This window comes from Leptonotus elevatus, chromosome 2, assembly GCF_054856555.1.
Source record: "Leptonotus elevatus isolate MCC_2025b chromosome 2, RoL_Lele_1.0, whole genome shotgun sequence".
Taxonomy (NCBI): domain Eukaryota; kingdom Metazoa; phylum Chordata; class Actinopteri; order Syngnathiformes; family Syngnathidae; genus Leptonotus; species Leptonotus elevatus.
Window position 1 is genome coordinate 23,058,867 of NC_141240.1, and position 243,793 is coordinate 23,302,659.

Here is a 243,793-nt window from a genome sequence, read left to right on the forward strand (position 1 = left end):
ACGAGTAAATAAAAACGGGATGAGGTTGACTAACTATGATAAAAATGACTAAGCCTGATTGAAATGGGACTAAAACTGAGACTAAATAAAAAAATGGCTGTTAAAATTATACTATATTTATGGTGCTTGTTGTTCATTCTCACAAAAAGAAAATCAATACTTGCCTGGTAGTGTATCCGCGGAACCAACCACACATCGCGTCACAAAAAGAACATTTGTTTACGCAGACTCTGAATGAAAAAACAAAAACAAACAAACAAAAACAGGAACCTTTACAACAGCGTCCTTCTCCTTTCCAGTCTAGAGAACATAGGGTGGGCCTCGGTGCCACTTGATGAGCTCACCCGCCAGCAACACACCCAAACAAATAACCCATATCCCTTACATCTGTTACAGCAGCCATCCATTTTGTTGTTGTTTTCTATTCATCAAAATGTCTCAAATCCCAATCCAGTCCTGAAAAATTTACAGTATCTCACAAAATTGAGTATGCGTCTCACATTTCTGCAGATATTTATCTATATCTTTTCATGGGACAACACTGAAGAAATGACACTTTGGCACAATAAATAATAGTCAGTGTGCAGCTTATAGCAGAGTCCATTAATAGCTAAACAAAAGTGAGTGTTCCTTGAAGTGAAAATACCCAAAGTGTTGACATTTTGTGTGGCCACAATTATTTTTCTGCGTCACCTTAACTCTCTTGGACATGGAGTTCACACGATCTTCACAGGTTGACATTGGAATCCTTTTCTCCTCCTCCATGACAACATCACTGAGCTGGTGGATATTCAAGACTTTACCCTCCTCCAGTTTCTATTCAAGAGTGTCCCAGAGATTACCAACAGGATTTAGGTCTGGAGACATGCTTGGCCAGTCCATTAGCTTTACCCTCAGCCTCTTTAGTAAGGCAGTGGACATCTTGGAGGTGTGTTTGGAGCCATCATCAGAGGTGGGCACTTCCGTCAATCATCAATACCTATCACTGACGATGCCCATCTTTTAGTGAAAGTAAGGAGGAAAAATACACAGCCCGAGCACCGACTTAAGCAGGTTTACGTCTGCTGATCAGGGTGAGTACAGACAGTCCTTCTCATTCTGTGTATTTTTTGCGAGGCTTCGCATCATAAAGCGTTCGCCGACAATGCGGATGCACTCGTCAAAAGCTGGGCTTCATCATTGATGGTTGTTTTTTGAGTCACTTTAAGGTAACAATACATTTACGCTGTTATATAAGCTGTACACTGACTACTTTTCATTGTGTCAAAGCGTCATTTCTTCAGTGTTGTCCCATGAAAATTTGAAATTTCTGCAGAAACTTTTGTGAGATACTGTATTCTTCTTAAGACCTTAAAACCCATACAATTTCTGTCAAAAACAGAGATGTTGGTCACGCTATGAAGGATTGTGACATAAGCATATAGTATAAGGATGGGAACAATGTACCATGCAAGTTCAATTCCAGAAGGTAAGTCACGTTGAACAAGGTTTGCCATAGATTTCAGAGGTAACTCAAAAGGTGTCATATTTCATTTTCCCACATGACACACTGAATGAAAATTATGCATTTTAGTAGGCTGTCTAGGATAACTACTAAAAGTAAAGCATGGCGGCAAGCGCATTCCATTCACACGCTGACAAGAATAATGAGTCTTATCCTGGATGGTACCTTTTCAATCATGCAAGGCTTTGGCCTTAAAGACCTAATCTGATTGAATTTCGTTGTCACCAGCAAAAAAAAGTTGGGAATATTATGCTCAAGTATTCATCTCTGATTTGTTGAAGTGGAAACGGATTGCTTGAATGGGGGACCCTATACGTAGCCATATCTCTGTACTTCTCGCTTTTACATCTCGGCACGTCTCAGCGTGAATGTCGCTGGGTTGTGCAATCAGTGCGCCCTTCTGCCACACTCAGCAGGAATGTGGCAACGATTGGCAGCAAAAAAAAATGGCGGCAGGGAAGCATTGTCTGCATATTCTGTATGTGAAACACAATGGGTGTTGTCTTACTGATCTTTCAACCATTTGCCCTTTTCACCCTTTATAATTCAGCTCATGTTTGCACTTTCTTCTTCCATTCACTATTTATCGTGTGTTGTCCTCATCTTCATTTGTGTTCAGAATTCTTTTGACTCTAAACATAAAATCGGTAACATGACCACAGGCGGTGTGCAAACAGATAAAACATCGGACTTAGGAAATCACTGGTTTCATCAAAAAGTCACAAATATCCAATAGATGCACTACTGTATACATACTATTTATGTTTCCCCAGGCAATGAGGGCCTAATTAACAGTAGTGTTTGTGACATCTGTACATGATTAATAATTACAATATACAATGAGCGCAGATGGCACTGGGAACAGGGGAGGGGAGAGACACACATCCTCAGATTCATGATGACCACAATCACTAACTAATAAAGCAGAGGACAAACATTTCCTATGCAAGAATGTTGGAATTTGTCCCTCTGAGAATTTTGATCACCTCTCTTTCTGAAGTCAAATCACCAATTGAGCAAGGCAAATCCTACAAGCCCGACATAATTCATACTATCTACTACTGACATAAACCTTATATGTAGTTACGTTTTTTGTTTGTAAGGCTAGGAAGCACAGGGAGCACGCAACTCTGGCGTTTTGGTGTCGTATGAGCTCAAGCATGGTCCATCTCTTGGTTCCGCTTGCCACCTGATAGCAGCTCAGCATGCGGTCACATAGGTCGATACCACCCATGTTGTCTTTGCACTCCCCTATGACTGTGGGTCTTCTCACTTGGACCTGGACTTTGTCTTTCACACAGAGAGAAAGGGACGGACGGACAGATAGATAGATGGATAGATAACATCAAGTTTGAATCCAATCCAATAAAGTTGGCTGTGAAGATATTTAAAGTGGTGCATAATTTTAAAAGTGAAGTGGTCAAGAAGTGTTGCTACAAAATAAAACTAATCAGTCCAACTATGAGTGACCACATTTCCATACTTTTATTCATTATCATTATTAAAAAAAAAATTCTGGATCATCTGTTGCATTATCTGTTTTTATTTTGTAGCTATCAGTTGGTCTCACCATTCCAAGTGGGTAATCTCACAATTGTTTTATCTGTTCTTTTCAATATTTACTCTTCTCATCATGTCCACCTTGTCCTAATAGGATTTTTCTGCTATCGAACCCATTGATCACTAAACTCTCATTAATCCCTCTGAGTTCTGGCTGCATCAAATTGAATCCCTTGTTGCAGGCAGCAAAGTGGCCTGAGTAGGTTTTCACCTCATCGACTCGGTAGACTTTAATTAAAGTGTCTCAGCTCACAAGCAGTGTAAAATAGGAATGTGAACACAATGTGTATGTGCTGTCCTTTTGATGACTCTCTTCCACTGTGCATCTCTGTATGTGTGCCCGTGTGTGTGTTTTTTAATCTTGTTTTGTGTTGCATTAAGCAGTTTGTGCATCGGAGTCCATCAGATGTTGACACAATATTTTTCATTCATTCACCATGATTCATCACAAAGCTGCTGTTGCTCACTCAATTACGTTGATCACACTTTTTTCCCCCCTCTCTGAGTTGTTCAGTTCAAATGCCAAGCTGTGCAAGAAATTTTGAAATGCTACGCAATTGTTTAGAAAAAAGAAGTAAAAGACATACATTTCAGGCAAGCGGCCATCGGTATAGATCCTTCACTCTGAGTGGCTGCCGTTTTTAACAGAGAGTCCAGTGATTGTATCAATTATAAAACGAAGCGTGACTTTTATCATAGCTACACATTTGATGTTTGAAAGAAAGCAGTCCATGTCCAAATTGCTAAGAATTCAATGAGTTCCAATGAACTTATTGGAGCCAAACACATGGCTTGCTCTATTGCTAATATAGCTACGGTCTCCGCTGCTAGCAAGCGTACCAAGTAGCATGCAGGCTAACCCAATGGATGTGATGCAAACACCGGGGACTGTAACAGCTAGTCCTTTTATTAGACCTTATCCGAGCCCTGATCGAGAAACGACATCCGATTTCGATTGGGTCAGCAACCACGCGATCGGGCCCGATTTCCGATCACGTGACAGTGACACGGACACCCCTACTTATTATAACTTCTCTGTACACAAAATAATTCTCTTTTATTAACTTGGGGTTTTATGCTATGCAAACAAGGTGTTTCCATAGATTTGCTAATGTGAATTTTTTTAGACTGACAGAAGACCTGAAGTGCAGTATTCACACTAAATCATTCATGTAGGCTACAAAATCAGACACATCATGCTCATTAATGCTCTCTGATTCACGTTCCTTCACTTGTCACTGTGCTCCCTTTTTTTTTATGTCTTTTAAGTCCCCAAGACCTCAGTCAACCAAGGTTTCAACCATGAATGATTTTACCTCTATGTATTTACATCTTTTTTATGTTGTTGTGTGAAAATAAAGGTCTATTTGGACAAAGTGAATAGTAGGAAAGACAGACAACTTTTTTCGTTACGTTGCCTTATGCACTTGAAACTTATAAAGGAACAGTTTTGTTTCAGTGAAGTTGTTATGTTGTGGCTTTCTTAATTAAGGCCGTGTGAAACAAACCAACATCGCCTGCCATACTGCAAAAATGTTGCCACTATGCAAAAAACACACAATTTGTCCACATCGCAGACAGTCATTACTGTGAGCGCCTCGGGGCTGCGTGAATACATTTAGTCATAACACATGCAAGGAGTTACGGTCTCAAGCTTTGCTGGCGGTGTTTTCACGAATAGTTGCTCCCTGACATGACAAGGACAAATTTGTTTACGGGAATCAGACTCAAGAAGCAACATGATTACTAGTAATGATGTTGTTTAAGTGTGCTCAATAATTAATTTGACTTAGCAGAAAACACACACACTCTTTACACACAGTTTAATCAAAGCTGTGATGTTTTTGTTATGTTGCAGATGCCTGTTTGCGAGAAACACACAGTCACTTCTGTGTGTGTGCATGTGTGAACTAACCACCTCCGCTAAGTAGATTATTCCAATCTGCTTTCATTCATGGAGAATAAGATAAATACATGTTACGATGACTCTTGAAAGGGAGGGGAAATGAACCCTGAACACACTGAACTGATAAAACCATAAGACAAAAAATAATTGGACATGTCTCATATGACCTTCACAGGTTCTCTAATTGGAAGATTTATCTCTTTTTTCATATACTGTATGACATGTTTTGGGTTCACTAAATGTAAAGTCTTCATTTCCATTAGTCTATGTTTATCCATTAGGTGCTACATCCTGCCTGCTCTTATCAAGGTGAATTGATCAAAAGCACCAAAGTAACATTTACATAGCATTTTTTGTTTAGCTTTCATCAACAAACAAAAGTTTTCACAAGCGGTTCGAAAAGTTTTGGGCCTGATGACATGTGTAAAACGTCATTCCTCCACGAGTCCTTTAAAGTCTAAAATATACAAAAGTCTGATCTAACAGTCTGTTGTTCCTGTGGAGGAGCAGGCTTCACTTGTTGCCGTGACGACAGTCGGCGGGAGCTGATGAGTTACCGTAACGAAACAGGTTAATCTCCACCGTGGAAAAACGGCGAGATTACATCTAGCAGCTGTCTGGTCCACTAAAGCAGATTATTTGAGGATTGTTTGTATAATTATGTGGATTGATCAGCTTTACCGCTTCATGAGTCATGAATCTCTGCACCTGCTCTTTGTCCTGTGAACATCCATTTGATCAGTTTCATTTACATGATGACAGTTCTCAACTAACGGCAGTGAAATTGTTGTCTTTAAATTTAATAAACTAAAATCTTAATTTTGCATACTGTACTCAAACCAGAATAAGAACCCTTGTTTTACCCTTGAGTACTCAGGTGGTCAAAATTAAGTGAAACTTCTTGTGGATGGTCTTCACTTAAAACAAAAAAAACATGGAGTGTAAATACAACAGTTGTCCAACATTTGGTTTAATTATTATTATTTTATATGTAAATCACTAATTTTCACTACTTTCTTCACAGCTGTTGTGGTATGGCAGCTGTCACTTTTGTTTCAGCTTTTTTGTTATAGCCTAAAAGCCTTACAGACAATATACTGCATAGTTCTGCACTAGGAGATGTCTCCAGGTAATAAACTCACACACAAATACAGCATTCACAAAGATACACTTGGTCAATTCAATGCCAGGCAAGAAGCTACATTCTGACATTAGCGTCTGGAAGATACTTTAGGGCTAATAAGATCTTTGGAAAATGCATCATCTTTATTAGCAGCTCATCGCTCGAAAATAATAAGATGCCAGAAATGAGGTCATTGTCTTGTCATGAGTCTATTTAGCATATGAAGTCTATAATTGAGACGTGTGAGAGAACACTCATGGCGATATGCCTATTACAGCGAATTATTGGACTCTTTTAGGATTCACAAAGTAGAATCCCTAACTAATCCTCCTAATGACGTCATTTGCACTTCTCCAGGAATAATAAAAAAAAAGCCTCAGTATTACCATGGTAACACTGCAGCCTGACATAGGATTTACCATTTGGGATCATACTCATCAGACAAAACACCACAACCTCCCGCCCACCAATTGCAGCAATCTTCATTGTCGTGCTGCATTTAAGTGCTTGCTTTTGGGCAAGTGGCTTGAGTAAGAAAAAAAGTATCATCAGCATTGGCTCTCAGAGAAGTTAGCATTGTTGTTCATACTGAAATGGATTTGGGGTTTGACCCTCAGGACAGTGTTTTGTCTAGGTTTGGTAGTGCTTCATTGTTTTCCTCACTGTAGTACTTCCGCCAAACCATCCAATAGGACAAACTGTGACAAAAGCAGTTGCCATTTGGCATTGAATCAAGAGTTGTATTTTTTTGTCACACCTCATTTATAAAGATTTATCCATCCATTTTTTTCTTTCTTTTTTTTTAATACAAAGTGGTTCTAACCTGAGTTTGATCGAAGAGTTCAAATATGTCAGAAGACACACGCAACTCAAATGATTTGTGATGATTCGCCTTACTTGGCCATCATTGACTGCAGGTATGTGGTGCATTAAAAAAAATAGATAGGGCGGGGGGGGGGGGGGGACACGAACAGGGGACCGCAGCACTGCTCTATACTGCGGCCCCCAACCGATGGCAACCCCACAAGCCCCCTCCCCCCCAAGTTGTGTGGTGTATTAAAATTGGAGGGGAGTTGTAGGGTGAAGACGGTGTTTCCACCCTACCCCACCCCCCAAAGTGTGTTATGTGCCCTATATGTCTATAAAAGTGTATTGTGCAAACCTAGTGTAGTGAGTTAAGAGGAGCGACCAGCGGGGCCCTCCCCAACCGGGCGGGGGCAGGAGGCGCACCGGCCCACCAAGCCCCCACCCACCCCACCGGGACCCCGGCGGGCATAGGGGACCCGTCCGGCGGGGCGATAGGGCTCGCCCCCCGGATACTGGGTCCCGCCCGAGGTGCCAGGACGCCCATCGGAGCGGGGCGGGCACGACATCAAACCCCAGCCACCCCCGCCGGCCCCCGTAGCACCGAGACCCGGGCCATGGATGGAGCCCCCAGCCCAGGGGAGGGGAAGGAAGGCGTACCGGGGAGGGGGAAGGGAGGGGGGAAGGAGACGACAAGAAGGGCAGGGGGCAGCGGCAGGGCCGCAGAAAGAGGGGGAGAGGAGGAGGAAGGGTGACGAGGGAGAAGGGACAGGGAGGCGGAGGACGGGCGGGGAGAGGCAAGGAGGGAGAGGCAGCAAGGGGGAGGAAGGGGGAGGGGAGAGGGAACCACCGGGCACCCCGGCGGCCCACAGGCCCCGAACCGCGTCGCCGGGCCCAGAGCGACGGACCGCGCCGGAGCGGCGCCGCCCACGACACCAGGGAAAGCCCCGCAACGCAGCACCCCCCAAGAGACCCAGGGAACGGCCAAGACGCAGCCGCCGCCCAGCAGCCAACAGAGGGGCAGACCCGCCCACGCCCAGCCAGGGGGGACAGCACCCACAGAATTAACCCACTGGCATGCCGTTTATCCATCCATTTTTTTCTTTCTTTTTTTTAATACAAGTGGTTCTAACCTGAGTTTGATCGAAGAGTTCAAATATGTCAGAAGACACACGCAACTCAAATGATTTGTGATGATTCGCCTTACTTGGCCATCATTGACTGCAGGTGATCAATCACACTACATTGCTTGGGCTATTTGCGCTGCAGGAAATTTGGTGCACTCAGTAGTCGACTTGTGACTGTAGTGATTTCTTTATTATTGTAATCCATTCATACTATGTCGAGCAAAAAAAGAAAGTGATCGGATGGATATGTGCAATATGAATTCACATGTATAACAGAACGTATGGTGTTCCACAGGGTTGAATTCTCGGGCCTCAGCTGCTTTCATTGGATCTGCTGCCCCTGCGTTTCATCTTCAGAAAACAGCGATGATTGTTTAAAAGTGTTCCATAAATATAGAATGAAATTGAGTGATCAAAGTCAGCGTCGCAACTGCATGATTTGCAATGTCATGTTGAGCAATTCCAGTCCAGAACAACTAGCTATCTAGCAAAACTAAAATAGCTCTTCCTTAAGCTGCATGAAGATGGGAAATACAAGAAAACAACGCTTTCTGAATTCAAGGTGAAGAGACCTAGATTTGATGAAAAGGCTACTCTCCCTGTTTATTTCATTCACCACCAGTAAACCTTATACCTATGTCTTTACCTTAGGCATTACATGTATCTCATTGTAACTTGTGTACAATGACAATAAAGCTATTTGAATTTGAAGAAAAAAACCACATTGTATTTTTCAATAAAGAAGGCTTTGGTGAATGTGCATAATAAACTAGTAGGGTTCAGTACCTCCAACAAAACTTTTGGATGAGCTGGAGCCTAGTCCAGCTATTTTTGTGTGAGAGGTCACAGAAGCTATATTAACCAAGAAGAAGAAGAAGAAAATCAACCACATTCACCTCAAATTTCTGTGCAAAAAATGATTTTTATATATAATGATCTCATCATTTTTGATGGGATTGATTTTTAGACTGCTTTGAACTTTGGACAAAAACAATTTTCTGAGTCTTTACTTTGTCACATCGGCAGCAAGAGGAGCAATTCTCTCATCAAAAATGAAATGGAGACGAATGCGGCAGGAGACTCCCATTAATTCCCTGTAGTAATTCTAGCATTGATCAGTGTCTGTGAACAAGCATAAAACCTACTTTTGAGGTGGCTCATGTTCTCTGAGAAGCCTGAAATGGTTCAAGCATAACCAGTAAAATGTATTTTCTAGTCAGAAATTAATAGCTGGTACACTTGACATTAAGAAAAAAATGTCCAAAATGTAATTTATTGGGCTTTTCCCCTCTAGGGTTTGTTTTTTGAATTGCACCATTACAGTATATTTAGCATTAAAATACCATTTGGGTTAATTTCCACATTCTGGTGTGTTACACAACACCAATTTGGGGTATCTGTGGCATGAAGCTTACATTAGGCGGTCGTGGCTCAGGGTTTAGAGACGGTCGTTCAGTAACCAGAAGGTCGGCTGTTTGATCCCTGCTTTCCCCATGTCATTTCTTGTTGTGTCCTTGAGCAAGGCACTTCACACACATTTCCTCCAGTGCTACTCACACTGGTGTATGGAAGGTGCGAATGTTTGGTGGAGGTCGGCGGGGCCGTAGGCGCACACTGGCAGCCACGTTTCTGTCAGCCTGCCCCAGGGCAGCTGTGGCTATTTAAGTAGCTTACCACCACCACCATAATGTGAATGTGTGAGTGCATGAATAATGTATCCATTCCATTGTAAAGCATCTACGAGTGTCTAGAAAAGCACTATATAAAAATCTGATGCATTATTATTAGGTGATGGTCTAATTAATTATTATTGTCATTCTTTGGACCTGGCTGTGTTTTTTGTCAAAATGGCACATTCAACCCATTCTTAGCCAACATTAAGAAATGTTTTTGCTGGATGCGCATTTAGCCATTTGCACGATACGTGATCCAATATAGCAAGCTTCCCTAATCCTGATCCTTGAGGGCCGAAGTCCTGCAGGTTTTTGATGTTTCTGTTTGTTGATTTTGATTCAAAATATCAGGATTGTTATCAGGCTACTGCAGAACTTGCTGATGAGCTGATTATAGGAATCAGGTGCGTCGGAGTATGGAAACATCTACAACCTGCATGTTTCCAGCCCTCGAGGATCAGGATTGGGAAAGCCTTCTACAGCAGGAGTCACCAAATGGCGGACCGCGGTCAAAATCCGGACCCTGAGACCCTTTCATCCGGACCTCCAAGAATATGTACTGGGGGTAAAATATATTCAGTTTTACAGATAGACAATTTTTGAATAGGCCCGCGCAAGGGCAACTATGATTGAGCCGGGGTCCTTTGACAGAGCCGGGGGTCCTATAAGTTCGCAATTTCCTTTGTTTTTCGGGGTACACGCATCCTCACGACAAACATGATGAAGTATGGCGTTGTCAAAAGTCAGAAAAATAGACACTGAAAAGTGAATGAACTGAGGCGTATGCTTTAATTTTACCGGCATCGAGGGCTACGAGCCCCGTTTATCTGCCTACGAGTGCTCACTACGCGTGGAGTGGATTTTGGGCGCAACACAAAAATCCTTTTACTGACTCCGAAAGGCTCGAGGAATGTTTGGAAGCAATGGCAGACATGCTATTTGAAAAGAAAGGAGAGCAACTTAAGTACGAGCAACGACGACAACAACGAGCAGCGCCATCAAAGTGCCCGGTGTATTGCGTTAGCTGCGGATGAATCAATCAACTGATGTAAGTGACAATCCTCAGCTTTTAATGTATGTCCGATTATATCACGAGGGGACTAAAACATTTATTGAGGACATTTTGGGTATCACAGCTTTGAAAACACATACGAGAGGAGGGGACATATATTTGGCCATAAAGGAAATCTTGAAAGAAAGGAAATAATGTGAAAATTGTTGTATTCATAACTAGTGATGGGGACCTTTCCTTGAATGATTTAACAATTGAACATTTGCACAAAAAATAAATTAATAAAATAAATATTTGAACAATAGACTAAAAATGAGTTGAATTATTTAAGAAATGTAATGTTTTTGTCAATTAATTGACATGTTTACAATTGAATAAAAAAGCAGAAAATGAAATTTTAGCGGTTGGGTGTTTTTCAATTGGGCTGACCTCTTGCCAATTTAGTTGGGGACCCCTGTTCTACAGACTCAATGCAGACAGCGCGCAGTGATGCAAGGCCGCAACAAGAGCTGAGACCTATGCAGCCAAAGCCGACTGGTGTCCAGTAATGGAAGAGAAGCTGAACATCTGTGGGCACCCTGAGCTTTTCTGTATAGCTATTTGTGTTACTTGATTACAGCTGTCGGTTGTAATTTACATTCATCGCGCACACCAACTGCGACGGGTGAAACCAATTCAATAATTGTCTGGTTGACTAGAACTTTTTTTTTTTTTACTCCAGAAATATGTCACACAAAAAATGAAAGTGGCTCCAGGACACCAGTTCCAATGCACACTGGTCATCCAAAATATGCAGATATAGGATTGGCTCGCAGTCGGGGGGAAATATTTTTTCTGACCCCTAGGTTTTTTTATAAATGAAAACTTGAAAATACAAACAAAGAAACAAAAATAATATTCAACTTGGCTTTCAACCAATATTAACAAAACACATCCACCACTGTAAAGAGTAAAATGATTTAAAAACATGCTGGTAGCCAGGCCTAGAGTGGCCACAGATCGCGGCCTGCGGTTTGATACTAACATATATTAAATAATGTCATTCCATTTAATACAAGTAACAAGGATGGGAAAGTGGGATTCTCTCCATCCTCCCAGTATGAGATTTTTCTCAAATGACTTATTTCTTGCCTACAAAGATCAGTGCTACCCGAGAAGGAAAAAGTCCAATTTAAAGTGTACAAATGAATAAATGAAATCAGCACTGCGCGACAGGACCAAAAGCAATATGACATGTCATTGCAGAGTATAGGCTTTCTATAAATAATCTTGAGTTCTTTAACAACTTTCTCCAATATTTTGTAATGTGAAATCATTCAATAAATGAAGTTTATTTTACTTTATGCTTTCTTTTCGTCAAACTAAAATACAGTAGCCAGGAAATAAGTGCCTTTTGTCAACCAAGTTTGATATTTTGGCTATGTCAATATTTCAGGTTAGTGACAGGTTTGTTTGTAATGTAAAAAAAAAAGAAGAATATAGGTGCTAAATAGATTGTTTTAAAATTGTATTTTTTGTTGGGACATATTGTGACTTTTCACCCTTCACTCTCGCCAAATAACCCACATAAAAAACACCAACACAAACAAACCGGCTCCGCATACTATCGGTAATTAAAACTAACTGAAATTGAAAAATGAGCCTTAAAACAAATCAAAAACTACTTGTAGTGAAAAATCCACAACTATTATAATCCTATTTGTGATTGACCATCAGCACTGTAAAAGGTCAGAACACGAAACTACTTTCAGTGATTAATGTTCTTTTTCCAACCAAGAGTTCAAATGGCTTTTAGAAAAGTCATCACATTCATCTTCACTTTTTTAATCAACGAAAAGATGTGTAGCAGACGTGTGTGATATAAAGCAACAAGCAACTTGTGTCCTTTCTGAACAGAGGAAGCATTGCTCCAAAAACAAACAAACACTTTATGCCACTTAATGCGCTTCTATAAAGAAGACGCCCCGTTCTAATAACACTGATGTTTTTAGTGGAAGTCATTGGAACTTTTAAATAGTGAGAATATGACATATCTTGGGGGTAAAATTTGCAACAAACTCCAGAATTCCAACTGCCATTCTCCATGAAGCCATGCAAGAGTTCAGTTCAGTGAGCTGGGACGCCCCCAGAGCAGAGTAGATTATTGGAGTCTAATTCAAGGACAGAATGTCGCCCCAACGTCATAACCAATGTGTTTCAGAGGGGAAGTTGCATGGAAATAGGTTGTCTTCTCTTCCGTGGAGGCCAACGGCCATCACATCATTGCAATGCTGAGGATGAAGTGAAGCTTTGGTTGGGTTAATAAAAAAAGAATGCAGACTCAGCCGCGTCGTCGTCCTCTGCAGGGACAATCACGGGCGCTGAGGCGATACTTTTACAGAGGTAAAATTATGAAAAAATGATTACTAAAGCAGCTCGGTGGTGGGAGGATGATGGGCAGGCTGCGTGTTTGCATCACCTCTACTTTGCCTTCATATGTTGCAGGGGGAGGGCTTTGGCCTTATTATGATAGCAGAGTTACAGCTAATCAAGTTTTTCATTTTCTAATCACATGAATCTCATTTCCTGATGGAGCGGCTGCTGTCCACTCCAACAAATTCTTCCTCCCAGCCTCACAGATATCAAGAAGAAGTGTCTTGTTTTCAGATCAACGCCGAGATTCAAGGCCATGTGATGACAAAATATCTATTTTTCGTCGACAATTATAATGCCCACTGACGCAGTTTACATGTGATAACATCATCCACAACCCACTGGCTAGGATGTTACATGCCAATGTATCATTACCATACCTTTAGCATTTTTTAATTATTATTATTTTTTTTTAAATCTTAATCAACTTCACAATATGGAGTTTTAATTTAGGTATTTCCTTTCCTTTTAAATGTATTTTAAATATTTTGTTTGTGGGTGTGTTTAAATGCAGGGTTTTGAATTGAGACAGAGGTGGTACCATCCCAACTATGACTAATACGGTACTAATACCAGTCTTATTTTAAGGTATCGGTACTCGTGGCGGTGACCGTTACCATAATCGTCCGCCTTTCTGCAACTGTTTTACGATCAGGAACTAGAAATGAGAAATTATATGAATTTCCATTAATTGTATGCAATGTTAAGAAACAATAATATATTGGGGTATAAAGTTTAAAAACATTTTTTTATCATCGGTCATTTTAAGGTGGGTAATTTTATTTACTATTGGTATAAGGTATCAGTGTTGGTGTATCGGTCGGGAAAAAAAGTGGTAACGAACATCCCTAATCCCGACCATGCGCCATGACGTGCATGTATTCTGTAAATTGACTGACTCGCTTTCATTTTGTGCAGGCACCATAGGCTATGATACTCCCATGTTCCAATAATAATAATAATAATAATAATAATAATAATAATAATTGCTCCAATAAGAATGTGACTATTATTATCTTAAAGGATCATTCATTAAAACGGTTCTGCCATAACATTTTACGAGTGGGAAGTATCGTCGACTGTTTTTTTTCAGGATTCAGAATATGAATTTCCGTTGCATGATGTGGTGACGTCTTAAAAGTACAGCCCATCAAATGCACAGAAGCTTTCACATATAGATGAAAAATTGATTTCCAACTTTACCAACAAGACAACCAGGCGCCAAAGAGCCAGCCAGCGTCGTGTCAAATATGCACAATATATATACAGACTACAAACATTTTGCATTTCCACCGTGGATGAAATATTGCCGTCATGATTTCGCTACAGGCACGTGAAGCTCACCGCAAGTGCTCACTCATTCTGAATGCAGAGCTCAAATGGAACACAGCATCAGTCTCATTCATTTTGGCCGCCTCGCACTCAACCGGGCAGCTGAAGGCTTCCTACGGTCTCTAAAGCCGCCATACCCGAAGTTGGAACCATGACTATGGGCCGGGCGAGCGCCGAGGGAGGCTCTGTGCTGCGGCTGGCTGGAGAGCTTATTTAAATTGGATTGCCCGGCATTGTGCCGTCGGCCGCAACCCACAATAAATTTTTTTTATATTTTTTACTACTATCATTAAAAATTCATCCACTAGTACAAATATAAATAGAGTTCAGTGTTGTTGTAAAACACTATTATGTTTATTGTATATATTGTGTTTTTATCTTTGGCAATGGCTGGAGTGTGCCACTTCTGCCTCGCAACTAGGAAATGGGCATGTGTAACAGTTGCTCCGTGAGCAGTTTCTTCTTCGGTACAATAAAGTTTTAAAAAACAACAACAACAACAAAAGCAGTTTCTTCTTCGGTTGTTGCTTCAGGTCTTTCCTGTGCGCCGCTGTTGATATAGTGCCTGCATAATGCAAGTGCAGTTAATATACGTTGCTGCCGAGCTCAATCAACACATCTGGAGCGCTGCGGCTGTGTTAAGTGATATCAGTCACTCAGGCTGGAGGCGATGAGTCAAATTAGGTAGTGGCGGCCGCCTCCAAATTTTCTACATAGGAAAAACCCTGTTGTTACTTTTGTTCTTTGTTTTGTGACTGTGTTCCGATCTTCACAAAGATAACGTGTGTTTGCTGCAAGTTTTCTTAAAGGGGAAGTCAACCCCCCCCCAAACATTCTTGACAATAATATGTTCTATGCAGCCCCACTAGCCTAAAAACGATATTGTGGTTAATTTTACATTAGTGGAATATGAGCTAAGCAGCAAAATCCAGCACTTTTTATCGATATCAGAAGGCGGCCATTTTGCCACTTCTTGTTGAGTGAAAATGATTTCATAGATGTTTAGGTAACAACTAATCACAGATCAGCTTCAGAAGACAGGTGAGCTGTGATTGGTTATTGCCTGAGCCCTGAGAAACTGTGATGCCATCTTCAGTTGACAGCGAGTGGCAAAATGGCCGCCGCAAAGATTGATAAAAACAACAGCATTTTGCTTCATAACTCATATTCCACAAATGTGGGCTAACAAAACCAGGTAGTTGTTAAACATTTAATTTCAATGGGGAAAGTTGATTTGAGATACAAGTGATTTGAGTTACTACTATGGTCACCTAACAAATCAAACTTATTAATTCAAAGTACCACTGTATATATGGAGATCATATAGATTAGGGCATGGGTACAAAATCATAATTGAATTGAGATTGACCCCGAAATCCCAATTCAACCTTGAATTTGAAATCATGTCAAACAGGAAGTAACATTGAAATTGCATCAAATTCAAAGAAATTCATGATGCAAAATGAAAGTGTATTTAACAATGAAGTGTATGCTATAAGCCTATTTACACATTTCATACAAATACTGCTAGGACATTATGTACATTAACACAACAAATATTTAAAGCCTACTCAGATAAAACAGAATGATCTTGCACCAATGACAAAACATTTGAGGAACTGTTAACCAATAGATGCAACAACATTACCCTGTAAAGTAGTGATGGCAGTGCGACACTGAAACTTCGATACAAGCTTCAAACCCTGAACTACAACTCCATAGAACCACTGCTTCAAAGCTTGTTTTGGTGCGGGAAAAGTCACGTGACATATGACGTCCGAAGCAGCGACTGATTCGTTGTCCGAATGAATCACTTGCCTGGTTCGCGGTCCAATCACGTGATTCTCGATTCTGCCAGGTGAAACAGTTTTGAATTTGAGCTTCAACCCTTTATAACCGCTCTAAACAATGTACTATTCGTGGGTTGTCGGTGTGTTGTTGGTGCTGTTGAATTGTCATTGCCTTGCGTTGCGTTGTTACATTTCATTCATGGAGCCAGCCAGTAAGAGAGGTCGTTCTGAAATGTGGGAACACTTCAATCTGATCACTCCTGATAAGGAAGGTGTGCTGGCTGTTTAAAGTTATGTATATAGATCAGAATCAGAAAAAAACTTTAATTATCCCCGGGGGACAATTATTTATTGATTTTTTTTTTCCAGCCGCAAATTTAATAAAAAAACGTTTTGACTTGGACGGGAATGTTACCCGAGTGGCAGGTGATAATTTTACCACTGAACAACCAATGTTTGGTTGTAAAGCTTATATAAATAGGCTTGACCTTTTTTACTTTCTTCAATTGATTTGACCTCAGTCAGGTGCATGTGTAGAAACAGTATATGTAATATGATTAGTGTACCCATTTGGCTATAGCTTTATACAATCAAATTTCATTTTTATTTAAAAATGCTTTCTCTACAGGTCCAGTGCTTAGTGTGTGCTACTGAACTGAAGTATCATGGGAATACTTCCTCCATGATTAGGCACTTCACTGCCAAGCATGGAGTTGCTGTTAACCAGGGGAACACAAATCAAGGTATGCTATATGTATTAAACTATTCTTAACTAGACACACAATATGATATGACTGTATTCCATGACTCATAGGCCTGCTTCGTTTAAGTGCAATTTTACATAAATTCTTATTTTGTTTAATTAATTTTCCTTTTATTTCTTTGTGTCTTTATTTTTCTGTCTTAGTGGACCGGAAGCCAAAGCTGGATGAGGCTCTTGTGAATATGGTAGTGAAAGACTCGCAGCCTTTTTCCATCGTGGATGACTGTGGCTTCAAGGAGTTTGTGGCATTGCTTGATCCCACATGCACTCTTCCATCCAGGCGGGCTCTAAAGAACATGGTGCTCCAGAAATATGAGGAGGAGAAGACTAAGGCCAAGGCGGTCATGCAAAGGGTAGAGGCTGTGAGCCTAACTGCTGATATGTGGACCTCCATTAATATGGATGCATATCTAGCAGTGACCTGCCATTATGTAGATGACTCTGTGAAGCTGGCCACAGTGCTTTTGGGAGTGGTGCCTTTCCCTGAAGCTCATACATCAGTTAACATTACTGCTGCAATGAGGTCTCTCATGGAGAAATGGGGCATTGAAAGCAAAGTGACCTCTATTGTAATGGATGCAGGGGCTAATATGGTAGCCTCTGTCAGAAGTTCCAATTTAAGACATGCACTTTGCTTTGCCCATTCACTAAATTTAGTGGTGAAGAAGTCCCTTGATTTAACTCCTGGCCTACAAGACCTTCGCACAAGGGCACGGAAAGTTGTCACTTTGTTTCGAACCAGCACAACAGCAAAAGAGAAGCTCACAGAAGTGCAGGAGCAGATGCAGCGTCCAGTGATGAAGCTGAACCAGGAGGTGGACACACGCTGGAACAGCACCTTCCTCATGTTACAGCGCCTTTTTGAGGAGAGACAGTCAGTAGGGGCAGCTCTTGCAACGCTGAAAACAGAAGTAAGACCTCTGTCCTCTGAGGACTATGAAACAGTTGCTGCATGCCTCCAATTGCTTGCCCCCTTTTACTAGGCAACAGTAGAATTGTCCGAGGAGAAAAGAGTCTCGGGGTCAAAGGTCATCCCAATGACAAAAATGTTGAGGCTGTACTTGAATGACACTATTGGTACAATAAGCCACAACACTGCTGCAATACTGGGACAGAACTTATTGTCAGGGATGCAAAAGAGGTTTGACCCTACAGAAACCCAAACAGCAATGACGCTTTCAATGCTGCTGGATCCAAGATTCAAAAAAATTGGATTCTACAATCAAGTACGGGCACAAGCATCAATACAACGACTGACCGCACAATGCTCACAACTGATGACATACACACCACCTGACACACTTACAGAAGAACAGCCCTCCACATCAGCTCTACCAGCACCAGCAAATCCATCATCCACTTGTAATTTTTTTTAATTACCTTAACAGTACTGATGGTTAATGTCATGTTTGTCTTTCAGATACTAACCTTTGGCACACACTGGACAGAGATGCTTCGGAAGCAAGGAAGGGAAGGAATGCCACAGCAGACGCTATAGTGGAGGTGCAGCGTTATATGACCGAGCCACCCCTGGACCGATCAGAGGATCCACTGGTTTACTGGCTGAACCACCAAAATGTGTACCCTCATCTGTTTCAGCTTGCAAAACAATTTTTATGCACGCCAGCATCGTCGGTCCCTTGCGAGCGAGTTTTCTCTAAATGTGGAGAAGTTGTGAGCAAAAAAAGAAACCGGCTCAATCCAAAAACAGTGGAAAAAATAATGTACCTCAATAAAAATCTTTGAGTGTCCCCCATGACCCCCTGTCAGTTACACAAGCACACCCAACCTATGCCATATCTTACCAGCACTTTCTCCTCAATGACAAAATACACACATTCATCAGTCTTTATTTGTCAATAGAACATGCTATTCGGTCTTAGTGTGAGTCCATCAATTATTATTATTATTATGATTATTACACAGGGACGTGCTGGGAAAAAAATGTAGTCCAGGAAAATATTTGTTAATTGTGGTGGAGTTAATTCAAATGCATCCATTGAATTCTGAAATTCAGAATTTTGCCCAGCCCTGATAAAAGGCACCAGCAAACCATTTACATTCACACCACCACTGAGTGGGAATTCAACGCCCATTAGTTCCCAGCTGTGAAAGCTACTGCAACTAGTTTTCATTAGCTGCCAACCATCTGCTGCTCTGTCTCAAATGAGCCCTTGCTCACACCCCCGCATGCACCCCCAACTGACAAGTGTTGAACCTGAGCAAACAGGACCAGCATCCTATAACAGATTTTGCTCAACATTAAGAGCACTATAGTGCATTTCTTTTGAAAACAAGTCTTTTGGAGAAAAGTTATTCTTGTACCTCATCACTGGACACTGCCTTGCTCTTGATAAGATATTAGTCACAAGTCCAAGTGTTATCTCACACCTCATGGAACACTCTTCTTTTCTTAGCATGTAAGAAAAGTCCTCATCAAGGCCTGACAATGGGTGAGTGATGTGACCTCCTGCCTGGGAGAAGCACATTGTCTAATGAGACCATGCAGGACCTCAAGTACTGCACAGTTCCTTCTGGGATTTAACGAGACTCAAGATGAGTGCACAACTTAATACTGTACATCTTTTACATTTTTTTTTTTTTTTACACTTAACAAAAAATACTGTAATACTGTTCTCTCACACTGGTAATGGAAATTTGAAGAGCTGGTTCTATATACTGGGCTCCTAAGGGGCTTCTCAATTTTTTGGTTGCTTCTTTTATATGTAAAAGGAATTACCACTTCAAAAAATAGCATAATTTATATTGCTATAAATAACTAGAAAATTCAAAGGCGCAATTTTTTTTAAATATTTTTGTGTACTATATTGTTTAGGGAACTAATTAACTGGACCCCTCAGCAGACAGGCGAGCAGGTAAGTGGAAGCAAAACATTTAATAACAAAAAGAGCACGATAAGTACGTGAGGATATGCGATACAAAGTACAACCACAGAGCACCAAAGGCGATAACAACAGTCTACAAAAAATAAAAAAGAATAAAATAAAGTGTACAAGAGAAAATCCAAGCTAAACTAAACTGCAGGACGGAGTCCCAGCTGGACGACGTCGTTGGATGTAAAAAGGCAAAACTACTAGACAATAGTTGTCACTAGACAGTCGGAACTCGGAACAACGAGGAGCATGAGCGGCATCAACGGAATAATCCAACGGCGTCCTTCAGCTTCTGCTGCACCTAAATACTAAGATGATTGCGATGACCCTCAGGTGTGCAGCTGGGGACTCCGCCCACCCAGAAGAATGCCAGCAGCTGCAGGAGAGAAGGAAAAAAATGACCCAGCAGACTGGCCTGACACACAAACACGACAATACCAGCAAGTACCGATACCACTAGTACTTTTGATGCATAACACCCCCCCCCCCAAAAAAAAACCGATATAAGATTACTTTAAAGAAATACTTATATATCCCAAAATAGCATTTCCCTTAAAATTACATTGAATTAATTGCAAATTTATATTCTTCTCATTTATAATTCCTGATCGTAAAATACGAGAGTTCTGTGAGTACCTATTCCTTGAAATAAAGCCAATTATAGATCCAATAAACGATACCTGGTATCGGTACCCAATAGGACATTTTTACAATTTTACAAATCTGCATGTTGCCCTCAAACTATCAATTAACATTAAAACATCTCCAAATTTGAGTTCATTTTTTTGTCGCTCATTTTTTTCACCTTGGCTGTGTGGTCTCTCACATTGAGAAATGCTCTCACACACTCTCTTGTTTCGCCTTTACTCCAGTTTATGTGCTGCATCTATCCATCCATGCATCCATCCATCCATGCATCCATCCATCCATGCATCCATCCATCCATCCATCCAGCCATCCATCCATTTACTACCGCTTATCCGGGGTCGGGTCACGGGGGCAACAGCTTTAAGAGGGAAGCCCAGACTTCCCTGTCCCCAGCCACTTCTACCAGCTCCTCCGACGGCATCCCAAGGCGTTTCCAGGTCAGCCGAGAGACATAGTCTCTCCAGCGTGTCTTGGGTCGTCCCTGGGGCCTCCTGCCGGTGGGACATGCCCGAAACACCTCTTCTGGGAGGCGTCCAGGAGGCATCCGAACCAGATGCCCGACACACCTCAACTGGCTCCTCTCCACGCGGAGGAGCAACCGCTCGACCCTGAGTCCCTCCCGGATGACCGTGCTTCTCATCCTAACTGAGACTCACAGACAACGCGACAAAGCTTGACCAATTGTCCAACAGTGAAAAAGACAAGAAAAAGCAGCAAATCAGCTCCCAATCAGAAGTCTGCTCCTCTCGTTAACTTCAAAAGGTTGGTTCATTCACAACGGACACATCACTACTTACCACCCTTGCCACCCTCAAGATTTGCATATTTTCTTCGATCCTGTGCTACAATGCATTGCCCCCCTCATTGTGTTCGTGTTTCATCCTCTCTCCTTTGATTCTAGTCTGATTCATTCCCAGATGCACGTTGCCTCATTTATAAATCTCTCTCATGCACTTATCAGACCTCTGAGCAAGTCTCAACAAAGAAGACACATGAATTAATCCTCTTTTTCTTTACTACATGTGAACTTGAACTTTTCAGCTTGCACAGCTTGTAGTTTTTGCTCCAATCCTGAAGTGGTGTAAAGCAAGTGGTTGACTCTTTTTCAGCACAAGCTATTCAATGCTTGTTTCAGAGAAAAGAAAGCCGGAAATGGATGACTACGATGAAATAAATCACTATAACTCTCCTTTAAGCTTTGTTATTTGATATTACAGAATTGTAAATACTATCTATTTTGGTTGGTTCATTTACTCGATCAACTTCAATTAGAAGAAACACAGGCAAACCAGAATTTTTTTTTTTTTAGGACTGAAGTCAATAAAAATCAGCTGTAGTTTATTAATTTTCAGTTCACTTTCAACAGTATTCTGAAGCGGTCCAAGGTTTTTGCAGCACGGTAGCATCATCCGCAAATAAGACTTATTTGAGTATTCTAGAAACATTGCAGATATCATTAAAATAAAGTATGAATAATTCAGGACCTATTACAGACCCTTGAGGCACCCCATAAGTCAACTTTAATAGCTTGGATTTTTCTGCACAGCTTTTCCCCCATTAAGGTCACGGGTAACTTTGAGCTAATCCCAGATGACAGATATTACAAGAATAAACTAATACTATGTCATTTGTAATTTGACCCCCCGTCTTATTATGCAGAAAAAGCAACAAAGTGGAGGTGTAGATATTTCCAGCAAGCCACTGAGTAGAAGTGGTTGCATGGACAGATGTTCATGGAAGCATACCGTAGGCCAGTGACATCATTAGGCCTATTGGCTGAAAGCCTCCCTGCCCCCTAAATAGATAGACATGGATAAAATTATCTGGGTCTGCTTGGAGCATGCAACCTTTCAGTCTGGAAATGTTTTTCTGATGGTAAAAGGCTGTGATTAATTTGATTGCTTAAAGTCAGATTCAAGCATATCAGCAATCCAAGATTTGGTCTTTGGTTTCTAAAGACAGTGACCTGCTGAAGCCTCATCTGGCAACCTTTCCTCAACATTTCCAACATCATAAACATGGTTCAACTCAGCATTATTTGCAGCTGAGTAGCTTAGCAAATGTTTGCCTTTCAAAACATTTGGCCAATCAACATGTGGCCATGACCAATTACGGCAGAGCATGGCAAAGCACTGTCCTATGGGGATGTTCGTGGTAGCCGATTACTGGCTTGCACTTGATGTAGTCATCAGCGAGAAAGTTAAGAATTAGGAGTGTCAAAATTAGTACGTTAATTTTGAATTGATTTAAAGTTCCTTTAAAGCCACATTTTTTTTAAAACATGTGATTAATGACTTCCCCTTACTTGGAAAGCAATTTAGAACTTGTAATTCCAGTCCCAACGCAGTAGACATGTCCATGTCAAAATTTAGCAGACATAAATTTAATAGTAATGCATATATTTGTGGTGACTGGGGTCAAGTTGTATTATTATTTTTTTTAATGTGCAGAATTTCGCAAGTTACTTCATGTTAAAAATTAGCTCTTAATATGAAAAGAAAATGCACCGAGATATCACCAACGTCTTACAAAAGCAATTATGCCATCTACAAAAATGATCTCAACACAAATTAATATCACACTAGTTTTTACAGTACAGTAACAAAAAAAAATTTAACTAAATTTTATGAATTATTGTGAAATTAGTTATGTTATCAAGAGTATGAAAACATAGAAAAAATTTTTATTGTACATTTTATTGTTCATTTAGAACATATATCAAATTTGCGATTAATCTTGAGTTAACTATTGAAGTCATGCGATTAACTACGATTACCAATTTTAATCACCTGACACCCCTATTAAGAATGAAATCTAAACATGATATCACATTACCCAGTTTACGCTGACAAAAACTGTGCATCGTTATTTTTACAGCCCGCTCTTTTCCTTGATTTAGGCCAACTTTAAGTGTATTAGCAGAAACGTAATGCAACATTTCTAGGCAAAATCCTAAAAAGTATTTTATTGCACTGCAGCTGGCATTTGATATAAAATATGTAGCCTAATCTACTAGTGGAATAAAGCCATCAAATGTCCCCTTGATCTAATAGCCCGATCTGTTCAGCTAGTCTTTGCATCAAAGAGGGCCTAAGCATGGCAAAATTCACTTTTCTACAGATCTGCCCTGTTACCTGTCAGACTAATATGAATAAAATAACCCTTTTAAGATTACAATATATATATATATATATATATATATATATATATTCAGGTAATTTATATTTCATCAGACTCAGCATGCTCTCAAGATTGCTTTCCTCCACACCCACCTTTTCATATTTCACATTTACTTCTCGTATGTTACGTCTCTCGCATCTTCCATATGTTACGTCTCTCGCATCTTCCATTTGGTCCAGGTTGCCTTTGTCCCTTTATAAGGAGATAAAGGTTGTTCTATGAAACCTCACACTTTACACCCCTGCGCCCCAGCTCCATCGCTTTGTGTTGACCACGCACCAAGGGGCTGACATTGAATTCATTACACACTTTGCCTTTGCTTTTGCTCCCTTTTATTAAATCCAACAGCGTGTTCCCTCGGCCAAGCAGCAGTTCGGTTGTGTCACTTCTGCCTATTGACCAGGGCTGGACTGGCCCAGTGGGCCGGTCTCTTTTAGGGCCGATGCATTACTTTTTAATTATTTTCCCTACATTTTACCACACGAGAATTTAGAATGACCAGCCCATTAATCCATTTTGAATATAGATAGCAACCTGAAACATCATCAATAAACATCCGTGGCAGAACTACATTTTAGGCCAGAGTCGGGCTGGGCTGGGCCGGGCCGGGCCGGTGGGCCTAAGTCAAAATGGCAGGAACAATTTTTTTTGTGCCAGTCCACTCCTGCTGTTGACCATATTAGCTGCAAAACCTTTCAACGCGAACATGTCAAGTGGTGAGGCTTGACACTGACACCCATGGCAATCAGTAGACTTTAACTAGGAACAATCAGGCCACGTGTATTTTGGGAGCAACCAGTGGCGTGAAGCTCGTCATTTTGAGGCCCAAGGAAAACTGTCATGGGGCTCTCCACATCTACAACAAGTAACTAATGCAGTCATTCCATCAACCCCAACCTAGCCCCAGCCGCCCAGCCCCCAATTCCTGCATCAAAAAGGTTGGTGACTCCTGTATTACAGAATATCAGTGGATCACAATAACTGACACATAAATATGAAATATGCACCGGTATGTAGTTGAAAGTTTTGAAAAATTCCACTAATATGTGTGCCAAGGGTGTCATAGAGAAACAAAGCTAAGTAAAAGAAAGAGAAAGGTCACTGCAATAAAACAGTCTAGCTCAAGTCACCTATCAAAGAGCGTCCACTCAATGTCCCCCCCCTGCATCGCGTGGGACGTATAGGAACTTCTGTCGGAGTTGGCAGTTGTAAATCCTTCTGACAGGGGACTCTGCTAGATTTCTACATCATATGGTTCTCAAAGCGCTTTACAATGTCTCACATTCACCCATTCACCTACCAATGTTCGGTTGCCGCCATGCAGGGCGCTGCCAAGTCCCACTGGGGGTAAATGTGGGTTCTTAGAAAAAACAAACAATTGGGGTTCAGTGTCTTGTTCAAGGACATCTAAAACAAAACAAAAAAACACAATTTGATATATGTTAGGAAAAACTGCACACATATTTTTGTGAATGGATGCTTCCATATAGAATACATGAGGTCTGAGCTGCACATGACAATTATAAACATTGTTGAAAGTGCATTAGAATATGCAACAATAAAGGCCGGATCTTTTGTATTTTGTTTAACACAGCAATCGAGTTAAATCTCTTGAAATAGGAAGAATAAATACTGTCATTGCCGCTTTCAAGTCATCTAGCGTGGACAGTGTCGATACACTGTTGATTTTCTGCACTCCATAGATAAAAGACAATACAAAGCGAAAAACATCAATAAACCAACCGACTGCATTGCGAACTGGTGTATCTGGAAAATGTTCACCAAATTGCGGTCACACCACTTCCTCGGAATTTGTGTTCGACTAATAATACACGTGTGTTTGACTTTATAGAACACACAAGTTTGATCAGCAGTCCTTGGGGTTGCTAGATCCAGGGCTGGACTGGCACAAAAAAAAATCAGCCCTAGCATTTTGACCTGACCATACCTGTCTAACACATTGTTTTGTCACTGATATTTTGATTGATGTTGGTTCAATTTGCTGTCTATATTCAAAATGGTTTAATAGACTAGTCCCTCTAAACTGTGGGCCAGTCTTCTTGGGGTAAAATAGAGGAAAATAATAACTCCATCTGCCCCAAAAGATGCCGGCCCACCAGGTGTCTACCCTTTATGCCAGATGGCCAGTCCAGCCCTGGCTAGGTCCAAAGCAATACAAAAAACATTCTTTGAATTACTGGGATTCTATGAATAATGTTGTACAAATACATTTGAACTGACTATGCAATTTTTTAATGTGACTCAAATTTGAATATCAAACGAAAACTTCTCTTTCACAATCATAAATACTTTTTGTTTTTGAACAAAGTAAAGTTCACAAGTCAAAGGGCAGTGCATACTGTATATCAAGATTAATTCATGCTTCCTCAAGTTTTAGCTACGCTATCTACAATGCCGATGCAGCTACCGTTATCCTGACTGCACACACACACACCCACACACCCACACACACACACACACACACACCCACCCACACACACACACACCCACCCACACACACACACACACACACACACACACACACACACACACACACACACACACACACACACACACACACACACACACACACACACGAGAAGACACATCACGATTTAGCTTTCCAAACCTTAAACTGGATTACAGTAGACTTCTTGGTGGTATACATAATGGGCTAAAGTGAATTTACTAAATGCTCTCTTTCATGTCACTGCAGTGCCTTGGCCTCCTGCTGAGCTTTATTTTTGCTTTGAAGTTGGTAAGAGTTCATGTAGAGGGTTGGCTGGAAAAGCGAAATGATGAAAATTTTAAGTCAGGCCCAAAGAAACATCATGCAGAAATCTTGCCTGATGGAGAGGAAAATGCTTTTTTTCCGCACAATTGTTGATTGTGAATATTTATTTGTTAGATTTATAATGTACCCGAGTAGGTACCTCAAAATATCAGAGAGTTTCTGCATAACCAGAGTCCAAAAGCTTTGAACTAGCGAGCATTCTCACATTGCATGAAAGTAAGCGCCTTGAGTATTTTCAGCGCATTGCGTGCATATTTGTGTGCATATATCAGATGGAGAAAATCCCATTTTGTGCATCGTGTGTTGAGTAATGTGTGTTCTATTGAGAAGAAATTGTGAATTTGTATTTTTCATCATCTTGAACATGTTACAGATGTGTATCCAGTAATTGCAGTCAGCAGACCTAGAACAGGTCTTTGTTTTTGTTTTGTTTTTCCCATTTAACGATTGGTATGTGCATTGAATAATTTATAAACTTTTGGGTTCATTTCCATGAGAGAAGCATCACTATTTTCTGAAGGAATTCCGGAGACTGGAGGGTACGCTGAAGTGTTGGGATTCTTTTTTTTTTAAATTGCTGTTTGCATTTCAATGTATTGAAGGAAGTTCTGAAATTCTTAGAACAATATTTCGCATGTCAAAAATACATTATTGTTAAATAATTAATGTAAGTGTCTAATTCCGCTTTGGTCCCACTTGCTGAAATGAAGAGGTGTTTTTGTTAATTTCGAAATATGGATTTTAAGAGTTTGGGGAGAGCATACTGGGTGCTAATTGATATTCTGCAGCTGCAAAAGTTTTCCGCCGGGCCATTAAGGATGCAATTGGGTTTTTGGAACAACTGTGCCATTTGAGACTTGTGGTAATAAATGGGAGTTATGAAAGTTTGATGTTATTGCAGTCTGTCTGCTCCAATTCTTGCCAAGATTGATGCACCTCATTGAAAAGTTATTGAAATTGGTTAGCTAAGTAATAAATAATGTCTAAGGCAGGGGTGCTCAAGTTCGGTCCTCGAGAGCCCCTATCCAGCCTGTTTTCTATGTTTCTCTCCACTAACACACCTGATTCATGAACAGGATCGTTATCAGGCTTCTGCAAAGCTTGGCGATTAGCTGATCATTAGATTCAGCTGTGCTGCAGGAGGGAAACATGGAAAACAGGCTGGATAGGGGCTCTCGAAGACCGAACTTGAGCACCCCTGGTCTAAAGTTTGGACTGTCTAACCGCCCTCCTGCTTATTTTTCTGAAGAGTGGATAAACTCATCCTATTTTTCTGATTCTTTGAATAGAAATGCATGAGGGCAGAATATAAAGTTTTAGAACCACTATAATGTGGGTTTAAAGGCAATCATTGAGAATGAATAGTTGATTTGAGTCCAGGTTTTCATTTGGATTCTTCCCAGGAGTGAGATGGGCAGGCTATTCCAGCACTTGAAATCAACATAAATCTTTTTCAGAAGTAGTATGGGATTCAACAGGAATGTGCTATTCAGGGATTGACTTGATTTGCAGAATTCCATACTCACTCTTTGTGGAAGTATCATCTATTTTGACCAATGGATAGAGAAGTCTGGTAATTGTGAACATATCTTACTGAGATAGCTTTAAGTGATGCCTTGGGTTTTTGCAAATAGAGGAGGATATAGGTTGATTTTGTGTTCAGCCATTGTAAAGTAAAACCTTTGATGACATTGCATTAGTCAGGAGTTTGATGAATTTGGCAAAAAGCAACGGGGAAAGCGGGCGGCATTATCTGGTTCCACTTTGTAGAGTAAAACTTTGTGATGTACAGTATGCCCACTGCTCGCGGTGAGTTGTACAAGTATAACACTTATCCAATTTGCGAACGAGTCTCCAAAGCCAAATTTACAAAGTGCCGACAAAAAGGAAATACCAATTAACCTTATCAAAAGCTTCCTCCGCGTTGAGCGAAATGACAATTGCCTTTAGAGTTTTGTGCTGTGACATACTTGTTGAATTCAATAATCATCTGACATTATCTGTGGAGCTTCACCATTTAAAAATGTCATGGTGGATTTATTGACGGGAGAACCTTTTCCTTATCTAGCAGCAAAGGCCTTAGATGGAATCTTGATATCTGCGGTAACAAGCCTGGAAAGTGGAATCTTCAACCTGGTTTGAGTAATAATTTGATTCAATATGGTTTCTGAAACTACCATTTATCTCCATCACTGTTCTAATGAATAGAGGCACTAGTATTGACCAAAAAGGTTTACTGCACTGGAGCTACAATACACAATGTTTAAGGGGCAGAATGTTCGAGCCCAAAGTCTCGTGGTGAGATTTTATTCTTCCTGCTGTTTTCTTTGATTCTTTGAATTTGTATTTCTTTGGACTATGTTGGAGATTTCCTCAACTATTTGATAGGCTGGCTAAAAAAGTTCATCTTGTCTACAAAGTCATATGTTTTTTCTTTTTTAAGACAAAAAAAAGTTGTGCTTCACCTTAACTAGTTTCGGCAACGACTGCCGTCTTCCTCAGAAGCTGTCAAACTGACAGTTGTGACGTGTCTTATCAGTTGATGTTCCTGACTATTTGATAGGCTTCCCTATTCGGTCTACAAAAAAAATCCCAAAATAACAGTGATACTTAAACAATAACATAAACTAATCTGCACAAAATATTTGATTCGTATTAACTAACCTGTACCAAAAATGTACTCTGTTAAAACATAGATAGCAACAACTATATATAGCAACATAAAACAAGAACATGATCTGTACTGAAATTATGCTAATCACTGCATGAGGACAACTTCATAGTTATTTGTCATAAAGTCTTCAAAACAAACATGATTCTCCTGGACTAGCAGGATTAGCAGGTTATTCCAGCAGTGGTCATCAACAGTGGCTGCCTGTGGGTCATCTTGGTCTCCGAGGACATTTACTTGTAGTTACAACAACCAACCACTGAATTAACCTCAATAGATGGTAGCAGCAGTGAGCATTCCAAACCCTGTTATTCAATTCCACCATAGGAATCATTGCCTTTAGAAGAAAATGGCTTTTAAACAACTGTCCACTATAGTAAATGTGATGCACCAGATGGCTAAGGAAGCAAAGTCTGCAGGTTGCTGAAAGTGAAATGATACATTCACTCAATGGATTAAGTGCAAAAAAGTTGAACGCGGAGGTACATTTCTGTATCTGTCTGGGAAGTAAGTCACATCAGGAAAAAGACTATTGCGTGTATATTTTGCGCTTCTTCAATTAAAATTGTCAACTTATGGTTGCCTTAACCATAATGCAGTGAGCAGCTGGAACAGAGACTTATCCTTTTCCATGGTTATTATACCATTCAACGCCTCTGGTACTCGTCACAAAAAACACAAAAATGTCTAAATGTGCCAATCCAAATCTCCGTTAATTGGTAATATTTCAATCTATAGTTATAAAACACTAATTGATTTAATTTATGAGCCGTGATGTGAGATCACAAAATAGTGACAGGTGATGTATACACTCGTTTGAATTTATCAGCCACGATCATCATCAGCATCAAGCTCAAAAACAGACTTATTTCCTCTTCTGGGCTTCGGCCCCGTTTCTCGCCGCATGTGTTGACATTGTGATATTGCAAAGTGACAATAAAAGTAAAGTGTTGTTGTGGGAGCAGAGGTGGGGGTGTCATTGTTGAAACGACATTGAGACTCTCGTTAGACAGCAGATGTTCGATGGGCAACTTCTCGTCTCAGCGGATTGGTGAGTTACTCAGCACTTTAAAGTAAAAATGTGCATGTCGTGTCTCTACAAAGTAAAGTATGCTTTATATACAATATAGTGGCAGTCCAATAACAACCATGTATGTCAAATGATCATTTTCTTCTCTCCAATGTAGGATAATAATGACTTCCTATATTAAAGGGATACTTACAGGATGAGTTGTTTTTGTTCCCTCTCAGTTTGTGTAGCAAGGCACGGTGATAAGCATTGCATTTACGTTGAAATCACCTAATTAAATGTACTGTACCTTTTTTGTAAATCATCTGCGCAAAACATTTTGCTCATTATCCAACAGGGTCGTCACTTTGTTATGTAGACCAAAGTAATGCTGATCGGTTCATTCATATTTTCTTTCAAACAAAGTGAATATGAGAGGTTTGTTCTGAGAGGAAGTCTACGTGCATGATTGAAGGCGAGGTCTTTTGGTGTGAAATATATCATTGGTTGTTAAAGCTAAACACTTTTAACAGTACAATGCATGCAAGATAAATTGACAATCTTGAAGTTAAAACGTCAAAAATCATGCTGAGAGCATCGGCATAAATGAACTTTACACGCCCACAAATTGACTGGATGACTTAAGATTTGTCACGTGGCACAGACAAACATAAAACAATTATTTAAAAAAAATAAAATAAAAACTTGGAGTTCAATTATACCTTTTTTTTCCTGTAAACAACTTAGCAACTGTGTTCGAGTAATTGCTACATAAATATAATTTATTACTGTATTATTGTTATCGATTTTGAGCAATGTGACCTAAGGAGATGGTAGTCAAAGGGATGTGATCTCTGGTTTTCTGATTCAAAGCATATGATCCAATATATTTTTAAATATCAAAGCAAAATGAAATAAGTAATTGTCGTCCTCTCTTAATCCATCCATCCATCCATCCATCCATCCATCCATCCATCCATCCATCCATCCATCCATCCATCCATCCAAGGAAGTCTCGCCGGCTTACATGGAGAGCTCCAGGAATGGACGACTATCTTGTCCACTGTCACCACAACTTGCGATTTGAGTTGCTCGACAACAAGTCGATGTGACAGTGACAAGATAGTCGTCCATTGCTGGAGCTCTCCAATGCAAGCCGGCGAGACTTCCTTGTTCGCCGAGCCGCTCACTCGATCAATAAAAGGCAGTTTGCAACGGCAGAGTCCAACCCAAGACATGCTTAGGACCGCCCCCTCATTTGAATAACATTTCGTCCTGGCAGATTTTCTGCAGCATGAAATAAATAAATGTAAAAGCAGAGCGTTTTTTATTGATTGATATTTAATTCTATTTATATATTTATTTTTGTATTTATTTTGACATTTACTTTTATATTTATTTTTACAATCGTGTTTTTTATTTTCGTTTTTTGGGGGGACTTTTATTGATTTATTTATGCATATATGTTTTGTTATTTATATTTCCATTTATATTTATTTTTTGGGATTTAATTTCACAAAATTATTTTTTATATCCATTTTTATTTTCACTTTTAGTCATTTATTTATTTATTTAGTCATTTATTTATTTATTTAGTCATTTAATTTTAATTTAGGCATTTTTGGTCCTCCATTAGTGCAGCCCGCCCCCTCAAAGTTCCAGCCTGGCCCAGCAAGACCTTGCTGCTGAGATAGTACTCGGATGTCCCCTGGGGAATTTAATTACCCCGGAAATTGTTGGTGGTGGAAAAACGCTCAAACTGAATTTTACCAAGGTAAATTGAAAAGTTCTCCAAAAGTTCCGGCGGTGGAAAAGGCCCTATTGGTGACCCTGCCAGGGGCACCACACCCCCAGACAACTTAGCTGCTAGGATCATTGGAACCACCACGATATGTTTGATAAGGGAGGAGGTTTTCCTCTCTTAAAGCACCCTAAAGCATTCAGGGATTTTATTTGTCAATGCAAAATCAATTCATCGGTCAGTCAATCAATCAATTGAAAAAAAAGAACTAGTCACTTATTTGATGCAAGAACGGATGTTCCGTCGCTTTAAGAGAAACCATTTAAAAATGAAAATTTAGATTTTACAAACAAACCTGCTCAACAATACAGACCATCCACCTTCTTTTTACTTTTGGTTGCATTTTTGGTTCTGAATGGCGATGATGTAATGTGACTGTATTTTATTTCATAATGTTTCAGTTAAAAAAAGTTTCAAGGTTAGATCAAGTTAATAAAAAAAAAAAAATCATTTGTGCTTCATCGTTATTTTGAAGCAACAGAAAGTAGTGAAGATGTTTCAAAATGTGGGATGCTGCCCTTTAAAGGACACCTTTTCACACAAATAGACACACTTTGTCGACATTTTTTTTTACCACCTGCTGTGACACATACAAAAATTGCTCCGTTAAAACTCACCACTGTTATAAGTTTAAAAGATCAAGGGTCGGACTGTCATTGTCCTGGTGTGTGTAGATCCAACATCCTTAAGCACCAACCATTTCAAACCCTAAACTCGCTTTCAATTATGTCCAGCATTTCTAAGTTGCGTCATAGGTCTCAAATGCAGTCCTGAATGCATGTTTAAGAGGTTTCCCCCCTCCAACACACCTGAATCAAATGATCAGGATCATTATCAGGTTTCTGCAGAGCTTGCTGATGAGCGCACCCCTTGAATCAGGTGTGTTGGAAGAGGGCTACCTCTAAAACATGTAGGATTCCGGCCCTCGGGGACTAGAGTTTAAGACCTATGACTTACGTGCTCTGGATTGTCTGAATTGATTTATTTATTTATTTTTAAACCTTTCTTTGTTTGAATAGCCACTCATCCAGAAAAGTGGAAAAAATGGTTTTTCTCCTCCCCTGACATTCTTGTCAGTGATGTAAGTTTTGATGATGGATAGTTTTCTCAACGACCGGATGTTCTTTAACGAAATTGAGGCTTCAATGGCTTTTACATTTCAAGACTTAACATTTTGGTCAGTGTGTCTCCTCATTTGCTCATTTGATTTGTTCTCCATATGCATATTTGTAGTGTGTTTATTTTTTTTATTTCTGTCTTATTCACATTGTTTTTTTTGTCCTTGGTCTTGCCTTGCATCTACTTTTGATTATGGGTCAAAAGTGCTTAGATAATCTAGTTGTGTATGCAGGATCCATTAGATTCCCATGTCTTGTTGTCTTTGTGGTGATAGACCAGTCTTCACATTAAAGTTAGTTGAGAGTTGACCGGCAACCTTACATGAAATTTCCCCTCACAGTATGTCAAAGCTTTTTCATAGCCCAGGAGATTGATAGAGGTAGGCGCTCCACTCTCCATTGTTTTATTATGAGGATATAAAGGGTGGCACAGGATCAATGTATGACGAATGAGTTTAAGGATCTTGCAGAGCCAGAGCACCGTGGTAACATTCCTGGGAAGTCATTACACTTTCAAAGGTCTCCTCTCTTGATTTTGTCTATCTGTGTGCCTGCCAGTTGGTCTGTCTCAGTTTATTTTAATCAATAAATATTTATATTTAAAAACATTTTTATTAGTGCTATTTGAGGTTGGTTTAGTGACCTAGAAGTCTCCCTTTCAGGTTATCTTTTGTACAAACCATTGTTTGGTTAAAACCAAAAGTTGAGTTGAATAAAAAAAAAAAAACTAAACAAGGACTGTTCGTTGGAGTTGCATTAAATCAAATCAAATCCATAGTGTTTTGTGTGGAGATTAGTGTCATGCAAATCCTAATGTGTCAAATTGTTTTACATGACTGCAAGCAATGGAAAGCTGAAAAGCTCAGCGAGACTTTGATAAGGAATCTCTTCTCACCACTGTAGCAGTGAGGGGGTTTTAATTAGTCCCAAGCATATGCTTCACTTTCATGAACATCTTTCTCTCTTGTTGAAGTTGAGAAGTAAAAAAAAAAAAAAAAGTTGGAAAACTTTGTCAAAGACAAGATGACACATTTGCATATGTGATCTGCCAATACGAAAGCAAACCCACACAGAGGTGGCCAACTTCCTTGATCTCATTTTGAGGATGTCATGCATGATTCAGCCCGAAGGACAGCAGCCAGGTGGCATTGCCACAGCACATTCAATATTTGCTCTATCAATAATTAAATACCCAAACTCCTGCGCTACAGTACAGTACACGGCTGACAGAGAGCAATACAGAGACTAGTTAAAAAAAAAAGAAAAGTAGTAAAACATGTTTTCTTTTCATGGGTTTGATAAACACACACACGCACAAGCATTTTTCCACACTCTTCTGCCTTGCAGCGTCTTGAATATTTCATGGCAGGGGAGAGGAAGAGGTCAAGAAAGCTCCCTGGTGTATCAGTAGAGTGCTTAGAAGAAACTTCTGGTCAAAATTTCTGTTTGTTGGCCAGTTCCTCCGTAACGAAAGCTACTCCCCAACATTTGCAAGGTCCGCAAGATCTAGTCAGTTGCGTTGCTTTGTAGCTAAGTGTCTCCAAGCAGTGTTGCCCACTTGGCGACACTGCTTTGCGTGTTCACTCTCACCCCCATAAGAAAATGTTCACTTTGTATATGTTTTTCCTCGGCAGCAGCTTGTTAACAGATAATTATTAGATTGCGTCCAGTCAATCCAGCATTTAAAATCCTTTAAAAAGTGTTTCTATTTATCTGTAGCATGCCATTATGGCGGTGATGACATTTCCTGTGCAAGATTGAAGGCAAACAGTAATCTTAGACTAGTTTTGTTTTGCCTACAACTCTTATAACCCAAGTTAAATATTTATTATTGTAAGTACTGCCGAGCTACATGCGTCACCTCAAGCATACTTATATTAAGCTTATTTAGCGCCAAGACTAAGAGTCCGAGAAATATAACTCGCTTGGGTGCGTGACGAATGTGTGATTGCAGCCGGTGAGCTGCTTCTACCTCTCTCGCTACACATTCTTTTTCAACTCTTCATTTTGAAGCAGTGTTCCAACTCTAGAAGAGTTACTAACTATCAAAGTTCAGAAACCTTGAGCAAAGAACCGAAATAAGTTCAGCTTCGCAGTTAGTGAGCTACACAGATGAGTTACATAAAGCAAGACCTCATTGAATTCTGCTGCAAATCATACAGAGACAATGTTTTTAGTTTCCTTGCACGGTTTTACAATATTTATCTTTCATAGGACAAAAACAAGAATCGCTCTCCAGTGACTCTCTCAATGACTCTCTCTCTTTCTCTGTCTCTCACTCTCTCTCTCTGAGCGAATTACAAATCATTAATATTGGCAATTTGTTGTGTGTTCATCTCATGTGAAAATATTTGACATTTGAAGTGATCTAGCACTTCAGCAAACTGGTTTCCCTCAGGTAAATCCCTAATAAAATTCCTAGCCTGAGGAGGAGCAGATTCCAATGAAGTAGAAACAGAGATGACAATGGCTGCAAAGTAATTTTGCTTAATAGCTGCTTGGTGCTTATTTCACCTCGGGGAAGAGGAATGTTTGTTTACTACTCCTGTCCTGTGAAAAGCTGACACCTGGTGCAAACAAAATGTTGAACTGTATCATAAACAACAGCTCTAATTCAACAAAAAGCATACCATGTGCTGCCTGAGGATGATGATCCAAGATCAGTGATTGTTATTTTAACCGTGCTGCCGACATCGCAGAATTACAGCGGCTCTTTTAGGACTGTCAGTGAATTTCATCAGTCCGTCACTCTGTCATCATCATTATTATCGTGATGAACTGGTGAAAAATACAAATACACAAACTGTATTAAGTGATATGACCAGCTCAAATTATGTATTAAAAATTTGGCTTGCTTACATTACGCTGAGGAATTCTTCTTCTTCTTCTCTTAGTTTATCTTGGCATTCCAGGTTGTTATTGTAGCAGTGCATAAGTAATCAGGCCAAGTGGCAAGCTAGCGAGAAACTTTATTACAGGTTACATCGATCACATTAGATCATTTGCAACATTGACATCCGAAAGAAGGGCTGACGGGTAGAAGCCACGGCTTATTAGTAACCCGTCCCCATCGATTCTTACAATACGCATCAGTCATATAAATTGATTATGAAGGCCGATTCATATTGTTATCAAACCCAGACTTAAGTCTGCACACTCCTCGCTCAGTTCATCTTGAGTACAGTCCATGTATAAGTTGCAGCTAGTGCCAAAGATTTGGAATCGGTAAATCGCCACCAACAGGCCCACCCAACCAGGCGAGCGCATGCTCGTTCACCAGTAGCGTCTTCGCTGACCTTGGATCAGCTTTCACACATGTTGTGGCTTCCAGAAGAGCAGCTCGGTTTGCATTCTGCCCATTGCGTCCACAGCAATGTTCACTCGATTCTGGTCAGCTCAGCCACCGGCCCACCACTGTTGCCAGCATCCAGATGATGCTTAGATCTTGATACTCCTTAGCGCCCACCAAGGCCACCCACCATCCTGGAACCATGTTTACCAACCCATTGTAAAAATTTACAGCAGATACATTGCAGCCACAATACAACCTTATCACGACAGCCTTGCATGTAACATCAAATGTCCAAACAGAAATAGAGCCAGACAATGTTTACATTCTTACAGGAACAGCAATACATGTTATCAATCCAGGTGCATAAACAAGTTAACCATGGCAGTGTCAGCAAGTAATCATATGCTATAATTCACATTATTCAAATCATAACAGCTCCCGTTTTGGGTTAATTAGTAATATGTTATACAATAATCTCATTTGGGTAAAACATAATCTACAATTTAATGATTTGAGTTACAGTTTGCAGTTATTGTCTCTCAAACGCCGCCAATCCTTCAACTCTTTTCACGATCCGTATTTTCTTCTGAGAAGATGAGTCTTTAGTTTGAATGAAGATCAGACAGTCTTTTGTCTATGTGTTCTCGATAAGTCAATTCTTTCTCAATTGTCGCGCCCTTCTGGCAATGTCAGCATTTCGTTTTGTGAGACTTTCATTGACGTATACATGTTTGACTTTAAGATAGTAGCTATCTCTCAATAGAGCAATCTTTTTCTTCCAGTCAACACACCTGGTCAGAACTGCCGTCGTGTTTCCCCAGTTGGAAGCGAAAAGCACATCTCAATTAATCCCAAATCTGAGTCAAGTTGTTCCACAGTCTCGTTCGCTAAAATTTGGTCGGAATCAACTGCATTTGTGCCTGCCGCAGCTCTCGCCGGAGCGCCGCGGCGTGGTTTAATCTGTAACCTGTAACTATCACATCGTTGATACGAAGATGTCTCTTTCTTCAACTGCTGAATTTCCTGCAGAAGTGGCTCGATGCTCTTTTTCATTTCAAGCCTTTCGGTGACCATTTCTTTGAGTTTTTGTAAGAGAAGATTTTATCTCATCAGGCATATTGCAACATTGTAGTTAAAAATCCCAATGTTAAAATAGTATAAGTGGGTTTTTGTATACTTGTTGCTATTTCCCTTGTTAAAGCACTCTGTGTTGCATTTGTAATTTGTGAAGTACTATATCATTAAAATTTGATTTGATTATGATGTGAAACAGAAAGCTCCCTGATGTCATCAATAATCAATCAGTTATGGATGTGATTTTGAGTTTCATTTACTGACCTAACTGTAAAATAATCTCCATTTGCACGTGGCATCCACAGCTGCTGCCGCCCCCAGACTCTTCACTCTGGTGGCTATCAAATTGAGTGATGTTGTTCCGCATTCCATTTTCTCAACTTGGGAGAGGTGTCATCACATTTTTTCGTTTGCAACCAGCATGCACATTCACAACAGACCCTGAGAGGTTGTTATGGTGGTGCACTTTGGCTCAGACACGCTGACGAAAGTGTTTGAAGTGTTGGGTCGCAGATTTGACCTAAGGGGGGCTGTAAACAGCTGATCACAGAGACCAAAAAAAGACCATGTTGCATCGAGGAAGAAAAATCCTGCTTGTCTTAAATGCTGAAACAGATGAGCGATGTGTTGTGGGCTTCGTTGAACCGAGCAATCAAATTAAAAGTGTAAATAAAACATTAGTGGTATATTTGTTGCCATGCACTGACTCGTGCCATTCTATTTCAGATCCTTCTTTCCACACCTGCAATCTCTTATTTAATATTTGATCTGCAATGGTGGGATTTCAATCCCTGCTGGCTGTTATAAATATTAAATATGAATATGATCTAAGTCAAGTAAAACCGTGACCTTGGTGAGAGAAATTTCCACGTACCAAGTTGCAACACCTGTTACTGAGTGGGAAATATGGGCACAAATTAGTAGTAAGGCAACTGTTAAAGTGGACGACAAAACTGCTTATCATTTTTGTCCATCTCATCAGAGTCCACAATTTGTGTCAATACGGTATGCAAAGTTTTTTAGAATGACAGAAGACATGCTGCCTTCCTGTCAAATTCGTATTTCAGACGCCTCAAAATCAAGCTGGCATTTGTGACTGTACCTTTCAAAAGTGCGCATTCAAACAAATGTTGCGGCTTTGCACATTCAGATGATTAGATGCAGGGTGACATCACTGCCAATGTCTGTCACGACAATATTTTGCTTGGAACACTTGTTTCACCTCTGACAACAAGTCGGAAGCCTACCAATTTGCGCACATGACCCCAAAGGTGTCTAAGGACATCATGCGAACTTAACGTGTGTTGTATTGTCCGACATAACAGGATGGCAGACATGATCACGCCTCCATCCCACAGATGCATGTATAATGGACTAATACTGACTACTGAAGTGAAGCCACTGGAGGCCATCTTGCATTGCCACTCACGAAGCGCACCTAACTTGAATAAATTGATTTCTCAGCCGCGTTTTCACATGATTTCCTTCCTCCACGGTGAAAATGCCACAGTGTGTGATGTACGGTTAATAGTCTGGGTTTGGGAGAAACGTTACATACACATTTCATCGGTAAGAACTTGATTATAATTGTTCTCTTATAAGGTATATCTACTCAGAGATTCATTTGCATCATATTGTCAGAACCATTCACAACCGAATGAAAGTAAGCTGATGAGAAATTGTGGCCCCTCTCAATCGTTTAAGTTGCCCATCCCTCTTCTGTTCATTGTCACTCTACTTCATTTCCAGATATCTTTTCTGGTGTGTTGCCAAAAATGATTAATACCACAAAAGAGAAGTGGAGGATGTAGATCTTGATTTATGAAACAAAGAGTTGGTTTTGTATTATCCACAGTCAAAAGAGGCAAGGCATAAACTGATGTCCTACCTCAATGTCTGATCTGTCATTTATCAAACACCCCCAAGGAAAATCGAGGACTGCAGGTTCCACAATTCTTGATAAGAAAGCTGCAGACGTCGTAGACCATGGCCAAGTCTTACATAAGCTCATGATGACAATAAGAAACTCAAGTCGACAAGGCATGGGGCCTCATGTACTAAGACTTGCATGGCTTTCATACTAAAACACGGCGTACGTTCATTTCCAGAAAACTTTGCACGCATAAAAAAATCCCGTCGTACAAATCTGTGCGTACATATGAATCTAAGCATATTCCTTTCATACATCTCAATCAATGCAGAAATGCATAGTACCAGACTCCTCCCTCTCCACGCCCGCACATAAATATGCAAATTAGTATAAACAGGGCTGGCGGGTGGGAATGATAACGATGCATGATAAGACAATCACAATATAAAGCATGAGGCACAAATGAAAAAAAAAAAGATATGAGCTGGAGACACTTGTAAACAAAGTAGAGGCCCGAAAAACTATGATTTTTGTCAGGCTGTCTTCGGAAGTGCCTTCGGAGTATCTCGGCCGTCGCCGTTAGTGACTGAATGCTGAAGGGCATCAAATTGTGATCGTGGAGGCCTTAAGTTAAATTTAATACAATAATATAAGACAACCCTCCGCCGCCGCTGATGACGTGTTTAAGGAGCATCGTTTGTGATCGTGGAGGTTTAAACTTGGAAGACGCGCACGACGTGCACAACCGCCCCACCTCCCACAGTGACAATATTCCGTGTTATGTCCGCCGCCGATAGATAGAGGGCATGTTGAATGCGCTTGTTTAAGGGGCATCATTTTGTCATTGATCAATTTGTAATTGGAAAAACCTACGCACCCCCCACCCCCCATTACAAGTACATTGTATATCTAGCAATTGATTAAATAATTCAATTATTTTGATAAACGCTAAATAATGCGGTTTCATCCGTAGATGCACAAGATGACAAAAAGTTGAGTTTGTCTGCCTCCTACAAGGTGCAGTCTTGCCTCTGCGACAATTACCGCCTGCTCCTCATACCTTTTCTGTAATATAGTACCTTGTCAGGCTCACTTAAAAAAAAAGAAGCTGGGTCAGTGTGAACTTGGAGAAGACAGATGTGTATTTTCCATTAGGGATTGAAATGTTGAAGGAATACAGTGCTGGTTCACGTGTGGCTGACACAAAGATAAAGAAAAATTCAGATTAGATTGTGTCGCCTTGAAACATGATTATTGGCGGAACAATTACACCTCTAATTAACTTTAGACCTACCCCTCCGGGATGTGACTAATAATTACCATGATTCCATTGTGGTGTTATGAAAGCATTTTGTGTGACGCGTATGAACTGATTGGATACAATTGGTGACAGTGGTGGGAGTTGAACCCATGCCTCCTGAGAGAATGAAGGCTGAATGCAGCGCCTTAAACAACTCGGCCCCACTACCTGCAAAACACTGTCTAGGAGTGTGTTTGTTGGCACACAAATTGGCAAAAAAAATTGTAGGGAAGAAATCGGATAAATATTAAGTTTCCACAACAACATCCATGTTAGTGCCGTCCAACTCAGTCTTATGCATAACGTAATGAAGCCTGCTTGGATCAGAGGTAAAGCATCTTCAAAGACAAACCAAAAAGTCCAGTGGTTCTGGACCTAATGCCTAATTAAATGAGTATATAATCCTGAGTCATCCACAGAAATTGGAGCATATTACTTCCAGGTAGTGTGGCCGACCGGTCAAAGGCGCTGGATTAAGGCTCCAGTCTCTCAGGAGGCGTGGGTTCAAATCCCATCACTGCCAGTTCTTCCTAACAGTTTTGTTTGTAGCAAAGTATAGGAATTTGATTTTCTGTTTGTGTTTTGTCCTCTCACTACCATTCCCGAAATTTCAGTATTTTTGCCTTTCACACTAAGCGGGACTGACTACTTAATAAGTGACAACACAGAGAAATTAGACTAAGAATGGTGAAAGATGGCCCAACTTTCCAAAGTGAAGTAAATGAATTGAAGAAGGGGTCAAATCCCTTGGCCACAGCCAATGAGTAGACAATTTTTAACTTCACATGATTAACCTTCAAAATAACTACTTGGTAGAAGTTCAACAACATCCTCGACTGAGGATTGTGCTACTAAATAACCAGGTCGAGATAGCAGAGGATGGTTTCGATCCATCGACCTCTGGGTTATGGGCCCAGCACGCTTACGCTGCACCACTCTGCTGCTGTAAAGGTCTTGTTAGCCTGTACTCTCTTGTAGCTGAAGAAGAATTAGGTCTGACATTTCGCCATGGATCAGAGCAGGCTTCATTACGTTATGCACAAGGCTAGGCAGGACAGCATGAACCTGGATTTTGGTGTGGAAACCTATTTGTCCGCCAAGTCTGCGCCGCAGACCGCAACCTAACTTACATTGCCCAAACATTTCCTTTCTGTTAGTGGCTTCTAAGGTAGTGTGGCCAAGTGGTTGAAGGCGCTGGATTTAAGCTGCAGTCTCTTAGGAGGTGTGTGTTCAAATCCCACCATTGCCAATTCTTCCTTGCAGTTCTGTTTGTAGCAAAGTATAGGAGTTTGATTTTATGTTTGTGTTTTGTCCTCTTACCACCATTCCCGAAATTTCAGTATTTTTGCCTTTCACACTAAACGGGACTGACTACTTAATCAGTGACAACACAGAGAAATCAGACTAAGAATGGTGAAAGATGGCCCAATTTTCCAAAGTGAAGTAAATGATTTGAAGAAGGGGTCAAATCCCTTGGCCACAGCCAATGAGTAGACACTTTTTAACTTCACATGATTAACCTTCAAAAGAACTACTTGGTAGAAGTTCAACAACATCCGAGACTGAGGATTGTGCTACTAAATAACCAGGTCTAGATAGCAGAAGATGGTTTCGATCCATCGACCTCTGGGCTATGGGCCCAGCACGCTTCCGCTGCGCCACTCTGCTGCTGTAGTGGTGCTTGTTGGCCTGTACTCTCTTGTCGCTGAAGAAGAATTAGGTCTGACATATCGCCATGGATCAGAGCAGGCTTCATTACGTTATGCACAAGGCTCGGCAGGACAGCATGAACCTGGATTTTGGTGTGGAAACCTATTTGTCCGCCAAGTCTGCGCCTCAGACCGCAACATAACTTACATTGCCCAAACATTTCCTTTCTGTTCATGGCTTCTAAGGTAGTGTGGCCGAGTGGTCGAAGGCGCTGGATTTAGGCTCCAGTCTCTTAGGAGGTGTGGGTTCAAGTCCCAACACTGCCAATTCTGTGACAATGGAAGTAGTATCCTACAAATTCTGTGGATGACTTTAGACAATATACTTATTTTACTATGCGAACAAGCATGAGGTCCACAACTGTTTGCCATTGGACGTTTCTGGTTGGCTTGAAGATAATTTACCTCTGATCCAAGCAGGCATCATTACCTTATGTGCAAGGTTTTGTTGGACACCACTAACCTGGATGTTCTTGGGGAAACCTGATTATTTTACTAAAAAAGATTTGCAGGTAGTGTGGCCGAGCGGTCAAAGGCGCTGGATTAAGGCTCCAGTCTCTCAGGAGGTGTGTGTTCAAATCCCACCACTGCCAGTTCTTACTTTCAGTTTTGTTTGTAGCAAAGTATAGGAATTTGATTTTCTGTTTGTGTTTTGTCCTCTTACCACCATTCCCGAAATTTCAGTATTTTTGCCTTTCACACTAAACGGGACTGACTACTTAATCAGTGACAACACAGAGAAATCAGACTAAGAATGGTGAAAGATGGCCCAATTTTCCAAAGTGAAATAAATGAATTGAAGAAGGGGTCAAAACCCTTGGCCATAGCCAATGAGTAGACAATTTTTAACTTCACATGATTAACCTTCAAAAGAACTACTTGGTAGAACTTCAACAACATCCTAGACTGAGGATTGTGCTACTAAATAACCAGGTCGAGATAGCAGAGGATGGTTTCGATCAATCGACCTCTGGGTTATGGGCCCAGCACGCTTCCGCTGCGCCACTCTGCTGCTGTAGTGGTACTTGTTGGCCTGTACTCTCTTGTCGCTGAAGAAGAATTAGGTCACATTTCGCCATGGATCAGAGCAGGCTTCATTACGTTATGCACAAGGCTAGGCAGGACAGCATGAACCTGGATTTTGGTGTGGAAACCTATTTGTCCGCCAAGTCTGCGCCTCAGACCGCAACATAACTTACATTGCCCAAACATTTCCTTTCTGTTATTGGCTTCTAAGGTAGTGTGGCCGAGTGGTCGAAGGCGCTGGATTTAGGCTCCAGTCTCTGAGGAGGCGTGGGTTCAAGTCCCACCACTACCAATTCTGTGACAATGGAAGTAGTATCCTACAAATTCTGTGGATGACTTTAGACAATATGCTTAATTTACTATGCTAACAAGCATGAGGTCCACAACTGTTTGCCATTGGACGTTTCTGGTTGGCTTGAAGATAATTTAACTCTGATCCAAGCAGGCGTCATTACCTTATGCGCAAGGTTTTGTTGGACACCACTAACCTGGCGGTTCTTGTGGAAACCTGATATTTTTACTGAAAAAGATTTGCAGGTAGTGTGGCCGACCGGTCAAAGGTGCTGGATTAAGGCTCCAGTCTCTCAGGAGGCGTGGGTTCAAATCCCATCACTGCCAATTCTTCCTTACAGTTTTGTTTGTAGCAAAGTATAGGAATTTGATTTTCTGTTTGTGTTTTGTCCTCTTACCACCATTCCCGAAATTTCAGTATTTTTGCCTTTCACACTAAACGGGACTGACTACTTAATCAGTGACAACACAGAGAAATCAGACTAAGAATGGTGAAAGATGGCCCAATTTTCCAAAGTGAAGTAAATGAATTGAAAAAGGGGTCAAATCCCTTGGCCACAGCCAATGAGTAGACAATTGTTAACTTCACATGATTAACCTTCAAAATAACTACTTGGTAGAAGTTCAACAACATCCTAGACTGAAGATTGTGCTACTAAATAACCAGGTCAAGATAGCAGAGGATGGTTTTGATCCATCGACCTCTGGATTATGGGCCCAGCACGCTTCCGCTGCGCCACTCTGCTGCTGTAGTGGTACTTGTTGGCCTGTACTCTCTTGTCGCTGAAGAAGAATTATGTCTAACATTTCGCCATGGATCAGAGCAGGCTTCATTACGTTATGCACAAGGCTAGGCAGGACAGCATGAACCTGGATTTTGGTGTGGAAACCTATTTGTCCGCCAAGTCTGCGCCTCAGACCGCAACATAACTTACATTGCCCAAACATTTCCTTTCTGTTAATGGCTTCTAAGGTAGTGTGGCCGAGTGGTCGAAGGCGCTGGATTTAGGCTCCAGTCTCTGAGGAGGCGTGGGTTCAAGTCCCACCACTGCCAATTCTGTGACAATGGAAGTAGTATCCTGCAAATTCTGTGGATGACTTTAGACAATATGCTTAATTTACTATGCTAACAAGCATGAGGTCCACAACTGTTTGCCATTGGACGTTTCTGGTTGGCTTGAAGATAATTTAACTCTGATCCAAGCAGGCGTCATTACCTTATGCGCAAGGTTTTGTTGGACACCACTAACCTGGCGGTTCTTGTGGAAACCTGATATTTTTACTGAAAAATATTTGCAGGTAGTGTGGCCGACCGGTCAAAGGCGCTGGATTAAGGCTCCAGTCTCTCAGGAGGTGTGGGTTCAAATCCCATCACTGCCAGTTCTTCCTTACAGTTTTGTTTGTAGCAAAGTATAGGAATTTGATTTTCTGTTTGTGTTTTGTCCTCTTACCACCATTCCCGAAATTTCAGTATTTTTGCCTTTCACACTAAACGGGACTGACTACTTAATCAGTGACAACACAGAGAAATCAGACTAAGAATGGTGAAAGATGGCCCAATTTTCCAAGGTGAAGTAAATGAATTGAAGAAGGGGTCAAAACCCTTGGCCATAGCCAATGAGTAGACAATTTTTAACTTCACATGATTAACCTTCAAAAGAACTACTTGGTAGAAATTCAACAACATCCTAGACTGAGGATTGTGCTACTAAATAACCAGGTCGAGATAGCAGAGGATGGTTTCGATCAATCGACCTCTGGGTTATGGGCCCAGCACGCTTCCGCTGCGCCACTCTGCTGCTGTAGTGGTACTTGTTGGCCTGTACTCTCTTGTCGCTGAAGAAGAATTAGGTCTAACATTTCGCCATGGATCAGAGCAGGCTTCATTACGTTATGCACAAGGCTAGGCAGGACAGCATGAACCTGGATTTTGGTGTGGAAACCTATTTGTCCGCCAAGTCTGCGCCTCAGACCGCAACATAACTTACATTGCCCAAACATTTCCTTTCTGTTCACGGCTTCTAAGGTAGTGTGGCCGAGTGATCGAAGGCGCTGGATTTAGGCTCCAGTCTCTTAGGAGGCGTGGGTTCAAGTCCCACCACTGCCAATTCTGTGACAATGGAAGTAGTATCCTACAAATTCTGTGGATGACTTTAGACAATATACTTATTTTACTATGCGAACAAGCATGAGGTCCACAACTGTTTGCCATTGGACGTTTCTGGTTGGCTTGAAGATAATTTACCTCTGATCCAAGCAGGCATCATTACCTTATGCGCAAGGTTTTGTTGGACACCACTAACCTGGATGTTCTTGGGGAAACCTGATTACTTTACTGAAAAAGATTTGCATGTAGTGTGGCCGAGCGGTCAAAGGCGCTGGATTAAGGCTCCAGTCTCTCAGGAGACGTGGGTTCAAATCCCACCACTGCCAGTTCTTCCTTACAGTTTTGTTTGTAGCAAAGTATAGGAATTTGATTTTCTGTTTGTGTTTTGTCCTCTTACCACCATTCCCGAAATATCAGTATTTTTGCCTTTCACACTAAACGGGACTGACTACTTAATCAGTGACAACACAGAGAAATCAGACTAAGAATGGTGAAAGATGGCCCAATTTTCCAAAGTGAAGTAAATGAATTGAAGAAGGGGTCAAATCCCTTGGCCACAGCCAATGAGTAGACAATTGTTAACTTCACATGATTAACCTTCAAAGGAAGTACTTGGTAGATGTTCAACAACATCCTAGACTGAGGATTGTGCTACTAAATAACCTGGTCGAGATAGCAGAGGATGGTTTTGATCCATCGACCTCTGGGTTATGGGCCCAGCACGCTTCCGCTGCGCCACTCTGCTGCTGTAGTGGTACTTGTTGGCCTGTACTCTCTTGTCGCTGAAGAAGAATTATGTCTAACATTTCGCCATGGATCAGAGCAGGCTTCATTACGTTATGCACAAGGCTAGGCAGGACAGCATGAACCTGGATTTTGGTGTGGAAACCTATTTGTCCGCCAAGTCTGCGCCTCAGACCGCAACATAACTTACATTGCCCAAACATTTCCTTTCTGTTAATGGCTTCTAAGGTAGTGTGGCCGAGTGGTCGAAGGCGCTGGATTTAGGCTCCAGTCTCTGAGGAGGCGTGGGTTCAAGTCCCACCACTGCCAATTCTGTGACAATGGAAGTAGTATCCTGCAAATTCTGTGGATGACTTTAGACAATATGCTTAATTTACTATGCTAACAAGCATGAGGTCCACAACTGTTTGCCATTGGAAGTTTCTGGTTGGCTTGAAGATAATTTAACTCTGATCCAAGCAGGCGTCATTACCTTATGCGCAAGGTTTTGTTGGACACCACTAACCTGGCGGTTCTTGTGGAAACCTGATATTTTTACTGAAAAAGATTTGCAGGTAGTGTGGCCGACCGGTCAAAGGCGCTGGATTAAGGCTCCAGTCTCTCAGGAGGCGTGGCTTCAAATCCCATCACTGCCAGTTCTTCCTTACAGTTTTGTTTGTAGCAAAGTATAGGAATTTGATTTTCTGTTTGTGTTTTGTCCTCTTACCACCATTCCCGAAATTTCAGTATTTTTGCCTTTCACACTAAACGGGACTGACTACTTAATCAGTGACAACACAGAGAAATCAGACTAAGAATGGTGAAAGATGGCCCAATTTTCCAAAGTGAAGTAAATGAATTGAAGAAGGGGTCAAATCCCTTGGCCACAGCCAATGAGTAGACAATTTTTAACTCACATGATTAACCTTCAAAAGAACTACTTGGTAGAAGTTCAACAACATCCTAGACTGAGGATTGTGCTACTAAAAAACCAGGTCAAGATAGCAGAGGATCGTTTCGATCCATCTACCTCTGGGTTATGGGCCCAGCACGCTTCCGCTGCGCCACTCTGCTGCTGTAGTGGTACTTGTTGGCCTGTACTCTCTTGTCGCTGAAGAAGAATTAGGTCTAACATTTCGCCATGGATCAGAGCAGGCTTCATTACGTTATGCACAAGGCTAGGCAGGACAGCATGAACCTGGATTTTGGTGTGGAAACCTATTTGTCCGCCAAGTCTGCGCCTCAGACCGCAACATAACTTACATTGCCCAAACATTTCCTTTCTGTTAATGGCTTCTAAGATAGTGTGGCCGAGTGGTCGAAGGCGCTGGATTTAGGCTCCAGTCTCTTAGGAGGCGTCGGTTCAAGTCCCACCACTGCCAATTCTGTGGAAATGGAAGTAGTATCCTAAAAATTCTGTGGATGACTTTAGACAATATGTTTATTTTACTATGCTAACAAGCATGAGGTCCACAACTGTTTGCCATTGGACGTTTCTGGTTGGCTTGAAGATAATTTACCTCTGATCCAAGCAGGCGTCATTACCTTATGCGCAAGGTTTTGTTGGACACCACTAACCTGGATGTTCATGTGGAAACCTGATATTTTTACTGAAAAAGATTTGCAGGTAGTTTGGCCCACTGGTCAAAGGCGCTGGATTAAGGCTCCAGTCTCTCAGGAGGTGTGGGTTCAAATCCCACCACTGCCAGTTCTTCCTTACAGTTTTGTTTGTAGCAAAGTATAGGAATTTGATTTTCTGTTTGTGTTTTTTCCTCTTACCACCATTCCCGAAATATCAGTATTTTTGCCTTTCACACTAAACGGGACTGACTACTTAATCAGTGACAACACAGAGAAATCAGACTAAGAATGGTGAAAGATGGCCCAATTTTCCAAAGTGAAGTAAATGAATTGAAGAAGGGGTCAAATCCCTTGGCCACAGCCAATGAGTAGACAATTTTTAACTCACATGATTAACCTTCAAAATAACTACTTGGTAGAAGTTCAACAACATCCTAGACTGAGGATTGTGCTACTAAATAACCAGGTCGAGATAGCAGAGGAAGGTTTCGATCCATCGACCTCTGGGTTATGAGCCAAGCACGCTTCTGCTGCGCCACTCTGCTGCTGTAGTGGTACTTGTTGGCCTGTACTCTCTTGTCGCTGAAGAAGAATTAGGTCTGACATTTCGCCATGGATCAGAGCAGGCTTCATTACGTTATGCACAAGGCTCGGCAGGACAGCATGAACCTGGATTTTGGTGTGGAAATCTATTTGTCCGCCAAGTCTGCGGCTCAGACCGCAACATAACTTACATTGCCCAAACATTTCCTTTCTGTTAATGGCTTCTAAGGTAGTCTGGCCGAGTGGTCGAAGGCGCTGGATTTAGGCTTCAGTCTCTTAGGAGGTGTGGATTCTAGTCCCACCACTGCCAATTCTGTAAAAATGGAAGTAGTGTCCTACGAATTCTGTGGATGACTTTAGACAATATGCTTATTTTACTATGCTAACAAGCATGAGGTCCACAACTGTATGCCATTGGACGTTTCTGGTTGGCTTGAAGATAATTTACCTCTGATCCAAGCAGGCGTCATTACCTTATGCGCAAGGTTTTCTTGGACACCACTAACCTGGATGTTCTTGTGGAAACCTGATACTTTTACTGAAAAATATTTGCAGGTAGTGTGGCCGAGCGGTCAAAGGCGCTGGATTAAGGCTCCAGTCTCTCAGGAGACGTGGGTTCAAATCCCACCACTGCCAGTTCTTCCTTACAGTTTTGTTTGTAGCAAAGTATAGGAATTTGATTTTCTGTTTGTGTTTTGTCCTCTTACCACCATTCCCGAAATTTCAGTATTTTTGCCTTTCACACTAAACGGGACTGACTACTTAATCAGTGACAACACAGAGAAATCAGACTAAGAATGGTGAAAGATGGCCCAATTTTCCAAAGTGAAGTAAATGAATTGAAGAAGGGGTCAAATCCCTTGGCCACAGCCAATGAGTAGACAATTGTTAACTTCACATGATTAACCTTCAAAAGAAGTACTTGGTAGATGTTCAACAACATCCTAGACTGAGGATTGTGCTACTAAATAACCTGGTCGAGATAGCAGAGGATGGTTTTGATCCATCGACCTCTGGGTTATGGGCCCAGCACGCTTCCGCTGCGCCACTCTGCTGCTGTAGTGGTACTTGTTGGCCTGTACTCTCTTGTCGCTGAAGAAGAATTATGTCTAACATTTCGCCATGGATCAGAGCAGGCTTCATTACGTTATGCACAAGGCTAGGCAGGACAGCATGAACCTGGATTTTGGTGTGGAAACCTATTTGTCCGCCAAGTCTGCGCCTCAGACCGCAACATAACTTACATTGCCCAAACATTTCCTTTCTGTTATTGGCTTCTAAGGTAGTGTGGCCGAGTGGTCGAAGGCGCTGGATTTAGGCTCCAGTCTCTGAGGAGGCGTGGGTTCAAGTCCCACCACTGCCAATTCTGTGACAATGGAAGTAGTATCCTACAAATTCTGTGGATGACTTTAGACAATATGCTTAATTTACTATGCTAACAAGCATGAGGTCCACAACTGTTTACCATTGGACGTTTCTGGTTGGCTTGAAGATAATTTAACTCTGATCCAAGCAGGCGTCATTACCTTATGCGCAAGGTTTTGTTGGACACCACTAACCTGGCGGTTCTTGTGGAAACCTGATATTTTTACTGAAAAAGATTTGCAGGTAGTGTGGCCGACCGGTCAAAGGCGCTGGATTAAGGCTCCAGTCTCTCAGGAGGCGTGGGTTCAAATCCCATCACTGCCAATTCTTCCTTACAGTTTTGTTTGTAGCAAAGTATAGGAATTTTATTTTCTGTTTGTGTTTTGTCCTCTTACCACCATTCCTGAAATTTCAGTATTTTTGCCTTTCACACTAAACGGGACTGACTACTTAATCAGTGACAACACAGAGAAATCAGACTAAGAATGGTGAAAGATGGCCCAATTTTCCAAAGTGAAGTAAATGAATTGAAGAAGGGGTCAAATCCCTTGGCCACAGCCAATGAGTAGACAATTTTTAACTCACATGATTAACCTTCAAAAGAACTACTTGGTAGAAGTTCAACAACATCCTAGACTGAGGATTGTGCTACTAAATAACCAGGTCAAGATAGCAGAGGATCGTTTCGATCCATCTACCTCTGGGTTAAGGGCCCACCACGCTTCCGCTGCGCCACTCTGCTGCTGTAGTGGTACTTGTTGGCCTGTACTCTCTTGTCACTGAAGAAGAATTAGGTCTGACATTTCGCCATTGATCAGAGCAGGCTTCATTACGTTATGCACAAGGCTCGGCAGGACAGCATGAACCTGGATTTTGGTGTGGAAACCTATTTGTCCGCCAAGTCTGCGCCTCAGACCGCAACATAACTTACATTGCCCAAACATTTCCTTTCTGTTAATGGCTTCTAAGGTAGTCTGGCCGAGTGGTCGAAGGCGCTGGATTTAGCCTCCAGTCTCTTAGGAGGTGTGGGTTCAAGTCCCACCACTGCCAATTCTGTGACAATGGAAGTAGTGTCCTACAAATTCTGTGGATGACTTTAGACAATATGCTTATTTTACTATGCTAACAAGCATGAGGTCCACAACTGTTTGCCATTGGACGTTTCTGGTTGGCTTGAAGATAATTTAACTCTGATCCTAGCAGGCGTCATTACCTTATGCGCAAGGTTTTGTTGGACACCACTAACCTGGATGTTCATGTGGAAACCTGATATTTTTACTGAAAAAGATTTGCAGGTAGTTTGGCCGACTGGTCAAAGGCGCTGGATTAATGCTCCAGTCTCTCAGGAGGTGTGGGTTCAAATCCCATCACTGCCAGTTCTTCCTTACAGTTTTGTTTGTAGCAAAGTATAGGAATTTGATTTTCTGTTTGTGTTTTGTCCTTGTTAGAGTAGACAATATTAAGTATTGTACTCTTTGCGTGTTCAATTAACTGAATGGTGAGATTCTGTTGAAGAAGTTCCTTTGCAAAGGTTTTAATTACCAGAAGCTTCTGGTCGCACATTTCAAGCCACCCAAGCAGTGCTTCGTTCAAATGTGGCTCCTTTCTCTTGGCTCACATCGTTATTTATTCACAAAGAGGGTTCATAAAAAGGTCAGCCCATAACACACCTGGTTACAACTAAATGAATACAAAAAATCCCTCTCTCCTCCCTTCTGCAAGTTCAGCAAGTTCCCATAGCTATAAATCAGATTAGAGAAAAACAATCACACATCGGCCCGTCTCCTTCGGAAGAGACAGATACCAGACCCATACACTCCCTTATTTTCTCAGGAGTGTGAGACACATAAAAATGCTATTCATTTAGCCATACTGAGTTAACTAAATCTAAAACGACTAAAATATAATTTAAAACTGAAAAACAATGTTAATAACTTAACATCCTCTTACCACCATTCCCGAAATTTCAGTATTTTTGCCTTTCACACTAAACGGGACTGACTACTTAATCAGTGACAACACAGAGAAATCAGACTAAGAATGGTGAAAGATGGCCCAATTTTCCAAAGTGAAGTAAATGAATTGAAGAAGGGGTCAAATCCCTTGGCCACAGCCAATGAGTAGACAATTTTTAACTCACATGATTAACCTTCAAAAGAACTACTTGGTAGAAGTTCAACAACATCCTAGACTGAGGATTGTGCTACTAAAAAACCAGGTCGAGATAGCAGATGATCGTTTCGATCCATCTACCTCTGGGTTATGGGCCCACCACGCTTCCGCTGCGCCACTCTGCTGCTGTAGTGGTACTTGTTGGCCTGTACTCTCTTGTCGCTGAAGAAGAATTAGGTCTAACATTTCGCCATGGATCAGAGCAGGCTTCATTACGTTATGCACAAGGCTAGGCAGGACAGCATGAACCTGGATTTTGGTGTGGTAACCTATTTGTCCGCCAAGTCTGCGCCTCAGACCGCAACATAACTTACATTGCCCAAACATTTCCTTTCTGTTCATGGCTTCTAAGGTAGTGTGGCCGAGTGGTCAAAGGCGCTGGATTTAGGCTCCAGTCTCTTAGGAGGCGTGGGCTCTAGTCCCACCACTGCCAATTCTGTGACAATGGAAGTAGAATCCTACAAATTCTGTGGATGACTTTAGACAATATGCTTATTTTACTATGCTAACAAGCATGAGGTCCACAACTGTTTGCCATTGGACGTTTCTGGTTGGCTTGAAGATAATTTACCTCTGATCCAAGCAGGCGTCATTACCTTATGCGCAAGGTTTTGTTGGACACCACTAACCTGGATGTTCTTGTGGAAACCTGATATTTTTACAGAAAAATATTTGCAGGTAGTGTGGCCGAGCGGTCAAAGGCGCTGGATTAAGGCTCCAGTCTCTCAGGAGGCGTGGGTTCAAATCCCACCACTGCCAGTTCTTCGTTACAGTTTTGTTTGTAGCAAAGTATAGGAATTTGATTTTCTGTTTGTGTTTTGTCCTCTTACCACCATTCCCGAAATATCAGTATTTTTGCCTTTCACACTAAACGGGACTGACTACTTAATCAGTGACAACACAGAGAAATCAGACTAAGAATGGTGAAAGATGGCCCAATTTTCCAAAGTGAAGTAAATGAATTGAAGAAGGGGTCAAATCCCTTGGCCACAGCCAATGAGTAGACAATTGTTAACTTCACATGATTAACCTTCAAAATAACTACTTGGTAGAAGTTCAACAACATCCTAGACTGAGGATTGTGCTACTAAATAACCAGGTCGAGATAGCAGAGGATGGTTTCGATCCATCGACCTCTGGGTTATGGGCCCAGCACGCTTCCGCTGCGCCACTCTGCTGCTGTAGTGGTACTTGTTGGCCTGTACTCTCTTGTCGCTGAAGAAGAATTAGGTCTAACATTTCGCCATGGATCAGAGCAGGCTTCATTACGTTATGCACAAGGCTAGGCAGGACAGCATGTACCTGGATTTTGGTGTGGAAACCTATTTGTCCGCCAAGTCTGCGCCTCAGACCGCAACATAACTTACATTGCCCAAACATTTCCTTTCTGTTAATGGCTTCTAAGGTAGTGTGGCCGAGTGGTCGAAGGCGCTGGATTTAGGCTCCAGTCTCTGAAGAGGCGTGGGTTCAAGTCCCACCACTGCCAATTCTGTGACAATGGAAGTAGTATCCTACAAATTCTGTGGATGACTTTAGACAATATGCTTATTTTACTATGCTAACAAGCATGAGGTCCACAACTGTTTGCCATTGGACGTTTCTGGTTGGCTTGAAGATAATTTACCTCTGATCCAAGCAGGCATCATTACCTTATGCGCAAGGTTTTGTTGGACACCACTAACCTGGATGTTCTTGTGGAAACCTGATATTTTTACAGAAAAATATTTGAAGGTAGTGTGGCCGAGCGGTCAAAGGCGCTGGATTAAGGCTCCAGTCTCTCAGGAGGCGTGGGTTCAAATCCCACCACTACCAGTTCTTCCTTACAGTTTTGTTTGTAGCAAAGTATAGGAATTTGATTTTCTGTTTGTGTTTTGTCCTCTTACCACCATTCCCGAAATTTCAGTATTTTTGCCTTTCACACTAAACGGGACTGACTACTTAATCAGTGACAACACAGAGAAATCAGACTAAGAATGGTGAAAGATGGCCCAATTTTCCAAAGTGAAGTAAATTAATTGAAGAAGGGGTCAAATCCCTTGGCCACAGCCAATGAGTAGACAATTGTTAACTTCACATGATTAACCTTCAAAAGAAGTACTTGGTAGAAGTTCAACAACATCCTAGACTGAGGATTGTGCTACTAAATAACCAAGTCGAGATAGCAGAGGATGGTTTCGATCCATCGACCTCTGGGTTATGGGCCGAGCACGCTTCCGCTGCGCCACTCTGCTGCTGTAGTGGTACTTGTTGGCCTGTACTCTCTTGTCGCTGAAGAAGAATTAGGTCACATTTCGCCATGGATCAGAGCAGGCTTCATTACGTTATGCACAAGGCTAGGCAGGACAGCATGAAACTGGATTTTGGTGTGGAAACCTATTTGTCCGCCAAGTCTGCGCCTCAGACCGCAACATAACTTACATTGCCCAAACATTTCCTTTCTGTTAATAGCTTCTAAGATAGTCTGGCCGAGTGGTCGAAGGCGCTGGATTTATGCTCCAGTTTCTTAGGAGGTGTGGGTTCAAGTCCCACCACTGCCAATTCTGTGACAATGGAAGTAGTGTCCTACAAATTCTGTGGATGACTTTAGACAATATGCTTATTTTACTATGCTAACAAGCATGAGGTCCACAACTGTTTGCCATTGGACGTTTCTGGTTGGCTTGAAGATAATTTACCTCTGATCCAAGCAGGCGTCATTACCTTATGCGCAAGGTTTTGTTGGACACCACTAACCTGGATGTTCTTGTGGAAACCTGATATTTTTACTGAAAAATATTTGCAGGTAGTGTGGCCGAGCGGTCAAAGGCGCTGGAGTAAGGCTCCAGTCTCTCAGGAGGCGTGGGTTCAAATCCCACCACTGCCAGTTCTTCCTTACAGTTTTGTTTGTAGCAAAGTATAGGAATTTGATTTTCTGTTTGTGTTTTGTCCTCTTACCACCATTCCCGAAATATCAGTATTTTTGCCTTTCACACTAAACGGGACTGACTACTTAATCAGTGACAACACAGAGAAATCAGACTAAGAATGATGAAAGATGGCCCAATTTTCCAAAGTGAAGTAAATTAATTGAAGAAGGGGTCAAATCCCTTGGCCACAGCCAATGAGTAGACAATTGTTAATTTCACATGATTAACCTTCAAAAGAAGTACTTGGTAGAAGTTCAACAACATCCTAGACTGAGGATTGTGCTACTAAATAACCAGGTCGAGATAGCAGAGGATGGTTTCGATCCATCGACCTCTGGGTTATGGGCCCAGCACGCTTCCGCTGCGCCACTCTGCTGCTGTAGTGGTACTTGTTAGCCTGTACTCTCTTGTCGCTGAAGAAGAATTAGGTCTAACATTTCGCCATGGATCAGAGCAGGCTTCATTACGTTATGCACAAGGCTAGGCAGGACAGCATGTACCTGGATTTTGGTGTGGAAACCTATTTGTCCGCCAAGTCTGCGCCTCAGACCGCAACATAACTTACATTGCCCAAACATTTCCTTTCTGTTAATGGCTTCTAAGGTAGTGTGGCCGAGTGGTCGAAGGCGCTGGATTTAGGCTCCAGTCTCTGAAGAGGCGTGGGTTCAAGTCCCACCACTGCCAATTCTGTGACAATGGAAGTAGTATCCTACAAATTCTGTGGATGAATTTAGACAATATGCTTATTTTACTATGCTAACAAGCATGAGGTCCACAACTGTTTGCCATTGGACGTTTCTGGTTGGCTTGAAGATAATTTACCTCTGATCCAAGCAGGCATCATTACCTTATGCGCAAGGTTTCGTTGGACACCACTAACCTGGATGTTCTTGTGGAAACCTGATATTTTTACAGAAAAATATTTGAAGGTAGTGTGGCCGAGCGGTCAAAGGCGCTGGATTAAGGCTCCAGTCTCTCAGGAGGCGTGGGTTCAAATCCCACCACTGCCAGTTCTTCCTTACAGTTTTGTTTGTAGCAAAGTATAGGAATTTGATTTTCTGTTTGTGTTTTGTCCTCTTACCACCATTCCCGAAATTTCAGTATTTTTGCCTTTCACACTAAACGGGACTGACTACTTAATCAGTGACAACACAGAGAAATCAGACTAAGAATGGTGAAAGATGGCCCAATTTTCCAAAGTGAAGTAAATTAATTGAAGAAGGGGTCAAATCCCTTGGCCACAGCCAATGAGTAGACAATTGTTAACTTCACATGATTAACCTTCAAAAGAAGTACTTGGTAGAAGTTCAACAACATCCTAGACTGAGGATTGTGCTACTAAATAACCAAGTCGAGATAGCAGAGGATGGTTTCGATCCATCGACCTCTGGGTTATGGGCCGAGCACGCTTCCGCTGCGCCACTCTGCTGCTGTAGTGGTACTTGTTGGCCTGTACTCTCTTGTCGCTGAAGAAGAATTAGGTCACATTTCGCCATGGATCAGAGCAGGCTTCATTACGTTATGCACAAGGCTAGGCAGGACAGCATGAAACTGGATTTTGGTGTGGAAACCTATTTGTCCGCCAAGTCTGCGCCTCAGACCGCAACATAACTTACATTGCCCAAACATTTCCTTTCTGTTAATAGCTTCTAAGATAGTCTGGCCGAGTGGTCGAAGGCGCTGGATTTATGCTCCAGTTTCTTAGGAGGTGTGGGTTCAAGTCCCACCACTGCCAATTCTGTGACAATGGAAGTAGTGTCCTACAAATTCTGTGGATGACTTTAGACAATATGCTTATTTTACTATGCTAACAAGCATGAGGTCCACAACTGTTTGCCATTGGACGTTTCTGGTTGGCTTGAAGATAATTTACCTCTGATCCAAGCAGGCGTCATTACCTTATGCGCAAGGTTTTGTTGGACACCACTAACCTGGATGTTCTTGTGGAAACCTGATATTTTTACTGAAAAATATTTGCAGGTAGTGTGGCCGAGCGGTCAAAGGCGCTGGATTAAGGCTCCAGTCTCTCAGGAGGCGTGGGTTCAAATCCCACCACTGCCAGTTCTTCCTTACAGTTTTGTTTGTAGCAAAGTATAGGAATTTGATTTTCTGTTTGTGTTTTGTCCTCTTACCACCATTCCCGAAATATCAGTATTTTTGCCTTTCACACTAAACGGGACTGACTACTTAATCAGTGACAACACAGAGAAATCAGACTAAGAATGATGAAAGATGGCCCAATTTTCCAAAGTGAAGTAAATGAATTGAAGAAGGGGTCAAATCCCTTGGCCACAGCCAATGAGTAGACAATTGTTAACTTCACATGATTAACCTTCAAAAGAAGTACTTGGTAGAAGTTCAACAACATCCTAGACTGAGGATTGTGCTACTAAATAACCAGGTCGAGATAGCAGAGGATGGTTTCGATCCATCGACCTCTGGGTTATGGGCCCAGCACGCTTCCGCTGCGCCACTCTGCTGCTGTAGTGGTACTTGTTAGCCTGTACTCTCTTGTCGCTGAAGAAGAATTAGGTCTAACATTTCGCCATGGATCAGAGCAGGCTTCATTACGTTATGCACAAGGCTAGGCAGGACAGCATGTACCTGGATTTTGGTGTGGAAACCTATTTGTCCGCCAAGTCTGCGCCTCAGACCGCAACATAACTTACATTGCCCAAACATTTCCTTTCTGTTAATGGCTTCTAAGGTAGTGTGGCCGAGTGGTCGAAGGCGCTGGATTTAGGCTCCAGTCTCTGAAGAGGCGTGGGTTCAAGTCCCACCACTGCCAATTCTGTGACAATGGAAGTAGTATCCTACAAATTCTGTGGATGAATTTAGACAATATGCTTATTTTACTATGCTAACAAGCATGAGGTCCACAACTGTTTGCCATTGGACGTTTCTGGTTGGCTTGAAGATAATTTACCTCTGATCCAAGCAGGCATCATTACCTTATGCGCAAGGTTTCGTTGGACACCACTAACCTGGATGTTCTTGTGGAAACCTGATATTTTTACAGAAAAATATTTGAAGGTAGTGTGGCCGAGCGGTCAAAGGCGCTGGATTAAGGCTCCAGTCTCTCAGGAGGCGTGGGTTCAAATCCCACCACTGCCAGTTCTTCCTTACAGTTTTGTTTGTAGCAAAGTATAGGAATTTGATTTTCTGTTTGTGTTTTGTCCTCTTACCACCATTCCCGAAATTTCAGTATTTTTGCCTTTCACACTAAACGGGACTGACTACTTAATCAGTGACAACACAGAGAAATCAGACTAAGAATGGTGAAAGATGGCCCAATTTTCCAAAGTGAAGTAAATTAATTGAAGAAGGGGTCAAATCCCTTGGCCACAGCCAATGAGTAGACCATTTTTAACTTCACATGATTAACCTTCAAAAGAAGTACTTGGTAGAAGTTCAACAACATCCTAGACTGAGGATTGTGCTACTAAACAACCAGGTCGAGATAGCAGAGGATGGTTTCAATCCATCGACCTCTGGGTTATGGGCCCAGCACGCTTCCGCTGCGCCACTCTGCTGCTGTAGTGGTACTTGTTGGCCTGTACTCTCTTGTCGCTGAAGAAGAATTAGGTCTAACATTTCGCCATGGATCAGAGCAGGCTTCATTACGTTATACACAAGGCTAGGCAGGACAGCATGAACCTGGATTTTGGTGTGGAAACCTATTTGTCCGCCAAGTCTGCGCCTCGGACCGCAACATAACTTACATTGCCCAAACATTTCCTTTCTGTTCACGGCTTCTAAGGTAGTGTGGCCGAGTGGTCGAAGGCGCTGGATTTAGGTTCCAGTCTCTTAGGAGGCGTTGGTTCAAGTCCCACCACTGCCAATTCTGTGGAAATGGAAGTAGTATCCTAAAAATTCTGTGGATGACTTTAGACAATATGCTTATTTTACTATGCTAACAAGCATGAGGTCCACAACTGTTTGCCATTGGACGTTTCTGGTTGGCTTGAAGATAATTTACCTCTGATCCAAGCAGGCGTCATTACCTTATGCGCAAGGTTTTGTTGGACACCACTAACCTGGATGTTCATGTGGAAACCTGATATTTTTACTGAAAAAGATTTGCAGGTAGTTTGGCCGACTGGTCAAAGGTGCTGGATTAAGGCTCCAGTCTCTCAGGAGGTGTGGGTTCAAATCCCACCACTGCCAGTTCTTCCTTACAGTTTTGTTTGTAGCAAAGTATAGGAATTTGATTTTCTGTTTGTGTTTTGTCCTCTTACCACCATTCCCGAAATTTCAGTATTTTTGCCTTTCACACTAAACGGGACTGACTACTTAATCAGTGACAACACAGAGAAATCAGACTAAGAATGGTGAAAGATGGCCCAATTTTCCAAAGTGAAGTAAATGAATTGAAGAAGGGGTCAAATCCCTTGGCCACAGCCAATGAGTAGACAATTTTTAACTTCACATGATTAACCTTCAAAAGAAGTACTTGGTAGAAGTTCAACAACATCCTAGACTGAGGATTGTGCTACTAAATAACCAGGTCGAGATAGCAGAGGATGGTTTCGATCCATCGACCTCTGGGTTATGGGCCCAGCACGCTTCCGCTGCGCCACTCTGCTGCTGTTGTGGTACTTGTTGGCCTGTACTCTCTTGTCGCTGAAGAAGAATTAGGTCTAACATTTCGCCATGGATCAGAGCAGGCTTCATTACGTTATGCACAAGGCTAGGCAGGACAGCATGAACCTGGATTTTGGTGTGGAAACCTATTTGTCTGCCAAGTCTGCATCTCAGACCGCAACATAAATTACATTGCCCAAACATTTCCTTTCTGTTAAAGGCTTCTAAGGTAGTGTGGCCGAGTGGTCGAAGGCGCTGGATTTAGACTACAGTCTCTTAGGAGGTGTGGGTTCAAGTCCCACCACTGCCAATTCTGTGACAATGGAAGTAGTATCCTACAAATTCTGTGGATAACTTTAGACAATATGCTTATTTTACTATGCTACCAAGCATGAGGTCCACAACTGTTTGCCATTGGACGTTTCTGGTTGGCTTGAAGATAATTTACCTCTGATCCAAGCAGGTGTCATTACCTTATGCGCAAGGTTTTGTTGGACACAACTAACCTGGCGGTTCTTGGGGAAACCTGGTATTTTTACTGAAAAAGATTTGCAGGTAGTGTGGCCGAGCGGTCAAAGGCGCTGGATTAAGGCTCCAGTCTCTCAGGAGGCGTGGGTTCTTATCCCACCACTGCCAGTTCTTCCTTACAATTATGTTTGTAGCAAAGTATAGGAATTTGATTTTCTGTTTGTGTTTTGTCCTCTTACCACCATTCCCGAAATTTCAGTATTTTTGCCTTTCACACTAAACGGGACTGACTACTTAATCAGTGACAACACAGAGAAATCAGACTAAGAATGGTGAAAGACGGCCCAATTTTCCAAATTGAAGTAAATGAATTGAAGAAGGGGTCAAATCCCTTGGCCAAAGCCAATGAGTAGACAATTTTTAACTTCACATGATTAACCTTCAAAATAACTACTTGGTAGAAGTTCAACAACATCCTAGACTGAGGATTATGCAACTAAATAACCAGGTCGAGATAGCAGAGGATGGTTTCGATCCATCGACCTCTGGGTTATGAGCCAAGCACGCTTCCGCTGCGCCACTCTGCTGCTGTAGCGGTACTTGTTGGCCTGTACTCTCTTGTCGCTGAAGAAGAATTAGGTCTAACATTTCGCCATGGATCAGAGCAGGCTTCATTACGTTATGCACAAGGCTAGGCAGGACAGCATGAAACTGGATTTTGGTGTGGAAACCTATTTGTCCGCCAAGTCTGCGCCTCAGACCGCAACATAACTTACATTGCCCAAACATTTCCTTTCTGTTAATGGCTTCTAAGGTAGTGTGGCCGATCGGTCAAAGGCGCTGAATTAAGGCTCCAGTCTCTCAGGAGGCGTGGGTTCAAATCCCACCACTGCCAGTTCTTCCTTACAGTTTTGTTTGTAGCAAAGTATAGGAATTTGATTTTCTGTTTGTGTTTTGTCCTCTTACCACCATTCCCGAAATATCAGTATTTTTGCCTTTCACACTAAACGGGACTGACTACTTAATCAGTGACAACACAGAGAAATCAGACTAAGAATGATGAAAGATGGCCCAATTTTCCAAAGTGAAGTAAATTAATTGAAGAAGGGGTCAAATCCCTTGGCCACAGCCAATGAGTAGACAATTGTTAACTTCACATGATTAACCTTCAAAAGAACTACTTGGTAGAAGTTCAACAACATCCTAGACTGAGGATTGTGCTACTAAATAACCAGGTCGAGATAGCAGAGGATGGTTTCGATCCATCGACCTCTGGGTTATGGGCCCAGCACGCTTCCGCTGCGCCACTCTGCTGCTGTAGTGGTACTTGTTGGCCTGTACTCTCTTGTCGCTGAAGAAGAATTAGGTCTAACATTTCGCCATGGATCAGAGCAGGCTTCATTACGTTATGCACAAGGCTAGGCAGGACAGCATGTACCTGGATTTTGGTGTGGAAACCTATTTGTCCGCCAAGTCTGCGCCTCAGACCGCAACATAACTTACATTGCCCAAACATTTCCTTTCTGTTAATGGCTTCTAAGGTAGTGTGGCCGAGTGGTCGAAGGCGCTGGATTTAGGCTCCAGTCTCTGAGGAGGCGTGGGTTCAAGTCCCACCACTGCCAATTCTGTGACAGTGGAAATAGTATCCTACAAATTCTGTGGATGACTTAAGACAATATACTTATTTTACTATGCTAACAAGCATGAGGTCCACAACTGTTTGCCATTGGACGTTTCTGGTTGGCTTGAAGATAATTTACCTCTGATCCAAGCAAGCATCCTTACCTTATGCGCAAATTTTTGTTGGACACCACTAACCTGGATGTTCTTGGGGAAACCTGATATTTTTACTGAAAAAGACTTGCAGGTAGTGTGGCCGAGCGGTCAAAGGCGCTGGATTAAGGCTCCAGTCTCTCAGGAGGCGTGGGTTCAAATCCCACCACTGCCATTTCTTCCTTACAGTTTTGTTTGTAGCAAAGTATAGGAATTTGATTTTCTGTTTGTGTTTTGTCCTCTTACCACCATTCCCGAAATATCAGTATTTTTGCCTTTCACACTAAACGGGACTGACTACTTAATCAGTGACAACACAGAGAAATCAGACTAAGAATGATGAAAGATGGCCCAATTTTCCAAAGTGAAGTAAATGAATTGAAGAAGGGGTCAAATCCCTTGGCCACAGCCAATGAGTAGACAATTGTTAACTTCACATGATTAACCTTCAAAAGAAGTACTTGGTAGAAGTTCAACAACATCCTAGACTGAGGATTGTGCTACTAAATAACCAGGTCGAGACAGCAGAGGATGGTTTCGATCCATCGACCTCTGGGTTATGAGCCAAGCACGCTTCCGCTGCGCCACTCTGCTGCTGTAGCGGTACTTGTTGGCCTGTACTCTCTTGTCGCTGAAGAAGAATTAGGTCTAACATTTCGCCATGGATCAGAGCAGGCTTCATTACGTTATGCACAAGGCTAGGCAGGACAGCATGTACCTGGATTTTGGTGTGGAAACCTATTTGTCCGCCAAGTCTGCGCCTCAGACCGCAACATAACTTACATTGCCCAAACATTTCCTTTCTGTTAACGGCTTTTAAGGTAGTGTGGCTGAGTGGTCGAAGGCGCTGGATTTAGGCTCCAGTCTCTTAGGAGGCGTGGGTTTAAGGCCAAACACTGCCAATTCTGTGACAATGGAAGTAGTATCCTACAAATTCTGTGGATGACTTAAGACAATATACTTATTTTACTATGCTAACAAGCATGAGGTCCACAACTGTTTGCCATTGGACGTTTCTGGTTGGCTTGAAGATAATTTACCTCTGATCCAAGCAGGCATCATTACCTTATGTGCAAGGTCTTGTTGGACACCACTAACCTGGATGTTCTTGGGGAAACCTGATATTTTTACTGAAAAAGGTTTGCAGGTAGTGTGGCCGAGCGGTCAAAGGCGCTGGATTAAGGCTCCAGTCTCTCAGGAGGCGTGGGTTCAAATCCCACCACTGACAGTTCTTCCTTACAGTTTTGTTTGTAGCAAAGTATAGGAATTTGATTTTCTGTTTGTGTTTTGTCCTCTTACCACCATTCCCGAAATTTCAGTATTTTTGCCTTTCACACTAAACGGGACTGACTACTTAATCAGTGACAACACAGAGAAATCAGACTAAGAATGGTGAAAGATGGCCCAATTTTCCAAAGTGAAGTAAATTAATTGAAGAAGGGATCAAATCCCTTGGCCACAGCCAATGAGTAGACCATTTTTAACTTCACATGATTAACCTTCAAAAGAAGTACTTGGTAGAAGTTCAACAACATCCTAGACTGAGGATTGTGCTACTAAACAACCAGGTCGAGATAGCAGAGGATGGTTTCGATCCATCGACCTCTGGGTTATGGGCCCAGCACGCTTCCGCTGCGCCACTCTGCTGCTGTAGTGGTACTTGTTGGCCTGTACTCTCTTGTCGCTGAAGAAGAATTAGGTCTAACATTTCGCCATGGATCAGAGCAGGCTTCATTACGTTATGCACAAGGCTAGGCAGGACAGCATGAACCTGGATTTTGGTGTGGAAACCTATTTGTCCGCCAAGTCTGCGCCTCGGACCGCAACATAACTTACATTGCCCAAACATTTCCTTTCTGTTCACGGCTTCTAAGGTAGTGTGGCCGAGTGGTCGAAGGCGCTGGATTTAGGCTCCAGTCTCTTAGGAGGCGTCGGTTCAAGTCCCACCACTGCCAATTCTGTGGAAATGGAAGTAGTATCCTAAAAATTCTGTGGATGACTTTAGACAATATGCTTATTTTACTATGCTAACAAGCATGAGGTCCACAACTGTTTGCCATTGGACGTTTCTGGTTGGCTTGAAGATAATTTACCTCTGATCCAAGCAGGCGTCATTACCTTATGCGCAAGGTTTTGTTGGGCACCACTAACCTGGATGTTCATGTGGAAACCTGATATTTTTACTGAAAAAGATTTGCAGGTAGTTTGGCCGACTGGTCAAAGGTGCTGGATTAAGGCTCCAGTCTCTCAGGAGGTGTGGGTTCAAATCCCACCACTGCCAGTTCTTCCTTACAGTTTTGTTTGTAGCAAAGTATAGGAATTTGATTTTCTGTTTGTGTTTTGTCCTCTTACCACCATTCCCGAAATTTCAGTATTTTTGCCTTTCACACTAAACGGGACTGACTACTTAATCAGTGACAACACAGAGAAATCAGACTAAGAATGGTGAAAGATGGCCCAATTTTCCAAAGTGAAGTAAATGAATTGAAGAAGGGGTCAAATCCCTTGGCCACAGCCAATGAGTAGACAATTTTTAACTTCACATGATTAACCTTCAAAAGAAGTACTTGGTAGAAGTTCAACAACATCCTAGACTGAGGATTGTGCTACTAAATAACCAGGTCGAGATAGCAGAGGATGGTTTCGATCCATCGACCTCTGGGTTATGGGCCCAGCACGCTTCCGCTGCGCCACTCTGCTGCTGTAGTGGTACTTGTTGGCCTGTACTCTCTTGTCGCTGAAGAAGAATTAGGTCTAACATTTCGCCATGGATCAGAGCAGGCTTCATTACGTTATGCACAAGGCTAGGCATGACAGCATGAACCTGGATTTTGGTGTGGAAACCTATTTGTCTGCCAATTCTGCATCTCAGACCGCAACATAAATTACATTGCCCAAACATTTCCTTTCTGTTAAAGGCTTCTAAGGTAGTGTGGTCGAGTGGTCGAAGGCGCTGGATTTAGACTACAGTCTCTTAGGAGGTGTGGGTTCAAGTCCCACCACTGCCAATTCTGTGACAATGGAAGTAGTATCCTACAAATTCTGTGGATAACTTTAGACAATATGCTTATTTTACTATGCTACCAAGCATGAGGTCCACAACTGTTTGCCATTGGACGTTTCTGGTTGGCTTGAAGATAATTTACCTCTGATCCAAGCAGGCGTCATTACCTTATGCGCAAGGTTTTGTTGGACACCACTAACCTGGATGTTCATGTGGAAACCTGATATTTTTACTGAAAAAGATTTGCAGGTAGTTTGGCAGACTGGTCAAAGGTGCTGGATTAAGGCTCCAGTCTCTCAGGAGGTGTGGGTTCAAATCCCACCACTGCCAGTTCTTCCTTACAGTTTTGTTTGTAGCAAAGTATAGGAATTTGATTTTCTGTTTGTGTTTTGTCCTCTTACCACCATTCCCGAAATTTCAGTATTTTTGCCTTTCACACTAAACGGGACTGACTACTTAATCAGTGACAACACAGAGAAATCAGACTAAGAATGGTGAAAGATGGCCCAATTTTCCAAAGTGAAGTAAATGAATTGAAGAAGGGGTCAAATCCCTTGGCCACAGCCAATGAGTAGACAATTTTTAACTTCACATGATTAACCTTCAAAAGAAGTACTTGGTAGAAGTTCAACAACATCCTAGACTGAGGATTGTGCTACTAAATAACCAGGTCGAGATAGCAGAGGATGGTTTCGATCCATCGACCTCTGGGTTATGGGCCCAGCACGCTTCCGCTGCGCCACTCTGCTGCTGTAGTGGTACTTGTTGGCCTGTACTCTCTTGTCGCTGAAGAAGAATTAGGTCTAACATTTCGCCATGGATCAGAGCAGGCTTCATTACGTTATGCACAAGGCTAGGCATGACAGCATGAACCTGGATTTTGGTGTGGAAACCTATTTGTCTGCCAAGTCTGCATCTCAGACCGCAACATAAATTACATTGCCCAAACATTTCCTTTCTGTTAAAGGCTTCTAAGGTAGTGTGGTCGAGTGGTCGAAGGCGCTGGATTTAGACTACAGTCTCTTAGGAGGTGTGGGTTCAAGTCCCACCACTGCCAATTCTGTGACAATGGAAGTAGTATCCTACAAATTCTGTGGATAACTTTAGACAATATGCTTATTTACTATGCTACCAAGCATGAGGTCCACAACTGTTTGCCATTGGACGTTTCTGGTTGGCTTGAAGATAATTTACCTCTGATCCAAGCAGGTGTCATTACCTTATGCGCAAGGTTTTGTTGGACACAACTAACCTGGCGGTTCTTGGGGAAACCTGGTATTTTTACTGAAAAAGATTTGCAGGTAGTGTGGCCGAGCGGTCAAAGGCGCTGGATTTAGGCTCCAGTCTCTCAGGAGGCGTGGGTTCTTATCCCACCACTGCCAGTTCTTCCTTACAATTTTGTTTGTAGCAAAGTATAGGAATTTGATTTTCTGTTTGTGTTTTGTCCTCTTACCACCATTCCCGAAATTTCAGTATTTTTGCCTTTCACACTAAACGTGACTGACTACTTAATCAGTGACAACACAGAGAAATCAGACTAAGAATGGTGAAAGATGGCCCAATTTTCCAAAGTGAAGTAAATGAATTGAAGAAGGGGTCAAATCCCTTGGCCAAAGCCAATGAGTAGACAATTTTTAACTTCTCATGATTAACCTTCAAAATAACTACTTGGTAGAAGTTCAACAACATCCTAGACTGAGGATTGTGCAACTACATAACCAGGTCGAGATAGCAGAGGATGGTTTCGATCCATCGACCTCTGGGTTATGAGCCAAGCACGCTTCCGCTGCGCCACTCTGCTGCTGTAGCGGTACTTGTTGGCCTGTACTCTCTTGTCGCTGAAGAAGAATTAGGTCTAACATTTCGCCATGGATCAGAGCAGGCTTCATTACGTTATGCACAAGGCTAGGCAGGACAGCATGTACCTGGATTTTGGTGTGGAAACCTATTTGTCCGCCAAGTCTGCGCCTCAGACCGCAACATAACTTACATTGCCCAAACATTTCCTTTCTGTTAATGGCTTCTAAGGTAGTGTGGCCGAGTGGTCGAAGGCGCTGGATTTAGGCTCCAGTCTCTGAGGAGGAGTGGATTCAAGTCCCACCACTGCCAATTCTGTGACAATGGAAGTAGTATCCTACAAATTCTGTGGATGACTTTAGACAATATGCTTATTTTACTATGCTAACAAGCATGAGGTCCACAACTGTTTGCCATTGGACGTTTCTGGTTGGCTTGAAGATAATTTACCTCTGATCCACAAGCAGGCGTCATTACCTTATGCGCAAGGTTTTGTTGGACACCACTAACCTGGATGTTCTTGGGGAAACCTGATATTTTTACAGAAAAAGATTTGCAGTTAGTGTGGCCGAGCGGTCAAAGGCGCTGGATTAAGGCTCCAGTCTCTCAGGAGGCGTGGGTTCAAATCCCACCACTGCCAGTTCTTCCTTACAGTTTTGTTTGTAGCAAAGTATAGGAATTTGATTTTCTGTTTGTGTTTTGTCCTCTTACCACCATTCCCGAAATTTCAGTATTTTTGCCTTTCACACTAAACGGGACTGACTACTTAATCAGTGACAACACAGAGAAATCAGACTAAGAATGGTGAAAAATGGCCCAATTTTCTAAAGTGAAGTAAATTAATTGAAGAAGGGGTCAAATCCCTTGGCCAAAGCCAATGAGTAGACAATTTTTAACTTCACATGATTAACCTTCAAGATAACTACTTGGTAGAAGTTCAACAACATCCTAGACTGAGGATTGTGCTACTAAACAACCAGGTCGAGATAGCAGAGGATGGTTTCAATCCATCGACCTCTGGGTTATGGGCCCAGCAAGCTTCCGCTGTGCCACTCTGCTGCTGTAGTGGTATTTGTTGGCCTGTACTCTCTTGTCGCTGAAGAAGAATTAGGTCTAACATTTCGCCATGGATCAGAGCAGGCTTCATTACGTTATGCACAAGGCTAGGCAGGACAGCATGAACCTGGATTTTGGTGTGGAAACCTATTTGTCCGCCAAGTCTGCGCCTCAGACCGCAACATAACTTACATTGCCCAAACATTTCCTTTCTGTTAATAGCTTCTAAGGTAGTCTGGCCGAGTGGTCGAAGGCGCTGGATTTAGGCTCCAGTTTCTTAGGAGTTGTGTGTTCAAGTCCCACCACTGCCAGTTCTTCCTTACAGTTTTGTTTGTAGCAAAGTATAGGAATTTGATTTTCTGTTTGTGTTTTGTCCTCTTACCACCATTCCCGAAATTTCAGTATTTTTGCCTTTCACACTAAACGGGACTGACTACTTAATCAGTGACAACACAGAGAAATCAGACTAAGAATGGTGAAAGATGGCCCAATTTTCCAAAGTGAAGTAAATGAATTGAAGAAGGGGTCAAATCCCTTGGCCACAGCCAATGAGTAGACAATTGTTAACTTCACATGATTAACCTTCAAAATAACTACTTGGTAGAAGTTCAACAACATCATAGACTGAGGATTGTGCTACTAAATAACCAGGTCGAGATAGCAGAGGATGATTTCGATCCATCGACCTCTGGGTTATGGGCCCAGCACGCTTCCGCTGCGCCACTCTGCTGCTGTAGTGGTACTTGTTGGCCTGTACTCTCTTGTCGCTGAAGAAGAATTAGGTCTAACATTTCGCCATGGATCAGAGCAGGCTTCATTACGTTATGCACAAGGCTAGGCAGGACAGCATGTACCTGGATTTTGGTGTGGAAACCTATTTGTCTGCCAAGTCTGCGCCTCAGACCGCAACATAACTTACATTGCCCAAACATTTCCTTTCTGTTAATAGCTCCTAAGGTAGTCTGGCCGAGTGGTCGAAGGCGCTGGATTTAGGCTCCAGTTTCTTAGGAGTTGTGGGTTCAAGTCCCACCACTGCCAATTCTGTGGAAATGGAAGTAGTATCCTAAAAATTCTGTGGATGACTTTAGACAATATGCTTATTTTTCTATGCTAACAAGCATGAGGTCCACAACTGTTTGCCATTGGACGTTTCTGGTTGGCTTGAAGATAATTTACCTCTGATCCAAGCAGGCATTATTACCTTATGCGCAAGGTTTTGTTGGACACCACTAACCCGGATGTTCTTGTGGAAACCTGATATTTTTACTGAAAAATATTTGCAGGTAGTGTGGCCGAGCGGTCAAAGGCGCTGGATTAAGGCTCCAGTCTCTCAGGAGGCGTGGGTTCAAATCCCACCACTGCCAGTTCTTCCTTACAGTTTTGTTTGTAGCAAAGTATAGGAATTAGATTTTCTGTTTGTGTTTTGTCCTCTTACCACCATTCCCGAAATATCAGTATTTTTGCCTTTCACACTAAACGGGACTGACTACTTAATCAGTGACAACACAGAGAAATCAGACTAAGAATGATGAAAGATGGCCCAATTTTCCAAAGTGAAGTAAATTAATTGAAGAAGGGGTCAAATCCCTTGGCCACAGTCAATGAGTAGACAATTTTTAACTTCACATGATTAACCTTCAAAAGAACTACTTGGTAGAAGTTCAACAACATCCTAGACTGAGGATTGTGCTGCTAAATAACCAGGTCAAGATAGCAGAGGATGGTTTCGATCCATCAACCTCTAGGTTATCGGCCCAGCACGCTTCCGCTGCGCCACTCTGCTGCCGTAGTGGTACTTGTTGGCCTGTACTCTCTTGTCGCTGAAGAAGAATTAGGTCTAACATTTCGCCATGGATCAGAGCAGGCTTCATTACGTTATGCACAAGGCTAGGCAGGACAGCATGAACCTGGATTTTGGTGTGGAAACCTATTTGTCCGCCAAGTCTGCGCCTCGGACCGCAACATAACTTACATTGCCCAAACATTTCCTTTCTGTTCACGGCTTCTAAGGTAGTGTGGCCGAGTGGTCGAAGGCGCTGGATTTAGGCTCCAGTCTCTTAGGAGGCGTCGGTTCAAGTCCCACCACTGCCAATTCTGTGGAAATGGAAGTAGTATCCTAAAAATTCTGTGGATGACTTTAGACAATATGCTTATTTTACTATGCTAACAAGCATGAGGTCCACAACTGTTTGCCATTGGATGTTTCTGGTTGGCTTGAAGATAATTTACCTCTGATCCAAGCAGGCGTCATTACCTTATGCGCAAGGTTTTGTTGGACACCACTAACCTGGATGTTCATGTGGAAACCTGATATTTTTACTGAAAAAGATTTGCAGGTAGTTTGGCCGACTGGTCAAAGGTGCTGGATTAAGGCTCCAGTCTCTCAGGAGGTGTGGGTTCAAATCCCACCACTGCCAGTTCTTCCTTACAGTTTTGTTTGTAGCAAAGTATAGGAATTTGATTTTCTGTTTGTGTTTTGTCCTCTTACCACCATTCCCGAAATTTCAGTATTTTTGCCTTTCACACTAAACGGGACTGACTACTTAATCAGTGACAACACAGAGAAATCAGACTAAGAATGGTGAAAGATGGCCCAATTTTCCAAAGTGAAGTAAATGAATTGAAGAAGGGGTCAAATCCCTTGGCCACAGCCAATGAGTAGACAATTTTTAACTTCACATGATTAACCTTCAAAAGAAGTACTTGGTAGAAGTTCAACAACATCCTAGACTGAGGATTGTGCTACTAAATAACCAGGTCGAGATAGCAGAGGATGGTTTCGATCCATCGACCTCTGGGTTATGGGCCCAGCACGCTTCCGCTGCGCCACTCTGCTGCTGTAGTGGTACTTGTTGGCCTGTACTCTCTTGTCGCTGAAGAAGAATTAGGTCTAACATTTCGCCATGGATCAGAGCAGGCTTCATTACGTTATGCACAAGGCTAGGCAGGACAGCATGTACCTGGATTTTGGTGTGGAAACCTATTTGTCTGCCAAGTCTGCGCCTCAGACCGCAACATAACTTACATTGCCCAAACATTTCCTTTCTGTTAATAGCTCCTAAGGTAGTCTGGCCGAGTGGTCGAAGGCGCTGGATTTAGGCTCCAGTTTCTTAGGAGTTGTGGGTTCAAGTCCCACCACTGCCAATTCTGTGACAATGGAAGTAGTGTCCTACAAATTCTGTGGATGACTTTAGACAATATGCTTATTTTACTATGCTAACAAGCATGAGGTCCACAACTGTTTGCCATTGGACGTTTCTGGTTGGCTTGAAGATAATTTACCTCTGATCCAAGCAGGCATTATTACCTTATGCGCAAGGTTTTGTTGGACACCACTAACCCGGATGTTCTTGTGGAAACCTGATATTTTTACTGAAAAATATTTGCAGGTAGTGTGGCCGAGCGGTCAAAGGCGCTGGATTAAGGCTCCAGTCTCTCAGGAGGCGTGGGTTCTTATCCCACCACTGCCAGTTCTTCCTTACAATTTTGTTTGTAGCAAAGTATAGGAATTTGATTTTCTGTTTGTGTTTTGTCCTCTTACCACCATTCCCGAAATTTCAGTATTTTTGCCTTTCACACTAAACGGGACTGACTACTTAATCAGTGACAACACAGAGAAATCAGACTAAGAATGGTGAAAGATGGCCCAATTTTCCAAAGTGAAGTAAATGAATTGAAGAAGGGGTCAAATCCCTTGGCCAAAGCCAATGAGTAGACAATTTTTAACTTCACATGATTAACCTTCAAAATAACTACTTGGTAGAAGTTCAACAACATCCTAGACTGAGGATTGTGCAACTAAATAACCAGGTCGAGATAGCAGAGGATGGTTTCGATCCATCGACCTCTGGGTTATGAGCCAAGCACGCTTCCGCTGCGCCACTCTGCTGCTGTAGCGGTACTTGTTGGCCTGTACTCTCTTGTCGCTGAAGAAGAATTAGGTCTAACATTTCGCCATGGATCAGAGCAGGCTTCATTACGTTATGCACAAGGCTAGGCAGGACAGCATGTACCTGGATTTTGGTGTGGAAACCTATTTGTCCGCCAAGTCTGCGCCTCAGACCGCAACATAACTTACATTGCCCAAACATTTCCTTTCTGTTAATGGCTTCTAAGGTAGTGTGGCCGAGTGGTCGAAGGCGCTGGATTTAGGCTCCAGTCTCTGAGGAGGAGTGGATTCAAGTCCCACCACTGCCAATTCTGTGACAATGGAAGTAGTATCCTACAAGTTCTGTGGATGACTTTAGACAATATGCTTATTTTACTATGCTAACAAGCATGAGGTCCACAACTGTTTGCCATTGGACGTTTCTGGTTGGCTTGAAGATAATTTACCTCTGATCCAAGCAGGCGTCATTACCTTATGCGCAAGGTTTTGTTGGACACCACTAACCTGGATGTTCATGTGGAAACCTGATATTTTTACTGAAAAAGATTTGCAGGTAGTTTGGCCGACTGGTCAAAGGCGCTGGATTAAGGCTCCAGTCTCTCAGGAGGTGTGGGTTCAAATCCCACCACTGCCAGTTCTTCCTTACAGTTTTGTTTGTAGCAAAGTATAGGAATTTGATTTTCTGTTTGTGTTTTGTCCTCTTACCACCATTCCCGAAATTTCAGTATTTTTGCCTTACACACTAAACGGGACTGACTACTTAATCAGTGACAACACAGAGAAATCAGACTAAGAATGGTGAAAGATGGCCCAATTTTCCAAAGTGAAGTAAATTAATTGAAGAAGGGGTCAAATCCCTTGGCCAAAGCCAATGAGTAGACAATTTTTAACTTCACATGATTAACCTTCAAGATAACTACTTGGTAGAAGTTCAACAACATCCTAGACTGAGGATTGTGCAACTAAATAACCAGGTCGAGATAGCAGAGGATGGTTTCGATCCATCGACCTCTGGGTTATGAGCCAAGCACTCTTCCGCTGCGCCACTCTGCTGCTGTAGTGGTAGTTGTTGGCTTGTACTCTCTTGTCGCTGAAGAAGAATTAGGTCTAACATTTCGCCATGGATCAGAGCAGGCTTCATTATGTTATGCACAAGGCTAGGCAGGACAGCATGTACCTGGATTTTGGTGTGGAAACCTATTTGTCCGCCAAGTCTGCGCCTCAGACCGCAACATAACTTACATTGCCCAAACATTTCCTTTCTGTTAATGGCTTCTAAGGTAGTGTGGCCGATCGGTCAAAGGCGCTGGATTAAGGCTCCAGTCTCTCAGGAGGCGTGGGTTCAAATCCCACCACTGCCAGTTCTTCCTTACAGTTTTGTTTGTAGCAAAGTATAGGAATTTGATTTTCTGTTTGTGTTTTGTCCTCTTACCACCATTCCCGAAATATCAGTATTTTTGCCTTTCACACTAAACGGGACTGACTACTTAATCAGTGACAACACAGAGAAATCAGACTAAGAATGATGAAAGATGGCCCAATTTTCCAAAGTGAAGTAAATTAATTGAAGAAGGGGTCAAATCCCTTGGCCACAGCCAATGAGTAGACAATTGTTAACTTCACATGATTAACCTTCAAAAGAACTACTTGGTAGAAGTTCAACAACATCCTAGACTGAGGATTGTGCTACTAAATAACCAGGTCGAGATAGCAGAGGATGGTTTCGATCCATCGACCTCTGGGTTATGGTTCCAGCACGCTTCCGCTGCGCCACTCTGCTGCTGTAGTGGTACTTGTTGGCCTGTACTCTCTTGTCGCTGAAGAAGAATTAGGTCTAACATTTCGCCATGGATCAGAGCAGGCTTCATTACGTTATGCACAAGGCTAGGCAGGACAGCATGTACCTGGATTTTGGTGTGGAAACCTATTTGTCCGCCAAGTCTGCGCCTCAGACCGCAACATAACTTACATTGCCCAAACATTTCCTTTCTGTTAATAGCTTCTAAGGTAGTCTGGCCGAGTGGTCGAAGGCGCTGGATTTAGGCTCCAGTTTCTTAGGAGTTGTGGGTTCAAGTCCCACCACTGCCAATTCTGTGACAATGGAAGTAGTGTCCTACAAATTCTGTGGATGACTTTAGACAATATGCTTATTTTACTATGCTAACAAGCATGAGGTCCACAACTGTTTGCCATTGGACGTTTCTGGTTGGCTTGAAGATAATTTACCTCTGATCCAAGCAGGCGTCATTACCTTATGCGCAAGGTTTTGTTGGACACCACTAACCTGGATGTTCATGTGGAAACCTGATATTTTTACTGAAAAAGATTTGCAGGTAGTTTGGCCGACTGGTCAAAGGCGCTGGATTAAGGCTCCAGTCTCTCAGGAGGTGTGGGTTCAAATCCCACCACTGCCAGTTCTTCCTTACAGTTTTGTTTGTAGCAAAGTATAGGAATTTGATTTTCTGTTTGTGTTTTGTCCTCTTACCACCATTCCCGAAATTTCAGTATTTTTGCCTTACACACTAAACGGGACTGACTACTTAATCAGTGACAACACAGAGAAATCAGACTAAGAATGGTGAAAGATGGCCCAATTTTCCAAAGTGAAGTAAATTAATTGAAGAAGGGGTCAAATCCCTTGGCCAAAGCCAATGAGTAGACAATTTTTAACTTCACATGATTAACCTTCAAGATAACTACTTGGTAGAAGTTCAACAACATCCTAGACTGAGGATTGTGCAACTAAATAACTAGGTCGAGATAGCAGAGGATGGTTTCGATCCATCGACCTCTGGGTTATGAGCCAAGCACTCTTCCGCTGCGCCACTCTGCTGCTGTAGTGGTAGTTGTTGGCTTGTACTCTCTTGTCGCTGAAGAAGAATTAGGTCTAACATTTCGCCATGGATCAGAGCAGGCTTCATTATGTTATGCACAAGGCTAGGCAGGACAGCATGTACCTGGATTTTGGTGTGGAAACCTATTTGTCCGCCAAGTCTGCGCCTCAGACCGCAACATAACTTACATTGCCCAAACATTTCCTTTCTGTTAATGGCTTCTAAGGTAGTGTGGCCGATCGGTCAAAGGCGCTGGATTAAGGCTCCAGTCTCTCAGGAGGCGTGGGTTCAAATCCCACCACTGCCAGTTCTTCCTTACAGTTTTGTTTGTAGCAAAGTATAGGAATTTGATTTTCTGTTTGTGTTTTGTCCTCTTACCACCATTCCCGAAATATCAGTATTTTTGCCTTTCACACTAAACGGGACTGACTACTTAATCAGTGACAACACAGAGAAATCAGACTAAGAATGATGAAAGATGGCCCAATTTTCCAAAGTGAAGTAAATTAATTGAAGAAGGGGTCAAATCCCTTGGCCACAGCCAATGAGTAGACAATTGTTAACTTCACATGATTAACCTTCAAAAGAACTACTTGGTAGAAGTTCAACAACATCCTAGACTGAGGATTGTGCTACTAAATAACCAGGTCGAGATAGCAGAGGATGGTTTCGATCCATCGACCTCTGGGTTATGGGCCCAGCACGCTTCCGCTGCGCCACTCTGCTGCTGTAGTGGTACTTGTTGGCCTGTACTCTCTTGTCGCTGAAGAAGAATTAGGTCTAACATTTCGCCATGGATCAGAGCAGGCTTCATTACGTTATGCACAAGGCTAGGCAGGACAGCATGTACCTGGATTTTGGTGTGGAAACCTATTTGTCCGCCAAGTCTGCGCCTCAGACCGCAACATAACTTACATTGCCCAAACATTTCCTTTCTGTTAATAGCTTCTAAGGTAGTCTGGCCGAGTGGTCGAAGGCGCTGGATTTAGGCTCCAGTTTCTTAGGAGTTGTGGGTTCAAGTCCCACCACTGCCAATTTTGTGACAATGGAAGTAGTGTCCTACAAATTCTGTGGATGACTTTAGACAATATGCTTATTTTACTATGCTAACAAGCATGAGGTCCACAACTGTTTGCCATTGGACGTTTCTGGTTGGCTTGAAGATAATTTACCTCTGATCCAAGCAGGCATTATTACCTTATGCGCAAGGTTTTGTTGGACACCACTAACCCGGATGTTCTTGTGGAAACCTGATATTTTTACTGAAAAATATTTGCAGGTAGTGTGGCCGAGCGGTCAAAGGCGCTGGATTAAGGCTCCAGTCTCTCAGGAGGCGTGGGTTCAAATCCCACCACTGCCAGTTCTTCCTTACAGTTTTGTTTGTAGCAAAGTATAGGAATTTGATTTTCTGTTTGTGTTTTGTCCTCTTACCACCATTCCCGAAATATCAGTATTTTTGCCTTTCACACTAAACGGGACTGACTACTTAATCAGTGACAACACAGAGAAATCAGACTAAGAATGGTGAAAGATGGCCCAATTTTCCAAAGTGAAGTAAATGAATTGAAGAAGGGGTTTAAATCCCTTGGCCACAGTCAATGAGTAGACAATTTTTAACTTCACATGATTAACCTTCAAAAGAACTACTTGGTAGAAGTTCAACAACATCCTAGACTGAGGATTGTGCTGCTAAATAACCAGGTCAAGATAGCAGAGGATGGTTTCGATCCATCAACCTCTAGGTTATCGGCCCAGCACGCTTCCGCTGCGCCACTCTGCTGCCGTAGTGGTACTTGTTGGCCTGTACTCTCTTGTCGCTGAAGAAGAATTAGGTCTAACATTTCGCCATGGATCAGAGCAGGCTTCATTACGTTATGCACAAGGCTAGGCAGGACAGCATGAACCTGGATTTTGGTGTGGAAACCTATTTGTCCGCCAAGTCTGCGCCTCAGACCGCAACATAACTTACATTGCCCAAACATTTCCTTTCTGTTCACGGCTTCTAAGGTAGTGTGGCCGAGTGGTCGAAGGCGCTGGATTTAGGCTCCAGTCTCTTAGGGGGCGTCGGTTCAAGTCCCACCACTGCCAATTCTGTGGAAATGGAAGTAGTATCCTAAAAATTCTGTGGATGACTTTAGACAATATGCTTATTTTACTATGCTAACAAGCATGAGGTCCACAACTGTTTGCCATTGGACGTTTCTGGTTGGCTTGAAGATAATTTACCTCTGATCCAAGCAGGCGTCATTACCTTATGCGCAAGGTTTTGTTGGACACCACTAACCTGGATGTTCATGTGGAAACCTGATATTTTTACTGAAAAAGATTTGCAGGTAGTTTGGCCGACTGGTCAAAGGCGCTGGATTAAGGCTCCAGTCTCTCAGGAGGTGTGGGTTCAAATCCCACCACTGCCAGTTCTTCCTTACAGTTTTGTTTGTAGCAAAGTATAGGAATTTGATTTTCTGTTTGTGTTTTGTCCTCTTACCACCATTCCCGAAATTTCAGTATTTTTGCCTTACACACTAAACGGGACTGACTACTTAATCAGTGACAACACAGAGAAATCAGACTAAGAATGGTGAAAGATGGCCCAATTTTCCAAAGTGAAGTAAATTAATTGAAGAAGGGGTCAAATCCCTTGGCCAAAGCCAATGAGTAGACAATTTTTAACTTCACATGATTAACCTTCAAGATAACTACTTGGTAGAAGTTCAACAACATCCTAGACTGAGGATTGTGCTGCTAAATAACCAGGTCAAGATAGCAGAGGATGGTTTCGATCCATCAACCTCTAGGTTATGGGCCCAGCACGCTTCCGCTGCGCCACTCTGCTGCCGTAGTAGTACTTGTTGGCCTGTACTCTCTTGTCGATGAAGAAGAATTAGGTCTAACATTTCGCCATGGATCAGAGCAGGCTTCATTACGTTATGCACAAGGCTAGGCAGGACAGCATGAACCTGGATTTTGGTGTGGAAACCTATTTGTCCGCCAAGTCTGCGCCTCAGACCGCAACATAACTTACATTGCCCAAACATTTCCTTTCTGTTCATGGCTTCTAAGGTAGTGTGGCTGAGTGGTCGAAGGCGCTGGATTTAGGCTCCAGTCTCTTAGGAGGCGTCGGTTCAAGTCCCACCACTGCTAATTCTGTGGAAATGGAAGTAGTATCCTAAAAATTCTGTGGATGACTTTAGACAATATGCTTATTTTACTATGCTAACAAGCATGAGGTCCACAACTGTTTGCCATTGGACTTTTCTGGTTGGCTTGAAGATAATTTACCTCTGTTCCAAGCAGTTGTCATTACCTTATGCGCAAGGTTTTGTTGGACACAACTAACCTGGCGGATCTTGGGGAAACCTGGTATTTTTACTGAAAAAGATTTGCAGGTAGTGTGGCCGAGCGGTCAAAGACGCTGGATTAAGGCTCCAGTCTCTCAGGAGGCGTGGGTTCTTATCCCACCACTGCCAGTTCTTCCTTACAATTTTGTTTGTAGCAAAGTATAGGAATTTGATTTTCTGTTTGTGTTTTGTCCTCTTACCACCATTCCCGAAATTTCAGTATTTTTGCCTTTCACACTAAACGGGACTGACTACTTAATCAGTGACAACACAGAGAAATCAGACTAAGAATGGTGAAAGATGCTCCAATTTTCCAAAGTGAAGTAAATGAATTGAAGAAGGGGTCAAATCCCTTGGCCAAAGCCAATGAGTAGACAATTTTTAACTTCACATGATTAACCTTCAAAATAACTACTTGGTAGAAGTTCAACAACATCCTAGACTGAGGATTGTGCAACTAAATAACCAGGTCGAGATAGCAGAGGATGGTTTCGATCCATCGACCTCTGGGTTATGGGCCAAGCACGCTTCCGCTGCGCCACTCTGCTGCTGTAGCGGTACTTGTTGGCCTGTACTCTCTTGTCGCTGAAGAAGAATTAGGTCTAACATTTCGCCATGGATCAGAGCAGGCTTCATTACGTTATGCACAAGGCTAGGCAGGACAGCATGTACCTGGATTTTGGTGTGGAAACCTATTTGTCCGCCAAGTCTGCGCCTCAGACCGCAACATAACTTACATTGCCCAAACATTTCCTTTCTGTTAATGGCTTTTAAGGTAGTGTGGCTGAGTGGTCGAAGGCGCTGGATTTAGGCTCCAGTCTCTTAGGAGGCGTGGGTTTAAGGCCAAACACTGCCAATTCTGTGACAATGGAAGTAGTATCCTACAAATTCTGTGGATGACTTAAGACAATATACTTATTTTACTATGCTAACAAGCATGAGGTCCACAACTGTTTGCCATTGGACGTTTCTGGTTGGCTTGAAGATAATTTACCTCTGATCCAAGCAGGCATCATTACCTTATGTGCAAGGTTTTGTTGGACACCACTAACCTGGATGTTCTTGGGGAAACCTGATATTTTTACTGAAAAAGGTTTGCAGGTAGTGTGGCCGAGCGGTCAAAGGCGCTGGATTAAGGCTCCAGTCTCTCAGGAGGCGTGGGTTCAAATCCCACCACTGACAGTTCTTCCTTACAGTTTTGTTTGTAGCAAAGTATAGGAATTTGATTTTCTGTTTGTGTTTTGTCCTCTTACCACCATTCCCGAAATTTCAGTATTTTTGCCTTTCACACTAAACGGGACTGACTACTTAATCAGTGACAACACAGAGAAATCAGACTAAGAATGGTGAAAGATGGCCCAATTTTCCAAAGTGAAGTAAATTAATTGAAGAAGGGATCAAATCCCTTGGCCACAGCCAATGAGTAGACCATTTTTAACTTCACATGATTAACCTTCAAAAGAAGTACTTGGTAGAAGTTCAACAACATCCTAGACTGAGGATTGTGCTACTAAACAACCAGGTCGAGATAGCAGAGGATGGTTTCGATCCATCGACCTCTGGGTTATGGGCCCAGCACGCTTCCGCTGCGCCACTCTGCTGCTGTAGTGGTACTTGTTGGCCTGTACTCTCTTGTCGCTGAAGAAGAATTAGGTCTAACATTTCGCCATGGATCAGAGCAGGCTTCATTACGTTATGCACAAGGCTAGGCAGGACAGCATGAACCTGGATTTTGGTGTGGAAACCTATTTGTCCGCCAAGTCTGCGCCTCGGACCGCAACATAACTTACATTGCCCAAACATTTCCTTTCTGTTCACGGCTTCTAAGGTAGTGTGGCCGAGTGGTCGAAGGCGCTGGATTTAGGCTCCAGTCTCTTAGGAGGCGTCGGTTCAAGTCCCACCACTGCCAATTCTGTGGAAATGGAAGTAGTATCCTAAAAATTCTGTGGATGACTTTAGACAATATGCTTATTTTACTATGCTAACAAGCATGAGGTCCACAACTGTTTGCCATTGGACGTTTCTGGTTGGCTTGAAGATAATTTACCTCTGATCCAAGCAGGCGTCATTACCTTATGCGCAAGGTTTTGTTGGACACCACTAACTTGGATGTTCATGTGGAAACCTGATATTTTTACTGAAAAAGATTTGCAGGTAGTTTGGCCGACTGGTCAAAGGTGCTGGATTAAGGCTCCAGTCTCTCAGGAGGTGTGGGTTCAAATCCCACCACTGCCAGTTCTTCCTTACAGTTTTGTTTGTAGCAAAGTATAGGAATTTGATTTTCTGTTTGTGTTTTGTCCTCTTACCACCATTCCCGAAATTTCAGTATTTTTGCCTTTCACACTAAACGGGACTGACTACTTAATCAGTGACAACACAGAGAAATCAGACTAAGAATGGTGAAAGATGGCCCAATTTTCCAAAGTGAAGTAAATGAATTGAAGAAGGGGTCAAATCCCTTGGCCACAGCCAATGAGTAGACAATTTTTAACTTCACATGATTAACCTTCAAAAGAAGTACTTGGTAGAAGTTCAACAACATCCTAGACTGAGGATTGTGCTACTAAATAACCAGGTCGAGATAGCAGAGGATGGTTTCGATCCATCGACCTCTGGGTTATGGGCCCAGCACGCTTCTGCTGCGCCACTCTGCTGCTGTAGTGGTACTTGTTGGCCTGTACTCTCTTGTCGCTGAAGAAGAATTAGGTCTAACATTTCGCCATGGATCAGAGCAGGCTTCATTACGTTATGCACAAGGCTAGGCATGACAGCATGAACCTGGATTTTGGTGTGGAAACCTATTTGTCTGCCAATTCTGCATCTCAGACCGCAACATAAATTACATTGCCCAAACATTTCCTTTCTGTTAAAGGCTTCTAAGGTAGTGTGGTCGAGTGGTCGAAGGCGCTGGATTTAGACTACAGTCTCTTAGGAGGTGTGGGTTCAAGTCCCACCACTGCCAATTCTGTGACAATGGAAGTAGTATCCTACAAATTCTGTGGATAACTTTAGACAATATGCTTATTTTACTATGCTACCAAGCATGAGGTCCACAACTGTTTGCCATTGGACGTTTCTGGTTGGCTTGAAGATAATTTACCTCTGATCCAAGCAGGCGTCATTACCTTATGCGCAAGGTTTTGTTGGACACCACTAACCTGGATGTTCATGTGGAAACCTGATATTTTTACTGAAAAAGATTTGCAGGTAGTTTGGCAGACTGGTCAAAGGTGCTGGATTAAGGCTCCAGTCTCTCAGGAGGTGTGGGTTCAAATCCCACCACTGCCAGTTCTTCCTTTCAGTTTTGTTTGTAGCAAAGTATAGGAATTTGATTTTCTGTTTGTGTTTTGTCCTCTTACCACCATTCCCGAAATTTCAGTATTTTTGCCTTTCACACTAAACGGGACTGACTACTTAATCAGTGACAACACAGAGAAATCAGACTAAGAATGGTGAAAGATGGCCCAATTTTCCAAAGTGAAGTAAATGAATTGAAGAAGGGGTCAAATCCCTTGGCCACAGCCAATGAGTAGACAATTTTTAACTTCACATGATTAACCTTCAAAAGAAGTACTTGGTAGAAGTTCAACAACATCCTAGACTGAGGATTGTGCTACTAAATAACCAGGTCGAGATAGCAGAGGATGGTTTCGATCCATCGACCTCTGGGTTATGGGCCCAGCACGCTTCCGCTGCGCCACTCTGCTGCTGTAGTGGTACTTGTTGGCCTGTACTCTCTTGTCGCTGAAGAAGAATTAGGTCTAACATTTCGCCATGGATCAGAGCAGGCTTCATTACGTTATGCACAAGGCTAGGCATGACAGCATGAACCTGGATTTTGGTGTGGAAACCTATTTGTCTGCCAAGTCTGCATCTCAGACCGCAACATAAATTACATTGCCCAAACATTTCCTTTCTGTTAAAGGCTTCTAAGGTAGTGTGGTCGAGTGGTCGAAGGCGCTGGATTTAGACTACAGTCTCTTAGGAGGTGTGGGTTCAAGTCCCACCACTGCCAATTCTGTGACAATGGAAGTAGTATCCTACAAATTCTGTGGATAACTTTAGACAATATGCTTATTTTACTATGCTACCAAGCATGAGGTCCACAACTGTTTGCCATTGGACGTTTCTGGTTGGCTTGAAGATAATTTACCTCTGATCCAAGCAGGTGTCATTACCTTATGCGCAAGGTTTTGTTGGACACAACTAACCTGGCGGTTCTTGGGGAAACCTGGTATTTTTACTGAAAAAGATTTGCAGGTAGTGTGGCCGAGCGGTCAAAGGCGCTGGATTAAGGCTCCAGTCTCTCAGGAGGCGTGGGTTCTTATCCCACCACTGCCAGTTCTTCCTTACAATTTTGTTTGTAGCAAAGTATAGGAATTTGATTTTCTGTTTGTGTTTTGTCCTCTTACCACCATTCCCGAAATTTCAGTATTTTTGCCTTTCACACTAAACGGGACTGACTACTTAATCAGTGACAACACAGAGAAATCAGACTAAGAATGGTGAAAGATGGCCCAATTTTCCAAAGTGAAGTAAATGAATTGAAGAAGGGGTCAAATCCCTTGGCCAAAGCCAATGAGTAGACAATTTTTAACTTCTCATGATTAACCTTCAAAATAACTACTTGGTAGAAGTTCAACAACATCCTAGACTGAGGATTGTGCAACTAAATAACCAGGTCGAGATAGCAGAGGATGGTTTCGATCCATCGACCTCTGGGTTATGAGCCAAGCACGCTTCCGCTGCGCCACTCTGCTGCTGTAGCGGTACTTGTTGGCCTGTACTCTCTTGTCGCTGAAGAAGAATTAGGTCTAACATTTCGCCATGGATCAGAGCAGGCTTCATTACGTTATGCACAAGGCTAGGCAGGACAGCATGTACCTGGATTTTGGTGTGGAAACCTATTTGTCCGCCAAGTCTGCGCCTCAGACCGCAACATAACTTACATTGCCCAAACATTTCCTTTCTGTTAATGGCTTCTAAGGTAGTGTGGCCGAGTGGTCGAAGGCGCTGGATTTAGGCTCCGGTCTCTGAGGAGGAGTGGATTCAAGTCCCACCACTGCCAATTCTGTGACAATGGAAGTAGTATCCTACAAATTCTGTGGATGACTTTAGACAATATGCTTATTTTACTATGCTAACAAGCATGAGGTCCACAACTGTTTGCCATTGGACGTTTCTGGTTGGCTTGAAGATAATTTACCTCTGATCCACAAGCAGGCGTCATTACCTTATGCGCAAGGTTTTGTTGGACACCACTAACCTGGATGTTCTTGGGGAAACCTGATATTTTTACTGAAAAAGATTTGCAGTTAGTGTGGCCGAGCGGTCAAAGGCGCTGGATTAAGGCTCCAGTCTCTCAGGAGGCGTGGGTTCAAATCCCACCACTGCCAGTTCTTCCTTACAGTTTTGTTTGTAGCAAAGTATAGGAATTTGATTTTCTGTTTGTGTTTTGTCCTCTTACCACCATTCCCGAAATTTCAGTATTTTTGCCTTTCACACTAAACGGGACTGACTACTTAATCAGTGACAACACAGAGAAATCAGACTAAGAATGGTGAAAAATGGCCCAATTTTCTAAAGTGAAGTAAATTAATTGAAGAAGGGGTCAAATCCCTTGGCCAAAGCCAATGAGTAGACAATTTTTAACTTCACATGATTAACCTTCAAGATAACTACTTGGTAGAAGTTCAACAACATCCTAGACTGAGGATTGTGCTACTAAACAACCAGGTCGAGATAGCAGAGGATGGTTTCGATCCATCGACCTCTGGGTTATGGGCCCAGCAAGCTTCCGCTGTGCCACTCTGCTGCTGTAGTGGTATTTGTTGGCCTGTACTCTCTTGTCGCTGAAGAAGAATTAGGTCTAACATTTCGCCATGGATCAGAGCAGGCTTCATTACGTTATGCACAAGGCTAGGCAGGACAGCATGAACCTGGATTTTGGTGTGGAAACCTATTTGTCCGCCAAGTCTGCGCCTCAGACCGCAACATAACTTACATTGCCCAAACATTTCCTTTCTGTTAATAGCTTCTAAGGTAGTCTGGCCGAGTGGTCGAAGGCGCTGGATTTAGAGTCCAGTTTCTTAGGAGTTGTGGGTTCAAGTCCCACCACTGCCAGTTCTTCCTTACAGTTTTGTTTGTAGCAAAGTATAGGAATTTGATTTTCTGTTTGTGTTTTGTCCTCTTACCACCATTCCCGAAATATCAGTATTTTTGCCTTTCACACTAAACGGGACTGACTACTTAATCAGTGACAACACAGAGAAATCAGACTAAGAATGATGAAAGATGTTCCAATTTTCCAAAGTTAAGTAAATTAATTGAAGAAGGGGTCAAATCCCTTGGCCACAGCCAATGAGTAGACAATTGTTAACTTCACATGATTAACCTTCAAAAGAACTACTTGGTAGAAGTTCAACAACATCCTAGACTGAGGATTGTGCTACTAAATAACCAGGTCGAGATAGCAGAGGATGGTTTCGATCCATCGACCTCTGGGTTATGGGCCCAGCACGCTTCCGCTGCGCCACTCTGCTGCTGTAGTGGTACTTGTTGGCCTGTACTCTCTTGTCGCTGAAGAAGAATTAGGTCTAACATTTCGCCATGGATCAGAGCAGGCTTCATTACGTTATGCACAAGGCTAGGCAGGACAGCATGTACCTGGATTTTGGTGTGGAAACCTATTTGTCCGCCAAGTCTGCGCCTCAGACCGCAACATAACTTACATTGCCCAAACATTTCCTTTCTGTTAATAGCTTCTAAGGTAGTCTGGCCGAGTGGTCGAAGGCGCTGGATTTAGGCTCCAGTTTCTTAGGAGTTGTGGGTTCAAGTCCCACCACTGCCAATTCTGTGACAATGGAAGTAGTGTCCTACAAATTCTGTGCATGACTTTAGACAATATGCTTATTTTACTATGCTAACAAGCATGAGGTCCACAACTGTTTGCCATTGGACGTTTCTGGTTGGCTTGAAGATAATTTACCTCTGATCCAAGCAGGCATTATTACCTTATGCGCAAGGTTTTGTTGGACACCACTAACCCGGATGTTCTTGTGGAAACCTGATATTTTTACTGAAAAATATTTGCAGGTAGTGTGGCCGAGCGGTCAAAGGCGCTGGATTAAGGCTCCAGTCTCTCAGGAGGCGTGGGTTCAAATCCCACCACTGCCAGTTCTTCCTTACAGTTTTGTTTGTAGCAAAGTATAGGAATTTGATTTTCTGTTTGTGTTTTGTCCTCTTACCACCATTCCCGAAATATCAGTATTTTTGCCTTTCACACTAAACGGGACTGACTACTTAATCAGTGACAACACAGAGAAATCAGACTAAGAATGGTGAAAGATGGCCCAATTTTCCAAAGTGAAGTAAATGAATTGAAGAAGGGGTTTAAATCCCTTGGCCACAGTCAATGAGTAGACAATTTTTAACTTCACATGATTAACCTTCAAAAGAACTACTTGGTAGAAGTTCAACAACATCCTAGACTGAGGATTGTGCTGCTAAATAACCAGGTCAAGATAGCAGAGGATGGTTTCGATCCATCAACCTCTAGGTTATCGGCCCAGCACGCTTCCGCTGCGCCACTCTGCTGCCGTAGTGGTACTTGTTGGCCTGTACTCTCTTGTCGCTGAAGAAGAATTAGGTCTAACATTTCGCCATGGATCAGAGCAGGCTTCATTACGTTATGCACAAGGCTAGGCAGGACAGCATGAACCTGGATTTTGGTGTGGAAACCTATTTGTCCGCCAAGTCTGCGCCTCAGACCGCAACATAACTTACATTGCCCAAACATTTCCTTTCTGTTCACGGCTTCTAAGGTAGTGTGGCCGAGTGGTCGAAGGCGCTGGATTTAGGCTCCAGTCTCTTAGGGGGCGTCGGTTCAAGTCCCACCACTGCCAATTCTGTGGAAATGGAAGTAGTATCCTAAAAATTCTGTGGATGACTTTAGACAATATGCTTATTTTACTATGCTAACAAGCATGAGGTCCACAACTGTTTGCCATTGGACGTTTCTGGTTGGCTTGAAGATAATTTACCTCTGATCCAAGCAGGCGTCATTACCTTATGCGCAAGGTTTTGTTGGACACCACTAACCTGGATGTTCATGTGGAAACCTGATATTTTTACTGAAAAAGATTTGCAGGTAGTTTGGCCGACTGGTCAAAGGCGCTGGATTAAGGCTCCAGTCTCTCAGGAGGTGTGGGTTCAAATCCCACCACTGCCAGTTCTTCCTTACAGTTTTGTTTGTAGCAAAGTATAGGAATTTGATTTTCTGTTTGTGTTTTGTCCTCTTACCACCATTCCCGAAATTTCAGTATTTTTGCCTTACACACTAAACGGGACTGACTACTTAATCAGTGACAACACAGAGAAATCAGACTAAGAATGGTGAAAGATGGCCCAATTTTCCAAAGTGAAGTAAATTAATTGAAGAAGGGGTCAAATCCCTTGGCCAAAGCCAATGAGTAGACAATTTTTAACTTCACATGATTAACCTTCAAGATAACTACTTGGTAGAAGTTCAACAACATCCTAGACTGAGGATTGTGCTGCTAAATAACCAGGTCAAGATAGCAGAGGATGGTTTCGATCCATCAACCTCTAGGTTATGGGCCCAGCACGCTTCCGCTGCGCCACTCTGCTGCCGTAGTAGTACTTGTTGGCCTGTACTCTCTTGTCGATGAAGAAGAATTAGGTCTAACATTTCGCCATGGATCAGAGCAGGCTTCATTACGTTATGCACAAGGCTAGGCAGGACAGCATGAACCTGGATTTTGGTGTGGAAACCTATTTGTCCGCCAAGTCTGCGCCTCAGACCGCAACATAACTTACATTGCCCAAACATTTCCTTTCTGTTCATGGCTTCTAAGGTAGTGTGGCTGAGTGGTCGAAGGCGCTGGATTTAGGCTCCAGTCTCTTAGGAGGCGTCGGTTCAAGTCCCACCACTGCTAATTCTGTGGAAATGGAAGTAGTATCCTAAAAATTCTGTGGATGACTTTAGACAATATGCTTATTTTACTATGCTAACAAGCATGAGGTCCACAACTTTTTGCCATTGGACTTTTCTGGTTGGCTTGAAGATAATTTACCTCTGTTCCAAGCAGTTGTCATTACCTTATGCGCAAGGTTTTGTTGGACACAACTAACCTGGCGGATCTTGGGGAAACCTGGTATTTTTACTGAAAAAGATTTGCAGGTAGTGTGGCCGAGCGGTCAAAGACGCTGGATTAAGGCTCCAGTCTCTCAGGAGGCGTGGGTTCTTATCCCACCACTGCCAGTTCTTCCTTACAATTTTGTTTGTAGCAAAGTATAGGAATTTGATTTTCTGTTTGTGTTTTGTCCTCTTACCACCATTCCCGAAATTTCAGTATTTTTGCCTTTCACACTAAACGGGACTGACTACTTAATCAGTGACAACACAGAGAAATCAGACTAAGAATGGTGAAAGATGCTCCAATTTTCCAAAGTGAAGTAAATGAATTGAAGAAGGGGTCAAATCCCTTGGCCAAAGCCAATGAGTAGACAATTTTTAACTTCACATGATTAACCTTCAAAATAACTACTTGGTAGAAGTTCAACAACATCCTAGACTGAGGATTGTGCAACTAAATAACCAGGTCGAGATAGCAGAGGATGGTTTTGATCCATCGACCTCTGGGTTATGGGCCAAGCACGCTTCCGCTGCGCCACTCTGCTGCTGTAGCGGTACTTGTTGGCCTGTACTCTCTTGTCGCTGAAGAAGAATTAGGTCTAACATTTCGCCATGGATCAGAGCAGGCTTCATTACGTTATGCACAAGGCTAGGCAGGACAGCATGTACCTGGATTTTGGTGTGGAAACCTATTTGTCCGCCAAGTCTGCGCCTCAGACCGCAACATAACTTACATTGCCCAAACATTTCCTTTCTGTTAATGGCTTTTAAGGTAGTGTGGCTGAGTGGTCGAAGGCGCTGGATTTAGGCTCCAGTCTCTTAGGAGGCGTGGGTTTAAGGCCAAACACTGCCAATTCTGTGACAATGGAAGTAGTATCCTACAAATTCTGTGGATGACTTAAGACAATATACTTATTTTACTATGCTAACAAGCATGAGGTCCACAACTGTTTGCCATTGGACGTTTCTGGTTGGCTTGAAGATAATTTACCTCTGATCCAAGCAGGCATCATTACCTTATGTGCAAGGTTTTGTTGGACACCACTAACCTGGATGTTCTTGGGGAAACCTGATATTTTTACTGAAAAAGGTTTGCAGGTAGTGTGGCCGAGCGGTCAAAGGCGCTGGAGTAAGGCTCCAGTCTCTCAGGAGGCGTGGGTTCAAATCCCACCACTGACAGTTCTTCCTTACAGTTTTGTTTGTAGCAAAGTATAGGAATTTGATTTTCTGTTTGTGTTTTGTCCTCTTACCACCATTCCCGAAATTTCAGTATTTTTGCCTTTCACACTAAACGGGACTGACTACTTAATCAGTGACAACACAGAGAAATCAGACTAAGAATGGTGAAAGATGGCCCAATTTTCCAAAGTGAAGTAAATTAATTGAAGAAGGGATCAAATCCCTTGGCCACAGCCAATGAGTAGACCATTTTTAACTTCACATGATTAACCTTCAAAAGAAGTACTTGGTAGAAGTTCAACAACATCCTAGACTGAGGATTGTGCTACTAAACAACCAGGTCGAGATAGCAGAGGATGGTTTCGATCCATCGACCTCTGGGTTATGGGCCCAGCACGCTTCCGCTGCGCCACTCTGCTGCTGTAGTGGTACTTGTTGGCCTGTACTCTCTTGTCGCTGAAGAAGAATTAGGTCTAACATTTCGCCATGGATCAGAGCAGGCTTCATTACGTTATGCACAAGGCTAGGCAGGACAGCATGAACCTGGATTTTGGTGTGGAAACCTATTTGTCCGCCAAGTCTGCGCCTCGGACCGCAACATAACTTACATTGCCCAAACATTTCCTTTCTGTTCACGGCTTCTAAGGTAGTGTGGCCGAGTGGTCGAAGGCGCTGGATTTAGGCTCCAGTCTCTTAGGAGGCGTCGGTTCAAGTCCCACCACTGCCAATTCTGTGGAAATGGAAGTAGTATCCTAAAAATTCTGTGGATGACTTTAGACAATATGCTTATTTTACTATGCTAACAAGCATGAGGTCCACAACTGTTTGCCATTGGACGTTTCTGGTTGGCTTGAAGATAATTTACCTCTGATCCAAGCAGGCGTCATTACCTTATGCGCAAGGTTTTGTTGGACACCACTAACTTGGATGTTCATGTGGAAACCTGATATTTTTACTGAAAAAGATTTGCAGGTAGTTTGGCCGACTGGTCAAAGGTGCTGGATTAAGGCTCCAGTCTCTCAGGAGGTGTGGGTTCAAATCCCACCACTGCCAGTTCTTCCTTACAGTTTTGTTTGTAGCAAAGTATAGGAATTTGATTTTCTGTTTGTGTTTTGTCCTCTTACCACCATTCCCGAAATTTCAGTATTTTTGCCTTTCACACTAAACGGGACTGACTACTTAATCAGTGACAACACAGAGAAATCAGACTAAGAATGGTGAAAGATGGCCCAATTTTCCAAAGTGAAGTAAATGAATTGAAGAAGGGGTCAAATCCCTTGGCCACAGCCAATGAGTAGACAATTTTTAACTTCACATGATTAACCTTCAAAAGAAGTACTTGGTAGAAGTTCAACAACATCCTAGACTGAGGATTGTGCTACTAAATAACCAGGTCGAGATAGCAGAGGATGGTTTCGATCCATCGACCTCTGGGTTATGGGCCCAGCACGCTTCCGCTGCGCCACTCTGCTGCTGTAGTGGTACTTGTTGGCCTGTACTCTCTTGTCGCTGAAGAAGAATTAGGTCTAACATTTCGCCATGGATCAGAGCAGGCTTCATTACGTTATGCACAAGGCTAGGCATGACAGCATGAACCTGGATTTTGGTGTGGAAACCTATTTGTCTGCCAATTCTGCATCTCAGACCGCAACATAAATTACATTGCCCAAACATTTCCTTTCTGTTAAAGGCTTCTAAGGTAGTGTGGTCGAGTGGTCGAAGGCGCTGGATTTAGACTACAGTCTCTTAGGAGGTGTGGGTTCAAGTCCCACCACTGCCAATTCTGTGACAATGGAAGTAGTATCCTACAAATTCTGTGGATAACTTTAGACAATATGCTTATTTTACTATGCTACCAAGCATGAGGTCCACAACTGTTTGCAATTGGACGTTTCTGGTTGGCTTGAAGATAATTTACCTCTGATCCAAGCAGGCGTCATTACCTTATGCGCAAGGTTTTGTTGGACACCACTAACCTGGATGTTCATGTGGAAACCTGATATTTTTACTGAAAAAGATTTGCAGGTAGTTTGGCAGACTGGTCAAAGGTGCTGGATTAAGGCTCCAGTCTCTCAGGAGGTGTGGGTTCAAATCCCACCACTGCCAGTTCTTCCTTTCAGTTTTGTTTGTAGCAAAGTATAGGAATTTGATTTTCTGTTTGTGTTTTGTCCTCTTACCACCATTCCCGAAATTTCAGTATTTTTGCCTTTCACACTAAACGGGACTGACTACTTAATCAGTGACAACACAGAGAAATCAGACTAAGAATGGTGAAAGATGGCCCAATTTTCCAAAGTGAAGTAAATGAATTGAAGAAGGGGTCAAATCCCTTGGCCACAGCCAATGAGTAGACAATTTTTAACTTCACATGATTAACCTTCAAAAGAAGTACTTGGTAGAAGTTCAACAACATCCTAGACTGAGGATTGTGCTACTAAATAACCAGGTCGAGATAGCAGAGGATGGTTTCGATCCATCGACCTCTGGGTTATGGGCCCAGCACGCTTCCGCTGCGCCACTCTGCTGCTGTAGTGGTACTTGTTGGCCTGTACTCTCTTGTCGCTGAAGAAGAATTAGGTCTAACATTTCGCCATGGATCAGAGCAGGCTTCATTACGTTATGCACAAGGCTAGGCATGACAGCATGAACCTGGATTTTGGTGTGGAAACCTATTTGTCTGCCAAGTCTGCATCTCAGACCGCAACATAAATTACATTGCCCAAACATTTCCTTTCTGTTAAAGGCTTCTAAGGTAGTGTGGTCGAGTGGTCGAAGGCACTGGATTTAGACTACAGTCTCTTAGGAGGTGTGGGTTCAAGTCCCACCACTGCCAATTCTGTGACAATGGAAGTAGTATCCTACAAATTCTGTGGATAACTTTAGACAATATGCTTATTTTACTATGCTACCAAGCATGAGGTCCACAACTGTTTGCCATTGGACGTTTCTGGTTGGCTTGAAGATAATTTACCTCTGATCCAAGCAGGTGTCATTACCTTATGCGCAAGGTTTTGTTGGACACAACTAACCTGGCGGTTCTTGGGGAAACCTGGTATTTTTACTGAAAAAGATTTGCAGGTAGTGTGGCCGAGCGGTCAAAGGCGCTGGATTAAGGCTCCAGTCTCTCAGGAGGCGTGGGTTCTTATCCCACCACTGCCAGTTCTTCCTTACAATTTTGTTTGTAGCAAAGTATAGGAATTTGATTTTCTGTTTGTGTTTTGTCCTCTTACCACCATTCCCGAAATTTCAGTATTTTTGCCTTTCACACTAAACGGGACTGACTACTTAATCAGTGACAACACAGAGAAATCAGACTAAGAATGGTGAAAGATGGCCCAATTTTCCAAAGTGAAGTAAATGAATTGAAGAAGGGGTCAAATCCCTTGGCCAAAGCCAATGAGTAGACAATTTTTAACTTCTCATGATTAACCTTCAAAATAACTACTTGGTAGAAGTTCAACAACATCCTAGACTGAGGATTGTGCAACTAAATAACCAGGTCGAGATAGCAGAGGATGGTTTCGATCCATCGACCTCTGGGTTATGAGCCAAGCACGCTTCCGCTGCGCCACTCTGCTGCTGTAGCGGTACTTGTTGGCCTGTACTCTCTTGTCGCTGAAGAAGAATTAGGTCTAACATTTCGCCATGGATCAGAGCAGGCTTCATTACGTTATGCACAAGGCTAGGCAGGACAGCATGTACCTGGATTTTGGTGTGGAAACCTATTTGTCCGCCAAGTCTGCGCCTCAGACCGCAACATAACTTACATTGCCCAAACATTTCCTTTCTGTTAATGGCTTCTAAGGTAGTGTGGCCGAGTGGTCGAAGGCGCTGGATTTAGGCTCCGGTCTCTGAGGAGGAGTGGATTCAAGTCCCACCACTGCCAATTCTGTGACAATGGAAGTAGTATCCTACAAATTCTGTGGATGACTTTAGACAATATGCTTATTTTACTATGCTAACAAGCATGAGGTCCACAACTGTTTGCCATTGGACGTTTCTGGTTGGCTTGAAGATAATTTACCTCTGATCCACAAGCAGGCGTCATTACCTTATGCGCAAGGTTTTGTTGGACACCACTAACCTGGATGTTCTTGGGGAAACCTGATATTTTTACTGAAAAAGATTTGCAGTTAGTGTGGCCGAGCGGTCAAAGGCGCTGGATTAAGGCTCCAGTCTCTCAGGAGGCGTGGGTTCAAATCCCACCACTGCCAGTTCTTCCTTACAGTTTTGTTTGTAGCAAAGTATAGGAATTTGATTTTCTGTTTGTGTTTTGTCCTCTTACCACCATTCCCGAAATTTCAGTATTTTTGCCTTTCACACTAAACGGGACTGACTACTTAATCAGTGACAACACAGAGAAATCAGACTAAGAATGGTGAAAAATGGCCCAATTTTCTAAAGTGAAGTAAATTAATTGAAGAAGGGGTCAAATCCCTTGGCCAAAGCCAATGAGTAGACAATTTTTAACTTCACATGATTAACCTTCAAGATAACTACTTGGTAGAAGTTCAACAACATCCTAGACTGAGGATTGTGCTACTAAACAACCAGGTCGAGATAGCAGAGGATGGTTTCGATCCATCGACCTCTGGGTTATGGGCCCAGCAAGCTTCCGCTGTGCCACTCTGCTGCTGTAGTGGTATTTGTTGGCCTGTACTCTCTTGTCGCTGAAGAAGAATTAGGTCTAACATTTCGCCATGGATCAGAGCAGGCTTCATTACGTTATGCACAAGGCTAGGCAGGACAGCATGAACCTGGATTTTGGTGTGGAAACCTATTTGTCCGCCAAGTCTGCGCCTCAGACCGCAACATAACTTACATTGCCCAAACATTTCCTTTCTGTTAATAGCTTCTAAGGTAGTCTGGCCGAGTGGTCGAAGGCGCTGGATTTAGAGTCCAGTTTCTTAGGAGTTGTGGGTTCAAGTCCCACCACTGCCAGTTCTTCCTTACAGTTTTGTTTGTAGCAAAGTATAGGAATTTGATTTTCTGTTTGTGTTTTGTCCTCTTACCACCATTCCCGAAATATCAGTATTTTTGCCTTTCACACTAAACGGGACTGACTACTTAATCAGTGACAACACAGAGAAATCAGACTAAGAATGATGAAAGATGTTCCAATTTTCCAAAGTTAAGTAAATTAATTGAAGAAGGGGTCAAATCCCTTGGCCACAGCCAATGAGTAGACAATTGTTAACTTCACATGATTAACCTTCAAAAGAACTACTTGGTAGAAGTTCAACAACATCCTAGACTGAGGATTGTGCTACTAAATAACCAGGTCGAGATAGCAGAGGATGGTTTCGATCCATCGACCTCTGGGTTATGGGCCCAGCACGCTTCCGCTGCGCCACTCTGCTGCTGTAGTGGTACTTGTTGGCCTGTACTCTCTTGTCGCTGAAGAAGAATTAGGTCTAACATTTCGCCATGGATCAGAGCAGGCTTCATTACGTTATGCACAAGGCTAGGCAGGACAGCATGTACCTGGATTTTGGTGTGGAAACCTATTTGTCCGCCAAGTCTGCGCCTCAGACCGCAACATAACTTACATTGCCCAAACATTTCCTTTCTGTTAATGGCTTCTAAGGTACTGTGGCCGAGTGGTCGAAGGCGCTGGATTTAGGCTCCAGTCTCTGAGGAGGCGTGGGTTCAAGTCCCACCACTGCCAATTCTGTGACAATGGAAGTAGTATCTATCCTACAAATTCTGTGGATGACTTTAGACAATATGCTTATTTTACTATGCTAACAAGCATGAGGTCCACAACTGTTTGCCATTGGACGTTTCTGGTTGGCTTGAAGATAATTTACCTCTGATCCAAGCAGGCATTATTACCTTATGCGCAAGGTTTTGTTGGACACCACTAACCCGGATGTTCTTGTGGAAACCTGATATTTTTACTGAAAAATATTTGCAGGTAGTGTGGCCGAGCGGTCAAAGGCGCTGGATTAAGGCTCCAGTCTCTCAGGAGGCGTGGGTTCAAATCCCACCACTGCCAGTTCTTCCTTACAGTTTTGTTTGTAGCAAAGTATAGGAATTTGATTTTCTGTTTGTGTTTTGTCCTCTTACCACCATTCCCGAAATATCAGTATTTTTGCCTTTCACACTAAACGGGACTGACTACTTAATCAGTGACAACACAGAGAAATCAGACTAAGAATGGTGAAAGATGGCCCAATTTTCCAAAGTGAAGTAAATGAATTGAAGAAGGGGTCAAATCCCTTGGCCACAGCCAATGAGTAGACAATTGTTAACTTCACATGATTAACCTTCAAAATAACTACTTGGTAGAAGTTCAACAACATCATAGACTGAGGATTGTGCTACTAAATAACCAGGTCGAGATAGCAGAGGATGGTTTCGATCCATCGACCTCTGGGTTATGGGCCCAGCACGCTTCCGCTGCGCCACTCTGCTGCTGTAGTGGTACTTGTTGGCCTGTACTCTCTTGTCGCTGAAGAAGAATTAGGTCTAACATTTCGCCATGGATCAGAGCAGGCTTCATTACGTTATGCACAAGGCTAGGCAGGACAGCATGTACCTGGATTTTGGTGTGGAAACCTATTTGTCCGCCAAGTCTGCGCCTCAGACCGCAACATAACTTACATTGCCCAAACATTTCCTTTCTGTTAATAGCTCCTAAGGTAGTCTGGCCGAGTGGTCGAAGGCGCTGGATTTAGGCTCCAGTTTCTTAGGAGTTGTGGGTTCAAGTCCCACCACTGCCAATTCTGTGACAATGGAAGTAGTGTCCTACAAATTCTGTGGATGACTTTAGACAATATGCTTATTTTACTATGCTAACAAGCATGAGGTCCACAACTGTTTGCCATTGGACGTTTCTGGTTGGCTTGAAGATAATTTACCTCTGATCCAAGCAGGCATTATTACCTTATGCGCAAGGTTTTGTTGGACACCACTAACCCGGATGTTCTTGTGGAAACCTGATATTTTTACTGAAAAATATTTGCAGGTAGTGTGGCCGAGCGGTCAAAGGCGCTGGATTAAGGCTCCAGTCTCTCAGGAGGCGTGGGTTCAAATCCCACCACTGCCAGTTCTTCCTTACAGTTTTGTTTGTAGCAAAGTATAGGAATTAGATTTTCTGTTTGTGTTTTGTCCTCTTACCACCATTCCCGAAATATCAGTATTTTTGCCTTTCACACTAAACGGGACTGACTACTTAATCAGTGACAACACAGAGAAATCAGACTAAGAATGATGAAAGATGGCCCAATTTTCCAAAGTGAAGTAAATTAATTGAAGAAGGGGTCAAATCCCTTGGCCACAGTCAATGAGTAGACAATTTTTAACTTCACATGATTAACCTTCAAAAGAACTACTTGGTAGAAGTTCAACAACATCCTAGACTGAGGATTGTGCTGCTAAATAACCAGGTCAAGATAGCAGAGGATGGTTTCGATCCATCAACCTCTAGGTTATCGGCCCAGCACGCTTCCGCTGCGCCACTCTGCTGCCGTAGTGGTACTTGTTGGCCTGTACTCTCTTGTCGCTGAAGAAGAATTAGGTCTAACATTTCGCCATGGATCAGAGCAGGCTTCATTACGTTATGCACAAGGCTAGGCAGGACAGCATGAACCTGGATTTTGGTGTGGAAACCTATTTGTCCGCCAAGTCTGCGCCTCGGACCGCAACATAACTTACATTGCCCAAACATTTCCTTTCTGTTCACGGCTTCTAAGGTAGTGTGGCCGAGTGGTCGAAGGCGCTGGATTTAGGCTCCAGTCTCTTAGGAGGCGTCGGTTCAAGTCCCACCACTGCCAATTCTGTGGAAATGGAAGTAGTATCCTAAAAATTCTGTGGATGACTTTAGACAATATGCTTATTTTACTATGCTAACAAGCATGAGGTCCACAACTGTTTGCCATTGGATGTTTCTGGTTGGCTTGAAGATAATTTACCTCTGATCCAAGCAGGCGTCATTACCTTATGCGCAAGGTTTTGTTGGACACCACTAACCTGGATGTTCATGTGGAAACCTGATATTTTTACTGAAAAAGATTTGCAGGTAGTTTGGCCGACTGGTCAAAGGTGCTGGATTAAGGCTCCAGTCTCTCAGGAGGTGTGGGTTCAAATCCCACCACTGCCAGTTCTTCCTTACAGTTTTGTTTGTAGCAAAGTATAGGAATTTGATTTTCTGTTTGTGTTTTGTCCTCTTACCACCATTCCCGAAATTTCAGTATTTTTGCCTTTCACACTAAACGGGACTGACTACTTAATCAGTGACAACACAGAGAAATCAGACTAAGAATGGTGAAAGATGGCCCAATTTTCCAAAGTGAAGTAAATGAATTGAAGAAGGGGTCAAATCCCTTGGCCACAGCCAATGAGTAGACAATTTTTAACTTCACATGATTAACCTTCAAAAGAAGTACTTGGTAGAAGTTCAACAACATCCTAGACTGAGGATTGTGCTACTAAATAACCAGGTCGAGATAGCAGAGGATGGTTTCGATCCATCGACCTCTGGGTTATGGGCCCAGCACGCTTCCGCTGCGCCACTCTGCTGCTGTAGTGGTACTTGTTGGCCTGTACTCTCTTGTCGCTGAAGAAGAATTAGGTCTAACATTTCGCCATGGATCAGAGCAGGCTTCATTACGTTATGCACAAGGCTAGGCAGGACAGCATGTACCTGGATTTTGGTGTGGAAACCTATTTGTCTGCCAAGTCTGCGCCTCAGACCGCAACATAACTTACATTGCCCAAACATTTCCTTTCTGTTAATAGCTCCTAAGGTAGTCTGGCCGAGTGGTCGAAGGCGCTGGATTTAGGCTCCAGTTTCTTAGGAGTTGTGGGTTCAAGTCCCACCACTGCCAATTCTGTGACAATGGAAGTAGTGTCCTACAAATTCTGTGGATGACTTTAGACAATATGCTTATTTTACTATGCTAACAAGCATGAGGTCCACAACTGTTTGCCATTGGACGTTTCTGGTTGGCTTGAAGATAATTTACCTCTGATCCAAGCAGGCATTATTACCTTATGCGCAAGGTTTTGTTGGACACCACTAACCCGGATGTTCTTGTGGAAACCTGATATTTTTACTGAAAAATATTTGCAGGTAGTGTGGCCGAGCGGTCAAAGGCGCTGGATTAAGGCTCCAGTCTCTCAGGAGGCGTGGGTTCTTATCCCACCACTGCCAGTTCTTCCTTACAATTTTGTTTGTAGCAAAGTATAGGAATTTGATTTTCTGTTTGTGTTTTGTCCTCTTACCACCATTCCCGAAATTTCAGTATTTTTGCCTTTCACACTAAACGGGACTGACTACTTAATCAGTGACAACACAGAGAAATCAGACTAAGAATGGTGAAAGATGGCCCAATTTTCCAAAGTGAAGTAAATGAATTGAAGAAGGGGTCAAATCCCTTGGCCAAAGCCAATGAGTAGACAATTTTTAACTTCACATGATTAACCTTCAAAATAACTACTTGGTAGAAGTTCAACAACATCCTAGACTGAGGATTGTGCAACTAAATAACCAGGTCGAGATAGCAGAGGATGGTTTCGATCCATCGACCTCTGGGTTATGAGCCAAGCACGCTTCCGCTGCGCCACTCTGCTGCTGTAGCGGTACTTGTTGGCCTGTACTCTCTTGTCGCTGAAGAAGAATTAGGTCTAACATTTCGCCATGGATCAGAGCAGGCTTCATTACGTTATGCACAAGGCTAGGCAGGACAGCATGTACCTGGATTTTGGTGTGGAAACCTATTTGTCCGCCAAGTCTGCGCCTCAGACCGCAACATAACTTACATTGCCCAAACATTTCCTTTCTGTTAATGGCTTCTAAGGTAGTGTGGCCGAGTGGTCGAAGGCGCTGGATTTAGGCTCCAGTCTCTGAGGAGGAGTGGATTCAAGTCCCACCACTGCCAATTCTGTGACAATGGAAGTAGTATCCTACAAGTTCTTTGGATGACTTTAGACAATATGCTTATTTTACTATGCTAACAAGCATGAGGTCCACAACTGTTTGCCATTGGACGTTTCTGGTTGGCTTGAAGATAATTTACCTCTGATCCAAGCAGGCGTCATTACCTTATGCGCAAGGTTTTGTTGGACACCACTAACCTGGATGTTCATGTGGAAACCTGATATTTTTACTGAAAAAGATTTGCAGGTAGTTTGGCCGACTGGTCAAAGGCGCTGGATTAAGGCTCCAGTCTCTCAGGAGGTGTGGGTTCAAATCCCACCACTGCCAGTTCTTCCTTACAGTTTTGTTTGTAGCAAAGTATAGGAATTTGATTTTCTGTTTGTGTTTTGTCCTCTTACCACCATTCCCGAAATTTCAGTATTTTTGCCTTACACACTAAACGGGACTGACTACTTAATCAGTGACAACACAGAGAAATCAGACTAAGAATGGTGAAAGATGGCCCAATTTTCCAAAGTGAAGTAAATTAATTGAAGAAGGGGTCAAATCCCTTGGCCAAAGCCAATGAGTAGACAATTTTTAACTTCACATGATTAACCTTCAAGATAACTACTTGGTAGAAGTTCAACAACATCCTAGACTGAGGATTGTGCAACTAAATAACCAGGTCGAGATAGCAGAGGATGGTTTCGATCCATCGACCTCTGGGTTATGAGCCAAGCACTCTTCCGCTGCGCCACTCTGCTGCTGTAGTGGTAGTTGTTGGCTTGTACTCTCTTGTCGCTGAAGAAGAATTAGGTCTAACATTTCGCCATGGATCAGAGCAGGCTTCATTATGTTATGCACAAGGCTAGGCAGGACAGCATGTACCTGGATTTTGGTGTGGAAACCTATTTGTCCGCCAAGTCTGCGCCTCAGACCGCAACATAACTTACATTGCCCAAACATTTCCTTTCTGTTAATGGCTTCTAAGGTAGTGTGGCCGATCGGTCAAAGGCGCTGGATTAAGGCTCCAGTCTCTCAGGAGGCGTGGGTTCAAATCCCACCACTGCCAGTTCTTCCTTACAGTTTTGTTTGTAGCAAAGTATAGGAATTTGATTTTCTGTTTGTGTTTTGTCCTCTTACCACCATTCCCGAAATATCAGTATTTTTGCCTTTCACACTAAACGGGACTGACTACTTAATCAGTGACAACACAGAGAAATCAGACTAAGAATGATGAAAGATGGCCCAATTTTCCAAAGTGAAGTAAATTAATTGAAGAAGGGGTCAAATCCCTTGGCCACAGCCAATGAGTAGACAATTGTTAACTTCACATGATTAACCTTCAAAAGAACTACTTGGTAGAAGTTCAACAACATCCTAGACTGAGGATTGTGCTACTAAATAACCAGGTCGAGATAGCAGAGGATGGTTTCGATCCATCGACCTCTGGGTTATGGGCCCAGCACGCTTCCGCTGCGCCACTCTGCTGCCGTAGTGGTACTTTTTGGCCTGTACTCTCTTGTCGCTGAAGAAGAATTAGGTCTAACATTTCGCCATGGATCAGAGCAGGCTTCATTACGTTATGCACAAGGCTAGGCAGGACAGCATGAACCTGGATTTTGGTGTGGAAACCTATTTGTCCGCCAAGTCTGCGCCTCAGACCGCAACATAACTTACATTGCCCAAACATTTCCTTTCTGTTCACGGCTTCTAAGGTAGTGTGGCCGAGTGGTCGAAGGCGCTGGATTTAGGCTCCAGTCTCTTAGGGGGCGTCGGTTCAAGTCCCACCACTGCCAATTCTGTGACAATGGAAGTAGTATCCTAAAAATTCTGTGGATGACTTTAGACAATATGCTTATTTTACTATGCTAACAAGCATGAGGTCCACAACTGTTTGCCATTGGACGTTTCTGGTTGGCTTGAAGATAATTTACCTCTGATCCAAGCAGGCATCATTACCTTATGCGCAAGGTTTTGTTGGACACCACTAACCTGGATGTTCTTGGGGAAACCTGATATTTTTACTGAAAAATATTTGCAGGTAGTGTGGCCGAGCGGTCAAAGGCGCTGGATTAAGTCTCCAGTCTCTCAGGAGGCGTGGGTTCAAATCCCACCACTGCCAGTTCTTCCTTACAGTTTTGTTTGTAGCAAAGTATAGGAATTTGATTTTCTGTTTGTGTTTTGTCCTCTTACCACCATTCCCGAAATGTCAGTATTTATGCCTTTCACACTAAACGGGACTGACTACTTAATCAGTGACAACACAGAGAAATCAGACTAAGAATGGTGAAAGATGGCCCAATTTTCCAAAGTGAAGTAAATTAATTGAAGAAGGGGTCAAATCCCTTGGCCACAGCCAATGAGTAGACCATTTTTAACTTCACATGATTAACCTTCAAAAGAAGTACTTGGTAGAAGTTCAACAACATCCTAGACTGAGGATTGTGCTACTAAATAACCAGGTCGAGATAGCAGAGGATGGTTTCGATCCATCGACCTCTGGGTTATGGGCCCAGCACGCTTCCGCTGCGCCACTCTGCTGCTGTAGTGGTACTTGTTGGCCTGTACTCTCTTGTCGCTGAAGAAGAATTAGGTCTAACATTTCGCCATGGATCAGAGCAGGCTTCATTACGTTATGCACAAGGCTAGGCAGGACAGCATGTACCTGGATTTTGGTGTGGAAACCTATTTGTCCGCCAAGTCTGCGCCTCAGACCGCAACATAACTTACATTGCCCAAACATTTTTTTTCTGTTAATGGCTTCTAAGGTAGTGTGGCCGAGTGGTCGAAGGCGCTGGATTTAGGCTCCAGTCTCTGAAGAGGCGTGGGTTCAAGTCCCACCACTGCCAATTCTGTGACAATGGAAGTAGTATCCTACAAATTCTGTGGATGACTTTAGACAATATGCTTATTTTACTATGCTAACAAGCATGAGGTCCACAACTGTTTGCCATTGGACGTTTCTGGTTGGCTTGAAGATAATTTACCTCTGATCCAAGCAGGCATCATTACCTTATGCGCAAGGTTTTGTTGGACACCACTAACCTGGATGTTCTTGTGGAAACCTGATATTTTTACAGAAAAATATTTGCAGGTAGTGTGGCAGAGCGGTCAAAGGAGCTGGATTAAGGCTCCAGTCTCTCAGGAGGCGTGGGTTCAAATCCCACCACTGCCAGTTCTTCCTTACAGTTTTGTTTGTAGCAAAGTATAGGAATTTGATTTTCTGTTTGTGTTTTGTCCTCTTACCACCATTCCCGAAATATCAGTATTTTTGCCTTTCACACTAAACGGGACTGACTACTTAATCAGTGACAACACAGAGAAATCAGACTAAGAATGGTGAAAGATGGCCCAATTTTCCAAAGTGAAGTAAATGAATTGAAGAAGGGGTCAAATCCCTTGGCCACAGCCAATGAGTAGACAATTGTTAACTTCACATGATTAACCTTCAAAAGAACTACTTGGTAGAAGTTCAACAACATCCTAGACTGAGGATTGTGCTACTAAATAACCAGGTCGAGATAGCAGAGGATGGTTTCGATCCATCGACCTCTGGGTTATGGGCCCAGCACGCTTCCGCTGCGCCACTCTGCTGCTGTAGTGGTACTTGTTGGCCTGTACTCTCTTGTCGCTGAAGAAGAATTAGGTCTAACATTTCGCCATGGATCAGAGCAGGCTTCATTACGTCATGCACAAGGCTAGGCAGGACAGCATGTACCTGGATTTTGGTGTGGAAACCTATTTGTCCGCCAAGTCTGCGCCTCAGACCGCAACATAACTTACATTGCCCAAACATTTCCTTTCTGTTAATGGCTTCTAAGGTACTGTGGCCGAGTGGTCGAAGGCGCTGGATTTAGGCTCCAGTCTCTGAGGAGGCGTGGGTTCAAGTCCCACCACTGCCAATTCTGTGACAATGGAAGTAGTATCTATCCTACAAATTCTGTGGATGACTTTAGACAATATGCTTATTTTACTATGCTAACAAGCATGAGGTCCACAACTGTTTGCCATTGGACGTTTCTGGTTGGCTTGAAGATAATTTACCTCTGATCCAAGCAGGCATTATTACCTTATGCGCAAGGTTTTGTTGGACACCACTAACCTGGCGGTTCTTGTGGAAACCTGATATTTTTACTGAAAAAGATTTGCAGGTAGTGTGGTTGAGCGGTCAAAGGTGCTGGATTAAGGCTCCAGTCTCTCAGGAGGTGTGGGTTCAAATCCCACCACTGCCAGTTCTTCCTTACAGTTTTGTTTGTATTAAAGTATAGGAATTTGATTTTCTGTTTGTGTTTTGTCCTCTTACCACCATTCCCGAAATTTCAGTATTTTTGCCTTTCACACTAAACGGGACTGACTACTTAATCAGTGACAACACAGAGAAATCAGACTAAGAATGGTGAAAGATGGCCCAATTTTCCAAAGTGAAGTAAATGAATTGAAGAAGGGGTCAAATCCCTTGGCCACAGCCAATGAGTAGACAATTGTTAACTTCACATGATTAACCTTCAAAATAACTACTTGGTAGAAGTTCAACAACATCATAGACTGAGGATTGTGCTACTAAATAACCAGGTCGAGATAGCAGAGGATGGTTTCGATCCATCGACCTCTGGGTTATGGGCCCAGCACGCTTCCGCTGCGCCACTCTGCTGCTGTAGTGGTACTTGTTGGCCTGTACTCTCTTGTCGCTGAAGAAGAATTAGGTCTAACATTTCGCCATGGATCAGAGCAGGCTTCATTACGTTATGCACAAGGCTAGGCAGGACAGCATGTACCTGGATTTTGGTGTGGAAACCTATTTGTCTGCCAAGTCTGCGCCTCAGACCGCAACATAACTTACATTGCCCAAACACTTCCTTTCTGTTAATAGCTCCTAAGGTAGTCTGGCCGAGTGGTCGAAGGCGCTGGATTTAGGCTCCAGTTTCTTAGGAGTTGTGGGTTCAAGTCCCACCACTGCCAATTCTGTGACAATAGAAGTAGTGTCCTACAAATTCTGTGGATGACTTTAGACAATATGCTTATTTTACTATGCTAACAAGCATGAGGTCCACAACTGTTTGCCATTGGACGTTTCTGGTTGGCTTGAAGATAATTTACCTCTGATCCAAGCAGGCATTATTACCTTATGCGCAAGGTTTTGTTGGACACCACTAACCCGGATGTTCTTGTGGAAACCTGATATTTTTACTGAAAAATATTTGCAGGTAGTGTGGCCGAGCGGTCAAAGGCGCTGGATTAAGGCTCCAGTCTCTCAGGAGGCATGGGTTCAAATCCCACCACTGCCAGTTCTTCCTTACAGTTTTGTTTGTAGCAAAGTATAGGAATTAGATTTTCTGTTTGTGTTTTGTCCTCTTACCACCATTCCCGAAATATCAGTATTTTTGCCTTTCACACTAAACGGGACTGACTACTTAATCAGTGACAACACAGAGAAATCAGACTAAGAATGATGAAAGATGGCCCAATTTTCCAAAGTGAAGTAAATTAATTGAAGAAGGGGTCAAATCCCTTGGCCACAGTCAATGAGTAGACAATTTTTAACTTCACATGATTAACCTTCAAAAGAACTACTTGGTAGAAGTTCAACAACATCCTAGACTGAGGATTGTGCTGCTAAATAACCAGGTCAAGATAGCAGAGGATGGTTTCGATCCATCAACCTCTAGGTTATCGGCCCAGCACGCTTCCGCTGCGCCACTCTGCTGCCGTAGTGGTACTTGTTGGCCTGTACTCTCTTGTCGCTGAAGAAGAATTAGGTCTAACATTTCGCCATGGATCAGAGCAGGCTTCATTACGTTATGCACAAGGCTAGGCAGGACAGCATGAACCTGGATTTTGGTGTGGAAACCTATTTGTCCGCCAAGTCTGCGCCTCGGACCGCAACATAACTTACATTGCCCAAACATTTCCTTTCTGTTCACGGCTTCTAAGGTAGTGTGGCCGAGTGGTCGAAGGCGCTGGATTTAGGCTCCAGTCTCTTAGGAGGCGTCGGTTCAAGTCCCACCACTGCCAATTCTGTGGAAATGGAAGTAGTATCCTAAAAATTCTGTGGATGACTTTAGACAATATGCTTATTTTACTATGCTAACAAGCATGAGGTCCACAACTGTTTGCCATTGGATGTTTCTGGTTGGCTTGAAGATAATTTACCTCTGATCCAAGCAGGCGTCATTACCTTATGCGCAAGGTTTTGTTGGACACCACTAACCTGGATGTTCATGTGGAAACCTGATATTTTTACTGAAAAAGATTTGCAGGTAGTTTGGCCGACTGGTCAAAGGTGCTGGATTAAGGCTCCAGTCTCTCAGGAGGTGTGGGTTCAAATCCCACCACTGCCAGTTCTTCCTTACAGTTTTGTTTGTAGCAAAGTATAGGAATTTGATTTTCTGTTTGTGTTTTGTCCTCTTACCACCATTCCCGAAATTTCAGTATTTTTGCCTTTCACACTAAACGGGACTGACTACTTAATCAGTGACAACACAGAGAAATCAGACTAAGAATGGTGAAAGATGGCCCAATTTTCCAAAGTGAAGTAAATGAATTGAAGAAGGGGTCAAATCCCTTGGCCACAGCCAATGAGTAGACAATTTTTAACTTCACATGATTAACCTTCAAAAGAAGTACTTGGTAGAAGTTCAACAACATCCTAGACTGAGGATTGTGCTACTAAATAACCAGGTCGAGATAGCAGAGGATGGTTTCGATCCATCGACCTCTGGGTTATGGGCCCAGCACGCTTCCGCTGCGCCACTCTGCTGCTGTAGTGGTACTTGTTGGCCTGTACTCTCTTGTCGCTGAAGAAGAATTAGGTCTAACATTTCGCCATGGATCAGAGCAGGCTTCATTACGTTATGCACAAGGCTAGGCAGGACAGCATGTACCTGGATTTTGGTGTGGAAACCTATTTGTCTGCCAAGTCTGCGCCTCAGACCGCAACATAACTTACATTGCCCAAACATTTCCTTTCTGTTAATAGCTCCTAAGGTAGTCTGGCCGAGTGGTCGAAGGCGCTGGATTTAGGCTCCAGTTTCTTAGGAGTTGTGGGTTCAAGTCCCACCACTGCCAATTCTGTGACAATGGAAGTAGTGTCCTACAAATTCTGTGGATGACTTTAGACAATATGCTTATTTTACTATGCTAACAAGCATGAGGTCCACAACTGTTTGCCATTGGACGTTTCTGGTTGGCTTGAAGATAATTTACCTCTGATCCAAGCAGGCATTATTACCTTATGCGCAAGGTTTTGTTGGACACCACTAACCCGGATGTTCTTGTAGAAACCTGATATTTTTACTGAAAAATATTTGCAGGTAGTGTGGCCGAGCGGTCAAAGGCGCTGGATTAAGGCTCCAGTCTCTCAGGAGGCGTGGGTTCTTATCCCACCACTGCCAGTTCTTCCTTACAATTTTGTTTGTAGCAAAGTATAGGAATTTGATTTTCTGTTTGTGTTTTGTCCTCTTACCACCATTCCCGAAATTTCAGTATTTTTGCCTTTCACACTAAACGGGACTGACTACTTAATCAGTGACAACACAGAGAAATCAGACTAAGAATGGTGAAAGATGGCCCAATTTTCCAAAGTGAAGTAAATGAATTGAAGAAGGGGTCAAATCCCTTGGCCAAAGCCAATGAGTAGACAATTTTTAACTTCACATGATTAACCTTCAAAATAACTACTTGGTAGAAGTTCAACAACATCCTAGACTGAGGATTGTGCAACTAAATAACCAGGTCGAGATAGCAGAGGATGGTTTCGATCCATCGACCTCTGGGTTATGAGCCAAGCACGCTTCCGCTGCGCCACTCTGCTGCTGTAGCGGTACTTGTTGGCCTGTACTCTCTTGTCGCTGAAGAAGAATTAGGTCTAACATTTCGCCATGGATCAGAGCAGGCTTCATTACGTTATGCACAAGGCTAGGCAGGACAGCATGTACCTGGATTTTGGTGTGGAAACCTATTTGTCCGCCAAGTCTGCGCCTCAGACCGCAACATAACTTACATTGCCCAAACATTTCCTTTCTGTTAATGGCTTCTAAGGTAGTGTGGCCGAGTGGTCGAAGGCGCTGGATTTAGGCTCCAGTCTCTGAGGAGGAGTGGATTCAAGTCCCACCAATGCCAATTCTGTGACAATGGAAGTAGTATCCTACAAGTTCTTTGGATGACTTTAGACAATATGCTTATTTTACTATGCTAACAAGCATGAGGTCCACAACTGTTTGCCATTGGACGTTTCTGGTTGGCTTGAAGATAATTTACCTCTGATCCAAGCAGGCGTCATTACCTTATGCGCAAGGTTTTGTTGGACACCACTAACCTGGATGTTCATGTGGAAACCTGATATTTTTACTGAAAAAGATTTGCAGGTAGTTTGGCCGACTGGTCAAAGGCGCTGGATTAAGGCTCCAGTCTCTCAGGAGGTGTGGGTTCAAATCCCACCACTGCCAGTTCTTCCTTACAGTTTTGTTTGTAGCAAAGTATAGGAATTTGATTTTCTGTTTGTGTTTTGTCCTCTTACCACCATTCCCGAAATTTCAGTATTTTTGCCTTACACACTAAACGGGACTGACTACTTAATCAGTGACAACACAGAGAAATCAGACTAAGAATGGTGAAAGATGGCCCAATTTTCCAAAGTGAAGTAAATTAATTGAAGAAGGGGTCAAATCCCTTGGCCAAAGCCAATGAGTAGACAATTTTTAACTTCACATGATTAACCTTCAAGATAACTACTTGGTAGAAGTTCAACAACATCCTAGACTGAGGATTGTGCAACTAAATAACCAGGTCGAGATAGCAGAGGATGGTTTCGATCCATCGACCTCTGGGTTATGAGCCAAGCACTCTTCCGCTGCGCCACTCTGCTGCTGTAGTGGTAGTTGTTGGCTTGTACTCTCTTGTCGCTGAAGAAGAATTAGGTCTAACATTTCGCCATGGATCAGAGCAGGCTTCATTATGTTATGCACAAGGCTAGGCAGGACAGCATGTACCTGGATTTTGGTGTGGAAACCTATTTGTCCGCCAAGTCTGCGCCTCAGACCGCAACATAACTTACATTGCCCAAACATTTCCTTTCTGTTAATGGCTTCTAAGGTAGTGTGGCCGATCGGTCAAAGGCGCTGGATTAAGGCTCCAGTCTCTCAGGAGGCGTGGGTTCAAATCCCACCACTGCCAGTTCTTCCTTACAGTTTTGTTTGTAGCAAAGTATAGGAATTTGATTTTCTGTTTGTGTTTTGTCCTCTTACCACCATTCCCGAAATATCAGTATTTTTGCCTTTCACACTAAACGGGACTGACTACTTAATCAGTGACAACACAGAGAAATCAGACTAAGAATGATGAAAGATGGCCCAATTTTCCAAAGTGAAGTAAATTAATTGAAGAAGGGGTCAAATCCCTTGGCCACAGCCAATGAGTAGACAATTGTTAACTTCACATGATTAACCTTCAAAAGAACTACTTGGTAGAAGTTCAACAACATCCTAGACTGAGGATTGTGCTACTAAATAACCAGGTCGAGATAGCAGAGGATGGTTTCGATCCATCGACCTCTGGGTTATGGGCCCAGCACGCTTCCGCTGCGCCACTCTGCTGCTGTAGTGGTACTTGTTGGCCTGTACTCTCTTGTCGCTGAAGAAGAATTAGGTCTAACATTTCGCCATGGATCAGAGCAGGCTTCATTACGTTATGCACAAGGCTAGGCAGGACAGCATGTACCTGGATTTTGGTGTGGAAACCTATTTGTCCGCCAAGTCTGCGCCTCAGACCGCAACATAACTTACATTGCCCAAACATTTCCTTTCTGTTAATAGCTTCTAAGGTAGTCTGGCCGAGTGGTCGAAGGCGCTGGATTTAGGCTCCAGTTTCTTAGGAGTTGTGGGTTCAAGTCCCACCACTGCCAATTCTGTGACAATGGAAGTAGTGTCCTACAAATTCTGTGGATGACTTTAGACAATATGCTTATTTTACTATGCTAACAAGCATGAGGTCCACAACTGTTTGCCATTGGACGTTTCTGGTTGGCTTGAAGATAATTTACCTCTGATCCAAGCAGGCATTATTACCTTATGCGCAAGGTTTTGTTGGACACCACTAACCCGGATGTTCTTGTGGAAACCTGATATTTTTACTGAAAAATATTTGCAGGTAGTGCGGCCGAGCGGTCAAAGGCGCTGGATTAAGGCTCCAGTCTCTCAGGAGACGTGGGTTCAAATCCCACCACTGCCAGTTCTTCCTTACAGTTTTGTTTGTAGCAAAGTATAGGAATTTGATTTTCTGTTTGTGTTTTGTCCTCTTACCACCATTCCCGAAATATCAGTATTTTTGCCTTTCACACTAAACGGGACTGACTACTTAATCAGTGACAACACAGAGAAATCAGACTAAGAATGGTGAAAGATGGCCCAATTTTCCAAAGTGAAGTAAATGAATTGAAGAAGGGGTTTAAATCCCTTGGCCACAGTCAATGAGTAGACAATTTTTAACTTCACATGATTAACCTTCAAAAGAACTACTTGGTAGAAGTTCAACAACATCCTAGACTGAGGATTGTGCTGCTAAATAACCAGGTCAAGATAGCAGAGGATGGTTTCGATCCATCAACCTCTAGGTTATCGGCCCAGCACGCTTCCGCTGCGCCACTCTGCTGCCGTAGTGGTACTTTTTGGCCTGTACTCTCTTGTCGCTGAAGAAGAATTAGGTCTAACATTTCGCCATGGATCAGAGCAGGCTTCATTACGTTATGCACAAGGCTAGGCAGGACAGCATGAACCTGGATTTTGGTGTGGAAACCTATTTGTCCGCCAAGTCTGCGCCTCAGACCGCAACATAACTTACATTGCCCAAACATTTCCTTTCTGTTCACGGCTTCTAAGGTAGTGTGGCCGAGTGGTCGAAGGCGCTGGATTTAGGCTCCAGTCTCTTAGGGGGCGTCGGTTCAAGTCCCACCACTGCCAATTCTGTGACAATGGAAGTAGTATCCTAAAAATTCTGTGGATGACTTTAGACAATATGCTTATTTTACTATGCTAACAAGCATGAGGTCCACAACTGTTTGCCATTGGACGTTTCTGGTTGGCTTGAAGATAATTTACCTCTGATCCAAGCAGGCATCATTACCTTATGCGCAAGGTTTTGTTGGACACCACTAACCTGGATGTTCTTGGGGAAACCTGATATTTTTACTGAAAAATATTTGCAGGTAGTGTGGCCGAGCGGTCAAAGGCGCTGGATTAAGTCTCCAGTCTCTCAGGAGGCGTGGGTTCAAATCCCACCACTGCCAGTTCTTCCTTACAGTTTTGTTTGTAGCAAAGTATAGGAATTTGATTTTCTGTTTGTGTTTTGTCCTCTTACCACCATTCCCGAAATGTCAGTATTTATGCCTTTCACACTAAACGGGACTGACTACTTAATCAGTGACAACACAGAGAAATCAGACTAAGAATGGTGAAAGATGGCCCAATTTTCCAAAGTGAAGTAAATTAATTGAAGAAGGGGTCAAATCCCTTGGCCACAGCCAATGAGTAGACCATTTTTAACTTCACATGATTAACCTTCAAAAGAAGTACTTGGTAGAAGTTCAACAACATCCTAGACTGAGGATTGTGCTACTAAATAACCAGGTCGAGATAGCAGAGGATGGTTTCGATCCATCGACCTCTGGGTTATGGGCCCAGCACGCTTCCGCTGCGCCACTCTGCTGCTGTAGTGGTACTTGTTGGCCTGTACTCTCTTGTCGCTGAAGAAGAATTAGGTCTAACATTTCGCCATGGATCAGAGCAGGCTTCATTACGTTATGCACAAGGCTAGGCAGGACAGCATGTACCTGGATTTTGGTGTGGAAACCTATTTGTCCGCCAAGTCTGCGCCTCAGACCGCAACATAACTTACATTGCCCAAACATTTCCTTTCTGTTAATGGCTTCTAAGGTAGTGTGGCCGAGTGGTCGAAGGCGCTGGATTTAGGCTCCAGTCTCTGAAGAGGCGTGGGTTCAAGTCCCACCACTGCCAATTCTGTGACAATGGAAGTAGTATCCTACAAATTCTGTGGATGACTTTAGACAATATGCTTATTTTACTATGCTAACAAGCATGAGGTCCACAACTGTTTGCCATTGGACGTTTCTGGTTGGCTTGAAGATAATTTACCTCTGATCCAAGCAGGCATTATTACCTTATGCGCAAGGTTTTGTTGGACACCACTAACCTGGCGGTTCTTGTGGAAACCTGATATTTTTACTGAAAAAGATTTGCAGGTAGTGTGGTTGAGCGGTCAAAGGTGCTGGATTAAGGCTCCAGTCTCTCAGGAGGTGTGGGTTCAAATCCCACCACTGCCAGTTCTTCCTTACAGTTTTGTTTGTATTAAAGTATAGGAATTTGATTTTCTGTTTGTGTTTTGTCCTCTTACCACCATTCCCGAAATTTCAGTATTTTTGCCTTTCACACTAAACGGGACTGACTACTTAATCAGTGACAACACAGAGAAATCAGACTAAGAATGGTGAAAGATGGCCCAATTTTCCAAAGTGAAGTAAATGAATTGAAGAAGGGGTCAAATCCCTTGGCCACAGTCAATGAGTAGAAAATTTTTAACTTCACATGATTAACCTTCAAAAGAAGTACTTGGTAGAAGTTCAACAACATCCTAGACTGAGGATTGTGCTACTAAATAACCAGGTCGAGATAGCAGAGGATGGTTTCGATCCATCGACCTCTGGGTTATGGGCCCAGCACGCTTCCGCTGCGCCACTCTGCTGCTGTAGTGGTACTTGTTGGCCTGTACTCTCTTGTCGCTGAAGAAGAATTAGGTCTAACATTTCGCCATGGATCAGAGCAGGCTTCATTACGTTATGCACAAGGCTAGGCAGGACAGCATGTACCTGGATTTTGGTGTGGAAACCTATTTGTCCGCCAAGTCTGCGCCTCAGACCGCAACATAACTTACATTGCCCAAACATTTCCTTTCTGTTAATTGCTTCTAAGGTAGTGTGGCCGAGTGGTCGAAGGCGCTGGATTTAGGCTCCAGTCTCTGAGGAGGTGTGGGTTCAAGTCCCACCACTGCCAATTCTGTGACAATGGAAGTAGTATCCTACAAATTCTGTGGATGACTTTAGACAATATGCTTATTTTACTATGCTAACAAGCATGAGGTCCACAACTGTTTGCCATTGGACGTTTCTGGTTGGCTTGAAGATAATTTACCTCTGATCCAAGCAGGCATTATTACCTTATGCGCAAGGTTTTGTTGGACACCACTAACCTGGCGGTTCTTGTGGAAACCTGATATTTTTACTGAAAAAGATTTGCAGGTAGTGTGGTTGAGCGGTCAAAGGTGCTGGATTAATGCTCCAGTCTCTCAGGAGGTGTGGGTTCAAATCCCACCACTGCCAGTTCTTCCTTACAGTTTTGTTTGTATTAAAGTATAGGAATTTGATTTTCTGTTTGTGTTTTGTCCTCTTACCACCATTCCCGAAATTTCAGTATTTTTGCCTTTCACACTAAACGGGACTGACTACTTAATCAGTGACAACACAGAGAAATCAGACTAAGAATGGTGAAAGATGGCCCAATTTTCCAAAGTGAAGTAAATGAATTGAAGAAGGGGTCAAATCCCTTGGCCACAGTCAATGAGTAGACAATTTTTAACTTCACATGATTAACCTTCAAAAGAAGTACTTGGTAGAAGTTCAACAACATCCTAGACTGAGGATTGTGCTACTAAATAACCAGGTCTAGATAGCAGAGGATGGTTTCGATCCATCGACCTCTGGGTTATGGGCCCAGCACGCTTCCGCTGCGCCACTCTGCTGCTGTAGTGGTACTTGTTGGCCTGTACTCTCTTGTCGCTGAAGAAGAATTAGGTCTAACATTTCGCCATGGATCAGAGCAGGCTTCATTACGTTATGCACAAGGCTAGGCAGGACAGCATGTACCTGGATTTTGGTGTGGAAACCTATTTGTCCGCCAAGTCTGCGCCTCAGACCGCAACATAACTTACATTGCCCAAACATTTCCTTTCTGTTAATGGCTTCTAAGGTAGTGTGGCCGAGTGGTCGAAGGCGCTGGATTTAGGCTCCAGTCTCTAAGGAGGCGTGGGTTCAAGTCCCACCACTGCCAATTCTGTGACAATGGAAGTAGTATCCTACGAATTCTGTGGATGACTTTAGGCAATATGATTATTTTACTATGCTAACAAGCATGAGGTCCACAACTGTTTGCCATTGGACGTTTCTGGTTGGCTTGAAGATAATTTACCTCTGATCCAAGCAGGCATCATTACCTTATGCGCAAGGTTTTGTTGGACACCACTAACCTGGATGTTCTTGGGGAAACCTGATATTTTTACTGAAAAAGATTTGCAGGTAGTGTGGCCGAGCGGTCAAAGGCGCTGGATTAAGGCTCCAGTCTCTCAGGAGGCGTGGGTTCAAATCCCACCACTGCCAGTTCTTCCTTACAGTTTTGTTTGTAGCAAAGTATAGGAATTTGATTTTCTGTTTGTGTTTTGTCCTCTTACCACCATTCCCGAAATTTCAGTATTTTTGCCTTTCACACTAAACGGGACTGACTACTTAATCAGTGACAACACAGAGAAATCAGACTAAGAATGGTGAAAGATGGCCCAATTTTCCAAAGTGAAGTAAATTAATTGAAGAAGGGGTCAAATCCCTTGGCCACAGCCAATGAGTAGACCATTTTTAACTTCACATGATTAACCTTCAAAAGAAGTACTTGGTAGAAGTTCAACAACATCCTAGACTGAGGATTGTGCTACTAAATAACCAGGTCGAGATAGCAGAGGATGGTTTCTATCCATCGACCTCTGGGTTATGGGCCCAGCACGCTTCCGCTGCGCCACTCTGCTGCTGTAGTGGTACTTGTTGGCCTGTACTCTCTTGTCGCTGAAGAAGAATTAGGTCTAACATTTCGCCATGGATCAGAGCAGGCTTCATTACGTTATGCACAAGGCTAGGCAGGACAGCATGTACCTGGATTTTGGTGTGGAAACCTATTTGTCCGCCAAGTCTGCGCCTCAGACCGCAACATAACTTACATTGCCCAAACATTTCCTTTCTGTTAATGGCTTCTAAGGTAGTGTGGCCGAGTGGTCGAAGGCGCTGGATTTAGGCTCCAGTCTCTGAAGAGGCGTGGGTTCAAGTCCCACCACTGCCAATTCTGTGACAATGGAAGTAGTATCCTACAAATTCTGTGGATGACTTTAGACAATATGCTTATTTTACTATGCTAACAAGCATGAGGTCCACAACTGTTTGCCATTGGACGTTTCTGGTTGGCTTGAAGATAATTTACCTCTGATCCAAGCAGGCATCATTACCTTATGCGCAAGGTTTTGTTGGACACCACTAACCTGGATGTTCTTGTGGAAACCTGATATTTTTACAGAAAAATATTTGCAGGTAGTGTGGCCGAGCGGTCAAAGGCGCTGGATAAAGGCTCCAGTCTCTCAGGAGGCGTGGGTTCAAATCCCACCACTGCCAGTTCTTCCTTACAGTTTTGTTTGTAGCAAAGTATAGGAATTTGATTTTCTATTTGTGTTTTGTCCTCTTACCACCATTCCCGAAATATCAGTATTTTTGCCTTTCACACTAAACGGGACTGACTACTTAATCAGTGACAACACAGAGAAATCAGACTAAGAATGGTGAAAGATGGCCCAATTTTCCAAAGTGAAGTAAATGAATTGAAGAAGGGGTCAAATCCCTTGGCCACAGCCAATGAGTAGACAATTGTTAACTTCACATGATTAACCTTCAAAAGAACTACTTGGTAGAAGTTCAACAACATCCTAGACTGAGGATTGTGCTACTAAATAACCAGGTCGAGATAGCAGAGGATGGTTTCGATCCATCGACCTCTGGGTTATGGGCCCAGCACGCTTCCGCTGCGCCACTCTGCTGCTGTAGTGGTACTTGTTGGCCTGTACTCTCTTGTCGCTGAAGAAGAATTAGGTCTAACATTTCGCCATGGATCAGAGCAGGCTTCATTATGTTATGCACAAGGCTAGGCAGGACAGCATGTACCTGGATTTTGGTGTGGAAACCTATTTGTCCGCCAAGTCTGCGCCTCAGACCGCAACATAACTTACATTGCCCAAACATTTCCTTTCTGTTAATGGCTTCTAAGGTAGTGTGGCCGAGTGGTCGAAGGCGCTGGATTTAGGCTCCAGTCTCTGAAGAGGCGTGGGTTCAAGTCCCACCACTGCCAATTCTGTGACAATGGAAGTAGTATCCTACAAATTCTGTGGATGACTTTAGACAATATGCTTATTTTACTATGCTAACAAGCATGAGGTCCACAACTGTTTGCCATTGGACGTTTCTGGTTGGCTTGAAGATAATTTACCTCTGATCCAAGCAGGCATCATTACCTTATGCGCAAGGTTTTGTTGGACACCACTAACCTGGATGTTCTTGTGGAAACCTGATATTTTTACAGAAAAATATTTGCAAGTAGTGTGGCAGAGCGGTCAAAGGCGCTGGATTAAGGCTCCAGTCTCTCAGGAGGCGTGGGTTCAAATCCCACCACTGCCAGTTCTTCCTTACAGTTTTGTTTGTAGCAAAGTATAGGAATTTGATTTTCTGTTTGTGTTTTGTCCTCTTACCACCATTCCCGAAATATCAGTATTTTTGCCTTTCACACTAAACGGGACTGACTACTTAATCAGTGACAACACAGAGAAATCAGACTAAGAATGGTGAAAGATGGCCCAATTTTCCAAAGTGAAGTAAATGAATTGAAGAAGGGGTCAAATCCCTTGGCCACAGCCAATGAGTAGACAATTGTTAACTTCACATGATTAACCTTCAAAAGAACTACTTGGTAGAAGTTCAACAACATCCTAGACTGAGGATTGTGCTACTAAATAACCAGGTCGAGATAGCAGAGGATGGTTTCGATCCATCGACCTCTGGGTTATGGGCCCAGCACGCTTCCGCTGCGCCACTCTGCTGCTGTAGTGGTACTTGTTGGCCTGTACTCTCTTGTCGCTGAAGAAGAATTAGGTCTAACATTTCGCCATGGATCAGAGCAGGCTTCATTACGTTATGCACAAGGCTAGGCAGGACAGCATGTACCTGGATTTTGGTGTGGAAACCTATTTGTCCGCCAAGTCTGCGCCTCAGACCGCAACATAACTTACATTGCCCAAACATTTCCTTTCTGTTAATGGCTTCTAAGGTAGTGTGGCCGAGTGGTCGAAGGCGCTGGATTTAGGCTCCAGTCTCTGAGGAGGCGTGGGTTCAAGTCCCACCACTGCCAATTCTGTGACAATGGAAGTAGTATCCTACAAATTCTGTGGATGACTTTAGACAATATGCTTATTTTACTATGCTAACAAGCATGAGGTCCACAACTGTTTGCCATTGGACGTTTCTGGTTGGCTTGAAGATAATTTACCTCTGATCCAAGCAGGCATTATTACCTTATGCGCAAGGTTTTGTTGGACACCACTAACCTGGCGGTTCTTGTGGAAACCTGATATTTTTACTGAAAAAGATTTGCAGGTAGTGTGGTTGAGCGGTCAAAGGTGCTGGATTAAGGCTCCAGTCTCTCAGGAGGTGTGGGTTCAAATCCCACCACTGCCAGTTCTTCCTTACAGTTTTGTTTGTATTAAAGTATAGGAATTTGATTTTCTGTTTGTGTTTTGTCCTCTTACCACCATTCCCGAAATTTCAGTATTTTTGCCTTTCACACTAAACGGGACTGACTACTTAATCAGTGACAACACAGAGAAATCAGACTAAGAATGGTGAAAGATGGCCCAATTTTCCAAAGTGAAGTAAATGAATTGAAGAAGGGGTCAAATCCCTTGGCCACAGTCAATGAGTAGACAATTTTTAACTTCACATGATTAACCTTCAAAAGAAGTACTTGGTAGAAGTTCAACAACATCCTAGACTGAGGATTGTGCTACTAAATAACCAGGTCGAGATAGCAGAGGATGGTTTCGATCCATCGACCTCTGGGTTATGGGCCCAGCACGCTTCCGCTGCGCCACTCTGCTGCTGTAGTGGTACTTGTTGGCCTGTACTCTCTTGTCGCTGAAGAAGAATTAGGTCTAACATTTCGCCATGGATCAGAGCAGGCTTCATTACGTTATGCACAAGGCTAGGCAGGACAGCATGTACCTGGATTTTGGTGTGGAAACCTATTTGTCCGCCAAGTCTGCGCCTCAGACCGCAACATAACTTACATTGCCCAAACATTTCCTTTCTGTTAATGGCTTCTAAGGTAGTGTGGCCGAGTGGTCGAAGGCGCTGGATTTAGGCTCCAGTCTCTGAAGAGGCGTGGGTTCAAGTCCCACCACTGCCAATTCTGTGACAATGGAAGTAGTATCCTACAAATTCTGTGGATGACTTTAGACAATATGCTTATTTTACTATGCTAACAAGCATGAGGTCCACAACTGTTTGCCATTGGACGTTTCTGGTTGGCTTGAAGATAATTTACCTCTGATCCAAGCAGGCATCATTACCTTATGCGCAAGGTTTTGTTGGACACCACTAACCTGGATGTTCTTGTGGAAACCTGATATTTTTACAGAAAAATATTTGCAGGTAGTGTGGCCGAGCGGTCAAAGGCGCTGGATAAAGGCTCCAGTCTCTCAGGAGGCGTGGGTTCAAATCCCACCACTGCCAGTTCTTCCTTACAGTTTTGTTTGTAGCAAAGTATAGGAATTTGATTTTCTATTTGTGTTTTGTCCTCTTACCACCATTCCCGAAATATCAGTATTTTTGCCTTTCACACTAAACGGGACTGACTACTTAATCAGTGACAACACAGAGAAATCAGACTAAGAATGGTGAAAGATGGCCCAATTTTCCAAAGTGAAGTAAATGAATTGAAGAAGGGGTCAAATCCCTTGGCCACAGCCAATGAGTAGACAATTGTTAACTTCACATGATTAACCTTCAAAAGAACTACTTGGTAGAAGTTCAACAACATCCTAGACTGAGGATTGTGCTACTAAATAACCAGGTCGAGATAGCAGAGGATGGTTTCGATCCATCGACCTCTGGGTTATGGGCCCAGCACGCTTCCGCTGCGCCACTCTGCTGCTGTAGTGGTACTTGTTGGCCTGTACTCTCTTGTCGCTGAAGAAGAATTAGGTCTAACATTTCGCCATGGATCAGAGCAGGCTTCATTACGTTATGCACAAGGCTAGGCAGGACAGCATGTACCTGGATTTTGGTGTGGAAACCTATTTGTCCGCCAAGTCTGCGCCTCAGACCGCAACATAACTTACATTGCCCAAACATTTCCTTTCTGTTAATGGCTTCTAAGGTAGTGTGGCCGAGTGGTCGAAGGCGCTGGATTTAGGCTCCAGTCTCTAAGGAGGCGTGGGTTCAAGTCCCACCACTGCCAATTCTGTGACAATGGAAGTAGTATCCTACAAATTCTGTGGATGACTTTAGACAATATGCTTATTTTACTATGCTAACAAGCATGAGGTCCACAACTGTTTGCCATTGGACGTTTCTGGTTGGCTTGAAGATAATTTACCTCTGATCCAAGCAGGCATCATTACCTTATGCGCAAGGTTTTGTTGGACACCACTAACCTGGATGTTCTTGGGGAAACCTGATATTTTTACTGAAAAAGATTTGCAGGTAGTGTGGCCGAGCGGTCAAAGGCGCTGGATTAAGTCTCCAGTCTCTCAGGAGGCGTGGGTTCAAATCCCACCACTGCCAGTTCTTCCTTACAGTTTTGTTTGTAGCAAAGTATAGGAATTAGATTTTCTGTTTGTGTTTTGTCCTCTTACCACCATTCCCGAAATATCAGTATTTTTGCCTTTCACACTAAACGGGACTGACTACTTAATCAGTGACAACACAGAGAAATCAGACTAAGAATGGTGAAAGATGGCCCAATTTTCCAAAGTGAAGTAAATGAATTGAAGAAGGGGTCAAATCCCTTGGCCACAGCCAATGAGTAGACAATTGTTAACTTCACATGATTAACCTTCAAAAGAACTACTTGGTAGAAGTTCAACATCCTAGACTGAGGATTGTGCTACTAAATAACCAGGTCGAGATAGCAGAGGATGGTTTCGATCCATCGACCTCTGGGTTATGGGCCCAGCACGCTTCCGCTGCGCCACTCTGCTGCTGTAGTGGTACTTGTTGGCCTGTACTCTCTTGTCGCTGAAGAAGAATTAGGTCTAACATTTCGCCATGGATCAGAGCAGGCTTCATTACGTTATGCACAAGGCTAGGCAGGACAGCATGAACCTGGATTTTGGTGTGGAAACCTATTTGTCCGCCAAGTCTGCGCCTCAGACCGCAACATAACTTACATTGCCCAAACATTTCCTTTCTGTTAATGGCTTCTAAGGTAGTGTGGCCGAGTGGTCGAAGGCGCTGGATTTAGGCTCCAGTCTCTAAGGAGGCGTGGGTTCAAGTCCCACCACTGCCAATTCTGTGACAATGGAAGTAGTATCCTACAAATTCTGTGGATGACTTTAGACAATATGCTTATTTTACTATGCTAACAAGCATGAGGTCCACAACTGTTTGCCATTGGACGTTTCTGGTTGGCTTGAAGATAATTTACCTCTGATCCAAGCAGGCATCATTACCTTATGCGCAAGGTTTTGTTGGACACCACTAACCTGGATGTTCTTGGGGAAACCTGATATTTTTACTGAAAAAGATTTGCAGGTAGTGTGGCCGAGCGGTCAAAGGCGCTGGATTAAGTCTCCAGTCTCTCAGGAGGCGTGGGTTCAAATCCCACCACTGCCAGTTCTTCCTTACAGTTTTGTTTGTAGCAAAGTATAGGAATTTGATTTTCTGTTTGTGTTTTGTCCTCTTACCACCATTCCCGAAATTTCAGTATTTTTGCCTTTCACACTAAACGGGACTGACTACTTAATCAGTGACAACACAGAGAAATCAGACTAAGAATGGTGAAAGATGGCCCAATTTTCCAAAGTGAAGTAAATTAATTGAAGAACGGGTCAAATCCCTTGGCCACAGCCAATGAGTAGACCATTTTTAACTTCACATGATTAACCTTCAAAAGAAGTACTTGGTAGAAGTTCAACAACATCCTAGACTGAGGATTGTGCTACTAAATAACCAGGTCGAGATAGCAGAGGATGGTTTCGATCCATCGACCTCTGGGTTATGGGCCCAGCACGCTTCCGCTGCGCCACTCTGCTGCTGTAGTGGTACTTGTTGGCCTGTACTCTCTTGTCGCTGAAGAAGAATTAGGTCTAACATTTCGCCATGGATCAGAGCAGGCTTCATTACGTTATGCACAAGGCTAGGCAGGACAGCATGTACCTGGATTTTGGTGTGGAAACCTATTTGTCCGCCAAGTCTGCGCCTCAGACCGCAACATAACTTACATTGCCCAAACATTTCCTTTCTGTTAATGGCTTCTAAGGTAGTGTGGCCGAGTGGTCGAAGTCGCTGGATTTAGGCTCCAGTCTCTGAAGAGGCGTGGGTTCAAGTCCCACCACTGCCAATTCTGTGACAATGGAAGTAGTATCCTACAAATTCTGTGGATGACTTTAGACAATATGCTTATTTTACTATGCTAACAAGCATGAGGTCCACAACTGTTTGCCATTGGACGTTTCTGGTTGGCTTGAAGATAATTTACCTCTGATCCAAGCAGGCATCATTACCTTATGCGCAAGGTTTTGTTGGACACCACTAACCTGGATGTTCTTGTGGAAACCTGATATTTTTACAGAAAAATATTTGCAGGTAGTGTGGCCGAGCGGTCAAAGGCGCTGGATAAAGGCTCCAGTCTCTGAGGAGGCGTGGGTTCAAGTCCCACCACTGCCAATTCTGTGACAATGGAAGTAGTATCCTACAAATTCTGTGGATGACTTTAGACAATATGCTTATTTTACTATGCTAACAAGCATGAGGTCCACAACTGTTTGCCATTGGACGTTTCTGGTTGGCTTGAAGATAATTTACCTCTGATCCAAGCAGGCATTATTACCTTATGCGCAAGGTTTTGTTGGACACCACTAACCTGGCGGTTCTTGTGGAAACCTGATATTTTTACTGAAAAAGATTTGCAGGTAGTGTGGTTGAGCGGTCAAAGGTGCTGGATTAAGGCTCCAGTCTCTCAGGAGGTGTGGGTTCAAATCCCAGTTCTTCCTTACAGTTTTGTTTGTATTAAAGTATAGGAATTTGATTTTCTGTTTGTGTTTTGTCCTCTTACCACCATTCCCGAAATTTCAGTATTTTTGCCTTTCACACTAAACGGGACTGACTACTTAATCAGTGACAACACAGAGAAATCAGACTAAGAATGGTGAAAGATGGCCCAATTTTCCAAAGTGAAGTAAATGAATTGAAGAAGGGGTCAAATCCCTTGGCCACAGTCAATGAGTAGACAATTTTTAACTTCACATGATTAACCTTCAAAAGAACTACTTGGTAGAAGTTCAACAACATCCTAGACTGAGGATTGTGCTACTAAATAACCAGGTCGAGATAGCAGAGGATGGTTTCGATCCATCGACCTCTGGGTTATGGGCCGAGCACGCTTCCGCTGCGCCACTCTGCTGCTGTAGTGGTACTTGTTGGCCTGTACTCTCTTGTCGCTGAAGAAGAATTAGGTCACATTTCGCCATGGATCAGAGCAGGCTTCATTACGTTATGCACAAGGCTAGGCAGGACAGCATGAACCTGGATTTTGGTGTGGAAACCTATTTGTCCGCCAAGTCTGCGCCTCAGACCGCAACATAACTTACATTGCCCAAACATTTCCTTTCTGTTAATAGCTTCTAAGGTAGTCTGGCCGAGTGGTCGAAGGCGCTGGATTTAGGCTCCAGTTTCTTAGGAGGTGTGGGTTCAAGTCCCACCACTGCCAATTCTGTGACAATGGAAGTAGTGTCCTACAAATTCTGTGGATGACTTTAGACAATATGCTTATTTTACTATGCTAACAAGCATGAGGTCCACAACTGTTTGCCATTGGACGTTTCTGGTTGGCTTGAAGATAATTTACCTCTGATCCAAGCAGGCATTATTACCTTATGCGCAAGGTTTTGTTGGACACCACTAACCTGGCGGTTCTTGTGGAAACCTGATATTTTTACTGAAAAAGATTTGCAGGTAGTGTGGTTGAGCGGTCAAAGGTGCTGGATTAAGGCTCCAGTCTCTCAGGAGGTGTGGGTTCAAATCCCAGTTCTTCCTTACAGTTTTGTTTGTATTAAAGTATAGGAATTTGATTTTCTGTTTGTGTTTTGTCCTCTTACCACCATTCCCGAAATTTCAGTATTTTTTTCTTTCACACTAAACGGGACTGACTACTTAATCAGTGACAACACAGAGAAATCAGACTAAGAATGGTGAAAGATGGCCCAATTTTCCAAAGTGAAGTAAATGAATTGAAGAAGGGGTCAAATCCCTTGGCCACAGTCAATGAGTAGACAATTTTTAACTTCACATGATTAACCTTCAAAAGAAGTACTTGGTAGAAGTTTAACAACATCCTAGACTGAGGATTGTGCTACTAAATAACCAGGTCGAGATAGCAGAGGATGGTTTCGATCCATCGACCTCTGGGTTATGGGCCCAGCACGCTTCCGCTGCGCCACTCTGCTGCTGTAGTGGTACTTGTTGGCCTATACTCTCTTGTCGCTGAAGAAGAATTAGGTTTAACATTTCGCCATGGATCAGAGCAGGCTTCATTACGTTATGCACAAGGCTAGGCAGGACAGCATGTACCTGGATTTTGGTGTGGAAACCTATTTGTCCGCCAAGTCTGCGCCTCAGACCGCAACATAACTTACATTGCCCAAACATTTCCTTTCTGTTAATGGCTTCTAAGGTAGTGTGGCCGAGTGGTCGAAGGCGCTGGATTTAGGCTCCAGTCTCTAAGGAGGCGTGGGTTCAAGTCCCACCACTGCCAATTCTGTGACAATGGAAGTAGTATCCTACAAATTCTGTGGATGACTTTAGACAATATGATTATTTTACTATGCTAACAAGCATGAGGTCCACAACTGTTTGCCATTGGACGTTTCTGGTTGGCTTGAAGATAATTTACCTCTGATCCAAGCAGGCATCATTACCTTATGCGCAAGGTTTTGTTGGACACCACTAACCTGGATGTTCTTGTGGAAACCTGATATTTTTACTGAAAAATATTTGCAGGTAGTGTGGCCGAGCGGTCAAAGGCGCTGGATTAAGGCTCCAGTCTCTCAGGAGGCGTGGGTTCAAATCCCACCACTGCCAGTTCTTCCTTACAGTTTTGTTTGTAGCAAAGTATAGGAATTTGATTTTCTGTTTGTGTTTTGTCCTCTTACCACCATTCCCGAAATTTCAGTATGTTTGCCTTTCACACTAAACGGGACTGACTACTTAATCAGTGACAACACAGAGAAATCAGACTAAGAATGGTGAAAGATGGCCCAATTTTCCAAAGTGAAGTAAATTAATTGAAGAAGGGGTCAAATCCCTTGGCCACAGCCAATGAGTAGACCATTTTTAACTTCACATGATTAACCTTCAAAAGAAGTACTTGGTAGAAGTTCAACAACATCCTAGACTGAGTATTGTGCTACTAAATAACCAGGTCGAGATAGCAGAGGATGGTTTCTATCCATCGACCTCTGGGTTATGGGCCCAGCACGCTTCCGCTGCGCCACTCTGCTGCTGTAGTGGTACTTGTTGGCCTGTACTCTCTTGTCGCTGAAGAAGAATTAGGTCTAACATTTCGCCATGGATCAGAGCAGGCTTCATTACGTTATGCACAAGGCTAGGCAGGACAGCATGTACCTGGATTTTGGTGTGGAAACCTATGTGTCCGCCAAGTCTGCGCCTCAGACCGCAACATAACTTACATTGCCCAAACATTTCCTTTCTGTTAATGGCTTCTAAGGTAGTGTGGCCGAGTGGTCGAAGGTGCTGGATTTAGGCTCCAGTCTCTGAGGAGGCGTGGGTTCAAGTCCCACCACTGCCAATTCTGTGACAATGGAAGTAGTATCCTACAAATTCTGTGGATGACTTTAGACAATATGCTTATTTTACTATGCTAACAAGCATGAGGTCCACAACTGTTTGCCATTGGACGTTTCTGGTTGGCTTGAAGATAATTTACCTCTGATCCAAGCAGGCATCATTACCTTATGCGCAAGGTTTTGTTGGACACCACTAACCTGGATGTTCTTGTGGAAACCTGATATTTTTACTGAAAAATATTTGCAGGTAGTGTGGCCGAGTGGTCAAAGGCGCTGGATTAAGGCTCCAGTCTCTCAGGAGGCGTGGGTTCAAATCCCACTACTGCCAGTTCTTCCTTAGAGTTTTGTTTGTAGCAAAGTATAGGAATTTGATTTTCTGTTTGTGTTTTGTCCTCTTACCACCATTCCCGAAATTTCAGTATTTTTGCCTTTCACACTAAACGGGACTGACTACTTAATCAGTGTTAACACAGAGAAATCAGACTAAGAATGGTGAAAGATGGCCCAATTTTCCAAAGTGAAGTAAATGAATTGAAGAATGGGTCAAATCCCTTGGCCACAGCCAATGAGTAGACAATTGTTAACTTCACATGATTAACCTTCAAAAGAACTACTTGGTAGAAGTTCAACAACATCCTAGACTGAGGATTGTGCTACTAAATAACCAGGTCGAGATAGCAGAGGATGGTTTCGATCCATCGACCTCTGGGTTATGGGCCCAGCACGCTTCCGCTGCGCCACTCTGCTGCTGTAGTGGCACTTGTTGGCCTGTACTCTCTTGTCGCTGAAGAAGAATTAGGTCTAACATTTCGCCATGGATCAGAGCAGGCTTCATTACGTTATGCACAAGGCTAGGCAGGACAGCATGTACCTGGATTTTGGTGTGGAAACCTATTTGTCCGCCAAGTCTGCGCCTCAGACCGCAACATAACTTACATTGCCCAAACATTTCCTTTCTGTTAATGGCTTCTAAGGTAGTGTAGCCGAGTGGTCGAAGGCGCTGGATTTAGGCTCCAGTCTCTGAAGAGGTGTGGGTTCAAGTCCCACCACTGCCAAATTCTGTGACAATGGAAGTAGTATCCTACAAATTCTGTGGATTACTTTAGACAATATGCTTATTTTACTATGCTAACAAGCATGAGGTCCACAACTGTTTGCCATTGGACGTTTCTGGTTGGCTTGAAGATAATTTACCTCTGATCCAAGCAGGCATCATTACCTTATGCGCAAGGTTTTGTTGGACACCACTAACCTGGATGTTCTTGTGGAAACCTGATATTTTTACTGAAAAATATTTGCAGGTAGTGTGGCCGAGCGGTCAAAGGCGCTGGATTAAGGCTCCAGTCTCTCAGGAGGCGTGGGTTCAAATCCCACCACTGCCAGTTCTTCCTTAGAGTTTTGTTTGTAGCAAAGTATAGGAATTTGATTTTCTGTTTGTGTTTTGTCCTCTTACCACCATTCCCGAAATTTCAGTATTTTTGCCTTTCACACTAAACGGGACTGACTACTTAATCAGTGACAACACAGAGAAATCAGACTAAGAATGGTGAAAGATGGCCCAATTTTCCAAAGTGAAGTAAATTAATTGAAGAAGGGGTCAAATCCCTTGGCCACAGTCAATGAGTAGACAATTTTTAACTTCACATGATTAACCTTCAAAAGAACTACTTGGTAGAAGTTCAACAACATCCTAGACTGAGGATTGTGCTACTAAATAACCAGGTCGAGATAGCAGAGGATGGTTTCGATCCATCGACCTCTGGGTTATGGGCCCAGCACGCTTCCGCTGCGCCACTCTGCTGTTGTAGTGGTACTTGTTGGCCTGTACTCTCTTGTCGCTGAAGAAGAATTAGGTCTAACATTTCGCCATGGATCAGAGCAGGCTTCATTACGTTATGCACAAGGCTAGGCAGGACAGCATGTACCTGGATTTTGGTGTGGAAACCTATTTGTCCGCCAAGTCTGCGCCTCAGACCGCAACATAACTTACATTGCCCAAACATTTCCTTTCTGTTAATGGCTTCTAAGGTAGTGTGGCCGAGTGGTCGAAGGCGCTGGATTTAGGCTCCAGTCTCTAAGGAGGCGTGGGTTCAAGTCCCACCACTGCCAATTCTGTGACAATGGAAGTAGTATCCTACAAATTCTGTGGATGACTTTAGACAATATGCTTATTTTACTATGCTAACAAGCATGAGGTCCACAACTGTTTGCCATTGGACGTTTCTGGTTGGCTTGAAGATAATTTACCTCTGATCCAAGCAGGCATCATTACCTTATGCGCAAGGTTTTGTTGGACACCACTAACCTGGATGTTCTTGTGGAAACCTGATATTTTTAGTGAAAAATATTTGCAGGTAGTGTGGCCGAGCGGTCAAAGGCGCTGGATTAAGGCTCCAGTCTCTCAGGAGGTGTGGGTTCAAATCCCAGTTCTTCCTTACAGTTTTGTTTGTATTAAAGTATAGGAATTTGATTTTCTGTTTGTGTTTTGTCCTCTTACCACCATTCCCGAAATTTCAGTATTTTTGCCTTTCACACTAAACGGGACTGACTACTTAATCAGTGACAACACAGAGAAATCAGACTAAGAATGGTGAAAGATGGCCCAATTTTCCAAAGTGAAGTAAATGAATTGAAGAAGGGGTCAAATCCCTTGGCCACAGTCAATGAGTAGACAATTTTTAACTTCACATGATTAACCTTCAAAAGAACTACTTGGTAGAAGTTCAACAACATCCTAGACTGAGGATTGTGCTACTAAATAACCAGGTCGAGATAGCAGAGGATGGTTTCGATCCATCGACCTCTGGGTTATGGGCCCAGCACGCTTCCGCTGCGCCACTCTGCTGCTGTAGTGGTACTTGTTGGCCTGTACTCTCTTGTCGCTGAAGAAGAATTAGGTTTAACATTTCGCCATGAATCAGAGCAGGCTTCATTACGTTATGCACAAGGCTAGGCAGGACAGCATGTACCTGGATTTTGGTGTGGAAACCTATTTGTCCGCCAAGTCTGCGCCTCAGACCGCAACATAACTTACATTGCCCAAACATTTCCTTTCTGTTAATGGCTTCTAAGGTAGTGTGGCCGAGTGGTCGAAGGCGCTGGATTTAGGCTCCAGTCTCTAAGGAGGCGTGGGTTCAAGTCCCACCACTGCCAATTCTGTGACAATGGAAGTAGTATCCTACAAATTCTGTGGATGACTTTAGACAATATGATTATTTTACTATGCTAACAAGCATGAGGTCCACAACTGTTTGCCATTGGACGTTAATGGTTGGCTTGAAGATAATTTACCTCTGATCCAAGCAGGCATCATTACCTTATGCGCAAGGTTTTGTTGGACACCACTAACCTGGATGTTCTTGGGGAAACCTGATATTTTTACTGAAAAAGATTTGCAGGTAGTGTGGCCGAGCGGTCAAAGGTGCTGGATTAAGGCTCCAGTCTCTCAGGAGGCGTGGGTTCAAATCCCACCACTGCCAGTTCTTCCTTACAGTTTTGTTTGTAGCAAAGTATAGGAATTTGATTTTCTGTTTGTGTTTTGTCCTCTTACCACCATTCCCGAAATTTCAGTATTTTTGCCTTTCACACTAAACGGGACTGACTACTTAATCAGTGACAACACAGAGAAATCAGACTAAGAATGGTGAAAGATGGCCCAATTTTCCAAAGTGAAGTAAATGAATTGAAGAAGGGGTCAAATCCCTTGGCCACAGTCAATGAGTAGACAATTTTTAACTTCACATGATTAACCTTCAAAAGAACTACTTGGTAGAAGTTCAACAACATCCTAGACTGAGGATTGTGCTACTAAATAACCAGGTCGAGATAGCAGAGGAAAGTTTCGATCCATCGACCTCTGGGTTATGAGCAAAGCACGCTTCCGCTGCGCCACTGGTACTTGTTGGCCTGTACTCTCTTGTCGCTGAAGAAGAATTAGGTCTGACATTTCGCCATTGATCAGAGCAGGCTTCATTACGTTATGCACAAGGCTCGGCAGGACAGCATGAACCTGGATTTTGGTGTGGAAACCTATTTGTCCGCCAAGTCTGCGCCTCAGACCGCAACATAACTTACATTGCCCAAACATTTCCTTTCTGTTAATAGCTTCTAAGGTAGTCTGGCCGAGTGGTCGAAGGCGCTGGATTTAGGCTCCAGTTTCTTAGGAGTTGTGGGTTCAAGTCCCACCACTGCCAATTCTGTGACAATGGAAGTAGTGTCCTACAAATTCTGTGGATGACTTTAGACAATATGCTTATTTTACTATGCTAACAAGCATGAGGTCCACAACTGTTTGCCATTGGACGTTTCTGGTTGGGTTGAAGATAATTTACCTCTGATCCAAGCAGGCATCATTACCTTATGCGCAAGGTTTTGTTGGACACCACTAACCTGGATGTTCTTGTGGAAACCTGATATTTTTACAGAAAAATATTTGCAGGTAGTGTGGCCGAGCGGTCAAAGGCGCTGGATTAAGGCTCCAGTCTCTCAGGAGGCGTGGGTTCAAATCCCACCACTGCCAGTTCTTCCTTACAGTTTTGTTTGTAGCAAAGTATAGGAATTTGATTTTCTGTTTGTGTTTTGTCCTCTTACCACCATTCCCGAAATATCAGTATTTTTGCCTTTCACACTAAACGGGACTGACTACTTAATCAGTGACAACACAGAGAAATCAGACTAAGAATGGTGAAAGATGGCCCAATTTTCCAAAGTGAAGTAAATGAATTGAAGAAGGGGTCAAATCCCTTGGCCACAGCCAATGAGTAGACAATTGTTAACTTCACATGATTAACCTTCAAAAGAACTACTTGGTAGAAGTTCAACAACATCCTAGACTGAGGATTGTGCTACTAAATAACCAGGTCGAGATAGCAGAGGATGGTTTCGATCCATTGACCTCTGGGTTATGGGCCCAGCACGCTTCCGCTGCGCCACTCTGCTGCTGTAGTGGTACTTGTTGGCCTGTACTCTCTTGTCGCTGAAGAAGAATTAGGTCTAACATTTCGCCATGGATCAGAGCAGGCTTCATTACGTTATGCACAAGGCTAGGCAGGACAGCATGTACCTGGATTTTGGTGTGGAAACCTATTTGTCCGCCAAGTCTGCGCCTCAGACCGCAACATAACTTACATTGCCCAAACATTTCCTTTCTGTTAATGGCTTCTAAGGTAGTGTGGCCGAGTGGTCGAAGGCGCTGGATTTAGGCTCCAGTCTCTGAGGAGGCGTGGGTTCAAGTCCCACCACTGCCAATTCTGTGACAATGGAAGTAGTATCCTACAAATTCTGTGGATGACTTTAGACAATATGCTTATTTTACTATGCTAACAAGCATGAGGTCCACAACTGTTTGCCATTGGACGTTTCTGGTTGGCTTGAAGATAATTTACCTCTGATCCAAGCAGGCATTATTACCTTATGCGCAAGGTTTTGTTGGACACCACTAACCTGGCGGTTCTTGTGGAAACCTGATATTTTTACTGAAAAAGATTTGCAGGTAGTGTGGTTGAGCGGTCAAAGGTGCTGGATTAAGGCTCCAGTCTCTCAGGAGGTGTGGGTTCAAATCCCAGTTCTTCCTTACAGTTTTGTTTGTATTAAAGTATAGGAATTTGATTTTCTGTTTGTGTTTTGTCCTCTTACCACCATTCCCGAAATTTCAGTATTTTTGCCTTTCACACTAAACGGGACTGACTACTTAATCAGTGACAACACAGAGAAATCAGACTAAGAATGGTGAAAGATGGCCCAATTTTCCAAAGTGAAGTAAATGAATTGAAGAAGGGGTCAAATCCCTTGGCCACAGTCAATGAGTAGACAATTTTTAACTTCACATGATTAACCTTCAAAAGAACTACTTGGTAGAAGTTCAACAACATCCTAGACTGAGGATTGTGCTACTAAATAACCAGGTCGAGATAGCAGAGGATGGTTTCGATCCATCGACCTCTGGGTTATGGGCCGAGCACGCTTCCGCTGCGCCACTCTGCTGCTGTAGTGGTACTTGTTGGCCTGTACTCTCTTGTCGCTGAAGAAGAATTAGGTCACATTTCACCATGGATCAGAGCAGGCTTCATTACGTTATGCACAAGGCTAGGCAGGACAGCATGAACCTGGATTTTGGTGTGGAAACCTATTTGTCCGCCAAGTCTGCGCCTCAGACCGCAACATAACTTACATTGCCCAAACATTTCCTTTCTGTTAATAGCTTCTAAGGTAGTCTGGCCGAGTGGTCGAAGGCGCTGGATTTAGGCTCCAGTTTCTTAGGAGGTGTGGGTTCAAGTCCCACCACTGCCAATTCTGTGACAATGGAAGTAGTGTCCTACAAATTCTGTGGATGACTTTAGACAATATGCTTATTTTACTATGCTAACAAGCATGAGGTCCACAACTGTTTGCCATTGGACGTTTCTGGTTGGCTTGAAGATAATTTACCTCTGATCCAAGCAGGCATCATTACCTTATGCGCAAGGTTTTGTTGGACACCACTAACCTGGATGTTCTTGGGGAAACCTGATATTTTTACTGAAAAAGATTTGCAGGTAGTGTGGCCGAGCGGTCAAAGGTGCTGGATTAAGGCTCCAGTCTCTCAGGAGGCGTGGGTTCAAATCCCATCACTGCCAGTTCTTCCTTACAGTTTTGTTTGTAGCAAAGTATAGGAATTTGATTTTCTGTTTGTGTTTTGTCCTCTTACCACCATTCCCGAAATTTCAGTATTTTTGCCTTTCACACTAAACGGGACTGACTACTTAATCAGTGACAACACAGAGAAATCAGACTAAGAATGGTGAAAGATGGCCCAATTTTCCAAAGTGAAGTAAATGAATTGAAGAAGGGGTCAAATCCCTTGGCCACAGCCAATGAGTAGACAATTGTTAACTTCACATGATTAACCTTCAAAAGAACTACTTGGTAGAAGTTCAACAACATCCTAGACTGAGGATTGTGCTACTAAATAACCAGGTCGAGATAGCAGAGGATGGTTTCGATCCATTGACCTCTGGGTTATGGGCCCAGCACGCTTCCGCTGCGCCACTCTGCTGCTGTAGTGGTACTTGTTGGCCTGTACTCTCTTGTCGCTGAAGAAGAATTAGGTCTAACATTTCGCCATGGATCAGAGCAGGCTTCATTACGTTATGCACAAGGCTAGGCAGGACAGCATGTACCTGGATTTTGGTGTGGAAACCTATTTGTCCGCCAAGTCTGCGCCTCAGACCGCAACATAACTTACATTGCCCAAACATTTCCTTTCTGTTAATGGCTTCTAAGGTAGTGTGGCCGAGTGGTCGAAGGCGCTGGATTTAGGCTCCAGTCTCTGAGGAGGCGTGGGTTCAAGTCCCACCACTGCCAATTCTGTGACAATGGAAGTAGTATCCTACAAATTCTGTGGATGACTTTAGACAATATGCTTATTTTACTATGCTAACAAGCATGAGGTCCACAACTGTTTGCCATTGGACGTTTCTGGTTGGCTTGAAGATAATTTACCTCTGATCCAAGCAGGCATTATTACCTTATGCGCAAGGTTTTGTTGGACACCACTAACCTGGCGGTTCTTGTGGAAACCTGATATTTTTACTGAAAAAGATTTGCAGGTAGTGTGGTTGAGCGGTCAAAGGTGCTGGATTAAGGCTCCAGTCTCTCAGGAGGTGTGGGTTCAAATCCCAGTTCTTCCTTACAGTTTTGTTTGTATTAAAGTATAGGAATTTGATTTTCTGTTTGTGTTTTGTCCTCTTACCACCATTCCCGAAATTTCAGTATTTTTGCCTTTCACACTAAACGGGACTGACTACTTAATCAGTGACAACACAGAGAAATCAGACTAAGAATGGTGAAAGATGGCCCAATTTTCCAAAGTGAAGTAAATGAATTGAAGAAGGGGTCAAATCCCTTGGCCACAGTCAATGAGTAGACAATTTTTAACTTCACATGATTAACCTTCAAAAGAACTACTTGGTAGAAGTTCAACAACATCCTAGACTGAGGATTGTGCTACTAAATAACCAGGTCGAGATAGCAGAGGATGGTTTCGATCCATCGACCTCTGGGTTATGGGCCGAGCACGCTTCCGCTGCGCCACTCTGCTGCTGTAGTGGTACTTGTTGGCCTGTACTCTCTTGTCGCTGAAGAAGAATTAGGTCACATTTCACCATGGATCAGAGCAGGCTTCATTACGTTATGCACAAGGCTAGGCAGGACAGCATGAACCTGGATTTTGGTGTGGAAACCTATTTGTCCGCCAAGTCTGCGCCTCAGACCGCAACATAACTTACATTGCCCAAACATTTCCTTTCTGTTAATAGCTTCTAAGGTAGTCTGGCCGAGTGGTCGAAGGCGCTGGATTTAGGCTCCAGTTTCTTAGGAGGTGTGGGTTCAAGTCCCACCACTGCCAATTCTGTGACAATGGAAGTAGTGTCCTACAAATTCTGTGGATGACTTTAGACAATATGCTTATTTTACTATGCTAACAAGCATGAGGTCCACAACTGTTTGCCATTGGACGTTTCTGGTTGGCTTGAAGATAATTTACCTCTGATCCAAGCAGGCATCATTACCTTATGCGCAAGGTTTTGTTGGACACCACTAACCTGGATGTTCTTGGGGAAACCTGATATTTTTACTGAAAAAGATTTGCAGGTAGTGTGGCCGAGCGGTCAAAGGTGCTGGATTAAGGCTCCAGTCTCTCAGGAGGCGTGGGTTCAAATCCCACCACTGCCAGTTCTTCCTTACAGTTTTGTTTGTAGCAAAGTATAGGAATTTGATTTTCTGTTTGTGTTTTGTCCTCTTACCACCATTCCCGAAATTTCAGTATTTTTGCCTTTCACACTAAACGGGACTGACTACTTAATCAGTGACAACACAGAGAAATCAGACTAAGAATGGTGAAAGATGGCCCAATTTTCCAAAGTGAAGTAAATGAATTGAAGAAGGGGTCAAATCCCTTGGCCACAGTCAATGAGTAGACAATTTTTAACTTCACATGATTAACCTTCAAAAGAACTACTTGGTAGAAGTTCAACAACATCCTAGACTGAGGATTGTGCTACTAAATAACCAGGTCGAGATAGCAGAGGAAAGTTTCGATCCATCGACCTCTGGGTTATGAGCAAAGCACGCTTCCGCTGCGCCACTGGTACTTGTTGGCCTGTACTCTCTTGTCGCTGAAGAAGAATTAGGTCTGACATTTCGCCATTGATCAGAGCAGGCTTCATTACGTTATGCACAAGGCTCGGCAGGACAGCATGAACCTGGATTTTGGTGTAGAAACCTATTTGTCCGCCAAGTCTGCGCCTCAGACCGCAACATAACTTACATTGCCCAAACATTTCCTTTCTGTTAATAGCTTCTAAGGTAGTCTGGCCGAGTGGTCGAAGGTGCTGGATTTAGGCTCCAGTTTCTTAGGAGTTGTGGGTTCAAGTCCCACCACTGCCAATTCTGTGACAATGGAAGTAGTGTCCTACAAATTCTGTGGATGACTTTAGACAATATGCTTATTTTACTATGCTAACAAGCATGAGGTCCACAACTGTTTGCCATTGGACGTTTCTGGTTGGCTTGAAGATAATTTACCTCTGATCCAAGCAGGCATCATTACCTTATGCGCAAGGTTTTGTTGGACACCACTAACCTGGATGTTCTTGTGGAAACCTGATATTTTTACAGAAAAATATTTGCAGGTAGTGTGGCCGAGCGGTCAAAGGCGCTGGATTAAGGCTCCAGTCTCTCAGGAGGCGTGGGTTCAAATCCCACCACTGCCAGTTCTTCCTTACAGTTTTGTTTGTAGCAAAGTATAGGAATTTGATTTTCTGTTTGTGTTTTGTCCTCTTACCACCATTCCCGAAATTTCAGTATTTTTGCCTTTCACACTAAACGGGACTGACTACTTAATCAGTGACAACACAGAGAAATCAGACTAAGAATGGTGAAAGATGGCCCAATTTTCCAAAGTGAAGTAAATGAATTGAAGAAGGGGTCAAATCCCTTGGCCACAGCCAATGAGTAGACAATTGTTAACTTCACATGATTAACCTTCAAAAGAACTACTTGGTAGAAGTTCAACAACATCCTAGACTGAGGATTGTGCTACTAAATAACCAGGTCGAGATAGCAGAGGATGGTTTCGATCCATTGACCTCTGGGTTATGGGCCCAGCACGCTTCCGCTGCGCCACTCTGCTGCTGTAGTGGTACTTGTTGGCCTGTACTCTCTTGTCGCTGAAGAAGAATTAGGTCTAACATTTCGCCATGGATCAGAGCAGGCTTCATTACGTTATGCACAAGGCTAGGCAGGACAGCATGTACCTGGATTTTGGTGTGGAAACCTATTTGTCCGCCAAGTCTGCGCCTCAGACCGCAACATAACTTACATTGCCCAAACATTTCCTTTCTGTTAATGGCTTCTAAGGTAGTGTGGCCGAGTGGTCGAAGGCGCTGGATTTAGGCTCCAGTCTCTGAGGAGGCGTGGGTTCAAGTCCCACCACTGCCAATTCTGTGACAATGGAAGTAGTATCCTACAAATTCTGTGGATGACTTTAGACAATATGCTTATTTTACTATGCTAACAAGCATGAGGTCCACAACTGTTTGCCATTGGACGTTTCTGGTTGGCTTGAAGATAATTTACCTCTGATCCAAGCAGGCATTATTACCTTATGCGCAAGGTTTTGTTGGACACCACTAACCTGGCGGTTCTTGTGGAAACCTGATATTTTTACTGAAAAAGATTTGCAGGTAGTGTGGTTGAGCGGTCAAAGGTGCTGGATTAAGGCTCCAGTCTCTCAGGAGGTGTGGGTTCAAATCCCAGTTCTTCCTTACAGTTTTGTTTGTATTAAAGTATAGGAATTTGATTTTCTGTTTGTGTTTTGTCCTCTTACCACCATTCCCGAAATTTCAGTATTTTTGCCTTTCACACTAAACGGGACTGACTACTTAATCAGTGACAACACAGAGAAATCAGACTAAGAATGGTGAAAGATGGCCCAATTTTCCAAAGTGAAGTAAATGAATTGAAGAAGGGGTCAAATCCCTTGGCCACAGTCAATGAGTAGACAATTTTTAACTTCACATGATTAACCTTCAAAAGAACTACTTGGTAGAAGTTCAACAACATCCTAGACTGAGGATTGTGCTACTAAATAACCAGATCGAGATAGCAGAGGATGGTTTCGATCCATCGACCTCTGGGTTATGGGCCGAGCACGCTTCCGCTGCGCCACTCTGCTGCTGTAGTGGTACTTGTTGGCCTGTACTCTCTTGTCGCTGAAGAAGAATTAGGTCACATTTCACCATGGATCAGAGCAGGCTTCATTACGTTATGCACAAGGCTAGGCAGGACAGCATGAACCTGGATTTTGGTGTGGAAACCTATTTGTCCGCCAAGTCTGCGCCTCAGACCGCAACATAACTTACATTGCCCAAACATTTCCTTTCTGTTAATAGCTTCTAAGGTAGTCTGGCCGAGTGGTCGAAGGCGCTGGATTTAGGCTCCAGTTTCTTAGGAGGTGTGGGTTCAAGTCCCACCACTGCCAATTCTGTGACAATGGAAGTAGTGTCCTACAAATTCTGTGGATGACTTTAGACAATATGCTTATTTTACTATGCTAACAAGCATGAGGTCCACAACTGTTTGCCATTGGACGTTTCTGGTTGGCTTGAAGATAATTTACCTCTGATCCAAGCAGGCATCATTACCTTATGCGCAAGGTTTTGTTGGACACCACTAACCTGGATGTTCTTGGGGAAACCTGATATTTTTACTGAAAAAGATTTGCAGGTAGTGTGGCCGAGCGGTCAAAGGTGCTGGATTAAGGCTCCAGTCTCTCAGGAGGCGTGGGTTCAAATCCCACCACTGCCAGTTCTTCCTTACAGTTTTGTTTGTAGCAAAGTATAGGAATTTGATTTTCTGTTTGTGTTTTGTCCTCTTACCACCATTCCCGAAATTTCAGTATTTTTGCCTTTCACACTAAACGGGACTGACTACTTAATCAGTGACAACACAGAGAAATCAGACTAAGAATGGTGAAAGATGGCCCAATTTTCCAAAGTGAAGTAAATGAATTGAAGAAGGGGTCAAATCCCTTGGCCACAGTCAATGAGTAGACAATTTTTAACTTCACATGATTAACCTTCAAAAGAACTACTTGGTAGAAGTTCAACAACATCCTAGACTGAGGATTGTGCTACTAAATAACCAGGTCGAGATAGCAGAGGAAAGTTTCGATCCATCGACCTCTGGGTTATGAGCAAAGCACGCTTCCGCTGCGCCACTGGTACTTGTTGGCCTGTACTCTCTTGTCGCTGAAGAAGAATTAGGTCTGACATTTCGCCATTGATCAGAGCAGGCTTCATTACGTTATGCACAAGGCTCGGCAGGACAGCATGAACCTGGATTTTGGTGTAGAAACCTATTTGTCCGCCAAGTCTGCGCCTCAGACCGCAACATAACTTACATTGCCCAAACATTTCCTTTCTGTTAATAGCTTCTAAGGTAGTCTGGCCGAGTGGTCGAAGGTGCTGGATTTAGGCTCCAGTTTCTTAGGAGTTGTGGGTTCAAGTCCCACCACTGCCAATTCTGTGACAATGGAAGTAGTGTCCTACAAATTCTGTGGATGACTTTAGACAATATGCTTATTTTACTATGCTAACAAGCATGAGGTCCACAACTGTTTGCCATTGGACGTTTCTGGTTGGCTTGAAGATAATTTACCTCTGATCCAAGCAGGCATCATTACCTTATGCGCAAGGTTTTGTTGGACACCACTAACCTGGATGTTCTTGTGGAAACCTGATATTTTTACAGAAAAATATTTGCAGGTAGTGTGGCCGAGCGGTCAAAGGCGCTGGATTAAGGCTCCAGTCTCTCAGGAGGCGTGGGTTCAAATCCCACCACTGCCAGTTCTTCCTTACAGTTTTGTTTGTAGCAAAGTATAGGAATTTGATTTTCTGTTTGTGTTTTGTCCTCTTACCGCCATTCCCGAAATATCAGTATTTTTGCCTTTCACACTAAACGGGACTGACTACTTAATCAGCGACAACACAGAGAAATCAGACTAAGAATGGTGAAAGATGGCCCAATTTTCCAAAGTGAAGTAAATGAATTGAAGAAGGGGTCAAATCCCTTGGCCACAGCCAATGAGTAGACAATTGTTAACTTCACATGATTAACCTTCAAAAGAACTACTTGGTAGAAGTTCAACAACATCCTAGACTGAGGATTGTGCTACTAAATAACCAGGTCGAGATAGCAGAGGATGGTTTCGATCCATCGACCTCTGGGTTATGGGCCCAGCACGCTTCCGCTGCGCCACTCTGCTGCTGTAGTGGTACTTGTTGGCCTGTACTCTCTTGTCGCTGAAGAAGAATTAGGTCTAACATTTCGCCATGGATCAGAGCAGGCTTCATTACGTTATGCACAAGGCTAGGCAGGACAGCATGTACCTGGATTTTGGTGTGGAAACCTATTTGTCCGCCAAGTCTGCGCCTCAGACCGCAACATAACTTACATTGCCCAAACATTTCCTTTCTGTTAATGGCTTCTAAGGTAGTGTGGCCGAGTGGTCGAAGGCGCTGGATTTAGGCTCCAGTCTCTGAGGAGGCGTGGGTTCAAGTCCCACCACTGCCAATTCTGTGACAATGGAAGTAGTATCCTACAAATTCTGTGGATGACTTTAGACAATATGCTTATTTTACTATGCTAACAAGCATGAGGTCCACAACTGTTTGCCATTGGACGTTTCTGGTTGGCTTGAAGATAATTTACCTCTGATCCAAGCAGGCATTATTACCTTATGCGCAAGGTTTTGTTGGACACCACTAACCTGGCGGTTCTTGTGGAAACCTGATATTTTTACTGAAAAAGATTTGCAGGTAGTGTGGTTGAGCGGTCAAAGGTGCTGGATTAAGGCTCCAGTCTCTCAGGAGGTGTGGGTTCAAATCCCAGTTCTTCCTTACAGTTTTGTTTGTATTAAAGTATAGGAATTTGATTTTCTGTTTGTGTTTTGTCCTCTTACCACCATTCCCGAAATTTCAGTATTTTTGCCTTTCACACTAAACGGGACTGACTACTTAATCAGTGACAACACAGAGAAATCAGACTAAGAATGGTGAAAGATGGCCCAATTTTCCAAAGTGAAGTAAATGAATTGAAGAAGGGGTCAAATCCCTTGGCCACAGTCAATGAGTAGACAATTTTTAACTTCACATGATTAACCTTCAAAAGAACTACTTGGTAGAAGTTCAACAACATCCTAGACTGAGGATTGTGCTACTAAATAACCAGGTCGAGATAGCAGAGGATGGTTTCGATCCATCGACCTCTGGGTTATGGGCCGAGCACGCTTCCGCTGCGCCACTCTGCTGCTGTAGTGGTACTTGTTGGCCTGTACTCTCTTGTCGCTGAAGAAGAATTAGGTCACATTTCACCATGGATCAGAGCAGGCTTCATTACGTTATGCACAAGGCTAGGCAGGACAGCATGAACCTGGATTTTGGTGTGGAAACCTATTTGTCCGCCAAGTCTGCGCCTCAGACCGCAACATAACTTACATTGCCCAAACATTTCCTTTCTGTTAATAGCTTCTAAGGTAGTCTGGCCGAGTGGTCGAAGGCGCTGGATTTAGGCTCCAGTTTCTTAGGAGGTGTGGGTTCAAGTCCCACCACTGCCAATTCTGTGACAATGGAAGTAGTGTCCTACAAATTCTGTGGATGACTTTAGACAATATGCTTATTTTACTATGCTAACAAGCATGAGGTCCACAACTGTTTGCCATTGGACGTTTCTGGTTGGCTTGAAGATAATTTACCTCTGATCCAAGCAGGCATCATTACCTTATGCGCAAGGTTTTGTTGGACACCACTAACCTGGATGTTCTTGGGGAAACCTGATATTTTTACTGAAAAAGATTTGCAGGTAGTGTGGCCGAGCGGTCAAAGGTGCTGGATTAAGGCTCCAGTCTCTCAGGAGGCGTGGGTTCAAATCCCACCACTGCCAGTTCTTCCTTACAGTTTTGTTTGTAGCAAAGTATAGGAATTTGATTTTCTGTTTGTGTTTTGTCCTCTTACCACCATTCCCGAAATTTCAGTATTTTTGCCTTTCACACTAAACGGGACTGACTACTTAATCAGTGACAACACAGAGAAATCAGACTAAGAATGGTGAAAGATGGCCCAATTTTCCAAAGTGAAGTAAATGAATTGAAGAAGGGGTCAAATCCCTTGGCCACAGTCAATGAGTAGACAATTTTTAACTTCACATGATTAACCTTCAAAAGAACTACTTGGTAGAAGTTCAACAACATCCTAGACTGAGGATTGTGCTACTAAATAACCAGGTCGAGATAGCAGAGGAAAGTTTCGATCCATCGACCTCTGGGTTATGAGCAAAGCACGCTTCTGCTGCGCCACTGGTACTTGTTGGCCTGTACTCTCTTGTCGCTGAAGAAGAATTAGGTCTGACATTTCGCCATTGATCAGAGCAGGCTTCATTACGTTATGCACAAGGCTCGGCAGGACAGCATGAACCTGGATTTTGGTGTAGAAACCTATTTGTCCGCCAAGTCTGCGCCTCAGACCGCAACATAACTTACATTGCCCAAACATTTCCTTTCTGTTAATAGCTTCTAAGGTAGTCTGGCCGAGTGGTCGAAGGCGCTGGATTTAGGCTCCAGTTTCTTAGGAGTTGTGGGTTCAAGTCCCACCACTGCCAATTCTGTGACAGTGGAAGTAGTGTCCTACAAATTCTGTGGATGACTTTAGACAATATGCTTATTTTACTATGCTAACAAGCATGAGGTCCACAACTGTTTGCCATTGGACGTTTCTGGTTGGCTTGAAGATAATTTACCTCTGATCCAAGCAGGCATCATTACCTTATGCGCAAGGTTTTGTTGGACACCACTAACCTGGATGTTCTTGTGGAAACCTGATATTTTTACAGAAAAATATTTGCAGGTAGTGTGGCCGAGCGGTCAAAGGCGCTGGATTAAGGCTCCAGTCTCTCAGGAGGCGTGGGTTCAAATCCCACCACTGCCAGTTCTTCCTTACAGTTTTGTTTGTAGCAAAGTATAGGAATTTGATTTTCTGTTTGTGTTTTGTCCTCTTACCACCATTCTCGAAATATCAGTATTTTTGCCTTTCACACTAAACGGGACTGACTACTTAATCAGTGACAACACAGAGAAATCAGACTAAGAATGGTGAAAGATGGCCCAAATTTCCAAAGTGAAGTAAATGAATTGAAGAAGGGGTCAAATCCCTTGGCCACAGCCAATGAGTAGACAATTGTTAACTTCACATGATTAACCTTCAAAAGAACTACTTGGTAGAAGTTCAACAACATCCTAGACTGAGGATTGTGCTACTAAATAACCAGGTCGAGATAGCAGAGGATGGTTTCGATCCATCGACCTCTGTGTTATGGGCCCAGCACGCTTCCGCTGCGCCACTCTGCTGCTGTAGTGGTACTTGTTGGCCTGTACTCTCTTGTCGCTGAAGAAGAATTAGGTCTAACATTTCGCCATGGATCAGAGCAGGCTTCATTACGTTATGCACAAGGCTAGGCAGGACAGCATGTACCTGGATTTTGGTGTGGAAACCTATTTGTCCGCCAAGTCTGCGCCTCAGACCGCAACATAACTTACATTGCCCAAACATTTCCTTTCTGTTAATGGCTTCTAAGGTAGTGTGGCCGAGTGGTCGAAGGCGCTGGATTTAGGCTCCAGTCTCTGAGGAGGCGTGGGTTCAAGTCCCACCACTGCCAATTCTGTGACAATGGAAGTAGTATCCTACAAATTCTGTGGATGACTTTAGACAATATGCTTATTTTACTATGCTAACAAGCATGAGGTCCACAACTGTTTGCCATTGGACGTTTCTGGTTGGCTTGAAGATAATTTACCTCTGATCCAAGCAGGCATTATTACCTTATGCGCAAGGTTTTGTTGGACACCACTAACCTGGCGGTTCTTGTGGAAACCTGATATTTTTACTGAAAAAGATTTGCAGGTAGTGTGGTTGAGCGGTCAAAGGTGCTGGATTAAGGCTCCAGTCTCTCAGGAGGTGTGGGTTCAAATCCCAGTTCTTCCTTACAGTTTTGTTTGTATTAAAGTATAGGAATTTGATTTTCTGTTTGTGTTTTGTCCTCTTACCACCATTCCCGAAATTTCAGTATTTTTGCCTTTCACACTAAACGGGACTGACTACTTAATCAGTGACAACACAGAGAAATCAGACTAAGAATGGTGAAAGATGGCCCAATTTTCCAAAGTGAAGTAAATGAATTGAAGAAGGGGTCAAATCCCTTGGCCACAGTCAATGAGTAGACAATTTTTAACTTCACATGATTAACCTTCAAAATAACTACTTGGTAGAAGTTCAACAACATCCTAGACTGAGGATTGTGCTACTAAATAACCAGGTCGAGATAGCAGAGGATGGTTTCGATCCATCGACCTCTGGGTTATGGGCCGAGCACGCTTCCGCTGCGCCACTCTGCTGCTGTAGTGGTACTTGTTGGCCTGTACTCTCTTGTCGCTGAAGAAGAATTAGGTCACATTTCGCCATGGATCAGAGCAGGCTTCATTACGTTATGCACAAGGCTAGGCAGGACAGCATGAACCTGGATTTTGGTGTGGAAACCTATTTGTCCGCCAAGTCTGCGCCTCAGACCGCAACATAACTTACATTGCCCAAACATTTCCTTTCTGTTAATAGCTTCTAAGGTAGTCTGGCCGAGTGGTCGAAGGCGCTGGATTTAGGCTCCAGTTTCTTAGGAGGTGTGGGTTCAAGTCCCACCACTGCCAATTCTGTGACAATGGAAGTAGTGTCCTACAAATTCTGTGGATGACTTTAGACAATATGCTTATTTTACTATGCTAACAAGCATGAGGTCCACAACTGTTTGCCATTGGACGTTTCTGGTTGGCTTGAAGATAATTTACCTCTGATCCAAGCAGGCATTATTACCTTATGCGCAAGGTTTTGTTGGACACCACTAACCTGGCGGTTCTTGTGGAAACCTGATATTTTTACTGAAAAAGATTTGCAGGTAGTGTGGCCGAGCGGTCAAAGGTGCTGGATTAAGGCTCCAGTCTCTCAGGAGGTGTGGGTTCAAATCCCAGTTCTTCCTTACAGTTTTGTTTGTATTAAAGTATAGGAATTTGATTTTCTGTTTGTGTTTTGTCCTCTTACCACCATTCCCGAAATTTCAGTATTTTTGCCTTTCACACTAAACGGGACTGACTACTTAATCAGTGACAACACAGAGAAATCAGACTAAGAATGGTGAAAGATGGCCCAATTTTCCAAAGTGAAGTAAATGAATTGAAGAAGGGGTCAAATCCCTTGGCCACAGTCAATGAGTAGACAATTTTTAACTTCACATGATTAACCTTCAAAAGAACTACTTGGTAGAAGTTCAACAACATCCTAGACTGAGGATTGTGCTACTAAATAACCAGGTCGAGATAGCAGAGGATGGTTTCGATCCATCGACCTCTGGGTTATGGGCCCAGCACGCTTCCGCTGCGCCACTCTGCTGCTGTAGTGGTACTTGTTGGCCTGTACTCTCTTGTCGCTGAAGAAGAATTAGGTCTAACATTTCGCCATGGATCAGAGCAGGCTTCATTACGTTATGCACAAGGCTAGGCAGGACAGCATGTACCTGGATTTTGGTGTGGAAACCTATTTGTCCGCCAAGTCTGCGCCTCAGACCGCAACATAACTTACATTGCCCAAACATTTCCTTTCTGTTAATGGCTTCTAAGGTAGTGTGGCCGAGTGGTCGAAGGCGCTGGATTTAGGCTCCAGTCTCTGAGGAGGCGTGGGTTCAAGTCCCACCACTGCCAATTCTGTGACAATGGAAGTAGTATCCTACAAATTCTGTGGATGACTTTAGACAATATGCTTATTTTACTATGCTAACAAGCATGAGGTCCACAACTGTTTGCCATTGGACGTTTCTGGTTGGCTTGAAGATAATTTACCTCTGATCCAAGCAGGCATTATTACCTTATGCGCAAGGTTTTGTTGGACACCACTAACCTGGCGGTTCTTGTGGAAACCTGATATTTTTACTGAAAAAGATTTGCAGGTAGTGTGGTTGAGCGGTCAAAGGTGCTGGATTAAGGCTCCAGTCTCTCAGGAGGTGTGGGTTCAAATCCCAGTTCTTCCTTACAGTTTTGTTTGTATTAAAGTATAGGAATTTGATTTTCTGTTTGTGTTTTGTCCTCTTACCACCATTCCCGAAATTTCAGTATTTTTGCCTTTCACACTAAACGGGACTGACTACTTAATCAGTGACAACACAGAGAAATCAGACTAAGAATGGTGAAAGATGGCCCAATTTTCCAAAGTGAAGTAAATGAATTGAAGAAGGGGTCAAATCCCTTGGCCACAGTCAATGAGTAGACAATTTTTAACTTCACATGATTAACCTTCAAAAGAACTACTTGGTAGAAGTTCAACAACATCCTAGACTGAGGATTGTGCTACTAAATAACCAGGTCGAGATAGCAGAGGATGGTTTCGATCCATCGACCTCTGGGTTATGGGCCGAGCACGCTTCCGCTGCGCCACTCTGCTGCTGTAGTGGTACTTGTTGGCCTGTACTCTCTTGTCACTGAAGAAGAATTAGGTCACATTTCACCATGGATCAGAGCAGGCTTCATTACGTTATGCACAAGGCTAGGCAGGACAGCATGAACCTGGATTTTGGTGTGGAAACCTATTTGTCCGCCAAGTCTGCGCCTCAGACCGCAACATAACTTACATTGCCCAAACATTTCCTTTCTGTTAATAGCTTCTAAGGTAGTCTGGCCGAGTGGTCGAAGGCGCTGGATTTAGGCTCCAGTTTCTTAGGAGGTGTGGGTTCAAGTCCCACCACTGCCAATTCTGTGACAATGGAAGTAGTGTCCTACAAATTCTGTGGATGACTTTAGACAATATGCTTATTTTACTATGCTAACAAGCATGAGGTCCACAACTGTTTGCCATTGGACGTTTCTGGTTGGCTTGAAGATAATTTACCTCTGATCCAAGCAGGCATCATTACCTTATGCGCAAGGTTTTGTTGGACACCACTAACCTGGATGTTCTTGGGGAAACCTGATATTTTTACTGAAAAAGATTTGCAGGTAGTGTGGCCGAGCGGTCAAAGGTGCTGGATTAAGGCTCCAGTCTCTCAGGAGGCGTGGGTTCAAATCCCACCACTGCCAGTTCTTCCTTACAGTTTTGTTTGTAGCAAAGTATAGGAATTTGATTTTCTGTTTGTGTTTTGTCCTCTTACCACCATTCCCGAAATTTCAGTATTTTTGCCTTTCACACTAAACGGGACTGACTACTTAATCAGTGACAACACAGAGAAATCAGACTAAGAATGGTGAAAGATGGCCCAATTTTCCAAAGTGAAGTAAATGAATTGAAGAAGGGGTCAAATCCCTTGGCCACAGTCAATGAGTAGACAATTTTTAACTTCACATGATTAACCTTCAAAAGAACTACTTGGTAGAAGTTCAACAACATCCTAGACTGAGGATTGTGCTACTAAATAACCAGGTCGAGATAGCAGAGGAAAGTTTCGATCCATCGACCTCTGGGTTATGAGCAAAGCACGCTTCTGCTGCGCCACTGGTACTTGTTGGCCTGTACTCTCTTGTCGCTGAAGAAGAATTAGGTCTGACATTTCGCCATTGATCAGAGCAGGCTTCATTACGTTATGCACAAGGCTCGGCAGGACAGCATGAACCTGGATTTTGGTGTAGAAACCTATTTGTCCGCCAAGTCTGCGCCTCAGACCGCAACATAACTTACATTGCCCAAACATTTCCTTTCTGTTAATAGCTTCTAAGGTAGTCTGGCCGAGTGGTCGAAGGCGCTGGATTTAGGCTCCAGTTTCTTAGGAGTTGTGGGTTCAAGTCCCACCACTGCCAATTCTGTGACAGTGGAAGTAGTGTCCTACAAATTCTGTGGATGACTTTAGACAATATGCTTATTTTACTATGCTAACAAGCATGAGGTCCACAACTGTTTGCCATTGGACGTTTCTGGTTGGCTTGAAGATAATTTACCTCTGATCCAAGCAGGCATCATTACCTTATGCGCAAGGTTTTGTTGGACACCACTAACCTGGATGTTCTTGTGGAAACCTGATATTTTTACAGAAAAATATTTGCAGGTAGTGTGGCCGAGCGGTCAAAGGCGCTGGATTAAGGCTCCAGTCTCTCAGGAGGCGTGGGTTCAAATCCCACCACTGCCAGTTCTTCCTTACAGTTTTGTTTGTAGCAAAGTATAGGAATTTGATTTTCTGTTTGTGTTTTGTCCTCTTACCACCATTCTCGAAATATCAGTATTTTTGCCTTTCACACTAAACGGGACTGACTACTTAATCAGTGACAACACAGAGAAATCAGACTAAGAATGGTGAAAGATGGCCCAATTTTCCAAAGTGAAGTAAATGAATTGAAGAAGGGGTCAAATCCCTTGGCCACAGCCAATGAGTAGACAATTGTTAACTTCACATGATTAACCTTCAAAAGAACTACTTGGTAGAAGTTCAACAACATCCTAGACTGAGGATTGTGCTACTAAATAACCAGGTCGAGATAGCAGAGGATGGTTTCGATCCATCGACCTCTGGGTTATGGGCCCAGCACGCTTCCGCTGCGCCACTCTGCTGCTGTAGTGGTACTTGTTGGCCTGTACTCTCTTGTCGCTGAAGAAGAATTAGGTCTAACATTTCGCCATGGATCAGAGCAGGCTTCATTACGTTATGCACAAGGCTAGGCAGGACAGCATGTACCTGGATTTTGGTGTGGAAACCTATTTGTCCGCCAAGTCTGCGCCTCAGACCGCAACATAACTTACATTGCCCAAACATTTCCTTTCTGTTAATGGCTTCTAAGGTAGTGTGGCCGAGTGGTCGAAGGCGCTGGATTTAGGCTCCAGTCTCTGAGGAGGCGTGGGTTCAAGTCCCACCACTGCCAATTCTGTGACAATGGAAGTAGTATCCTACAAATTCTGTGGATGACTTTAGACAATATGCTTATTTTACTATGCTAACAAGCATGAGGTCCACAACTGTTTGCCATTGGACGTTTCTGGTTGGCTTGAAGATAATTTACCTCTGATCCAAGCAGGCATTATTACCTTATGCGCAAGGTTTTGTTGGACACCACTAACCTGGCGGTTCTTGTGGAAACCTGATATTTTTACTGAAAAAGATTTGCAGGTAGTGTGGTTGAGCGGTCAAAGGTGCTGGATTAAGGCTCCAGTCTCTCAGGAGGTGTGGGTTCAAATCCCAGTTCTTCCTTACAGTTTTGTTTGTATTAAAGTATAGGAATTTGATTTTCTGTTTGTGTTTTGTCCTCTTACCACCATTCCCGAAATTTCAGTATTTTTGCCTTTCACACTAAACGGGACTGACTACTTAATCAGTGACAACACAGAGAAATCAGACTAAGAATGGTGAAAGATGGCCCAATTTTCCAAAGTGAAGTAAATGAATTGAAGAAGGGGTCAAATCCCTTGGCCACAGTCAATGAGTAGACAATTTTTAACTTCACATGATTAACCTTCAAAATAACTACTTGGTAGAAGTTCAACAACATCCTAGACTGAGGATTGTGCTACTAAATAACCAGGTCGAGATAGCAGAGGATGGTTTCGATCCATCGACCTCTGGGTTATGGGCCGAGCACGCTTCCGCTGCGCCACTCTGCTGCTGTAGTGGTACTTGTTGGCCTGTACTCTCTTGTCGCTGAAGAAGAATTAGGTCACATTTCGCCATGGATCAGAGCAGGCTTCATTACGTTATGCACAAGGCTAGGCAGGACAGCATGAACCTGGATTTTGGTGTGGAAACCTATTTGTCCGCCAAGTCTGCGCCTCAGACCGCAACATAACTTACATTGCCCAAACATTTCCTTTCTGTTAATAGCTTCTAAGGTAGTCTGGCCGAGTGGTCGAAGGCGCTGGATTTAGGCTCCAGTTTCTTAGGAGGTGTGGGTTCAAGTCCCACCACTGCCAATTCTGTGACAATGGAAGTAGTGTCCTACAAATTCTGTGGATGACTTTAGACAATATGCTTATTTTACTATGCTAACAAGCATGAGGTCCACAACTGTTTGCCATTGGACGTTTCTGGTTGGCTTGAAGATAATTTACCTCTGATCCAAGCAGGCATTATTACCTTATGCGCAAGGTTTTGTTGGACACCACTAACCTGGCGGTTCTTGTGGAAACCTGATATTTTTACTGAAAAAGATTTGCAGGTAGTGTGGTTGAGCGGTCAAAGGTGCTGGATTAAGGCTCCAGTCTCTCAGGAGGTGTGGGTTCAAATCCCAGTTCTTCCTTACAGTTTTGTTTGTATTAAAGTATAGGAATTTGATTTTCTGTTTGTGTTTTGTCCTCTTACCACCATTCCCGAAATTTCAGTATTTTTGCCTTTCACACTAAACGGGACTGACTACTTAATCAGTGACAACACAGAGAAATCAGACTAAGAATGGTGAAAGATGGCCCAATTTTCCAAAGTGAAGTAAATGAATTGAAGAAGGGGTCAAATCCCTTGGCCACAGTCAATGAGTAGACAATTTTTAACTTCACATGATTAACCTTCAAAAGAACTACTTGGTAGAAGTTCAACAACATCCTAGACTGAGGATTGTGCTACTAAATAACCAGGTCGAGATAGCAGAGGATGGTTTCGATCCATCGACCTCTGGGTTATGGGCCCAGCACGCTTCCGCTGCGCCACTCTGCTGCTGTAGTGGTACTTGTTGGCCTGTACTCTCTTGTCGCTGAAGAAGAATTAGGTTTAACATTTCGCCATGGATCAGAGCAGGCTTCATTACGTTATGCACAAGGCTAGGCAGGACAGCATGTACCTGGATTTTGGTGTGGAAACCTATTTGTCCGCCAAGTCTGCGCCTCAGACCGCAACATAACTTACATTGCCCAAACATTTCCTTTCTGTTAATGGCTTCTAAGGTAGTGTGGCCGAGTGGTCGAAGGCGCTGGATTTAGGCTCCAGTCTCTAAGGAGGCGTGGGTTCAAGTCCCACCACTGCCAATTCTGTGACAATGGAAGTAGTATCCTACAAATTCTGTGGATGACTTTAGACAATATGATTATTTTACTATGCTAACAAGCATGAGGTCCACAACTGTTTGCCATTGGACGTTTCTGGTTGGCTTGAAGATAATTTACCTCTGATCCAAGCAGGCATCATTACCTTATGCGCAAGGTTTTGTTGGACACCACTAACCTGGATGTTCTTGTGGAAACCTAATATTTTTACTGAAAAAGATTTGCAGGTAGTGTGGCCGAGCGGTCAAAGGCGCTGGATTAAGGCTCCAGTCTCTCAGGAGGCGTGGGTTCAAATCCCACCACTGCCAGTTCTTCCTTACAGTTTTGTTTGTAGCAAAGTATAGGAATTTGATTTTCTGTTTGTGTTTTGTCCTCTTACCACCATTCCCGAAATTTCAGTATTTTTGCCTTTCACACTAAACGGGACTGACTACTTAATCAGTGTTAACACAGAGAAATCAGACTAAGAATGGTGAAAGATGGCCCAATTTTCCAAAGTGAAGTAAATGAATTGAAGAATGGGTCAAATCCCTTGGCCACAGCCAATGAGTAGACAATTGTTAACTTCACATGATTAACCTTCAAAAGAACTACTTGGTAGAAGTTCAACAACATCCTAGACTGAGGATTGTGCTACTAAATAACCAGGTCGAGATAGCAGAGGATGGTTTCGATCCATCGACCTCTGGGTTATGGGCCCAGCACTCTTCCGCTGCGCCACTCTGCTGCTGTAGTGGCACTTGTTGGCCTGTACTCTCTTGTCGCTGAAGAAGAATTAGGTCTAACATTTCGCCATGGATCAGAGCAGGCTTCATTACGTTATGCACAAGGCTAGGCAGGACAGCATGTACCTGGATTTTGCTGTGGAAACCTATTTGTCCGCCAAGTCTGCGCCTCAGACCGCAACATAACTTACATTGCCCAAACATTTCCTTTCTGTTAATGGCTTCTAAGGTAGTGTAGCCGAGTGGTCGAAGGCGCTGGATTTAGGCTCCAGTCTCTGAAGAGGCGTGGGTTCAAGTCCCACCACTGCCAAATTCTGTGACAATGGAAGTAGTATCCTACAAATTCTGTGGATTACTTTAGACAATATGCTTATTTTACTATGCTAACAAGCATGAGGTCCACAACTGTTTGCCATTGGACGTTTCTGGTTGGCTTGAAGATAATTTACCTCTGATCCAAGCAGGCATCATTACCTTATGCGCAAGGTTTTGTTGGACACCACTAACCTGGATGTTCTTGTGGAAACCTGATATTTTTACTGAAAAATATTTGCAGGTAGTGTGGCCGAGCGGTTAAAGGTGCTGGATTAAGGCTCCAGTCTCTCAGGAGGCGTGGGTTCAAATCCCACCACTGCCAGTTCTTCCTTACAGTTTTGTTTGTAGCAAAGTATAGGAATTTGATTTTCTGTTTGTGTTTTGTCCTCTTACCACCATTCCCGAAATTTCAGTATGTTTGCCTTTCACACTAAACGGGACTGACTACTTAATCAGTGACAACACAGAGAAATCAGACTAAGAATGGTGAAAGATGGCCCAATTTTCCAAAGTGAAGTAAATTAATTGAAGAAGGGGTCAAATCCCTTGGCCACAGCCAATGAGTAGACCATTTTTAACTTCACATGATTAACCTTCAAAAGAAGTACTTGGTAGAAGTTCAACAACATCCTAGACTGAGGATTGTGCTACTAAATAACCAGGTCGAGATAGCAGAGGATGGTTTCTATCCATCGACCTCTGGGTTATGGGCCCAGCACGCTTCCGCTGCGCCACTCTGCTGCTGTAGTGGTACTTGTTGGCCTGTACTCTCTTGTCGCTGAAGAAGAATTAGGTCTAACATTTCGCCATGGATCAGAGCAGGCTTCATTACGTTATGCACAAGGCTAGGCAGGACAGCATGTACCTGGATTTTGGTGTGGAAACCTATGTGTCCGCCAAGTCTGCGTCTCAGACCGCAACATAACTTACATTGCCCAAACATTTCCTTTCTGTTAATGGCTTCTAAGGTAGTGTGGCCGAGTGGTCGAAGGCGCTGGATTTAGGCTCCAGTCTCTGAGGAGGCGTGGGTTCAAGTCCCACCACTGCCAATTCTGTGACAATGGAAGTAGTATCCTACAAATTCTGTGGATGACTTTAGACAATATGCTTATTTTACTATGCTAACAAGCATGAGGTCCACAACTGTTTGCCATTGGACGTTTCTGGTTGGCTTGAAGATAATTTACCTCTGATCCAAGCAGGCATCATTACCTTATGCGCAAGGTTTTGTTGGACACCACTAACCTGGATGTTATTAGGGAAACCTGATATTTTTACTGAAAAAGATTTGCAGGTAGTGTGGCCGAGCGGTCAAAGGCGCTGGATTAAGGCTCCAGTCTCTCAGGAGGCGTGGGTTCAAATCCCACCACTGCCAGTTCTTCCTTACAGTTTTGTTTGTAGCAAAGTATAGGAATTTGATTTTCTGTTTGTGTTTTGTCCTCTTACCACCATTCCCGAAATTTCAGTATTTTTGCCTTTCACACTAAACGGGACTGACTACTTAATCAGTGACAACACAGAGAAATCAGACTAAGAATGGTGAAAGATGGCCCAATTTTCCAAAGTGAAGTAAATGAATTGAAGAAGGGGTCAAATCCCTTGGCCACAGCCAATGAGTAGACAATTTTTAACTTCACATGATTAACCTTCAAAAGAAGTACTTGGTAGAAGTTCAACAACATCCTAGACTGAGGATTGTGCTACTAAATAACCAGGTCGAGATAGCAGAGGATGGTTTCGATTCATCGACCTCTGGGTTATGGGCCCAGCACGCTTCCGCTGCGCCACTCTGCTGCTGTAGTGGTACTTGTTGGCCTGTACTCTCTTGTCGCTGAAGAAGAATTAGGTCTAACATTTCGCCATGGATCAGAGCAGGCTTCATTACGTTATGCACAAGGCTAGGCAGGACAGCATGTACCTGGATTTTGGTGTGGAAACCTATTTGTCCGCCAAGTCTGCGCCTCAGACCGCAACATAACTTACATTGCCCAAACATTTCCTTTCTGTTAATGGCTTCTAAGGTAGTGTGGCCGAGTGGTCGAAGGCGCTGGATTTAGGCTCCAGTCTCTGAGGAGGCGTGGGTTCAAGTCCCACCACTGCCAATTCTGTGACAATGGAAGTAGTATCCTACAAATTCTGTGGATGACTTTAGACAATATGCTTATTTTACTATGCTAACAAGCATGAGGTCCACAACTGTTTGCCATTGGACGTTTCTGGTTGGCTTGAAGATAATTTACCTCTGATCCAAGCAGGCATCATTACCTTATGCGCAAGGTTTTGTTGGACACCACTAACCTGGATGTTCTTGTGGAAACCTGATATTTTTACTGAAAAATATTTGCAGGTAGTGTGGCCGAGCGGTCAAAGGCGCTGGATTAAGGCTCCAGTCTCTCAGGAGGCGTGGGTTCAAATCCCACCACTGCCAGTTCTTCCTTACAGTTTTGTTTGTAGCAAAGTATAGGAATTTGATTTTCTGTTTGTGTTTTGTCCTCTTACCACCATTCCCGAAATTTCAGTATTTTTGCCTTTCACACTAAACGGGACTGACTACTTAATCAGTGACAACACAGAGAAATCAGACTAAGAATGGTGAAAGATGGCCCAATTTTCCAAAGTGAAGTAAATTAATTGAAGAAGGGGTCAAATCCCTTGGCCACAGCCAATGAGTAGAACATTTTTAACTTCACATGATTAACCTTCAAAAGAAGTACTTGGTAGAAGTTCATCAACATCCTAGACTGAGGATTGTGCTACTAAATAACCAGGTCGAGATAGCAGAGGATGGTTTCGATCCATCGACCTCTGGGTTATGGGCCCAGCACGCTTCCGCTGCGCCACTCTGCTGCTGTAGTGGTACTTGTTGGCCTGTACTCTCTTGTCGCTGAAGAAGAATTAGGTCTAACATTTTGCCATGGATCAGAGCAGGCTTCATTACGTTATGCACAAGGCTAGGCAGGACAGCATGTACCTGTATTTTGGTGTGGAAACCTATTTGTCCGCCAAGTCTGCGCCTCAGACCGCAACATAACTTACATTGCCCAAACATTTCCTTTCTGTTAATGGCTTCTAAGGTAGTGTGGCCGAGTGGTCGAAGGCGCTGGATTTAGGCTCCAGTCTCTGAGGAGGCGTGGGTTCAAGTCCCACCACTGCCAATTCTGTGACAATGGAAGTAGTATCCTACAAACTCTGTGGATGACTTTAAACAATATGCTTATTTTACTATGCTAACAAGCATGAGGTCCACAACTGTTTGCCATTGGACGTTTCTGGTTGGCTTGAAGATAATTTACCTCTGATCCAAGCAGGCATCATTACCTTATGCGCAAGGTTTTGTTGGACACCACTAACCTGGATGTTCTTGTGGAAACCTGATATTTTTACTGAAAAATATTTGCAGGTAGTGTGGCCGAGTGGTCAAAGGCGCTGGATTAAGGCTCCAGTCTCTCAGGAGGCGTGGGTTCAAATCCCACCACTGCCAGTTCTTCCTTACAGTTTTGTTTGTAGCAAAGTATAGGAATTTGATTTTCTGTTTGTGTTTTGTCCTCTTACCACCATTCCCGAAATTTCAGTATTTTTGCCTTTCACACTAAACGGGACTGACTACTTAATCAGTGACAACACAGAGAAATCAGACTAAGAATGGTGAAAGATGGCCCAATTTTCCAAAGTGAAGTAAATGAATTGAAGAATGGGCCAAATCCCTTGGCCACAGCCAATGAGTAGACAATTGTTAACTTCACATGATTAACCTTCAAAAGAACTACTTGGTAGAAGTTCAACAACATCCTAGACTGAGGATTGTGCTACTAAATAACCAGGTCGAGATAGCAGAGGATGGTTTCGATCCATCGACCTCTGGGTTATGGGCCCAGCACGCTTCCGCTGCGCCACTCTGCTGCTGTAGTGGTACTTGTTGGCCTGTACTCTCTTGTCGCTGAAGAAGAATTAGGTCTAACATTTCGCCATGGATCAGAGCAGGCTTCATTACGTTATGCACAAGGCTAGGCAGGACAGCATGTACCTGGATTTTGGTGTGGAAACCTATTTGTCCGCCAAGTCTGCGCCTCAGACCGCAACATAACTTACATTGCCCAAACATTTCCTTTCTGTTCACGGCTTATAAGGTAGTGTGGCCGAGTGGTCGAAGGCGCTGGATTTAGGCTCCAGTCTCTGAGGAGGAGTGGGTTCAAGTCCCACCACTGCCAATTCTGTGACAATGGAAGTAGTATCCTACAAATTCTGTGGATGACTTTAGACAATATGCTTATTTTACTATGCTAACAAGCATGAGGTCCACAACTGTTTGCCATTGGACGTTTCTGGTTGGCTTGAAGATAATTTACCTCTGATCCAAGCAGGCGTCATTACCTTATGCGCAAGGTTTTGTTGGACACCACTAACCTGGCGGTTCTTGTGGAAACCTGATATTTTTACTGAAAAAGATTTGCAGGTAGTGTGGTTGAGCGGTCAAAGGTGCTGGATTAAGGCTCCAGTCTCTCAGGAGGCGTGGGTTCAAATCCCACCACTGCCAGTTCTTCCTTACAGTTTTGTTTGTAGCAAAGTATAGGAATTTGATTTTCTGTTTGTGTTTTGTCCTCTTACCACCATTCCCGAAATTTCAGTATTTTTGCCTTTCACACTAAACGGGACTGACTACTTAATCAGTGACAACACAGAGAAATCAGACTAAGAATGGTGAAAGATGGCCCAATTTTCCAAAGTGAAGTAAATGAATTGAAGAATGGGTCAATCCCCTTGGCCACAGCCAATGAGTAGACAATTGTTAACTTCACATGATTAACCTTCAAAAGAAGTACTTGGTAGAAGTTCAACAACATCCTAGACTGAGGATTGTGCTACTAAATAACCAGGTCGAGATAGCAGAGGATGGTTTCGATCCATCGACCTCTGGGTTATGGGCCCAGCACGCTTCCGCTGCACCACTCTGCTGCTGTAGTGGCACTTGTTGGCCTGTACTCTCTTGTCGCTGAAGAAGAATTAGGTCTAACATTTCGCCATGGATCAGAGCAGGCTTCATTACGTTATGCACAAGGCTAGGCAGGACAGCATGTACCTGGATTTTGGTGTGGAAACCTATGTGTCCGCCAAGTCTGCGCCTCAGACCGCAACATAACTTACATTGCCCAAACATTTCCTTTCTGTTAATGGCTTCTAAGGTAGTGTGGCCGAGTGGTCGAAGGCGCTGGATTTAGGCTCCAGTCTCTGAGGAGGCGTGGGTTCAAGTCCCACCACTGCCAATTCTGTGACAATGGAAGTAGTATCCTACAAATTCTGTGGATGACTTTAGACAATATGCTTATTTTACTATGCTAACAAGCATGAGGTCCACAACTGTTTGCCATTGGACGTTTCTGGTTGGCTTGAAGATAATTTACCTCTGATCCAAAAAGGCGTCATTACCTTATGCGCAAGGTTTTGTTGGACACCACTAACCTGGCGGTTCTTGTGGAAACCTGATATTTTTACTGAAAAAGATTTGCAGGTAGTGTGGTCGAGCGGTCAAAGGTGCTGGATTAAGGCTCCAGTCTCTCAGGAGGTGTGGGTTCAAATCCCACCACTGCCAGTTCTTCCTTACAGTTTTGTTTGTAGCAAAGTATAGGAATTTGATTTTCTGTTTGTGTTTTGTCCTCTTACCACCATTCCCGAAATTTCAGTATTTTTGCCTTTCACACTAAACGGGACTGACTACTTAATCAGTGACAACACAGAGAAATCAGACTAAGAATGGTGAAAGATGGCCCAATTTTCCAAAGTGAAGTAAATGAATTGAAGAAGGGGTCAAATCCCTTGGCCACAGCCAATGAGTAGACAATTTTTAACTTCACATGATTAACCTTCAAAAGAAGTACTTGGTAGAAGTTCAACAACATCCTAGACTGAGGATTGTGCTACTAAATAACCAGGTCGAGATAGCAGAGGATGGTTTCGATTCATCGACCTCTGGGTTATGGGCCCAGCACGCTTCCGCTGCGCCACTCTGCTGCTGTAGTGGTACTTGTTGGCCTGTACTCTCTTGTCGCTGAAGAAGAATTAGGTCTAACATTTCGCCATGGATCAGAGCAGGCTTCATTACGTTATGCACAAGGCTAGGCAGGACAGCATGTACCTGGATTTTGGTGTGGAAACCTATTTGTCCGCCAAGTCTGCGCCTCAGACCGCAACATAACTTACATTGCCCAAACATTTCCTTTCTGTTAATGGCTTCTAAGGTAGTGTGGCCGAGTGGTCGAAGGCGCTGGATTTAGGCTCCAGTCTCTGAGGAGGCGTGGGTTCAAGTCCCACCACTGCCAATTCTGTGACAATGGAAGTAGTATCCTACAAATTCTGTGGATGACTTTAGACAATATGCTTATTTTACTATGCTAACAAGCATGAGGTCCACAACTGTTTGCCATTGGACGTTTCTGGTTGGCTTGAAGATAATTTACCTCTGATCCAAGCAGGCATCATTACCTTATGCGCAAGGTTTTGTTGGACACCACTAACCTGGATGTTCTTGTGGAAACCTGATATTTTTACTGAAAAATATTTGCAGGTAGTGTGGCCGAGCGGTCAAAGGCGCTGGATTAAGGCTCCAGTCTCTCAGGAGGCGTGGGTTCAAATCCCACCACTGCCAGTTCTTCCTTACAGTTTTGTTTGTAGCAAAGTATAGGAATTTGATTTTCTGTTTGTGTTTTGTCCTCTTACCACCATTCCCGAAATTTCAGTATTTTTGCCTTTCACACTAAACGGGACTGACTACTTAATCAGTGACAACACAGAGAAATCAGACTAAGAATGGTGAAAGATGGCCCAATTTTCCAAAGTGAAGTAAATTAATTGAAGAAGGGGTCAAATCCCTTGGCCACAGCCAATGAGTAGAACATTTTTAACTTCACATGATTAACCTTCAAAAGAAGTACTTGGTAGAAGTTCATCAACATCCTAGACTGAGGATTGTGCTACTAAATAACCAGGTCGAGATAGCAGAGGATGGTTTCGATCCATCGACCTCTGGGTTATGGGCCCAGCACGCTTCCGCTGCGCCACTCTGCTGCTGTAGTGGTACTTGTTGGCCTGTACTCTCTTGTCGCTGAAGAAGAATTAGGTCTAACATTTTGCCATGGATCAGAGCAGGCTTCATTACGTTATGCACAAGGCTAGGCAGGACAGCATGTACCTGTATTTTGGTGTGGAAACCTATTTGTCCGCCAAGTCTGCGCCTCAGACCGCAACATAACTTACATTGCCCAAACATTTCCTTTCTGTTAATGGCTTCTAAGGTAGTGTGGCCGAGTGGTCGAAGGCGCTGGATTTAGGCTCCAGTCTCTGAGGAGGCGTGGGTTCAAGTCCCACCACTGCCAATTCTGTGACAATGGAAGTAGTATCCTACAAACTCTGTGGATGACTTTAAACAATATGCTTATTTTACTATGCTAACAAGCATGAGGTCCACAACTGTTTGCCATTGGACGTTTCTGGTTGGCTTGAAGATAATTTACCTCTGATCCAAGCAGGCATCATTACCTTATGCGCAAGGTTTTGTTGGACACCACTAACCTGGATGTTCTTGTGGAAACCTGATATTTTTACTGAAAAATATTTGCAGGTAGTGTGGCCGAGTGGTCAAAGGCGCTGGATTAAGGCTCCAGTCTCTGAGGAGGCGTGGGTTCAAATCCCACCACTGCCAGTTCTTCCTTACAGTTTTGTTTGTAGCAAAGTATAGGAATTTGATTTTCTGTTTGTGTTTTGTCCTCTTACCACCATTCCCGAAATTTCAGTATTTTTGCCTTTCACACTAAACGGGACTGACTACTTAATCAGTGACAACACAGAGAAATCAGACTAAGAATGGTGAAAGATGGCCCAATTTTCCAAAGTGAAGTAAATGAATTGAAGAATGGGTCAAATCCCTTGGCCACAGCCAATGAGTAGACAATTGTTAACTTCACATGATTAACCTTCAAAAGAACTACTTGGTAGAAGTTCAACAACATCCTAGACTGAGGATTGTGCTACTAAATAACCAGGTCGAGATAGCAGAGGATGGTTTCGATCCATCGACCTCTGGGTTATGGGCCCAGCACGCTTCCGCTGCGCCACTCTGCTGCTGTAGTGGTACTTGTTGGCCTGTACTCTCTTGTCGCTGAAGAAGAATTAGGTCTAACATTTCGCCATGGATCAGAGCAGGCTTCATTACGTTATGCACAAGGCTAGGCAGGACAGCATGTACCTGGATTTTGGTGTGGAAACCTATTTGTCCGCCAAGTCTGCGCCTCAGACCGCAACATAACTTACATTGCCCAAACATTTCCTTTCTGTTCACGGCTTATAAGGTAGTGTGGCCGAGTGGTCGAAGGCGCTGGATTTAGGCTCCAGTCTCTGAGGAGGAGTGGGTTCAAGTCCCACCACTGCCAATTCTGTGACAATGGAAGTAGTATCCTACAAATTCTGTGGATGACTTTAGACAATATGCTTATTTTACTATGCTAACAAGCATGAGGTCCACAACTGTTTGCCATTGGACGTTTCTGGTTGGCTTGAAGATAATTTACCTCTGATCCAAGCAGGCGTCATTACCTTATGCGCAAGGTTTTGTTGGACACCACTAACCTGGCGGTTCTTGTGGAAACCTGATATTTTTACTGAAAAAGATTTGCAGGTAGTGTGGTTGAGCGGTCAAAGGTGCTGGATTAAGGCTCCAGTCTCTCAGGAGGCGTGGGTTCAAATCCCACCACTGCCAGTTCTTCCTTACAGTTTTGTTTGTAGCAAAGTATAGGAATTTGATTTTCTGTTTGTGTTTTGTCCTCTTACCACCATTCCCGAAATTTCAGTATTTTTGCCTTTCACACTAAACGGGACTGACTACTTAATCAGTGACAACACAGAGAAATCAGACTAAGAATGGTGAAAGATGGCCCAATTTTCCAAAGTGAAGTAAATGAATTGAAGAATGGGTCAATCCCCTTGGCCACAGCCAATGAGTAGACAATTGTTAACTTCACATGATTAACCTTCAAAAGAAGTACTTGGTAGAAGTTCAACAACATCCTAGACTGAGGATTGTGCTACTAAATAACCAGGTCGAGATAGCAGAGGATGGTTTCGATCCATCGACCTCTGGGTTATGGGCCCAGCACGCTTCCGCTGCACCACTCTGCTGCTGTAGTGGCACTTGTTGGCCTGTACTCTCTTGTCGCTGAAGAAGAATTAGGTCTAACATTTCGCCATGGATCAGAGCAGGCTTCATTACGTTATGCACAAGGCTAGGCAGGACAGCATGTACCTGGATTTTGGTGTGGAAACCTATGTGTCCGCCAAGTCTGCGCCTCAGACCGCAACATAACTTACATTGCCCAAACATTTCCTTTCTGTTAATGGCTTCTAAGGTAGTGTGGCCGAGTGGTCGAAGGCGCTGGATTTAGGCTCCAGTCTCTGAGGAGGCGTGGGTTCAAGTCCCACCACTGCCAATTCTGTGACAATGGAAGTAGTATCCTACAAATTCTGTGGATGACTTTAGACAATATGCTTATTTTACTATGCTAACAAGCATGAGGTCCACAACTGTTTGCCATTGGACGTTTCTGGTTGGCTTGAAGATAATTTACCTCTGATCCAAAAAGGCGTCATTACCTTATGCGCAAGGTTTTGTTGGACACCACTAACCTGGCGGTTCTTGTGGAAACCTGATATTTTTACTGAAAAAGATTTGCAGGTAGTGTGGTCGAGCGGTCAAAGGTGCTGGATTAAGGCTCCAGTCTCTCAGGAGGTGTGGGTTCAAATCCCACCACTGCCAGTTCTTCCTTACAGTTTTGTTTGTATTAAAGTATAGGAATTTGATTTTCTGTTTGTGTTTTGTCCTCTTACCACCATTCCCGAAATTTCAGTATTTTTGCCTTTCACACTAAACGGGACTGACTACTTAATCAGTGACAACACAGAGAAATCAGACTAAGAATGGTGAAAGATGGCCCAATTTTCCAAAGTGAAGTAAATGAATTGAAGAAGGGGTCAAATCCCTTGGCCACAGTCAATGAGTAGACAATTTTTAACTTCACATGATTAACCTTCAAAAGAAGTACTTGGTAGAAGTTCAACAACATCCTAGACTGAGGATTGTGCTACTAAATAACCAGGTCGAGATAGCAGAGGATGGTTTCGATTCATCGACCTCTGGGTTATGGGCCCAGCACGCTTCCGCTGCGCCACTCTGCTGCTGTAGTGGTACTTGTTGGCCTGTACTCTCTTGTCGCTGAAGAAGAATTAGGTCTAACATTTCGCCATGGATCAGAGCAGGCTTCATTACGTTATGCACAAGGCTAGGCAGGACAGCATGTACCTGGATTTTGGTGTGGAAACCTATTTGTCCGCCAAGTCTGCGCCTCAGACCGCAACATAACTTACATTGCCCAAACATTTCCTTTCTGTTAATGGCTTCTAAGGTAGTGTGGCCGAGTGGTCGAAGGCGCTGGATTTAGGCTCCAGTCTCTGAGGAGGCGTGGGTTCAAGTCCCACCACTGCCAATTCTGTGACAATGGAAGTAGTATCCTACAAATTCTGTGGATGACTTTAGACAATATGCTTATTTTACTATGCTAACAAGCATGAGGTCCACAACTGTTTGCCATTGGACGTTTCTGGTTGGCTTGAAGATAATTTACCTCTGATCCAAGCAGGCATCATTACCTTATGCGCAAGGTTTTGTTGGACACCACTAACCTGGATGTTCTTGTGGAAACCTGATATTTTTACTGAAAAATATTTGCAGGTAGTGTGGCCGAGCGGTCAAAGGCGCTGGATTAAGGCTCCAGTCTCTCAGGAGGCGTGGGTTCAAATCCCACCACTGCCAGTTCTTCCTTACAGTTTTGTTTGTAGCAAAGTATAGGAATTTGATTTTCTGTTTGTGTTTTGTCCTCTTACCACCATTCCCGAAATTTCAGTATTTTTGCCTTTCACACTAAACGGGACTGACTACTTAATCAGTGACAACACAGAGAAATCAGACTAAGAATGGTGAAAGATGGCCCAATTTTCCAAAGTGAAGTAAATTAATTGAAGAAGGGGTCAAATCCCTTGGCCACAGCCAATGAGTAGAACATTTTTAACTTCACATGATTAACCTTCAAAAGAAGTACTTGGTAGAAGTTCATCAACATCCTAGACTGAGGATTGTGCTACTAAATAACCAGGTCGAGATAGCAGAGGATGGTTTCGATCCATCGACCTCTGGGTTATGGGCCCAGCACGCTTCCGCTGCGCCATCTGCTGCTGTAGTGGTACTTGTTGGCCTGTACTCTCTTGTCGCTGAAGAAGAATTAGGTCTAACATTTCGCCATGGATCAGAGCAGGCTTCATTACGTTATGCACAAGGCTAGGCAGGACAGCATGAACCTGGATTTTGGTGTGGAAACCTATTTGTCCGCCAAGTCTGCGCCTCAGACCGCAACATAACTTACATTGCCCAAACATTTCCTTTCTGTTAATGGCTTCTAAGGTAGTGTGGCCGAGTGGTCGAAGGCGCTGGATTTAAGCTCCAGTCTCTGAGGAGGCGTGGGTTCAAGTCCCACCACTGCCAGTTCTGTGACAATGGATGTAGTATCCTACAAATTCTGTGGATGACTTTAGACAATATGCTTATTTTACTATGCTAACAAGCATGAGGTCCACAACTGTTTGCCATTGGACGTTTCTGGTTGGCTTGAAGATAATTTAACTCTGATCCAAGCAGGCGTCATTACCTTATGCGCAAGGTTTTGTTGGACACCACTAACCTGGCGGTTCTTGTGGAAACCTGATATTTTTACTGAAAAAGATTTACAGGTATTGTGGTCGAGCGGTCAAAGGTGCTGGATTAAGGCTCCAGTCTCTCAGGAGGCGTGGGTTCAAATCCCACCACTGCCAGTTCTTCCTTACAGTTTTGTTTGTAGCAAAGTATAGGAATTTGATTTTCTGTTTGTGTTTTGTCCTCTTACCACCATTCCCGAAATTTCAGTATTTTTGCCTTTCACACTAAACGGGACTGACTACTTAATCAGTGACAACACAGAGAAATCAGACTAAGAAAGGTGAAAGATGGCCCAATTTTCCAAAGTGAAGTAAATGAATTGAAGAAGGGGTCAAATCCCTTGGCCACAGCCAATGAGTAGACAATTTTTAACTTCACATGATTAACCTTCAAAAGAACTACTTGGTAGAAGTTCAACAACTTCGTAGACTGAGGATTGTGCTACTAAATAACCAGGTCGAGATAGCAGAGGATGGTTTCGATCCATCGACCTCTGGGTTATGGGCCCAGCACGCTTCCGCTGCGCCACTCTGCTGCTGTAGTGGTACTTGTTGGCCTGTACTCTCTTGTCGCTGAAGAAGAATTAGGTCTAACAGTTCGCCATGGATCAGAGCAGGCTTCATTACGTTATGCACAAGGCTAGGCAGGACAGCATGAACCTGGATTTTGGTGTGGAAACCTATTTGTCCGCCAAGTCTACGCCTCAGACCGCAACATAACTTACATTGCCCAAACATTTCCTTTCTGTTCACGGCTTCTAAGGTAGTGTGGCCGAGTGGTCGAAGGAGCTGGATTTAGGCTCCAGTCTCTTAGGAGGCGTGGGTTCAAGGCCCAACACTGCCAATTCTGTGACAATGGAAGTAGTATCCTACAAATTCTGTGGATGACTTAAGACAATATGCTTATTTTACTATGCTAACAAGCATGAGGTCCACAACTGTTTGCCATTGGACGTTTCTGGTTGGCTTGAAGATAATTGACCTCTGATCCAAGCAGGCATCATTACCTTATGCGCAAGGTTTTGTTGGACACCACTAACCTGGATGTTCTTGGGGAAACCTGATTATTTTACTGAAAATGATTTGCAGGTAGTGTGGCCGAGTGGTCAAGGGCGCTGGATTAAGGCTCCAGTCTCTCAGGAGGCGTGGGTTCAAATCCCACCACTGCCAGTTCTTCCTTACAGTTTTGTTTGTAGCAAAGTATAGGAATTTGATTTTCTGTTTGTGTTTTGTCCTCTTACCACCATTCCCGAAATTTCAGTATTTTTGCCTTTCACACTAAACGGGACTGACTACTTAATTAGTGACAACACAGAGAAATCAGACTAAGAATGGTGAAAGATGGCCCAATTTTCCAAAGTGAAGTAAATGAATTGAAGAAGGGGTCAAATCCCTTGGCCACAGCCAATGAGTAGACAATTTTTAACTCACATGATTAACCTTCAAAATAACTACTTGGTAGAAGTTCAACAACATCCTAGACTGAGGATTGTGCTACTAAATAACCAGGTCGAGATAGCAGAGGAAGGTTTCGATCCATCGACCTCTGGGTTATGAGCCAAGCACGCTTCCGCTGTGCCACTCTGCTGCTGTACTGGTACTTATTGGCCTGTACTCTCTTGTCGCTGAAGAAGAATTAGGTCTGACATTTCGCCATTGATCAGAGCAGGCTTCATTACGTTATGCACAAGGCTCGGCAGGACAGCATGAACCTGGATTTTGGTGTGGAAACCTATTTGTCCGCCAAGTCTGCGCCTCAGACCGCAACATAACTTACATTGCCCAAACATTTCCTTTCTGTTAATGGCTTCTAAGGTAGTCTGGCCGAGTGGTTGAAGGCGCTGGATTTAGGCTCCAGTCTCTTAGGAGGTGTGGGTTCAAGTCCCACCACTGCCAATTCTGTGACAATGGAAGTAGTGTCCTACAAATTCTGTGGATGACTTTAGACAATATGCTTATTTTACTATGCTAACAAGCATGAGGTCCACAACTGTTTGCCATTAGACGTTTCTGGTTGGCTTGAAGATAATTTACCTCTGATCCAAGCAGGCGTCATTACCTTATGCGCAAGGTTTTGTTGGACACCACTAACCTGGATGTTCTTGTGGAAACCTGATATTTTTACTGAAAAAGATTTGCAGGTAGTGTGGCCGAGCGGTCAAAGGCGCTGGATTAAGGCTCCAGTCTCTCAGGAGGCGTGGGTTCAAATCCCACCACTGCCAGTTCTTCCTTACAGTTTTGTTTGTAGCAAAGTATAGGAATTTGATTTTCTGTTTGTGTTTTGTCCTCTTACCACCATTCCCGAAATATCAGTATTTTTGCCTTTCACACTAAACGGGACTGACTGCTTAATCAGTGACAACACAGAGAAATCAGACTAAGAATGGTGAAAGATGGCCCAATTTTCCAAAGTGAAGTAAATGAATTGAAGAAGGGGTCAAATCCCTTGGCCACAGCCAATGAGTAGACAATTGTTAACTTCACATGATTAACCTTCAAAAGAACTACTTGGTAGAAGTTCAACAACATCCTACACTGAGGATTGTGCTACTAAATAACCAGGTCAAGATAGCAGAGGATGGTTTCGATCCATCGACCTCTGGGTTATGGGCCCAGCACGCTTCCGCTGCGCCACTCTGCTGCTGTAGTGGTACTTGTTGGCCTGTACTCTCTTGTCGCTGAAGAAGAATTAGGTCTAACATTTCGCCATGGATCAGAGCAGGCTTCATTACGTTATGCACAAGGCTAGGCAGGACAGCATGAACCTGGATTTTGGTGTGGAAACCTATTTGTCCGCCAAGTCTGCGCCTCAGACCGCAACATAACTTACATTGCCCAAACATTTCCTTTCTGTTAATGGCTTCTAAGGTAGTGTGTCCGAGTGGTCGAAGGCGCTGGATTTAAGCTCCAGTCTCTGAGGAGGTGTGGGTTCAAGTCCCACCACTGCCAGTTCTGTGACAATGGATGTAGTATCCTACAAATTCTGTGGATGACTTTAGACAATATGCTTATTTTACTATGCTAACAAGCATGAGGTCCACAACTGTTTGCCATTGGACGTTTCTGGTTGGCTTGAAGATAATTTACCTCTGATCCAAGCAGGCGTCATTACCTTATGCGCAAGGTTTTGTTGGACACCACTAACCTGGATGTTCTTGTGGAAACCTGATATTTTTACTGAAAAAGATTTGCAGGTAGTGTGGCCGAGCGGTCAAAGGCGCTGGATTAAGGCTCCAGTCTCTCAGGAGGCGTGGGTTCAAATCCCACCACTGCCAGTTCTTCCTTACAGTTTTGTTTGTAGCAAAGTATAGGAATTTGATTTTCTGTTTGTGTTTTGTCCTCTTACCACCATTCCCGAAATATCAGTATTTTTGCCTTTCACACTAAACGGGACTGACTACTTAATCAGTGACAACACAGAGAAATCAGACTAAGAATGGTGAAAGATGGCCCAATTTTCCAAAGTGAAGTAAATGAATTGAAGAAGGGGTCAAATCCCTTGGCCACAGCCAATGAGTAGACAATTGTTAACTTCACATGATTAACCTTCAAAATAACTACTTGGTAGAAGTTCAACAACATCCTAGACTGAGGATTGTGCTACTAAATAACCAGGTCGAGATAGCAGAGGATGGTTTCGATCCATCGACCTCTGGGTTATGGGCCCAGCACGCTTCCGCTGCGCCACTCTGCTGCTGTAGTGGTACTTGTTGGCCTGTACTCTCTTGTCGCTGAAGAAGAATTAGGTCTAACATTTCACCATGGATCAGAGCAGGCTTCATTACGTTATGCACAAGGCTAGGCAGGACAGCATGAACCTGGATTTTGGTGTGGAAACCTATTTGTCCGCCAAGTCTGCGCCTCAGACCGCAACATAACTTACATTGCCCAAACATTTCCTTTCTGTTAATGGCTTCTAAGGTAGTGTGTCCGAGTGGTCGAAGGCGCTGGATTTAAGCTCCAGTCTCTCAGGAGGCGTGGGTTAAAATCCCACCACTGCCAGTTCTTCCTTACAGTTTTGTTTGTAGCAAAGTATAGGAATTTGATTTTCTGTTTGTGTTTTTTCCTCTTACCACCATTCCCGAAATATCAGTATTTTTGCCTTTCACACTAAACGGGACTGACTACTTAATCAGTGACAACACAGAGAAATCAGACTAAGAATGGTGAAAGATGGCCCAATTTTCCAAAGTGAAGTAAATGAATTGAAGAAGGGGTCAAATCCCTTGGCCACAGCCAATGAGTAGACAATTGTTAACTTCACATGATTAACCTTCAAAAGAACTACTTGGTAGAAGTTCAACAACATCCTAGACTGAGGATTGTGCTACTAAATAACCAGGTCGAGATAGCAGAGGATGGTTTCGATCCATCGACCTCTGGGTTATGGACCCAGCACGCTTCCGCTGCGCCAATCTGCTGCTGTAGTGGTACTTGTTGGCCTTTACTCTCTTGTCGCTGAAGAAGAATTAGGTCTAACATTTCGCCATGGATCAGAGCAGGCTTCATTACGTTATGCACAAGGCTAGGCAGGACAGCATGAACCTGGATTTTGGTGTGGAAACCTATTTGTCCGCCAAGTCTGCGCCTCAGACCGCAACATAACTTACATTGCCCAAACATTTCCTTTCTGTTAATGGCTTCTAAGGTAGTCTGGCCGAGTGGTCGAAGGCGCTGGATTTAGGCTCCAGTCTCTTAAGAGGTGTGGGTTCAAGTCCCACCACTGCCAATTCTGTGACAATGGAAGTAGTGTCCGACAAATTCTGTGGATGACTTTAGACAATATGCTTATTTTACTATGCTAACAAGCATGAGGTCCACAACTGTTTGCCATTAGACGTTTCTGGTTGGCTTGAAGATAATTTACCTCTGATCCAAGCAGGCGTCATTACCTTATGCGCAAGGTTTTTTTGGACACCACTAACCTGGATGTTATTGTGGAAACCTGATATTTTTACTGAAAAATATTTTGCAGGTAGTGTGGCCGAGCGGTCAAAGGCGCTGGATTAAGGCTCCAGTCTCTCAGGAGGCGTGGGTTCAAATCCCACCACTGCCAGTTCTTCCTTACAGTTTTGTTTGTAGCAAAGTATAGGAATTTGATTTTCTGTTTGTGTTTTGTCCTCTTACCACCATTCCTGAAATATCAGTATTTTTGCCTTTCACACTAAACGGGACTGACTACTTAATCAGTGACAACACAGAGAAATCAGACTAAGAATGGTGAAAGATGGCCCAATTTTCCAAAGTGAAGTAAATGAATTGAAGAAGGGGTCAAATCCCTTGGCCACAGCCAATGAGTAGACAATTGTTAACTTCACATGATTAACCTTCAAAAGAAATACTTGGTAGAAGTTCAACAACATCCTAGACTGAGGATTGTGCTACTAAATAACCAGGTCGAGATAGCAGAGGATGGTTTCGATCCATCGACCTCTGGGTTATGGGCCCAGCACGCTTCCGCTGCGCCACTCTGCTGCTGTAGTGGTACTTGTTGGCCTGTACTCTCTTGTCGCTGAAGAAGAATTAGGTCTAACATTTCGCCATGGATCAGAGCAGGCTTCATTACGTTATGCACAAGGCTAGGCAGGACAGCATGAACCTGGATTTTGGTGTGGAAACCTATTTGTCCGCCAAGTCTGCGCCTCAGACCGCAACATAACTTACATTGCCCAAACATTTCCTATCTGTTAATGGCTTCTAAGGTAGTGTGTCCGAGTGGTCGAAGGCGCTGGATTTAAGCTCCAGTCTCTGAGGAGGCGTGGGTTCAAGTCCCACCACTGCCAGTTCTGTGACAATGGATGTAGTATCCTACAAATTCTGTGGATGACTTTAGACAATATGCTTATTTTACTATGCTAACAAGCATGAGGTCCACAACTGTTTGCCATTGGACGTTTCTGGTTGGCTTGAAGATAATTTACCTCTGATCCAAGCAGGCGTCATTACCTTATGCGCAAGGTTTTGTTGGACACCACTAACCTGGATGTTCTTGTGGAAACCTGATATTTTTACTGAAAAAGATTTGCAGGTAGTGTGGCCGAGCGGTCAAAGGTGCTGGATTAAGGCTCCAGTCTCTCAGGAGGCGTGGGTTCAAATCCCACCACTGCCAGTTCTTCCTTACAGTTTTGTTTGTAGCAAAGTATAGGAATTTGATTTTCTGTTTGTGTTTTGTCCTCTTACCACCATTCCCGAAATATCAGTATTTTTGCCTTTCACACTAAACGGGACTGACTACTTAATCAGTGACAACACAGAGAAATCAGACTAAGAATGGTGAAAGATGGCCCAATTTTCCAAAGTGAAGTAAATGAATTGAAGAAGGGGTCAAATCCCTTGGCCACAGCCAATGAGTAGACAATTGTTAACTTCACATGATTAACCTTCAAAAGAACTACTTGGTAGAAGTTCAACAACATCCTAGACTGAGGATTGTGCTGCTAAATAACCAGGTCGAGATAGCAGAGGATGGTTTCGATCCATCTACCTCTGGGTTATGGGCCCAGCACGCTTCCGCTGCGCCACTCTGCTGCTTTAGTGGTACTTGTTGGCCTGTACTCTCTTGTGGCTGAAGAAGAATTAGGTCTAACATTTCACCATGGATCAGAGCAGGCTTCATTACGTTATGCACAAGGCTAGGCAGGACAGCCTGAACCTTGATTTTGGTGTGGAAACCTATTTGTCCGCCAAGTCTGCGCCTCAGACCGCAACATAACTTACATTGCCCAAACATTTCCTTTCTGTTAATGGCTTCTAAGGTAGTGTGGCCGAGTGGTCGAAGGCGCTGGATTTAAGCTCCAGTCTCTGAGGAGGCGTGGGTTCAAGTCCCACCACTGCCAGTTCTGTGACAATGGATGTAGTATCCTACAAATTCTGTGGATGACTTTAGACAATATGCTTATTTTACTATGCTAACAAGCATGAGGTCCACAACTGTTTGCCATTGGACGTTTCTGGTTGGCTTGAAGATAATTTAACTCTGATCCAAGCAGGCGTCATTACCTTATGCGCAAGGTTTTGTTGGACACCACTAACCTGGCGGTTCTTGTGGAAACCTGATATTTTTACTGAAAAAGATTTACAGGTATTGTGGTCGAGCGGTCAAAGGTGCTGGATTAAGGCTCCAGTCTCTCAGGAGGCGTGGGTTCAAATCCCACCACTGCCAGTTCTTCCTTACAGTTTTGTTTGTAGCAAAGTATAGGAATTTTATTTTCTGTTTGTGTTTTGTCCTCTTACCACCATTCCCGAAATTTCAGTATTTTTGCCTTTCACACTAAACGGGACTGACTACTTAATCAGTGACAACACACAGAAATCAGACTAAGAATGGTGAAAGATGGCCCAATTTTCCAAAGTGAAGTAAATGAATTGAAGAAGGGGTCAAATCCCTTGGCCACAGCCAATGAGTAGACAATTTTTAACTTCACATGATTAACCTTCAAAAGAACTACTTGGTAGAAGTTCAACAACTTCGTAGACTGAGGATTGTGCTACTAAATAACCAAGTCGAGATAGCAGAGGATGGTTTCGATCCATCGACCTCTGGGTTATGGGCCCAGCACGCTTCCGCTGCGCCACTCTGCTGCTGTAGTGGTACTTGTTGGCCTGTACTCTCTTGTCGCTGAAGAATAATTAGGTCTAACATTTCGCCATGGATCAGAGCAGGCTTCATTACGTTATGCACAAGGCTAGGCAGGACAGCATGAACCTGGATTTTGGTGTGGAAACCTATTTGTCCGCCAAGTCTGCGCCTCAGACCGCAACATAACTTACATTAACCAAACATTTCCTTTCTGTTAATGGCTTCTAAGGTAGTGTGTCCGAGTGGTCGAAGGCGCTGGATTTAAGCTCCAGTCTCTGAGGAGGCGTGGGTTCAAGTCCCACCACTGCCAGTTCTGTGACAATGGATGTAGTATCCTACAAATTCTGTGGATGACTTTAGACAATATGCTTATTTTACTATGCTAACAAGCATGAGGTCCACAACTGTTTGCCATTGGACGTTTCTGGTTGGCTTGAAGATAATTTACCTCTGATCCAAGCAGGCGTCATTACCTTATGCGCAAGGTTTTGTTGGACACCACTAACCTGGATGTTCTTGTGGAAACCTGATATTTTTACTGAAAAAGATTTGCAGGTAGTGTGGCCGAGCGGTCAAAGGCGCTGGATTAAGGCTCCAGTCTCTCAGGAGGCGTGGGTTCAAATCCCACCACTGCCAGTTCTTCCTTACAGTTTTGTTTGTAGCAAAGTATAGGAATTTGATTTTCTGTTTGTGTTTTGTCCTCTTACCACCATTCCCGAAATTTCAGTATTTTTGCCTTTCACACTAAACGGGACTGACTACTTAATCAGTGACAACACACAGAAATCAGACTAAGAATGGTGAAAGATGGCCCAATTTTCCAAAGTGAAGTAAATTAATTGAAGAAGGGGTCAAATCCCTTGGCCACAGCCAATGAGTAGACAATTTTTAACTTCACATGATTAACCTTCAAAAGAACTACTTGGTAGAAGTTCAACAACTTCGTAGACTGAGGATTGTGCTACTAAATAACCAGGTCAAAATAGCAGAGGATGGTTTCGATCCATCGACCTCTGGGTTATGGGCCCAGCACGCTTCCGCTGCGCCACTCTGCTGCTGTAGTGGTACTTGTTGGCCTGTACTCTCTTGTCGCTGAAGAAGAATTAGGTCTAACATTTCGCCATGGATCAGAGCAGGCTTCATTACGTTATGCACAAGGCTAGGCAAGACAGCATGAACCTGGATTTTGGTGTGGAAACCTATTTGTCCGCCAAGTCTGCGCCTCAGACCGCAACATAACTTACATTGCCCAAACATTTCCTTTCTGTTAATGGCTTCTAAGGTAGTGTGGCCGAGTGGTCGAAGGCGCTGGATTTAAGCTCCAGTCTCTGAGGAGGCGTGGGTTCAAGTCCCACCACTGCCAGTTCTGTGACAATGGATGTAGTATCCTACAAATTCTGTGGATGACTTTAGACAATATGCTTATTTTAGTATGCTAACAAGCATGAGGTCCACAACTGTTTGCCATTGGACGTTTCTGGTTGGCTTGAAGATAATTTAACTCTGATCCAAGCAGGCGTCATTACCTTATGCGCAAGGTTTTGTTGTACACCACTAACCTGGCGGTTCTTGTGGAAACCTGATATTTTTACTGAAAAAGATTTGCAGGTAGTGTGGCCGAGCGGTCAAAGGCGCTGGATTAAGGCTCCAGTCTCTCAGGAGGTGTGGGTTCAAATCCCACCACTGCCAGTTCTTCCTTACAGTTTTGTTTGTAGCAAAGTATAGGAATTTGATTTTCTGTTTGTGTTTTGTCCTCTTACCACCATTCCCGAAATTTCAGTATTTTTGCCTTTCACACTAAACGGGACTGACTACTTAATCAGTGACAACACACAGAAATCAGACTAAGAATGGTGAAAGATGGCCCAATTTTCCAAAGTGAAGTAAATGAATTAAAGAAGGGGTCAAATCCCTTGGCCACAGCCAATGAGTAGACAATTTTTAACTTCACATGATTAACCTTCAAAAGAACTACTTGGTAGAAGTTCAACAACTTCGTAGACTGAGGATTGTGCTACTAAATAACCAGGTCGAGATAGCAGAGGATGGTTTCGATCCATCGACCTCTGGGTTATGGGCCCAGCACGCTTCCGCTGCGCCACTCTGCTGCTGTAGCGGTACTTGTTGGCCTGTACTCTCTTGTCGCTGAAGAAGAATTAGGTCTAACATTTCACCATGGATCAGAGCAGGCTTCATTACGTTATGCACAAGGCTAGGCAGGACAGCCTGAACCTGGATTTTGGTGTGGAAACCTATTTGTCCGCCAAGTCTGCGCCTCAGACCGCAACATAACTTACATTGCCCAAACATTTCCTTTCTGTTAATGGCTTCTAAGGTAGTGTGGCCGAGTGGTCGAAGGCGCTGGATTTAAGCTCCAGTCTCTGAGGAGGCGTGGGTTCAAGTCCCACCACTGCCAGTTCTGTGACAATGGATGTAGTATCCTACAAATTCTGTGGATGACTTTAGACAATATGCTTATTTTACTATGCTAACAAGCATGAGGTCCACAACTGTTTGCCATTGGACGTTTCTGGTTGGCTTGAAGATAATTTAACTCTGATCCAAGCAGGCGTCATTACCTTATGCGCAAGGTTTTGTTGGACACCACTAACCTGGCGGTTCTTGTGGAAACCTGATATTTTTACTGAAAAAGATTTACAGGTATTGTGGTCGAGCGGTCAAAGGTGCTGGATTAAGGCTCCAGTCTCTCAGGAGGCGTGGGTTCAAATCCCACCACTGCCAGTTCTTCCTTACAGTTTTGTTTGTAGCAAAGTATAGGAATTTGATTTTCTGTTTGTGTTTTGTCCTCTTACCACCATTCCCGAAATATCAGTATTTTTGCCTTTCACACTAAACGGGACTGACTGCTTAATCAGTGACAACACAGAGAAATCAGACTAAGAATGGTGAAAGATGGCCCAATTTTCCAAAGTGAAGTAAATGAATTGAAGAAGGGGTCAAATCCCTTGGCCACAGCCAATGAGTAGACAATTGTTAACTTCACATGATTAACCTTCAAAAGAACTACTTGGTAGAAGTTCAACAACATCCTAGACTGAGGATTGTGCTACTAAATAACCAGGTCAAGATAGCAGAGGATGGTTTCGATCCATCGACCTCTGGGTTATGGGCCCAGCACGCTTCCGCTGCGCCACTCTGCTGCTGTAGTGGTACTTGTTGGCCTGTACTCTCTTGTCGCTGAAGAAGAATTAGGTCTAACATTTCACCATGGATCAGAGCAGGCTTCATTACGTTATGCACAAGGCTAGGCAGGACAGCATGAACCTGGATTTTGGTGTGGAAACCTATTTGTCCGCCAAGTCTGCGCCTCAGACCGCAACATAACTTACATTGCCCAAACATTTCCTTTTTGTTAATGGCTACTAAGGTAGTGTGGTCGAGTGGTCGAAGGCGCTGGATTTAAGCTCCAGTCTCTGAGGAGGCGTGGGTTCAAGTCCCACCACTGCCAGTTCTGTGACAATGGATGTAGTATCCTACAAATTCTGTGGATGACTTTAGACAATCAGCTTATTTTACTATGCTAACAAGCATGAGGTCCACAACTGTTTGCCATTGGACGTTTCTGGTTGGCTTGAAGATAATTTAACTCTGATCCAAGCAGGCGTCATTACCTTATGCGCAAGGTTTTGTTGGACACCACTAACCTGGCGGTTCTTGTGGAAACCTGATATTTTTACTGAAAAAGATTTGCAGGTATTGTGGTCGAGTGGTCAAAGGTGCTGGATTAAGGCTGCAGTCTCTCAGGAGGCGTGGGTTCAAATCCCACCACTGCCGCTTCTTCCTTACAGTTTTGTTTGTAGCAAAGTATAGGAATTTGATTTTCTGTTTGTGTTTTGTCCTCTTACCACCATTCCCGAAATTTCAGTATTTTTGCCTTTCACACTAAACGGGACTGACTACTTAATCAGTGACAACACAGAGAAATCAGACTAAGAATGGTGAAAGATGGCCCAATTTTCCAAAGTGAAGTAAATGAATTGAAGAAGGGGTCAAATCCCTTGGCCACAGCCAATGAGTAGACAATTTTTAACTTCACATGATTAACCTTCAAAAGAACTACTTGGTAGAAGTTCAACAACTTCGTAGACTGAGGATTGTGCTACTAAATAACCAGGTCAAGATAGCAGAGGATGGTTTCCATCCATCGACCTCTGGGTTATGGGCCCAGCACGCTTCCGCTGCGCCACTCTGCTGCTGTAGTGGTACTTGTTGGCCTGTACTCTCTTGTCGCTGAAGAAGAATTAGGTCTAACATTTCGCCATGGATCAGAGCAGGCTTCATTACGTTAAGCACAAGGCTAGGCAGGACAGCATGAACCTGGATTTTGGTGTGGAAACCTATTTGTCCGCCAAGTCTGCGCCTCAGACCGCAACATAACTTACATTGCCCAAACATTTCCTTTCTGTTAATGGCTTCTAAGGTAGTGTGGCCGAGTGGTCGAAGGCGCTGGATTTAAGCTCCAGTCTCTGAGGAGGCGTGGGTTCAAGTCCCACCACTGCCAGTTCTGTGACAATGGATGTAGTATCCTACAAATTCTGTGGATGACTTTAGACAATATGCTTATTTTACTATGCTAACAAGCATGAGGTCCACAACTGTTTGCCATTGGACGTTTCTGGTTGGCTTGAAGATAATTTAACTCTGATCCAAGCAGGCGTCATTACCTTATGCGCAAGGTTTTGTTGGACACCACTAACCTGGCGGTTCTTGTGGAAACCTGATATTTTTACTGAAAAAGATTTACAGGTATTGTGGTCGAGCGGTCAAAGGTGCTGGATTAAGGCTCCAGTCTCTCAGGAGGCGTGGGTTCAAATCCCACCACTGCCAGTTCTTCCTTACAGTTTTGTTTGTAGCAAAGTATAGGAATTTGATTTTCTGTTTGTGTTTTGTCCTCTTACCACCATTCCCGAAATTTCAGTATTTTTGCCTTTCACACTAAACGGGACTGACTACTTAATCAGTGACAACACACAGAAATCAGACTAAGAATGGTGAAAGATGGCCCAATTTTCCAAAGTGAAGTAAATGAATTGAAGAAGGGGTCAAATCCCTTGGCCACAGCCAATGAGTAGACAATTTTTAACTTCACATGATTAACCTTCAAAAGAACTACTTGGTAGAAGTTCAACAACTTCGTAGACTGAGGATTGTGCTACTAAATAACCAAGTCGAGATAGCAGAGGATGGTTTCGATCCATCGACCTCTGGGTTATGGGCCCAGCACGCTTCCGCTGCGCCACTCTGCTGCTGTAGTGGTACTTGTTGGCCTGTACTCTCTTGTCGCTGAAGAAGAATTAGGTCTAACATTTCGCCATGGATCAGAGCAGGCTTCATTACGTTATGCACAAGGCTAGGCAGGACAGCATGAACCTGGATTTTGGTGTGGAAACCTATTTGTCCGCCAAGTCTGCGCCTCAGACCGCAACATAACTTACATTGCCCAAACATTTCCTTTCTGTTAATGGCTTCTAAGGTAGTGTGTCCGAGTGGTCGAAGGCGCTGGATTTAAGCTCCAGTCTCTGAGGAGGCGTGGGTTCAAGTCCCACCACTGCCAGTTCTGTGACAATGGATGTAGTATCCTACAAATTCTGTGGATGACTTTAGACAATATGCTTATTTTACTATGCTAACAAGCATGAGGTCCACAACTGTTTGCCATTGGACGTTTCTGGTTGGCTTGAAGATAATTTACCTCTGATCCAAGCAGGCGTCATTACCTTATGCGCAAGGTTTTGTTGGACACCACTAACCTGGATGTTCTTGTGGAAACCTGATATTTTTACTGAAAAAGATTTGCAGGTAGTGTGGCCGAGCGGTCAAAGGCGCTGGATTAAGGCTCCAGTCTCTCAGGAGGCGTGGGTTCAAATCCCACCACTGCCAGTTCTTCCTTACAGTTTTGTTTGTAGCAAAGTATAGGAATTTGATTTTCTGTTTGTGTTTTGTCCTCTTACCACCATTCCCGAAATATCAGTATTTTTGCCTTTCACACTAAACGGGACTGACTACTTAATCAGTGACAACACAGAGAAATCAGACTAAGAATGGTGAAAGATGGCCCAATTTTCCAAAGTGAAGTAAATGAATTGAAGAAGGGGTCAAATCCCTTGGCCACAGCCAATGAGTAGACAATTGTTAACTTCACATGATTAACCTTCAAAATAACTACTTGGTAGAAGTTCAACAACATCCTAGACTGAGGATTGTGCTACTAAATAACCAGGTCGAGATAGCAGAGGATGGTTTCGATCCATCGACCTCTGGGTTATGGGCCCAGCACGCTTCCGCTGCGCCACTCTGCTGCTGTAGTGGTACTTGTTGGCCTGTACTCTCTTGTCGCTGAAGAAGAATTAGGTCTAACATTTCGCCATGGATCAGAGCAGGCTTCATTACGTTATGCACAAGGCTAGGCAGGACAGCATGAACCTGGATTTTGGTGTGGAAACCTATTTGTCCGCCAAGTCTGCGCCTCAGACCGCAACATAACTTACATTGCCCAAACATTTCCTTTCTGTTAATGGCTTCTAAGGTAGTGTGTCCGAGTGGTCGAAGGCGCTGGATTTAAGCTCCAGTCTCTCAGGAGGCGTGGGTTAAAATCCCACCACTGCCAGTTCTTCCTTACAGTTTTGTTTGTAGCAAAGTATAGGAATTTGATTTTCTGTTTGTGTTTTTTCCTCTTACCACCATTCCCGAAATATCAGTATTTTTGCCTTTCACACTAAACGGGACTGACTACTTAATCAGTGACAACACAGAGAAATCAGACTAAGAATGGTGAAAGATGGCCCAATTTTCCAAAGTGAAGTAAATGAATTGAAGAAGGGGTCAAATCCCTTGGCCACAGCCAATGAGTAGACAATTGTTAACTTCACATGATTAACCTTCAAAAGAACTACTTGGTAGAAGTTCAACAACATCCTAGACTGAGGATTGTGCTACTAAATAACCAGGTCGAGATAGCAGAGGATGGTTTCGATCCATCGACCTCTGGGTTATGGGCCCAGCACGCTTCCGCTGCGCCAATCTGCTGCTGTAGTGGTACTTGTTGGCCTTTACTCTCTTGTCGCTGAAGAAGAATTAGGTCTAACATTTCGCCATGGATCAGAGCAGGCTTCATTACGTTATGCACAAGGCTAGGCAGGACAGCATGAACCTGGATTTTGGTGTGGAAACCTATTTGTCCGCCAAGTCTGCGCCTCAGACCGCAACATAACTTACATTGCCCAAACATTTCCTTTCTGTTAATGGCTTCTAAGGTAGTCTGGCCGAGTGGTCGAAGGCGCTGGATTTAGGCTCCAGTCTCTTAAGAGGTGTGGGTTCAAGTCCCACCACTGCCAATTCTGTGACAATGGAAGTAGTGTCCGACAAATTCTGTGGATGACTTTAGACAATATGCTTATTTTACTATGCTAACAAGCATGAGGTCCACAACTGTTTGCCATTAGACGTTTCTGGTTGGCTTGAAGATAATTTACCTCTGATCCAAGCAGGCGTCATTACCTTATGCGCAAGGTTTTTTTGGACACCACTAACCTGGATGTTCTTGTGGAAACCTGATATTTTTACTGAAAAATATTTTGCAGGTAGTGTGGCCGAGCGGTCAAAGGCGCTGGATTAAGGCTCCAGTCTCTCAGGAGGCGTGGGTTCAAATCCCACCACTGCCAGTTCTTCCTTACAGTTTTGTTTGTAGCAAAGTATAGGAATTTGATTTTCTGTTTGTGTTTTGTCCTCTTACCACCATTCCTGAAATATCAGTATTTTTGCCTTTCACACTAAACGGGACTGACTACTTAATCAGTGACAACACAGAGAAATCAGACTAAGAATGGTGAAAGATGGCCCAATTTTCCAAAGTGAAGTAAATGAATTGAAGAAGGGGTCAAATCCCTTGGCCACAGCCAATGAGTAGACAATTGTTAACTTCACATGATTAACCTTCAAAAGAACTACTTGGTAGAAGTTCAACAACATCCTAGACTGAGGATTGTGCTACTAAATAACCAGGTCGAGATAGCAGAGGATGGTTTCGATCCATCGACCTCTGGGTTATGGGCCCAGCACGCTTCCGCTGCGCCACTCTGCTGCTGTAGTGGTACTTGTTGGCCTGTACTCTCTTGTCGCTGAAGAAGAATTAGGTCTAACATTTCGCCATGGATCAGAGCAGGCTTCATTACGTTATGCACAAGGCTAGGCAGGACAGCATGAACCTGGATTTTGGTGTGGAAACCTATTTGTCCGCCAAGTCTGCGCCTCAGACCGCAACATAACTTACATTGCCCAAACATTTCCTATCTGTTAATGGCTTCTAAGGTAGTGTGTCCGAGTGGTCGAAGGCGCTGGATTTAAGCTCCAGTCTCTGAGGAGGCGTGGGTTCAAGTCCCACCACTGCCAGTTCTGTGACAATGGATGTAGTATCCTACAAATTCTGTGGATGACTTTAGACAATATGCTTATTTTACTATGCTAACAAGCATGAGGTCCACAACTGTTTGCCATTGGACGTTTCTGGTTGGCTTGAAGATAATTTACCTCTGATCCAAGCAGGCGTCATTACCTTATGCGCAAGGTTTTGTTGGACACCACTAACCTGGATGTTCTTGTGGAAACCTGATATTTTTACTGAAAAAGATTTGCAGGTAGTGTGGCTGAGCGGTCAAAGGTGCTGGATTAAGGCTCCAGTCTCTCAGGAGGCATGGGTTCAAATCCCACCACTGCCAGTTCTTCCTTACAGTTTTGTTTGTAGCAAAGTATAGGAATTTGATTTTCTGTTTGTGTTTTGTCCTCTTACCACCATTCCCGAAATATCAGTATTTTTGCCTTTCACACTAAACGGGACTGACTACTTAATCAGTGACAACACAGAGAAATCAGACTAAGAATGGTGAAAGATGGCCCAATTTTCCAAAGTGAAGTAAATGAATTGAAGAAGGGGTCAAATCCCTTGGCCACAGCCAATGAGTAGACAATTGTTAACTTCACATGATTAACCTTCAAAAGAACTACTTGGTAGAAGTTCAACAACATCCTAGACTGAGGATTGTGCTGCTAAATAACCAGGTCGAGATAGCAGAGGATGGTTTCGATCCATCTACCTCTGGGTTATGGGCCCAGCACGCTTCCGCTGCGCCACTCTGCTGCTGTAGTGGTACTTGTTGGCCTGTACTCTCTTGTGGCTGAAGAAGAATTAGGTCTAACATTTCACCATGGATCAGAGCAGGCTTCATTACGTTATGCACAAGGCTAGGCAGGACAGCCTGAACCTGGATTTTGGTGTGGAAACCTATTTGTCCGCCAAGTCTGCGCCTCAGACCGCAACATAACTTACATTGCCCAAACATTTCCTTTCTGTTAATGGCTTCTAAGGTAGTGTGGCCGAGTGGTCGAAGGCGCTGGATTTAAGCTCCAGTCTCTGAGGAGGCGTGGGTTCAAGTCCCACCACTGCCAGTTCTGTGACAATGGATGTAGTATCCTACAAATTCTGTGGATGACTTTAGACAATATGCTTATTTTACTATGCTAACAAGCATGAGGTCCACAACTGTTTGCCATTGGACGTTTCTGGTTGGCTTGAAGATAATTTAACTCTGATCCAAGCAGGCGTCATTACCTTATGCGCAAGGTTTTGTTGGACACCACTAACCTGGCGGTTCTTGTGGAAACCTGATATTTTTACTGAAAAAGATTTACAGGTATTGTGGTCGAGCGGTCAAAGGTGCTGGATTAAGGCTCCAGTCTCTCAGGAGGCGTGGGTTCAAATCCCACCACTGCCAGTTCTTCCTTACAGTTTTGTTTGTAGCAAAGTATAGGAATTTGATTTTCTGTTTGTGTTTTGTCCTCTTACCACCATTCCCGAAATTTCAGTATTTTTGCCTTTCACACTAAACGGGACTGACTACTTAATCAGTGACAACACACAGAAATCAGACTAAGAATGGTGAAAGATGGCCCAATTTTCCAAAGTGAAGTAAATGAATTGAAGAAGGGGTCAAATCCCTTGGCCACAGCCAATGAGTAGACAATTTTTAACTTCACATGATTAACCTTCAAAAGAACTACTTGGTAGAAGTTCAACAACTTCGTAGACTGAGGATTGTGCTACTAAATAACCAAGTCGAGATAGCAGAGGATGGTTTCGATCCATCGACCTCTGGGTTATGGGCCCAGCACGCTTCCGCTGCGCCACTCTGCTGCTGTAGTGGTACTTGTTGGCCTGTACTCTCTTGTCGCTGAAGAATAATTAGGTCTAACATTTCGCCATGGATCAGAGCAGGCTTCATTACGTTATGCACAAGGCTAGGCAGGACAGCATGAACCTGGATTTTGGTGTGGAAACCTATTTGTCCGCCAAGTCTGCGCCTCAGACCGCAACATAACTTACATTAACCAAACATTTCCTTTCTGTTAATGGCTTCTAAGGTAGTGTGTCCGAGTGGTCGAAGGCGCTGGATTTAAGCTCCAGTCTCTGAGGAGGCGTGGGTTCAAGTCCCACCACTGCCAGTTCTGTGACAATGGATGTAGTATCCTACAAATTCTGTGGATGACTTTAGACAATATGCTTATTTTACTATGCTAACAAGCATGAGGTCCACAACTGTTTGCCATTGGACGTTTCTGGTTGGCTTGAAGATAATTTACCTCTGATCCAAGCAGGCGTCATTACCTTATGCGCAAGGTTTTGTTGGACACCACTAACCTGGATGTTCTTGTGGAAACCTGATATTTTTACTGAAAAAGATTTGCAGGTAGTGTGGCCGAGCGGTCAAAGGCGCTGGATTAAGGCTCCAGTCTCTCAGGAGGTGTGGGTTCAAATCCCACCACTGCCAGTTCTTCCTTACAGTTTTGTTTGTAGCAAAGTATAGGAATTTGATTTTCTGTTTGTGTTTTGTCCTCTTACCACCATTCCCGAAATTTCAGTATTTTTGCCTTTCACACTAAACGGGACTGACTACTTAATCAGTGACAACACACAGAAATCAGACTAAGAATGGTGAAAGATGGCCCAATTTTCCAAAGTGAAGTAAATGAATTAAAGAAGGGGTCAAATCCCTTGGCCACAGCCAATGAGTAGACAATTGTTAACTTCACATGATTAACCTTCAAAAGAACTACTTGGTAGAAGTTCAACAACATCCTAGACTGAGGATTGTGCTACTAAATAACCAGGTCGAGATAGCAGAGGATGGTTTCGATCCATCGACCTCTGGGTTATGGGCCCAGCACGCTTCCGCTGCGCCACTCTGCTGCTGTAGCGGTACTTGTTGGCCTGTACTCTCTTGTCGCTGAAGAAGAATTAGGTCTAACATTTCACCATGGATCAGAGCAGGCTTCATTACGTTATGCACAAGGCTAGGCAGGACAGCCTGAACCTGGATTTTGGTGTGGAAACCTATTTGTCCGCCAAGTCTGCGCCTCAGACCGCAACATAACTTACATTGCCCAAACATTTCCTTTCTGTTAATGGCTTCTAAGGTAGTGTGGCCGAGTGGTCGAAGGCGCTGGATTTAAGCTCCAGTCTCTGAGGAGGCGTGGGTTCAAGTCCCACCACTGCCAGTTCTGTGACAATGGATGTAGTATCCTACAAATTCTGTGGATGACTTTAGACAATATGCTTATTTTACTATGCTAACAAGCATGAGGTCCACAACTGTTTGCCATTGGACGTTTCTGGTTGGCTTGAAGATAATTTAACTCTGATCCAAGCAGGCGTCATTACCTTATGCGCAAGGTTTTGTTGGACACCACTAACCTGGCGGTTCTTGTGGAAACCTGATATTTTTACTGAAAAAGATTTGCAGGTATTGTGGTCGAGTGGTCAAAGGTGCTGGATTAAGGCTGCAGTCTCTCAGGAAGCGTGGGTTCAAATCCCACCACTGCCGCTTCTTCCTTACAGTTTTGTTTGTAGCAAAGTATAGGAATTTGATTTTCTGTTTGTGTTTTGTCCTCTTACCACCATTCCCGAAATTTCAGTATTTTTGCCTTTCACACTAAACGGGACTGACTACTTAATCAGTGACAACACAGAGAAATCAGACTAAGAATGGTGAAAGATGGCCCAATTTTCCAAAGTGAAGTAAATGAATTGAAGAAGGGGTCAAATCCCTTGGCCACAGCCAATGAGTAGACAATTTTTAACTTCACATGATTAACCTTCAAAAGAACTACTTGGTAGAAGTTCAACAACTTCGTAGACTGAGGATTGTGCTACTAAATAACCAGGTCAAAATAGCAGAGGATGGTTTCCATCCATCGACCTCTGGGTTATGGGCCCAGCACGCTTCCGCTGCGCCACTCTGCTGCTGTAGTGGTACTTGTTGGCCTGTACTCTCTTGTCGCTGAAGAAGAATTAGGTCTAACATTTCGCCATGGATCAGAGCAGGCTTCATTACGTTATGCACAAGGCTAGGCAGGACAGCATGAACCTGGATTTTGGTGTGGAAACCTATTTGTCCGCCAAGTCTGCGCCTCAGACCGCAACATAACTTACATTGCCCAAACATTTCCTTTCTGTTAATGGCTTCTAAGGTAGTGTGGCCGAGTGGTCGAAGGCGCTGGATTTAAGCTCCAGTCTCTGAGGAGGCGTGGGTTCAAGTCCCACCACTGCCAGTTCTGTGACAATGGATGTAGTATCCTACAAATTCTGTGGATGACTTTAGACAATATGCTTATTTTACTATGCTAACAAGCATGAGGTCCACAACTGTTTGCCATTGGACGTTTCTGGTTGGCTTGAAGATAATTTAACTCTGATCCAAGCAGGCGTCATTACCTTATGCGCAAGGTTTTGTTGGACACCACTAACCTGGCGGTTCTTGTGGAAACCTGATATTTTTACTGAAAAAGATTTACAGGTATTGTGGTCGAGCGGTCAAAGGTGCTGGATTAAGGCTCCAGTCTCTCAGGAGGCGTGGGTTCAAATCCCACCACTGCCAGTTCTTCCTTACAGTTTTGTTTGTAGCAAAGTATAGGAATTTGATTTTCTGTTTGTGTTTTGTCCTCTTACCACCATTCCCGAAATTTCAGTATTTTTGCCTTTCACACTAAACGGGACTGACTACTTAATCAGTGACAACACACAGAAATCAGACTAAGAATGGTGAAAGATGGCCCAATTTTCCAAAGTGAAGTAAATGAATTGAAGAAGGGGTCAAATCCCTTGGCCACAGCCAATGAGTAGACAATTTTTAACTTCACATGATTAACCTTCAAAAGAACTACTTGGTAGAAGTTCAACAACTTCGTAGACTGAGGATTGTGCTACTAAATAACCAAGTCGAGATAGCAGAGGATGGTTTCGATCCATCGACCTCTGGGTTATGGGCCCAGCACGCTTCCGCTGCGCCACTCTGCTGCTGTAGTGGTACTTGTTGGCCTGTACTCTCTTGTCGCTGAAGAAGAATTAGGTCTAACATTTCGCCATGGATCAGAGCAGGCTTCATTACGTTATGCACAAGGCTAGGCAGGACAGCATGAACCTGGATTTTGGTGTGGAAACCTATTTGTCCGCCAAGTCTGCGCCTCAGACCGCAACATAACTTACATTGCCCAAACATTTCCTTTCTGTTAATGGCTTCTAAGGTAGTGTGTCCGAGTGGTCGAAGGCGCTGGATTTAAGCTCCAGTCTCTGAGGAGGCGTGGGTTCAAGTCCCACCACTGCCAGTTCTGTGACAATGGATGTAGTATCCTACAAATTCTGTGGATGACTTTAGACAATATGCTTATTTTACTATGCTAACAAGCATGAGGTCCACAACTGTTTGCCATTGGACGTTTCTGGTTGGCTTGAAGATAATTTACCTCTGATCCAAGCAGGCGTCATTACCTTATGCGCAAGGTTTTGTTGGACACCACTAACCTGGATGTTCTTGTGGAAACCTGATATTTTTACTGAAAAAGATTTGCAGGTAGTGTGGCCGAGCGGTCAAAGGCGCTGGATTAAGGCTCCAGTCTCTCAGGAGGTGTGGGTTCAAATCCCACCACTGCCAGTTCTTCCTTACAGTTTTGTTTGTAGCAAAGTATAGGAATTTGATTTTCTGTTTGTGTTTTGTCCTCTTACCACCATTCCCGAAATATCAGTATTTTTGCCTTTCACACTAAACGGGACTGACTACTTAATCAGTGACAACACAGAGAAATCAGACTAAGAATGGTGAAAGATGGCCCAATTTTCCAAAGTGAAGTAAATGAATTGAAGAAGGGGTCAAATCCCTTGGCCACAGCCAATGAGTAGACAATTGTTAACTTCACATGATTAACCTTCAAAATAACTACTTGGTAGAAGTTCAACAACATCCTAGACTGAGGATTGTGCTACTAAATAACCAGGTCGAGATAGCAGAGGATGGTTTCGATCCATCGACCTCTGGGTTATGGGCCCAGCACGCTTCCGCTGCGCCACTCTGCTGCTGTAGTGGTACTTGTTGGCCTGTACTCTCTTGTCGCTGAAGAATAATTAGGTCTAACATTTCGCCATGGATCAGAGCAGGCTTCATTACGTTATGCACAAGGCTAGGCAGGACAGCATGAACCTGGATTTTGGTGTGGAAACCTATTTGTCCGCCAAGTCTGCGCCTCAGACCGCAACATAACTTACATTGCCCAAACATTTCCTTTCTGTTAATGGCTTCTAAGGTAGTGTGTCCGAGTGGTCGAAGGCGCTGGATTTAAGCTCCAGTCTCTCAGGAGGCGTGGGTTAAAATCCCACCACTGCCAGTTCTTCCTTACAGTTTTGTTTGTAGCAAAGTATAGGAATTTGATTTTCTGTTTGTGTTTTTTCCTCTTACCACCATTCCCGAAATATCAGTATTTTTGCCTTTCACACTAAACGGGACTGACTACTTAATCAGTGACAACACAGAGAAATCAGACTAAGAATGGTGAAAGATGGCCCAATTTTCCAAAGTGAAGTAAATGAATTGAAGAAGGGGTCAAATCCCTTGGCCACAGCCAATGAGTAGACAATTGTTAACTTCACATGATTAACCTTCAAAAGAACTACTTGGTAGAAGTTCAACAACATCCTAGACTGAGGATTGTGCTACTAAATAACCAGGTCGAGATAGCAGAGGATGGTTTCGATCCATCGACCTCTGGGTTATGGGCCCAGCACGCTTCCGCTGCGCCAATCTGCTGCTGTAGTGGTACTTGTTGGCCTTTACTCTCTTGTCGCTGAAGAAGAATTAGGTCTAACATTTCGCCATGGATCAGAGCAGGCTTCATTACGTTATGCACAAGGCTAGGCAGGACAGCATGAACCTGGATTTTGGTGTGGAAACCTATTTGTCCGCCAAGTCTGCGCCTCAGACCGCAACATAACTTACATTGCCCAAACATTTCCTTTCTGTTAATGGCTTCTAAGGTAGTCTGGCCGAGTGGTCGAAGGCGCTGGATTTAGGCTCCAGTCTCTTAAGAGGTGTGGGTTCAAGTCCCACCACTGCCAATTCTGTGACAATGGAAGTAGTGTCCGACAAATTCTGTGGATGACTTTAGACAATATGCTTATTTTACTATGCTAACAAGCATGAGGTCCACAACTGTTTGCCATTAGACGTTTCTGGTTGGCTTGAAGATAATTTACCTCTGATCCAAGCAGGCGTCATTACCTTATGCGCAAGGTTTTTTTGGACACCACTAACCTGGATGTTCTTGTGGAAACCTGATATTTTTACTGAAAAATATTTTGCAGGTAGTGTGGCCGAGCGGTCAAAGGCGCTGGATTAAGGCTCCAGTCTCTCAGGAGGCGTGGGTTCAAATCCCACCACTGCCAGTTCTTCCTTACAGTTTTGTTTGTAGCAAAGTATAGGAATTTGATTTTCTGTTTGTGTTTTGTCCTCTTACCACCATTCCCGAAATATCAGTATTTTTGCCTTTCACACTAAACGGGACTGACTACTTAATCAGTGACAACACAGAGAAATCAGACTAAGAATGGTGAAAGATGGCCCAATTTTCCAAAGTGAAGTAAATGAATTGAAGAAGGGGTCAAATCCCTTGGCCACAGCCAATGAGTAGACAATTGTTAACTTCACATGATTAACCTTCAAAAGAACTACTTGGTAGAAGTTCAACAACATCCTAGACTGAGGATTGTGCTACTAAATAACCAGGTCGAGATAGCAGAGGATGGTTTCGATCCATCGACCTCTGGGTTATGGGCCCAGCACGCTTCCGCTGCGCCACTCTGCTGCTGTAGTGGTACTTGTTGGCCTGTACTCTCTTGTGGCTGAAGAAGAATTAGGTCTAACATTTCGCCATGGATCAGAGCAGGCTTCATTACGTTATGCACAAGGCTAGGCAGGACAGCCTGAACCTGGATTTTGGTGTGGAAACCTATTTGTCCGCCAAGTCTGCGCCTCAGACCGCAACATAACTTACATTGCCCAAACATTTCCTTTCTGTTAATGGCTTCTAAGGTAGTGTGGCCGAGTGGTCGAAGGCGCTGGATTTAAGCTCCAGTCTCTGAGGAGGCGTGGGTTCAAGTCCCACCACTGCCAGTTCTGTGACAATGGATGTAGTATCCTACAAATTCTGTGGATGACTTTAGACAATATGCTTATTTTACTATGCTAACAAGCATGAGGTCCACAACTGTTTGCCATTGGACGTTTCTGGTTGGCTTGAAGATAATTTAACTCTGATCCAAGCAGGCGTCATTACCTTATGCGCAAGGTTTTTTTGGACACCACTAACCTGGCGGTTCTTGTGGAAACCTGATATTTTTACTGAAAAAGATTTACAGGTATTGTGGTCGAGCGGTCAAAGGTGCTGGATTAAGGCTCCAGTCTCTCAGGAGGCGTGGGTTCAAATCCCACCACTGCCAGTTCTTCCTTACAGTTTTGTTTGTAGCAAAGTATAGGAATTTGATTTTCTGTTTGTGTTTTGTCCTCTTACCACCATTCCCGAAATTTCAGTATTTTTGCCTTTCACACTAAACGGGACTGACTACTTAATCAGTGACAACACACAGAAATCAGACTAAGAATGGTGAAAGATGGCCCAATTTTCCAAAGTGAAGTAAATGAATTGAAGAAGGGGTCAAATCCCTTGGCCACAGCCAATGAGTAGACAATTTTTAACTTCACATGATTAATCTTCAAAAGAACTACTTGGTAGAAGTTCAACAACTTCGTAGACTGAGGATTGTGCTACTAAATAACCAAGTCGAGATAGCAGAGGATGGTTTCGATCCATCGACCTCTGGGTTATGGGCCCAGCACGCTTCCGCTGCGCCACTCTGCTGCTGTAGTGGTACTTGTTGGCCTGTACTCTCTTGTCGCTGAAGAATAATTAGGTCTAACATTTCGCCATGGATCAGAGCAGGCTTCATTACGTTATGCACAAGGCTAGGCAGGACAGCATGAACCTGGATTTTGGTGTGGAAACCTATTTGTCCGCCAAGTCTGCGCCTCAGACCGCAACATAACTTACATTAACCAAACATTTCCTTTCTGTTAATGGCTTCTAAGGTAGTGTGTCCGAGTGGTCGAAGGCGCTGGATTTAAGCTCCAGTCTCTGAGGAGGCGTGGGTTCAAGTCCCACCACTGCCAGTTCTGTGACAATGGATGTAGTATCCTACAAATTCTGTGGATGACTTTAGACAATATGCTTATTTTACTATGCTAACAAGCATGAGGTCCACAACTGTTTGCCATTGGACGTTTCTGGTTGGCTTGAAGATAATTTACCTCTGATCCAAGCAGGCGTCATTACCTTATGCGCAAGGTTTTGTTGGACACCACTAACCTGGATGTTCTTGTGGAAACCTGATATTTTTACTGAAAAAGATTTGCAGGTAGTGTGGCCGAGCGGTCAAAGGCGCTGGATTAAGGCTCCAGTCTCTCAGGAGGCGTGGGTTCAAATCCCACCACTGCCAGTTCTTCCTTACAGTTTTGTTTGTAGCAAAGTATAGGAATTTGATTTTCTGTTTGTGTTTTGTCCTCTTACCACCATTCCCGAAATTTCAGTATTTTTGCCTTTCACACTAAACGGGACTGACTACTTAATCAGTGACAACACACAGAAATCAGACTAAGAATGGTGAAAGATGGCCCAATTTTCCAAAGTGAAGTAAATTAATTGAAGAAGGGGTCAAATCCCTTGGCCACAGCCAATGAGTAGACAATTTTTAACTTCACATGATTAACCTTCAAAAGAACTACTTGGTAGAAGTTCAACAACTTCGTAGACTGAGGATTGTGCTACTAAATAACCAGGTCAAAATAGCAGAGGATGGTTTCGATCCATCGACCTCTGGGTTATGGGCCCAGCACGCTTCCGCTGCGCCACTCTGCTGCTGTAGTGGTACTTGTTGGCCTGTACTCTCTTGTCGCTGAAGAAGAATTAGGTCTAACATTTCGCCATGGATCAGAGCAGGCTTCATTACGTTATGCACAAGGCTAGGCAAGACAGCATGAACCTGGATTTTGGTGTGGAAACCTATTTGTCTGCCAAGTCTGCGCCTCAGACCGCAACATAACTTACATTGCCCAAACATTTCCTTTCTGTTAATGGCTTCTAAGGTAGTGTGGCCGAGTGGTCGAAGGCGCTGGATTTAAGCTCCAGTCTCTGAGGAGGCGTGGGTTCAAGTCCCACCACTGCCAGTTCTGTGACAATGGATGTAGTATCCTACAAATTCTGTGGATGACTTTAGACAATATGCTTATTTTACTATGCTAACAAGCATGAGGTCCACAACTGTTTGCCATTGGACGTTTCTGGTTGGCTTGAAGATAATTTAACTCTGATCCAAGCAGGCGTCATTACCTTATGCGCAAGGTTTTGTTGGACGCCACTAACCTGGATGTTCTTGTGGAAACCTGATATTTTTACTATAAAAGATTTGCAGGTACTGTGGCCGAGCGGTCAAAGGCGCTGGATTAAGGCTCCAGTCTCTCAGGAGGCGTGGGTTCAAATCCCACCACTGCCAGTTCTTCCTTACAGTTTTGTTTGTAGCAAAGTATAGGAATTTGATTTTCTGTTTGTGTTTTGTCCTCTTACCACCATTCCCGAAATTTCAGTATTTTTGCCTTTCACACTAAACGGGACTGACTACTTAATCAGTGACAACACACAGAAAGCAGACTAAGAATGGTGAAAGATGGCCCAATTTTCCAAAGTGAAGTAAATGAATTGAAGAAGGGGTCAAATCCCTTGGCCACAGCCAATGAGTAGACAATTTTTAACTTCACATGATTAACCTTCAAAAGAACTACTTGGTAGAAGTTCAACAACTTCGTAGACTGAGGATTGTGCTACTAAATAACCAGGTCAAAATAGCAGAGGATGGTTTCGATCCATCGACCTCTGGGTTTTGGGCCCAGCACGCTTCCGCTGCGCCACTCTGCTGCTGTAGTGGTACTTGTTGCCTTGTACTCTCTTGTCGCTGAAGAAGAATTAGGTCTAACATTTCGCCATGGATCAGAGCAGGCTTCATTACGTTATGCACAAGGCTAGGCAAGACAGCATGAACCTGGATTTTGGTGTGGAAACCTATTTGTCCGCCAAGTCTGCGCCTCAGACCGCAACATAACTTACATTGCCCAAACATTTCCTTTCTGTTAATGGCTTCTAAGGTAGTGTGGCCGAGTGGTCGAAGGCGCTGGATTTAAGCTCCAGTCTCTGAGGAGGCGTGGGTTCAAGTCCCACCACTGCCAGTTCTGTGACAATGGATGTAGTATCCTACAAATTCTGTGGATGACTTTAGACAATATGCTTATTTTACTATGCTAACAAGCATGAGGTCCACAACTGTTTGCCATTGGACGTTTCTGGTTGGCTTGAAGATAATTTAACTCTGATCCAAGCAGGCGTCATTACCTTATGCGCAAGGTTTTGTTGTACACCACTAACCTGGCGGTTCTTGTGGAAACCTGATATTTTTACTGAAAAAGATTTGCAGGTAGTGTGGCCGAGCGGTCAAAGGCGCTGGATTAAGGCTCCAGTCTCTCAGGAGGTGTGGGTTCAAATCCCACCACTGCCAGTTCTTCCTTACAGTTTTGTTTGTAGCAAAGTATAGGAATTTGATTTTCTGTTTGTGTTTTGTCCTCTTACCACCATTCCCGAAATTTCAGTATTTTTGCCTTTCACACTAAACGGGACTGACTACTTAATCAGTGACAACACAGAGAAATCAGACTAAGAATGGTGAAAGATGGCCCAATTTTCCAAAGTGAAGTAAATGAATTAAAGAAGGGGTCAAATCCCTTGGCCACAGCCAATGAGTAGACAATTTTTAACTTCACATGATTAACCTTCAAAAGAACTACTTGGTAGAAGTTCAACAACTTCGTAGACTGAGGATTGTGCTACTAAATAACCAGGTCGAGATAGCAGAGGATGGTTTCGATCCATCGACCTCTGGGTTATGGGCCCAGCACGCTTCCGCTGCGCCACTCTGCTGCTGTAGCGGTACTTGTTGGCCTGTACTCTCTTGTCGCTGAAGAAGAATTAGGTCTAACATTTCACCATGGATCAGAGCAGGCTTCATTACGTTATGCACAAGGCTAGGCAGGACAGCCTGAACCTGGATTTTGGTGTGGAAACCTATTTGTCCGCCAAGTCTGCGCCTCAGACCGCAACATAACTTACATTGCCCAAACATTTCCTTTCTGTTAATGGCTTCTAAGGTAGTGTGGCCGAGTGGTCGAAGGTGCTGGATTTAAGCTCCAGTCTCTGAGGAGGCGTGGGTTCAAGTCCCACCACTGCCAGTTCTGTGACAATGGATGTAGTATCCTACAAATTCTGTGGATGACTTTAGACAATTTGCTTATTTTACTATGCTAACAAGCATGAGGTCCACAACTGTTTGCCATTGGACGTTTCTGGTTGGCTTGAAGATAATTTAACTCTGATCCAAGCAGGCGTCATTACCTTATGCGCAAGGTTTTGTTGGACACCACTAACCTGGCGGTTCTTGTGGAAACCTGATATTTTTACTGAAAAAGATTTACAGGTATTGTGGTCGAGCGGTCAAAGGTGCTGGATTAAGGCTCCAGTCTCTCAGGAGGCGTGGGTTCAAATCCCACCACTGCCAGTTCTTCCTTACAGTTTTGTTTGTAGCAAAGTATAGGAATTTGATTTTCTGTTTGTGTTTTGTCCTCTTACCACCATTCCCGAAATTTCAGTATTTTTGCCTTTCACACTAAACGGGACTGACTACTTAATCAGTGACAACACAGAGAAATCAGACTAAGAATGGTGAAAGATGGCCCAATTTTCCAAAGTGAAGTAAATGAATTGAAGAAGGGGTCAAATCCCTTGGCCACAGCCAATGAGTAGACAATTTTTAACTTCACATGATTAACCTTCAAAAGAACTACTTGGTAGAAGTTCAACAACTTCGTAGACTGAGGATTGTGCTACTAAATAACCAGGTCGAGATAGCAGAGGATGGTTTCTATCCATCGACCTCTGGGTTATGGGCCCAGCACGCTTCCGCTGCGCCACTCTGCTGCTGTAGTGGTACTTGTTGGCCTGTACTCTCTTGTCGCTGAAGAAGAATTAGGTCTAACAGTTCGCCATGGATCAGAGCAGGCTTCATTACGTTATGCACAAGGCTAGGCAGGACAGCATGAACCTGGATTTTGGTGTGGAAACCTATTTGTCCGCCAAGTCTACGCCTCAGACCGCAACATAACTTACATTGCCCAAACATTTCCTTTCTGTTCATGGCTTCTAAGGTAGTGTGGCCGAGTGGTCGAAGGAGCTGGATTTAGGCTCCAGTCTCTTAGGAGGCGTGGGTTCAAGGCCCAACACTGCCAATTCTGTGACAATGGAAGTAGTATCCTACAAATTCTGTGGATGACTTAAGACAATATGCTTATTTTACTATGCTAACAAGCATGAGGTCCACAACTGTTTGCCATTGGACGTTTCTGGTTGGCTTGAAGATAATTGACCTCTGATCCAAGCAGGCATCATTACCTTATGCGCAAGGTTTTGTTGGACACCACTAACCTGGATGTTCTTGGGGAAACCTGATTATTTTACTGAAAATGATTTGCAGGTAGTGTGGCCGAGTGGTCAAGGGCGCTGGATTAAGGCTCCAGTCTCTCAGGAGGCGTGGGTTCAAATCCCACCACTGCCAGTTCTTCGTTACAGTTTTGTTTGTAGCAAAGTATAGGAATTTGATTTTCTGTTTGTGTTTTGTCCTCTTACCACCATTCCCGAAATTTCAGTATTTTTGCCTTTCACACTAAACGGGACTGACTACGTAATCAGTGACAACACAGAGAAATCAGACTAAGAATGGTGAAAGATGGCCCAATTTTCCAAAGTGAAGTAAATGAATTGAAGAAGGGGTCAAATCCCTTGGCCACAGCCAATGAGTAGACAATTTTTAACTCACATGATTAACCTTCAAAATAACTACTTGGTAGAAGTTCAACAACATCCTAGACTGAGGATTGTGCTACTAAATAACCAGGTCGAGATAGCAGAGGAAGGTTTCGATCCATCGACCTCTGGGTTATGAGCCAAGCACGCTTCCGCTGTGCCACTCTGCTGCTGTACTGGTACTTATTGGCCTGTACTCTCTTGTCGCTGAAGAAGAATTAGGTCTGACATTTCGCCATTGATCAGAGCAGGCTTCATTACGTTATGCACAAGGCTCGGCAGGACAGCATGAACCTGGATTTTGGTGTGGAAACCTATTTGTCCGCCAAGTCTGCGCCTCAGACCGCAACATAACTTACATTGCCCAAACATTTCCTTTCTGTTAATGGCTTCTAAGGTAGTCTGGCCGAGTGGTTGAAGGCGCTGGATTTAGGCTCCAGTCTCTTAGGAGGTGTGGGTTCAAGTCCCACCACTGCCAATTCTGTGACAATGGAAGTAGTGTCCTACAAATACTGTGGATGACTTTAGACAATATGCTTATTTTACTATGCTAACAAGCATGAGGTCCACAACTGTTTGCCATTAGACGTTTCTGGTTGGCTTGAAGATAATTTACCTCTGATCCAAGCAGGCGTCATTACCTTATGCGCAAGGTTTTGTTGGACACCACTAACCTGGATGTTCTTGTGGAAACCTGATATTTTTACTGAAAAAGATTTGCAGGTAGTGTGGCCGAGCGGTCAAAGGCGCTGGATTAAGGCTCCAGTCTCTCAGGAGGCGTGGGTTCAAATCCCACCACTGCCAGTTCTTCCTTACAGTTTTGTTTGTAGCAAAGTATAGGAATTTGATTTTCTGTTTGTGTTTTGTCCTCTTACCACCATTCCCGAAATATCAGTATTTTTGCCTTTCACACTAAACGGGACTGACTGCTTAATCAGTGACAACACAGAGAAATCAGACTAAGAATGGTGAAAGATGGCCCAATTTTCCAAAGTGAAGTAAATGAATTGAAGAAGGGGTCAAATCCCTTGGCCACAGCCAATGAGTAGACAATTGTTAACTTCACATGATTAACCTTCAAAAGAACTACTTGGTAGAAGTTCAACAACATCCTAGACTGAGGATTGTGCTACTAAATAACCAGGTCGAGATAGCAGAGGATGGTTTCGATCCATCGACCTCTGGGTTATGGGCCCAGCACGCTTCCGCTGCGCCACTCTGCTGCTGTAGAGGTACTTGTTGGCCTGTACTCTCTTGTCGCTGAAGAAGAATTAGGTCTAACATTTCACCATGGATCAGAGCAGGCTTCATTACGTTATGCACAAGGCTAGGCAGGACAGCATGAACCTGGATTTTGGTGTGGAAACCTATTTGTCCGCCAAGTCTGCGCCTCAGACCGCAACATAACTTACATTGCCCAAACATTTCCTTTTTGTTAATGGCTACTAAGGTAGTGTGGCCGAGTGGTCGAAGGCGCTGCATTTAAGCTCCAGTCTCTGAGGAGGCGTGGGTTCAAGTCCCACCACTGCCAGTTCTGTGACAATGGATGTAGTATCCTACAAATTCTGTGGATGACTTTAGACAATCAGCTTATTTTACTATGCTAACAAGCATGAGGTCCACAACTGTTTGCCATTGGACGTTTCTGGTTGGCTTGAAGATAATTTAACTCTGATCCAAGCAGGCGTCATTACCTTATGCGCAAGGTTTTGTTGGACACCACTAACCTGGCGGTTCTTGTGGAAACCTGATATTTTTACTGAAAAAGATTTACAGGTATTGTGGTCGAGTGGTCAAAGGTGCTGGATTAAGGCTCCAGTCTCTCAGGAGGCGTGGGTTCAAATCCCACCACTGCCGCTTCTTCCTTACAGTTTTGTTTGTAGCAAATTATAGGAATTTGATTTTCTGTTTGTGTTTTGTCCTCTTACCACCATTCCCGAAATTTCAGTATTTTTGCCTTTCACACTAAACGGGACTGACTACTTAATCAGTGACAACACAGAGAAATCAGACTAAGAATGGTGAAAGATGGCCCAATTTTCCAAAGTGAAGTAAATTAATTGAAGAAGGGGTCAAATCCCTTGGCCACAGCCAATGAGTAGACAATTTTTAACTTCACATGATTAACCTTCAAAAGAACTACTTGGTAGAAGTTCAACAACTTCGTAGACTGAGGATTGTGCTACTAAATAACCAGGTCAAAATAGCAGAGGATGGTTTCGATCCATCGACCTCTGGGTTATGGGCCCAGCACGCTTCCGCTGCGCCACTCTGCTGCTGTAGTGGTACTTGTTGGCCTGTACTCTCTTGTCGCTGAAGAAGAATTAGGTCTAACATTTCGCCATGGATCAGAGCAGGCTTCATTACGTTATGCACAAGGCTAGGCAGGACAGCATGAACCTGGATTTTGGTGTGGAAACCTATTTGTCCTCCAAGTCTGCGCCTCAGACCGCAACATAACTTACATTGCCCAAACATTTCCTTTCTGTTAATGGCTTCTAAGGTAGTCTGGCCGAGTGGTCGAAGGCGCTGGATTTAGGCTCCAGTCTCTTAGGAGGTGTGGGTTCAAGTCCCACCACTGCCAATTCTGTGACAATGGAAGTAGTGTCCGACAAATTCTGTGGATGACTTTAGACAATAAGCTTATTTTACTATGCTAACAAGCATGAGGTCCACAACTGTTTGCCATTAGACGTTTCTGGTTGGCTTGAAGATAATTTACCTCTGATCCAAGCAGGCGTCATTACCTTATGCGCAAGGTTTTGTTGGACACCACTAACCTGGATGTTCTTGTGGAAACCTGATATTTTTACTGAAAAAGATTTGCAGGTAGTGTGGCCGAGCGGTCAAAGGCGCTGGATTAAGGCTCCAGTCTCTCAGGAGGCGTGGGTTGAAATCCCACCACTGCCAGTTCTTCCTTACAGTTTTGTTTGTAGCAAAGTATAGGAATTTGATTTTCTGTTTGTGTTTTGTCCTCTTACCACCATTCCCAAAATATCAGTATTTTTGCCTTTCACACTAAACGGGACTGACTACTTAATCAGTGACAACACAGAGAAATCAGACTAAGAATGGTGAAAGATGGCCCAATTTTCCAAAGTGAAGTAAATGAATTGAAGAAGGGGTCAAATCCCTTGGCCACAGCCAATGAGTAGACAATTGTTAACTTCACATGATTAACCTTCAAAAGAACTACTTGGTAGAAGTTCAACAACATCCTAGACTGAGGATTGTGCTACTAAATAACCAGGTCGAGATAGCAGAGGATGGTTTCGATCCATCGACCTCTGGGTTATGGGCCCAGCACGCTTCCGCTGCGCCACTCTGCTGCTGTAGTGGTACTTGTTGGCCTGTACTCTCTTGTCGCTGAAGAAGAATTAGGTCTAACATTTCACCATGGATCAGAGCAGGCTTCATTACGTTATGCACAAGGCTAGGCAGGACAGCCTGAACCTGGATTTTGGTGTGGAAACCTATTTGTCCGCCAAGTCTGCGCCTCAAACCGCAACATAACTTACATTGCCCAAACATTTCCTTTCTGTTAATGGCTTCTAAGGTAGTGTGGACGAGTGGTCGAAGGCACTGGATTTAAGCTCCAGTCTCTGAGGGGGCGTGGGTTCAAGTCCCACCACTGCCAGTTCTGTGACAATGGATGTAGTATCCTACAAATTCTGTGGATGACTTTAGACAATATGCTTATTTTACTATGCTAACAAGCATGAGGTCCACAACTGTTTGCCATTGGACGTTTCTGGTTGGCTTGAAGATAATTTAACTCTGATCCAAGCAGGCGTCATTACCTTATGCGCAAGGTTTTGTTGGACACCACTAACCTGGCGGTTCTTGTGGAAACCTGATATTTTTACTGAAAAAGATTTACAGGTATTGTGGTCGAGCGGTCAAAGGTGCTGGATTAAGGCTCCAGTCTCTCAGGAGGCGTGGGTTCAAATCCCACCACTGCCAGTTCTTCCTTACAGTTTTGTTTGTAGCAAAGTATAGGAATTTGATTTTCTGTTTGTGTTTTGTCCTCTTACCACCATTCCCGAAATATCAGTATTTTTGCCTTTCACACTAAACGGGACTGACTACTTAATCAGTGACAACACACAGAAATCAGACTAAGAATGGTGAAAGATGGCCCAATTTTCCAAAGTGAAGTAAATGAATTGAAGAAGGGGTCAAATCCCTTGGCCACAGCCAATGAGTAGACAATTGTTAACTTCACATGATTAACCTTCAAAAGAACTACTTGGTAGAAGTTCAACAACATCCTAGACTGAGGATTGTGCTACTAAATAACCAGGTCGAGATAGCAGAGGATGGTTTCGATCCATCGACCTCTGGGTTATGGGCCCAGCACGCTTCCGCTGCGCCACTCTGCTGCTGTAGTGGTACTTGTTGGCCTGTACTCTCTTGTCGCTGAAGAAGAATTAGGTCTAACATTTCACCATGGATCAGAGCAGGCTTCATTACGTTATGCACAAGGCTAGGCAGGACAGCCTGAACCTGGATTTTGGTGTGGAAACCTATTTGTCCGCCAAGTCTGCGCCTCAGACCGCAACATAACTTACATTGCCCAAACATTTCCTTTCTGTTAATGGCTTCTAAGGTAGTGTGGCCGAGTGGTCGAAGGCGCTGGATTTAAGCTCCAGTCTCTGAGGAGGCGTGGGTTCAAGTCCCACCACTGCCAGTTCTGTGACAATGGATGTAGTATCCTACAAATTCTGTGGCTGACTTTAGACAATATGCTTATTTTACTATGCTAACAAGCATGAGGTCCACAACTGTTTGCCATTGGACGTTTCTGGTTGGCTTGAAGATAATTTAACTCTGATCCAAGCAGGCGTCATTACCTTATGCGCAAGGTTTTGTTGGACACCACTAACCTGGCGGTTCTTGCGGAAACCTGATATTTTTACTGAAAAAGATTTACAGGTATTGTGGTCGAGTGGTCAAAGGTGCTGGATTAAGGCTCCAGTCTCTCAGGAGGCGTGGGTTCAAATCCCACCACTGCCAGTTCTTCCTTACAGTTTTGTTTGTAGCAAAGTATAGGAATTTGATTTTCTGTTTGTGTTTTGTCCTCTTACCACCATTCCCGAAATTTCAGTATTTTTGCCTTTCACACTAAACGGGACTGACTACTTAATCAGTGACAACACAGAGAAATCAGACTAAGAATGGTGAAAGATGGCCCAATTTTCCAAAGTGAAGTAAATGAATTGAAGAAGGGGTCAAATCCCTTGGCCACAGCCAATGAGTAGACACTTTTTAACTTCACATGATTAACCTTCAAAATAACTACTTGGTAGAAGTTCAACAAATTCGTAGACTGAGGATTGTGCTGCTAAATAACCAGGTCGAGATAGCAGAGGATGGTTTCGATCCATCGACCTCTGGGTTATGGGCCCAGCACGCTTCCGCTGCGCCACTCTGCTGCTGTAGTGGTACTTGTTGGCCTGTACTCTCTTGTCGCTGAAGAAGAATTAGGTCTAACATTTCGCCATGGATCAGAGCAGGCTTCATTACGTTATGCACAAGGCTAGGCAGGACAGCATGAACCTGGATTTTGGTGTGGAAACCTATTTGTCCGCCAAGTCTGCGCCTCAGACCGCAACATAACTTACATTGCCCAAACATTTCCTTTCTGTTTTGGCTTCTAAGGTAGTCTGGCCGAGTGGTCGAAGGCGCTGGATTTAGGCTCCAGTCTCTTAGGAGGTGTGGGTTCAAGTCCCACCACTGCCAATTCTGTGACAATGGAAGTAGTGTCCGACAAATTCTGTGGATGACTTTAGACAATATGCTTATTTTACTATGCTAACAAGCATGAGGTCCACAACTGTTTGCCATTGGACGTTTCTGGTTGGCTTGAAGATAATTTACCTCTGATCCAAGCAGGCGTCATTACCTTATGCGCAAGGTTTTGTTGGACACCACTAACCTGGATGTTCTTGTGGAAACCTGATATTTTTACTGAAAAAGATTTGCAGGTAGTGTGGCCGAGCGGTCAAAGGCGCTGGATTTAGGCTCCAGTCTCTCAGGAGGCGTGGGTTCAAATCCCACCACTGCCAGTTCTTCCTTACAGTTTTGTTTGTAGCAAAGTATAGGAATTTGATTTTCTGTTTGTGTTTTGTCCTCTTACCACCATTCCCGAAATTTCAGTATTTTTGCCTTTCACACTAAACGGGACTGACTACTTAATCAGTGACAACACACAGAAATCAGACTAAGAATGGTGAAAGATGGCCCAATTTTCCAAAGTGAAGTAAATGAATTGAAGAAGGGGTCAAATCCCTTGGCCACAGCCAATGAGTAGACAATTTTTAACTTCACATGATTAACCTTCAAAAGAACTACTTGGTAGAAGTTCAACAACTTCGTAGACTGAGGATTGTGCTACTAAATAACCAAGTCGAGATAGCAGAGGATGGTTTCGATCCATCGACCTCTGGGTTATGGGCCCAGCACGCTTCCGCTGCGCCACTCTGCTGCTGTAGTGGTACTTGTTGGCCTGTACTCTCTTGTCGCTGAAGAAGAATTAGGTCTAACATTTCGCCATGGAGCAGAGCAGGCTTCATTACGTTATGCACAAGGCTAGCCAGGACAGCATGAACCTGGATTTTGGTGTGGAAACCTATTTTTCCGCCGAGTCTGCGCCTCAGACCGCAACATAACTTACATTGCCCAAACATTTCCTTTTTTGTTAATGGTTTCTAAGGTAGTGTGGCCGAGTGGTCGAAGGCGCTGGATTTAGGCTCCAGTCTCTTAGGAGGCGTGGGTTCAAATCCCACCACTGCCAGGTTTGTGACAATGGAATTAGTATCCTACAATTTCTGTGGATGACTTTAGACAATATGCTTATTTTACTATGCTAACAAGCATGAGGTTCACAACTGTTTGCCATTGGACGTTTCTGGTTGGCTTGAAGATCATTTACCTCTGATCCAAGCAGGCGTCATTACCTTATGCGCAAGGTTTTGTTGGACGCCACTAACCTGGATGTTCTTGTGGAAACCTGATATTCTTACTAAAAAAGATTTGCAGGTACTGTGGCCGAGCGGTCAAAGGCGCTGGATTAATGCTCCAGTCTCTCAGGAGGTGTGGGTTCAAATCCCACCACTGCCAGTTTTTACTTATAGTTTTGTTTGTAGCAAAGTAAAGGAAATTTATTTTCTGTTTGTGTTTTGTCCTCTTACCACCATTCCCGAAATTTCAGTATTTTTGCCTTTCACACTAAGCGGGACTGACTACTTAATCAGTGACAACACAGAGAAATCAGACTAAGAATGGTGAAAGATGGCCCAATTTTTCAAAGTGAAGTAAATGAATTGAAGAAGGGCTAAAATCCCTTGGCCACAGCCAATGAGTAGACAATTTTTAACTTCACATGATTAACCTTCAAAAGAACTACTTGGTAGAAGTTCAACAACATCCCAGACTGAGGAATGTGCTACTAAATAACCAGGTCTAGATAGCAGAGGATGGTTTCGATCCATCGACCTCTGGGTTATGGGCCCAGCACGCTTCCACTGCGCCACTCTGCTGCTGTAGTGGTACTCGTTGGCCTGTACTCTCTTGTTGCTAAGGAAGAATTAGGTCTGACATTTCGCCATGGATCAGAGCAGGCTTCATTACGTTATGCACAAGGCTAGGCAGGACAACATGAACCTGGATTTTGGTGTGGAAACCTATTTGTCCGCCAAGTCTGCGCCTCAGACCGCAACATAACTTACATTGCCCAAACATTTCCTTTTTTGTTAATGGCTTCTAAGGTAGTGTGGCCGAGTGGTCGAAGGAGCTGGATTTAGGCTCCAGTCTCTTAAGAGGCGTGGGTTCAAATCCCACCGCTGCTAGTTCCATGACAATGGAAGTAGTATCCTACAATTTCTGTGGATGACTTCAGACAATATGCTTAATTTACTATGCTAACAAGCATGAGTTCCACAACTGTTTGCCATTGAACATTTCTGGTTGGCTTGGAGATAATTTACCTGTGATCCAAGCAGGCGTCATTACCTTATGCGCAAGGTTTTGTTGGACGCCACTAACCTGGATGTTCTTGTGGAAACCTGATATTTTTACTATAAAAGATTTGCAGGTACTGTGGCCGAGCGGTCAAAGGTGCTGGAATAAGGCTCCAGTCTCTCAGGAGGTGTTTCAAATCCCACCACTGCCAGTTTTTACTTATAGTTTTGTTTGTAGCAAAGTATAGGAATTTGATTTTCTGTTTGTGTTTTGTCCTCTTACCACCATTCCCGAAATTTCAGTATTTTTGCCTTTCACACTAAGCGGGACTGACTACTTAATCAGTGACAACACAGAGAAATCAGACTAAGAATGGTGAAAGATGGCCCAATTTTCCAAAGTGAAGTAAATGAATTGAAGAAGGGGTCAAATCCCTTGGCCACAGCCAATGAGTAGACAATTTTTAACCTTCAAAAGAACTACTTGGTAGAAGTTCAACAACATCCTAGACTGAGGATTGTTTTACTAAGTAACCAGGTCGAGATAGCAGAGGATGGTTTCGACCCATCGACCTCTGGGTTGTGGGCCCAGCACGCTTCCGCTTCGCCACTCTGCTGCTGTAGTGGTACTTGTTGGCCTGTACTCTCTTGTCGCTAAGGAAGAATTAGGTCTGACATTTCGCCATGGATCAGAGCAGGCTTCATTACGTTATGCACAAGGCTAGGCAGGACAGCATGAACCTGGATTTTGGTGTGGAAACCTATTTGTCCGCCGAGTCTGCGCCTCAGACCGCAACATAACTTACATTGCCCAAACATTTCCTTTCTGTTAGTGGCTTCTAAGGTAGTGTGGCCGAGTGGTCGAAGGTGCTGGATTTAAATTCCAGTCTCTTAGGAGGAGTTGGTTCAAATCCCACCGCTGCTAGTTCCATGACAATGGAAGTAGTATCCTACAATTTCTGTGGATGACTTTAGACAATATGCTTAATTTACTATGCTAACAAGCATGAATTCCACAACTGTTTGCCATTGAACGTTTCTGGTTGGCTTGAAGATAATTTACCTCTGATCCAAGCAGGCGTCATTACCTTATGCGCAAGGTTTTGTTGGACGCCACTAACCTGGATGTTCTTGTGGAAACCTGATATTTTTACTAAAATAGATTTGCAGGTATTGTGGCCGTGCGGTCAAAGTCGCTGGATTAAGGCTCCAGTCTCTCAGGAGGTGTGGGTTCAAATCCCACCATTGCCAGTTCTTCCTTACAGTTATGTTTGTAGCAAAGTATAGGAATTAGATTTTCTGTTTGTGTTTTGTCCTCTTACCACCATTCCCGAAATTTCAGTATTTTTGCCTTTCACACTAAGCGGGACTGACTACTTAATCAGTAACAACACAGAGAAATCAGACTAAGAATGGTGAAAGATGGTCTATTTTTCCAGCCAGTTTTTCCTTAGAGTTTTGTTTGTTGCAAAGTATAGGAATTTGATTTTCTGTTTGTGTTTTGTCCTCTTACCACCATTCCCGAAATGTCAGTATTTTTGCCTTTCACACTTACCGGGACTGACTACTTAATCAGTGACAACACAGAGAAATCAGACTAAGAATGGTGAAAGAGGGCCCAATTTACCAAAGTGAAGTAAATGAATTGAAGAAGGGGTCAAATCCCTTGGCCACAGCCAATGAGTAGACAATTTTTAACTTCACATGATTAACCTTCAAAATAACTACTTGGTAGAAGTTTAACAACATCCAAGACTGAGGATTGTTTTACTAAGTAACCAGGTATAGATAGCAGAGGATGGTTTCGACCCATCGACCTCTGGGTTATGGGCCCAGCACGCTTCCGCTGCGCCACTCTGCTGCAGTAGTGGTACTTGTTGGCCTGTACTCTCTTGTCGCTAAGGAAGAATTAGGTCTGACATTTCGCCATGGATCAGAGCAGGCTTCATTACGTTATGCACAAGGCTAGGCAGGACAGCATGAACCTGGATTTTGGTGTGGAAACTTATTTGTCCGCCAAGTCTGCGCCTCAGACCGCAACATAACTTACATTGCCCAAACATTTCCTTTCTGTTAATGGCTTCTAAGGTAGTGTGGCCGAGTGGTCGAAGGCGCTGGATTTAAGCTCCAGTCTCTCAGGAGGCTTGGGTTCAAATCCCACCACTGCCAGTTCTTCCTTACAGTTTTGTTTGTAGCAAAGTATAGGAATTTAATTTTCTGTTTGTGTTTTGTCCTCTTACCACCATTCCCGAAATTTCAGTATTTTTGCCTTTCACACTAAGCGGGACTAACTACTTAATCAGTGACAACACTGAGAAATCAGACTAAGAATGGTGAAAGATGGCCAATTTTTCCAAAGTGAAGTAAATGAATTGAAGAAGGGGTCAAATCCCTTGGCCACAGCCAATGAGTAGACAATTTTTAACTTCACATGAACTACTTGGTGGAAGTTCAACAACATCCTAGTCTGAGGATTGTGCTACTAAATAACCAGGTCAAGATAGCAGAGGATGGTTTCGATACATCGACCTCTGGTTTATGGGCCCAGCACGCTTCCGCTGCGCCACTCTGCTGCTGTAGTGGTACTTGTTGGCCTGTACTCTCTTGTCGCTAAGGAAGAATTAGGTCTGACATTTCGCCATGGATCAGAGCAGGCTTCATTACGTTATGCACAAGGCTAGGCAGGACAGCATGAACCTGGATTTTGGTGTGGAAACCTATTTGTCCGCCGAGTTTGCGCCTCAGACCGCAACATAACTTACATTGCCCAAACATTTCCTTTCTGTTAATGGCTTCTAAGGTATTGTGGCCGAGTGGTCGAAGGTGCTGGATCTAAGTTCCAGTCTCTTAGGAGGCGTTAGTTCAAATCCCACCACTGCTAGTTCCATAACAATGGAAGTAGTATCCTACAATTTCTGTGGATGACTTTAGACAATATGCTTAATTTACTATGCTAACAAGCATGAGTTCCACAACTGTTTGCCATTGAATGTTTCTGGTTGGCTTGAAGATAATTTACCTCTGATCCAAGCAGGCGTCATTACCTTATGCGCAAGGTTTTGTTGGATGCCACTAACCTGGATGTTCTTGTGGAAACCTGATATTCTTACTAAAAAAGATTTGCAGGTACTGTGGCCGAGCGGTCAAAGGCGCTGGATTAATGCTCCAGTCTCTCAGGAGGTGTGGGTTCAAATCCCACCACTGCCAGTTTTTACTTATAGTTTTGTTTGTAGCAAAGTAAAGGAAATTTATTTTCTGTTTGTGTTTTGTCCTCTTACCACCATTCCCGAAATTTCAGTATTTTTGCCTTTCACACTAAGCGGGACTGACTACTTAATCAGTGACAACACAGAGAAATCAGACTAAGAATGGTGAAAGATGGCCCAATTTTTCAAAGTGAAGTAAATGAATTGAAGAAGGGCTAAAATCCCTTGGCCACAGCCAATGAGTAGACAATTTTTAACTTCACATGATTAACCTTCAAAAGAACTACTTGGTAGAAGTTCAACAACATCCCAGACTGAGGAATGTGCTACTAAATAACCAGGTCTAGATAGCAGAGGATGGTTTCGATCCATCGACCTCTGGGTTATGGGCCCAGCACGCTTCCACTGCGCCACTCTGCTGCTGTAGTGGTACTCGTTGGCCTGTACTCTCTTGTTGCTAAGGAAGAATTAGGTCTGACATTTCGCCATGGATCAGAGCAGGCTTCATTACGTTATGCACAAGGCTAGGCAGGACAACATGAACCTGGATTTTGGTGTGGAAACCTATTTGTCCGCCAAGTCTGCGCCTCAGACCGCAACATAACTTACATTGCCCAAACATTTCCTTTTTTGTTAATGGCTTCTAAGGTAGTGTGGCCGAGTGGTCGAAGGAGCTGGATTTAGGCTCCAGTCTCTTAAGAGGCGTGGGTTCAAATCCCACCGCTGCTAGTTCCATGACAATGGAAGTAGTATCCTACAATTTCTGTGGATGACTTCAGACAATATGCTTAATTTACTATGCTAACAAGCATGAGTTCCACAACTGTTTGCCATTGAACATTTCTGGTTGGCTTGGAGATAATTTACCTGTGATCCAAGCAGGCGTCATTACCTTATGCGCAAGGTTTTGTTGGACGCCACTAACCTGGATGTTCTTGTGGAAACCTGATATTTTTACTATAAAAGATTTGCAGGTACTGTGGCCGAGCGGTCAAAGGTGCTGGAATAAGGCTCCAGTCTCTCAGGAGGTGTTTCAAATCCCACCACTGCCAGTTTTTACTTATAGTTTTGTTTGTAGCAAAGTATAGGAATTTGATTTTCTGTTTGTGTTTTGTCCTCTTACCACCATTCCCGAAATTTCAGTATTTTTGCCTTTCACACTAAGCGGGACTGACTACTTAATCAGTGACAACACAGAGAAATCAGACTAAGAATGGTGAAAGATGGCCCAATTTTCCAAAGTGAAGTAAATGAATTGAAGAAGGGGTCAAATCCCTTGGCCACAGCCAATGAGTAGACAATTTTTAACCTTCAAAAGAACTACTTGGTAGAAGTTCAACAACATCCTAGACTGAGGATTGTTTTACTAAGTAACCAGGTCGAGATAGCAGAGGATGGTTTCGACCCATCGACCTCTGGGTTATGGGCCCAGCACGCTTCCGCTTCGCCACTCTGCTGCTGTAGTGGTACTTGTTGGCCTGTACTCTCTTGTCGCTAAGGAAGAATTAGGTCTGACATTTCGCCATGGATCAGAGCAGGCTTCATTACGTTATGCACAAGGCTAGGCAGGACAGCATGAACCTGGATTTTGGTGTGGAAACCTATTTGTCCGCCGAGTCTGCGCCTCAGACCGCAACATAACTTACATTGCCCAAACATTTCCTTTCTGTTAGTGGCTTCTAAGGTAGTGTGGCCGAGTGGTCGAAGGTGCTGGATTTAAATTCCAGTCTCTTAGGAGGAGTTGGTTCAAATCCCACCGCTGCTAGTTCCATGACAATGGAAGTAGTATCCTACAATTTCTGTGGATGACTTTAGACAATATGCTTAATTTACTATGCTAACAAGCATGAATTCCACAACTGTTTGCCATTGAACGTTTCTGGTTGGCTTGAAGATAATTTACCTCTGATCCAAGCAGGCGTCATTACCTTATGCGCAAGGTTTTGTTGGACGCCACTAACCTGGATGTTCTTGTGGAAACCTGATATTTTTACTAAAATAGATTTGCAGGTATTGTGGCCGTGCGGTCAAAGTCGCTGGATTAAGGCTCCAGTCTCTCAGGAGGTGTGGGTTCAAATCCCACCATTGCCAGTTCTTCCTTACAGTTATGTTTGTAGCAAAGTATAGGAATTAGATTTTCTGTTTGTGTTTTGTCCTCTTACCACCATTCCCGAAATTTCAGTATTTTTGCCTTTCACACTAAGCGGGACTGACTACTTAATCAGTAACAACACAGAGAAATCAGACTAAGAATGGTGAAAGATGGTCTATTTTTCCAGCCAGTTTTTCCTTAGAGTTTTGTTTGTTGCAAAGTATAGGAATTTGATTTTCTGTTTGTGTTTTGTCCTCTTACCACCATTCCCGAAATGTCAGTATTTTTGCCTTTCACACTTACCGGGACTGACTACTTAATCAGTGACAACACAGAGAAATCAGACTAAGAATGGTGAAAGAGGGCCCAATTTACCAAAGTGAAGTAAATGAATTGAAGAAGGGGTCAAATCCCTTGGCCACAGCCAATGAGTAGACAATTTTTAACTTCACATGATTAACCTTCAAAATAACTACTTGGTAGAAGTTTAACAACATCCAAGACTGAGGATTGTTTTACTAAGTAACCAGGTATAGATAGCAGAGGATGGTTTCGACCCATCGACCTCTGGGTTATGGGCCCAGCACGCTTCCGCTGCGCCACTCTGCTGCAGTAGTGGTACTTGTTGGCCTGTACTCTCTTGTCGCTAAGGAAGAATTAGGTCTGACATTTCGCCATGGATCAGAGCAGGCTTCATTACGTTATGCACAAGGCTAGGCAGGACAGCATGAACCTGGATTTTGGTGTGGAAACTTATTTGTCCGCCAAGTCTGCGCCTCAGACCGCAACATAACTTACATTGCCCAAACATTTCCTTTCTGTTAATGGCTTCTAAGGTAGTGTGGCCGAGTGGTCGAAGGCGCTGGATTTAAGCTCCAGTCTCTCAGGAGGCTTGGGTTCAAATCCCACCACTGCCAGTTCTTCCTTACAGTTTTGTTTGTAGCAAAGTATAGGAATTTAATTTTCTGTTTGTGTTTTGTCCTCTTACCACCATACCCGAAATTTCAGTATTTTTGCCTTTCACACTAAGCGGGACTAACTACTTAATCAGTGACAACACTGAGAAATCAGACTAAGAATGGTGAAAGATGGCCAATTTTTCCAAAGTGAAGTAAATGAATTGAAGAAGGGGTCAAATCCCTTGGCCACAGCCAATGAGTAGACAATTTTTAACTTCACATGAACTACTTGGTGGAAGTTCAACAACATCCTAGTCTGAGGATTGTGCTACTAAATAACCAGGTCAAGATAGCAGAGGATGGTTTCGATACATCGACCTCTGGTTTATGGGCCCAGCACGCTTCCGCTGCACCACTCTGCTGGTGTAATGGTACATTTTGGCCTCTACTCTCTTATCGCTGAAGAAGAATTAGTTCTGACATTTCGCCATGGATCAGAGCAGGCTTCATTACGTTATGCACAAGGCTAGGCAGGACAACATGAACCTGGATTTTGGTGTGGAAACCTATGTGTCCGCCAAGTCTGCGCCTCAGACCGCAACATAACTTACATTGCCCAAACATTTCCTTTCTGTTAATGGCTTCAAAGGTAGTGTGGCCGAGTGGTCGAAGGCGCTGGATTTAACCTCCAGTCTCTTAGGAGGCGTGGGTTCAAATCCCACCACAGCCAGTTACATGACAATGGAAATAGTATCCTACAATTTCTGTGGATCACTTTAGACAATTTACTTATTTTACTATGCTAACAAGCATGAGGTACACAACTGTTTTCCATTGAACGTTTCTGGTTGGCTTGAAGATAATTTACCTCTGATCTAAGCAGGTGTCATTACCTTATGCGCAAAGTTTTTGTTGGACACCACTAACCTGGATGTTCTTGTGGAAACCTGATATTTTTACTAAAATAGATTTGCAGGTATTGTGGCCGTGCGGTCAAAGTCGCTGGATTAAGGCTCCAGTCTCTCAGGAGGTGTGGGTTCAAATCCCACCATTGCCAGTTCTTCCTTACAGTTATGTTTGTAGCAAAGTATAGGAATTAGATTTTCTGTTTGTGTTTTGTCCTCTTACCACCATTCACGAAATTTCAGTAATTTTGCCTTTCACACTAAGCGGGACTGACTACTTAATCAGTAACAACACAGAGAAATCAGACTAAGAATGGTGAAAGATGGTCTCTTTTTCCAGCCAGTTTTTCCTTACAGTTTTGTTTGTAGCAAAGTATAGGAATTTGATTTTCTGTTTGTGCTTTGTCCTCTTACCACGATTCCCGAAATTTCAGTATTGTTGCCTTTCACACTAAGCGGGACTGACTACTTAATCAGTGACAACACAGAGAAATCAGACTAAGAATGGTGAAAGAGGGCCCAATTTACCAAAGTGAAGTAAATGAATTGATGAAGGGGTCAAATCCCTTGGCCACAGCCAATGAGTAGACAATTTTTAACTTCACATGATTAACCTTCAAAATAACTACTTGGTAGAAGTTCAACAACATCTTAGACTGAGGATTGTTTTACTAAGTAACCAGGTCGAGATAGCAGAGGATGGTTTCGACCCATCTACCTCTGGGTTATGGGCCCAGCACGCTTCCGCTGCGCCACTCTGCTGCTGTAGTGGTACTTGTTGGCCTGTACTCTCTTGTCGCTAAGGAAGAATTAGGTCTGACATTTCGCCATGGATCAGAGCAGGCTTCATTACGTTATGCACAAGGCTAGGCAGGACAGCATGAACCTGGATTTTGGTGTGGAAACCTATTTGTCCGCCGAGTCTGCGCCTCAGACCGCAACATAACTTACATTGCCCAAACATTTCCTTTCTGTTAGTGGCTTCTAAGGTAGTGTGGCCGAGTGGTCGAAGGTGCTGGATTTAAATTCCAGTCTCTTAGGAGGAGTTGGTTCAAATCCCACCGCTGCTAGTTCCATGACAATGGAAGTAGTATCCTACAATTTCTGTGGATGACTTTAGACAATATGCTTAATTTACTATGCTAACAAGCATGAATTCCACAACTGTTTGCCATTGAACGTTTCTGGTTGGCTTGAAGATAATTTACCTCTGATCCAAGCAGGCGTCATTACCTTATGCGCAAGGTTTTGTTGGACGCCACTAACCTGGATGTTCTTGTGGAAACCTGATATTTTTACTAAAATAGATTTGCAGGTATTGTGGCCGTGCGGTCAAAGTCGCTGGATTAAGGCTCCAGTCTCTCAGGAGGTGTGGGTTCAAATCCCACCATTGCCAGTTCTTCCTTACAGTTATGTTTGTAGCAAAGTATAGGAATTAGATTTTCTGTTTGTGTTTTGTCCTCTTACCACCATTCCCGAAATTTCAGTATTTTTGCCTTTCACACTAAGCGGGACTGACTACTTAATCAGTAACAACACAGAGAAATCAGACTAAGAATGGTGAAAGATGGTCTATTTTTCCAGCCAGTTTTTCCTTAGAGTTTTGTTTGTTGCAAAGTATAGGAATTTGATTTTCTGTTTGTGTTTTGTCCTCTTACCACCATTCCCGAAATGTCAGTATTTTTGCCTTTCACACTTACCGGGACTGACTACTTAATCAGTGACAACACAGAGAAATCAGACTAAGAATGGTGAAAGAGGGCCCAATTTACCAAAGTGAAGTAAATGAATTGAAGAAGGGGTCAAATCCCTTGGCCACAGCCAATGAGTAGACAATTTTTAACTTCACATGATTAACCTTCAAAATAACTACTTGGTAGAAGTTTAACAACATCCAAGACTGAGGATTGTTTTACTAAGTAACCAGGTATAGATAGCAGAGGATGGTTTCGACCCATCGACCTCTGGGTTATGGGCCCAGCACGCTTCCGCTGCGCCACTCTGCTGCAGTAGTGGTACTTGTTGGCCTGTACTCTCTTGTCGCTAAGGAAGAATTAGGTCTGACATTTCGCCATGGATCAGAGCAGGCTTCATTACGTTATGCACAAGGCTAGGCAGGACAGCATGAACCTGGATTTTGGTGTGGAAACTTATTTGTCCGCCAAGTCTGCGCCTCAGACCGCAACATAACTTACATTGCCCAAACATTTCCTTTCTGTTAATGGCTTCTAAGGTAGTGTGGCCGAGTGGTCGAAGGCGCTGGATTTAAGCTCCAGTCTCTCAGGAGGCTTGGGTTCAAATCCCACCACTGCCAGTTCTTCCTTACAGTTTTGTTTGTAGCAAAGTATAGGAATTTAATTTTCTGTTTGTGTTTTGTCCTCTTACCACCATTCCCGAAATTTCAGTATTTTTGCCTTTCACACTAAGCGGGACTAACTACTTAATCAGTGACAACACTGAGAAATCAGACTAAGAATGGTGAAAGATGGCCAATTTTTCCAAAGTGAAGTAAATGAATTGAAGAAGGGGTCAAATCCCTTGGCCACAGCCAATGAGTAGACAATTTTTAACTTCACATGAACTACTTGGTGGAAGTTCAACAACATCCTAGTCTGAGGATTGTGCTACTAAATAACCAGGTCAAGATAGCAGAGGATGGTTTCGATACATCGACCTCTGGTTTATGGGCCCAGCACGCTTCCGCTGCGCCACTCTGCTGCTGTAGTGGTACTTGTTGGCCTGTACTCTCTTGTCGCTAAGGAAGAATTAGGTCTGACATTTCGCCATGGATCAGAGCAGGCTTCATTACGTTATGCACAAGGCTAGGCAGGACAGCATGAACCTGGATTTTGGTGTGGAAACCTATTTGTCCGCCGAGTTTGCGCCTCAGACCGCAACATAACTTACATTGCCCAAACATTTCCTTTCTGTTAATGGCTTCTAAGGTATTGTGGCCGAGTGGTCGAAGGTGCTGGATCTAAGTTCCAGTCTCTTAGGAGGCGTTAGTTCAAATCCCACCACTGCTAGTTCCATAACAATGGAAGTAGTATCCTACAATTTCTGTGGATGACTTTAGACAATATGCTTAATTTACTATGCTAACAAGCATGAGTTCCACAACTGTTTGCCATTGAATGTTTCTGGTTGGCTTGAAGATAATTTACCTCTGATCCAAGCAGGCGTCATTACCTTATGCGCAAGGTTTTGTTGGATGCCACTAACCTGGATGTTCTTGTGGAAACCTGATATTCTTACTAAAAAAGATTTGCAGGTACTGTGGCCGAGCGGTCAAAGGCGCTGGATTAATGCTCCAGTCTCTCAGGAGGTGTGGGTTCAAATCCCACCACTGCCAGTTTTTACTTATAGTTTTGTTTGTAGCAAAGTAAAGGAAATTTATTTTCTGTTTGTGTTTTGTCCTCTTACCACCATTCCCGAAATTTCAGTATTTTTGCCTTTCACACTAAGCGGGACTGACTACTTAATCAGTGACAACACAGAGAAATCAGACTAAGAATGGTGAAAGATGGCCCAATTTTTCAAAGTGAAGTAAATGAATTGAAGAAGGGCTAAAATCCCTTGGCCACAGCCAATGAGTAGACAATTTTTAACTTCACATGATTAACCTTCAAAAGAACTACTTGGTAGAAGTTCAACAACATCCCAGACTGAGGAATGTGCTACTAAATAACCAGGTCTAGATAGCAGAGGATGGTTTCGATCCATCGACCTCTGGGTTATGGGCCCAGCACGCTTCCACTGCGCCACTCTGCTGCTGTAGTGGTACTCGTTGGCCTGTACTCTCTTGTTGCTAAGGAAGAATTAGGTCTGACATTTCGCCATGGATCAGAGCAGGCTTCATTACGTTATGCACAAGGCTAGGCAGGACAACATGAACCTGGATTTTGGTGTGGAAACCTATTTGTCCGCCAAGTCTGCGCCTCAGACCGCAACATAACTTACATTGCCCAAACATTTCCTTTTTTGTTAATGGCTTCTAAGGTAGTGTGGCCGAGTGGTCGAAGGAGCTGGATTTAGGCTCCAGTCTCTTAAGAGGCGTGGGTTCAAATCCCACCGCTGCTAGTTCCATGACAATGGAAGTAGTATCCTACAATTTCTGTGGATGACTTCAGACAATATGCTTAATTTACTATGCTAACAAGCATGAGTTCCACAACTGTTTGCCATTGAACATTTCTGGTTGGCTTGGAGATAATTTACCTGTGATCCAAGCAGGCGTCATTACCTTATGCGCAAGGTTTTGTTGGACGCCACTAACCTGGATGTTCTTGTGGAAACCTGATATTTTTACTATAAAAGATTTGCAGGTACTGTGGCCGAGCGGTCAAAGGTGCTGGAATAAGGCTCCAGTCTCTCAGGAGGTGTTTCAAATCCCACCACTGCCAGTTTTTACTTATAGTTTTGTTTGTAGCAAAGTATAGGAATTTAATTTTCTGTTTGTGTTTTGTCCTCTTACCACCATTCCCGAAATTTCAGTATTTTTGCCTTTCACACTAAGCGGGACTGACTACTTAATCAGTGACAACACAGAGAAATCAGACTAAGAATGGTGAAAGATGGCCCAATTTTCCAAAGTGAAGTAAATGAATTGAAGAAGGGGTCAAATCCCTTGGCCACAGCCAATGAGTAGACAATTTTTAACCTTCAAAAGAACTACTTGGTAGAAGTTCAACAACATCCTAGACTGAGGATTGTTTTACTAAGTAACCAGGTCGAGATAGCAGAGGATGGTTTCGACCCATCGACCTCTGGGTTATGGGCCCAGCACGCTTCCGCTTCGCCACTCTGCTGCTGTAGTGGTACTTGTTGGCCTGTACTCTCTTGTTGCTAAGGAAGAATTAGGTCTGACATTTCGCCATGGATCAGAGCAGGCTTCATTACGTTATGCACAAGGCTAGGCAGGACAGCATGAACCTGGATTTTGGTGTGGAAACCTATTTGTCCGCCGAGTCTGCGCCTCAGACCGCAACATAACTTACATTGCCCAAACATTTCCTTTCTGTTAGTGGCTTCTAAGGTAGTGTGGCCGAGTGGTCGAAGGTGCTGGATTTAAATTCCAGTCTCTTAGGAGGAGTTGGTTCAAATCCCACCGCTGCTAGTTCCATGACAATGGAAGTAGTATCCTACAATTTCTGTGGATGACTTTAGACAATATGCTTAATTTACTATGCTAACAAGCATGAATTCCACAACTGTTTGCCATTGAACGTTTCTGGTTGGCTTGAAGATAATTTACCTCTGATCCAAGCAGGCGTCATTACCTTATGCGCAAGGTTTTGTTGGACGCCACTAACCTGGATGTTCTTGTGGAAACCTGATATTTTTACTAAAATAGATTTGCAGGTATTGTGGCCGTGCGGTCAAAGTCGCTGGATTAAGGCTCCAGTCTCTCAGGAGGTGTGGGTTCAAATCCCACCATTGCCAGTTCTTCCTTACAGTTATGTTTGTAGCAAAGTATAGGAATTAGATTTTCTGTTTGTGTTTTGTCCTCTTACCACCATTCCCGAAATTTCAGTATTTTTGCCTTTCACACTAAGCGGGACTGACTACTTAATCAGTAACAACACAGAGAAATCAGACTAAGAATGGTGAAAGATGGTCTATTTTTCCAGCCAGTTTTTCCTTAGAGTTTTGTTTGTTGCAAAGTATAGGAATTTGATTTTCTGTTTGTGTTTTGTCCTCTTACCACCATTCCCGAAATGTCAGTATTTTTGCCTTTCACACTTACCGGGACTGACTACTTAATCAGTGACAACACAGAGAAATCAGACTAAGAATGGTGAAAGAGGGCCCAATTTACCAAAGTGAAGTAAATGAATTGAAGAAGGGGTCAAATCCCTTGGCCACAGCCAATGAGTAGACAATTTTTAACTTCACATGATTAACCTTCAAAATAACTACTTGGTAGAAGTTTAACAACATCCAAGACTGAGGATTGTTTTACTAAGTAACCAGGTATAGATAGCAGAGGATGGTTTCGACCCATCGACCTCTGGGTTATGGGCCCAGCACGCTTCCGCTGCGCCACTCTGCTGCAGTAGTGGTACTTGTTGGCCTGTACTCTCTTGTCGCTAAGGAAGAATTAGGTCTGACATTTCGCCATGGATCAGAGCAGGCTTCATTACGTTATGCACAAGGCTAGGCAGGACAGCATGAACCTGGATTTTGGTGTGGAAACTTATTTGTCCGCCAAGTCTGCGCCTCAGACCGCAACATAACTTACATTGCCCAAACATTTCCTTTCTGTTAATGGCTTCTAAGGTAGTGTGGCCGAGTGGTCGAAGGCGCTGGATTTAAGCTCCAGTCTCTCAGGAGGCTTGGGTTCAAATCCCACCACTGCCAGTTCTTCCTTACAGTTTTGTTTGTAGCAAAGTATAGGAATTTAATTTTCTGTTTGTGTTTTGTCCTCTTACCACCATACCCGAAATTTCAGTATTTTTGCCTTTCACACTAAGCGGGACTAACTACTTAATCAGTGACAACACTGAGAAATCAGACTAAGAATGGTGAAAGATGGCCAATTTTTCCAAAGTGAAGTAAATGAATTGAAGAAGGGGTCAAATCCCTTGGCCACAGCCAATGAGTAGACAATTTTTAACTTCACATGAACTACTTGGTGGAAGTTCAACAACATCCTAGTCTGAGGATTGTGCTACTAAATAACCAGGTCAAGATAGCAGAGGATGGTTTCGATACATCGACCTCTGGTTTATGGGCCCAGCACGCTTCCGCTGCACCACTCTGCTGGTGTAATGGTACATTTTGGCCTCTACTCTCTTATCGCTGAAGAAGAATTAGTTCTGACATTTCGCCATGGATCAGAGCAGGCTTCATTACGTTATGCACAAGGCTAGGCAGGACAACATGAACCTGGATTTTGGTGTGGAAACCTATGTGTCCGCCAAGTCTGCGCCTCAGACCGCAACATAACTTACATTGCCCAAACATTTCCTTTCTGTTAATGGCTTCAAAGGTAGTGTGGCCGAGTGGTCGAAGGCGCTGGATTTAACCTCCAGTCTCTTAGGAGGCGTGGGTTCAAATCCCACCACAGCCAGTTACATGACAATGGAAATAGTATCCTACAATTTCTGTGGATCACTTTAGACAATTTACTTATTTTACTATGCTAACAAGCATGAGGTACACAACTGTTTTCCATTGAACGTTTCTGGTTGGCTTGAAGATAATTTACCTCTGATCTAAGCAGGCGTCATTACCTTATGCGCAAAGTTTTTGTTGGACACCACTAACCTGGATGTTCTTGTGGAAACCTGATATTTTTACTAAAATAGATTTGCAGGTATTGTGGCCGTGCGGTCAAAGTCGCTGGATTAAGGCTCCAGTCTCTCAGGAGGTGTGGGTTCAAATCCCACCATTGCCAGTTCTTCCTTACAGTTATGTTTGTAGCAAAGTATAGGAATTAGATTTTCTGTTTGTGTTTTGTCCTCTTACCACCATTCACGAAATTTCAGTAATTTTGCCTTTCACACTAAGCGGGACTGACTACTTAATCAGTAACAACACAGAGAAATCAGACTAAGAATGGTGAAAGATGGTCTCTTTTTCCAGCCAGTTTTTCCTTACAGTTTTGTTTGTAGCAAAGTATAGGAATTTGATTTTCTGTTTGTGCTTTGTCCTCTTACCACGATTCCCGAAATTTCAGTATTGTTGCCTTTCACACTAAGCGGGACTGACTACTTAATCAGTGACAACACAGAGAAATCAGACTAAGAATGGTGAAAGAGGGCCCAATTTACCAAAGTGAAGTAAATGAATTGATGAAGGGGTCAAATCCCTTGGCCACAGCCAATGAGTAGACAATTTTTAACTTCACATGATTAACCTTCAAAATAACTACTTGGTAGAAGTTCAACAACATCTTAGACTGAGGATTGTTTTACTAAGTAACCAGGTCGAGATAGCAGAGGATGGTTTCGACCCATCTACCTCTGGGTTATGGGCCCAGCACGCTTCCGCTGCGCCACTCTGCTGCTGTAGTGGTACTTGTTGGCCTGTACTCTCTTGTCGCTAAGGAAGAATTAGGTCTGACATTTCGCCATGGATCAGAGCAGGCTTCATTACGTTATGCACAAGGCTAGGCAGGACAGCATGAACCTGGATTTTGGTGTGGAAACCTATTTGTCCGCCGAGTTTGCGCCTCAGACCGCAACATAACTTACATTGCCCAAACATTTCCTTTCTGTTAATGGCTTCTAAGGTATTGTGGCCGAGTGGTCGAAGGTGCTGGATCTAAGTTCCAGTCTCTTAGGAGGCGTTAGTTCAAATCCCACCACTGCTAGTTCCATAACAATGGAAGTAGTATCCTACAATTTCTGTGGATGACTTTAGACAATATGCTTAATTTACTATGCTAACAAGCATGAGTTCCACAACTGTTTGCCATTGAATGTTTCTGGTTGGCTTGAAGATAATTTACCTCTGATCCAAGCAGGCGTCATTACCTTATGCGCAAGGTTTTGTTGGATGCCACTAACCTGGATGTTCTTGTGGAAACCTGATATTTTTACTATAAAAGATTTGCAGGTACTGTGGCCGAGCGGTCAAAGGCGCTGGATTAAGGCTCCAGTCTCTCAGGAGGCGTTTCAAATCCCACCACTGCCAGTTTTTACTTATAGTTTTGTTTGTAGCAAAGTATAGGAATTTGATTTTCTGTTTGTGTTTTGTCCTCTTACCACCATTCCCGAAATTTCAGTATGTTTGCCTTTCACACTAAGCGGGACTGACTACTTAATCAGTGACAACACAGAGAAATCAGACTAAGAATGGTGAAAGATGGCCCAATTTTCTAAAGTGAAGTAAATTAATTGAAGAAGGGGTAAAATTCCTTGGCCACCGCCAATGAGTAGACAATTTTTAACTTCACATGATTAACCTTCAAAAGAACTACTTGGTAGAAGTTCAACAACATCCTGGACTGAGGATTGTGCTACTAAATAACCAGGTCGAGATAGCAGAGGATGGTTTCGATCCATCGACCTGTGGGTTATGGGCCCAGCACGCTTCCGCTGCGCGACTCTGCTGCTGTAGCGGTACTTGTTGGCCTGTACACTCTTGTCGCTAAGGAAGAATTAGGTCTGACATTTCGCCATGGATCAGAGCAGGCTTCATTACGTTATGCACAAGGCTAGGCAGGACAACATGAACCTGGATTTTGGTGTGGAAACCTATTTGTCCGCCAAGTCTGCGCCTCAGACCGCAACATAACTTACATTGCCCAAACATTTCCTTTCTGTTAATGGCTTCTAAGGTAGTGTGGCCGAGTGGTCGAAGGCGCTGGATTTAGGCTCCAGTCTCTTAGGAGGCGTGGGTTCAAATCCCACCACTGCCAGGTTTGTGACAATGGAATTAGTATCCTACGATTTCTGTGGATGACTTTAGACAATATACTTATTTTACTATGCTAACAAGCATGAGGTTCACAACTGTTTGCCATTGGACGTTTCTGGTTGGCTTGAAGATCATTTACCTCTGATCCAAGCAGGCGTCATTACCTTATGCGCAAGGTTTTGTTGGACACCACTAACCTGGATGTTTTTTGTGGAAACCTGATTTTTTTACTAAAAAAGATTTGCAGGCTAGGCAGGACAGCATGAACCTGGATTTTGGTGTGGAAACCTATTTGTCCGCCAAGTCTGCGCCTCAGACCGCAACATAACTTACATTGCCCAAACATTTCCTTTCTGTTAATGGCTTCTAAGGTAGTGTGGCTGAGTGGGTGAAGGCGCTGGATTAAGGCTCCAATCTCTCAGGAGGCGTGGGTTCTAATCCCACCACTGCCAGTTCTTCCTTACAGTTTTGTTTGTAGCAAAGTATAGGAATTTAATTTTCTGTTTGGGTTTTGTCCTCTTACCACCATTCCCGAAATTTCAGTATTTTTGCCTTTCACACTAAGCGGGACTAACTACTTAATCAGTGACAACACTGAGAAATCAGACTAAGAATGGTGAAAGATGGCCAATTTTTCCAAAGTGAAGTAAATGAATTGAAGAAGGGGTCAAATCCCTTGGCCACAGCCAATGAGTAGACAATTTTTAACTTCACATGATTAACCTTCAAAAGAACTACTTCGTAGAAGTTCAACAACATCCTAGTCTGAGGATTGTGCTACTAAATAACCAGGTCAAGATAGCAGAGGATGGTTTCGACACATCGACCTCTGGGTTATGGGCCCAGCATGCTTCCACTGCACCACTCTGCTGCTGTAATGGTACTTTTTGGCCTGTACTCTATTGTCGCTGAAGAAGATTTAGTTCTGACATTTCGCCATGGATCAGAGCAGGCTTCATTACGTTATGCACAAGGCTAGGCAGGACAACATGAACCTGGATTTTGGTTTGGAAACCTATGTGTCCGCCAAGTCTGCGCCTCAGACCGCAACATAACTTACATTGCCCAAACATTTCCTTTCTGTTAATGGCTTCAAAGGTAGTGTGGCCGAGTGGTCGAAGGCGCTGGATTTAACCTCCAGTCTCTTAGGAGGCGTGGGTTCAAATCCCACCACTGCCACTTACATGACAATGGAAATAGTATCCTACAATTTCTGTGGATCACTTTAGACAATTTACTTATTTTACTATGCTAACAAGCATGAGGTCCACAACTGTTTGCCATTGAACGTTTCTGGTTGGCTTGAAGATAATTTACCTCTGATCTAAGCAGGCGTCATTACCTTATGCGCAAAGTTTTTGTTGGACACCACTAACCTGGATGTTCTTGTGGAAACCTGATATTTTTACTAAAATAGATTTGCAGGTATTGTGGCCGTGCGGTCAAAGTCGCTGGATTAAGGCTCCAGTCTCTCAGGAGGTGTGGGTTCAAATCCCACCATTGCCAGTTCTTCCTTACAGTTATGTTTGTAGCAAAGTATAGGAATTAGATTTTCTGTTTGGGTTTTGTCCTCTTACCACCATTCCCGAAATTTCAGTATTTTTGCCTTTCACACTAAGCGGGACTGACTACTTAATCAGTAACAACACAGAGAAATCAGACTAAGAATGGTGAAAGATGGTCTATTTTTCCAGCCAGTTTTTCCTTAGAGTTTTGTTTGTTGCAAAGTATAGGAATTTGATTTTCTGTTTGTGTTTTGTCCTCTTACCACCATTCCCGAAATGTCAGTATTTTTGCCTTTCACACTAAGCGGGACTGACTACTTAATCAGTGACAACACAGAGAAATCAGACTAAGAATGGTGAAAGAGGGCGCAATTTACCAAAGTGAAGTAAATGAATTGAAGAAGGGGTCAAATCCCTTGGCCACAGCCAATGAGTAGACAATTTTTAACTTCACATGATTAACCTTCAAAATAACTACTTGGTAGAAGTTTAACAACATCCAAGACTGAGGATTGTTTTACTAAGTAACCAGGTATAGATAGCAGAGGATGGTTTCGACCCATCGACCTCTGGGTTATGGGCCCAGCACGCATCCGCTGCGCCACTCTGCTGCTGTAGTGATACTTGTTGGCCTGTACTCTCTTGTCGCTAAGGAAGAATTAGGTCTGACATTTCGCCATGGATCAGAGCAGGCTTCATTACGTTATGCACAAGGCTAGGCAGGACAGCATGAACCTGGATTTTGGTGTGGAAACTTATTTGTCCGCCAAGTCTGCGCCTCAGACCGCAACATAACTTACATTGCCCAAACATTTCCTTTCTGTTAATGGCTTCTAAGGTAGTGTGGCCGAGTGGTCGAAGGCGCTGGATTTAGGCTCCAGTCTCTCAGGAGGCGTGGGTTCAAATCCCACCACTGCCAGTTCTTCCTTACAGTTTTTTTTGTAGCAAAGTATAGGAATTTAATTTTCTGTTTGTGTTTTGTCCTCTTACCACCATTCCCGAAATTTCAGTATTTTTGCCTTTCACACTAAGCGGGACTAACTACTTAATCAGTGACAACACTGAGAAATCAGACTAAGAATGGTGAAAGATGGCCAATTTTTCCAAAGTGAAGTAAATGAATTGAAGAAGGGGTCAAATCCCTTGGCCACAGCCAATGAGTAGACAATTTTTAACTTCACATGATTAACCTTCAAAAGAACTACTTGGTAGAAGTTCAACAACATCCTAGTCTGAGGATTGTGCTACTAAATAACCAGGTCAAGATAGCAGAGGATGGTTTCGATACATCGACCTCTGGGTTATGGGCCCAGCACGCTTCCGCTGCACCACTCTGCTGCTGTAATGGTACTTTTTGGCCTCTACTCTCTTATCGCTGAAGAAGAATTAGTTCTGACATTTCGCCATGGATCAGAGCAGGCTTCATTACGTTATGCACAAGGCTAGGCAGGACAACATGAACCTGGATTTTGGTGTGGAAACCTATGTGTCCGCCAAGTCTGCGCCTCAGACCGCAACATAACTTACATTGCCCAAACATTTCCTTTCTGTTAATGGCTTCAAAGGTAGTGTGGCCGAGTGGTCGAAGGCGCTGGATTTAAGCTCCAGTCTCTTAGGAGGCGTGGGTTCAAATCCCACCACTGCCAGTTACATGACAATGGAAATAGTATCCTACAATTTCTGTGGATCACTTTAGACAATTTACTTATTTTACTATGCTAACAAGCATGAGGTACACAACTGTTTGCCATTGAACGTTTCTGGTTGGCTTGAAGATAATTTACCTCTGATCTAAGCAGGCGTCATTACCTTATGCGCAAAGTTTTTTTTGGACACCACTAACCTGGATGTTCTTGTGGAAACCTGATATTTTTACTAAAATAGATTTGCAGGTATTGTGGCCGTGCGGTCAAAGTCGCTGGGTTAAGGCTCCAGTCTCTCAGGAGGTGTGGGTTCAAATCCCACCATTGCCAGTTCTTCCTTACAGTTATGTTTGTAGCAAAGTATAGGAATTAGATTTTCTGTTTGGGTTTTGTCCTCTTACCACCATTCCCGAAATTTCAGTATTTTTGCCTTTCACACTAAGCGGGACTGACTACTTAATCAGTAACAACACAGAGAAATCAGACTAAGAATGGTGAAAGATGGTCTCTTTTTCCAGCCAGTTTTTCCTTACAGTTTTGTTTGTAGCAAAGTATAGGAATTTGATTTTCTGTTTGTGTTTTGTCCTCTTACCACCATTCCCGAAATTTCAGTATTTTTGCCTTTCACACTGAACGGGACTGACTACTTAATCAGTGACAACACAGAGAAATCAGACTAAGAATGGTGAAAGATGGCCCAATTTTCCAAAGTGAAGTAAATGAATTGAAGAAGGGGTCAAATCCCTTGGCCACAGCCAATGAGTAGACAATTTTTAACTTCACATGATTAACCTTCAAAAGAACTACTTGGTAAAAGTTCAACAACATCTTAGACTGAGGATTGTTTTACTAAGTAACCAGGTTGAGATAGCAGAGGATGGTTTCGACCCATCGACCTCTGGGTTATGGGCCCAGCACGCTTCCGCTGCGCCACTCTGCTGCTGTAGTGGTACTTGTTGGCCTGTACTCTCTTGTCGCTAAGGAAGAATTAGGTCTGACATTTCGCCATGGATCAGAGCAGGCTTCATTACGTTATGCACAAGGCTAGGCAGGACAACATGAACTTGGATTTTGGTGTGGAAACCTATTTGTCCGCCAAGTCTGCGCCTCAGACCGCAACATAACTTACATTGCCCAAACATTTCCTTTCTGTTAATGCCTTCTAAGGTATTGTGGCCGAGTGGTTGAAGGCGCTGGATTTAGGCTCCAGTCTCTTAGGAGGCGTGGGTTCAAATCCCACCACTGCCAGATCTTCCTTACAGTTTTGTTTGTAGCAAAGTATAGGAATTTGATTTTCTGTTTGTGTTTTGTCCTCTTACCACCATTCCCGAAATTTTAGTATTTTTGCCTTTCACACTAAGCGGGACTGACTACTTAATCAGTGACAACACAGAGAAATCAGACTAAGAATGGTGAAAAAGGCCCAATTTACCAAAGTGAAGTAAATGAATTGAATAAGGGGTCAAATCCCTTGGCCACAGCCAATGAGTAGACAATTTTTAACTTCACATGATTAACCTTCAAAAGAAGTACTTGGTAGAAGTTCAACAACATCCTGGACTGAGGATTGTGCTACTAAATAACCAGGTCGAGATAGCAGAGGATGGTTTCGATCCATCGACCTCTGGGTTATGGGCCCAGCACGCTTCTGCTGCGCCACTCTGCTGCTGTAATGGTACTTGTTGGCCTGTACTCTCTTGTCGCTAAGGAAGAATTAGGTCTGACATTTCGCCATGGATCAGAGCAGGCTTCATTACGTTATGCACAAGGCTAGATAGGACAACATGAACCTGGATTTTGGTGTGGAAACCTATTTGTCCGCCAAGTCTGCGCCTCAGACCGCAACATAACTTACATTGCCCAAACATTTCCTTTCTGTTAATAGCTTCTAAGGTAGTGTGGCCGAGTGGTAGAAGGGGCTGGATTTTAGCTCAAGTCTCTTAGGAGGCGTGGGTTCAAATCCCACCACTGCCAGTTCTGTGACAATGGAATTAGTATCCTACAATTTCTGTGGATGACTTTAGACAATATGCTTATTTTACTATGCTAACAAGCATGAGTTCCACAACTGTTTGCCATTGAACGTTTCTAGTTGGCTTGAAGATAATTTACCTCTGATCCAAGCAGGCGTCATTACCTTATGCGCAAGGTTTTGTTGGACGCCACTAACCTGGATGTTCTTGTGGAAACCTGATATTTTTACTATAAAAGATTTGCAGGGAGTGTGGCCGAGCGGTCAAAGGCGCTGGATTAAGTCTCCAGTCTCTCAGGAGGCGTTTCAAATCCCACCACTGCCAGTTTTTACTTATAGTTTTGTTTGTAGCAAAGTATAGGAATTTGATTTTCTGTTTGTGTTTTGTCCTCTTACCACCATTCCCGAAATTTCAGTATTTTTGCCTTTCACACTAAGCGGGACTGACTACTTAATCAGTAACAACAGAGAGAAATCAGACTAAGAATGGTGAAAGATGGCCCAATTTTCCAAAGTGAAGTAAATAAATTGAAGAAGGGGTCAAATCCCTTGGCCACAGCCAATGAGTAGACAATTGTTAACTTCACAAGATTAACCTTCAAAAGAATTACTTGGTAGAAGTTCAACAACATCCAAGACTGAGGATTGTGCTACTAAATAACCAGGTCGAGATAGCAGAGGATGGTTTCGATCCATCGACCTCTTGTTTATGGGCCCAGCACACTTCCGCTGAGCCACTCTGCTGCTGTAGTGGTACTTGTTGGCCTGTACTCTCTTGTCGCTGAAGAAGAATTAGGTCTAACATTTCGCCATGGATCAGAGCAGGCTTCATTACGTTATGCACAAGGCTAGGCAGGACAGCATGAACCTGGATTTTGGTGTGGAAACCTATTTGTCCGCCAAGTCTGCGCCTCAGACCGCAACATAACTTACATTGCCCAAACATTTCCTTTCTGTTAATGCCTTCTAAGGTAGTGTGGCCGAGTGGTCGAAGGCGCTGGATTTAGGCTCCAGTCTCTTAGGAGGCGTGGGTTTAAATCCCACCACTGCCAGTTCTTCCTTACAGTTTTTTTTGTAGCAAAGTATAGTAATTTGATTTTCTGTTTGTGTTTTTCCTCTTACCACGATTCCCGAAATTTCAGTATTTTTGCCTTTCACACTAAGCGGGACTGACTACTTAATCAGTGACAACACAGAGAAATCAGACTAAGAATGGTGAAAGAGGGCCCAATTTACCAAAGTGAAGTAAATGAATTGAAGAAGGGGTCAAATCCCTTGGCCACAGCCAATGAGTAGACAATTTTTAACTTCACATGATTAACCTTCAAAAGAACTACTTGGTAGAAGTTCAACAACATCCTGGACTGAGGATTGTGATACTAAATAACCAGATCGAGATAGCAGAGGATGGTTTTGATCCATCGACCTCTGGGTTATGGGCTCAGCACGCTTCCGCTGCGCCACTCTGCTGCTGTAGTGGTACTTGTTGGCCTGTACTCTCTTGTCGCTAAGGAAGAATTAGGTCTGACATTTCGCCATGGATCAGAGCAGGCTTCATTACGTTATGCACAAGGCTAGGCAGGACAACATGAACTTGGATTTTGGTGTGGAAACCTATTTGTCCGCCAAGTCTGCGCCTCAGACCGCAACATAACTTACATTGCCCAAACATTTCCTTTCTGTTAATGCCTTCTAAGGTATTGTGGCCGAGTGGTTGAAGGTGCTGGATTTAAGTTCCAGTCTCTTAGGAGGCGTGGGTTCAAATCCCACCACTGCCAGTTCCGTGACAATGGAATTAGTACCCTACAATTTCTGTGGATGACTTTAGACAATATGCTTATTTTACTATGCTAACAAGCATGAGGTCCACAACTGTTTGCAATTGGACGTTTCTGGTTGGCTTAAAGATAGTTTAAGCAGACGTCATTACCTTATGCGCAAGGTTTTGTTGGACACAGCTAACCTGGATGTTCTTGTGGAAACCTGATATTTTTACTAAAAAATATTTGCAGGTAGTGTGGCCGAGTGGTCAAAGGCGCTGGATTATGGCTCCAGTCTCTCAGAATGCGTTTCAAATCCCACCACTGCCAGTTTTTACTTAGAGTTTTGTTTGTAGCAAAGTATAGGAATTAGATTTTCTGTTTGTGTTTTGTCCTCTTACCACCATTCCCGAAATTTCAGTATTTTTGCCTTTCACACTAAGCGGGACTGACTACTTAATCAGTAACAACACAGAGAAATCAGACTAAGAATGGTGAAAGATGGCCCAATTTTCCAAAGTGAAGTAAATTAATTGAAGAAGGGGTCAAATCCCTTGGCCACAGCCAATGAGTAGACAAATTTTAACTTCACAAGATTAACCTTCAAAAGAATTACTTGGTAGAAGTTCAACAACATCCAAGACTGAGGATTGTGCTACTAAATAACCAGGTCGAGATAGCAGAGGATGGTTTCGATCCATCGACCTCTGGGTTATGGGCCCAGCACGCTTCCGCTGCGCGACTCTGCTGCTGTAGTGGTACTTTTTGGCCTGTACTCTCTTGTCGCTAAGGAAGAATTAGGTCTAACATTTCGCCATGGATCAGAGCAGGCTTCATTACGTTATGCACAAGGCTAGGCAGGACAGCATGAACCTGGATTTTGGTGTGGAAACCTATTTGTCTGCCAAGTCTGCATCTCAGACCGCAACATAACTTACATTGCCCAAACATTTCCTTTCTGTTCATGGCTTCTAAGGTAGTGTGGCCGAGTGGTCGAAGGCGCTGGGTTTAGGCTCCAGTCTCTTAGGAGGCGTGGGTTCAAATCCCACCACTGCCAGTTCTGTGACAATGGAATTAGTATCCTACAATTTCTGTGGATGACTTTAGACAATATGCTTATTTTACTATGCTAACAAGCATGAGTTCCACAACTGTTTGCCATTGAACGTTTCTGGTTGGCTTGAAGATAATTTACCTCTGATCCAAGCAGGCGTCATTACCTTATGCGCAAGGTTTTGTTGGACGCCACTAACCTGGATTTTCTTGTGGAAACCTGATATTTTTACTATAAAAGATTTGCAGGTAGTGTGGCCGAGCGGTCAAAGGCGCTGGATTAAATCTCCAGTCTCTCAGGAGGCGTTTCAAATCCCACCGCTGCCAGTTTTTACTTATAGTTTTGTTTGTAGCAAAGTATAGGAATTTGATTTTCTGTTTGTGTTTTGTCCTCTTACCACCATTCCCGAAATTTCAGTATTTTTGCCTTTCACACTAAGCGGGACTGACTACTTAATCAGTAACAACAGAGAGAAATCAGACTAAGAATGGTGAAAGATGGCCCAATTTTCCAAAGTGAAGTAAATGAATTGAAGAAGGGGTCAAATCCCTTGGCCACAGCCAATGATTAGACAAATTTTAACTTCACAAGATTAACCTTCAAAAAAATTACTTGGTAGAAGTTCAACAACATCCAAGACTGAGGATTGTGCTACTAAATAACCAGGTCGAGATAGCAGAGGATGGTTTCGATCCATCGACCTCTTGTTTATGGGCCCAGCACACTTCCGCTGAGCAACTCTGCTGCTGTAGTGGTACTTGTTGGCCTGTACTCTCTTGTCGCTGAAGAAGAATTAGGTCTAACATTTCGCCATGGATCAGAGCAGGCTTCATTACGTTATGCACAAGGCTAGGCAGGACAGCATGAACCTGGATTTTGGTGTGGAAACCTATTTGTCCGCCAAGTCTGCGCCTCAGACCGCAACATAACTTACATTGCCCAAACATTTCCTTTCTGTTAATGCCTTCTAAGGTAGTGTGGCCGAGTGGTTGAAGGCGCTGGATTTAGGCTCCAGTCTCTTAGGAGGCGTGGGTTTAAATCCCACCACTGCCAGTTCTTCCTTACAGTTTTTTTTGTTGCAAAGTATAGTAATTTGATTTTCTGTTTGTGTTTTTCCTCTTACCACGATTCCCGAAATTTCAGTATTTTTGCCTTTCACACCAAGCGGGACTGACTACTTAATCAGTGACAACACAGAGAAATCAGACTAAGAATGGTGAAAGAGGGCCCAATTTACCAAAGTGAAGTAAATGAATTGAAAAAGGGGTCAAATCCCTTGGCCACAGCCAATGAGTAGACAATTTTTAACTTCACATGATTAACCTTCAAAATAACTACTTGGTAGAAGTTCAACAATATCCTGGATTGAGGATTGTGATACTAAATAACCAGATCGAGATAGCAGAGGATGGTTTTGATCCATCGACCTCTGGGTTACGGGCCCAGCACGCTTCCGCTGCGCCACTCTGCTGCTGTAGTGGTACTTGTTGGCCTGTACTCTCTTGTCGCTAAGGAAGAATTAGGTCTGACATTTCGCCATGGATCAGAGCAGGCTTCATTACGTTATGCACAAGGCTAGGCAGGACAACATGAACTTGGATTTTGGTGTGGAAACCTATTTGTCCGCCAAGTCTGCGCCTCAGACCGCAACATAACTTACATTGCCCAAACATTTCCTTTCTGTTAATGCCTTCTAAGGTATTGTGGCCGAGTGGTTGAAGGCGCTGGATTTAGGCTCCAGTCTCTTAGGAGGCGTGGGTTCAAATCCCACCACTGCCAGATCTTCCTTACAGTTTTGTTTGTAGCAAAGTATAGGAATTTGATTTTCTGTTTGTGTTTTGTCCTCTTACCACGATTCCCGAAATTTTAGTATTTTTGCCTTTCACACTAAGCGGGACTGACTACTTAATCAGTGACAACACAGAGAAATCAGACTAAGAATGGTGAAAGAGGGCCCAATTTACCAAAGTGAAGTAAATGAATTGAAGAAGGGGTCAAATCCCTTGGCCACAGCCAATGAGTAGACAATTTTTAACTTCACATGATTAACCTTCAAAAGAAGTACTTGGTAGAAGTTCAACAACATCCTGGACTGATTATTGTGCTACTAAATTACCAGGTCGAGATAGCAGAGGATGGTTTCGATCCATCGACCTCTGGGTTATGGGCCCAGCACGCTTCTGCTGCGCCACTCTGCTGCTGTAATGGTACTTGTTGGCCTGTACTCTCTTGTCGCTAAGGAAGAATTAGGTCTGACATTTCGCCATGAATCAGAGCAGGCTTCATTACGTTATGCACAAGGCTAGGCAGGACAGCATGAACATGGATTTTGGTGTGGAAACCTATTTGTCCGCCAAGTCTGCGCCTCAGACCGCAACATAACTTACATTGCCCAAACATTTCCTTTCTGTTAATAGCTTCTAAGGTAGTGTGGCCGAGTGGTAGAAGGGGCTGGATTTTAGCTCAAGTCTCTTAGGAGGCGTGGGTTCATATCCCACCACTGCCAGTTCTGTGACAATGGAAGTAGTATCCTACAATTTCTGTGGATGACTTTAGACAATATACTTATTTTACTATGCTAACAAGCATGAGGTCCACAACTGTTTGCCATTGGACGTTTCTGGTTGGCTTTAAGATAATTTACCTCTGATCAAAGCAGGCGTCATTACCTTATGCGCAAGGTTTTGTTGGACACCACTAACCTGGATGTTCTTGTGGAAACCTGATATTTTTACTAAAAAAGATTTGCAGGTAGTGTTGCCGTGCGGTCAAAGGCGCTGGATTAAGGCTCAAGTCTCTCAGGAGGTGTGGGTTCAAATCCCACCACTGCCAGTTCTTCCCTACAGTTTTTTTTGTAGCAAAGTATAGTAATTTGATTTTCCGTATGAATTCCTTTTGTTCTACGGTTTAATTCGATAGCGCGTGACAAGTTATTTTGAAAATGAGCGCCTTGCAAAAATTTTGCAATATATGGAGAACAGTTTTGCTCAGCGGGATTGGATAACCGCTGTGTATAAACGAGAGGTCACGTGAATATTGTGTGGCCATCGTTGTTAACCTATTGAACTATTATACTAAAAGTGAGACGTCACTGTATTGATAAATATTAATACTACTTGCGGAGAATAGAAAGCGGAAGTAAAAAATAAAAAACTACAAACAAAATGGAGGGCGTTTTTGACCGGGATACAGAATGGTTTGTCCTGAATGCGCTTCCGGTTCATAGTCGGGACTTGTGAGTCGCAGCCATGCGGAAAAATAAAAAACGTCGATGAAAAACGAAAAAACAAACTATGGATCGATTGTATGAAAAGCTTTCGCTGGACAAAATGGTACGTCAGACTTTTGTATTTTCTTTGTTGGTAATGATGTAGTGGCTGAATTTGATGCTAAAATGACTCCAGCATTTGTTGAGCAGTTTACGGATGATTTGTTCGAAGTTAACCTGTTTACTGAAATCACCGTACAAAACTGCGGTTTAAATGCCGTAAGATTTGTAGAAAACAAATTGATAGAATAAAACCGTTTATTATTTTATAATGACTAAAGAGTGTGTGCGTATGTATTTGAGTGTGTGACCTAGCTTCTAAAAGGTGGGGGCTATTATTGTGATTGTGAGTGAGAAATGTGCATATGGTGGTTTTGTTTGTTTTTATTCAATATCTTTAACTAAGTTTGGTGTTGTTTGAGATGAGACTGTTGTGATAGTGGCGTTTGTTTTATTAATGGGAATGTGAGAAAATAGGTTTTGCGATGTATAATGTTAAGACCCCCCCTGTGACAATGGAATTAGTATCCTACAATTTCTGTGGATGACTTTAGACAATATGCTTATTTTACTATGCTAACAAGCATGAGGTCCACAACTGTTTGCCATTGGACGTTTCTGATTGGCTTGAAGATAATTTACCTCTGATCCAAGCAGGCGTCATTACCTTATGCGCAAGGTTTTGTTGGACACCACTAACCTGGATGTTCTTGTGGAAACCTGATATTTTTACTAAAAAAGTTTTGCAGGTAGTGTGGCCGAGCGGTCAAAGGCGCTGGATTAAGGCTCCAGTCTCTCAGGAGGCATTTCAAATCCCACCACTGCCAATTTTTACTTAGAGTTTTGTTTGTAGCAAAGTATAGGAATTAGATTTTCTGTTTGTGTTTTGTCCTTTTACCACCATTCCCGAAATTTCAGTATTTTTGCCTTTCACACTAAGCGGGACTGACTACTTAATCAGTAACAACACAGAGAAATCAGACTAAGAATGGTGAAAGATGGCCCAATTTTCCAAAGTGAAGTAAATTAATTGAAGAAGGGGTCAAATGCCTTGGCCACAGCCAATGAGTAGACAATTTTTAACTTCACATGATTAACCTTCAAAAGAATTACTTGGTAGAAGTTCAACAACATCCAAGACTGAAGATTGTGCTACTAAATAACCTGGTTGAGATAGCAGAGGATGGTTTCAATCCATCGACCTCTGGGTTATGGGCCCAGCACGCTTCCGCTGGGCCACTCTGCTGCTGTAGAGGTACTTGTTGGCCTGTACTCTCTTGTCGCTGAAGAAGAATTAGGTCTAACATTTCGCCATGGATCAGAGCAGGCTTCATTACGTTATGCACAAGGCTAGGCAGGACAGCATGGAACTGGATGTTGGTGTGGCAACCTATTTGTCCACCAAAAATGCATCTCAGACCGCAACATAACTTACATTACCCAAACATTTCCTTTCTGTTAAGGTCGTGTGGCCGATTGGTTGAAGGCGCTGGATTTAGGTTAGCAAGAATGAGGTCCACAACCATTTGCCATTGGACGTTTCTGGTTGGGTTGTAGATAATTTACCTCTGATCCAAGCAGGCGTCATTACCTTATGCGCAAGGTTTTGTTGGACACCACTAACCTGGATGTTCTTGAGGAAACCTGATATTTATGCTAAACACAGATTTGCAGGTAGTGTGGCCGAGCGGTCAAAGGCGCTGGATTAAGGCTACAGTTTCTCAGGAGGCGTGGGGTCAAATCCCACTGATGAGTTATTAACATTGTTTTTTTAGTTTTAATTTATATTTTAGCTGTTTTGGATTTAGTTGACTCAGTGTAGGCTCAATGAATTGTATTCTTGTCTGTGTTACTTTTATGAGGAAGGGCAACGAGTTCAAACATTCATTTGCTATCTCTAAATGGGAGGGCCGGGATTCTGCTGTGTCGGAAGGGAGTCAGGCTTATTATTATTGTATTTTTTCTAATCTGATTTATACCCATGGGAACAGATTCTCTTGTATTTGCTGAGTTGTGGATGGGTGTGTTGTGGGCTGATGGGAGGAGACTTCTAGTCTCCCACTTTTTGAATAAGTATTGATGCCCCACGTTGGACGAGACAGACAACCTGATAGAACACGGCTTCAGTGTCATCAGCTTTTTGTCCTCAGAAGCTTCTGATAATTAATAAATACCTTTGCAAAGGAACTTCTTCACTTGGATCTCACCATTCAGTTAATTGAACACGCAAAGAGTACAATACTTAATATTGTCTACTCTAACAAATGGTGACCGCCGACGCTGAATTATAACGAATGGTCTCCTCCGTTGAACCGAACGGACGTGGAGCTAGATGCGGCGTTCAAGGACGGGCGGAACTTCTAGGCCTAAATAAATAAAGTACGGTAAGTGGAGACTGTTATCCACGTAGAGAGGTTGTGTCTGTCTGGTCCGCTACAACTGGTTTTTCGTCTTCCAAATTGTCTAAATTTTAAATGAGATCTGTGTGAACAAGTTATAGTTTGATGTCGTTGGAGAGTTGATAATTCCGACGATATTGAACTAAACACGTCGTGGAGTGGTGCATTTGAAGGTGACGTGATGCAGACTCGAAGTGATGAAGCTTTTTTTGTACAGGAAGAAATAGCGGTTAATTTTTTGATTTGTTTTGTTTCTCGTCAACGCTATGAAGAATCCTTAGACCATAATATATATTGAAGATTATGGTATGCGCTTCTGTCTTTTTTGGCAGTTTTGGCCGATTTGAGGACTACTATCATAATTGTTCATGGCAATTGGTGAAAACGTCCTATCACGTAATATGTTTTTTGAAAAAGCGCCTGTTTGAAATTGAACAGTATATAGGGGTCCAGGTTGATTACAGCGATGATTGGATTTTGTGTCACTGTATATCAATCGAGAGATTACGTGAAACTTTTATTTCTATGGCGCTTCTACAATATGTAGTTTTGAGGTCAGGATTCCCGTTTGAATTCCTTTTGTTCCACGGTTGAATTCGTGAGCGCGTGACAATTTCTTTAAAAAATGAGCGCCTTGCAAAAATTTTGCAATATATGGAGAACAGTTTAGCTCAGCGGGATTGGGTAACCGCTGTGTATAAACGAGAGGTCGCGTGATTCTTATGTGTGTCTGTGTGTGGCCATATGTGTTAACATATTGAACTATTAATACTAAAAGTGAGACGTCACTGTATTGAAACCGAAAGTAAACATCAAAAACTACAAACAAAATGGAGGCGATTTCGACCCGGATATAGAATGGTTTGTCCTGAATGCGCTTCCGGTTCAGCGAAAAATAAAAGCGTCGATGAACAATGAAAAAACGAACTATGGATCGATTGTATACAAAGCTTTCGCTGGACAAAATGGTATGTCAGAATTTTGTATTTTCTTTGTTGGTAATGAAAAAAGGCTGAATTTGATGCTAAAATGACTCCAGCATTTGTGGAGCAGTTTACGGGTGGTTTGTTCGAAGTTACCCGTTTACTGAAATCACCGTATAAAACTGCGGTTTGAATGCTATAAGATTTGTAGACAACGAATTGATAGAATAACACCGTTTATTATTTTATAATGACTGAAGAGTGTGTGCGTATGCATTTGAGTGTGTGACCTAGCTTCTAAAAAGGTGGGGGCTATTATTGTTATTGTGTGTGAGAAATGTGCATATGGGGATTTTGTTTGTTTTTCTTCAATATTTTAACTAAGTTTGGTGTTGTTTTGTGTGAGATGAGACTGTTGTGATAGTGGCGTTTGTTTTATTAATGGGAATGTGATAAAATAGGTTTTGCGATTTATAATGTTAAGATTCCTCCCCCCCCCCCCCCCCCCGTTTCTAGGTTAAAAAAAAAAAAGTGGGGGCTGAGCTGTGCGCTGTGAGCATAATGTGTCCTCGTAATGGGACTTTTTCTTTGTCAAAATGGTAAGAGAGGAATGATAAACAATATAAAATAAGTAATAGTATTTGAAAGATATTGTTGAGTTTTTGAAAAAAGAATATTAAATTAGTGTTTTATTTTTATTTTTTATTATTTTTTTTTTAGTGACTGAGCTAATAAATCTTTACTCTTTAATGATTGATGACGATGGTTAATTTGTTAACTTTCCCTTTTCGGGACAAATGAATAAAGAGTAATGATAAAATAATGGCATTTTGTTTGAGCTATGTTGAGTTGATATAATTATGCCTACATCTGTATAGCTGTGGCTGGAAGTAAGATAGTTGAATAAGGAGTTATGAATGTTTTTGAAATTGACATGTTGATAATGATTTTTAATATTTGTTTTTTCTCTGAGTGTGTCATTTCAGAAACTGATGTTTGAGTTCCAAGGCAGATGAGGGTTTGATGGCCTTCACTGATTACAAACTGCGAACGGAATGCGCCCCAGCTGCTGATACGTTGTATGGCTAGTAGCTATTTGAAGGGGTATTGAAAAAAAGAAAAAGAAAAAAGAAATGAATAAAGAGGCTGTGTTTTTTACGAAACATTTTTGAGAAAGCAGGAAGTGAACTGTCTTGCTATGATCCCATATCCTCAGTCTGGCATTTTTAATGCATTGTATCAACGAGTGTGCATTTTTTGATCAGGTGAGCTCTCAGAAAGACTGTGTGTCATCGGATCCACATTGCAGACAGCGTCTGAATGGATGTGGCAGAGATCAAAGGTCAAAAGCCGCAGAGCAACAGTCTTCTCGTCCTGTGCCTAAGAAAAACATGATGTTCAAATTCCTCAATGCCCAGTGACTGTGTATACGCCTCGTTATAGTGACTTCTCCCCTATGGCTGTTTTGCATCCGGAGGAAATCTAAATGCCTGCTCTGAACATTGCTGCCACAGCAGCCGCCCTGCTGGCCAGGATTGAACATTGGCAACAGCTGCCGTCCTGCCTTTTGCTGGGGGTCTGGACAAAGAAAGTTGGTGGTCGGAATGGGAATACTTGTTCAAAGATATGCTACATAGTGATATGCAAGGCATTTTTAATGTGTTGAGTGGGGAACTGTGATCTATAGCAAGATATTTCAAGAAATTGAAAACGACATATGTAAATTTGAAATGAGGGATTGAGAAAATTTATTTCAATCTATAGCCTACTAAATTTTGCCTATATTTTTGGGAGAATCAGTTTCTGAATTGGTACAATGGGAATTTTATTAATATGATATGATATGATATATTTTTATTTTCCCCGTGAGGAATTTTTTTGGACTTCGTCCGGCTGCAGCTATAGTATAAAATAAATAATAGAATAAAATGAGTAGTAACAAGTAAAAGACTAACTAAGAGTTTGATGGCTAAATTAGATTTTTTTTTATTTTTTATTTTTTAACAGCACTGTGATTTATAAATCCTAGAAATATTTTGTGTGCTGTGTTTTTTATGAGCCCCGCTAATATGTGAAAGATTAGCAGTTTGAAGATGATTTTTAGTTTGATTAAATCTAGGAAATGGTAGATATTTGTAAATTTTGTGTGATTTTATCCTCAGCCCCACTAATCTGTAAAAGAGGTGAGGTTGATTGGCAGTTTAAATAATTTTTGGGACTCTAGGAGAATTAGAGTAATATGGTTACCTCTATTTTTTATGGCCCCAAAGTAATCATGTATATTAGTGTCTTAAGTTGTATCTGCTTATGCTCAGTTTTATAGTGTTTTGTAGCTCTTTTGTTTATCTCATGGCCTGATTTAGAGGGTTGAGTTATTTATGACGTTTTTTGAGTTATGAGGTCTCTATTTTGTCCTCCCTTTATCTTGACGTGTTTGAAAAAATCAGTGGATCTTTGTCAAATGAGGGAGTTTATGTTTAAGAAATTAACCAATGTAGACGAGTTAGAAAATTAAAATCAAACTTAAAAACGAAATTAAAAAGGTTGTGGGGTATCGGCCTACACTCCAATTGACAGGATGAGTTTGAAAGTGATAATCCACAGTTTGAATATGAAGAAATCTACCAGAGGAAATCGATCGCAAAGTAAGTCTGAAGCAAGCAAGGACAATAATGCATATTCGCCGAATGAAGGTAATTATATTATATTATATCTTTTATCTCAGAATCACATGTGAAAAATGTAATGTTTGGAGCCCAGTGTTTGCAAAAGAGTATAGATAATATGAATATATGTGAGTTTTTCCCAGCATGCCAGGATTCAGCCGATCATGGGATTCTGGGAAAAGAAGATATGATATGAAAGGCAAAGTTATGCAAATTTAGAATACATTTAGTCGTGGTAAAAAAAATTACCTATTATTGAACAAAACCTATTTGAAAAATAAATATTTACAAGCTCTGTCTTATATTAATGAATGAGCGAATGTCATTCACCTCAATCAAAGGCTGGGCTCTATTTTAATGTCACAAAAATAGATATTTTCTTGTTCCAACAGTGCAGGACCTACAGATCTTAATCAAATAACATTTATTAATCCCAACTAACAAAACCTATCAGGGTTTTTTCCTCCAAATAAAATTTATGTGAGTTTATGAGAAACTAAAAATGAAAAGTTTCTGCACTCAGGAGAACGGCCCCAGGGGGTTGGTGAAAATTCCACATCTGGTCTACAAGGCTTCCGGAGACGTGCCAGGCTCGGCTATCTCATCAACTGATGATCATCAATCTTATCACCTCCGACCTGGAGCCACGTCAGCTGACCCAGTGATCGTTCTGGAGCGGCCGTTTCGACATCATTCGACACCGTTTGAGGACATCAGTCAACGGATCAAGTCAAGTGCCTTTTCTTGGGCAATCATTCCAAGAAGAGTCACATTTTTCGGGCAGAATAATCCCGTGACAAATCGAAGAATTTGGGTAGTCTACCCCAAATTCTTAAAGAAGAGACGAACTATTGCGACACTCTTTTCATTAAAAAAAAAAAAAAAAGACCTTCAAAGAACTTCATCACAAGATGGCTTCAAAGAACACATATTCGTCTGCCGATACATTGCGACACTTTTTAATGAACAACATTTTATGTTAAGCCTCACATATGCTATGCTTATTCCACTAAAAATCTTTTAAATGTATCAAATTGTTTTTTAATGTCATATGATTGTTAAACTATCTCCTCTTTTGCTAAAGGGATGTTTTAAGGATAATTATTTTTACCACACAACCATTAAAAAATTTTTTTTTAATGTGTTGAGCTCTCAAGAGCTCAAATGAGGGAATGATGAGTTATTAACATTGTTTTTTTAGTTTTAATTTATATTTTAGCTGTTTTGGATTTAGTTGACTCAGTGTAGGCTCAATGAATTGTATTCTTGTCTGTGTTACTTTTATGAGGAAGGGCAACGAGTTCAAACATTCATTCGCTATCTCTAAATGGGAGGGCCGGGATTCTGCTGTGTCGGAAGGGAGTCAGGCTTATTATTATTGTATTTTTTCTAATCTGATTTATACCCATGGGAACAGATTCTCTTGTATTTGCTGAGTTGTGGATGGGTGTGTTGTGGGCTGATGGGAGGAGACTTCTAGTCTCCCACTTTTTGAATAAGTATTGATGCCCCACGTTGGACGAGACAGACAACCTGATAGAACACGGCTTCAGTGTCATCAGCTTTTTGTCCTCAGAAGCTTCTGATAATTAATAAATACCTTTGCAAAGGAACTTCTTCACTTGGATCTCACCATTCAGTTAATTGAACACGCAAAGAGTACAATACTTAATATTGTCTACTCTAACACCACCACTGCCAGTTCTTCCTCAGAGTTTTGTTTGTAGCAAAGTATAGGAATTTTATTTTCTGTTTGTGTTTTGTTTTTGACACCACTAACCTGGATGTTCTTGTGGAAACCTGATATTTATCCAAAACACTAAGCGGGACTGACTACTTAATCAGTGACAACACAGAGAAATCAGACTAAGAATGGTGAAAGATGGCCCAATTTTCCAAAGTGAAGTAAATGAATTGAAGAAGGGGTCAAATCCCTTGGCCACAGCCAATGAGTAGACAATTTTTAACTTCACATGATTAACCTTCAAAAGAACTACTTGGTAGAAGTTCAACAACATCCTAGACTGAGGATTGTGCTACTAAATAACCACGTCGAGATAGCAGAGGATGGTTTTGATCCATCAACCTCTGGGTTATGGGCCCAGCACGCTTCAGCTGTGCCACTCTGCTGCTGACAATAAGTGAACAAGACGACTTCGATATCTTTAAATTGTAGAAAAGCACGCACCTGTTTTTAACTGTGGGCTCAGTCTCGTGTTTGCAATGTGAGAAAAATGCTGACGAAATCTTGCAGTCTTCAAAGTGGGCAGATAAGGAGGAACAAAAACTACACAAAGTGGTGAAGCACGATGCAGCTCAGGTGAGACCACTCTGACCAATATTGCTCTCATTTATCAGAATAAAAGTTGATTTGTGATTATTGGATGCTGAATTGAAGAAATAGGATTGTGGGAGTGAGCCGGCCATGATCTGGTCTTAGATGGGCTGTGAAGTGAAAAAGCTAATGTGCTGGAATTGGACTCTAATGTGAACCGAGTTGGTAATTCTCTCTGTCACCAGCCTTAAGCAGCAGGGAGAAGAGAGCAAATGTGAGCTCATTTATACAGCATGCTACATCTTAATGGAGATTAAATCATGCCAGATTGCTAAATGTTCTGCAGCACAATGGGGTACTGGAAAATATGTCAAGTTACAAATTAAACATACTTTGTTTCTATCTATACTTTCTCTATTCTTAACGGGTTAGTAGTAGTAAATTTTCAGCCTACACTGTACTTCTACTCCTAGCACTAAAACAAGAAAATAAGTAAAAACTGTCTCATTACTATTTCATTTTGGATTTGGATTCCAGCTTGTCATCATTGTTAAAACACCAATTCGGATAAATTGTGTCAGGAGAGATTGATTTTTCACTGTGGTTGAATGAGAAGTATAAACATAGACTATTCCAACGCTATTAGATTGTAAGCAATGCATCCCACCTTCATGTGACACAAATCATTGACAACTCACCACACTCAAGATGTCCGTGTCAAGATGTCCCAACTGAGTACCAGCAGCGAGGAGGCTCATAGCCAGAAAAGACAGCCAACCCTCGCACATCCCTGGCCATACTTGGAGTAAAAAACAACAAATTTTGAATGTGCTAAGCCAAGATGAAAGTTTATTATTTTGGTGCGGGGCCGGTTAAGGTTAGGCTAAGTAACCCTAGTTTAGTTATACATCAGCCAAATGCTATGAGTTTAATTTATTGCTACAGTTATATGAGATGGCAAGCAAACAGGCTTTTTCTCAGGTGACAGCATCACATGACAAATTCCGAGATGTCAACATTTTCTTGTCTCACTAGTATGCCCCAAAACTTTTGTTGAGAGAGTGTATCTAGTCACATGGGAACACAGCCAATCAACAAAAATGAGCCCATCCGCATTGGATGGTTACCTGGCAATGAGGCACTGTGGGGAGAGGTAATAAGTGACTGACAATAAGTTTGGGAGGAAAAGCTGGGAAAAAAACGGAATATTGATGCCGGGTGCATCCTATGCTATGTGCTAACCTTCAACAAGAACACTAAACTGTAGATAAACGTCTCTTCACTATCCATGGTAATTAAGCTCCATCATTGTCAACATTTTTGACCTCCACATCTTTAAGCAGCTCACACTTTGCTTCTTAATGTCTCCAAGTGTTTCCAAGGGTTGATGCATGGGGGGTGGGGGGGGGGGGGGGGGTTCTTGCCTCGTACATGCCTTTCACCTAGAAATATCTCTCAGCAGCAAGTCAATTACTCTGGGCTTTAATGGAGTCTGAACAAGCCATAGATTGCACACACATCTGTAGCCTGAAAGCTCGTCTCTCTAAGTGTGTGGGTGTGCGTGTGCATGTGTGTGTGTGTTACATTGCGCACTGCTGCAAATTACAGACATTGGAGAGCAGGTGCCTTGGCCATCTTGAGCTGTCTATCTTTTGAAATCAATCGGGTTCTATAGGTGAAGGACAGTAATCCAAGAATTGTTCAAAAAATGAAAGAAAAAAGATGAGTCAAAAAGCATGTGTTGCCATTTGATACATTGACCATCATTAGTAAAAAACAAACAAAAACAAATAAACACACACACACGAAATAAGACTCGATTAACTAAAGAAACCATCTTAAAGACTAACAATAAAAAAGAGAATTGTTAAAGACCATCAGATGAAAATTGGCGCTGTTGGTCAGTATCAAAAGTGTTAATGGTTGTGCTTTCATTGCGTTGTGTTTTTTTTTTTTTTCAGTCTCTGATTGAGTAGAGGGGCGTGTCCTCCTGTGCCACATCTGTTTCTCATTCACAAATTAACGCTTTTACAAGGACTGGAACTGCCGATACTCTTCGTCTGAGTTTTGACCTTGCTACGTCCTCGCCCAAGAGCTTTATTCTGACTTTGTGTTCCAAATTCCTATCTCTAGCTTTGTTTCTTGTTTCCAGTTTTTCACGTGAGTCTTTTGACACGTAGTTTTATGTTGTTGTTTCCTCGGCTTATTGCCTGAGTGTTTGTTAACCACGTGTTGAGCCTTTTTTGCTCCATAGTTTTGTGTTTCCTCAGCTTTATGCTTGAGTAATATGTATCCACGTGTTGTTTTTCCCACGTCGCTTTTAATTTATCCGCTTTGTATAGCTCGTTTTGTATTTTGTTTTTTCTTATTCGCGTTGTGCGTTTCTACAGCCCTTGGGTATTGTATTTTTGTCACTTTATTTTCCTTGCATACTTTGCAAGCAACTTTGGTTAACTGCTTTTCTTCTGGCTTCGTCCAGCGCTTTGTGTCGTAGAATTCCGTTGAGTACAATTAAATTTGTCAATCCACACCCTTTGTGCCTCGGCGTTTTTGGGATCCGCTATCCGGTTATTCCTGAAATCATTACAAAAAGGTTGTTGTCAAATCAATTAAGAGTCAGAATCAATTGAGAATCACACCTTCCTCCCAAAAAGAAAACCAAATGGAAATATATCAACTGAAATGTGATTAGTCATTTCTGGACAATAAGCCGCTACTTTTTTCACTTGCATTCGACCCTACAGCTAGTACAAAGGTGCGGCTTATCCATCAGATCACAATGGGGAGCACTATAAAGGAAGCGCAAAAGCGTCAAGTAGAGCAAAACAAACTAAGTGAGCCCAAATACAGTAGGAGAGACAGAACGAGACAGAGACAATTTGCGCCCTCATTATGGAAAAGAAAGTAGCGGGAATCCAGTGCAGTAACATTAAAACACCTGCGGCTTACAGTCGGGTGCGGCTTATATGTGTAAGAAACTCGAGTATTCCCCAAATTTAGCTAGCGGCCCTTGTAGTCTGGTGCAATTTATAGTCCAGAAATGACTGTAGTTGGATTTTATGGCAGACTGCTTCTATCCAGGATAATACCTTAAAATGATGATTCTTGACTTCATTCTTCAAAAGTCAAAAACAAAAGAAGTTGACAATGTCATGAATAAAGAAACTAGATGAGATTTAAAAAAAATAAAATAAAGATGATCTTGTCTGACAATAGTGTGGCAGCTGTGCCTTTACCACAACCAATAAGTAGGTTGGTTGTGCAATCCTATTACGGCAAGACTAAATTCTGTTGTGTTCCTTGGCCCTCATGCCTTAGTGAATCATGGGAGAGTAACACCTGGCTTAGTTAGATTACAAGGACGCGTGCCTGACTAAAAACTGGCAGCAGCGGTAAAATACAGCATCTGTTGAAGGGCAAAATTATTCAGCAAGGTCTACAAACCCATGTTCAAATGCCAGGGTTTTGTAACATTAAAAAAAAATTTACAGACAGCAAATCCTGCGAAAGGCTTTTCCACCATTATTATGACCTGTAAATTGGACGACTCTATAAAAAAGAAAATTATTACAGAGTAGAATTAGTGAATATTTCAATGTGAAGTGTTTTGAGAGGGTATGCACACTTGTGCAATCTAAATGATTTCGCTTTTTTTTTAATCATAAAAAGCCGTCATTTGAACTGGGTTATGTAGACTTACCCAATGTGCACATATTGCAAGAAGAAGAAGAACGAGATATTATACCTCAGCTAATTTGTTATTTTTAATGTCTCAATCCATTTGTCTCCATGCTGTGAGTTTTATGTTCTGATACATTAGCATGTGGAGAAGTACAGTATAAAGATGAAAAAAGGTGCATGAGATCTCCTCTTCACCAGGTATTGCTATAGCACTGCTTGATACTGTGTCTGTTACTTGTCTTTTTTCGCCAAGACAATAAACGGTGCAAGCGCTGTCGTCTTTAAAATTGTAATTTGTGTAATCCCTGTATTAGAACAAGTTTTTTTTTTTTTTTTAATTATTCCACTACTGGTGACCCATGGTTGTATTGGGCTTTTGACTTCAATCTACAATTCTGGTGGGCAGCTACTGATAAGAGTATTTCACAGATGTTGTCATGGCGTTGAGTGCTTTAGAGACACTGGCGGGCTAGAGTCTGATTCATCATGGCAGGCTCACCTCTGATGTCAGGATGTTTGTGTTCCCGCCGAGTCTTTGCGTGTGTTAATGGATGATCACAGGAGCTTTATGACCCGATGTCATCTTGAGATGTCAATGCTGCCAACTTGATCCTTCTAACTGCTTTTAAATGATCCAATCTGTCGTCACAAATGGTACTGTTGGCTTTTAGGTTAATTCGCAAACATTATATTAATGACGTGACCAAGCAGTTTCATTGTGTGTGTTGTCATTTTAATTGCTTAAGTCATTAAACACTGTTTCTTTATGAAATGTTGTAGACCATATAGTATATTTTCACTTTTTGCAATAAGTCGAGTAATTCAATGACCCAGCAGATTTTGAAAGCCAGTTTTCTGTGCTACGATAGTTGCTGTCTACGATTTAACCTTTAAATCACTGCACTAAAACAATATCACCTAATAAGTATGTGTTTTTAAAATCAAGGCCGGTGTGGCATGTTTTGAATTTGAACAAGCATTGGAGGTCTGCACTCTATACAGAGTAAGCCCAATATTCTAGCTTGTAGTGAAACATCTTGAGCCGTATATAAAACCAGCCACCAGCCAGCCGTACTGTAAAGCATTTTGGGGACTATAGATATAGCTACGTACTTGTGTTCAGCCTTAGAAATTCCGCTGTATTATGCCAGTACTCGGAACAGAAAGAGGGTTCGACAGTTTTACATATGTTAACATGTATAAGTTTTAAAAAAAATCATGCAGATGAGAGTTGTGATGCATAGGAGTAGTAAGAATGGGATAAAATTAAGGTAGAAAGTTGGAAATCTGGGCTCAATTCAACTGTGATGTTTTTGATGAAACCAACAAAGAGATGGTTGAAGCACACAAACCATATGGACTCAGCCCAGAGGAGGGACCTGGGGATGTTTTTAACATAAAATATTCTGTTTAGATTTTAGTTATTCGTTGAATTTAATTCACAGTCAAGAGGTTCCACTGGGCTTCGGTATTTTAAAATATTCAAAGAGGGGAAAGCTGGAAAGTCAAAAGTGAAAGTGGTCAGTTATCTGAAAGCTCCTTTAATTCCTTATTCCAGGTTCTTGCTGACTTTTATTAAGTATTTTGTGAGTGTGCAGGTAGAGAAGGAAATCTCACTTCGGGGAGGCAACAAATGTCACATCGGGGAGGCAACAAACTCTCTGGATATTTCACGGCATGTTTCCATGACAACAGTGTTGCTCAAAACTGAACCTCAGTTTGATGTCTGTTTTATAGCTACACGTTTCTGGCAATTTCTTGATTTTGAATCGCACCTATGACGTTTCCACAACTGCATTATCTGACTGGAAAAAAAAAGCTGTTACTGCTTTAACTAACCACTGTGTTCAATCATAAAGATTATTATTTTATTTTGTTGTTTTGATCCCAAAGCTGACTTTAACTAGCAAAAAAAAAATAGAAGAAGAAAAATAATCAACCAGTATTTATTATTAAAAACGATAAAAACAAGTTCCATTTGCACAGGTAAAGGAGTTTGTAGGCACGGTGGAAAGAAGCAATATGATCAGTCATTTTTGGCTGAGGTGGCTTATGGTTACAGTCAAGTGGAATCTGGGTTAAGCGGTGGCTGAGGTAAAAATGCAGGCCTGGAAAGCGTTTGGTGAGGTCATAGAGATCTACAGGCAGGGCAAGTGGTGCACCATCAACACTGTGTATGGTGGCGATGGGGCAATGCTGAGCTGACCTCGACTTTTACAATTCTACCAGCCTGCCCAATGGGGAAACCAAGTGTTCTGTGTTTGCTGGCTTCATCAATCTGTGCTCTTCACCCTAAAAAGAGTGACATTCTCTCTATCGCCCTTCATGCACAAATTATGATATATATATATATATATATATATATATGGGATTTTTTTTCTCAAGTGTTTTTATTATACTTTAGTACACTTCTGTCGGCGATCCTGTTGTTGATCTTTTTTTTGCACTTACAAAGGTTGACCACTGGATGGCGATGTATGTCAAGATGACACCTAGTGTCCACTGGAGTGGCTAATGGCCAACTGTGGCAAAAAGATTTGTTAATATGGGAGAAAACTAAAAAAAAAAAATAATAATATGGGAGAAAACTACTTTTTAATAGCTGTCCACTGCACACAGTAAATTCTGAGTGGGACCAAATAGACTCAGTTTTAGAGTAATATTTACACTTGGAAGAGAGTAAAAGAAAGAATTGGAAGAAAAGAAAAAAAGGCACTCAAGGGTTGAGGAACGAACTCACAGCCTTCAGCTTGGGACACAGCCGATCTACTCCCTGAGCTACGCAGCTGCTGCTGTGTGTTAGTATATCGCTCGTGTCAGCTGGAATCTTTGTAACTCCAAGAGCAAAAACAATGTGTTTGGTCTCCTCTTGGATAAAAGCAAACACTAGGAGTGGCATAGCTCAGATGGTAGTGTGGCAGTCTCTCAAACTGAAGGTCGTGAGTTCGTTCCTCAACCCTTGAGTGACTTTTTCCCTCTCAATTCTTTATTTTACTTTCTTCCAAGTGTAAATATTACACAAAAACGGACTCTATTTGGTCCCACTCTAAAGAACCCGTGGGCAGTATTTTATTTTGAAATGGCTTGGTCAGAACCATCAAAAAGACCAAAACGGGTCACAATACCGCCTAGGAAATTTTTTCTCTAGATAAAGTCAAATTTACTATGTAGTAACCACTAGCCATTAAAGGGCTAGGTTGGAAATTCAAATTCCACATTAGTCTGACGTGGTGAAGAAAGTTTTAACAGTCAATGTATGTTCCCCCCTTCAACTGTTGGTTTGAGCAGTGGATGTCGTCCAAAGAACACAATGATGGAACAAGCAGGGTGAGAAGCTCAGAGAAGTGTTGTTTCGGAGGAACCTGACGTGGGTGAATTGGGCATCTGGTTAGGATGTCTCCTGGTGAGGTGTTCTGGGCATGTGCAACCGGGATGAGGCCCTAGGGAAGACCCTGGTGAACTTGCTCATGACATCCTTGTGAATGTCAGAATCAATTTGATCACTCCTGTTATTGATGATAATCAGTACATTCTTTAAAAAAAAACCACACACAGGGAAATAAAACTCTCACAGGGAGAGAGAGAGGGAGAGTGAGAGGGAGAGGGAGCAAGAGATGCTGGTGCTTGAGCGGTTGAGGAGTCGAGGAAGGAGTGAAGAGGCTGAATGCTACGGTAGCTGAATTCTTTTCCATATTCAAACACTTCTTCAAAAATGTCTGATAGCTTATTTAACAACATCACGGAAGACATTTAGTCATTTTAAAATTTATTTTCAGCTGCTTTTAAATGCATTGTTGTTCCTCTCTTCTGCTGGATCTCATTATTGAAGGTACATTCTAATGGTTTTGTTATTTTAAATACATTTCCTATACAATATTTTGACTATATTCCTCTCTGTCTCTAGGGTGCACGAAGGAGGAGGAGGAGGGAGCGGGGGCCACCCAGCAGAGAAGCGTAGTACAGCTTTTGGAGGGACACTTGGAGAGACAGAAAAGATTCAGAGGAGAAAGGGCTTACGCACTTTGAAGAATAAAAGTGGATGCATGTGGAGGAAAAATGACGGGGTCTTTCTTTAGCTGAACTTTTTGTTTATCCCAAATCAATTCCAACTGTCAGGATTATTTTTAATGTAGCCATTGTAGCTGTACAGTTAAGGATCTTACTTCACATCACTCATACTTGTTTGAGATTCATCTTTAACCTCAAGTGTGCATGAAGACGTTTCTCTGGAATTATCCTTCGATATGAATCATTAGTGTCTCTTTGGTTCCTGTCCAAAACATGGAGAACATGTCTGACCCCGACGTCTTGTCGCCGCCGCTGTGCGACGATACGGTTGACTTTTACGCCCTCTCCTCGGGAAACCGCACCGACCTGAACTGCACTCCTCCCTCCGAGTTGTACTTCTACGCTGACCTCTATGTCATCTTGCCCGTCATCTACTCTGTAATCTGCGCCGTGGGCCTGACCGGCAACACGGCCGTCATCTACGTTATCCTCAAAGCTCCCAAGATGAAGACGGTCACCAATATGTTCATCCTCAACCTGGCCATTGCCGACGACTTATTCACGTTGGTGCTCCCGATCAGCATTGCCGAGCACTTGCTGCACTACTGGCCCTTCGGGGAGGTTTTGTGCAAAATCATCCTCAGCATCGACCATTATAACATCTTCTCCAGTATCTACTTCCTGACTGTGATGAGCGTGGACCGCTACCTGGTGGTCCTGGCCACAGTGAGGTCCAAGCGCATGCCGTACCGCACCTACCGGGCGGCCAAAATCATCTCCCTGTGCGTGTGGGTTTTGGTCATCGTCATCGTGATGCCATTCAGTATTTTTGCCGGCGTCTTCATCGACCCCAACGATGGCAGAAAGAGCTGCGTGCTCAGCTTCCCCGCACCGGAGAGCTTATGGTTCAAAGCCAGTCGGATCTACACCCTCATCCTGGGCTTCGCCATCCCAGTCTCCACCATTTGCATCTTGTACACCATGATGCTCTACAAGCTGAGGAACATGCGGCTCAACAGTAATGCCAAAGCGCTGGACAAAGCCAAGAAGAAGGTCACCATCATGGTCTTCATCGTCTTGGCCGTCTGTTTGTTCTGCTGGACGCCGTTCCACCTCAGCACCATTGTGGCGCTGACCACCGACCTGAGGCCCACGCCCTTGCTCATTGGGATCTCCTACTTCATCACCAGCCTTAGCTACGCCAACTCCTGCCTCAACCCATTTCTCTATGCCTTCCTAGATGACAGTTTTAGGAAGGCCTTCAAGAAGATGCTGGAATGCAGGCCTGCCTGAACGCAGTGCAGACACATGGGTCCGCAGAGAGGATTTTTTTTTTACATTTGTTCAAAGGACACCAGTAAAAAAAAAGAGCACTTATATCAACAAAATATTTAAAATGTGAAAACATTTTCAGACTTTATTCTTGCACGTGCAGTTTATCAACACCAATGTAATTGTTAATTTGTTTGGAAGAAGTTCATAATTAAACTAATTGTCCACTAAGATGTTTTAAATATATACTTGACTCATTGAGCCATTTTCAGCAGTAAAACAATATTTGGTCTATAATTAATGAATTATTCTTCATTAACAATAAATACTTTTAAAAACTAATTTTGTCACTTGTTGTCGACTGAAGATGACATCACCTGTGCTGAGGAAATAGGTAACGACCAATCACGGCTCACCTGCCTTTCTGGGGTTGGTCAGCAAACTGAGCCATGATTGGTCATTACCTGCTGCCTAAGGTGATGTCATCTTCAGTCGACAGCTGCTTCGAATGGCTCAATGAGACAAGTATCCCTTTAAAGCAGAGATAGGGAAACCCTGGTCCTCGAGAGCCACTGTCTTGCCTGTTTTCCATGTCTTTCTCCTCAAACACAGCTGACTCAACTGATCAGCTAATCAGCAAGCTTTTTAGAAGCCTGATAAATGATTGTGTTCATCAATCAGGTGTGTTGACTGAGGGAGACATGGGAAACAGGCAGGACAGCGGCTCTCGAGGACCAGGGTTCCCTACTCCTGCTTTAATGGGTGGTCACTGGTCCAGACTGACACATCATAGTCAAATAAAAGTTCACTCTTAAGTCTTTAGTAACCTAAGAAGCATTCTTTTGGAATGTGGCAGAAGACACAATACCTGATGAAAACCCATATAAGCACAGGGAGAACATTAGCATTATTGTTTTAATGAGCATAGTTTAAGACCGTCTTTGCCCCTCTACAGATATATAGTTACAAAGGTATTGCTAAAGGTCATTACAATCTTTGTCATCACTTCAGTGGTAATGCTGACTGTTGTTGACGTGCTGTTGTGTTTTGCAAAAATCTGACTTGTGACGTGTGTTACGTTTGGCCTTTATGTAACACAAACATGGGAAAGGAGGGCTCCTACTAATTGATGTGTTTGTAAGCTT

The 243,793-nt window shown here is 43.0% G+C and overlaps 1 protein-coding gene and 298 non-coding genes across 301 annotated transcripts; 271 read left to right on the forward strand and 28 right to left on the reverse strand.

The window, feature by feature from the left end:
- The first annotated feature begins 41,098 nt into the window (after nucleotides 1-41,098).
- trnal-aag (transfer RNA leucine (anticodon AAG)) lies at nucleotides 41,099-41,180 on the forward strand. Its single transcript has one exon. It is a non-coding gene; the product is annotated as a tRNA-Leu (tRNA).
- Nucleotides 41,181-42,551: 1,371 nt separating this feature from the next.
- trnal-uag (transfer RNA leucine (anticodon UAG)) lies at nucleotides 42,552-42,633 on the forward strand. The gene has a single exon. It is a non-coding gene; the product is annotated as a tRNA-Leu (tRNA).
- Nucleotides 42,634-42,877: 244 nt separating this feature from the next.
- trnal-aag (transfer RNA leucine (anticodon AAG)) lies at nucleotides 42,878-42,959 on the forward strand. The gene has a single exon. It is a non-coding gene; the product is annotated as a tRNA-Leu (tRNA).
- Nucleotides 42,960-43,602: 643 nt separating this feature from the next.
- On the forward strand, nucleotides 43,603-43,684 carry trnal-uag (transfer RNA leucine (anticodon UAG)). Its single transcript has one exon. It is a non-coding gene; the product is annotated as a tRNA-Leu (tRNA).
- A 244-nt stretch (nucleotides 43,685-43,928) lies between these two features.
- Nucleotides 43,929-44,010, forward strand: trnal-aag (transfer RNA leucine (anticodon AAG)). The gene has a single exon. It is a non-coding gene; the product is annotated as a tRNA-Leu (tRNA).
- Nucleotides 44,011-44,655: 645 nt separating this feature from the next.
- trnal-uag (transfer RNA leucine (anticodon UAG)) lies at nucleotides 44,656-44,737 on the forward strand. Its single transcript has one exon. It is a non-coding gene; the product is annotated as a tRNA-Leu (tRNA).
- A 244-nt stretch (nucleotides 44,738-44,981) lies between these two features.
- trnal-aag (transfer RNA leucine (anticodon AAG)) lies at nucleotides 44,982-45,063 on the forward strand. The gene has a single exon. It is a non-coding gene; the product is annotated as a tRNA-Leu (tRNA).
- A 645-nt stretch (nucleotides 45,064-45,708) lies between these two features.
- On the forward strand, nucleotides 45,709-45,790 carry trnal-uag (transfer RNA leucine (anticodon UAG)). Its single transcript has one exon. It is a non-coding gene; the product is annotated as a tRNA-Leu (tRNA).
- Nucleotides 45,791-46,034: 244 nt separating this feature from the next.
- trnal-aag (transfer RNA leucine (anticodon AAG)) lies at nucleotides 46,035-46,116 on the forward strand. The gene has a single exon. It is a non-coding gene; the product is annotated as a tRNA-Leu (tRNA).
- A 645-nt stretch (nucleotides 46,117-46,761) lies between these two features.
- Nucleotides 46,762-46,843, forward strand: trnal-uag (transfer RNA leucine (anticodon UAG)). The gene has a single exon. It is a non-coding gene; the product is annotated as a tRNA-Leu (tRNA).
- Nucleotides 46,844-49,191: 2,348 nt separating this feature from the next.
- Nucleotides 49,192-49,273, forward strand: trnal-aag (transfer RNA leucine (anticodon AAG)). The gene has a single exon. It is a non-coding gene; the product is annotated as a tRNA-Leu (tRNA).
- A 645-nt stretch (nucleotides 49,274-49,918) lies between these two features.
- On the forward strand, nucleotides 49,919-50,000 carry trnal-uag (transfer RNA leucine (anticodon UAG)). Its single transcript has one exon. It is a non-coding gene; the product is annotated as a tRNA-Leu (tRNA).
- Nucleotides 50,001-50,244: 244 nt separating this feature from the next.
- On the forward strand, nucleotides 50,245-50,326 carry trnal-aag (transfer RNA leucine (anticodon AAG)). Its single transcript has one exon. It is a non-coding gene; the product is annotated as a tRNA-Leu (tRNA).
- A 644-nt stretch (nucleotides 50,327-50,970) lies between these two features.
- Nucleotides 50,971-51,052, forward strand: trnal-uag (transfer RNA leucine (anticodon UAG)). The gene has a single exon. It is a non-coding gene; the product is annotated as a tRNA-Leu (tRNA).
- Nucleotides 51,053-52,525: 1,473 nt separating this feature from the next.
- On the forward strand, nucleotides 52,526-52,607 carry trnal-uag (transfer RNA leucine (anticodon UAG)). The gene has a single exon. It is a non-coding gene; the product is annotated as a tRNA-Leu (tRNA).
- Nucleotides 52,608-52,851: 244 nt separating this feature from the next.
- trnal-aag (transfer RNA leucine (anticodon AAG)) lies at nucleotides 52,852-52,933 on the forward strand. Its single transcript has one exon. It is a non-coding gene; the product is annotated as a tRNA-Leu (tRNA).
- Nucleotides 52,934-53,280: 347 nt separating this feature from the next.
- trnam-cau (transfer RNA methionine (anticodon CAU)) lies at nucleotides 53,281-53,352 on the reverse strand. The gene has a single exon. It is a non-coding gene; the product is annotated as a tRNA-Met (tRNA).
- Nucleotides 53,353-53,578: 226 nt separating this feature from the next.
- On the forward strand, nucleotides 53,579-53,660 carry trnal-uag (transfer RNA leucine (anticodon UAG)). Its single transcript has one exon. It is a non-coding gene; the product is annotated as a tRNA-Leu (tRNA).
- Nucleotides 53,661-53,904: 244 nt separating this feature from the next.
- trnal-aag (transfer RNA leucine (anticodon AAG)) lies at nucleotides 53,905-53,986 on the forward strand. Its single transcript has one exon. It is a non-coding gene; the product is annotated as a tRNA-Leu (tRNA).
- Nucleotides 53,987-54,955: 969 nt separating this feature from the next.
- trnal-aag (transfer RNA leucine (anticodon AAG)) lies at nucleotides 54,956-55,037 on the forward strand. Its single transcript has one exon. It is a non-coding gene; the product is annotated as a tRNA-Leu (tRNA).
- Nucleotides 55,038-55,384: 347 nt separating this feature from the next.
- On the reverse strand, nucleotides 55,385-55,456 carry trnam-cau (transfer RNA methionine (anticodon CAU)). Its single transcript has one exon. It is a non-coding gene; the product is annotated as a tRNA-Met (tRNA).
- A 226-nt stretch (nucleotides 55,457-55,682) lies between these two features.
- On the forward strand, nucleotides 55,683-55,764 carry trnal-uag (transfer RNA leucine (anticodon UAG)). The gene has a single exon. It is a non-coding gene; the product is annotated as a tRNA-Leu (tRNA).
- A 244-nt stretch (nucleotides 55,765-56,008) lies between these two features.
- Nucleotides 56,009-56,090, forward strand: trnal-aag (transfer RNA leucine (anticodon AAG)). The gene has a single exon. It is a non-coding gene; the product is annotated as a tRNA-Leu (tRNA).
- Nucleotides 56,091-57,059: 969 nt separating this feature from the next.
- trnal-aag (transfer RNA leucine (anticodon AAG)) lies at nucleotides 57,060-57,141 on the forward strand. The gene has a single exon. It is a non-coding gene; the product is annotated as a tRNA-Leu (tRNA).
- Nucleotides 57,142-57,488: 347 nt separating this feature from the next.
- trnam-cau (transfer RNA methionine (anticodon CAU)) lies at nucleotides 57,489-57,560 on the reverse strand. Its single transcript has one exon. It is a non-coding gene; the product is annotated as a tRNA-Met (tRNA).
- A 226-nt stretch (nucleotides 57,561-57,786) lies between these two features.
- trnal-uag (transfer RNA leucine (anticodon UAG)) lies at nucleotides 57,787-57,868 on the forward strand. The gene has a single exon. It is a non-coding gene; the product is annotated as a tRNA-Leu (tRNA).
- Nucleotides 57,869-58,112: 244 nt separating this feature from the next.
- On the forward strand, nucleotides 58,113-58,194 carry trnal-aag (transfer RNA leucine (anticodon AAG)). The gene has a single exon. It is a non-coding gene; the product is annotated as a tRNA-Leu (tRNA).
- A 645-nt stretch (nucleotides 58,195-58,839) lies between these two features.
- trnal-uag (transfer RNA leucine (anticodon UAG)) lies at nucleotides 58,840-58,921 on the forward strand. The gene has a single exon. It is a non-coding gene; the product is annotated as a tRNA-Leu (tRNA).
- A 673-nt stretch (nucleotides 58,922-59,594) lies between these two features.
- On the reverse strand, nucleotides 59,595-59,666 carry trnam-cau (transfer RNA methionine (anticodon CAU)). The gene has a single exon. It is a non-coding gene; the product is annotated as a tRNA-Met (tRNA).
- A 226-nt stretch (nucleotides 59,667-59,892) lies between these two features.
- trnal-uag (transfer RNA leucine (anticodon UAG)) lies at nucleotides 59,893-59,974 on the forward strand. Its single transcript has one exon. It is a non-coding gene; the product is annotated as a tRNA-Leu (tRNA).
- A 244-nt stretch (nucleotides 59,975-60,218) lies between these two features.
- On the forward strand, nucleotides 60,219-60,300 carry trnal-aag (transfer RNA leucine (anticodon AAG)). Its single transcript has one exon. It is a non-coding gene; the product is annotated as a tRNA-Leu (tRNA).
- Nucleotides 60,301-60,945: 645 nt separating this feature from the next.
- trnal-aag (transfer RNA leucine (anticodon AAG)) lies at nucleotides 60,946-61,027 on the forward strand. Its single transcript has one exon. It is a non-coding gene; the product is annotated as a tRNA-Leu (tRNA).
- Nucleotides 61,028-61,374: 347 nt separating this feature from the next.
- trnam-cau (transfer RNA methionine (anticodon CAU)) lies at nucleotides 61,375-61,446 on the reverse strand. Its single transcript has one exon. It is a non-coding gene; the product is annotated as a tRNA-Met (tRNA).
- A 226-nt stretch (nucleotides 61,447-61,672) lies between these two features.
- On the forward strand, nucleotides 61,673-61,754 carry trnal-uag (transfer RNA leucine (anticodon UAG)). The gene has a single exon. It is a non-coding gene; the product is annotated as a tRNA-Leu (tRNA).
- A 244-nt stretch (nucleotides 61,755-61,998) lies between these two features.
- Nucleotides 61,999-62,080, forward strand: trnal-aag (transfer RNA leucine (anticodon AAG)). Its single transcript has one exon. It is a non-coding gene; the product is annotated as a tRNA-Leu (tRNA).
- Nucleotides 62,081-63,051: 971 nt separating this feature from the next.
- On the forward strand, nucleotides 63,052-63,133 carry trnal-aag (transfer RNA leucine (anticodon AAG)). Its single transcript has one exon. It is a non-coding gene; the product is annotated as a tRNA-Leu (tRNA).
- A 347-nt stretch (nucleotides 63,134-63,480) lies between these two features.
- On the reverse strand, nucleotides 63,481-63,552 carry trnam-cau (transfer RNA methionine (anticodon CAU)). The gene has a single exon. It is a non-coding gene; the product is annotated as a tRNA-Met (tRNA).
- Nucleotides 63,553-63,778: 226 nt separating this feature from the next.
- On the forward strand, nucleotides 63,779-63,860 carry trnal-uag (transfer RNA leucine (anticodon UAG)). The gene has a single exon. It is a non-coding gene; the product is annotated as a tRNA-Leu (tRNA).
- A 673-nt stretch (nucleotides 63,861-64,533) lies between these two features.
- On the reverse strand, nucleotides 64,534-64,605 carry trnam-cau (transfer RNA methionine (anticodon CAU)). Its single transcript has one exon. It is a non-coding gene; the product is annotated as a tRNA-Met (tRNA).
- Nucleotides 64,606-64,831: 226 nt separating this feature from the next.
- On the forward strand, nucleotides 64,832-64,913 carry trnal-uag (transfer RNA leucine (anticodon UAG)). The gene has a single exon. It is a non-coding gene; the product is annotated as a tRNA-Leu (tRNA).
- A 673-nt stretch (nucleotides 64,914-65,586) lies between these two features.
- Nucleotides 65,587-65,658, reverse strand: trnam-cau (transfer RNA methionine (anticodon CAU)). The gene has a single exon. It is a non-coding gene; the product is annotated as a tRNA-Met (tRNA).
- Nucleotides 65,659-65,884: 226 nt separating this feature from the next.
- On the forward strand, nucleotides 65,885-65,966 carry trnal-uag (transfer RNA leucine (anticodon UAG)). The gene has a single exon. It is a non-coding gene; the product is annotated as a tRNA-Leu (tRNA).
- A 243-nt stretch (nucleotides 65,967-66,209) lies between these two features.
- Nucleotides 66,210-66,291, forward strand: trnal-uag (transfer RNA leucine (anticodon UAG)). Its single transcript has one exon. It is a non-coding gene; the product is annotated as a tRNA-Leu (tRNA).
- A 973-nt stretch (nucleotides 66,292-67,264) lies between these two features.
- Nucleotides 67,265-67,346, forward strand: trnal-aag (transfer RNA leucine (anticodon AAG)). Its single transcript has one exon. It is a non-coding gene; the product is annotated as a tRNA-Leu (tRNA).
- Nucleotides 67,347-68,718: 1,372 nt separating this feature from the next.
- On the forward strand, nucleotides 68,719-68,800 carry trnal-uag (transfer RNA leucine (anticodon UAG)). The gene has a single exon. It is a non-coding gene; the product is annotated as a tRNA-Leu (tRNA).
- A 244-nt stretch (nucleotides 68,801-69,044) lies between these two features.
- trnal-aag (transfer RNA leucine (anticodon AAG)) lies at nucleotides 69,045-69,126 on the forward strand. The gene has a single exon. It is a non-coding gene; the product is annotated as a tRNA-Leu (tRNA).
- Nucleotides 69,127-69,771: 645 nt separating this feature from the next.
- trnal-uag (transfer RNA leucine (anticodon UAG)) lies at nucleotides 69,772-69,853 on the forward strand. Its single transcript has one exon. It is a non-coding gene; the product is annotated as a tRNA-Leu (tRNA).
- A 673-nt stretch (nucleotides 69,854-70,526) lies between these two features.
- On the reverse strand, nucleotides 70,527-70,598 carry trnam-cau (transfer RNA methionine (anticodon CAU)). Its single transcript has one exon. It is a non-coding gene; the product is annotated as a tRNA-Met (tRNA).
- Nucleotides 70,599-70,824: 226 nt separating this feature from the next.
- Nucleotides 70,825-70,906, forward strand: trnal-uag (transfer RNA leucine (anticodon UAG)). Its single transcript has one exon. It is a non-coding gene; the product is annotated as a tRNA-Leu (tRNA).
- A 244-nt stretch (nucleotides 70,907-71,150) lies between these two features.
- Nucleotides 71,151-71,232, forward strand: trnal-aag (transfer RNA leucine (anticodon AAG)). Its single transcript has one exon. It is a non-coding gene; the product is annotated as a tRNA-Leu (tRNA).
- A 645-nt stretch (nucleotides 71,233-71,877) lies between these two features.
- On the forward strand, nucleotides 71,878-71,959 carry trnal-uag (transfer RNA leucine (anticodon UAG)). The gene has a single exon. It is a non-coding gene; the product is annotated as a tRNA-Leu (tRNA).
- Nucleotides 71,960-72,203: 244 nt separating this feature from the next.
- Nucleotides 72,204-72,285, forward strand: trnal-aag (transfer RNA leucine (anticodon AAG)). The gene has a single exon. It is a non-coding gene; the product is annotated as a tRNA-Leu (tRNA).
- Nucleotides 72,286-72,930: 645 nt separating this feature from the next.
- trnal-aag (transfer RNA leucine (anticodon AAG)) lies at nucleotides 72,931-73,012 on the forward strand. Its single transcript has one exon. It is a non-coding gene; the product is annotated as a tRNA-Leu (tRNA).
- Nucleotides 73,013-73,657: 645 nt separating this feature from the next.
- Nucleotides 73,658-73,739, forward strand: trnal-uag (transfer RNA leucine (anticodon UAG)). Its single transcript has one exon. It is a non-coding gene; the product is annotated as a tRNA-Leu (tRNA).
- A 244-nt stretch (nucleotides 73,740-73,983) lies between these two features.
- On the forward strand, nucleotides 73,984-74,065 carry trnal-aag (transfer RNA leucine (anticodon AAG)). Its single transcript has one exon. It is a non-coding gene; the product is annotated as a tRNA-Leu (tRNA).
- Nucleotides 74,066-74,710: 645 nt separating this feature from the next.
- Nucleotides 74,711-74,792, forward strand: trnal-aag (transfer RNA leucine (anticodon AAG)). Its single transcript has one exon. It is a non-coding gene; the product is annotated as a tRNA-Leu (tRNA).
- Nucleotides 74,793-75,139: 347 nt separating this feature from the next.
- Nucleotides 75,140-75,211, reverse strand: trnam-cau (transfer RNA methionine (anticodon CAU)). Its single transcript has one exon. It is a non-coding gene; the product is annotated as a tRNA-Met (tRNA).
- A 226-nt stretch (nucleotides 75,212-75,437) lies between these two features.
- trnal-uag (transfer RNA leucine (anticodon UAG)) lies at nucleotides 75,438-75,519 on the forward strand. Its single transcript has one exon. It is a non-coding gene; the product is annotated as a tRNA-Leu (tRNA).
- A 244-nt stretch (nucleotides 75,520-75,763) lies between these two features.
- trnal-aag (transfer RNA leucine (anticodon AAG)) lies at nucleotides 75,764-75,845 on the forward strand. Its single transcript has one exon. It is a non-coding gene; the product is annotated as a tRNA-Leu (tRNA).
- Nucleotides 75,846-76,491: 646 nt separating this feature from the next.
- Nucleotides 76,492-76,573, forward strand: trnal-uag (transfer RNA leucine (anticodon UAG)). Its single transcript has one exon. It is a non-coding gene; the product is annotated as a tRNA-Leu (tRNA).
- A 244-nt stretch (nucleotides 76,574-76,817) lies between these two features.
- trnal-aag (transfer RNA leucine (anticodon AAG)) lies at nucleotides 76,818-76,899 on the forward strand. Its single transcript has one exon. It is a non-coding gene; the product is annotated as a tRNA-Leu (tRNA).
- A 645-nt stretch (nucleotides 76,900-77,544) lies between these two features.
- On the forward strand, nucleotides 77,545-77,626 carry trnal-uag (transfer RNA leucine (anticodon UAG)). The gene has a single exon. It is a non-coding gene; the product is annotated as a tRNA-Leu (tRNA).
- A 1,297-nt stretch (nucleotides 77,627-78,923) lies between these two features.
- trnal-aag (transfer RNA leucine (anticodon AAG)) lies at nucleotides 78,924-79,005 on the forward strand. The gene has a single exon. It is a non-coding gene; the product is annotated as a tRNA-Leu (tRNA).
- Nucleotides 79,006-79,352: 347 nt separating this feature from the next.
- trnam-cau (transfer RNA methionine (anticodon CAU)) lies at nucleotides 79,353-79,424 on the reverse strand. The gene has a single exon. It is a non-coding gene; the product is annotated as a tRNA-Met (tRNA).
- Nucleotides 79,425-79,650: 226 nt separating this feature from the next.
- On the forward strand, nucleotides 79,651-79,732 carry trnal-uag (transfer RNA leucine (anticodon UAG)). Its single transcript has one exon. It is a non-coding gene; the product is annotated as a tRNA-Leu (tRNA).
- A 971-nt stretch (nucleotides 79,733-80,703) lies between these two features.
- trnal-uag (transfer RNA leucine (anticodon UAG)) lies at nucleotides 80,704-80,785 on the forward strand. Its single transcript has one exon. It is a non-coding gene; the product is annotated as a tRNA-Leu (tRNA).
- Nucleotides 80,786-81,458: 673 nt separating this feature from the next.
- trnam-cau (transfer RNA methionine (anticodon CAU)) lies at nucleotides 81,459-81,530 on the reverse strand. Its single transcript has one exon. It is a non-coding gene; the product is annotated as a tRNA-Met (tRNA).
- Nucleotides 81,531-81,756: 226 nt separating this feature from the next.
- trnal-uag (transfer RNA leucine (anticodon UAG)) lies at nucleotides 81,757-81,838 on the forward strand. The gene has a single exon. It is a non-coding gene; the product is annotated as a tRNA-Leu (tRNA).
- A 244-nt stretch (nucleotides 81,839-82,082) lies between these two features.
- On the forward strand, nucleotides 82,083-82,164 carry trnal-aag (transfer RNA leucine (anticodon AAG)). Its single transcript has one exon. It is a non-coding gene; the product is annotated as a tRNA-Leu (tRNA).
- A 973-nt stretch (nucleotides 82,165-83,137) lies between these two features.
- trnal-aag (transfer RNA leucine (anticodon AAG)) lies at nucleotides 83,138-83,219 on the forward strand. The gene has a single exon. It is a non-coding gene; the product is annotated as a tRNA-Leu (tRNA).
- Nucleotides 83,220-83,864: 645 nt separating this feature from the next.
- Nucleotides 83,865-83,946, forward strand: trnal-uag (transfer RNA leucine (anticodon UAG)). The gene has a single exon. It is a non-coding gene; the product is annotated as a tRNA-Leu (tRNA).
- A 347-nt stretch (nucleotides 83,947-84,293) lies between these two features.
- trnam-cau (transfer RNA methionine (anticodon CAU)) lies at nucleotides 84,294-84,365 on the reverse strand. The gene has a single exon. It is a non-coding gene; the product is annotated as a tRNA-Met (tRNA).
- Nucleotides 84,366-84,591: 226 nt separating this feature from the next.
- trnal-uag (transfer RNA leucine (anticodon UAG)) lies at nucleotides 84,592-84,673 on the forward strand. The gene has a single exon. It is a non-coding gene; the product is annotated as a tRNA-Leu (tRNA).
- A 244-nt stretch (nucleotides 84,674-84,917) lies between these two features.
- Nucleotides 84,918-84,999, forward strand: trnal-aag (transfer RNA leucine (anticodon AAG)). Its single transcript has one exon. It is a non-coding gene; the product is annotated as a tRNA-Leu (tRNA).
- Nucleotides 85,000-85,645: 646 nt separating this feature from the next.
- trnal-uag (transfer RNA leucine (anticodon UAG)) lies at nucleotides 85,646-85,727 on the forward strand. The gene has a single exon. It is a non-coding gene; the product is annotated as a tRNA-Leu (tRNA).
- A 244-nt stretch (nucleotides 85,728-85,971) lies between these two features.
- On the forward strand, nucleotides 85,972-86,053 carry trnal-aag (transfer RNA leucine (anticodon AAG)). Its single transcript has one exon. It is a non-coding gene; the product is annotated as a tRNA-Leu (tRNA).
- Nucleotides 86,054-86,698: 645 nt separating this feature from the next.
- On the forward strand, nucleotides 86,699-86,780 carry trnal-uag (transfer RNA leucine (anticodon UAG)). The gene has a single exon. It is a non-coding gene; the product is annotated as a tRNA-Leu (tRNA).
- Nucleotides 86,781-88,077: 1,297 nt separating this feature from the next.
- trnal-aag (transfer RNA leucine (anticodon AAG)) lies at nucleotides 88,078-88,159 on the forward strand. The gene has a single exon. It is a non-coding gene; the product is annotated as a tRNA-Leu (tRNA).
- A 347-nt stretch (nucleotides 88,160-88,506) lies between these two features.
- trnam-cau (transfer RNA methionine (anticodon CAU)) lies at nucleotides 88,507-88,578 on the reverse strand. Its single transcript has one exon. It is a non-coding gene; the product is annotated as a tRNA-Met (tRNA).
- A 226-nt stretch (nucleotides 88,579-88,804) lies between these two features.
- Nucleotides 88,805-88,886, forward strand: trnal-uag (transfer RNA leucine (anticodon UAG)). Its single transcript has one exon. It is a non-coding gene; the product is annotated as a tRNA-Leu (tRNA).
- A 673-nt stretch (nucleotides 88,887-89,559) lies between these two features.
- Nucleotides 89,560-89,631, reverse strand: trnam-cau (transfer RNA methionine (anticodon CAU)). Its single transcript has one exon. It is a non-coding gene; the product is annotated as a tRNA-Met (tRNA).
- A 226-nt stretch (nucleotides 89,632-89,857) lies between these two features.
- On the forward strand, nucleotides 89,858-89,939 carry trnal-uag (transfer RNA leucine (anticodon UAG)). Its single transcript has one exon. It is a non-coding gene; the product is annotated as a tRNA-Leu (tRNA).
- Nucleotides 89,940-90,612: 673 nt separating this feature from the next.
- On the reverse strand, nucleotides 90,613-90,684 carry trnam-cau (transfer RNA methionine (anticodon CAU)). The gene has a single exon. It is a non-coding gene; the product is annotated as a tRNA-Met (tRNA).
- Nucleotides 90,685-90,910: 226 nt separating this feature from the next.
- On the forward strand, nucleotides 90,911-90,992 carry trnal-uag (transfer RNA leucine (anticodon UAG)). Its single transcript has one exon. It is a non-coding gene; the product is annotated as a tRNA-Leu (tRNA).
- Nucleotides 90,993-91,236: 244 nt separating this feature from the next.
- On the forward strand, nucleotides 91,237-91,318 carry trnal-aag (transfer RNA leucine (anticodon AAG)). Its single transcript has one exon. It is a non-coding gene; the product is annotated as a tRNA-Leu (tRNA).
- A 973-nt stretch (nucleotides 91,319-92,291) lies between these two features.
- trnal-aag (transfer RNA leucine (anticodon AAG)) lies at nucleotides 92,292-92,373 on the forward strand. The gene has a single exon. It is a non-coding gene; the product is annotated as a tRNA-Leu (tRNA).
- A 645-nt stretch (nucleotides 92,374-93,018) lies between these two features.
- trnal-uag (transfer RNA leucine (anticodon UAG)) lies at nucleotides 93,019-93,100 on the forward strand. Its single transcript has one exon. It is a non-coding gene; the product is annotated as a tRNA-Leu (tRNA).
- A 347-nt stretch (nucleotides 93,101-93,447) lies between these two features.
- Nucleotides 93,448-93,519, reverse strand: trnam-cau (transfer RNA methionine (anticodon CAU)). Its single transcript has one exon. It is a non-coding gene; the product is annotated as a tRNA-Met (tRNA).
- A 226-nt stretch (nucleotides 93,520-93,745) lies between these two features.
- Nucleotides 93,746-93,827, forward strand: trnal-uag (transfer RNA leucine (anticodon UAG)). Its single transcript has one exon. It is a non-coding gene; the product is annotated as a tRNA-Leu (tRNA).
- A 248-nt stretch (nucleotides 93,828-94,075) lies between these two features.
- On the forward strand, nucleotides 94,076-94,157 carry trnal-aag (transfer RNA leucine (anticodon AAG)). The gene has a single exon. It is a non-coding gene; the product is annotated as a tRNA-Leu (tRNA).
- Nucleotides 94,158-94,504: 347 nt separating this feature from the next.
- trnam-cau (transfer RNA methionine (anticodon CAU)) lies at nucleotides 94,505-94,576 on the reverse strand. The gene has a single exon. It is a non-coding gene; the product is annotated as a tRNA-Met (tRNA).
- A 226-nt stretch (nucleotides 94,577-94,802) lies between these two features.
- trnal-uag (transfer RNA leucine (anticodon UAG)) lies at nucleotides 94,803-94,884 on the forward strand. The gene has a single exon. It is a non-coding gene; the product is annotated as a tRNA-Leu (tRNA).
- A 244-nt stretch (nucleotides 94,885-95,128) lies between these two features.
- Nucleotides 95,129-95,210, forward strand: trnal-aag (transfer RNA leucine (anticodon AAG)). Its single transcript has one exon. It is a non-coding gene; the product is annotated as a tRNA-Leu (tRNA).
- A 645-nt stretch (nucleotides 95,211-95,855) lies between these two features.
- On the forward strand, nucleotides 95,856-95,937 carry trnal-uag (transfer RNA leucine (anticodon UAG)). The gene has a single exon. It is a non-coding gene; the product is annotated as a tRNA-Leu (tRNA).
- A 673-nt stretch (nucleotides 95,938-96,610) lies between these two features.
- Nucleotides 96,611-96,682, reverse strand: trnam-cau (transfer RNA methionine (anticodon CAU)). Its single transcript has one exon. It is a non-coding gene; the product is annotated as a tRNA-Met (tRNA).
- Nucleotides 96,683-96,908: 226 nt separating this feature from the next.
- On the forward strand, nucleotides 96,909-96,990 carry trnal-uag (transfer RNA leucine (anticodon UAG)). The gene has a single exon. It is a non-coding gene; the product is annotated as a tRNA-Leu (tRNA).
- Nucleotides 96,991-97,234: 244 nt separating this feature from the next.
- Nucleotides 97,235-97,316, forward strand: trnal-aag (transfer RNA leucine (anticodon AAG)). Its single transcript has one exon. It is a non-coding gene; the product is annotated as a tRNA-Leu (tRNA).
- A 645-nt stretch (nucleotides 97,317-97,961) lies between these two features.
- Nucleotides 97,962-98,043, forward strand: trnal-uag (transfer RNA leucine (anticodon UAG)). The gene has a single exon. It is a non-coding gene; the product is annotated as a tRNA-Leu (tRNA).
- Nucleotides 98,044-98,287: 244 nt separating this feature from the next.
- trnal-aag (transfer RNA leucine (anticodon AAG)) lies at nucleotides 98,288-98,369 on the forward strand. Its single transcript has one exon. It is a non-coding gene; the product is annotated as a tRNA-Leu (tRNA).
- Nucleotides 98,370-99,014: 645 nt separating this feature from the next.
- trnal-aag (transfer RNA leucine (anticodon AAG)) lies at nucleotides 99,015-99,096 on the forward strand. Its single transcript has one exon. It is a non-coding gene; the product is annotated as a tRNA-Leu (tRNA).
- Nucleotides 99,097-99,443: 347 nt separating this feature from the next.
- Nucleotides 99,444-99,515, reverse strand: trnam-cau (transfer RNA methionine (anticodon CAU)). The gene has a single exon. It is a non-coding gene; the product is annotated as a tRNA-Met (tRNA).
- A 226-nt stretch (nucleotides 99,516-99,741) lies between these two features.
- trnal-uag (transfer RNA leucine (anticodon UAG)) lies at nucleotides 99,742-99,823 on the forward strand. Its single transcript has one exon. It is a non-coding gene; the product is annotated as a tRNA-Leu (tRNA).
- Nucleotides 99,824-100,067: 244 nt separating this feature from the next.
- On the forward strand, nucleotides 100,068-100,149 carry trnal-aag (transfer RNA leucine (anticodon AAG)). The gene has a single exon. It is a non-coding gene; the product is annotated as a tRNA-Leu (tRNA).
- A 347-nt stretch (nucleotides 100,150-100,496) lies between these two features.
- On the reverse strand, nucleotides 100,497-100,568 carry trnam-cau (transfer RNA methionine (anticodon CAU)). The gene has a single exon. It is a non-coding gene; the product is annotated as a tRNA-Met (tRNA).
- Nucleotides 100,569-100,794: 226 nt separating this feature from the next.
- On the forward strand, nucleotides 100,795-100,876 carry trnal-uag (transfer RNA leucine (anticodon UAG)). Its single transcript has one exon. It is a non-coding gene; the product is annotated as a tRNA-Leu (tRNA).
- Nucleotides 100,877-101,120: 244 nt separating this feature from the next.
- trnal-aag (transfer RNA leucine (anticodon AAG)) lies at nucleotides 101,121-101,202 on the forward strand. The gene has a single exon. It is a non-coding gene; the product is annotated as a tRNA-Leu (tRNA).
- A 347-nt stretch (nucleotides 101,203-101,549) lies between these two features.
- trnam-cau (transfer RNA methionine (anticodon CAU)) lies at nucleotides 101,550-101,621 on the reverse strand. Its single transcript has one exon. It is a non-coding gene; the product is annotated as a tRNA-Met (tRNA).
- A 226-nt stretch (nucleotides 101,622-101,847) lies between these two features.
- Nucleotides 101,848-101,929, forward strand: trnal-uag (transfer RNA leucine (anticodon UAG)). The gene has a single exon. It is a non-coding gene; the product is annotated as a tRNA-Leu (tRNA).
- A 248-nt stretch (nucleotides 101,930-102,177) lies between these two features.
- Nucleotides 102,178-102,259, forward strand: trnal-aag (transfer RNA leucine (anticodon AAG)). The gene has a single exon. It is a non-coding gene; the product is annotated as a tRNA-Leu (tRNA).
- Nucleotides 102,260-102,606: 347 nt separating this feature from the next.
- trnam-cau (transfer RNA methionine (anticodon CAU)) lies at nucleotides 102,607-102,678 on the reverse strand. Its single transcript has one exon. It is a non-coding gene; the product is annotated as a tRNA-Met (tRNA).
- Nucleotides 102,679-102,904: 226 nt separating this feature from the next.
- On the forward strand, nucleotides 102,905-102,986 carry trnal-uag (transfer RNA leucine (anticodon UAG)). The gene has a single exon. It is a non-coding gene; the product is annotated as a tRNA-Leu (tRNA).
- A 244-nt stretch (nucleotides 102,987-103,230) lies between these two features.
- Nucleotides 103,231-103,312, forward strand: trnal-aag (transfer RNA leucine (anticodon AAG)). The gene has a single exon. It is a non-coding gene; the product is annotated as a tRNA-Leu (tRNA).
- Nucleotides 103,313-103,957: 645 nt separating this feature from the next.
- trnal-uag (transfer RNA leucine (anticodon UAG)) lies at nucleotides 103,958-104,039 on the forward strand. Its single transcript has one exon. It is a non-coding gene; the product is annotated as a tRNA-Leu (tRNA).
- Nucleotides 104,040-105,010: 971 nt separating this feature from the next.
- trnal-uag (transfer RNA leucine (anticodon UAG)) lies at nucleotides 105,011-105,092 on the forward strand. The gene has a single exon. It is a non-coding gene; the product is annotated as a tRNA-Leu (tRNA).
- Nucleotides 105,093-105,336: 244 nt separating this feature from the next.
- On the forward strand, nucleotides 105,337-105,418 carry trnal-aag (transfer RNA leucine (anticodon AAG)). Its single transcript has one exon. It is a non-coding gene; the product is annotated as a tRNA-Leu (tRNA).
- Nucleotides 105,419-106,389: 971 nt separating this feature from the next.
- Nucleotides 106,390-106,471, forward strand: trnal-aag (transfer RNA leucine (anticodon AAG)). Its single transcript has one exon. It is a non-coding gene; the product is annotated as a tRNA-Leu (tRNA).
- A 645-nt stretch (nucleotides 106,472-107,116) lies between these two features.
- Nucleotides 107,117-107,198, forward strand: trnal-aag (transfer RNA leucine (anticodon AAG)). The gene has a single exon. It is a non-coding gene; the product is annotated as a tRNA-Leu (tRNA).
- A 645-nt stretch (nucleotides 107,199-107,843) lies between these two features.
- trnal-uag (transfer RNA leucine (anticodon UAG)) lies at nucleotides 107,844-107,925 on the forward strand. Its single transcript has one exon. It is a non-coding gene; the product is annotated as a tRNA-Leu (tRNA).
- A 244-nt stretch (nucleotides 107,926-108,169) lies between these two features.
- On the forward strand, nucleotides 108,170-108,251 carry trnal-aag (transfer RNA leucine (anticodon AAG)). Its single transcript has one exon. It is a non-coding gene; the product is annotated as a tRNA-Leu (tRNA).
- A 646-nt stretch (nucleotides 108,252-108,897) lies between these two features.
- trnal-uag (transfer RNA leucine (anticodon UAG)) lies at nucleotides 108,898-108,979 on the forward strand. The gene has a single exon. It is a non-coding gene; the product is annotated as a tRNA-Leu (tRNA).
- A 244-nt stretch (nucleotides 108,980-109,223) lies between these two features.
- On the forward strand, nucleotides 109,224-109,305 carry trnal-aag (transfer RNA leucine (anticodon AAG)). Its single transcript has one exon. It is a non-coding gene; the product is annotated as a tRNA-Leu (tRNA).
- A 645-nt stretch (nucleotides 109,306-109,950) lies between these two features.
- On the forward strand, nucleotides 109,951-110,032 carry trnal-uag (transfer RNA leucine (anticodon UAG)). Its single transcript has one exon. It is a non-coding gene; the product is annotated as a tRNA-Leu (tRNA).
- Nucleotides 110,033-110,276: 244 nt separating this feature from the next.
- Nucleotides 110,277-110,358, forward strand: trnal-aag (transfer RNA leucine (anticodon AAG)). Its single transcript has one exon. It is a non-coding gene; the product is annotated as a tRNA-Leu (tRNA).
- Nucleotides 110,359-111,003: 645 nt separating this feature from the next.
- On the forward strand, nucleotides 111,004-111,085 carry trnal-uag (transfer RNA leucine (anticodon UAG)). Its single transcript has one exon. It is a non-coding gene; the product is annotated as a tRNA-Leu (tRNA).
- Nucleotides 111,086-111,329: 244 nt separating this feature from the next.
- Nucleotides 111,330-111,411, forward strand: trnai-aau (transfer RNA isoleucine (anticodon AAU)). The gene has a single exon. It is a non-coding gene; the product is annotated as a tRNA-Ile (tRNA).
- Nucleotides 111,412-112,056: 645 nt separating this feature from the next.
- On the forward strand, nucleotides 112,057-112,138 carry trnal-uag (transfer RNA leucine (anticodon UAG)). Its single transcript has one exon. It is a non-coding gene; the product is annotated as a tRNA-Leu (tRNA).
- Nucleotides 112,139-112,382: 244 nt separating this feature from the next.
- trnal-aag (transfer RNA leucine (anticodon AAG)) lies at nucleotides 112,383-112,464 on the forward strand. Its single transcript has one exon. It is a non-coding gene; the product is annotated as a tRNA-Leu (tRNA).
- Nucleotides 112,465-113,109: 645 nt separating this feature from the next.
- Nucleotides 113,110-113,191, forward strand: trnal-uag (transfer RNA leucine (anticodon UAG)). The gene has a single exon. It is a non-coding gene; the product is annotated as a tRNA-Leu (tRNA).
- Nucleotides 113,192-113,435: 244 nt separating this feature from the next.
- trnal-aag (transfer RNA leucine (anticodon AAG)) lies at nucleotides 113,436-113,517 on the forward strand. The gene has a single exon. It is a non-coding gene; the product is annotated as a tRNA-Leu (tRNA).
- Nucleotides 113,518-114,162: 645 nt separating this feature from the next.
- trnal-uag (transfer RNA leucine (anticodon UAG)) lies at nucleotides 114,163-114,244 on the forward strand. The gene has a single exon. It is a non-coding gene; the product is annotated as a tRNA-Leu (tRNA).
- Nucleotides 114,245-114,488: 244 nt separating this feature from the next.
- trnal-aag (transfer RNA leucine (anticodon AAG)) lies at nucleotides 114,489-114,570 on the forward strand. Its single transcript has one exon. It is a non-coding gene; the product is annotated as a tRNA-Leu (tRNA).
- Nucleotides 114,571-115,215: 645 nt separating this feature from the next.
- On the forward strand, nucleotides 115,216-115,297 carry trnal-uag (transfer RNA leucine (anticodon UAG)). Its single transcript has one exon. It is a non-coding gene; the product is annotated as a tRNA-Leu (tRNA).
- A 244-nt stretch (nucleotides 115,298-115,541) lies between these two features.
- Nucleotides 115,542-115,623, forward strand: trnal-aag (transfer RNA leucine (anticodon AAG)). The gene has a single exon. It is a non-coding gene; the product is annotated as a tRNA-Leu (tRNA).
- Nucleotides 115,624-116,268: 645 nt separating this feature from the next.
- Nucleotides 116,269-116,350, forward strand: trnal-uag (transfer RNA leucine (anticodon UAG)). Its single transcript has one exon. It is a non-coding gene; the product is annotated as a tRNA-Leu (tRNA).
- A 244-nt stretch (nucleotides 116,351-116,594) lies between these two features.
- trnal-aag (transfer RNA leucine (anticodon AAG)) lies at nucleotides 116,595-116,676 on the forward strand. Its single transcript has one exon. It is a non-coding gene; the product is annotated as a tRNA-Leu (tRNA).
- Nucleotides 116,677-117,321: 645 nt separating this feature from the next.
- Nucleotides 117,322-117,403, forward strand: trnal-uag (transfer RNA leucine (anticodon UAG)). Its single transcript has one exon. It is a non-coding gene; the product is annotated as a tRNA-Leu (tRNA).
- Nucleotides 117,404-117,647: 244 nt separating this feature from the next.
- On the forward strand, nucleotides 117,648-117,729 carry trnal-aag (transfer RNA leucine (anticodon AAG)). The gene has a single exon. It is a non-coding gene; the product is annotated as a tRNA-Leu (tRNA).
- A 642-nt stretch (nucleotides 117,730-118,371) lies between these two features.
- Nucleotides 118,372-118,453, forward strand: trnal-uag (transfer RNA leucine (anticodon UAG)). Its single transcript has one exon. It is a non-coding gene; the product is annotated as a tRNA-Leu (tRNA).
- Nucleotides 118,454-118,697: 244 nt separating this feature from the next.
- trnal-aag (transfer RNA leucine (anticodon AAG)) lies at nucleotides 118,698-118,779 on the forward strand. The gene has a single exon. It is a non-coding gene; the product is annotated as a tRNA-Leu (tRNA).
- A 645-nt stretch (nucleotides 118,780-119,424) lies between these two features.
- Nucleotides 119,425-119,506, forward strand: trnal-uag (transfer RNA leucine (anticodon UAG)). Its single transcript has one exon. It is a non-coding gene; the product is annotated as a tRNA-Leu (tRNA).
- A 244-nt stretch (nucleotides 119,507-119,750) lies between these two features.
- trnal-aag (transfer RNA leucine (anticodon AAG)) lies at nucleotides 119,751-119,832 on the forward strand. The gene has a single exon. It is a non-coding gene; the product is annotated as a tRNA-Leu (tRNA).
- A 960-nt stretch (nucleotides 119,833-120,792) lies between these two features.
- trnal-uag (transfer RNA leucine (anticodon UAG)) lies at nucleotides 120,793-120,874 on the forward strand. Its single transcript has one exon. It is a non-coding gene; the product is annotated as a tRNA-Leu (tRNA).
- A 962-nt stretch (nucleotides 120,875-121,836) lies between these two features.
- trnal-uag (transfer RNA leucine (anticodon UAG)) lies at nucleotides 121,837-121,918 on the forward strand. The gene has a single exon. It is a non-coding gene; the product is annotated as a tRNA-Leu (tRNA).
- Nucleotides 121,919-122,162: 244 nt separating this feature from the next.
- trnal-aag (transfer RNA leucine (anticodon AAG)) lies at nucleotides 122,163-122,244 on the forward strand. The gene has a single exon. It is a non-coding gene; the product is annotated as a tRNA-Leu (tRNA).
- Nucleotides 122,245-122,889: 645 nt separating this feature from the next.
- trnal-uag (transfer RNA leucine (anticodon UAG)) lies at nucleotides 122,890-122,971 on the forward strand. The gene has a single exon. It is a non-coding gene; the product is annotated as a tRNA-Leu (tRNA).
- Nucleotides 122,972-123,215: 244 nt separating this feature from the next.
- On the forward strand, nucleotides 123,216-123,297 carry trnal-aag (transfer RNA leucine (anticodon AAG)). The gene has a single exon. It is a non-coding gene; the product is annotated as a tRNA-Leu (tRNA).
- A 645-nt stretch (nucleotides 123,298-123,942) lies between these two features.
- On the forward strand, nucleotides 123,943-124,024 carry trnal-uag (transfer RNA leucine (anticodon UAG)). The gene has a single exon. It is a non-coding gene; the product is annotated as a tRNA-Leu (tRNA).
- A 245-nt stretch (nucleotides 124,025-124,269) lies between these two features.
- trnal-aag (transfer RNA leucine (anticodon AAG)) lies at nucleotides 124,270-124,351 on the forward strand. Its single transcript has one exon. It is a non-coding gene; the product is annotated as a tRNA-Leu (tRNA).
- A 645-nt stretch (nucleotides 124,352-124,996) lies between these two features.
- Nucleotides 124,997-125,078, forward strand: trnal-uag (transfer RNA leucine (anticodon UAG)). The gene has a single exon. It is a non-coding gene; the product is annotated as a tRNA-Leu (tRNA).
- A 962-nt stretch (nucleotides 125,079-126,040) lies between these two features.
- On the forward strand, nucleotides 126,041-126,122 carry trnal-uag (transfer RNA leucine (anticodon UAG)). Its single transcript has one exon. It is a non-coding gene; the product is annotated as a tRNA-Leu (tRNA).
- Nucleotides 126,123-126,366: 244 nt separating this feature from the next.
- trnal-aag (transfer RNA leucine (anticodon AAG)) lies at nucleotides 126,367-126,448 on the forward strand. Its single transcript has one exon. It is a non-coding gene; the product is annotated as a tRNA-Leu (tRNA).
- A 632-nt stretch (nucleotides 126,449-127,080) lies between these two features.
- On the forward strand, nucleotides 127,081-127,162 carry trnal-uag (transfer RNA leucine (anticodon UAG)). Its single transcript has one exon. It is a non-coding gene; the product is annotated as a tRNA-Leu (tRNA).
- A 244-nt stretch (nucleotides 127,163-127,406) lies between these two features.
- trnal-aag (transfer RNA leucine (anticodon AAG)) lies at nucleotides 127,407-127,488 on the forward strand. The gene has a single exon. It is a non-coding gene; the product is annotated as a tRNA-Leu (tRNA).
- Nucleotides 127,489-128,133: 645 nt separating this feature from the next.
- trnal-uag (transfer RNA leucine (anticodon UAG)) lies at nucleotides 128,134-128,215 on the forward strand. The gene has a single exon. It is a non-coding gene; the product is annotated as a tRNA-Leu (tRNA).
- Nucleotides 128,216-129,175: 960 nt separating this feature from the next.
- Nucleotides 129,176-129,257, forward strand: trnal-uag (transfer RNA leucine (anticodon UAG)). The gene has a single exon. It is a non-coding gene; the product is annotated as a tRNA-Leu (tRNA).
- A 244-nt stretch (nucleotides 129,258-129,501) lies between these two features.
- Nucleotides 129,502-129,583, forward strand: trnal-aag (transfer RNA leucine (anticodon AAG)). The gene has a single exon. It is a non-coding gene; the product is annotated as a tRNA-Leu (tRNA).
- A 645-nt stretch (nucleotides 129,584-130,228) lies between these two features.
- On the forward strand, nucleotides 130,229-130,310 carry trnal-uag (transfer RNA leucine (anticodon UAG)). The gene has a single exon. It is a non-coding gene; the product is annotated as a tRNA-Leu (tRNA).
- A 960-nt stretch (nucleotides 130,311-131,270) lies between these two features.
- trnal-uag (transfer RNA leucine (anticodon UAG)) lies at nucleotides 131,271-131,352 on the forward strand. The gene has a single exon. It is a non-coding gene; the product is annotated as a tRNA-Leu (tRNA).
- Nucleotides 131,353-131,596: 244 nt separating this feature from the next.
- Nucleotides 131,597-131,678, forward strand: trnal-aag (transfer RNA leucine (anticodon AAG)). Its single transcript has one exon. It is a non-coding gene; the product is annotated as a tRNA-Leu (tRNA).
- A 632-nt stretch (nucleotides 131,679-132,310) lies between these two features.
- On the forward strand, nucleotides 132,311-132,392 carry trnal-uag (transfer RNA leucine (anticodon UAG)). Its single transcript has one exon. It is a non-coding gene; the product is annotated as a tRNA-Leu (tRNA).
- A 244-nt stretch (nucleotides 132,393-132,636) lies between these two features.
- Nucleotides 132,637-132,718, forward strand: trnal-aag (transfer RNA leucine (anticodon AAG)). The gene has a single exon. It is a non-coding gene; the product is annotated as a tRNA-Leu (tRNA).
- A 645-nt stretch (nucleotides 132,719-133,363) lies between these two features.
- On the forward strand, nucleotides 133,364-133,445 carry trnal-uag (transfer RNA leucine (anticodon UAG)). Its single transcript has one exon. It is a non-coding gene; the product is annotated as a tRNA-Leu (tRNA).
- Nucleotides 133,446-134,405: 960 nt separating this feature from the next.
- Nucleotides 134,406-134,487, forward strand: trnal-uag (transfer RNA leucine (anticodon UAG)). The gene has a single exon. It is a non-coding gene; the product is annotated as a tRNA-Leu (tRNA).
- Nucleotides 134,488-134,731: 244 nt separating this feature from the next.
- On the forward strand, nucleotides 134,732-134,813 carry trnal-aag (transfer RNA leucine (anticodon AAG)). Its single transcript has one exon. It is a non-coding gene; the product is annotated as a tRNA-Leu (tRNA).
- A 632-nt stretch (nucleotides 134,814-135,445) lies between these two features.
- On the forward strand, nucleotides 135,446-135,527 carry trnal-uag (transfer RNA leucine (anticodon UAG)). Its single transcript has one exon. It is a non-coding gene; the product is annotated as a tRNA-Leu (tRNA).
- A 244-nt stretch (nucleotides 135,528-135,771) lies between these two features.
- On the forward strand, nucleotides 135,772-135,853 carry trnal-aag (transfer RNA leucine (anticodon AAG)). The gene has a single exon. It is a non-coding gene; the product is annotated as a tRNA-Leu (tRNA).
- A 645-nt stretch (nucleotides 135,854-136,498) lies between these two features.
- On the forward strand, nucleotides 136,499-136,580 carry trnal-uag (transfer RNA leucine (anticodon UAG)). Its single transcript has one exon. It is a non-coding gene; the product is annotated as a tRNA-Leu (tRNA).
- Nucleotides 136,581-137,540: 960 nt separating this feature from the next.
- Nucleotides 137,541-137,622, forward strand: trnal-uag (transfer RNA leucine (anticodon UAG)). The gene has a single exon. It is a non-coding gene; the product is annotated as a tRNA-Leu (tRNA).
- A 244-nt stretch (nucleotides 137,623-137,866) lies between these two features.
- Nucleotides 137,867-137,948, forward strand: trnal-aag (transfer RNA leucine (anticodon AAG)). The gene has a single exon. It is a non-coding gene; the product is annotated as a tRNA-Leu (tRNA).
- Nucleotides 137,949-138,580: 632 nt separating this feature from the next.
- Nucleotides 138,581-138,662, forward strand: trnal-uag (transfer RNA leucine (anticodon UAG)). The gene has a single exon. It is a non-coding gene; the product is annotated as a tRNA-Leu (tRNA).
- Nucleotides 138,663-138,906: 244 nt separating this feature from the next.
- Nucleotides 138,907-138,988, forward strand: trnal-aag (transfer RNA leucine (anticodon AAG)). The gene has a single exon. It is a non-coding gene; the product is annotated as a tRNA-Leu (tRNA).
- A 645-nt stretch (nucleotides 138,989-139,633) lies between these two features.
- Nucleotides 139,634-139,715, forward strand: trnal-uag (transfer RNA leucine (anticodon UAG)). The gene has a single exon. It is a non-coding gene; the product is annotated as a tRNA-Leu (tRNA).
- A 960-nt stretch (nucleotides 139,716-140,675) lies between these two features.
- trnal-uag (transfer RNA leucine (anticodon UAG)) lies at nucleotides 140,676-140,757 on the forward strand. Its single transcript has one exon. It is a non-coding gene; the product is annotated as a tRNA-Leu (tRNA).
- Nucleotides 140,758-141,719: 962 nt separating this feature from the next.
- trnal-uag (transfer RNA leucine (anticodon UAG)) lies at nucleotides 141,720-141,801 on the forward strand. Its single transcript has one exon. It is a non-coding gene; the product is annotated as a tRNA-Leu (tRNA).
- A 960-nt stretch (nucleotides 141,802-142,761) lies between these two features.
- trnal-uag (transfer RNA leucine (anticodon UAG)) lies at nucleotides 142,762-142,843 on the forward strand. The gene has a single exon. It is a non-coding gene; the product is annotated as a tRNA-Leu (tRNA).
- A 244-nt stretch (nucleotides 142,844-143,087) lies between these two features.
- trnal-aag (transfer RNA leucine (anticodon AAG)) lies at nucleotides 143,088-143,169 on the forward strand. Its single transcript has one exon. It is a non-coding gene; the product is annotated as a tRNA-Leu (tRNA).
- A 632-nt stretch (nucleotides 143,170-143,801) lies between these two features.
- On the forward strand, nucleotides 143,802-143,883 carry trnal-uag (transfer RNA leucine (anticodon UAG)). The gene has a single exon. It is a non-coding gene; the product is annotated as a tRNA-Leu (tRNA).
- Nucleotides 143,884-144,127: 244 nt separating this feature from the next.
- trnal-aag (transfer RNA leucine (anticodon AAG)) lies at nucleotides 144,128-144,209 on the forward strand. The gene has a single exon. It is a non-coding gene; the product is annotated as a tRNA-Leu (tRNA).
- A 645-nt stretch (nucleotides 144,210-144,854) lies between these two features.
- Nucleotides 144,855-144,936, forward strand: trnal-uag (transfer RNA leucine (anticodon UAG)). Its single transcript has one exon. It is a non-coding gene; the product is annotated as a tRNA-Leu (tRNA).
- A 960-nt stretch (nucleotides 144,937-145,896) lies between these two features.
- On the forward strand, nucleotides 145,897-145,978 carry trnal-uag (transfer RNA leucine (anticodon UAG)). The gene has a single exon. It is a non-coding gene; the product is annotated as a tRNA-Leu (tRNA).
- A 962-nt stretch (nucleotides 145,979-146,940) lies between these two features.
- trnal-uag (transfer RNA leucine (anticodon UAG)) lies at nucleotides 146,941-147,022 on the forward strand. Its single transcript has one exon. It is a non-coding gene; the product is annotated as a tRNA-Leu (tRNA).
- A 244-nt stretch (nucleotides 147,023-147,266) lies between these two features.
- Nucleotides 147,267-147,348, forward strand: trnal-aag (transfer RNA leucine (anticodon AAG)). The gene has a single exon. It is a non-coding gene; the product is annotated as a tRNA-Leu (tRNA).
- Nucleotides 147,349-147,993: 645 nt separating this feature from the next.
- trnal-uag (transfer RNA leucine (anticodon UAG)) lies at nucleotides 147,994-148,075 on the forward strand. Its single transcript has one exon. It is a non-coding gene; the product is annotated as a tRNA-Leu (tRNA).
- Nucleotides 148,076-148,320: 245 nt separating this feature from the next.
- trnal-aag (transfer RNA leucine (anticodon AAG)) lies at nucleotides 148,321-148,402 on the forward strand. Its single transcript has one exon. It is a non-coding gene; the product is annotated as a tRNA-Leu (tRNA).
- A 645-nt stretch (nucleotides 148,403-149,047) lies between these two features.
- Nucleotides 149,048-149,129, forward strand: trnal-uag (transfer RNA leucine (anticodon UAG)). Its single transcript has one exon. It is a non-coding gene; the product is annotated as a tRNA-Leu (tRNA).
- A 244-nt stretch (nucleotides 149,130-149,373) lies between these two features.
- Nucleotides 149,374-149,455, forward strand: trnal-aag (transfer RNA leucine (anticodon AAG)). The gene has a single exon. It is a non-coding gene; the product is annotated as a tRNA-Leu (tRNA).
- A 645-nt stretch (nucleotides 149,456-150,100) lies between these two features.
- trnal-uag (transfer RNA leucine (anticodon UAG)) lies at nucleotides 150,101-150,182 on the forward strand. Its single transcript has one exon. It is a non-coding gene; the product is annotated as a tRNA-Leu (tRNA).
- Nucleotides 150,183-150,426: 244 nt separating this feature from the next.
- trnal-aag (transfer RNA leucine (anticodon AAG)) lies at nucleotides 150,427-150,508 on the forward strand. The gene has a single exon. It is a non-coding gene; the product is annotated as a tRNA-Leu (tRNA).
- Nucleotides 150,509-151,153: 645 nt separating this feature from the next.
- Nucleotides 151,154-151,235, forward strand: trnal-uag (transfer RNA leucine (anticodon UAG)). The gene has a single exon. It is a non-coding gene; the product is annotated as a tRNA-Leu (tRNA).
- A 244-nt stretch (nucleotides 151,236-151,479) lies between these two features.
- Nucleotides 151,480-151,561, forward strand: trnal-aag (transfer RNA leucine (anticodon AAG)). The gene has a single exon. It is a non-coding gene; the product is annotated as a tRNA-Leu (tRNA).
- Nucleotides 151,562-152,206: 645 nt separating this feature from the next.
- trnal-uag (transfer RNA leucine (anticodon UAG)) lies at nucleotides 152,207-152,288 on the forward strand. Its single transcript has one exon. It is a non-coding gene; the product is annotated as a tRNA-Leu (tRNA).
- A 244-nt stretch (nucleotides 152,289-152,532) lies between these two features.
- On the forward strand, nucleotides 152,533-152,614 carry trnal-aag (transfer RNA leucine (anticodon AAG)). Its single transcript has one exon. It is a non-coding gene; the product is annotated as a tRNA-Leu (tRNA).
- Nucleotides 152,615-153,259: 645 nt separating this feature from the next.
- Nucleotides 153,260-153,341, forward strand: trnal-uag (transfer RNA leucine (anticodon UAG)). The gene has a single exon. It is a non-coding gene; the product is annotated as a tRNA-Leu (tRNA).
- Nucleotides 153,342-153,585: 244 nt separating this feature from the next.
- Nucleotides 153,586-153,667, forward strand: trnal-aag (transfer RNA leucine (anticodon AAG)). Its single transcript has one exon. It is a non-coding gene; the product is annotated as a tRNA-Leu (tRNA).
- A 645-nt stretch (nucleotides 153,668-154,312) lies between these two features.
- On the forward strand, nucleotides 154,313-154,394 carry trnal-uag (transfer RNA leucine (anticodon UAG)). The gene has a single exon. It is a non-coding gene; the product is annotated as a tRNA-Leu (tRNA).
- Nucleotides 154,395-154,638: 244 nt separating this feature from the next.
- Nucleotides 154,639-154,720, forward strand: trnal-aag (transfer RNA leucine (anticodon AAG)). Its single transcript has one exon. It is a non-coding gene; the product is annotated as a tRNA-Leu (tRNA).
- A 645-nt stretch (nucleotides 154,721-155,365) lies between these two features.
- Nucleotides 155,366-155,447, forward strand: trnal-uag (transfer RNA leucine (anticodon UAG)). The gene has a single exon. It is a non-coding gene; the product is annotated as a tRNA-Leu (tRNA).
- Nucleotides 155,448-155,691: 244 nt separating this feature from the next.
- trnal-aag (transfer RNA leucine (anticodon AAG)) lies at nucleotides 155,692-155,773 on the forward strand. Its single transcript has one exon. It is a non-coding gene; the product is annotated as a tRNA-Leu (tRNA).
- A 645-nt stretch (nucleotides 155,774-156,418) lies between these two features.
- Nucleotides 156,419-156,500, forward strand: trnal-uag (transfer RNA leucine (anticodon UAG)). The gene has a single exon. It is a non-coding gene; the product is annotated as a tRNA-Leu (tRNA).
- A 244-nt stretch (nucleotides 156,501-156,744) lies between these two features.
- trnal-aag (transfer RNA leucine (anticodon AAG)) lies at nucleotides 156,745-156,826 on the forward strand. The gene has a single exon. It is a non-coding gene; the product is annotated as a tRNA-Leu (tRNA).
- A 645-nt stretch (nucleotides 156,827-157,471) lies between these two features.
- Nucleotides 157,472-157,553, forward strand: trnal-uag (transfer RNA leucine (anticodon UAG)). Its single transcript has one exon. It is a non-coding gene; the product is annotated as a tRNA-Leu (tRNA).
- Nucleotides 157,554-157,797: 244 nt separating this feature from the next.
- Nucleotides 157,798-157,879, forward strand: trnal-aag (transfer RNA leucine (anticodon AAG)). The gene has a single exon. It is a non-coding gene; the product is annotated as a tRNA-Leu (tRNA).
- Nucleotides 157,880-158,524: 645 nt separating this feature from the next.
- On the forward strand, nucleotides 158,525-158,606 carry trnal-uag (transfer RNA leucine (anticodon UAG)). Its single transcript has one exon. It is a non-coding gene; the product is annotated as a tRNA-Leu (tRNA).
- Nucleotides 158,607-158,850: 244 nt separating this feature from the next.
- trnal-aag (transfer RNA leucine (anticodon AAG)) lies at nucleotides 158,851-158,932 on the forward strand. The gene has a single exon. It is a non-coding gene; the product is annotated as a tRNA-Leu (tRNA).
- A 644-nt stretch (nucleotides 158,933-159,576) lies between these two features.
- On the forward strand, nucleotides 159,577-159,658 carry trnal-uaa (transfer RNA leucine (anticodon UAA)). The gene has a single exon. It is a non-coding gene; the product is annotated as a tRNA-Leu (tRNA).
- A 244-nt stretch (nucleotides 159,659-159,902) lies between these two features.
- On the forward strand, nucleotides 159,903-159,984 carry trnal-aag (transfer RNA leucine (anticodon AAG)). Its single transcript has one exon. It is a non-coding gene; the product is annotated as a tRNA-Leu (tRNA).
- A 971-nt stretch (nucleotides 159,985-160,955) lies between these two features.
- Nucleotides 160,956-161,037, forward strand: trnal-aag (transfer RNA leucine (anticodon AAG)). Its single transcript has one exon. It is a non-coding gene; the product is annotated as a tRNA-Leu (tRNA).
- Nucleotides 161,038-161,681: 644 nt separating this feature from the next.
- Nucleotides 161,682-161,763, forward strand: trnal-uag (transfer RNA leucine (anticodon UAG)). The gene has a single exon. It is a non-coding gene; the product is annotated as a tRNA-Leu (tRNA).
- A 244-nt stretch (nucleotides 161,764-162,007) lies between these two features.
- trnal-aag (transfer RNA leucine (anticodon AAG)) lies at nucleotides 162,008-162,089 on the forward strand. The gene has a single exon. It is a non-coding gene; the product is annotated as a tRNA-Leu (tRNA).
- A 645-nt stretch (nucleotides 162,090-162,734) lies between these two features.
- On the forward strand, nucleotides 162,735-162,816 carry trnal-uaa (transfer RNA leucine (anticodon UAA)). Its single transcript has one exon. It is a non-coding gene; the product is annotated as a tRNA-Leu (tRNA).
- A 244-nt stretch (nucleotides 162,817-163,060) lies between these two features.
- Nucleotides 163,061-163,142, forward strand: trnal-aag (transfer RNA leucine (anticodon AAG)). Its single transcript has one exon. It is a non-coding gene; the product is annotated as a tRNA-Leu (tRNA).
- Nucleotides 163,143-163,787: 645 nt separating this feature from the next.
- Nucleotides 163,788-163,869, forward strand: trnal-uaa (transfer RNA leucine (anticodon UAA)). Its single transcript has one exon. It is a non-coding gene; the product is annotated as a tRNA-Leu (tRNA).
- Nucleotides 163,870-164,514: 645 nt separating this feature from the next.
- Nucleotides 164,515-164,596, forward strand: trnal-uag (transfer RNA leucine (anticodon UAG)). Its single transcript has one exon. It is a non-coding gene; the product is annotated as a tRNA-Leu (tRNA).
- Nucleotides 164,597-164,841: 245 nt separating this feature from the next.
- On the forward strand, nucleotides 164,842-164,923 carry trnal-aag (transfer RNA leucine (anticodon AAG)). Its single transcript has one exon. It is a non-coding gene; the product is annotated as a tRNA-Leu (tRNA).
- Nucleotides 164,924-165,568: 645 nt separating this feature from the next.
- trnal-uaa (transfer RNA leucine (anticodon UAA)) lies at nucleotides 165,569-165,650 on the forward strand. The gene has a single exon. It is a non-coding gene; the product is annotated as a tRNA-Leu (tRNA).
- Nucleotides 165,651-165,894: 244 nt separating this feature from the next.
- Nucleotides 165,895-165,976, forward strand: trnal-aag (transfer RNA leucine (anticodon AAG)). Its single transcript has one exon. It is a non-coding gene; the product is annotated as a tRNA-Leu (tRNA).
- Nucleotides 165,977-166,621: 645 nt separating this feature from the next.
- Nucleotides 166,622-166,703, forward strand: trnal-uaa (transfer RNA leucine (anticodon UAA)). The gene has a single exon. It is a non-coding gene; the product is annotated as a tRNA-Leu (tRNA).
- A 244-nt stretch (nucleotides 166,704-166,947) lies between these two features.
- Nucleotides 166,948-167,029, forward strand: trnal-aag (transfer RNA leucine (anticodon AAG)). The gene has a single exon. It is a non-coding gene; the product is annotated as a tRNA-Leu (tRNA).
- A 645-nt stretch (nucleotides 167,030-167,674) lies between these two features.
- trnal-uaa (transfer RNA leucine (anticodon UAA)) lies at nucleotides 167,675-167,756 on the forward strand. The gene has a single exon. It is a non-coding gene; the product is annotated as a tRNA-Leu (tRNA).
- A 244-nt stretch (nucleotides 167,757-168,000) lies between these two features.
- Nucleotides 168,001-168,082, forward strand: trnal-aag (transfer RNA leucine (anticodon AAG)). The gene has a single exon. It is a non-coding gene; the product is annotated as a tRNA-Leu (tRNA).
- A 645-nt stretch (nucleotides 168,083-168,727) lies between these two features.
- On the forward strand, nucleotides 168,728-168,809 carry trnal-uaa (transfer RNA leucine (anticodon UAA)). The gene has a single exon. It is a non-coding gene; the product is annotated as a tRNA-Leu (tRNA).
- A 244-nt stretch (nucleotides 168,810-169,053) lies between these two features.
- Nucleotides 169,054-169,135, forward strand: trnal-aag (transfer RNA leucine (anticodon AAG)). The gene has a single exon. It is a non-coding gene; the product is annotated as a tRNA-Leu (tRNA).
- Nucleotides 169,136-169,780: 645 nt separating this feature from the next.
- Nucleotides 169,781-169,862, forward strand: trnal-uaa (transfer RNA leucine (anticodon UAA)). Its single transcript has one exon. It is a non-coding gene; the product is annotated as a tRNA-Leu (tRNA).
- Nucleotides 169,863-170,106: 244 nt separating this feature from the next.
- trnal-aag (transfer RNA leucine (anticodon AAG)) lies at nucleotides 170,107-170,188 on the forward strand. Its single transcript has one exon. It is a non-coding gene; the product is annotated as a tRNA-Leu (tRNA).
- Nucleotides 170,189-170,833: 645 nt separating this feature from the next.
- On the forward strand, nucleotides 170,834-170,915 carry trnal-uaa (transfer RNA leucine (anticodon UAA)). Its single transcript has one exon. It is a non-coding gene; the product is annotated as a tRNA-Leu (tRNA).
- Nucleotides 170,916-171,886: 971 nt separating this feature from the next.
- trnal-uaa (transfer RNA leucine (anticodon UAA)) lies at nucleotides 171,887-171,968 on the forward strand. The gene has a single exon. It is a non-coding gene; the product is annotated as a tRNA-Leu (tRNA).
- A 244-nt stretch (nucleotides 171,969-172,212) lies between these two features.
- Nucleotides 172,213-172,294, forward strand: trnal-aag (transfer RNA leucine (anticodon AAG)). The gene has a single exon. It is a non-coding gene; the product is annotated as a tRNA-Leu (tRNA).
- A 645-nt stretch (nucleotides 172,295-172,939) lies between these two features.
- On the forward strand, nucleotides 172,940-173,021 carry trnal-uaa (transfer RNA leucine (anticodon UAA)). Its single transcript has one exon. It is a non-coding gene; the product is annotated as a tRNA-Leu (tRNA).
- Nucleotides 173,022-173,265: 244 nt separating this feature from the next.
- Nucleotides 173,266-173,347, forward strand: trnal-aag (transfer RNA leucine (anticodon AAG)). The gene has a single exon. It is a non-coding gene; the product is annotated as a tRNA-Leu (tRNA).
- Nucleotides 173,348-173,992: 645 nt separating this feature from the next.
- trnal-uaa (transfer RNA leucine (anticodon UAA)) lies at nucleotides 173,993-174,074 on the forward strand. The gene has a single exon. It is a non-coding gene; the product is annotated as a tRNA-Leu (tRNA).
- A 645-nt stretch (nucleotides 174,075-174,719) lies between these two features.
- Nucleotides 174,720-174,801, forward strand: trnal-uag (transfer RNA leucine (anticodon UAG)). Its single transcript has one exon. It is a non-coding gene; the product is annotated as a tRNA-Leu (tRNA).
- A 245-nt stretch (nucleotides 174,802-175,046) lies between these two features.
- On the forward strand, nucleotides 175,047-175,128 carry trnal-aag (transfer RNA leucine (anticodon AAG)). The gene has a single exon. It is a non-coding gene; the product is annotated as a tRNA-Leu (tRNA).
- A 645-nt stretch (nucleotides 175,129-175,773) lies between these two features.
- trnal-uaa (transfer RNA leucine (anticodon UAA)) lies at nucleotides 175,774-175,855 on the forward strand. The gene has a single exon. It is a non-coding gene; the product is annotated as a tRNA-Leu (tRNA).
- A 244-nt stretch (nucleotides 175,856-176,099) lies between these two features.
- On the forward strand, nucleotides 176,100-176,181 carry trnal-aag (transfer RNA leucine (anticodon AAG)). Its single transcript has one exon. It is a non-coding gene; the product is annotated as a tRNA-Leu (tRNA).
- A 645-nt stretch (nucleotides 176,182-176,826) lies between these two features.
- On the forward strand, nucleotides 176,827-176,908 carry trnal-uaa (transfer RNA leucine (anticodon UAA)). Its single transcript has one exon. It is a non-coding gene; the product is annotated as a tRNA-Leu (tRNA).
- Nucleotides 176,909-177,152: 244 nt separating this feature from the next.
- Nucleotides 177,153-177,234, forward strand: trnal-aag (transfer RNA leucine (anticodon AAG)). The gene has a single exon. It is a non-coding gene; the product is annotated as a tRNA-Leu (tRNA).
- Nucleotides 177,235-177,879: 645 nt separating this feature from the next.
- trnal-uaa (transfer RNA leucine (anticodon UAA)) lies at nucleotides 177,880-177,961 on the forward strand. The gene has a single exon. It is a non-coding gene; the product is annotated as a tRNA-Leu (tRNA).
- A 244-nt stretch (nucleotides 177,962-178,205) lies between these two features.
- trnal-aag (transfer RNA leucine (anticodon AAG)) lies at nucleotides 178,206-178,287 on the forward strand. The gene has a single exon. It is a non-coding gene; the product is annotated as a tRNA-Leu (tRNA).
- A 645-nt stretch (nucleotides 178,288-178,932) lies between these two features.
- Nucleotides 178,933-179,014, forward strand: trnal-uaa (transfer RNA leucine (anticodon UAA)). The gene has a single exon. It is a non-coding gene; the product is annotated as a tRNA-Leu (tRNA).
- Nucleotides 179,015-179,985: 971 nt separating this feature from the next.
- trnal-uaa (transfer RNA leucine (anticodon UAA)) lies at nucleotides 179,986-180,067 on the forward strand. The gene has a single exon. It is a non-coding gene; the product is annotated as a tRNA-Leu (tRNA).
- A 244-nt stretch (nucleotides 180,068-180,311) lies between these two features.
- On the forward strand, nucleotides 180,312-180,393 carry trnal-aag (transfer RNA leucine (anticodon AAG)). The gene has a single exon. It is a non-coding gene; the product is annotated as a tRNA-Leu (tRNA).
- Nucleotides 180,394-181,038: 645 nt separating this feature from the next.
- trnal-uaa (transfer RNA leucine (anticodon UAA)) lies at nucleotides 181,039-181,120 on the forward strand. The gene has a single exon. It is a non-coding gene; the product is annotated as a tRNA-Leu (tRNA).
- Nucleotides 181,121-181,364: 244 nt separating this feature from the next.
- On the forward strand, nucleotides 181,365-181,446 carry trnal-aag (transfer RNA leucine (anticodon AAG)). The gene has a single exon. It is a non-coding gene; the product is annotated as a tRNA-Leu (tRNA).
- A 645-nt stretch (nucleotides 181,447-182,091) lies between these two features.
- trnal-uaa (transfer RNA leucine (anticodon UAA)) lies at nucleotides 182,092-182,173 on the forward strand. The gene has a single exon. It is a non-coding gene; the product is annotated as a tRNA-Leu (tRNA).
- A 645-nt stretch (nucleotides 182,174-182,818) lies between these two features.
- On the forward strand, nucleotides 182,819-182,900 carry trnal-uag (transfer RNA leucine (anticodon UAG)). Its single transcript has one exon. It is a non-coding gene; the product is annotated as a tRNA-Leu (tRNA).
- Nucleotides 182,901-183,145: 245 nt separating this feature from the next.
- Nucleotides 183,146-183,227, forward strand: trnal-aag (transfer RNA leucine (anticodon AAG)). Its single transcript has one exon. It is a non-coding gene; the product is annotated as a tRNA-Leu (tRNA).
- A 645-nt stretch (nucleotides 183,228-183,872) lies between these two features.
- trnal-uaa (transfer RNA leucine (anticodon UAA)) lies at nucleotides 183,873-183,954 on the forward strand. The gene has a single exon. It is a non-coding gene; the product is annotated as a tRNA-Leu (tRNA).
- Nucleotides 183,955-184,198: 244 nt separating this feature from the next.
- Nucleotides 184,199-184,280, forward strand: trnal-aag (transfer RNA leucine (anticodon AAG)). Its single transcript has one exon. It is a non-coding gene; the product is annotated as a tRNA-Leu (tRNA).
- Nucleotides 184,281-184,925: 645 nt separating this feature from the next.
- trnal-uaa (transfer RNA leucine (anticodon UAA)) lies at nucleotides 184,926-185,007 on the forward strand. The gene has a single exon. It is a non-coding gene; the product is annotated as a tRNA-Leu (tRNA).
- A 244-nt stretch (nucleotides 185,008-185,251) lies between these two features.
- On the forward strand, nucleotides 185,252-185,333 carry trnal-aag (transfer RNA leucine (anticodon AAG)). Its single transcript has one exon. It is a non-coding gene; the product is annotated as a tRNA-Leu (tRNA).
- Nucleotides 185,334-185,978: 645 nt separating this feature from the next.
- trnal-uaa (transfer RNA leucine (anticodon UAA)) lies at nucleotides 185,979-186,060 on the forward strand. Its single transcript has one exon. It is a non-coding gene; the product is annotated as a tRNA-Leu (tRNA).
- Nucleotides 186,061-186,304: 244 nt separating this feature from the next.
- Nucleotides 186,305-186,386, forward strand: trnal-aag (transfer RNA leucine (anticodon AAG)). The gene has a single exon. It is a non-coding gene; the product is annotated as a tRNA-Leu (tRNA).
- A 347-nt stretch (nucleotides 186,387-186,733) lies between these two features.
- trnal-caa (transfer RNA leucine (anticodon CAA)) lies at nucleotides 186,734-186,805 on the reverse strand. The gene has a single exon. It is a non-coding gene; the product is annotated as a tRNA-Leu (tRNA).
- Nucleotides 186,806-187,031: 226 nt separating this feature from the next.
- On the forward strand, nucleotides 187,032-187,113 carry trnal-uaa (transfer RNA leucine (anticodon UAA)). Its single transcript has one exon. It is a non-coding gene; the product is annotated as a tRNA-Leu (tRNA).
- A 244-nt stretch (nucleotides 187,114-187,357) lies between these two features.
- trnal-aag (transfer RNA leucine (anticodon AAG)) lies at nucleotides 187,358-187,439 on the forward strand. The gene has a single exon. It is a non-coding gene; the product is annotated as a tRNA-Leu (tRNA).
- Nucleotides 187,440-188,084: 645 nt separating this feature from the next.
- trnal-uaa (transfer RNA leucine (anticodon UAA)) lies at nucleotides 188,085-188,166 on the forward strand. The gene has a single exon. It is a non-coding gene; the product is annotated as a tRNA-Leu (tRNA).
- A 244-nt stretch (nucleotides 188,167-188,410) lies between these two features.
- trnal-aag (transfer RNA leucine (anticodon AAG)) lies at nucleotides 188,411-188,492 on the forward strand. Its single transcript has one exon. It is a non-coding gene; the product is annotated as a tRNA-Leu (tRNA).
- Nucleotides 188,493-189,463: 971 nt separating this feature from the next.
- Nucleotides 189,464-189,545, forward strand: trnal-aag (transfer RNA leucine (anticodon AAG)). Its single transcript has one exon. It is a non-coding gene; the product is annotated as a tRNA-Leu (tRNA).
- Nucleotides 189,546-190,189: 644 nt separating this feature from the next.
- On the forward strand, nucleotides 190,190-190,271 carry trnal-uag (transfer RNA leucine (anticodon UAG)). Its single transcript has one exon. It is a non-coding gene; the product is annotated as a tRNA-Leu (tRNA).
- A 244-nt stretch (nucleotides 190,272-190,515) lies between these two features.
- On the forward strand, nucleotides 190,516-190,597 carry trnal-aag (transfer RNA leucine (anticodon AAG)). Its single transcript has one exon. It is a non-coding gene; the product is annotated as a tRNA-Leu (tRNA).
- A 645-nt stretch (nucleotides 190,598-191,242) lies between these two features.
- On the forward strand, nucleotides 191,243-191,324 carry trnal-uaa (transfer RNA leucine (anticodon UAA)). Its single transcript has one exon. It is a non-coding gene; the product is annotated as a tRNA-Leu (tRNA).
- A 244-nt stretch (nucleotides 191,325-191,568) lies between these two features.
- On the forward strand, nucleotides 191,569-191,650 carry trnal-aag (transfer RNA leucine (anticodon AAG)). Its single transcript has one exon. It is a non-coding gene; the product is annotated as a tRNA-Leu (tRNA).
- Nucleotides 191,651-192,295: 645 nt separating this feature from the next.
- Nucleotides 192,296-192,377, forward strand: trnal-uag (transfer RNA leucine (anticodon UAG)). The gene has a single exon. It is a non-coding gene; the product is annotated as a tRNA-Leu (tRNA).
- A 244-nt stretch (nucleotides 192,378-192,621) lies between these two features.
- On the forward strand, nucleotides 192,622-192,703 carry trnal-aag (transfer RNA leucine (anticodon AAG)). Its single transcript has one exon. It is a non-coding gene; the product is annotated as a tRNA-Leu (tRNA).
- A 645-nt stretch (nucleotides 192,704-193,348) lies between these two features.
- trnal-uaa (transfer RNA leucine (anticodon UAA)) lies at nucleotides 193,349-193,430 on the forward strand. The gene has a single exon. It is a non-coding gene; the product is annotated as a tRNA-Leu (tRNA).
- Nucleotides 193,431-193,674: 244 nt separating this feature from the next.
- On the forward strand, nucleotides 193,675-193,756 carry trnal-aag (transfer RNA leucine (anticodon AAG)). Its single transcript has one exon. It is a non-coding gene; the product is annotated as a tRNA-Leu (tRNA).
- A 645-nt stretch (nucleotides 193,757-194,401) lies between these two features.
- On the forward strand, nucleotides 194,402-194,483 carry trnal-uaa (transfer RNA leucine (anticodon UAA)). The gene has a single exon. It is a non-coding gene; the product is annotated as a tRNA-Leu (tRNA).
- A 244-nt stretch (nucleotides 194,484-194,727) lies between these two features.
- Nucleotides 194,728-194,809, forward strand: trnal-aag (transfer RNA leucine (anticodon AAG)). Its single transcript has one exon. It is a non-coding gene; the product is annotated as a tRNA-Leu (tRNA).
- A 644-nt stretch (nucleotides 194,810-195,453) lies between these two features.
- On the forward strand, nucleotides 195,454-195,535 carry trnal-uag (transfer RNA leucine (anticodon UAG)). Its single transcript has one exon. It is a non-coding gene; the product is annotated as a tRNA-Leu (tRNA).
- A 244-nt stretch (nucleotides 195,536-195,779) lies between these two features.
- Nucleotides 195,780-195,861, forward strand: trnal-uag (transfer RNA leucine (anticodon UAG)). Its single transcript has one exon. It is a non-coding gene; the product is annotated as a tRNA-Leu (tRNA).
- Nucleotides 195,862-196,507: 646 nt separating this feature from the next.
- On the forward strand, nucleotides 196,508-196,589 carry trnal-uag (transfer RNA leucine (anticodon UAG)). The gene has a single exon. It is a non-coding gene; the product is annotated as a tRNA-Leu (tRNA).
- Nucleotides 196,590-196,833: 244 nt separating this feature from the next.
- trnai-aau (transfer RNA isoleucine (anticodon AAU)) lies at nucleotides 196,834-196,915 on the forward strand. Its single transcript has one exon. It is a non-coding gene; the product is annotated as a tRNA-Ile (tRNA).
- A 347-nt stretch (nucleotides 196,916-197,262) lies between these two features.
- trnam-cau (transfer RNA methionine (anticodon CAU)) lies at nucleotides 197,263-197,334 on the reverse strand. Its single transcript has one exon. It is a non-coding gene; the product is annotated as a tRNA-Met (tRNA).
- A 227-nt stretch (nucleotides 197,335-197,561) lies between these two features.
- Nucleotides 197,562-197,643, forward strand: trnal-uag (transfer RNA leucine (anticodon UAG)). The gene has a single exon. It is a non-coding gene; the product is annotated as a tRNA-Leu (tRNA).
- Nucleotides 197,644-199,841: 2,198 nt separating this feature from the next.
- On the forward strand, nucleotides 199,842-199,923 carry trnal-uaa (transfer RNA leucine (anticodon UAA)). The gene has a single exon. It is a non-coding gene; the product is annotated as a tRNA-Leu (tRNA).
- A 956-nt stretch (nucleotides 199,924-200,879) lies between these two features.
- Nucleotides 200,880-200,961, forward strand: trnai-aau (transfer RNA isoleucine (anticodon AAU)). Its single transcript has one exon. It is a non-coding gene; the product is annotated as a tRNA-Ile (tRNA).
- Nucleotides 200,962-201,308: 347 nt separating this feature from the next.
- Nucleotides 201,309-201,380, reverse strand: trnam-cau (transfer RNA methionine (anticodon CAU)). Its single transcript has one exon. It is a non-coding gene; the product is annotated as a tRNA-Met (tRNA).
- Nucleotides 201,381-201,607: 227 nt separating this feature from the next.
- Nucleotides 201,608-201,689, forward strand: trnal-uag (transfer RNA leucine (anticodon UAG)). Its single transcript has one exon. It is a non-coding gene; the product is annotated as a tRNA-Leu (tRNA).
- Nucleotides 201,690-203,887: 2,198 nt separating this feature from the next.
- trnal-uaa (transfer RNA leucine (anticodon UAA)) lies at nucleotides 203,888-203,969 on the forward strand. The gene has a single exon. It is a non-coding gene; the product is annotated as a tRNA-Leu (tRNA).
- Nucleotides 203,970-204,590: 621 nt separating this feature from the next.
- On the forward strand, nucleotides 204,591-204,681 carry trnal-uaa (transfer RNA leucine (anticodon UAA)). Its single transcript has one exon. It is a non-coding gene; the product is annotated as a tRNA-Leu (tRNA).
- Nucleotides 204,682-207,088: 2,407 nt separating this feature from the next.
- On the forward strand, nucleotides 207,089-207,170 carry trnal-uaa (transfer RNA leucine (anticodon UAA)). Its single transcript has one exon. It is a non-coding gene; the product is annotated as a tRNA-Leu (tRNA).
- A 956-nt stretch (nucleotides 207,171-208,126) lies between these two features.
- On the forward strand, nucleotides 208,127-208,208 carry trnai-aau (transfer RNA isoleucine (anticodon AAU)). Its single transcript has one exon. It is a non-coding gene; the product is annotated as a tRNA-Ile (tRNA).
- Nucleotides 208,209-208,555: 347 nt separating this feature from the next.
- Nucleotides 208,556-208,627, reverse strand: trnam-cau (transfer RNA methionine (anticodon CAU)). The gene has a single exon. It is a non-coding gene; the product is annotated as a tRNA-Met (tRNA).
- A 227-nt stretch (nucleotides 208,628-208,854) lies between these two features.
- On the forward strand, nucleotides 208,855-208,936 carry trnal-uag (transfer RNA leucine (anticodon UAG)). The gene has a single exon. It is a non-coding gene; the product is annotated as a tRNA-Leu (tRNA).
- Nucleotides 208,937-211,134: 2,198 nt separating this feature from the next.
- On the forward strand, nucleotides 211,135-211,216 carry trnal-uaa (transfer RNA leucine (anticodon UAA)). The gene has a single exon. It is a non-coding gene; the product is annotated as a tRNA-Leu (tRNA).
- Nucleotides 211,217-211,837: 621 nt separating this feature from the next.
- trnal-uaa (transfer RNA leucine (anticodon UAA)) lies at nucleotides 211,838-211,928 on the forward strand. Its single transcript has one exon. It is a non-coding gene; the product is annotated as a tRNA-Leu (tRNA).
- A 2,213-nt stretch (nucleotides 211,929-214,141) lies between these two features.
- trnal-uag (transfer RNA leucine (anticodon UAG)) lies at nucleotides 214,142-214,223 on the forward strand. The gene has a single exon. It is a non-coding gene; the product is annotated as a tRNA-Leu (tRNA).
- Nucleotides 214,224-214,592: 369 nt separating this feature from the next.
- Nucleotides 214,593-214,674, forward strand: trnal-aag (transfer RNA leucine (anticodon AAG)). The gene has a single exon. It is a non-coding gene; the product is annotated as a tRNA-Leu (tRNA).
- Nucleotides 214,675-215,319: 645 nt separating this feature from the next.
- On the forward strand, nucleotides 215,320-215,401 carry trnal-uaa (transfer RNA leucine (anticodon UAA)). Its single transcript has one exon. It is a non-coding gene; the product is annotated as a tRNA-Leu (tRNA).
- Nucleotides 215,402-216,564: 1,163 nt separating this feature from the next.
- Nucleotides 216,565-216,646, forward strand: trnal-uag (transfer RNA leucine (anticodon UAG)). Its single transcript has one exon. It is a non-coding gene; the product is annotated as a tRNA-Leu (tRNA).
- A 645-nt stretch (nucleotides 216,647-217,291) lies between these two features.
- trnal-uaa (transfer RNA leucine (anticodon UAA)) lies at nucleotides 217,292-217,373 on the forward strand. Its single transcript has one exon. It is a non-coding gene; the product is annotated as a tRNA-Leu (tRNA).
- Nucleotides 217,374-218,536: 1,163 nt separating this feature from the next.
- Nucleotides 218,537-218,618, forward strand: trnal-uag (transfer RNA leucine (anticodon UAG)). The gene has a single exon. It is a non-coding gene; the product is annotated as a tRNA-Leu (tRNA).
- Nucleotides 218,619-220,312: 1,694 nt separating this feature from the next.
- On the forward strand, nucleotides 220,313-220,394 carry trnal-uag (transfer RNA leucine (anticodon UAG)). Its single transcript has one exon. It is a non-coding gene; the product is annotated as a tRNA-Leu (tRNA).
- A 644-nt stretch (nucleotides 220,395-221,038) lies between these two features.
- trnal-uaa (transfer RNA leucine (anticodon UAA)) lies at nucleotides 221,039-221,120 on the forward strand. The gene has a single exon. It is a non-coding gene; the product is annotated as a tRNA-Leu (tRNA).
- A 957-nt stretch (nucleotides 221,121-222,077) lies between these two features.
- trnal-uag (transfer RNA leucine (anticodon UAG)) lies at nucleotides 222,078-222,159 on the forward strand. Its single transcript has one exon. It is a non-coding gene; the product is annotated as a tRNA-Leu (tRNA).
- Nucleotides 222,160-223,127: 968 nt separating this feature from the next.
- trnal-uag (transfer RNA leucine (anticodon UAG)) lies at nucleotides 223,128-223,209 on the forward strand. Its single transcript has one exon. It is a non-coding gene; the product is annotated as a tRNA-Leu (tRNA).
- A 346-nt stretch (nucleotides 223,210-223,555) lies between these two features.
- Nucleotides 223,556-223,627, reverse strand: trnat-cgu (transfer RNA threonine (anticodon CGU)). Its single transcript has one exon. It is a non-coding gene; the product is annotated as a tRNA-Thr (tRNA).
- A 226-nt stretch (nucleotides 223,628-223,853) lies between these two features.
- On the forward strand, nucleotides 223,854-223,935 carry trnal-uag (transfer RNA leucine (anticodon UAG)). The gene has a single exon. It is a non-coding gene; the product is annotated as a tRNA-Leu (tRNA).
- A 17,074-nt stretch (nucleotides 223,936-241,009) lies between these two features.
- Nucleotides 241,010-243,129, forward strand: LOC147179252 (neuropeptides B/W receptor type 2-like). 3 transcript variants are annotated; one of them, XM_086069257.1, is made up of 3 exons: nucleotides 241,014-241,040; nucleotides 241,145-241,197; nucleotides 241,273-243,129. In XM_086069257.1, the coding sequence occupies exon 3, from the start codon at nucleotides 241,650-241,652 to the stop codon at nucleotides 242,667-242,669; it is 1,020 nt and encodes a 339-aa protein (XP_085925383.1). In that variant the 5' UTR covers nucleotides 241,014-241,040; nucleotides 241,145-241,197; nucleotides 241,273-241,649; the 3' UTR covers nucleotides 242,670-243,129. The 3 variants fall into 3 exon arrangements, with proteins under 3 accessions (XP_085925382.1, XP_085925383.1, XP_085925381.1); XM_086069256.1 differs by lacking the exon at nucleotides 241,145-241,197 and having other exon boundaries at nucleotides 241,010-241,040; XM_086069255.1 differs by having other exon boundaries at nucleotides 241,023-241,197.
- The last annotated feature ends 664 nt before the right edge of the window (nucleotides 243,130-243,793 follow it).

Bases quoted from the DNA above. Each gene is read 5' to 3' on its own strand.
- LOC147179252 (XM_086069256.1), top strand. From the start codon at position 241,650: ATGGAGAACATGTCTGACCCCGACGTCTTGTCGCCGCCGCTGTGCGAC.